At 45.0% G+C, this 288,358-nt stretch overlaps 1 protein-coding gene and 1 non-coding gene across 2 annotated transcripts; one reads left to right on the top strand and one right to left on the bottom strand.

Annotated features, from left to right (window-relative positions):
* The first annotated feature begins 96,529 nt into the window (after nucleotides 1–96,529).
* On the top strand, nucleotides 96,530–237,189 carry LOC134910977 (protein unc-93 homolog A-like). The gene is made up of 7 exons (XM_063919370.1): nucleotides 96,530–96,635; nucleotides 109,364–109,702; nucleotides 147,851–148,027; nucleotides 176,905–177,116; nucleotides 191,753–191,888; nucleotides 193,406–193,537; nucleotides 236,963–237,189. The coding sequence occupies exons 1-7, from the start codon at nucleotides 96,530–96,532 to the stop codon at nucleotides 237,187–237,189; spliced, it is 1,329 nt and encodes a 442-aa protein (XP_063775440.1).
* Nucleotides 237,190–273,035: 35,846 nt separating this feature from the next.
* Nucleotides 273,036–273,189, bottom strand: LOC134913214 (5.8S ribosomal RNA). The gene has a single exon (XR_010177029.1). It is a non-coding gene; the product is annotated as a 5.8S ribosomal RNA (ribosomal RNA).
* Between the last annotated feature and the right edge of the window lie 15,169 nt (nucleotides 273,190–288,358).

Consider the following 288,358-nt stretch of genomic DNA (forward strand, 5'->3'; position numbering starts at 1 on the left):
CGTTGTCTGCCTAAAAACTAGAGATGAGCGCCTGAAATTTTTCGGGTTTTGTGTTTTGGTTTTGGGTTCGGTTCCGCGGCCGTGTTTTGGGTTCGAACGCGTTTTGGCAAAACCTCACCGAATTATTTTTGTCGGATTCGGGTGTGTTTTGGATTCGGGTGTTTTTTTCCAAAAACACTAAAAAACAGCTTAAATCATAGAATTTGGGGGTCATTTTGATCCCAAAGTATTATTAACCTCAAAAACCATAATTTACACTCATTTTCAGTCTATTCTGAATACCTCACACCTCACAATATTATTTTTAGTCCTAAAATTTGCACCGAGGTCGCTGTGTGAGTAAGATAAGTGACCCTAGTGGCCGACACAAACACCGGGCCCATCTAGGAGTGGCACTGCAGTGTCACGCAGGATGTCCCTTCCAAAAAACCCTCCCCAAACAGCACATGACGCAAAGAAAAAAAGAGGCGCAATGAGGTAGCTGTGTGAGTAAGATTAGCGACCCTAGTGGCCGACACAAACACCGGGCCCATCTAGGAGTGGCACTGCAGTGTCACGCAGGATGGCCCTTCCAAAAAACCCTCCCCAAACAGCACATGACGCAAAGAAAAAAAGAGGCGCAATGAGGTAGCTGACTGTGTGAGTAAGATTAGCGACCCTAGTGGCCGACACAAACACCGGGCCCATCTAGGAGTGGCACTGCAGTGTCACGCAGGATGGCCCTTCCAAAAAACCCTCCCCAAACAGCACATGACGCAAAGAAAAAAAGAGGCGCAATGAGGTAGCTGACTGTGTGAGTAAGATTAGCGACCCTAGTGGCCGACACAAACACCGGGCCCATCTAGGAGTGGCACTGCAGTGTCACGCAGGATGTCCCTTCCAAAAAACCCTCCCCAAACAGCACATGACGCAAAGAAAAAAAGAGGCGCAATGAGGTAGCTGTGTGAGTAAGATTAGCGACCCTAGTGGCCGACACAAACACCGGGCCCATCTAGGAGTGGCACTGCAGTGTCACGCAGGATGTCCCTTCCAAAAAACCCTCCCCAAACAGCACATGACGCAAAGAAAAAAAGAGGCGCAATGAGGTAGCTGACTGTGTGAGTAAGATTAGCGACCCTAGTGGCCGACACAAACACCGGGCCCATTTAGGAGTGGCACTGCAGTGTCACGCAGGATGTCCCTTCCAAAAAACCCTCCCCAATCAGCACATGATGCAAAGAAAAAGAAAAGAAAAAAGAGGTGCAAGATGGAATTGTCCTTGGGCCCTCCCACCCACCCTTATGTTGTATAAACAAAACAGGACATGCACACTTTAACCAACCCATCATTTCAGTGACAGGGTCTGCCACACGACTGTGACTGATATGACGGGTTGGTTTGGACCCCCCCCAAAAAAGAAGCAATTAATCTCTCCTTGCACAAACTGGCTCTACAGAGGCAAGATGTCCACCTCATCATCACCCTCCGATATATCACCGTGTACATCCCCCTCCTCACAGATTATCAATTCGTCCCCACTGGAATCCACCATCTCAGCTCCCTGTGTACTTTGTGGAGGCAATTGCTGCTGGTCAATGTCTCCGCGGAGGAATTGATTATAATTCATTTTAATGAACATCATCTTCTCCACATTTTCTGGATGTAACCTCGTACGCCGATTGCTGACAAGGTGAGCGGCGGCACTAAACACTCTTTCGGAGTACACACTTGTGGGAGGGCAACTTAGGTAGAATAAAGCCAGTTTGTGCAAGGGCCTCCAAATTGCCTCTTTTTCCTGCCAGTATAAGTACGGACTGTGTGACGTGCCTACTTGGATGCGGTCACTCATATAATCCTCCACCATTCTATCAATGTTGAGAGAATCATATGCAGTGACAGTAGACGACATGTCCGTAATCGTTGTCAGGTCCTTCAGTCCGGACCAGATGTCAGCATCAGCAGTCGCTCCAGACTGCCCTGCATCACCGCCAGCGGGTGGGCTCGGAATTCTGAGCCTTTTCCTCGCACCCCCAGTTGCGGGAGAATGTGAAGGAGGAGATGTTGACAGGTCGCGTTCCGCTTGACTTGACAATTTTGTCACCAGCAGGTCTTTCAACCCCAGCAGACCTGTGTCTGCCGGAAAGAGAGATCCAAGGTAGGCTTTAAATCTAGGATCGAGCACGGTGGCCAAAATGTAGTGCTCTGATTTCAACAGATTGACCACCCGTGAATCCTTGTTAAGCGAATTAAGGGCTGCATCCACAAGTCCCACATGCCTAGCGGAATCGCTCCCTTTTAGCTCCTTCTTCAATGCCTCCAGCTTCTTCTGCAAAAGCCTGATGAGGGGAATGACCTGACTCAGGCTGGCAGTGTCTGAACTGACTTCACGTGTGGCAAGTTCAAAGGGCATCAGAACCTTGCACAACGTTGAAATCATTCTCCACTGCACTTGAGACAGGTGCATTCCATCTCCTATATCGTGCTCAATTGTATAGGCTTGAATGGCCTTTTGCTGCTCCTCCAACCTCTGAAGCATATAGAGGGTTGAATTCCACCTCGTTACCACTTCTTGCTTCAGATGATGGCAGGGCAGGTTCAGTAGTTTTTGGTGGTGCTCCAGTCTTCTGTACGTGGTGCCTGTACGCCGAAAGTGTCCCGCAATTTTTCTGGCCACCGACAGCATCTCTTGCACGCCCCTGTCGTTTTTAAAAAAATTCTGCACCACCAAATTCAAGGTATGTGCAAAACATGGATCGTGCTGGAATTTGCCCATATTTAATGCACACACAATATTGCTGGCGTTGTCCGATGCCACAAATCCACAGGAGAGTCCAATTGGGGTAAGCCATTCCGCGATGATCTTCCTCAGTTGCCGTAAGAGGTTTTCAGCTGTGTGCGTATTCTGGAAAGCGGTGATACAAAGCGTAGCCTGCCTAGGAAAGAGTTGGCGTTTGCGAGATGCTGCTACTGGTGCCGCCGCTGCTGTTCTTGCGGCGGGAGTCCATACATCTACCCAGTGGGCTGTCACAGTCATATAGTCCTGACCCTGCCCTGCTCCACTTGTCCACATGTCCGTGGTTAAGTGGACATTGGGTACAACTGCATTTTTTAGGAGACTGGTGAGTCTTTTTCTGACGTCCGTGTACATTCTCGGTATCGCCTGCCTAGAGAAGTGGAACCTAGATGGTATTTGGTAACGGGGGCACACTGCCTCAATAAATTGTCTAGTTCCCTGTGAACTAACGGCGGATACCGGACGCACGTCTAACACCAACATAGTTGTCAAGGACTCAGTTATCCGCTTTGCAGTAGGATGACTGCTGTGATATTTCATCTTCCTCGCAAAGGACTGTTGAACAGTCAATTGCTTACTGGAAGTAGTACAAGTGGGCTTACGACTTCCCCTCTGGGATGACCATCGACTCCCAGCGGCAACAACAGCAGCGCCAGCAGCAGTAGGCGTTACACGCAAGGATGCATCGGAGGAATCCCAGGCAGGAGAGGACTCGTCAGACTTGCCAGTGACATGGCCTGCAGGACTATTGGCATTCCTGGGGAAGGAGGAAATTGACACTGAGGGAGTTGGTGGGGTGGTTTGCGTGAGCTTGGTTACAAGAGGAAGGGATTTACTGGTCAGTGGACTGCTTCCGCTGTCACCCAAAGTTTTTGAACTTGTCACTGACTTATTATGAATGCGCTGCAGGTGACGTATAAGGGAGGATGTTCCGAGGTGGTTAACGTCCTTACCCCTACTTATTACAGCTTGACAAAGGGAACACACGGCTTGACACCTGTTGTCCGCATTTCTGGTGAAATACCTCCACACCGAAGAGCTGATTTTTTTGGTATTTTCACCTGGCATGTCAACGGCCATATTCCTCCCACGGACAACAGGTGTCTCCCCGGGTGCCTGACTTAAACAAACCACCTCACCATCAGAATCCTCCTGGTCAATTTCCTCCCCAGCGCCAGCAACACCCATATCCTCCTCATCCTGGTGTACTTCAACACTGACATCTTCAATCTGACTATCAGGAACTGGACTGCGGGTGCTCCTTCCAGCACTTGCAGGGGGCGTGCAAATGGTGGAAGGCGCATGCTCTTCACGTCCAGTGTTGGGAAGGTCAGGCATCGCAACCGACACAATTGGACTCTCCTTGTGGATTTGGGATTTCAAAGAACGCACAGTTCTTTGCGGTGCTTTTGCCAGCTTGAGTCTTTTCAGTTTTCTAGCGAGAGGCTGAGTGCTTCCATCCTCATGTGAAGCTGAACCACTAGCCATGAACATAGGCCAGGGCCTCAGCCGTTCCTTGCCACTCCGTGTGGTAAATGGCATATTGGCAAGTTTACGCTTCTCCTCCGACAATTTTATTTTAGGTTTTGGAGTCCTTTTTTTACTGATATTTGGTGTTTTGGTTTTGACATGCTCTGTACTATGCCATTGGGCATCGGCCTTGGCAGACGACGTTGCTGGCATTTCATCGTCTCGGCCATGACTAGTGGCAGCAGCTTCAGCACGAGGTGGAAGTGGATCTTGATCTTTCCCTAATTTTGGAACCTCAACATTTTTGTTCTCCATATTTTAATAGGCACAACTAAAAGGCACCTCAGGTAAACAATGCAGATGGATGGATTGGATACTAGTATACAATTATGGACGGGCTGCCGAGTGCCGACACAGAGGTAGCCACAGCCGTGAACTACCGCACTGTACTGTGTCTGCTGCTAATATATAGACTGGTTGATAAAGAGATAGTATACTCGTAACTAGTATGTATGTATAAAGAAAGAAAAAAAAACCACGGTTAGGTCACTGGTATATACAATTATGGACGGGCTGCCGAGTGCCGACACAGAGGTAGCCACAGCCGTGAACTACCGCACTGTACTGTGTCTGCTGCTAATATATAGACTGGTTGATAAAGAGATAGTATACTCGTAACTAGTATGTATGTATAAAGAAAGAAAAAAAAACCACGGTTAGGTCACTGGTATATACAATTATGGACGGGCTGCCGAGTGCCGACACAGAGGTAGCCACAGCCGTGAACTACCGCACTGTACTGTGTCTGCTGCTAATATATAGACTGGTTGATAAAGAGATAGTATACTCGTAACTAGTATGTATGTATAAAGAAAGAAAAAAAAACCACGGTTAGGTCACTGGTATATACAATTATGGACGGGCTGCGGAGTGCCGACACAGAGGTAGCCACAGCCGTGAACTACCGCACTGTACTGTGTCTGCTGCTAATATATAGACTGGTTGATAAAGAGATAGTATACTCGTAACTAGTATGTATGTATAAAGAAAGAAAAAAAAACCACGGTTAGGTGGTATATACAATTATGGACGGGCTGCCGAGTGCCGACACAGAGGTAGCCACAGCCGTGAACTACCGCACTGTACTGTGTCTGCTGCTAATATATAGACTGGTTGATAAAGAGATAGTATACTCGTAACTAGTATGTATGTATAAAGAAAGAAAAAAAAACCACGGTTAGGTCACTGGTATATACAATTATGGACGGGCTGCCAAGTGCCGACACAGAGGTAGCCACAGCCGTGAACTACCGCACTGTACACTGGTTGATAAAGAGATAGTAGTATACTCGTAATAACTAGTATGACGACGGTATAAAGAATGAAAAAAAAACCACGGTTAGGTGGTATATAATACAATTATGGTTGGACGGACTGCCTGCCGAGTGCCGACACAGAGGTAGCCACAGCCGTGAACTACCGCACTGTACACTGGTTGATAAAGAGATAGTAGTATACTCGTAACAACTAGTATGACGACGGTATAAAGAACGAAAAAAAAACCACGGTTAGGTGGTATATATTATAATACAATTATGGATGGACGGACTGCCTGCCGAGTTCCGACACAGAGGTAGCCACAGCCGTGAACTACCGCACTGTACACTGGTTGATAAAGAGATAGTAGTATACTCGTAACAACTAGTATGACGACGGTATAAAGAACGAAAAAAAAACCACGGTTAGGTGGTATATATTATAATACAATTATGGATGGACGGACTGCCTGCCGAGTTCCGACACAGAGGTAGCCACAGCCGTGAACTACCGCACTGTACACTGGTTGATAAAGAGATAGTAGTATACTCGTAACAACTAGTATGACTATGACGACGGTATAAAGAAAGAAAAAAAAAACCACGGTTAGGTGGTATATAATACAATTATGGATGGACGGACTGCCTGCCGAGTGCCGACACAGAGGTAGCCACAGCCGTGAACTACCGCACTGTACTGTGTCTGCTGCTAATATAGACTGGTTGATAAAGAGATAGTATACAATACTACTAATATACTGGTGGTCAGGCACTGGTCACCACTAGTCACACTGGCAGTGGCACTCCTGCAGCAAAAGTGTGCACTGTTTAATTTTAATATAATATTATTTATCATGTACTCCTGGCTCCTGCTATAACAACCTGCAGTGCTCCCCAGTCTCCCCCACAATTATAAGCTTTATATACAATACATTGATGTGCAGCACACTGGGCTGAGCAGTGCACACAGACTGAGTCACTGTGTGACTGTGTATCGTTTTTTTCAGGCAGAGAACGGATATATTAAATAAAACAAACAACTGCACTGTCTCTGGTGGTCACTGGTCACTGTGGTCGTCAGTCACTAAACTCTGTCTGCACTCTGCACTCTCTTCTAATCTACAGTATCACAGCAATCTCTCTCTCTCTCTCTCTTCTAAATCTAATCTAAATGGAGAGGACGCCAGCCACGTCCTCTCCCTATCAATCTCAATGCACGTGTGAAAATGGCGGCGACGCGCGGCTCCTTATATAGAATCCGAGTCTCGCGAGAATCCGACAGCGTCATGATGACGTTCGGGCGCGCTCGGGTTAACCGAGCAAGGCGGGAAGATCCGAGTCGCTCGGACCCGTGAAAAAAAAAGTGAAGTTCGTGCGGGTTCGGATTCAAAGAAACCGAACCCGCTCATCTCTACTAAAAACACTCCATATCTGTGCTCAGTGTGCTGCATATATCTGTGCTCACACTGCTTTATTGTGGGGACTGGGGACCAGCAGTATCATATAGGAGGAGTACAGTGCAGAGTTTTGCTGACCAGTGACCACCAGTATACGTTGTCTGCCTGAAAAACGCTCCATATCTGTGCTCAGTGTGCTGCATATATCTGTGCTCACACTGCTTTATTGTGGGGACTGGGGACCACCAGTATATTATATAGGAGGAGTACAGTGCAGAGTTTTGCTGACCAGTGACCACCAGTATACGTTGTCTGCCTGAAAAACGCTCCATATCTGTGCTCAGTGTGCTGCATATATCTGTGCTCACACTGCTTTATTGTGGGGACTGGGGACCACCAGTATATTATATAGGAGGAGTACAGTGCAGAGTTTTGCTGACCAGTGACCACCAGTATTATATGTTGTCTGCCTGAAAAACGCTCCATATCTGTGCTCAGTGTGCTGCATATATCTGTGCTCACACTACTTTATTGTGGGTACTGGGGACCACCAGTATATTATATAGGAGGAGTACATTGCAGAGTTTTGCTGACCAGTGACCACCAGTATACGTTGTCTGCCTGAAAAACGCTCCATATCTGTGATCAGTGTGCTGCATATATCTGTGCTCACACTGCTTTATTGTGGGTACTGGGGACCAGCAGTATATTATATAGGAGTACAGTGCAGAGTTTTGCTGACCAGTGACCACCAGTATTATATGTTGTCTGCCTGAAAAACGCTCCATATCTGTGCTCAGTGTGCTGCATATATTTGTGCTCACACTGCTTTATTGTGGGGACCAGCAGTATATTATATAGGAGTACAGTGCAGAGTTTTGCTGACCAGTGACCACCAGTATTATACGTTGTCTGCCTGAAAAACGCTCCATATCTGTGCTCAGTGTGCTGCATATATCTCTGCTCACACTGCTTTATTGTGGGGACTGGGGACCAGCAGTATTATATAGGAGGAGTACAGTGCAGAGTTTTGCTGACCAGTGACCACCAGTATTATACGTTCTCTGCCTGAAAAACGCTCCATAGCTGCATTGTAGTATATAGTAGGAGTACAGTGCATAATTTTGCTGACCACCAGTATATAATATATAGGAGTACGGTACAGAAGGCCACTTCTCTACCTACCTCTGTGTCGTCAAGTATACTATCCATCCATACCTGTGGTGCATTTCAGTTTTGCACAGTTTGCTGACCACCAGTATATAATATATAGCAGTACGGTACAGTAGGCCACTGCTCTACCTATCTCTGTGTCGTCAAGTATACTATCCATCCATACCTGTGGTGCATTTCAGTTGTGCGCAGTATATATAGTAGTAGGCCATTGCTATTGATACTGGCATATAATTCCACACATTAAAAAATGGAGAACAAAAATGTGGAGGGTAAAATAGGGAAAGATCAAGATCCACTTCCACCTCGTGCTGAAGCTGCTGCCACTAGTCATGGCCGAGACGATGAAATGCCATCAACGTCGTCTGCCAAGGCCGATGCCCAATGTCATAGTAGAGAGCATGTAAAATCCAAAACTCAAAAGTTCAGTAAAATGACCCAAAAATCAAAATTAAAAGCGTCTGAGGAGAAGCGTAAACTTGCTAATATGCCATTTACGACACGGAGTGGCAAGGAACGGCTGAGGCCCTGGCCTATGTTCATGGCTAGTGGATCAGCTTCACATGAGGATGGAAGCACTCATCCTCTCGCTAGAAAAATAAAAAGACTTAAGCTGGCAAAAGCACAGCAAAGAACTGTGCGTTCTTCTAAATCACAAATCCCCAAGGAGAGTCCAATTGTGTCGGCTGCGATGCCTGACCTTCCCAACACTGGACGGGAAGAGGTGGCACCTTCCACCATTTGCACGCCCGCTGCAAGTGCTGGAAGGAGCACCCGCAGTCCAGTTCCTGATAGTCAAATTGAAGATGTCAGTGTTGAAGTACACCAGGATGAGGATATGGGTGTTGCTGGCGCTGAGGAGGAAATTGACAAGGAGGATTCTGATGGTGAGGTGGTTTGTTTAAGTCAGGCACCTGGGGAGACACCTGTGTCCGTGGGACGAATATGGCCATTGACATGCCTGGTCAAATTACAAAAAAAATCACCTCTTCGGTGTGGAATTATTTTAACACAAATGCGGACAACAGGTGTCAAGCCGTGTGTTGCCTTTGTCAAGCTGTAATAAGCAGGGGTAAGGATGTTAACCACCTCGGAACATCCTCCCTTATACGTCACCTACAGCGCATTCATCATAAGTCAGTGACAAGTTCAAAAACTTTGGATGACAGCGGAAGCAGTCCACTGACCACTAAATCCCTTCCTCTTGTAACCAAGCTCCTGCAACCCACACCACCTACTCCCTCAGTGTCAATTTCCTTCTTACACAGGAAAGCCAATAGTCCTGCAGGCCATGTCACTGTCAAGTCTGACGAGTCCTCTCCTGCCTGGGATTCCTCCGATGCATCCTTGAGTGTAACGCCTGCTGCTGCTGGCACTGCTGTTGTTGCTGCTGGGAGTCGATCGTCATCCCAGAGGGGAAGTCGGAAGACCACTTGTACTACTTCCAGTAAGCAATTGACTTTCCAACAGTCCTTTGCGAGGAAGATGAAATATCACAGCAGTCATCCTGCTGCAAAGCGTATAACTCAGGCCTTGGCAGCCTGGGCGGTGAGAAACGTGTTTCCGTTATCCACCGTTAATTCACAGGCAACTACAGACTTGATTGAGATACTGTGTCCCCGGTACCAAATACCATCTAGGTTCCATTTCTTTAGGCAGGCGATACCGAAAATGTACACAGACCTCAGAAAAAGACTCACCAGTGTCCTAAAAAATGCAGTTGTACCCAATGTCCACTTAACCATGGACATGTGGACAAGTGGAGCAGGGCAGACTCAGGACTATATGACTGTGACAGCCCACTGGGTAGATGTATTGCCTCCCGCAGCAAGAACAGCAGCGGCGGCACCAGTAGCAGCATCTCGCAAACGCCAACTCGTTCCTAGGCAGGTTACGCTTTGTATCACCGCTTTCCAGAAGAGGCACACAGCTGACAACCTCTTACGGAAACTGAGGAACATCATCGCAGAATGGCTTACCCCAAATGGACTCTCCTGGGGATTTGTGACATCGGACAACGCCAGCAATATTGTGCGTGCATTACATCTGGGCAAATTCCAGCACGTCCCATGTTTTGCACATACTGTACATTGAATTTGGTGGTGAAGAATTATTTAAAAAATGACAGGGGCGTGCAAGAGATGCTGTTGGTGGCCCGAAGAATTGCGGGCCACTTTCGGCATTCAGCCACCGCGTGCTGAAGACTGGAGCACCAGCAAACACTCCTGAACCTGCCCTGCCATCATCTGAAGCAAGAGGTGGTAACGAGGTGTAATTCAACCCTCTATATGCTTCAGAGGATGGAGGAGCAGCAAAAGGCCATTCAAGCCTATACATCTGCCTACGATATAGGCAAAGGAGGGGGAATGCACCTGACTCAAGCGCAGTGAAGAATGATTTCAACATTGTGCACGGTTCTGCTACCCTTTGAACTTGCCACACGTGAAGTCAGTTCAGACACTGCCAGCCTGAGTCAGGTCATTCCCTTCATCAGGCTTTTGCAGAAGAAGCTGGAGAGATTGAAGGTGGAGCTAAAACAGAGCGATTCCGCTAGGCATGTGGGACTTGTGGATGGAGCCCTTAATTCGCTTAACCAGGATTCACGGGTGGTCAATCTGTTAAAATCAGAGCACTACATTTTGGCTACCATGCTCGATCCTAGATTTAGAACCTACGTTGTATCTCTCTTTCTGGCAGACACAAGTCTGCAGAGGTTCAAAGACCTGCTGGTGAGAAAATTGTCAAGTCAAGCGGAACGTGACCCGTCAACAGCTCCTCCTTCACATTCTCCCGCAACTGGGGGTGCGAGGAAAAGGCTAAGAATTCCGAGCCTACCCGCTGGCGGTGATGGAGGGCAGTCTGGAGCGAGTGCTGACATCTGGTCCGGACTGAAGGACCTGCCAACGATTACTGACATGTCGTCTACTGTCACTGCATATGATTCTGTCACCATTGAAAGAATGGTGGAGGATTATATGAGTGACCGCATCCAAGTAGGCACGTCAGACAGTCCGTACGTATACTGGCCGGAAAAAGAGGCAATTTGGAGGCCCTTGCAGAAACTGGCTTTATTTTATCTAAGTTGCCCACCCTCCAGTGTGTACTCCGAAAGAGTGTTTAGTGCAGCCGCTCACCTTGTCAGCAATCGGCGTACGAGGTAACTTCCAGAAAATGTGGAGAAGATGATGTTCATCAAATAAATTATAATCAATTCCTCCGTGGAGACATTCACCAGCAGCAATTGCCTCCAGAAAGTACGCAGGGACCTGAGATGGTGGATTCCAGTGGGGACGAATAATTAATCTGTGAGGAGGGGGATGTACACAGTGAAAGGGGTGAGGAATCGGACGATGAGGAGGAGGTTGACATCTTGCCTCTGTAGAGCCAGTTTGTGCAAGGAGAGATTGATTGCTTCTTTTTTGGTGGGGGCCCAAACCAATCAGTCATTTCAGTCACAGTTGTGTGGCAGACCCTGTCGCTGAAATGATGGGTTTGTTAAAGTGTGCATGTCCTGTTTATACAACATAAGGGTGGGTGGGAGGGCCCAAGGACAATTCCATCTTGCACCTCTTTTTTCTTTCATTTTTTTTTGCATCATGTGCTGTTTGGGGACTATTTTTTTGAAGTGCCATCCTGCCTGACACTGCAGTGCCACTCCTAGATGGGCCAGGTGTTTGTGTCGGCCACTTGTGTCGCTTAGCTTAGCCATCTAGCGACCTCGGTGCACCTCTTTTTTTCTTTGCAACATGTGCTGTTTGGGGGCTATTTTTTTGAAGTGCCATCCTGTCTGACACTGCAGTGCCACTCCTAGATGGGTCAGGTGTTTGTGTCGGCCACTTGGGTCGCTTAGCTTAGTCACACAGTTACCTCATTGCGCCTCTTTTTTTCTTTGCATCATGTGCTGTTTAGGGACTATTTTTTTGAAGTGCCATCCTGTCTGACACTGCAGTGCCACTCCTAGATGGGCCAGGTGTTTGTGTCGGCCACTTGTGTCGCTTAGCTTAGCCATCCAGCGACCTTAGTGCACCTCTTTTTTTCTTTGCATCATGTGCTGTTTGGGGACTATTTTTTTGAAGTGCCATCCTGTCTGACACTGCAGTGCCACTCCTAGATGGGCCAGGTGTTTGTGTCGGCCACTTGGGTTGCTTAGCTTAGTCACACAGCTACCTCATTGCGCCTCTTTTTTTCTTTGCATCATGTGCTGTTTGGGGACTATTTTTTTGAAGTGCCATCCTGTCTGACACTGCAGTGCCACTCCTAGATGGGCCAGGTGTTTGTGTCGGCCACTTGTGTCGCTTAGCTTAGCCATCCAGCGACCTTGGTGCACCTCTTTTTTTCTTTGCATCATGTGCTGTTTGGGGACTATTTCTTTGAAGTGCCATCCTGTCTGACACTGCAGTGCCACTCCTAGATGGGCCAAGTGTTTGTGTCGGCCACTTGGGTCGCTTAGCTTAGTCATCCAGCGACCTCGGTGCAAATTTTAGGACTAAAAATAATATTGTGAGGTGTGAGGTGTTCAAAATAGACTGAAAATGAGTGGAAATTATGGTTATTGAGGTTAATAATACTATGGGATCAAAATGACCCCCAAATTCTATGATTTAAGCTGTTTTTGAGGGGGTTTTGTAAAAAAACACCCGAATCCAAAACACACCCGAATCCGACAAAAAATTTTCAGGGAGGTTTTGCCAAAACGCGTCCGAATCCAAAACACGGCCGCGGAACCGAATCCAAAACCAAAACACAAAACCCGAAAAATTTCCGGTGCACATCACTAGTCCCAATGGTTACCCCTGGGAGAAACATCTAGGCATTCCCTGGAGAGCCATGCAGTTTCGACAGGTGTTCCTGGGCAGTGATTGAAGGGTGGATAATGGCAGAAGTTGTGTTAATGTCAGGGACTGAGTCAAAAATAGGATTTTAAATACCTACCAGTAAATCCTTTTCTATGAGTCCATAGAGGATGTTGGGCACTCTCAAAAAACCATGGGTTATAGACGGGATCCGCAGGAGACATGGGCACTTTAAGACTTTCAAAGGGGCGTGACCTGGCTCCTCCCTCTATCCCTCCCCAGACTCAGTTTGGAACTTTGCCCGGCGAGACGGACATTACAAGGAAAGGACTTAACAAACAAGGTGAGCCAACACCAGCTCACGACATAAGCATGCCGTATAACATGGCAGATAACTGAACACATGTCAACGGACATGGACAAAACCTCAGCAACAAGCTGAAGAAAAAAACAAAAACACAACCTGTGTGTAACCAGAACTAAACTGCAGATACAGTACGCACTGGGACGGGCACCCAACATCCTCTACGGACTCATAGAAAAGGATTTACCTGTAGGTATTTAAAATCCTATTATCTATTTTGTCCTAGAGGATGTTGGGCACTCTCAAAAAACCATGGGGTTTATACCATAGCTCAATAGCGGGCGGGAGAGTGCGGATGACTGCAGCACCGATTGACCAAATTTAAGGTCTCCATCGGCCAAGGTATCAAACTTGTAGAATTTAGCAAACGTGTTCGATCCCGACCAAGTAGCAGCTCGGCAAAGTTGCAATGCCGAGACACCCCGGGCAGCCACCCAGGACGAACCCACCTTCCTAGTGGAATGGGCCTTCACTGATTTCAGCAACGGCAAGCCTGCCGTTGAACGAGCCTGCTGAGTCGTCTGACATATCCAGTGGGCAATGGTCTGCTTGGAAGCAGGAACCCCAATCTTATTGGGAGCATACAAAATAAACAGAGACTCTGTTTTCCTCAATGGAGCCGTCCTGGCTACATAAATCTTTAAAGCTCTGACCACATCCAGAGACTTATTCTCAGCCAAAGCGCCAGTAGCCACTGGCACCACAATAGGTTGGTTGATATGAAAAAAGGAAACTACCTTTGGCAGAAATTGTTGCCAAGTTCGCAACTCTGCTCTATCTTCATGGAAAATTAAGTAAGGGCTCATGTGAGACAAGTCCGCCAACTCCGACACCCGCCTTGCGGATGCCAACGCCAACAAAATGACAACTTTCCAAGTGAGGAATTTTAACTCCACTTTACGCAAAGGTTCAAACCAATGTGACTGAAGGAACGATAATACGACGTTAAGGTCCCAAGGTGCCACAGGGGGCACAAAAGGAGGTTGGATGTGCAACACCCCTTTCACAAAGGTCTGCACTTCAGGAAGTCAGTCCAATTGTTTCTGAAAGAAAATGGACAAGGCAGAAATCTGCACTTTAATGGAGCCTAATTTAAGGCCCGCATCCACTCCATTCTGTAGAAAATGGAGAAAACGTCCAAGGTCAAATTTCTCCACTGGAGCTCTCTTTGATTCGCACCAGGAAATATATTTCCTCCAAATACGGTGATAGTGCTTTGACGTCACAGCCTTCCTGGCAAGAAGAAGAGTAGGTATGACTTCACTGGGAATACCCTTCCGGGCTAAAATCTGGCGTTCAACCGCCATGCCGTCAAACGTAGCCGCTGTAAGTCTTGGTGGACGAACGGCCCCTGCCGCAGCAGGTCCTCGTGGAGAGGAAGAGGCCAGGGATCGTCGACTAGAAACGTCTGAAGATCCGGGTACCACGTTCTCCTTGGCCAATCTGGGGCTACAAGGAGCGCTGGAATGTTTGTTCTTTTTAGAAGTCTCAACACCTTTGGGATGAGAGGAAGCGGAGGGAAAATGTACACCGACGGAAACACCCAGGGTGTTGTCAGCGCATCCACTGCCTCCGCCTGAGGGTCCCTGGACCTGGAACAATACCTCAGAAGTTTTCTGTTGAGGCGAGACGCCATCATGTCTATATGGGGAAACCCCATCGAACTGTTATCAGTGTGAAGACCTCCTGATGGAGGCTCCACTCTCCTGGATGAAGGTCGTGTCTGCTGAGGAAGTCTGCTTCCCAGTTGTCCACTCCCGGAATGAATATTGCCGACAGAGCGCTTGTATGTTTTTCTGCCCAACGAAGAATTTTCGTGGCTTCTGCCATTGCTGCTCTGCTTCTCGTGCCGCCTTGGCGGTTGATGTAAGCCACTGCCGTGACATTGTCCGATTGGATCAGAACCGGCAGGTTCCAAAGAAGATGTTCCGCTTGTAGGAGGCCATTGTAAATGGCTCTCAGTTCCAGAACGTTTATGTGAATATGCATTTCCAGACTTGACCATCTTCCTTGGAAGCTCACCCCCAGAGTGACTGCCCCCCAACCTCGGAGACTTGCATCCGTGGTTACCAGGATCCAGTCCTGGATCCCGGACTGGCGTCCCGGAAGGAGGTGAGAGCTGTGGAGCCACCACAGAAGTGAGACTCTGGTGTTGGGAGATAGAATTATCCTCCGGTGCATATGAAGGTGGGATCCGGACCATTTGTCCAACAGGTCCCAATGGAACCTCCCAAACTGGAGGGCCTCGTATGCCGCCACCATTTTTCCCAGCAATTGAATGCATTGATGAATGGAGACCATTTTCGGTTTTAGCAAGAGTCTTACCAGACTCTGAATTTCCCGAGCTTTCTCCATGGGGAGGAACACTCTCTGTTGGACCGTGTCCAGTATCATGCCCAAAAACGCCAACCGGGTTGTCGGGATGAACTGTGATTTCAGCAAGTTTAGGAGCCAGCCGTGCTGTTGTAGAATTGACAGGGATAGTGCAATGTACTGCAACAATTTGTCCTTGGACCTCGCCTTTATCATGAGATAGTACAAGTACGGGATAATTGTAACCCCTTGCTTTGCCAGGAGAACCATCATTTCTACCATTACTTTGGTGAAAATCCTCGGTGCCGTGGATAGACCAAACGGCAACGTCTGATACTGGTAGTGCGTATCCTGGATAGCAAACCTCAGGAAACTTTGATGAGGAGGATAAATGGGGACATGAAGGTAGGCATCCTTGATGTCCAATGAGACCATGAATTCCCCATCCTCCAGACTGGAGATCACCGCTCTGAGAGACTCCATCTTGAATTTGAATTTCACCAGGAAGAAATTGAGAGATTTCAGGTTGAGGATTGGTCTTACCGAGCCATCCGGCTTCGGCACCACAAACAGGCTTGAATAAAACCCCTGCCCCTGCTGCGCCAGGGGTACCGGGACCACAACCTTATTTTGACACAAGTTTTGTACTGCACCGCAGACCAGAGCCCTGTCCGGAAGCGAAGCTGGTAAGGCTGATCTGAAAAAACGGTGAGGGGGAACGTCTTGAAACTCCAGTTTGTACCCTTGGGACACAATACTCAATACCCAAGGGTCTAGACCCGAGCGAACCCAGACCTGACTGAAAAGCTTTAGGCGTTCCCCCACCGGTTGTCACGATCCGGGTATCTGGACGCCATTTCTTACCCATCAGATGCCTCCTAAGGCTGGCTCAGCGCTCCAGGACCGGATCCCATCTGTTATCCTGATGTGTACATTCCTGTATCCTCTCCTGTCACTCTGGGACGCTGTCACAGTAAACGCCATATTACACCTGGCATGGCGTCTCCCGCGGCCTCCGCCGCCGTCCCTGAACTTCTGCATGCAGAGTGTCTGAGTGGCGATTACGTCAGCCGCGGCCTCCGCTGTGTCCGCGTGGTTGGATGTGCATCTGTCAGCCTGGCGCCTCCTGTCTCCGGTGGCCGGCGCCGCCATTACTGTTTTCATTACCACATGGATTACAAACCAAACTTCCCTCCAAGTGTCTGCATGGGTGCAGCCATCTTGGATTCTGTCAGCTGATCATTTCCACCAATCTGTTCTCAGTATTGATAATCTGCATAATTGCCTAGCCAATCCCTTCCTTGCTGCAGGTATAAATACACTGTGCCTGAGCAAGGAAGGCGTCAGTGCTTTGGTTGTCAAACCTAGTTCCTGTTTGTCTCTCTCCTGTGATTGTCTTCCAGGTTCCAGCTCCTGTCTCAAGACTTCCACCATAGAGACCCGCACCAGCATTCCACCTGCGGTGTAGCCTGACTTTCCAATCCATTGTGGATTCATCTGTTTCCAGCTACAACATTACCTGCTTCCAGCTCAGCTTCCAGCAGAGTACAGCTTCCCTTAAAGGGCCGGTGTCCTTTCTACACTTTACCACTCTTCACCGGTATTATTATTTCTCCGCTCTCAAGTTCTACATTTCAGTTCATATTTCATCGCTCCCAAGTTCATTTATTATTTAACTGGTTCCAGCCAGTATCCACTCCGTGCTAACAACAGTCTGGTTCCAGCCAGTATCCACAGCAGCTGTTTTATCTTCAGCAACCCAGCTTTTCCTGGAACACCAGCTGGCACAATCCTGGGTTATCTCCATTGCTACAGTCGGGCCTGGTAAGGACTTTCCATCTAGAAGATCATAAGAACTATCTCACACTACCAGTGCCCTGTGGCTCCTGCCATCCTGTAGTACCCAGGAACTGTATTTATTCTTTGCTGACTTTTACGTTTTCTTTTACTGCTGCTGTGTTGCGGAGTTGTCATAATAAACATCATTGACTTTTATCCAAGTTGTCGTGGTCACGCCTTCGGGCAGTTATTATTCATGTTACTTACATGTCCAGGGGTCTGATACAACCTCCCAGGTTCCGGTACATCTCAGCCCCTACAACTGAGGCTGCCTCCCGTCAGCTCAGGCCCTCAGTTGTGACAGTAAGCACTGACCTAATGAATACAGCCGGAGACCAGGATCAAGCGGCCAGGCCGATGCAAGAACTGGCAGCCCGACTAGAACATCAGGAGGCTGCACAGGGCCACATCATCCGCTGTCTCCAGGATCTCTCTACTCGGCTGGATGGGATTCAGACAACTCTCCGTGGATCAGGCGCGTCTGGTGCGTCAACCACAGTGACTCCAGCTATAACCCCACCCACCTTACCCATTTCTGCTCCACGTCTTCATCTTCCAACGCCAGCAAAATTTGACGGATCTCCAAGATTCTGCAGGGGATTTCTCAACCAGTGTGAGATTCAGTTTGAGCTACAACCTGGCAATTTTCCCAGTGACCGTACAAAAATTGCCTACATTATTTCTCTTCTCAGTGGCTCAGCCCTTGATTGGGCATCACCGTTATGGGAGAGGTCCGACACCCTGCTATCTTCCTACACTGCCTTCGTGTCAACATTCAGGCGCATCTTCGACGAGCCAGGCCGGGTAACCTCAGCTTCATCCGAGATTCTCCGTTTACGCCAGGGGTCACGTACTGTAGGACAATATCTGATACAGTTCCAGATCCTGGCATCCGAACTGGCATGGAACGACGAGGCCCTGTATGCTGCATTCTGGCATGGCTTATCTGAGCGTATTAAAGATGAGTTAGCTACCAGAGACTTACCTTCTAAGTTAGATGAGCTAATCTCACTCTGCACGAAAGTTGATTTACGTTTCAGAGAGAGAGCAACTGAGCGTGGAAGATCATCTGCACCAAAATCTTCTGCTCCTCCTCCTCGTCAACTGTCACCATCTAAAGATGAGCCCATGCAACTTGGCCGTTCCCGTTTAACTCCTGCTGAGCGCCGAAGACGTCTCTCCGAGTTTCTCTGTCTCTATTGTGCAGCTCCGTCTCACACCATTAATGCCTGTCCCAAACGTCCGGGAAACTCCAAATCCTAGCTCGCCAAGGAGAGGGCCGGCTAGGAGTAATGATCTCCTCTCCATCTCCTCAAGATTGTAATCTCCCAGTCTCGCTTCAAGTTGCTCAACGTTATCGGAACGTCATTGCCCTCCTTGATTCCGGAGCAGCTGGGAACTTTATTACCGAAGCCTATGTTAAACGGTGGTCCCTACCCACCGAGAGACTTCCTTCGTCCATTTCTTTAACTGCCGTGGATGGCAGCAAAATTTTTGATGCAGTCATTTCTTTAAGGACTCTACCAGTTCGTCTGAGAGTGGGAGTTCTTCATTCCGAACTTATTTCTTTTTTAGTGATTCCAAGAGCCACACATCCTGTGGTCCTGGGCCTTCCATGGCTCCGTCTTCACAATCCTACAATTGATTGGACGACTACGCAAATCCTGGCATGGGGTTCCTCCTGTGCTGAGACATGTTTGTTTAAAGTATTGCCTGTCTGTTCTTCCTCCCCCAGGTCGTCTGATGTTCCACCTCCTCCATATCAAGATTTCACGGATGTGTTCAGTAAAGCTTCTGCTGATATCCTTCCTCCTCATAGAGAATGGGACTGTCCGATTGATCTCGTTCCAGGGAAGGTTCCACCTCGAGGCCGAACTTATCCGTTGTCTCTGCCTGAGACGCATTCTATGGAGGAATATATTAAAGAGAACCTAGCAAAGGGGTTCATTCGACCTTCTTCTTCTCCAGCCGGCGCAGGCTTCTTTTTTGTAAAAAAGAAAGATGGTGGTCTGCGGCCGTGCATCGACTACAGAGGTTTGAACGACATTACCATCAAGAACCGTTATCCTTTACCCCTGATTACTGAGCTCTTTGACAGAGTTAGCGGAGCTACCATCTTTACAAAGCTGGACTTGCGAGGTGCATACAATCTCATCCGGATCCGTGAGGGTGACGAGTGGATGACCGCCTTTAACACCCGTGACGGACATTATGAGTACCTCGTCATGCCCTTCGGATTGAGCAATGCTCCAGCTGTCTTCCAGCATTTTGTCAATGAGATCTTCAGAGACATTCTATACCGTCATGTCGTGGTCTATCTAGACGATATCCTCATTTTTGCCAACGATTTAGAGGAACATCGTTTTTGGGTTAAAGAGATTCTGTCCCGTCTCCGTGTCAATCATCTCTATTGCAAATTAGAAAAATGCGTCTTTGAAGTCAAGTCCATTCCGTTTCTAGGGTACATTGTGTCCGGTTCCGGACTAGAGATGGATCCTGAGAAACTACAAGCAATCCAAAATTGGCCGGTACCCTTAACCCTCAAAGGGGTCCAGAGGTTCTTAGGGTTCGCCAACTATTACCGAAAGTTTATACGAGACTTTTCCACCATTGTGGCGCCTATTACTGCTTTCACTAAGAAGGGTGCTAACCCGTCCAAGTGGTCTGAAGAAGCCATGCAAGCATTTCATCTTTTAAAACAAAGGTTCATCTCTGCGCCTGTTCTGAAACAGCCTGACATCGACTCTCCTTTCATCTTAGAGGTGGATGCCTCCTCCGTTGGAGTAGGAGCGGTGTTATCTCAGAGGGCTAAAGATGGCCATTTACACCCTTGCAGTTTCTTCTCCCGGAAGTTCTCCCCAGCTGAGCGCAACTATGCCATTGGCGACCAGGAGTTGCTAGCCATCAAGCTCGCTCTAGAAGTGTGGAGGTATCTGTTGGAGGGAGCTTCTCATTCAATCACCATACTTACAGACCACAAGAACCTTTTATACCTGAAGGGCGCACAATGTCTCAACCCTCGTCAGGCCAGATGGGCACTTTTCTTTTCCAGGTTCGACTTTAAACTCCAGTTCTGTCCGGGCTCTCAGAATCGCAAGGCCGATGCCCTTTCCCGCTCATGGGAGCAAGAAAATGAGTCAGAGTCTTCAGACAAGCATCCTATTATTTGGCATTCTCCACGGTAGGGATGGACTCTACGCCCCCATCAGGGAAAAGTTTTGTGAAGCCGATGCTAAGGAAGAAGCTCATGCATTGGGCCCATGCTTCCCGTTTTGCCGGACATACAGGTATCCAAAAAACCCTGGAGTTTATCTCTAGGTCCTATTGGTGGCCAACTCTGAAAAAGGACGTCTTGGAGTTTATTGCATCTTGCCCAAAGTGTGCCCAACATAAAGTATCCCGCCAGTCGCCTGCGGGGCAACTGGTTCCACTATCCGTTCCCCGTCGACCATGGACCCACTTGTCGATGGATTTCATTACAGACTTACCCATGTGCAACAAGTTCAATACCATCTGGGTGGTAGTTGACCGGTTCACCAAGATGGCACACTTCATTCCTCTCACAGGTCTTCCGTCAGCTTCCAAGTTGGCTCAAGTATTCATACAAGAGATCTTCCGACTCCACGGTCTTCCTGAAGAAATTATCTCAGATCGAGGAGTTCAATTCACAGCCAAATTCTGGCGAAGTTTATGTCAAGTCCTCCAAGTCAAGCTAAAGTTTTCCACGGCTTACCATCCTCAGACCAATGGTCAAACCGAGAGGGTGAATCAGGACTTGGAGGCCTTCCTCCGCATCTATGTGTCCTCCTCTCAAGATGACTGGGTTCAATTACTTCCCAGGGCCGAGTTCTGTCATAACAACCAGTATCATTCTTCATCTGCTTCAACACCATTCTTCACTAACTTTGGATTCCACCCTAAAGTCCCTGAGTTCCAACCGCTTCCAGCAACTTCTGTTCTCGCAGTGGATATCACCTTGCATCAGTTTGCCAATATCTGGAAGAGCGTACGATCAGCTCTGCTCAAGGCATCGTTCAGGTACAAGAAGTTTGCGGATAAGAAGCGTCGAGCAGTTCCTGCTCTCAAGGTGGGTGATCGGGTATGGTTATCCACGAAGAATTTGAGGTTAAGAGTTCCCAGTATGAAGTTTGCATCTCGCTATATCGGTCCTTTCAAGATTGAACAAGTCATCAATCCTGTTGCTTACAGACTCCAGTTGCCTCCCTTCTTAAAAATACCCAGGACATTCCATGTTTCCCTGTTGAAACCGCTGATCTTGAATCGGTTTCATTCCTCACTTCCTCCAACTCCGAAAGTCCAAACTCAACGAGGCGTTGAGTATGAAGTGGCCAAGATCCTGGACTCACGTCACCGTTACGGTCAACTACAGTATCTTATTGACTGGAAGGGTTACGGCCCTGAGGAACGTTCATGGACCAATGCTTCTGATGTCCATGCTCCTGCCTTGGTCCGGAGATTCCATTCCAAGTTTCCTCAAAAGCCAAAGAAGTGTCCTGGGGCCACTCCTAAAGGGGGGGGTGCTGTCACGATCTGGGTATCTGGACGCCATTTCTTACCCATCAGATGCCTCCTAAGGCTGGCTCAGCGCTCCAGGACCGGATCCCATCTGTTATCCTGATGTGTACATTCCTGTATCCTCTCCTGTCACTCTGGGACGCTGTCACAGTAAACGCCATATTACACCTGGCATGGCGTCTCCCGCGGCCTCCGCCGCCGTCCCTGAACTTCTGCATGCAGAGTGTCTGAGTGGCGATTACGTCAGCCGCGGCCTCCGCTGTGTCCGCGTGGTTGGATGTGCATCTGTCAGCCTGGCGCCTCCTGTCTCCGGTGGCCGGCGCCGCCATTACTGTTTTCATTACCACATGGATTACAAACCAAACTTCCCTCCAAGTGTCTGCATGGGCGCAGCCATCTTGGATTCTGTCAGCTGATCATTTCCACCAATCTGTTCTCAGTATTGATAATCTGCATAATTGCCTAGCCAATCCCTTCCTTGCTGCAGGTATAAATACACTGTGCCTGAGCAAGGAAGGCGTCAGTGCTTTGGTTGTCAAACCTAGTTCCTGTTTGTCTCTCTCCTGTGATTGTCTTCCAGGTTCCAGCTCCTGTCTCAAGACTTCCACCATAGAGACCCGCACCAGCATTCCACCTGCGGTGTAGCCTGACTCTCCAATCCATTGTGGATTCATCTGTTTCCAGCTACAACATTACCTGCTTCCAGCTCAGCTTCCAGCAGAGTACAGCTTCCCTTAAAGGGCCGGTGTCCTTTCTACACTTTACCACTCTCCACCGGTATTATTATTTCTCCGCTCTCAAGTTCTACATTTCAGTTCATATTTCATCGCTCCCAAGTTCATTTATTATTTAACTGGTTCCAGCCAGTATCCACTCCGTGCTAACAACAGTCTGGTTCCAGCCAGTATCCACAGCAGCTGTTTTATCTTCAGCAACCAAGCTTTTCCTGGAACACCAGCTGGCACAATCCTGGGTTATCTCCATTGTTACAGTCGGGCCTGGTAAGGACTTTCCATCTAGAAGATCATAAGAACTATCTCACACTACCAGTGCCCTGTGGCTCCTGCCATCCTGTAGTACCCAGGAACTGTATTTATTCTTTGCTGACTTTTACGTTTTCTTTTACTGCTGCTGTGTTGCGGAGTTGTCATAATAAACATCATTGACTTTTATCCAAGTTGTCGTGGTCACGCCTTCGGGCAGTTATTATTCATGTTACTTACATGTCCAGGGGTCTGATACAACCTCCCAGGTTCCGGTACATCTCAGCCCCTACAACTGAGGCTGCCTCCCGTCAGCTCAGGCCCTCAGTTGTGACACCGGTGCGGGCCCCTGTAAGGGAGACCTGGCGTCATGTCGAGGATTTGGCAGAAGCCGGGGAGGACTTCTGCTCCTGGGAACCCAAGGATGCGGGTACCCTCTTGCCTCTTCCTCTGGTAGCCAGGAAGAAGTTTCCTCGGCCTCTTCTATACTTGTTGGGCCGAAAGGACTGCATTTGATAATGTGGCGGTTTCTTCTGTTGCGTAGGAACAGAAGGTAAAAAGGTAGATTTACCCGCGGTAGCTGCTGATACTAAATCAGTAAGACCGTCACCGAAAAGTTCACCTTCCTTAAAAGGAAGAGACTCGACTTCCGGTTCCGGCGCCCATGTGAGGAGAAGCTGATTTCTGCAGCTCTCCTGCACCCTCGGTAACCGGAGCACACAGCGCCTCCCGCTCGCGGCTTTTCTCCGCACCTGGCGCACACTACCTGTGGGAAAGTGCTGGGGATTGGATGGAAAGGTTTCTGTCCTCCCCCATGTCCCCTAAAGCCCAGAGATCAAGGTCTGAAAAACAGCCGGGGGAATCCAAGATGGCCACCGCACCTAGCTCACAAACGAGTCTGCAGGCTGCTGGCAGCATTAAACAGGCTTCTGCAAAACACATTTCTCCCTCAGGTGTGCCTGACTGTTCCCCTGCCTCTCCAGTGACTTACTGTATGCTGATGTAGTGAGAGCTGTTAGGGATGCCATGGAGCCTATCATGGATGCACATGCTGCTAAAATGCAGCAGGCAGTAAAAGATCTAAAATCCCAAATCAAGCAGTTATCTAAGACTGTTCTTACAAATGAACAAAGGCTGGGGGAGACTTTTCAGGATGTTGGGGATCTTAAGCACAGATATGATGAGCTCCAGAAATCTCACTTCCAGCTGCTGAACAAGGTTGACGATCTTGAAAATAGATCGAGGAGATCGAATCTTCGGGTGCTGGGGCTCCCTGAGTCACTGAAAGGTCCTGATTTGACTCTTTTTTTACAAACGTCCCTCCTTAATTTGTTGCATATCCAAGATGAATGCTCTGGCTTAGTTATCGAGAGAGCCCACAGACTGGGTCCCCCACGTTCTTCACCTAATAGCAGACCATGTCTGAACTTTCTCCATAAGGAGGCAATATGGACGGCATCCAGGAGGCATAGGAATTTACAATGGGAGGGAGCTCGTTTGGCCATTTTCCAGGACTACTCCGCGGAGGTATCCCGGGCACGTCGGGTATTTACCCCCCTTTGCTCCCGTTTGGTAAAGGCAAATAAAAAATTTGCTCTGCTCTTCCCTGCAAGACTACGCCTGTTTGATGGAAATTCTTTCCGGGACTTTACAAATCTTGCAGATGCAGAGGCTTATGTTTCTGAGGCATCCAAGGCAGATGACGACTCCTCTCAGGCGGATGACACCCTGGATCGAGATGGCTGAGTATTGCTCCTGGACTTCTCTGTTTCCGGTTATGTCTGCCAATTTAATTATTGCTGTAGAATCTGCTGCAGGTGTTTTTTCCCCCAAAAGAGACTTTGGTCTTATACAGCGGGCTGAACCTTTTTGCCTTGTTTTATGTTTTAGATTTTTCTTATTCATCTGTTGTCTTTTTGTGGCTATGTAATCTTTCTAGAATGGTTATATATGCTTAGCAGAGATATCTCCCCCTTCTTCTTATGTGACAGGCTGCGTTTTTCTTTTTCTGTAACATGCTCTGTGTGCTCTGATATTTTCTTGTTATTTTTCCTATATATATTTTCATATATTATGTTGCCGAGGGTGGGTAAGGGCGCCCCCTCCCTCATTTTTTCCTCAGGTTTTCATCATTCTGGCTGGCTCATTGGCGGTCTATGACGGCCTCTGTGCTTGCTTGAACCGGTTGTTCTCGTTTTCTGAAGTTATGATTGTCCTTAGCAGGACTTTCTTTCACAATGTTAATGTTATATTTTGTGTTTTCTATGTTTCTGTCCCTCTTTTCTTCTCCCCCTCCCCTTCTCCTCCTTATGTGTCCACCCCGGTATGATTTGTATCCATTTTTCGGCGGCTGTAGATATCATGATTACTGCGCAGGTTTTCAGATTTTCACAGTTCATTTGATGCATGGCTAGTTTGAGTGTCGGCACGTGGAATGTGGGAGGGATCAACTCCCCAGCTAAACGCAGAAAGATTTTGCTCTATCTTCGGAAGGTGGGGATGGATGTTGTTTTCATTCAGGAATCTCACCTTATGCCAAATGAGGTGGTAAAACTGAACACTATGGGTTGGTCTGTGGTAGCCTCTTCCTCCTTCTCTTCTAAGGCTAGGGGAGTGATTATTTTAGCACGGCACACGGTCCCTATCTCCGTCCATGCGATTTTAGATGACACTCAGGGTCGGTATGTACTGGCAGATGTCACATTGTATGCATCCAGGTTCCTACTTTGTAATATTTATGCTCCCAATCAGTACTCTAAGCAATTTTATACGAACATGGTCACTAAGCTACTAAGCTACTCTGAAATTCCTATAATCTTGGGTGGAGATTTGAATTTATATTCTTCTCCAACCTTGGATAAATCCCCTCCCCATCGCGCTCCCCCCTCGTTACCACGTATTGGTATCCCCTATAATTGCTCGCAGTTGTCCTTAGTGGGTGTGTGGCGCGCATGCTACCCATTAGAAAGGGAATTTACATGCCTCTCAGCTGCGCACCACACGTTCTCGAGGATTGATTATCTGCTGTTATCTGACTCCTTTTTCTCAAAAGTGGCAGACTCTAAAATTGAGGATATCTGTATTTCGGACCATGCTTTATGCTGGATGAAATTGATGCTCCTCTCAGAAAAATCCCCTTCTCGCTCCTGGCACTTCCCCTCTCATTTAAGTGGCTCTCTGAAATTCCGCTCCTCATTAGATGCAGCGTGGCTGGATTATCATACGCATAATAGAGAAACTCTGAGCAAGGATCCTGCTCTTTTCTGGCAGGCGTCAAAATCAGTTATTCGGGGGCAAATTATGTCCTATAGTAAAAAAAGGGATTTAGATTTAAACTCACAATATTTGGAAGCCCAGGCGGCTCTTACTCACTCTTTTCAGGAATTTCAATCCTCCCCCTCCCCTTCTACTAGGGAACGGTACCTTACACAAAAAACACTGTTTGATACCCTCCTTTCTCAAATGGAAGCTAAATATTCATTTTCAAGAGACTGCGGCATTTACAGATATGGCAATAAGTCTGGCAAACTGTTATCCCGTTTGTTAAAAGGCAGACACCCTAAAGTGGTCATTCACTCTCTGCTTACCCAAGGTGGGGACAGAGTACGGACCTCGGCCGAGATTGCTGAGGTGCTACAGTCTTTTTATACCACTCTTTATGCACGTCCTGTTATTAACCAGACCCACAAGTCTAGCTTTTGGTCTTCTACTGATCTGCCTCAAATGTCAGAGTCACACTGTACCTCTCTTCTTGCACCTATCACCACTGAGGAAGTTTCTTTAGCAATAGCTGGACTGAAGACTGGGAAGACTCCGGGCCCTGACGGTTTTGCCAATGACTACTATAAAATTCTATCTACTAGACTGTGCGAACCTCTTTCTGTCTTATTTAATTCTTTTATGCAGGGTGCTTCCTTGCCCCAATATTTTAGTTCCGCAGTCATAAAGGTTATCCCGAAGCCTGGCCGGGATCCTGAGTCTCCCAGTTCTTATCATCCGATCTCCCTTCTAAACACGGATTATAAATTGTTCACTAAAATCCTCTCGAATAGACTCAAATTCATAGTCCCTGATATAGTTCATACAGACCAGACTGGATTTGTCTGGGGTCGGCAATCAGTGAGCAATATCCGTAAGGTCTTGACTGTTATGCAGGCCTTTCAGCTTTCCAAACCCACTGACACTAATGTATTATTGTCACTTGATGCCGAAAAGGCGTTCGACCTGGTCACCTGGGACCATCTGTATGAAACGCTCCACCGCTTTGGTGCACCTGAGGACTTTGTCTCTCTTATTTCCCGATTATATGAATCTCCCTCCACTCAAGTTTTGGGGAATGGTATCCTCTCATCCCCTTTTCTTATCCAGAGGGGCACACGTCAGGGCTGCCCCTTGTCACCTTTATTATTTGCCTTAGCTTTAGAACCCCTAGCTGTTTCCCTGAGAAATTCTCCCAGATTTACAGGCATAAAAATAATGGACACAATGGTAAAATTATCACTGTATGCTGACGACATGCTTCTATTTATTTCTCATCCTGATACGTCCATCCCTGCGATTGTCTCCCTGATTGAACAATTTGGTTCCTTTGCGGGATACAAAATTAATATATCTAAATCCGAGCTTCTCCTCCTTTCAGGAGACTCTTCCCTCCTTCCATTACACCCGGTCCTGTCCCAATTCCCAGTGGCTCGAGATAGTCTTAGATATTTAGGGGTTCAGATCCCTACTTCCCTCCCGGATCTATATGCGGTTAATTTTGGTCCTATTTTGTCCAAGGTGTCTAAAATCCTTACAGACTCGGCGTCTCTGCCCTTGTCTCTTATGGGTCGAGCAGAAGTTATTAAATCTGTTGTTTTTCCCAAGATTGCTTATTTTCTTCTTATGCTCCCTATTGCCATTGTTGAGAAAGATGTCCTTTTTCTTAAACAGTGTTTCACTAGATTTCTATGGGCAGGTAAATGACCAAGAGTCCTCTACGCTAGGTTACAGCTATTACATGAAGAGGGAGGTATGGGAATCCCGGATCCTGTTCTATTTAGTAGAGCAGCGATGTACCGGTATATCACAGACTGGCTTTGGGGCAGATCAGTATTTACGAACTTGCCACTTGAACTGGCCGTATTCCATCCTTTCTCACCTGCTGCACTCTTACACACCCCAAACTCCCGTCTCCCATCTGAGATAAAACATCATATTTTATTTTGGCATACATATCGAGCATGGCAGGCCACTCACACTAAAGCCCAGAGAAAACCTGACACCTCTCTTCACACTACGTTTTGGGGTAACCCATGTTTCCTTCCTGGCCTTGATAACGCACATTTTTTGAGTTGGAGAGAAAAGGGGATCGCAGCTATTAGAGACATATATGACCCAGGAGGCAACGCAGGGCTTTCTTTCTCTGATATCCAGATAAAATTTGGTATTTCCCACCGGGAATTTTTTATGTACCTGCAGGCTAGACACTTTGCTCAATCCCAGTCTCACCCAATGATTTCTGAGGCTACCACAGACCCGCTGCGCACCTTAATGGTGCTAACTAAAGATTGTCCTTACCATCTTAGTTACTTCAGAAACACCTTTAGGGTCTCATATAGAGACCGGCTCTGGGACTCCGCGTTGTCTTCATGGTCCAGAGATATCCCCAATATGGGATTGTGCGCTGAATTGTTAGATAACATTTTACCCACTTTTAGGTTCTTATACTCTGCCTCTTTGCAAGAGGTTCACTTGAAGACGCTCCAAAGGGCATATATAGCACCTAATCAGAGGGCACACATGGTCCCAGACGACACTGGCTGTTGCATCAAATGTACTGCGCAGAGTGCCACCTTGTACCACAATATGTGGTCTTGCCGGAAAATATCTAAGTTTTGGTACAAGGTGGTCGCTTATCTCAACACAGTATTTAACTTACGGTTAATAAAACGCCCGAGGGCTTGTTTGCTACTTGATTTTAGGGAGTGGTCTCTTGGGCTTGAAGATAGAGATATTGTTCCGGTACTCTCTGTTATCCTGACAATTGCCAAGAAACAAATTCTTAATAATTGGATCAAACCGTCTACCCCTTCTTTGATGGCTGTGAAACACATGACCCTCCGGATTATTTATTTTGAGAGGCGTGCTACTCTTCCTGATATTGAATTGGGGGTCAGGCGGTTTGCCAAGAAGTGGGAGAGGTATATTGATACTCTAGACCCGGATGTACAGTCGTTCATCTATAAACTTGTTGAGACCATAACGTGGTATCTATATAGACAAATCGATAGGGCCTCTTGACAACCTAGGCCCATGTACTTTTCCTTTGGGACCCCCTGCTGTTTTCTTAGGAAATGCAATTATATTAATTTAATACCCCATGCTGTATGTTTAGTCTGATGCCATATGGGTACTGAACCTTCTCTTTGGTTAGAATGGCTAACCATGCCTGAATTACTTCTTTAATATTTTTTACTTAGGACTTCTTTGGCCGCTACTCATTCATGATATGATTATACTTGTATTGTTTTCCCCATTTGTTTCTCTCCCCCCCCCCCTCCTGTCTGTCTTCTTTATTGACCTCTCGGGTACACTGATGTCCTGTGAATCCTCAGGTAGAATTGTATGCTTAGCCTTAGGTATATGGTGATTTCTTATGCTAAGACGCACGTCGGTAATGTCTTCATCATTTCCTAGACCTCATGTAGGTTAAGATTGTTTATCCTTTACCTCTTACTCAAGCCTACAAGTACCGACTATGTATCTGTGGTTTCACTGATGTGGCTTAAAAGCACCTTACAATGGATTATTGTAACTAAACTGGTTTCTCTCCGGTTTTTGGTATGTCTGTATCATGAAGTTCTTCCCTGTTCTTGTATTTCTATAAAAAATCTAATAAAAATTGTTGAATAAAAAAAAAAAGAAAAAAGAAAAGGAAGAGACTCTATATTTCTCTTGGAATCAGCATTCCATAATGTCCACTGGATCATAACTGCCAGTGCCATTGGAACTGCGTCTTTCTATTTCGTCCTAGAGGATGTTGGGCACTCTCAAAAAACCATGGGGTATAGACGGGATCCGCAGGAGACATGGGCACTTTAAGACTTTCAAAGGAGCGTGACCTGGCTCCTCCCTCTATATCCCTCCCCAGACTCAGTTTTAGAAATGTGCCCGGACGAGACACCACAGGGCTGCTTTAATGTTTTTTTATTTTATTTTTAGCTTGTGAAAAAGTCTTTTCACGAAACACATGTTAGCTGCGTTATGTCCTCTACCCTGTACTACAATTCACATATTATTGTGTTACTGAGGCTGTTCCCTATATTCCCTGCTTACGCCATAATTATGCTATTATACATGGATTTATAAGGAGATGGGAATATTAAGCAGATATTGATTTAGGGATTCAGTGAGAACTATTACCAATATATATGTCGACACATATGGGTAATCATGCATTACAATTGAGATTAATGTGAATGTCAGACATTTTAATCATGGAGCTGTGGCCCTCATTCCGAGTTATTCGCTCGCTAGCTGCTGTTAGCAGCATTGCACAAGCTAGGCCGCCGCCCTCTTGGAGTGTTTCTTAGCTTATCAGAATAGCGAACAAAAGATTAGCAGAACTGCTAATAAATAATTCTTTGCAGTTTCTGAGTAGCTCCAGACCTACTCACAGATTGCGATCAGCTCAGTCCATTTAGTTCCTGGTTTGACGTCACAAACACGCCCTGTGTTCGGCCAGCCACTCCCCCGTTTCTCCAGACACTCCCGCGTTTTTCCCTGACACACCTGCGTTTTTTAGCACACTCCCGGAAAACGCTCAGTTACCACCCAGAAACGCCCCTTTCCTGTCAATCATTTAACGATCAGCAGTGCGACTGAAAAGCGCAGCAGGATCCACAGCAAATCTACTATGTTTTTAGTAAAATAACTAAGCGCATGCGCCCTGCGTGCCTTGAGCATGCGCAATTTGCAACAAATCGCAGCATAGCGAAAATTGGCAACGAGCGAACAACTCGGAATGACCCCCCGTGTGTGTGAATTAACAAATACATGTGCTATGCCTTCATACTGGGCAGCGCTCTGTGAATTAATTATCAGTATTAGTATATCAATTCAATTAAAAAGATAACAATCATGCAAGTGCAATAATATATGAGACTACATTCTGTTAGCTAAATAACAAGCCATTATATATAGAGCTCTGTGAGAATTCACAATTTTTATTTATCAGGATACACTGTGTTGCAATATACAGACACATGTGTCTCAATAAATAATAACATGATATTCCAGTAAACGCTGTCAGATGAACAGTGTGTTGTTTTGTGCAGAGCTCTATGAGAATTTTTATTAACAACAAAGATACATTGTGTTATATTTATTCATACATTGACACATTTGTATCAACGAACAGCAGTACATGCTATCAATGTAATTAACAGCACTGCAAGAAACAGATTTATAACACTACACAATTAATTCAAAGTGTATAAATTAATATGCATGTTTATAAATGGCTGCATACAATTAACTGCTAACTGATAACATACAGCAGAGATATTAGCACCGTTTGCTGCACAGTTAATAGAGCATATATACCTGTGATTACACACATATAATAGATATATATTAATATAAAAAAGCTTTATGGCTGTATAATTATTACTTAATATCTGACTCTCAATAGACATAATTGTTATTAATAAAAATAGATCAATGGTGTGTACTTGGAAAAATTGAGAATCTTTGCAGACTTAGCAAGTATATATATACCTTACTATTTCAAATACTTACCAATCATATATATATATATATTTACCTGCTATATGAACAGGCTCGGACTGGCCCATAGGGGTACAGGGGAAACCACCGGTGGGCCCCACTGCCTGGGGGCCCACACTCTCCATTATACATTATGAATATGTTACAGTATACTGCACAGGACTATGGTGTATTTTCTACAGGGCATTGCTGTTATTAATCTGGTACATTATCATGCATGCCCTAGCAGTATTTACTATATATATTATTTATCAAGGGGCCCAGACCATGTACTTATGGTTAGCCAAGCCTCTCAGAATGGGCCCCTACCATGGCATTTCCCCCCGGTGGGCCCTTCATGTCCCAGTCCGACACTGTATATGAATAATAACCAATGCTGTGAACCTTGGGACTGAGTACTTTTTTAGTGCTGTGAATCTTGGGATCGAGTACGATTGTAAATCCAGTACTTTATAGATATACACTGTAATATCTTGTACACCTACCTACCTGGAATTGATTCCCCAACAGTTACTAATATCTTGTACAATTACCTGAAATTGACTTTTCAACAGATATTATATTAGCAATACTTACCCATAGAAGCAATTCAATTCTGACGGCCACTGTGTCCCATTCTCAGTTGTGGAACATAACCAAATAAGAATATATATAGAAGGGCAGCGTACCTTGATTTTAGCATCACCAATTGTATTTTATGTTCACTATATGTATTGTGTGTATTGCCTTTATTTCGTGACTAGACAGATTTTATAAATACATTAAAAGTTATATTTTAAAATTACTTTGTGCCCCAACAAAGAGACATTCTTTCCTCTTTGGTTTTCTGTTTTAATGTCTGATGGTGCGGTGAATGTTTAATAGATGGCCCATCTTCATGTGCACATCAACAGATTTACATCACAGCCAGTGGGAGTCACATTAGGATGCCCACTGGTTGTGGCATTAATGGAAAGATGCAGCAGCAGCTACAACTTTGTGGCAGCTGCTACTTCAGATCCATCCATCTCTAAATCAGGTCCAGAATTAGTACATCACCACCCCACTGCCCAGGTAGCAGTAATATACCCCCATATTATTAATTAGCGATGAGCGGGTTTGGTTCGGGTTTTCCCGCCTGCCTCGACTATGTCATTGAGGCAAAATGTCATCATCCTGCTGTTGGATTCTCATGGGTTTTGGATTCTATATAAGTCCCTGTGCATCAGCACCATCTTCACTCTGGCATTGGATAAGTACTGTACAGACATGTCCGTCTCAGTAATGGGTGGCGTGGCGTGGTGTGCGGCGGGTGGGTGTGCCCTGTGTGCTGTTTCTGAAAAAGGGGTGCTCTCTCTGTCTGCTGTATCTGAAAAAGGGGTGCTCTCTCTGCTGTATCTGAAAAAGGGGTTGTCTCTCTGTCTGCTGTATTTGAAAAAGTCCATCCAGGGGCTCTGCCCTAGTGTAAAATTAAAATAATGAAAGCTAAAAACAAAAAGCCTAAAATTATAAAAATCTAAATATATTTTTTTGTTTGTGCAGTACCTCAGTGTACTATACATTTATTTTTTAATAAGTACAATGACACTGCCAGTCAGACTGCAGTATCTTATTTCCTACCCATACATGTACTGTGTGGCGCTGTTGGTAAAGCCAACTGCAGGGTGTAATTATTATATACATTTCTGACTCATTTGTCCGACGCTGTTAGTGAAGTCAACCACAGTGTGTAATTATTATTATATACATTTCTGACTCATTTGTGTGACGCTGTCGGTGAAGTCAACCACAGTGTGTAATTATTATATACATTTCTGACATATTTGTGTGACGCTGTCAGTGAAGTCAACCACAGTGTGTAATTATTATATATATTTATGACTCATTGTGCGACACTGTTGGTGAAGTCAACCGCAGTGTACAATTATTATATACATTTCTGACTCATTTGTGTAATGATGTCAGTGAAGGTCAACCACTCTTTGTGGTGATAGAAATGGAGGCTGCTACTAGTGCTGAAGCTGCTGCCACTAGTCATGACATTGACAATGCAAGTCTGTCAACATCATCTCCTAAAGCAGATGCCCAGAGGAATAGAGGGCTTAAGTCAGGGTATGTAAAATCATTTAATTTTAGAATTGTAAATAAAAGAAAATCCAAAGAAAAGTTAGCTGCAGAGGGAGTTAGACAAACTGCAAATTCAGAATCAGAACATCAGACATACTTGAGGAATGCTTAGGGGTGTCCACGTCAGCTGACATTTCTTACACTGTCCTCATAGAGAAGCCTCTTTCACCTCCCTTCACCATTTCTGATGAGGAGAGCGATGAATCTGATGATGAGGCCATAATACAAACTGAGGATTCATGTGGGGAAATGGGACAGGATGAGGGGGATATTTATGTACTATCTGACAGTGAGGAGGATGTTGATGATGATGTTGTTTGTGTAAGTCAGCCACTGGTGGCTGCAGTTGTTGACCATGATAAAAAAAAAAAGCCATTGAAAAGCCTGGGTATAAGACCAAAAAAGCCACCTCTTAGGTATGGGATTATTTTAACATGAATCCTGACAATGTTTATGAAAGCATCTGCTCCATTTGTGATGCCAAATTTAGTAGAGTTTCGAACGTTAGCCATCTAGGCACCTCCTCCATGTTTTGTCATTTATGGTGAAGACATGAAATTAATTGTACAATATTATAATGTAATTAACAACTTATCAACATCGTCGGAGTAATTACTTAGCGGCGGAAGTCCTTCTAAAATACTGTTTTCTGGGTGCCCAAACAAGCCAATCATTTCAGCCAGTGACGGTCCCTGTCACTGAAATGATTGGTTTGTTAACTGTGCATGTCCTTTTTAATATATACAACATAAGGGTGGGCGGGAGGGCCCAAAATAGACTGGAAATTAGTGGAAATGAATTTTACTGAGGTCAATAATACTGTAGGAACAAAAACACCCCCAAATTCTGTGATTTTAGCTGTTTTTATGATTTAAAAAAAAATTAGAACCAAAACACATAAGGGCGGTTTTGGCAAACCCAATCCAAAACCAAAACAAGAAAAAACAAACAAAAACAAAACTAGAAAAATGGCCAGGCGCAAATCTCTAATATTAATACATCCCACCCCACCAATGCGATACCAGTAATATACCTCCATAATATTAATGCATCCCTACTTCACCAGCCTGATACCAGTAATATACCCACATAATGTTAATACACCCCCATCCTCTTAATGTAACCCCCACAGATAACAGTAATATACCCCCAGACTGCATTAATATACCCCCTACACTTCCCCATATACTTACCTCAGCAGGAAGTATACAGGGGAGGGATACTGGCAGAGCCGGCCCTAACCAATATGATGCCCTAGGCAAGATTTTGTCTGGTGCCCCCTAGCACCACCACTGGTTCTGCCTCTGACCTTGCACCTCTTTCCCAGTACCATCATCCCTCACCCATAGCAGACCTTATTTTTGGGTTTGTACCCCCTATATTTTAAATAGGAACAGTTCGCACATTTGGTGCACAGCCCAAAAAGGAGCGTGTTTTTGCTGGCAAGGGGCATGGCCACACAATAGTAACCCCAATTCCGATTACGCCTCACAGTACTGCAACTTTATTCACATTTGATCATGCAATATTGTGCATAATTCATATTACATCCCACAGTAGTATCACTTTACCTTATTAACATTACTCCTCACAGTAGAGCCCCTTATTCAGATTACATCACACTGAATTGCTTCTTATTCACATTACACCACACCATATTGCTCTTTATTCACATTAGACGACACAGTAGTGCCCTTTCTATACGCAACGCCACATAGCTTATACACATAATGCCACACATTAGTAATGTATTTATACACATAATTCCACACAGTAATGCCCCTTACATATATGAGATACATTATTAATGTCCTTATAAACATAATGCGCCTTACACATTATGACAACTTTTATTAATGCCCTTTTACACATAATGTCCCTTACACATATGCCACACATTATTAATGCCCTTATACACATAATGACATGCATAGTGCCCCCTACACATTTGCTGCACATTATTAGTGCCCCTATACACATAATGACACACATACAGTAGTACCCTGTTACACATATGCCGCACATTATTAATGCCCTTATACACATAATGACACACAGTGCACCTTACACATATGTTGCACATTATTAATGCATTTTTACATGACACACATAATGCTCCTTACACATATTCCGAACACTACTGCACAACCAACCCACTCACATGCACACATCACTCACACTGCCACTAACACTGTAACCTCTGCCTCTGCTTGGAAACAGATGTGTCCTCATAAATCTTGCCTCAATGCTAACGTCGGGCACATTTTTTTATGAAAATGCATCTTATTTGTATTGCTATGTGGCTAGGATGCACAAGCAGCCTCTGCTGATTAAACTGATATGCAGCATGCCTATATACTGTGTGAGACTGTGGCTGTATCTGCATATGAAATGCTACACACAAAATATAGGCATGCCACATATCATTTTAATCAGCAGAAGCTGATGATGCCCCATGGCATATCAAATGCCCTAGGCAATTGCCTAGTTTGCCTATGCCTATGGCCGGCTCTGGATACTGGGGTGCACACTGGTAATGAGAGATGTGATCCTGCGGAGACCTTTCAGTACTGCATATAAAGACAAGGCTGCAGGTGCACAATTCAAACACTACCAATTGATTAATACAGGTTGAGTATCCCTTATCCAAAATGCTTGGGACCAGAGGTATTTTGGATATCGGATTTTTCCGTATTTTGGAATAATTGCATACCATAATGAGATATCATGGTAATGGGACCTAAATATAAGCACAGAATGCATTTATGTTACATATACACCTTATATACACAGCCTGAAGGTTATTTTAGCCAATATTTTTTATAACTTTGTGCATTAAACAAAGTGTGTATACATTCACACAATTAATTTATGTTTCATATACACCTTATACACACAGCCTAAGGTCATTTAATACAAGCCTAAGGTCATTTAATACAATATTTTTAATAACTTTGTGTATTAAACAAAGTTTGTGTACATTGAGCCATCAAAAAACAAAGGTTTCACTATCACACTCTCACTCAAAAAAGTCCGTATTTCGGAATATTCCGTATTTCTGAATATTTGGATATGGGATACTCAACCTGTAATAATAATTGCAATAAAATTTTGTATTTTGAGTGAGGTTCTTCGCACAGTTATGGCCATAAATAACATCTTGCCCACCAATGTCCAGGTGACCTCATTAATTCTGAAAATCCCTAACATATTATGAGGTACAAGTCCAGGGAGCGGGGCACCCCAAACCGCCGAGCGACCCCAAGGCAACACTCTAGTGAAAAAATATATAGTGAAAAAAGTGAAGATAGGTTAGTGAGAGAAGCTGCTGAAAAACAACAGTGGTAAAATAGTGAGAGGTGATGTGGTGAGAGATAAAGTAGTGAGAGTTAAAGTAGTGAGAAGTGAAGGTTGGAAATGAGTTACATTTAAACAACAGACACAATAGGAATTAAAAGAAATATGAAATTAAGTGTTAACCTGTGTTGCTCTTAATGCCGACCAGCCACAGCAGTCCAGGGGAACCCACGCCCCACAAATCCACCCCCATCTGACAATCTAATATACAGTCTGAAAAATGTCAGGAACATAAATAAAACTAATATATACTGTAGGACAGATGGACATTGGTGCTACCACCAGGCAGAAGGGGTCTTTGGCCTTCTATTTCATATGTAAATACACAGCATTAGGTATACAGGGGAGGGATCCAGGGGTGCACACCAGTAATGAGAGGTGTGACCCTGCAGAGGGCAGCAGTGTGAACTTGAGGCCAAAGTGAAAATTTCTTCTGGGTTCAGGGGGTCCCTTGTGCAAGGGGGCCTGGAGTTACTTGCTCCCAGAGCCCCCTCCATAATCCAGCTCTGAGGGCAAGGCCGATGCAACACACTCAGCTGAGTATGCAAAGCAGACAAGCATCGGGTTGCAGAGGCGGTCTCCCTACTCTGCTACCCTGCTGTTGTCCACTGTTGCTGCTGGCTGCCGCTGCACTTGTCAATATGTATGACAGGCACCAGTGCTGGCAGCATGAAGATGCCCATCTCTGCCTCCTTGCTGATGTCCACACACTGTTGCATGCCAGGTGCCACAGCCTGCATCTGTCAAGTTCAGTCCACCAGCTGGTGCAGGGTGTATGGCTGCTATGGAGCCTGGGCTGCCTCCAGGTCCCATCGCTCCCCCGCTCCCACCTTCCCCTCCAAGTCTGTATTTACAAGCTGTGCTTGCCTGCTACACGCCACAGAGCATGAGCTGAGGATGAAGGTGGGCAAGATGACTGGTGGCAGCATAGACTAGCAGGTCTGTGTGCCAAATGTCAGTAATACGGCCTTTATGTTGAGTATGTTTATGGGGTACTACTACTGTGGGCATTATGTGTAAGGGGCACTACTACTGTGGTCATCATGTGTGTTAGTGGCACGACTATGGGCATTATGTGTAATGGGCACTACTACTGTGGGCATTATATGTATAAGGTTTAATACTACTGTGGGCATTATGTATAAGGGGCGCTTCTACTGTGTGTATGTGGAACTACTGTGGGCATTATGTAAAAGGAGCACTACTACTGTGAGCATTATGTGTAAGGGGCAATACTGTGGGCATTATGTATGTAAGCAGCACTACTACTGTGGGTATTATGTGTGTAAGGGGCACTACTGTGGGCATTATTTGTAAGAGGCACTACTACTGTGTTTATTGTGTACAATGGGCACTCCGGTGGGCATTGTGTATAAGGGGAACTACTTTATGGACTAATGTGTATAAGAGGCACTACGTGCGGTGTGAATAAAATTGTGCTACTGTGTGGCATAATATGAATGTGGGGTACTGTTTTATGGCCATGACCCTTCCTTGTGAGACCACACCCCTTTTGTTTGCAGTAGCTTTAGAAGTTATGGATGGGAGGGTGCAAATATATAGTTTGCAGAGGGGTACCAAACACATTAGCACCAGCCCTGTGTTGGGCCCCCACATATGAAATACTAAGCCCCCTTTTTACAATTTTCCAGTAGCTATTGTCTGGTTATCATTAGATAATATTACTCTGAGATACAGAAAACATATGTTTTTGGTATATGGGCGGGAGAGCACTACGTAACCTATGATGACCATAATTGTACCTGTACATTTGGTTCACCAAAATACAGTACAGTATGTCACAGAATAGTGTCCTCTTTCAAATAATATTGCCCAATAGCAACTGTTGATTGGGGATCATCTGTAATCACCCAACATTACATACAAATGTTATTTTTGTGGGAGGGCATATTGGGCCTAATTCAGAGCCGCATGCAATGTCAATCTTCACATAGTTGAGCAATTATTTGCAACTGCGTATGCGAGAACATTTTTGAAAACCCCTACAGCACAAGCGTTGCGCAGAGTGTACACATAAAGGTGCTGTTGCGATCCATTCAGACGATAACAGTGGTGGAAAAGTGATGGGCGTTCTTGAGCAGTCACTGTTAGGTAGCTACTAGTGCATGCAAAAATGGTCTGTCAGATGAAAAAACTGCACCTGCCATAGGACTGGTGCAAGTTTCAATTTTGCGACCGACATTTGCGTATAAAGATGCGCCAATCGGTATAACAGCGTGCTTGGGCGGTAAAAGTTGGCATCTCAGTCCTTGCCCATTAGGCTGCATGAATGTACACAAGACATGGAGTCGGTATGCCATTTGGTTATAATCACAAATAGGCGACCACCAGTAGAAGCTTCTGCATATGATTATGCATGTGATTCAGAATCAGGCCCATTGTGCCCTATTTTCCCCCATACTGACCTACATACATGTACAAACACTCTTGTTTGAAAGATTGGAATATCCTCTGTCAATTCATCTGCTGCCTTAGGGCCTGATTCGCAGGGGCGTAGGGAGGGTGGTTCCGGTGGAGCTCGAGCTCCAGGCGCCCAAGACAGTACAGGGCGCTGCAGCTCAACTCCACCGGGACCTCCGTCTGGCCACATGGAGCTCGCAGCTGTCAGTCACTGACAGCTGTGAGCCGGAGCAGTATCAGCTCTCTACCTCCCTCCCCTACTTCGTGCTTTGTGATGCACGGGCGGCTGACGTCATGACATCAGATGCCTGATGGGTGGAAAGTGGAGAAGCGCCGCAGCCAGATGGGACAGGACTGCGGAGACGGAGCAGCAGCAATGACAACTACTGGGGGCAAATATACAGGGGGCACAACTACTGGGGGCAAATATACAGGGGGTACTACTACTGTGGGCAAATCTACAGGGGGCACTACTACTGTGGGCAAATCTACAGGGGGCACAACTACTGGGGGCAAATATACAGGGGGCACTACTACTGGGGGCAAATCTACAGGGGGCACAACTACTGGGGGCAAATATACAGGAGGCTCAACTACTGTGGGCAAATATACAGGGGGCACAGCTACAGAGGGCACAACTACTGGGGGCAAATCTACAGGGGGCACAACTACTGAGGGCACAACTACAGGGGGCACAGCTGCAGGGGGCACAACTACTGGGGGCAAATCTACAGGGGGCTCAGCTACAGTGGCACATCTACTGGGGCAAATCTACAGGGGGCACAGCTACTGGGGGCACAACTACTGAGTGCACAACTATTGGGGGCACAGCTACAGAGGCACAACTACTGGGGCAAATCTACAGGGGCCACAGCTACTGGGGGCTCATCTACAGGGGGTACAACTACAGGTGGTAACTCTACTGAGGGCACAACTACAGGGAGCAAATCTACCGCTTGCACAGCTACAGGGGCACAACTACTGGGGGCACAAATACGGGGGGCACAACTACTGGGGGCAAATCTACAGGGAGCAAATCTACAGGGAGCTCAGCTACAGGGGGCACAAATACAGGTGGTAACTCTACTGATGGCACAACTACAGGGGGTAAATCTACCGCTGGCACAGCTACAGGGGGCACAACTACTGGGGGCACAACTACTCTGGGCACAGCTACAGGGGGCACAACTACTGGGTCCATAACTACAGGCAGCATAACTATAGATTGTAAGCTTGCGAGCAGGGCCTTCCTACCTCTATGTCTGTCTGTTTTTACCCAGTTTTGTTCTATTACTGTTGTTCTAATTGTAAAGCGCAACGGAATATGCTGCGCTATATAAGAAACTGTTAATAAAGAAATAAATAACTGTGGCGATGCCCCTTCCCTATGAAGCCATGCTCTTTCTTTTTGCCCCGTGCCTTCGGCGCGCACTATGTTTCACCTGTGGGTGCGTGTGGGGGGGGGGGGGAGGAAACTTTTGCTCTGAGTGCCACATGGTCTAAAACCGGCCCAAGTGGCCACGCCCCCAATTCAGTACATGGGAGGGGGGCGCCAAAACATACCTTACTCCGGGCACCATGACACCTTGCTACACCTCTGCTGATTCGGATTGGGTATGAAATCTCGGCAGTCAGGATCCCGATGGTCAGAATTTCAAAGGATCCCGGTAAATATTTTAACCCTACCCCTAAGCCTCCTAACCCATTCCTTCTGCTGCCTAAACCTAACCATCCCCACCTGCAGGCTAACCATAACCCTCTAATTGGTGCCTAACTCTAACCCCAACCCCAATACTGTTGGGGATCCATCGGAATCCCGCTGTCGGTATCATGACTGTTGGCATCCTGACGTCAGACGCCAGCACCGCGCAGCGCTCATAGCGCACACACAAGAGTTTTGAAGAGTCCGCCCGTGCCCTCAACAGCACTCCCCCTCCCGGCTCCCACCACTGCAGGTATTGGGCATTTATGGATCGAGCACTGGGGGCATTTATGTATTGGGGCGGGCAGGGCACTGTGGGGTCATATCTGCACTGTGGAGGTATTCATGTATCTGTCACTGTGGGGGCATATCTGCACCGTGGGGACATTTATGTATCTGGCACTGTGGGGGCATATCTGCCTGTGGGGGCATTTATGTATCTTGCACTGTGGGGGCATTTACTGGTATGTATCTGGCACTGTGGGGGCATATCTGGCACTGGGGGCATTTATGTATCTGGCACTGTGGGGGCACTTATGTATCTGGCACTGTGGGGGCATTTATGTATCTGGCACTGTGGGGGCATATCTGGCACTGGGGGCATTTATGTATCTGGCACTGTGGGGGCATTTATGTATCTAGCACTGTGGGGGCATATCTGCACTGTGGGGGCATTTATGTATCTGGCACTGTAGGGGCATTTATGTATCTGGAACTGTGGGGACATATCTGGCACTGTGTGGCCATTTATGTATCTGGCACTGCTGGGGGACATGTCATGTGTGTCTGGCACTTCTGGGGGACATGTCACGTGTTGCTGGCACTGCTGGGGGGCATGTCACGTGTAGCTGGCACTGCTGGGAGGCATGTCATGTGTAGCTGGCACTTCTGGGGAGCATATCATGTAGTGTTCCCACTAGGCGTCTGTGGCTAGGCAATGTGTCTCAGTGCTCTACCTGGCGCAAAATGTCTCTGTGCTCCACCTTTTGCAAAGTGTCTCTGTGCTCTACCTGGCGCAAAGTGTCTCAGTGCTCTTCCTGGCACAAAGTGTCTCAGTGCTCTACCTGACGCAAAGTGTCTAACAAGCTCTGCCTGGCGCAAAGTGACTAATGTGCTCTGCCTGGCGCAAAGTGTGTAACGTGCTCTGCCTGGCGCAAAGTGTCTAGGAGGTTCTACCTGGTGCAATGTGTATTAGCTGCACTACTGTGTGGTGTAATGCGAATTGCCACAATTATGTGGCCACACACCTTCCCCACGAAGCAACGCCCCTAAAGTTTTGCTGCGCACCTTTGGCGCGCAGTGTCCATGCATTGGCATATAGGTAGGGGAGCACCAAGCATTACAGTATGTACATCATTTTGCCCTCCTAACTTAAAAATGTGCCCTCCCTGTGATCAGCACCCTGCCCTAAAAGTGAACACTATCATGTGTAGCTGGCACTGCTGGGGGGCATATTGTGTGTAGCTGGCACTGCTGGGGGGCATGTCATGTGTAGCTGGCACTGCTGCGGGGCATGTCATGTGTAGCTGGCCCTGCTGCGGGGCATGTCATGTGTAGATGGCACTGCTGGGGGGCATATCATGTCTATCTGGCACTGCACATTATGTGTATCTGGCACTATACTGGAGGCATTGTGTGTAAGGAACACTACTGTGGCTGTTATGTGTAAGGCTGCTAATTGTGTGCATAGAGGGGGTGTAAAAATATATTTATTTATAGTTTGATAATATGAAGTTACGAGGCCACGCCCACTTTTCCAGGAGCACACATAGGGGTTTCTTTTTTTTGGGAGGGGGGCCCGCTTTTAAATGTTCTCGCTCAGGATGATAGTAGGCCTGGAGCAGGCCCTGTTTGATCCCACAAGTGAAGATGAAGTATCAACACGCTTTTCATCCTCCTACTCCACTACCTCTCCTCTTGATCCTATACCCTCACAGATCAGTAAAACCTTGTCTCCTGTGCTTATCCCAACCTTAACTAAAATCTGTAATCTCTCTCTCTCTCTCTACTGGTTTCTTTCCTTCTCTGTTTAAACATGCAGTGATTACTCCCATTCTAAAAAACCCACAACTCTGAACCAAACAGAGCCACGCTCTAACTACCGTTCCAATTCTCAGCTACCGGGACCCTCCAAGCTTCTTGAGAGACTTGCCTACACTCGCCTTACACACTTTCTTAACGCCCACAATTCATTGGACCCACTTCAGTCAGGCTTTCGTGCCCAACACTCCACAGAGACAGCACTGACCAAAGTAGTGAATAATCTAGTCACTGCTAGATCAAAAGGCCATTACACACTACTTATTCCTCTAGCTCTCTCTGCTGCTTTTGACACTGTTGACCACTCACTTCTCATACAAACACTACAATCCCTAGGTCTTCAGGACCCAGCCCTTACTTGGTTCTCATCCTACCTATCTAATCGCTCTTTCAGTGTTCACTCCTCTGATTCTACCTCCTCTTCTCTACCTCTATCAGTTGGAGTACCGCAAGGCTCAGTCTTAGGTCCTCTGTTGTTCTCAATCTATACCTCATCTCTTGGTAAACTAATCAGCTCCTTCAGATTTCAGTATCATTTGTACACTGATGATACTCAAATCTACCTATCCTCCCCAGATTTATCACCATCTGTATTGGCTCGTGTCACTGGATGCCTGTCTGGCATTTCATCTTGGATGTCATCTCGCCACCTTAAACTTAACATTTCCAAAACAGAATTAATTATTTTCCCACCAGCCAAGAGTAGTTACCAACCTGATATCTCCATAACTGTTGACAATGCAACTCTCCACCCTACCCCACAAGCTCGTTGCCTAGGTGTTACCCTTGACTCTGAACTGTCCTTTGTTCTACACATTCAATCTGTCTCTAAATCATGTTACATGCACCTTAAAAACATATCCAAAATACACCCTTATCTTACGCAAGACACTGCAAAAACTGTAATCCATGCACTCATTATATCCCGCATTGATTATTGTAATAGTCTTCTTACTGGTCTTCCCAAACATAGGCTCTCACCACTTCAATCCATTTTAAATGCAGCTATGAGGCTAATCTTCCTCGCTAGACATTCTTCGTCTGCTGATCCGTTCTGTCAGTCCCTCCATTGGTTTTCTACCGGTATTCTACCGTGTTAAATATAAAATACTTTTACTTACATACAAGGCTATTAATCAAACTGCACCATCATACATCTCCTCACTCATCCCAAAATATCTCCCTACCAGACCTCTACGCTCTGCATAAAATCTGCGTCTCTCATCCACATGTATTACCTGTTCCCACTCAAAATTACAGGACTTTACACAGGCTTCACCCACTCTGTGGAATGCCCTCCCACGCACAATAAGACTCTCCTCTAGTTTCCAAACCTTTAAACGTTCCCTGAAAACTCATCTCTTCAGACAAGCCTACCAAATTCCAGACCATCCCACATAACCTTCAATGCTTCCCTGTCCAGTTACATCCTCTCTGTACAGTCCACATAACCTCACATTTTGTCTTCCAACATTGCTGGGTGATCATATCATACAATCCATTAAGAACCTAGCAATCTGGTGGACCATTATGCAACAGGTAGCATCTATCCTTGTGTATCAATGCCTATTTCCCTATATATTTTAACCTTGCGAGAGGGCCTTCCTACCTCTATGTCTGCCTGTCTTTGCCCAGTTTCATTCTATAACTGTTGTTTTAATTGTAAAGCGCAATGGAATATGCTGCGCTATGTAAGAGACTGCTAATAATAATAATAATAATAATAATTATAATAATAATCTGAGGCACACTGTGCTTGCATGCTGATGGTTTCCACTCTAAGGGCCTAATTCAGACCAGAATGCAGCCACGCGGCTGTACACAGCGGCTACATACGGGTGATGTCCGCATGCGCACTGGCCAGGAAGGATGTGGCCGCCGTGTGATTGACAGCGGTGGGCATTCGTGGGACAGCGAAGATCAAAGTTGCATGCAGAAAGATTGATTTTCAGTGGCTGTTCCTGACACAGGAGAACATGTCTAGATGGCAAAATTGCACCTGCCATAGGGCTGATTGGGAGGCGGCCTCACACATGCTGAGCGGCCTTGCCTTGTGCTAGGCGGTCCACAGCATGTGAGGAGACGGGCGTAGATCTGGGTGCTTATGCAGAGATCTGCCTTCATCTCTGAATAACCCCCTAAGGTGAAGATCAAAGTTTCATGCAGAAAGAATGATTTTCAGTAGCTGTTCCTGACACAGGAGTACTAGAGATGAGCGGGATCAGTTCGTTGAGATCCGATCCCCACGGAACTTCACCTATTTTACACGGTTCCGAGGCAGCCTCGGATCTTCCCGCCTTGCTTGGTTAACCCGAACGCGGCCGAACGTCATCATCCCGCTGACGGATTAGCGCAAGATTCGTATTATATATAAAGAGCCGCGCGTCGCCGCCATTTTCACTCGTGCATTGGAGATTAAACGGAGAGGACGTGGCTACGTTCTCTGCCTGAAAAGCTCCATATCTGTGCTCAGTGTGCTGCAAATATCTGTGCTCAGTGTGCTGCAAATATCTGTGCTCAGTGTGCTGCATTTTGGTGACCAACAGTATATAGTTGTACAGTACAGTAGGCCATTGCTGTATCTTGCAGCTCTGTGTCACTGCAAGTATCCATTCCATATCTGTGCTGCATTTTTGTGAGCAGTATATATAGTAATACAGTGCAGCATTTTGGTGACCAACAGTATATAGCTGTACAGTACAGTAGGCCATTGCTGTATCTTGCAGCTCTGTGTCACTGCAAGTATCCATTCCATATCTGTGCTGCATTTTTGTGAGCAGTATATATAGTAGTACAGTGCAGCATTTTGGTGACCAACAGTATATAGTTGTACAGTACAGTAGGCCATTGCTGTATCTTGCAGCCCCGTGTCACTGCAAGTATCCATTCCATATCTGTGCTGCATTTTTGTGAGCAGTATATATAGTAGTACAGTGCAGCATTTTGGTGACCAACAGTATATAGTTGTACAGTACAGTAGGCCATTGCTGTATCTTGCAGCTCTGTGTCACTGCAAGTATCCATTCCTTATCTGTGCTGCATTTTTGCAAGCAGTATATATAGTAGTATATTGCAGCATTTTGGTGACCAACAGTATATAGTTGTACAGTACAGTAGGCCATTGCTGTACCTTGCAGCTCTGTGTCACTGCAAGTATCCATTCCATATCTATGCTGCATTTTTGTGAGCAGTATATATAGTAGTACAGTGCAGCATTTTGGTGACCAACAGTATATAGTTGTACAGTACAGTAGGCCATTGCTGTATCTTGCAGCTCTGTGTCACTGCAAATATCCATTCCATATCTGTGCTGCATTTTTGTGAGCAGTATATATAGTAGTAGAGTGCAGCATTTTGGTGACCAACAGTATATAGTTATAAAGTACAGTAGGCCATTGCTGTATCTTGCAGCTCCGTGTCACTGCAAGTATCCATTCCATATCTGTGCTGCATTTTTGTGAGCAGTATATATAGTAGTACAGTGCAGCATTTTGGTGACCAACAGTATATAGTTGTACATTACAGTAGGCCATTGCTGTATCTTGCAGCTCTGTGTCACTGCAAATATCCATTCCATATCTGTGCTGCATTTTTGTGAGCAGTATATATAGTAGTATAGTGCAGCATTTTGGTGACCAACAGTATATAGTTGTACAGTACAGTAGGCCATTGCTGTATCTTGCAGCTCTATGTCACTGCAAGTATCCATTCCATATCTGTGCTGGATTTTTGAAAGCAGTATATATAGTAGTACAGTGCAGCATTTTGGTGACCAACAGTATATAGTTGTAAAGTACAGTAGGCCATTGCTATTGATATAATAATATTACTGGCATATAATTCCACACATTAAAAAATGGAGAACAAAAATGTGGAGGGTGAAATAGGGAAAGATCAAGATCCACTTTCACCTAGTGCTGAAGCTGCTGCCACTAGTCATGGCAGAGACGATTCAATGACATCAACGTTGTCTGCCAAGGCCGATGCCCAATGTCATAGTAGAGAGCTTGTAAAATCCAAAAAACTAAAGTTCAGTAAAATGACCCAAAAATCAGTCCACTGACAACTAAATCCCTTCCTCTCGTTCCTAGGCAGGCTAAGCTTTGTATCACGGCTTTGCATAAGACGCACACAGCTGACAACCTCTTATTGAAACTGAGGAACATCATCGCAGAATGGCTTACCCCAATTGGGCTCTTCTGGGGATTTGTGACATCGGACAACGCCGCCAATATTGTGCGTGCATTACATGTGGGCAAATTCCAGCACGTCCCATATTTTGCACATACATTGAATTTGGTGGTGCAGAATATTTGAAAAAATGACAGGGGCGTGCAAGAGATGCTGTCGGTGGCCCGAAGAATTGCGGGCCACTTTCGGCATTCAGCCACCGCGTGCCGAAGACTGGAGCACCAGCAAACACTCCTGAACCTGCCCCGTCATCATCTGAAGCAAGAGGTGGTAACGAGGTGGAATTCAACCCTCTATATGCTTCAGAGGATGGAGGAGCAGCAAAAGGCCATTCAAGCCTATACATCTGCCTACGATATAGGCAAAGGAGGTGGAATGCATCTGACTCAAGCGCAGTGGAGAATGATTTCAATGTTGTGCAAGGTTCTGCAACCCTTTGAACTTGCCACACGTGGTCAGTTCAGATACTGTCAGCCTAAGTAAGGTCATTCCCCTCATCAGGCTTTTGCAGAAGCAGCTGGAGAGATTGAAGGAGGAGCTAAAGTGGAGCGATTCCGCTAGGCATGTGGGACTTGTGGATGGAGCCCTTAATTCGCTTAACCATGATTCACGGATGGTCAATCTGTTGAAATCAGAGCACAACATTATGGCTACCGTGCTCGATCCTAGGTTTAAAGCCTACGTTGTATCTCTCTTTCCGGCAGACACAAGTCTGCAAAGGTTCAAAGACCTGCTGGTGAGACACTTGTCAACTCAAGCGGAACGTGACCCGTCAACAGCTCCTCCTTCACATTGTCCCGCAACTGGTTCTGCGAGGAAAAGGCTAAGAATTCCGAGCCCACCCGCTGGCGGTGATGCAGGGCAGTCTGGAGCGAGTGCTGACATCTGGTCCGGACTGAAGGACCTGCCAACGATTACTGACATGTCGTCTACTGTCACTGCATATGATTCTGTCACCACTGAAAGAATGGTGGAGGATTATATGAGTTACAGCATCCAAGTAGGCACGTCAGACAGTCCGTACGTATACTGGCAGGAAAAAGAGGCAATTTGGAGGCCCTTGCACAAACTGGCTTTATTTTACCTAAGTTGCCCCCCCTCCAGTGTGTACTCCGAAAGAGTGTTTAGTGCAGCTGGTCACCTTGTCAGCGATCGGCGTATGAGGTTACTTCCACAAAATGTGGAGAAAATGATGTTCATCAAAATGAATTATAATCATTTCCTCCGTGGAGACATTCACCATCAATTGCCTCCAGAAAGTACACAGGGACCTGAGATGGTGGATTCCAGTGGGGACAAATTAATACTCTGTTTGGAGAGGGATGTACACAGTGAGAGAGGTGAGGAATCGGAGGATGATGATGAGGTGGACATCTTACCTCTGTAGAGCAAGTTTGATCAAGGAGAGATTGATTGCTTCTTTTTTTGGTGGGGGCCCAAACCAACCAGTCATTTCAGCCACAGTCGTGTGGCAGACCCTGTGGCTGAAATTATGGGTTTGTTAAAGTGTGCATGTCCTGTTTATACAACATAAGGGTGGGTGGGAGAGCCCAAGGACAATTCCATCTTGCACCTCTATTTTTTTAATTTATCTTTGCATCATGTGATGTTTGGGGCCAATTTTTTTAAGTGCCATCCTGTCTGACACTGCAGTGCCACTCCTAGATGGGCCAGGTGTTTGTGCCGTCCACTTGGGTCGCTTAGCTTAGTCGTCAAGCGACCTCGGTGCAAATTTTAGGACTAAAAATAATATTGTGAGGTGTGAGGTGTTCAGAATAGACTGGAAATGAGTGGAAATTATGGTTATTGAGGTTAATAATACTACAGGATCAAAATTACCCCCAAATTCTATGATTTAAGCTGTTTTTGAGGGGATTTTGAAAAAAACACCCAAATCCAAAACACACCCGAATCCGACAAAAAAAATTCAGGGAGGTTTTGCCGAAACGCGTCCGAATCCAAAACACGGCCGTGTGCACATCTCTAAGGAGTACATGTTTAGTTGGCAAAATTGCACCTGCCATAGGGCTGGAGAAATCTTTGATGTTGTGACTGATGGTGCAATGATGGTGTGCCTAAGTATGCACTGCAACGAAATAGCACTGCTACCAGTGGGCATCTCAGTAAGCTGAGAATCAGTTGCAACATAAGCATAAAGATGAAGTTGCAATTGCGGAAAAGACGGACCGCACCTGCGGGCACCTCTGATAAGACCCATAGTGGTTATTGTCTCCCCAGGGAATGAGAGAAACAGTGCACACAAAATGCATTATGATTATAATTTTAAAGTGCAAATTTTGTGGGGGGGTTTGTGATAACTACACTTAGATTAGAGATGTGCGGTGGGCACTTTTCGTGTTTTGTGTTTTGGTTATGGTTCCATGCTCGTGTTTTGGATCTGGATTGGTTTTGCCAAAACTACCCTTTTCGTGCTTTGGTTTTGGATCTGGATGATTTTTGAAAAAAAAACCATAAAAACAGCTAAAATCACAGAATTTGAGGGTAATTTTGATCGTACGGTATTATTAACCTCAGTAGCATTCATTACCACTTATTTCCAGTCTATTCTGAATACCTCACACCTCACAATATTGTTTGTAGGCCAAAAGGCTGCACCGAGGATGTTGAATGACTAAGCTAAGCGACACAAGTGGGCGGCACAAACACCTGGCCCATCTAGGAGTGGCAGTGCAGTGGCAGACAGGATGGCAGATTAAAAAAATAGGCCCCAAACAGCACATCATGCAAAGAAGAAAAAGAGGTGCAATGAGGTAGCTGGATGGCTAAGCTAAGTGACACAAGTGTGCAGCACAAACACCTGGCCCATCTAAGAGTGGCACTGCAATGTCAGACAGGATGTCACTTAAAAAAACTAGGCCCCAAACAGCACATCATGCAAAGAAGAAAAAGAGGTGCAATGAGGTAGCTGGATGACTAAGCTAAGCAACACAAGTGTGCGGCACAAACAACATGGGACATGTTGGAATTTGCCCAGATGTAATACATGCACAATATTGGTGGCACAGGAGAGCGTACCCCTAAACCACACACAAACACACACGGAAAAGCCTGTAAAATTAAATTGGATAATAATAACCCTATTATTTGGAGCTATTATAATAATATGCAGCACAGGCGAGCATACCCCTACACCACACAGGGCAAAACCTGTAAAAGTTATTTGGAGTAAATATTAATAACCTCTTTAAATGGAGTAAATAATATACAGCAAAGGTCAGTACCTCTGGAATCATACGGCAGTATCACTGAAATTATACGGAAGTACCACACTGGATTTATACGGCAGTATCACTGGACTTATACACCAGTACCACTGGAATTATAAGGCAGTATCACTGGAATTATACGACAGTATCACTGGAATTATATGGCAGTACCACTGGATTTATACGGCAGCACCACTGGACTGGATTTATACAGCAGTATTACTGGATTTATATGCCAGTACCACTGGAATTATACGGCAGTATCACTGGAATAATACGGAAGTTTCACTGGAATTATACGGCAGTACCACTGGACTTATACGGCAGTACCACTGGACTGGATTGACACTTCAGTATCACTGGACTTATATGCAAGTACAGTACCACTGGAATTATACAGCATTAACACTGAAATTATACGGCAGTATCACTGGATTTATAAGCCAGTACCACTGGAATTATACGGCAGTACCACTGGATTTATACGGCAGTTCCACCGTACTGGATTTATACGGCAGTATCACTGGACTTATACGCCAGTACCTCTGTAATTATACGGCAGTACCACTGGACTTATACAGCAGTACCACTGGACATATACGGCAGTATCACTGGACATATACAGCAGTATCACCCGACTGATTTTATACGCCAGTACCACTGTATTTATACGGCAGTACCACTGGACATATACGGCAGTATCACTGGACTGTATTTATTCCCCAGTATCACTGGATTTATACGACAGCACCACTGGACATATATACGGCAGTATCACTGAAATTATATGGCAGCACCACTAGACATATACAGCAGTGTCCCTGGATTTATACGGCAGCACCGCTGGACATATACGACAGTATCACTGGACATATACGGCAGTACCACTGGACATATACAGCAGTACAGGGACACCACCATTGGACTGATGCAGGACAACACAGCACCACTGCAATGGACTGGATTTATGCAGCAGCACTGGACATATAGTAGCAGAGGACACCACTACTGTGACTGGACTGATGCAGCACAAGACAGTAACACTGTACTGATGCAGGACAACACAGCACCACTGCAATGGACTGGACTTATGCAGCAGCACTGGACATATGGTAGCAGAGGACACCACTACTGTGACTGGACTGATGCAGCACAATACACCACCACTGAACTGATGCAGCACAACACAGCACCACTGGACTGGATGTATACAGCAGCACTGGACATATGAAATACTAAGCCCCCTTTTTACAATTTTCCAGTAGCTATTGTCTGTTTATCACTAGAGATGAGCGGGTTCGGTTATCTGAGAACCGAATCCCCCCAAACTCCATGTGGTTTACACGGGTTCGAGCCAGGCTCGGTTGTTCCCGCCTGACTCGGAAAACCCGAGCGAGGCAAAACATCATCATCCCGCTGTCTGATTCTCGCGAGATTCGGATTCCATATGAAGAGCTGCGCGTCACCGCCATTTTCACTCGTGCATTGTAGAGGGTACAGAGAGGACGTGGCTACGTTCTCTCAGTGGCAAATCTCAATATCAGTACTCAGTATCAGTGCTTATTGCTGCTCAGTAATACTAGTAGCAGAGCCGGCCCTGACCAATATAATGCCCTAGGCAAGATTTTGGCTGGTGCCCCCTAACACTGCCACTAGTTCTGCAGGAAATGCCTGCATGAGTCAGCCGGCAGCTCTGCTAACGTCGGGCGCCTTTTATTTATGAAAATGCATCTTATTTGCATTACTATGTGGCTAGGATGCACAAGCAGCTTCTGCTGATTGAAATTATATGCTGCATGTCTATATTCTGTGTGCGACTGCGGCTGTATCTGCATATATACGAAATGCTACATTACAGTGACTTCCAGGAATACACGCAACGTAGCATTTCATATGCAGATACAGCCGCAGTCACACACAGAATATAGGCATGCCGCATATCATTTTAATCAGCAGAAGCTGCTGGTGCCCCTAAGCATACCAAATGCCCTAGGCATTTGCCTAGTTTGCCTATGCCTAAGGCCGGCTCTGACTAGTAGTGTGTCTTTCTTGTGCTGCATCTTGCTGTTGTAGGGTGCTGTGTTAGTTAGTAGTGTCCTGTGACTGTGTATCGTTTATCATCATTCCAGTCACAGTGGTATCTGGGGGGGTGGCAATTCCAGAGTGCTTTTGTGCCGCTCAATAATAGTTACTAGTTCAGTGTCTCTCTTGTGCTGCATCTTGTTGCTGTAGTGTGCTGTGTTAGTAGTGTCCTGTGACTGTGTATCGTTCATCATCATTGCAGTCACAGTAGTATCTGGGGGGTGACAACTCCAGAGTGCGTTTGTGCTGCTCAGTTATAGTTACTAGTACAGTGTCTCTCTTGTGCTGCATCTTGCTGCTGTAGGGTGCTGTGGTAGTAGTGTCCTGTGACTGTGTATTGTTCATCATCATCATTCCAGTCACAGTGGTATCTGGGGTTGACAATTCCAGAGTGCTTTTGTGCTGCTCAGTAATACTAGTACAGTGTCTTGTGCTGCATAGTGCTGCTCAGTGTCAGTTCTCCGTAGTATCATCAGTGCTCAGTATCATCAGTGCTCATTATCATCAGTGCTCAGTATCAGTGCTCAGTATCATCAGTGCTCAGTATCATCAGTGCTCAGTACAATCAGTGCTCATTATCATCAGTGCTCAGTATCAGTGCTCAGTATCATCAGTGCCCAGTATAATCAGTGCTCAGAATCAGTGCTCGGTATCAGTGCTCAGTATCATCAGTGCTCAGTATCATCAGTGCTCAGTATCAGTGCTCAGTATCATCAGTGCTCATTATCATCAGTGCTCAGTATCAGTGTTCAGTATCAGTACTCAGTATCATCAGTGCTCAGTGTCTTGTGGTGCTCAGTAATACTACATTACTAATACTAGTACAGTGTCTTGTGCTGCATCTTGCTGGGTAGGGTGCTGTGGTAGTGTCCTGTCACTGTGCATAGGTCATCATCATTGCAGTCACAGTGGTATCTGGTATCTATCTAGTGGTATCTAATTCCAGACATTACTGACATCTAATTCCAGATATATTACTGGCATATAATAAAACACATAAAAAAATTGAGAACAAAAATTTGGATGGTAAAATAAGGAAAGATCAAGATCCACTTCCACCTAGTGCTGAAGCTGCTGCTACTAGTCATGGCAGAGATGATGAAATGCCATCAACGTCGTCTGCCAAGGCCGATGCCCAATGTCATAGTAGAGAGCATGTAAAATCCAAAAAGCAAAAGTTCAGTAAAATTACCCAAAAATCTAAATTAAAATTGTCTGAGGAGAAGCATTAACTTGCCAATATGCCATTTACGACACGGAGTGGCAAGGAACGCCTAAGGCCCTCTCCTATGTTTGTCATGACTAGTGGTTCAGCTTCACATGACGATGGAAGCACTCATCCTCCCGTTAGAAAAATGAAAAGATTTAAGCTGGCAAAAGCACAGCAAAGAACTGTGCGTTCTTCTAAATCACAAATCCCCAAGGAGAGTCCAATTGTGTCGGTTGCGATGTCTGACCTTCCCAACACTGGACGGGAAGAGGTGGCTCCTTCCACCATTTGCACGCCCCCTGCAAGTGCTGGAAGGAGCACCCACAGTACAGTTCCTGATATTCAAATTGAAGATGTCACTGTTGAAGTACACCAGGATGAGGATATGGGTGTTGCTGGCGCTGAGGATGAAATTGCCGAGGAGGATTCTGATGGTGAGGTGGTTTGTTTAAGTCAGGCACCCGGGGAGACACCTGTTGTCCGTGGGATGAATAAGGCCATTGACATGCCTGGTCAAAATACAAAAAAAATCACCTCTTCGGTTTGGAATTATTTCAACAGAAATGCGGACAACAGGTGTCAAGCTTTGTCAAGCTGTAATAAGCAGGGGTAAGGACGTTAACGACCTAGGAACATCCTCCCTTATACGTCACCTGGAGCGCATTCATCAGAAGTCAGTGACAAGTTCAAAAACTTTGGGGGACAGCGGAAGCAGTCCACTGACAACTAAATCCCTTCTTCCTCTTGTACCCAAGCTCTTGCAAACCACACCACCAACTCCCTCACTGTCAATTTCCTCCTTAGACAGGAACGCCAATAGTCCTGCAGGCCATGTCACTGGCAAGTCTGACGAGTCCTCTCCTAACTGGGATTCCTCCGATGGATCCTTGAGTGTAACGCCTACTGCTGCTGGCGCTGCTGCTGGGAGTCGATCGTCATCCCAGAGGGGAAGTTGAAAGACCACTTGTACTACTTCCAGTAAGCAATTGACTGTCCAACAGTCTTTTTTGAGGACGATGAAATATCACAGCAGTCATCCTGTTGCAAAGCAGATAACTCAGGCCTTGACAACTATGTTGGTGTTAGACGTGCGTCCGGTATCCATCGTAAGTTCACAGGGACTTAGAAAATTGAGGTAGTGTGTCCCCGGTACCAAATCCCATCTAGGTTCCACTTCTCTAGGCAGGCGATACCGAGAATGTACACAGACGTCAGAAAAAGAGTCACCAGTGTCCTAAAAAATGCAGTTGTACCCACTGTCCACTTAATAATGCACATGTGGACAAGTGGAGCAGGGCAGACTAAGGACTATATGACTGTGACAGCCCACTGGGTAGATGTATTGCCTCCCGCAGCAACAACAGCGGCGGCACCAGTAGCAGCATCTCGCAAACGCCAACTCGTTCCTAGGCAGGCTAAGCTTTGTATCACCACTTTCCATAAGACACACACAGCTGACAACCTCGTATTGAAACTGAGGAACATCATCGCAGATTGTCTTACCCCAATTGGACTCTCCTGGGGATTTGTGACATCGGACAACGTCACCAATATTGTGCGTGCATTTGGGCAAATTCCAGCACGTCCCATGTTTTGCACATACAATTAATTTGGTGGTGCAGAATTTTGTAAAAAACGACAGGGCCGTGCGGGAGATGCTGTCAGTGGCCCGACACATTGCGGGCCACTTTCAGCATTCAGCCACCGTGTGCCGAAGACTGGAGCACCAGCAAACACTCATGAACATGCCCTGCCATCATCTGAAGCAAGAGGTGGTAACGAGGTGGAATTCAACCCTCTATATGCTTCAGAGGATGGAGGAGCAGCAAAAGGCCATTCAAGCCTATACATCTGCCTACGATATAGGCAAAGGAGGGGGAATGCACCTGACTCAAGTGCAGAGGAAAATGATTTCCATGTTGTGCAAGGTTCTCCAACCCTTTGAACTTGCCACACGTGAAGTCAGTTCAGACACTGCCAGCCTAAGTCAGGTCATTGCCCTCCTCAGGCTTTTGCAGAAGCAGCTGGAGAGATTGAAGGAGGAGCTAAAAGGGAGCGATTATGCTAGGCATGTGGGACTTGTGGATGGAGCCCTTCATTCGCTTAACCAGGATTCACGGGTGGTCAATCTGTTGAAATCAGAGCACTACATTTTGGCCACCATGCTCGATCCTAGGTTTAAAGCCTACGTTGTATCTCTCTTTCCGGCAGACACAAATCTGCAGATGTTCAAAGACCTGCTGGTGAGAAAATTGTCAAGTAAAGCGAAACGTGACCCGCCAACAGATCCTCCTTCATTTTCTACCGCCACTGGAGCATCCAGGAAAAGGATAACATTTCAAAAAACCACCCGCTGGCGGTGATGCAGGGCAGTCAGGAGCAAGTGCTGACATGTGGTCCGGACTGAAGGACCTGCCAATGATAACTGACATGTCGTCTACTGTCACTGCATATGATTCTGTCACCATTGAAAGAATGGTGGAGGATTATATGAGTGAAAGCATCCAAGTAGGCATGTCAGACAGTCCGTACGTATACTGGCAGGAAAAAGAAGCAATTTGGAGGCCCTTGCACAAACTGGCTTTATTTTACCTAAGTTTCCCCCCCTCCAGTGTGTACTCCGAAAGAGTGTTTAGTGCAGCCGGTCACCTTGTCAGCGATCGGTGTAGGAGATTACTTCCAGAAAATGTGGAGAAGTTGATGTTCATCAAAATGAATTATAAATTCCTCCGTGGAGACATTTACCAGCAATTGCTGCCAGAAAGTACACAGGGACCTGTGATGGTGGATTCCAGTGGGGACAAATTAATACTCCGTGATGAGGAGGATGTACACAGTTAAAGGGGTGAGGAATCGGAGGATGAGGATGAGGTGGACATCTTGCTTCTGTAGTGCCAGTTTGTGCAAGGGCCCTCATTCCGAGTTGATCGGTCGCAAGGCGAATTTAGCAGAGTTACACACGCTAAGCCGCCGCCTACTGGGAGTGAATCTTAGCTTCTTAAAATTGCGAACGATGTATTCGCAATATTGCGATTACTAACTACTTAGCAGTTTCAGAGTAGCTCCAGACTTACTCTGCCTGTGCGATCATTTCAGTGCTTGTCGTTCCTGGTTGACGTCACAAACACACCCAGCGTTCGCCCAGGCACTCCCACCGTTTCTCCGGCCACTCCTGCGTTTTTTCCGGAAACGGTAGCGTTTTCAGCCACACGCCCCTGAAACGCCGTGTTTCCGCCCAGTAACACCCATTTCCTGTCAATCACATTACGATCGCCGGAGCGAAGAAAAAGCCGTGAGTAAAAATACTTTCATCATAGTAAAGTTACTTGGCGCAGTCGCAGTGCGAACATTGCGCATGCGTACTAAGCGGATTTTCACTGCGATGCGATGAAAAATACCGAGCGAACAACTCGGAATGAGGGCCAAGGAGAGATTGATTGCTTCTTTTTTTAATGTGGGCCCAAACCAACCACTCATTTCAGCCACAGTCGTGGCAGACCCTGTCACTGAAATGATGGGTTTGTTAAAGTGTGCATGGCCTGTTTATACAACATAAGGGTGGGTGGGAGGGCCCAAGGAGGGCCCAAGGACAATTCCATCTTGCACCTCTTTTTTAATTTATCTTTGCATCATGTGCTGTTTGGGGACTATTTTTTTAAGTGCCATCCTGTCTGACACTGCAGTGCCACTCCTAGATGGGCCAGGTGTTTGTGCCGCCCACTTGGGTCGCTTAGCTTAGTCATCCAGCGACCTTGGTGCAAATTTTAGGACTAAAAATAATATTGTGAGGTGTGAGGTGTTCAGAATATACTGGAAATGAGTGGAAATTATGGTTATTGAGGTTAATAATACTATAGGATCAAAATTACCCCCAAATTCTATGATTTAAGCTGTTTTTGAGGTTTTTTTATAAAAAACACCCAAATCCAAAATGCATCCAAATCCGACATAAATCCGAAAGGGTGGCTTTGCCAAAACGCATCCGAATCCAAAACACGACCGCGGAACCGAATCCAAAACCAAAACACAAAACACGAAAAATGCACATCTCTAGTTATCACTAGATAATATTACTCTGAGATACAGAAAACATATGTTTTTGGTATATGGGCTGGAGAGCACTACATAACCTACTGTATGATGCCCATAATTGTACCTGTACATTTGGTTCACCAACATACAGTATGTTACAGAATATGTTACAGAATAGTGTCCTCTTTCAAATAATATAGCCCAATAGCAACTATTGATTGGTGATCATCTGTAATCACCCAACATTACACACACATGTTATTTTGGTGGGAGGGCATATTGGGCCTGATTCAGAGCCTCATGCAATGTCAATCTTCACATAGTTGAGTAACTATTTGCAACTGCGTATGCGTGAACGTTTTTGAAAACCCCTACAGCTCAAGCGTTGCGCATACATAGTAACATAGTAACATAGTATCTAAGGTTGAAAAAAGACAATTGTCCATCGAGTTCAATCTATTTGTGGTCTCCAATGCACGATTATTTTGTATAAAATTTTGACTGAAGTTGATGACTGCCGTTACATTTTACCCCTCTTTTTTATAATAACCATAGTGCGTGACTATGCCCCGTAACCCTGGATATCCTTATCCATTAGGAATTTATCTAACCCATTCTTAAAGGTGTTGACTGAGTCGGCCATTACAACTCCCTCAGGCAGGGAATTCCAAACACGTATCGTCCTTACCGTAAAAAAGCCTTTACGCCGTATTGTGCGGAATCTCCTCTCCTCTAACCTGAGCGAGTGTCCACGAGTTCTCTGTGTTGATCTAACCAAAAACAGGTCATGCGCAAGATCTGTATATTGTCACCTTATATATTTGTAAATGTTGATCATGTACCCTCTTAATCTCCTTTTTTCCAGTGTAAAAATGCCTAGTCTTGCAAGCCTTTCCTCGTATTCCAGCGTCTCCATACCCTTAATTAGTTTGGTCGCCCGCCTCTGAACCTTTTCTAGCTCCAGTATATCCTTTTTGTAGTAAGGTGCCCAGAATTGTACACAGTATTCAAGGTGTGGCCTCACAAGTGATTTATATAACGGGAGTATAATACTCTCGTCCCTAGCATCAATTCCCCATTTTATGCATGCTAATATCTTATTAGCCTTCCTTGCTGCAGTCCTACTTTGGGTAATGCTGCTTAGTTTGCTATCAATGAGGACACCTAACTCCTTTTCCAGTACAGAATCCCCTAATTTTACCCCATTTAGTAGGTAGGTGTTATTTTTGTTCTTGTTACCACAGTGCATTACCTTAATCTTGTCTGTACTGAAGCGCATTCTCCATTTCGCTGCCCAAGCTTCTAATTTAACTAAGTCGTTCTGAAGCGACTCAGCATCCCCCTCCGCATTTATAACTTTACACAATTTGGTATCATCTGCAAAAATTGACACCATGCTCTCTAGACCTTCTGTTAATGAAAATATTGAACAATAGCAGTCCTAATACTGAGCCTTGCGGCACACCACTTAGCACTTCAGTCCAATTTGAAAAAGATCCATTAACCACAATGCACTGCTCCCTATTATCTAACCAGTTTTTGACCCAAGTGCATATAGCGCTTCCTAGCCCTGTTTCTTGTAGCTTGTAGATAAGTCTCATGTGTGGTACAGTGTCGAATGCTTTGGCAAAATCTAAAAAGATTACATCCACCTCTTTACCCTGATCTAGGTTTGCGCTTACTGTTTCATAAAAACCAAGTAAGTTGGTTTGACAGGATCTGTCCTTCATAAACCCATGTTGATTCCTTTTAATGACCTTATTGACTTCAAGGAACTTCTGAATACTATCTCTTAGAATACCTTCCAATACTTTCCCCACTATAGATGTAAGACTAACTGGTCTATAATTACCTGGTTCAGCTTTACTTCCCTTTTTGAATATAGGCACTACTTCCGCTATATGCCAGTTTTCGGAACCATACCTGATATTTCTGAATCCTTAAAGATCAAAAATAGCGATTTTGCAAGTTCAGAGTGAAGCTCTATTAGAACCCTTGGGTGAATACTATCGGGACCTGGTGACGTAGTAATCTTTAAATGTTTTAATCGGTCACAGACTACTTCCTCGCTTAAATAAGTACCTATCAGTGGGATATTCTCATTATTGAGATTATGTGTTAGTCCCTGAATTGGGTTCTCTCCAATAAATACTGTTGAAAAAAACTCATTTAGTGTGTCCGCAGTCATTATCATTTTTGCTTAAGACTCCCAACTTGTCTTTTAAAGGGCCTATACTCTCCTTCTTTAATCTCTTGCTATTAATGTATTTAAATAATTTTTTGGGATTCGCTTTGCTTTCCTTTGCTACTAGTTTTTCAGTTACTACTTTAGCCACTCTTATTTCCTTTTTGCATATTTTGTTACATTCCTTATAGTGCTGAAATGACTCTGCTTCCCCATCAGATTTGTATTTTTTAAATGCTTGCCTTTTCTTGCCCATAAGTTCCTTTATCTTTTTGTTAAGCCACATCGGTTTATGATTTTTATTCCTTTTTTTGCTGCTCGTAGGAATAATTTCAGAGTATTTTTAGCTAGCAGGAATTTTAGTACCTCCCATTTCTCCGTAGTATTTTTTCCTAAAAACAAACCTTCCCATTCAATATCCCTGAAAAATACCCTCATCTTTTCAAAATTCGCTTTGCTAAAGTTTAGAGTCCTAGTTGAGCCAGTATAGGGCTGTTTATGAAAACTGATATTGAATGTGACCATATTGTGGTCGCTGTTTCCTATGGGTTCCCCTACTATAATACCTGATACCAAATCCCCATTGTTTGTTAATACCAGGTCTAAGACTGCATTGTAGCTAGTTGGTTCCTCAATTAGTTGAACTAAGTAGTTATCATTAAGAGTGTTTAAAACATATTGCCTCTAGCAGTATCACATGAATCATTTTTCCAGTTTATCTCTGGATAGTTAAAATCTCCCATCACTACTATGTCTCCTACTCCTGTTGCTCTTTCAATTTGCTTTAGTAACAATTCTTCATCAGATACGTTGATACCAGGCGGCCTATAGCATACACCCAATACTTACTTTTTTATTCCTTTTCCCCCACATGCAATTTCTACCCATAATGTCTCAACAGTGTCTACAGTCCCCTCCTGAATATCTTCCCGTATATCAGGTTTTAAAAATGGCTTTACGTAAAGACACACCCCTCCACCCTTTTTATTTAGTCTGTCTCTCCTAAACAGTGTATAGCCCTCTAGATTGACTGTCCAATAATGAGATTCGTCCCACCAAGTTTCAGTAATGCCTATAATATCATACTGTTTGCTTGCTGCAAGTATTTCTAGTTCAACCATTTTACCAGTAATGCTTCTAGCGTTTACATACATACAACTAAGATAAGTATTTTCCCTTATGTTAGGGACATCTTTCACCTTATGTAGCAATGATAACCTGTAATCGTCATTGGTTAGTGCTTTGGTAAAATCTCTTTTAGTACCCATGTTAGTAACCTTACCGCCTGCTCTTACCCTCCCCCCAACTTCTCCCCATTTTGTATACTACCGCCATCCTTACTATTCTCACTGCATGACCCGTAGTTTCTAGCTAAACCCTCCCCCCAGGCTCCTAGTATAAAATCTCCTCCAACCTTCTAACCATCCTTCCCCCCAGCACCGCTGCTCCCTCCTCAGTCAGGTGCAATCCGTCATTACAAAAGAGATGGCCGCCCAGTGTTCCAGGAACACAAACCCCTCTTTCCTGCACCAATCCCTAAGCCACACATTTACCTCCCTAATCTCCCTCTGCCTCCCTGGACTAGCGCGTGGCACGGGTAATATTTCGGAGAATATTACCTTAGATGTCCTTGCCTTAAGATTCTTTCCTGAGTCCCTATAGTCTTTCTTAAGGACATCCCACCTTCCGCTAACTTTGTCATTGGTGCCAACGTGTACCAAGACCACCGGGTCTTTCCCATCCCCTCCCAACAATCTATCTACCTGGTCCGCGATGTGCCGTACCCGAGCACCCGGGAGACAACAGACTGTACGGCGATCACGGTCCCGGTAGCAGATTGCCCTATCTGCCTTCCTAATGATAGAATCCCCTACCACCACCATCTGACTAGGTACCTCACTATCTTTTATCCCAACTGCGCCAGAGGGACCGCTCCTCTGGATGCTAGAGGTAGCAGTCTCCTCAGGCACTGTCATTTCTTCACTGTCATCCTCCGATTCCTCGTCCAGTCGGGCAAATTTGTTCGGGTTTGAAAGTTCGGAGATGTCGAGCCTCCCCCTGTTTTTCTTCCTTCTAACTGTGACCCAGCTGGCTATCTGATCATCATCCTCTTCTACCAGTGACCCCTCCCGCAACTCCTCCACCGTTCTGTCTAAACTTCGCTCAAGATTGTGAATCTCCCTCAGTCGTGTAACGGTTTGCTCTAGATCAGTTAACTGGGCTTCCGGGGCAACCGTTCGCACACACCTCGTGCAGATGTAATCACACTGGGCCGGTAGCTCCAGGTGTGCATAGATCTTGCACGACATGCACTGAGTGAGGTCCCCAATCACAGCCCCTCCCATATTGTTTGAAAGGTCTAACTCCCTGTTACTCTCAAAGAAAAAGAAGCAAAAAGAAAAAGTAGAAGACAAACAATCTGGGCAAACACTTACTTATACAATAATTAAGCTGGCTTATACTTATCTATCTTTGTGCGGTTCTTGGTCCTTCGCTTTTATGCAGCCGTAGTACTCCAGTGCCCCCTCTGAGTGGGACCTCTCCTGCGGCACCGATACTCCACTTAGCAGTTGCAGTTTTTCCAGCTCACTGCACCTCCTTTTCACTCGGCTTCCAGCTCCTGCTAAAAAAAAAAAAATGCCCCTCACACACGCACAATCACAGCCCCTCTGCTACTCCAAGTAAGAGACCCTCTCACTCACTCACAAGGTCAGCCCCTTGCAGCCTCACCAGAAGTTCAGTGGTACTGCAAATATGTGTGTTCCTGATTGCGTATTATAAAACTCACCTTTTTCTGCATTCTAACTCACCTTCTGCTGATTCCAACTCACATACACTTACAAATCCAAGCAACACTAAAATACAAGCCCTTACAATGTGAAAGCTCCAATGAGTCTAATCACTGATTATATAGGATCAGCCAGCTGCTTTAGTCAGCCCCTCCTCCTCCTGATTACTAGAGATGAGCGGGTTCGGTTTCTTTGAATCCGAACCCGCACGAACTTCACTTTTTTTTTCACGGGTCCGAGCGACTCGGATCTTCCCGCCTTGCTCGGTTAACCCGAGCGCGCCCGAACGTCATCATGACGCTGTCGGATTCTCGCGAGACTCGGATTCTATATAAGGAGCCGCGCGTCGCCGCCATTTTCACACGTGCATTGAGATTGATAGGGAGAGGACGTGGCTGGCGTCCTCTCCATTAGAATAGATTAGAAGAGAGAGAGAGAGAGAGAGATTGTGCAGACAGAGTTTACCACAGTGACCAGTGCAGTTGTTGTTAAGTTAACTTTTATTTAATATATCCGTTCTCTGCTATATCCGTTCTCTGCCTGAAAAAAACGATACACAGCAGTCACACAGTGTGACTCAGTCTGTGTGCACTCAGCTCAGCCCAGTGTGCTGCACATCAATGTATAAAAGCTTATAATAATTGTGGGGGAGACTGGGGAGCACTGCAGGTTGTTATAGCAGGAGCCAGGAGTACATAATATTATATTAATTTAAAATTAAACAGTGCACACTTTTGCTGCAGGAGTGCCACTGCCAGTGTGACTAGTGGTGACCAGTGCCTGACCACCAGTATAGTAGTATATTGTTGTATACTATCTCTTTATCAACCAGTCTATATTAGCAGCAGACACAGTACAGTGCGGTAGTTCACGGCTGTGGCTACCTCTGTGTCGGCAGTCGGCACTCGGCAGGCAGTCCGTCCATCCATAATTGTATAATTATATACCACCTAACCGTGGTATTTTTTTTTCTTTCTTTATACCGTCGTCATAGTCATACTAGTTGTTACGAGTATACTACTATCTCTTTATCAACCAGTGTACAGTGCGGTAGTTCACGGCTGTGGCTACCTCTGTGTCGGCAGTCGGCAGGCAGTCCGTCCATCCATAATTGTATTATTATAATATATACCACCTAACCGTGGTTTTTTTTTCATTCTTTATACCGTCATAGTGTCATACTAGTTGTTACGAGTATACTACTATCTCTTTATCAACCAGTGTACAGTGCGGTAGTTCACGGCTGTGGCTACCTCTGTGTCGGCAGTCGGCAGGCAGTCCGTCCATCCATAATTGTATTATAATATATACCACCTAACCGTGGTTTTTTTTTCATTCTTTATACCGTCATAGTGTCATACTAGTTGTTACGAGTATACTACTATCTCTTTATCAACCAGTGTACAGTGCGGTAGTTCACGGCTGTGGCTACCTCTGTGTCGGCAGTCGGCAGGCAGTCCGTCCATCCATAATTGTATTATAATATATACCACCTAACCGTGGTTTTTTTTTCATTCTTTATACCGTCATAGTCAGTCATACTAGTTGTTACGAGTATACTACTATCTCTTTATCAACCAGTGTACAGTGCGGTAGTTCACGGCTGTGGCTACCTCTGTGTCGGCACTCGGCAGGCAGTCCGTCCATCCATAATTGTATTATAATATATACCACCTAACCGTGGTTTTTTTTTCATTCTTTATACCGTCATAGTGTCATACTAGTTGTTACGAGTATACTACTATCTCTTTATCAACCAGTGTACAGTGCGGTAGTTCACGGCTGTGGCTACCTCTGTGTCGGCAGTCGGCAGGCAGTCCGTCCATCCATAATTGTATTATAATATATACCACCTAACCGTGGTTTTTTTTTCATTCTTTATACCGTCATAGTGTCATACTAGTTGTTACGAGTATACTACTATCTCTTTATCAACCAGTGTACAGTGCGGTAGTTCACGGCTGTGGCTACCTCTGTGTCGGCAGTCGGCAGGCAGTCCGTCCATCCATAATTGTATTATAATATATACCACCTAACCGTGGTTTTTTTTTCATTCTTTATACCGTCATAGTCAGTCATACTAGTTGTTACGAGTATACTACTATCTCTTTATCAACCAGTGTACAGTGCGGTAGTTCACGGCTGTGGCTACCTCTGTGTCGGAACTCGGCAGGCAGTCCGTCCATCCATAATTGTATTACAATATATACCACCTAACCGTGGTTTTTTTTTCATTCTTTATACCGTCATAGTCAGTCATACTAGTTGTTACGAGTATACTACTATCTCTTTATCAACCAGTGTACAGTGCGGTAGTTCACGGCTGTGGCTACCTCTGTGTCGGAACTCGGCAGGCAGTCCGTCCATCCATAATTGTATTACAATATATACCACCTAACCGTGGTTTTTTTTTCATTCTTTATACCGTCATAGTCAGTCATACTAGTTGTTACGAGTATACTACTATCTCTTTATCAACCAGTGTACAGTGCGGTAGTTCACGGCTGTGGCTACCTCTGTGTCGGAACTCGGCAGGCAGTCCGTCCATCCATAATTGTATTATTATAATATATACCACCTAACCGTGGTTTTTTTTTCATTCTTTATACCGTCATAGTGTCATACTAGTTGTTACGAGTATACTACTATCTCTTTATCAACCAGTGTACAGTGCGGTAGTTCACGGCTGTGGCTACCTCTGTGTCGGCAGTCGGCAGGCAGTCCGTCCATCCATAATTGTATTATAATATATACCACCTAACCGTGTTTTTTTTTTCATTCTTTATACCGTCATAGTCAGTCATACTAGTTGTTACGAGTATACTACTATCTCTTTATCAACCAGTGTACAGTGCGGTAGTTCACGGCTGTGGCTACCTCTGTGTCGGCACTCGGCAGGCAGTCCGTCCATCCATAATTGTATTACAATATATACCACCTAACCGTGGTTTTTTTATACCACCTAACCGTGGCAGTCCGTCCATAATTGTATACTAGTATCCAATCCATCCATCTCCATTGTTTACCTGAGGTGCCTTTTAGTTCTGCCTATAAAATATGGAGAACAAAAAAGTTGAGGTTCCAAAATTAGGGAAAGATCAAGATCCACTTCCACCTCGTGCTGAAGCTGCTGCCACTAGTCATGGCCGAGACGATGAAATGCCAGCAACGTCGTCTGCCAAGGCCGATGCCCAATGTCATAGTACAGAGCATGTCAAATCCAAAACACCAAATATCAGAAAAAAAAGGACTCCAAAACCTAAAATAAAATTGTCGGAGGAGAAGCGTAAACTTGCCAATATGCCATTTACCACACGGAGTGGCAAGGAACGGCTGAGGCCCTGGCCTATGTTCATGGCTAGTGGTTCAGCTTCACATGAGGATGGAAGCACTCAGCCTCTCGCTAGAAAACTGAAAAGACTCAAGCTGGCAAAAGCACCGCAAAGAACTGTGCGTTCTTTGAAATCCCAAATCCACAAGGAGAGTCCAATTGTGTCGTTTGCGATGCCTGACCTTCCCAACACTGGACGTGAAGAGCATGCGCCTTCCACTATTTGCATGCCCCCTGCAAGTGCTGGAAGGAGCACCCGCAGTCCAGTTCCTGATAGTCAGATTGAAGATGTCAGTGTTGAAGTACACCAGGATGAGGAGGATATGGGTGTTGCTGGCGCTAGGGAGGAAATTGACCAGAAGGATTCTGATGGTGAGGTGGTTTGTTTAAGTCAGGCACCCGGGGAGACACCTGTTGTCCGTGGGAGGAATATGGCCGTTGACATGCCAGGTGAAAATACCAAAAAAATCAGCTCTTCGGTGTGGAGGTATTTCACCAGAAATGCGGACAACAGGTGTCAAGCCGTGTGTTCCCTTTGTCAAGCTGTAATAAGTAGGGGTAAGGACGTTAACCACCTCGGAACATCCTCCCTTATACGTCACCTGCAGCGCATTCATAATAAGTCAGTGACAAGTTCAAAAACTTTGGGTGACAGCGGAAGCAGTCCACTGACCAGTAAATCCCTTCCTCTTGTAACCAAGCTCACGCAAACCACCCCACCAACTCCCTCAGTGTCAATTTCCTCCTTCCCCAGGAATGCCAATAGTCCTGCAGGCTATGTCACTGGCAAGTCTGACGAGTCCTCTCCTGCCTGGGATTCCTCCGATGCATCCTTGCGTGTAACGCCTACTGCTGCTGGCGCTGCTGTTGTTGCCGCTGGGAGTCGATGGTCATCCCAGAGGGGAAGTCGTAAGCCCACTTGTACTACTTCCAGTAAGCAATTGACTGTTCAACAGTCCTTTGCGTGGAAGATGAAATATCACAGCAGTCATCCTACTGCAAAGCGGATAACTGAGGCCTTGGCATCCTGGGTGGTGAGAAACGTGGTTCCGGTATCCATCATTACTGCAGAGCCAACTAGAGACTTGTTGGAGGTACTGTGTCCCCGGTACCAAATACCATCTAGGTTCCATTTCTCTAGGCAGGCGATACCGAAAATGTACACAGACCTCAGAAAAAGAGTCACCAGTGTCCTAAAAAATGCAGCTGTACCCAATGTCCACTTAACCACGGACATGTGGACAAGTGGAGCAGGGCAGGGTCAGGACTATATGACTGTGACAGCCCACTGGGTAGATGTATGGACTCCCGCCGCAAGAACAGCAGCGGCGGCACCAGTAGCAGCATCTCGCAAACGCCAACTCTTTCCTAGGCAGGCTACGCTTTGTATCACCGCTTTCCAGAATACGCACACAGCTGAAAACCTCTTACGGCAACTGAGGAAGATCATCGCGGAATGGCTTACCCCAATTGGACTCTCCTGTGGATTTGTGGCATCGGACAACGCCAGCAATATTGTGTGTGCATTAAATCTGGGCCAATTCCAGCACGTCCCATGTTTTGCACATACCTTGAATTTGGTGGTGCAGAATTTTTTAAAAAACGACAGGGGCGTGCAAGAGATGCTGTCGGTGGCCAGAAGAATTGCGGGACACTTTCGGGGTACAGGCACCACGTACAGAAAACTGGAGCACCACCAAAAACTACTGAACCTGCCCTGCCATCATCTGAAGCAAGAAGTGGTAACGAGGTGGAATTCAACCCTCTATATGCTTCAGAGGTTGGAGGAGCAGCAAAAGGCCATTCAAGCCTATACAATTGAGCACGATATAGTAGGTGGAATGCACCTGTCTCAAGTGCAGTGGAGAATGATTTCAACGTTGTGCAAGGTTCTGATGCCCTTTGAACTTGCCACACGTGAAGTCAGTTCAGACACTGCCAGCCTGAGTCAGGTCATTCCCCTCATCAGGCTTTTGCAGAAGAAGCTGGAGGCATTGAAGGAGGAGCTAACACGGAGCGATTCCGCTAGGCATGTGGGACTTGTGGATGCAGCCCTTAATTCGCTTAACAAGGATTCACGGGTGGTCAATCTGTTGAAATCAGAGCACTACATTTTGGCCACCGTGCTCGATCCTAGATTTAAAGCCTACCTTGGATCTCTCTTTCCGGCAGACACAGGTCTGCTGGGGTTGAAAGACCTGCTGGTGACAAAATTGTCAAGTCAAGCGGAACGCGACCTGTCAACATCTCCTCCTTCACATTCTCCCGCAACTGGGGGTGCGAGGAAAAGGCTCAGAATTCCGAGCCCACCCGCTGGCGGTGATGCAGGGCAGTCTGGAGCGACTGCTGATGCTGACATCTGGTCCGGACTGAAGGACCTGACAACGATTACGGACATGTCGTCTACTGTCACTGCATATGATTCTCTCAACATTGATAGAATGGTGGAGGATTATATGAGTGACCGCATCCAAGTAGGCACGTCACACAGTCCGTACTTATACTGGCAGGAAAAAGAGGCAATTTGGAGGCCCTTGCACAAACTGGCTTTATTCTACCTAAGTTGCCCTCCCACAAGTGTGTACTCCGAAAGAGTGTTTAGTGCCGCCGCTCACCTTGTCAGCAATCGGCGTACGAGGTTACATCCAGAAAATGTGGAGAAGATGATGTTCATTAAAATGAATTATAATCAATTCCTCCGCGGAGACATTGACCAGCAGCAATTGCCTCCACAAAGTACACAGGGAGCTGAGATGGTGGATTCCAGTGGGGACGAATTGATAATCTGTGAGGAGGGGGATGTACACGGTGATATATCGGAGGGTGAAGATGAGGTGGACATCTTGCCTCTGTAGAGCCAGTTTGTGCAAGGAGCGATTAATTGCTTCTTTTTTGGGGGGGGTCCAAACCAACCCGTCATATCAGTCACAGTCGTGTGGCAGACCCTGTCACTGAAATGATGGGTTGGTTAAAGTGTGCATGTCCTGTTTTGTTTATACAACATAAGGGTGGGTGGGAGGGCCCAAGGATAATTCCATCTTGCACCTCTTTTTTCTTTTCTTTTTCTTTGCATCATGTGCTGATTGGGGAGGGTTTTTTGGAAGGGACATCCTGCGTGACACTGCAGTGCCACTCCTAGATGGGCCCGGTGTTTGTGTCGGCCACTAGGGTCGCTAATCTTACTCACACAGCTACCTCATTGCGCCTCTTTTTTTCTTTGCGTCATGTGCTGTTTGGGGAGGGTTTTTTGGAAGGGACATCCTGCGTGACACTGCAGTGCCACTCCTAGATGTGCCCGGTGTTTGTGTCGGCCACTAGGGTCGCTAATCTTACTCACACAGTCAGCTACCTCATTGCGCCTCTTTTTTTCTTTGCGTCATGTGCTGTTTGGGGAGGGTTTTTTGGAAGGGCCATCCTGCGTGACACTGCAGTGCCACTCCTAGATGGGCCCGGTGTTTGTGTCGGCCACTAGGGTCGCTAATCTTACTCACACAGCTACCTCATTGCGCCTCTTTTTTTCTTTGCGTCATGTGCTGTTTGGGGAGGGTTTTTTGGAAGGGACATCCTGCGTGACACTGCAGTGCCACTCCTAGATGGGCCCGGTGTTTGTGTCGGCCACTAGGGTCGCTTATCTTACTCACACAGCGACCTCGGTGCAAATTTTAGGACTAAAAATAATATTGTGAGGTGTGAGGTATTCAGAATAGACTGAAAATGAGTGTAAATTATGGTTTTTGAGGTTAATAATACTTTGGGATCAAAATGACCCCCAAATTCTATGATTTAAGCTGTTTTTTAGTGTTTTTGGAAAAAAACACCCGAATCCAAAACACACCCGAATCCGACAAAAATAATTCGGTGAGGTTTTGCCAAAACGCGTTCGAACCCAAAACACGGCCGCTGAACCGAACCCAAAACCAAAACACAAAACCCGAAAAATTTCAGGCGCTCATCTCTACTGATTACTCACACCTGATTCAACCCCCTCCCTGTACGCATAAAGGTGCTGTTGCGATCCATTCAGACGATAACAGAAGGGTGGTGGAAAAGTGATGGGCATTCCTGAGCAGTCACTGTTAGGTAGCTACTAGTGCATGCAAAAATGGTCTGTCAGATTAAAAAAACTGCACCTGCCATAGAGACTGGTGCAAGTTTCAATTTTGCGATCGACATTTGCGTATAAGGATGCGCCAATCAGTATTACAGCGTGCATGGGCGGTAAAAGTTGGCATCTCAGTCCTTGCCCATTAGGCTGCATGAATGTACACAAGACAAGGAGTCTGTATGCCATAATCACAAACAGATGACCACCAGTAGAAGCTGCTGTATGTGCTTTTTGTGTGTGATTCAGAATCAGGCCCATTGTGCCCTATTTTCCCCCCTACTGACCTACATACATGTACAAACACTCTTGTTTGAAAAATTGGAATATCCTCTGTGAATTCATCTGCTGCCTTAGGGCCTGATTTGGATTGGGTATGAAATCTCGGCAATCAGGATCCCGATGGTCAGAATTTCGAAGTATCTTGGTAAATATTTTAACCCTACCCCTAAGCCTCCTAACCCATTCCTTCTGCTGCCTAAACCTAACCATCCCCACCTGCAGGCTAACCATAACCCTCTAATTGGTGCATAACTCTAACCCCAACCCCAACACTTATGTTTGGGATCCATCGGAATCCCGCTGTCGGTATCATGACTGTTGGCATCCTGATCATAGTAACATAGTAACATAGTAATTGAGGTTGAAAACAGGCAAATTGCCCATCGTTTTCAACCTGTATTAAGTTGTGATGAATCTACATACCCGCTGAATAATATTTTATGACTAGTTAACAACTGTAACTCATATAACCCCTGGATTAACCATGTTGATATTTTAAATATTATAACCTTGGATATTATTTTCATTCAGACATGTATCCATTCCTTTTTTAAATCAATTTACAGAGTCTGCCATTACCACCTTCCCTGGCAGGGAATTACACATCCTAATTGCCCTAACAGTGAAGAACCCTTTCCTCCGTCGCGTTCGGAACTTTCTCTCCTCAAGCAGCCGCGTGTGTCCACGTGTCCTAAACTGTGTTCTTTTAATAAATAATTCCTCTGATAACTCTTTGTGATGTCCCTTTACATATTTGAAGATATTAATAATATCTCCTCTTAGACGCCTTTTTTCTAGTGTATACATATTCAACCTATTAAGCCTTTCTTCATAATCCAGGTCTTTAATCAATTTAGTAGCTTGCCTTAGAACCCTTTCGAGTTCACCGATATCTTTTTTATACAGTGGTGCCCAAAACTGAACACAACATTCCAGGTGCGGACGTACCAATGCTTTATACAGCGGCAGGATTACATCCGAGTCTCTTGACTCAATTCCCAGTTTTATGCATGCTAGCACCTTACTTGCGCTTTGACATTGTGTATGGTTATTAAGCCTAATATCAATGAGTACCCCCAAATCTTTTTCCAAATATGTTTCACCTAGGCATTCCCCATTTAATATGTAGGCTGCGAGTTTGTTTTTAGTCCCGAAATGCATAACCTTGCATTTGTCTGTATTGAACCTCAATTTCCATTTAGACGCCCAGAGTTCAAGTTTAGATAGATCATTCTGCAAGGACTCCACATCCAATTCTGAATTAATTACCTTACACAGTTTAGTATCATCTGCAAAGATTGACACTGTGCTTTCTAGGCCTATTTCTAGGTCATTGTTAAATATGTTGAACAGTAGTGGTCCGAGTATGGACCCTTGTGGTATTCCGCAGGTATATATTATATAATATAATTAATATAATAATATAATATAATATGATTATATAATATAATATATTATAATATAATATAATTATATAATATAATATAGGTATATATTGTGGTATACCAGGTTGAGGACTTCCCGTTGACCACTACTCGCTGTACCCTGCTATCTAACCAGTTGCTTAACCATGTGCAAATCTCCTTTAATTTGATGACCAGTCTCCTGTGAGGCACTGTATCGAAGGCTTTTGCAAAATCTAGGAAGACCACATCTACTACTTTTCCCTGATCAAGATTATTGCTCACTTCCTCATAGATGCTAATTAAGTTAGTCTGACATGACCTGTCCCTCACAAACCCATGCTGTTTTTTGCTAATAATCCTAGTGGTCTGTAGATACTCCTGTATGCTGTCTCTTAGAATTCCTTCCAATATTTTCCCCACTATAGACGTCAAACTAACTGGTCTGTAATTACCCGGAAGATTTTTGGATTCCTTTTTAAATAATGGCACTACCTCAGCTATACGCCAATATTTCGGTACCATACCTGATCTAATTGAACTATTGAAAATCAAGTCTAGGGGTCATGCTATATGTGAACTAAGCTCCATAAGAAGCCTCGGGTGAAGTCCATCAGAACCAGATGATTTATTAACCTTAATTTTGCTTACTCGCTCTTGGATTACTTCTTTACTTAAACAAGTATCTAACCATGTATTATTACTGTCACAATTGTTATGCTCTACTCTCACCATCAGTTTTTCTCTGGTGAATATCAGTTCTCCAAATTCATCTTTTAATGGACCTATATTCTCTTTATTTAACCTTTTACCATTTATGTATTTAAAAAAAAATTAGGATTGGTTTTACTCTCTATAGCAATTTGCTTTTCATTTTCCATTTTAGCTGCTCTTATTGCTTTTTTGCAATTCTTATTACATTCCTTGTAATACTTGAAAGACTCTTCCTTTCCATTAGATTTAAATGCTTTGAAAGCCCGCTTTTTTTTTATCCATTTTTGCATTCGCATCCACCTTATTCATTTGCAAGCAACCAATGTTTTCAGTCTGCGCCGGCATCTAACACATTCTACACTCACCCTAAAACTCACCCCTCTGTGCACATTACAGCTTCTATTCTCCACTCCCCTCTTCTAAACACTCATGAGCTTTATACTTACCTCTCTGCAAGTACTTTGACAACCACAATTGGCCACCAGAGTAAACACTCGCAAACATCCACCAATATTTATCTCACTCTCCTGCTTTTATTAGCTGGTGACATATCACCAAATCCAGGGCCCAACAACCTGTCCCACTCACACTCAGCTGTCTAAAAACAACAGAGAAATCCATCTAAGCTCATAAATATCACGTGTCTCCCATCCCCCTCCAAGTCACTAAAATGTGCCTTATTGAATGCACGCTCTGTTTGTAATAAATTAACATAAATCCATGACCTCTTCATATCTCACAACTTTAATCTGCTGGCTATAACAGAAACATGGCTCACACAGTCAGACACTGCCTCCCCTGCTGCACTGCCACACGGTGGTTTCCACTTCACACACACATCTAGGCCTAATAATAGTAAAGATGGTTGAGTTGGAATCTTACTGTCACAATTTTTCACATACATTGTTCTACCTCAGGTTCCATCACTCGCATTCACATCATTTGAAGTTCACTCTATCAGGATTTTCACCCTCTTCTCTCTGCGTGTTGCAGCTATCTATCGCCCTCCTGGGCAACCCAAACAACAATTTCTAGAAATTTTTTCTGCCTGACTCCCACACTTCTTGTCCTCAGACATCTCCACCATCATGATGGGCGATTTCAACATAGCTGTTGACAGTCCACAATCTGTTCATGCATCCAAACTCCTCTCTCTAACTCCTCTTGGCCTAACCCAATGGTCCAACTCCTCTACTCACCATGAGGGCCACTGCCTTGATCTTGTGTTCACCAGGCTCTGCTCAGTTTCCAAATTCATTAACTCTCCTTTCCCTCTTTACTGATCACAACCTGATCACCTCCACAATCTCTTCTATTACTCTAAATTCTATTAAACTAAAACCTAGCAAGCCTCCTCTAACCCGCAGAAATACTAACAATATACATTTTCAACAACTTTCATCTTCTCTGCAACAACTTCTCTCACCAATCTCTACATTTACTACACCTGACAGTGCTGTATCCCACCTGCACCAGACCCTAGGTAGTGCCCTTGATGAAGTGGCTCCAGCTACCCATCACACTCCACGTAGGCTTAGATGCCAACCATGGCACTCTAAATCAACAAGACATCTACAAAAACTGTCACGTAAAGTAGAACGTCAGTGGCGGAAATCTCAGAATCCAAGTGACTTTCTCACATATAAGACTACCTACCACTCCTATCGTCAGGCCCTGGACACTGACAAACAAACATATTTCCAATCTCTCATCTCTTATCATGCCACCAAGCGACTTTTTAATACATTTAAATCACTTATTTACCCTCCCTCACCTCCCCCACTAGCTACTATCAGTGCACAAGAACTTGCTTCCTACTTCAAGGATAAGATTGATAAAATCTGAGATAAAATGGTATGCTCTAACTCAGCCAGTGACCTGCTCAATTCCCTACCTGAACCCTCTGGCACTTTCTCTTCATTTGATCCCACAAGTGAAGATGAAGTATCAACACTCTTTTCATCCTCCTACTCCACTACCTCTTATCTTGATCCTATACCCTCACAGGTCAGTAAAACTTTGTCTCCTGTGCTTAACCCAACCTTAACTAAAATCTGTAATCTCTCTCTCTATCTCTCTACTGGTATCTTTCCTTCTCTGTGTAAACATGTAGTGATTACTCCCATTCTAAAAAAAAACACAACTCTGACCCAAACACCCTCTCTAACTACCGTCCCATTTTTCAGCTACCAGGTCCCCCCAAGCTACTCGAGAGACTTGCCTACAATCGCCTTACACACTTTCTTAACTCCCACAACTTATTGGACCCACTTCAGTCAGGCTTTCGTGCCCAACACTCCACAGAGACAGCACTGACCAAAGTAGTGAATCATTTAGTTACTGCTAGATCAAAAGGCCACTACACACTACTTATTCTTCTAGATCTCTGTGCTGCTTTTGACACTGTTGACCACTCTCTTCTCATACAAACTCTACAATCCCTAGGTCTTCAGGACACAGCCCTTACTTGGTTCTCATCCTACCTATCTAATCGCTCTTTCAGTGTTCACTCCTCTGATTCTACCTCCTCTTCTCTACCTCTATCAGTTGGAGTACTGCAAGGCTCAGTCTTAAGTCCTCTGCTGTTCTCAATCTATACCTCATCTCTTGGTAAACTAATCAGCTCCTACGGATTTCAGTAACATTTGTACGCTGATGATACTCAAATCTACCTATCCTCCCCAGATTTATCACCATCTGTATTGGCTCGTGTCCCTGGATGCCTGTCTGCCATTTCATCTTGGATGTCATCTCACCACCTCAAACTCAAAATTTCCTAAACAGAATTAATTATTTTCCCACCAGCCAAGAGTAGTTACCAACCTGATATCTCCATAACTGTTGACAATGCAACTCTCCACCCTACCCCACAAGCTCGTTGCCTAGGTGTTACCCTTGACTCTGAACTGTCCTTTATACCACACATTCAGTCTGTCCCTAAATCATGTTACATGCACCTTAAAAACATATCCAAAATACACCCTTATCTTACACAAGACACTGCAAAAACTGTAATCCATGCACTCATTATATCCCGCATTGATTATTGTAATAGTCTTCTTACTGGTCTTCCCAAACATAGGCTCTCACCACTACAATCCATTTTAAATGCAGCTGCGAGGCTAATCTTCCTCGCTAGACATTCTTCGTCTGCTGATCCGCTCTGTCAGTCCCTCCATTGGTTACCGGTATTCTACCGTGTTAAATATAAAATAATTTTACTTACATACAAGGCTATTAACAAAACTGCACCCTCATACATCTCCTCACTCATCTCAAAATATCTCCCTACCAGACCTTTCCGCTCTGTACAATATCTGCATCTCTCATCCACATGTATTACCTGTTCCCACTCAAAATTACAGGACTTTACCCGGGCTTCACCCACTCGGTGGAATGCCCTCCCATGCACAATAAGACTCTCTTCTAGTCTCCAAACCTTTAAACGTTCCCTGAAAACTCATCTCTTCAGACAAGCCTACCAAATTCCAGACCAACCCACATAACCTTCAATGCTTCCCTATCCAGTTACATCCTCTCTGTACAGTCCACATAACCTCACATTTTGTCTTCCAACATTGCTGGGTGATCATATCATACAACCCATTAAGAACCTAGCAATCTGGTGGACCATTATGCAACAGGTAGCATCTATCCTTGTGTATCAATGCCTATTTCCCTATAGATTGTAAGCTTTCGAGAGGGCCTTCCTACCTCTATGTCTGTCTGTCTTTGCCCAGTTTTGTTCTATAACCGTTGTTCTAATTGTAAAGCGCAATGGAATATGCTGCGCTATATGAGAGACTGCTAATAATAATAATAATAATAATAATTATAATAATAATCTGAGGCACACTGTGCTTGCGTGCTGATGGTTTCCACTCTAAGGGCCTAATTCAGACCAGAATGCAGCCACGCGGCTGTACACAGCGGCTACATACGGGTGATCTCCGCATGCGCACTGGCCAGGAAGGATGTGGCCGCAGTGTGATTGACAGTGGTGGGCATTCGCGGGACAGCAAAGATCAACGTTGCATGCAGAAAGATTGATTTTCAGTGGCTGTTCCTGACACAGGAGAACATGTCTAGATGGCAAAATTGCACCTGCCATAGGGCTGATTGGGAGGCGGCCTCACACATGCTGAGCGGCCTTACCTTGTGCTAGGTGGCCCACAGCATGTGAGGAGACGGACGTAGACCTGGGTGCTTATGCAGAGATCTGCCTCCATCTCTGAATAACCCCCTAAGGTGAAATTCAAAGTTGCATGCAAAAACAATGATTTTCAGTAGCTGTTCCTGACACAGGAGTACACGTCTAGGTGGCAAAATTGCACCTGCCATAGGGCTGGAGAAATCTTCGATGTTGTGACCGATGGTGCAATGATGGTGTGCCTAAGTATGCACTGCAATGGAATAGCACTGCTACCAGTGAGCATCTCAGTAAGCTGAGAATCGGTTGCAACATAAGCATAAAGATGAAGCTGCAATTGTGGAAAAGACGGAGACGCACCTGCGGGAACCTCTGATAAGACCCATAGTGCTTATTGTCCCCCCAGGGAATGAGAGAAACAGTGCACACAAAATGCATTATGATTATAATTTTAAAGTGCAAATTTTGTGGTTTGTGATAACTACACTTAGTTAGAGATGTGCGGTGGGCACTTTTCGTGTTTTGTGTTTTGGTTTTGGTTCTGGTTCCATGCTCGTGTTTTGGATCTGGATAGGTTTTGCCAAAACCACCCTTTTCATGCTTTGGTTTTGGATCTGGATGATTTTTTTAAAAACATAAAAACAGCTAAAATCACAGAATTTGAGGGTAATTTTGATCCTACGGTATTATTAACCTCAATAGTATTCATTTCCACTCATTTCAAGTCTATTCTGAACACCTCACACCTCACAATATTGTTTTTAGGCCAAAAGGTTGCACCAAGGTGGTTGGATTACTAATCTAAGTGACACAAGTGGGCGGCACAAACACCTGGCCCATCTAGGAGTGGCACTGCAGTGGCAGACAGGATGACAGATTTAAAAAAATAGGCCCCAAACAGCACATGATGCAAAGAAGAAAAAGAGGTGCAATGAGGTAGCTGGATGGCTAAGCTAAGCGACACAAGTGTGCGGCACAAACACCTGGCACATCTAGGAGTGGCACTGCAATGTCAGACAGGATGTCACTTAAAAAAACTAGGCCCCAAACAGCACATCATGCAAAGAAGAAAAAGAAGTGCAACAAGGTAGCTGGATGACTAAGCTAAGCGACAGAAGTGTGCGGCACAAACAACATGGGACTTGCTGGAATTTGCCCAGATGTAATACATGCACAATATTGGTGGCAAAGGAGAGAGTATCCCTAAAATTAAATTGGATAATAATAACCCTTTTATTTGGAGCTATTATAATAATATGCAGCACAGGCGAGCATACCCCTACACCACACAGGGCAAACCCTGTAAAAGTTATTTGGATTAAGTATTAATAACCCCTTTAAATGGAATAAATAATATACAGCACAGGTCAGTACCACTGGACTTATACGGCAGTATCATTGAAATTTTATGGCTGTACCACACTGGATTTATACACCGGTACCACTGGAATTATAAGGCAGTATCACTGGAATTATACAGCAGTACCACTGGACTGGATTTACAGGGCAGTATCACTGGACTTATATGCAAGTACCACTGAAATTATACGGCAGTATCACTGGAATTATATGGCAGTATCATTGGAATTATATGGCAGTGTCATTGGATTTATAGGCCAGTACCACTGGAATTATACGGCAGTAACACTGGAATTATACAACAGTATCACTGGAATTATACGGCAGTACCACTGGATTTATACGGCAGTACCACTGTACTGGATTTATACGGCAGTATCACAGGACTTATACGCCATTACCACTGGAATTATACGGCAGTACCACTGAATTTATACAGCAGTACCACTGGACATATACGGCAGTATCACTGGACATATACAGCAGTATCACTGGACTGGATTTATACGCCAGTACCATTGGATTTATACAGCAGTACCACTGGACATATACAGCAGTATCAGTGGACTGGATTTATATGCCAGTACCACTGGATTTATACGGCAGTACCACTGGACATATACGGCAGTATCACTGGAATTGTATTGCAGTACCACTGGACATATACGGCAATATCACTGGACTGGATTAATACGCCAGTACCACTGGATTTATACAGCAGCACCACTGGACATATACGGCAGTATCACTGGAATTATATGACAGTACCGCTGGACATATACGGCAGTATCACTGGACATATAGGGCAGTACCACTGGACATATACAGCAGCACAAGAACACCACATTGGACTGATGCAGGACAACACAGCACCACTGCAATGGACTGGACTTATACAGCAGCACTGGACATATGGCAGCAGAGGACACCACCACTGGGATTGGACTGTTGCAGCACAAGACAGTACCACTGTACTGATGCAGGACAACACAGTACCACTGCAATGGACTGGACTTATGCAGCAGCACTGGACATATGGTATCAGAGGACACCACTGCTGTGACTGGACTGATGCAGCACAATACACCACCACTGAACTGATGCAGCACAACACAGCACCACTGGACTGGACTTATACAGCAGCACTGGACATACAGTATGACAGCAGATGACACCACCACTGTGACTGAACTGATGCAGCACAAGACACCACCATGGGACTGATGCAGCAAAACATAGCACAACTGGACTGGACTTATATAGCAGCACTGAACATATGGCAGCAGAGGACACCACCACCACTATGACTGGACTGATACAGCACAAGACACTACCACAGTACTGATGCAGGACACTGAGGATGGAGACATGTCCTCTCGCTACACTCTCCAATGCCGGAGTGAAAATGGCGGCGACGCGCTGCTCCTTATATGGAATCAAAACCCCGCGAGAATCTGACACTGGGATAATGACGTTTTGCCTCATTCTGGTATCTGGGTCAGGCGGGAAAACCCGAGCCGGGCTCGGAACCAGGCTCAGGTAGTGAAGTCCGGTAGGGTTCTGTTCTCAGGGATCCGAACCTGCTCATCTCTAACTTTTTGCTTTTCTGGGGCGGTGGATTGAAGCCAAAGCAAAAACCACAAACTATTTATTAGTGGTGTTATAGTTACAATATTGTCTGTTGTTCTCAACTTTATAAGAATGTTTTAGTAGATGTGTACAATAAATGTATATTTTTTATGATATGAGACTCTCTTTATTCTAGAGATGAGCGGGTCTGGTTTTCTGAGAACCGGACCCACCCCTGAACATTGTGATCTGAGGCGGGATCCGAGGGCCCGATTCATACTTGATCGCTGCTGTGCATTTTCGAACTACTGCGCATGCGTATGCACCGCCAAACAGTGACAGGTGGTGCGAAAATGTAAATTGCACGGGTGTTTGCAAAAGGGATTGACAGGAAGAGGACGTTTGTGGGTAGTAACTGGATGTTTTCTGGGAGTGTCTGGAATAACGCAGGAGTTCCCAAGCGTTTTCTGGGCAGGTGTGTGACATCATCTCCGGCCCCGATCAGCCTGATTTTGTCGCACTGGAGGAGTAAATATTGAGCTACACACAGACTGCACGCACAGCACAGAATGGGAAAAACATTCAATGGTGATTGTGATGCAAACGGTTTTGCAGCTGTCCGCTGACTGAGGGGAATTTTTGCACACATACAATCGGACACTTGCATGGGGCGAATTTACACTCCCCCCTGGGCGGCGACTATCTGATCGCAGGACAGTGTAATTTGCAGCACAGCGATCAGGTCTGAATCGTGCCTCGAGTCCAGCTTGGATTTTCCCACCAGACTGGGATCCCAAAATGAGACAAAAAGTCATCCTCCTGCTGTCGGATTCTCACGGGTTTTAGATTCTATAAAAGGTCCCCCAATGATCGCGCCATTTTCACTGTGGCTGTGGAACTTGTATAGTGAAGCTGTGTTTGTGCTATGTCCATCCAGGGATGCTGTGTTGTCCATCCAGTGCTGCTACGTTGTCCATCAAGGGGCTCAGAAGTAGTTTATATTCAATTGAACACCCAATATATATCGGCCAGTGTGAACCCAGCTTAAGCTTCAAACCAGGATGCATGTTTTATGTGTAAGAGTTATGTGATAGCAATAGCAATTTTTATAATTCTGAGTGATAGAATAGGAGTGACCAGATGGGGAAGACTTTGAAGTGACTTATACCCTGAAGTGAATATGTGCATGAATATAACACTGCAATATACGACCTACAGTGTCACAATACTTGGATGAAATTGGGGTATAACCTGCAGCGTCACAATACTTGTATAAATATATTATACTCCAGTCTGACCTGCAGAGTCACAATACTTATATGAATATTACACTGCAGTCTGACCAGCAATTTTACAGAACTAGCTGAATACCCGTGCTTTGCTATGGAAATTCAAGTATAATCACAAAGAGATGAAGAGCACTGGTATTTAATCAAATTTAAAGAATGAAGGCTGCTGTTCAGATGCCGGCATCAAGCTCACTATTATGTGATAGACCTGACCCTACACACTGAATGTTGGCATTAAATTACCTTCATTCACCTTTGTTCCAAAAGATGTTATTTGGAAGCACCCATTGTACTTCCGGATAGCAGAGGGAAAGTGCTAGGACCCTCTCCTTACCTCCTATTTCTCTCTGAGAGGATTGTCAGTGTTTAGTTCAAGTGACAGGTTAACCTCTGATAATTGAAACACTATCCTCTCCTGACTGGAAATAGGTTGGTTAAGTACTTATATTTGAAATATATATCTATAAAAGGTAAATACCACTGACTAATCACAAAATCTCCTGAACCATAAGGCTGGACTGCCTTGCCAGTGGCAGTTGCAGAGCAGTCCACTATTCAGATAGGGGAGACACACCCAGCGATGTTTGACAGTGTTTAGGGGTGGCAGTTGATGTGGCTCCCCAAATTTGAATAATGGACTGCATTACCACACACACACACACACACACACACACACACACACACACACACACACACACACACACACACACACACATATATATATTTATTTGTAAACAATATTCCAGTCCTCATGTGCAAGTCCAATTTTAAGTGACTAGAAAAATGACAACAAGCAGCTGAGATGGCCAGCTCCTTGTTGTCAAGCACAGCAACTTATTTATTTCTATGAAAATGTCTTAATCTACCCAGTCTCCCAAGACCACTGCTTTGTTGTCACATTTGACTTTGCCCTCTGGTTTATGCATCACATGGTGTCTCTAAAGGCCCATACACACTTGACGATAAAATGAGTGACGTCGTTCATTTCAGCCCTCATCAACGACGTCGCTCATTATATCGTCAAGTGTGTATGCATCCGACGACCACCGATGCGCGGCCCCGCGGGACGTTAACGACCCTCGCTTATCTGTGGAGCATGTATGCTCAATTTCCACTGTGGTCGTTACCGACCAGAGACGTCGTTGAATGTGTATGGTGTGAACGACCAACGACCAAGCCACTGTTCACCAGCCCTGTTCCCAGCTCATTAGTTTAATAAACTGTTCAGCTTGGATGCTTCAACGATGAATGGTCTTTGGTTGCATCATTTTACAAATCCCTAAAATGGCTTGTAGTGTCCTTCAGAATCCAACAACCCTTAAAACATCTAAAATCTCATATTCTCCATCCCACATTTTTAAATTTACCTCTGAACTGTGCCTCACAGCTTCTCAGGTAGAAATCTTTCACTCCTAACTTGAAGACCTTTCCTATACTACTCACTAATGGATTTCTATACAGTTCCAGATCCGACTCTCCCACAGCCTTCAACTAATTAAACCCTATCTGAATAACCATCTGTTTATTAGAATTTACCAAACTTCAATCTACAGTATGCTATCCACACTAATACACCTCACAAAGTCCCAAATTTGCACTCTGAGCTTCACTTCATCTGTTTAAACTGTCTCCAATTTGATTTTAAGATCCTTGTTTTCATGCCTTTATTTTTTTGGTATTCATATCTCTGTTTTAAGTATATTTGGTTGTCTCCACTGTCCAGCACTGTGGAGTACTGTGGCATTTACAAATCAATGATAATAATAATTAGTGATGAGCGGGTTCGGTTTCTCGGAATCCGAACCCTCCCGAACTTCACCCATTTTACACGGGTCCGAGGCATACTCGGATACTCCAGTATTGCTCGGTTAACCCGAGCGCGCCCGAACGTCATCATGCCGCGGTCGGATTCTCGCGAGATTCGGATTCTATATAAGGAGCCGCGCGTCGCCGCCATTTTTCAATCGTGCATTGGAAATGATAGTGAGAGGACGTGGCTGGCGTCCTCTCAGTTTTGTTCAGGGGGCTGCAAATATCTGTGCTCACTGCTATTGTGGGGACTGGGGACCAGCAGTATTATATAGGAGTACAGTGCAGAGTTCTGCTGACCAGTGACCACCAGTATTATACGTTCTCTGCCTGAAAAACGCTCCATATCTGTGCTCAGTGTGCTGCATATATCTGTGCTCACACTGCTTTATTGTGGGGACAGGGGACCAGCAGTATTATATAGGAGGAGTACAGTGCAGAGTTTTGCTGACCAGTGACCACCAGTATTATACGTTCTCTGCCTGAAAAACGCTCCATATCTGTGCTCAGTGTGCTGCATATATCTGTGCTCACACTGCTTTATTGTGGGGACTGGGGACCAGCAGTATTATATAGGAGGAGTACAGTGCAGAGTTTTGCTGACCAGTGACCAGTGACCCCCAGTATTATACGTTCTCTGCCTGAAAAATGCTCCATATCTGTGCTCAGTGTGCTGCATATATCTGTGCTCACACTGCTTTATTGTGGGGACTGGGGACCAGCAGTATTATATAGGAGGAGTACAGTGCAGAGTTTTGCTGACCAGTGACCACCAGTATTATAAGTTCTCTGCCTGAAAACGCTCCATATCTGTGCTCAGTGTGCTGCATATTTCTGTGCTCACACTGCTTTATTGTGGGGACTGGGGACCAGCAGTATTATATAGGAGGAGTACAGTGCAGAGTTTTGCTGACCAGTGACCAGTGACCACCAGTATTATACGTTCTCTGCCTGAAAAACGCTCCATATCTGTGCTCAGTGTGCTGCATATATCTGTGCTCACACTGCTTTATTGTGGGGACTGGGGACCAGCAGTATTATATAGGAGGAGTACAGTGCAGAGTTTTGCTGACCAGTGACCAGTGACCACCAGTATTATATGTTCTCTGCCTGAAAAACGCTCCATATCTCTGCTGCATTGTAGTATATAGTAGTAGTACAGTGCATAATTTTGCTGACCACCAGTATATAATATATAGCAGTACGGTACAGAAGGCCACTGCTCTACCTACCTCTGTGTCATCAATTATACTATCCATCCATACCTGTGGTGCATCTCAGTTTTGCACAGTTTGCTGACCACCAGTACATAATATATAGCAGTACGGTACAGAAGGCCACTGTTCTACCTACCTCTGTGTCGTCAAGTATACTATCCATACATACCTGGGGTGCATTTAAATTGTGCGCAGTATATATATAGTAGGAGGACAGTGCATAATTTTGCTGACCACCAGTATATAATTTATAGCAGTACGGTACAGTAGTCCACTGCTCTACCTACCTCTGTGTCGTCAAGTATACTATCCATCCATACCTGTGGTGCATTTAAGTTGTGCGCAGTATATATAGTAGTAGGCCATTGCTGTTGATATATTACTGGCATATAATTCCACACATTAAAAAATGGAGATCAAAAATGTGGAGGGTAAAATAGGGAAAGATCAAGATCCACTTCCACCTCATGCTGAAGCTGCTGCCACTAGTCATGGCCGAGACTATGAAATGCCATCAACGTCGTCTGCCAAGGCCGATGCCCAATGTCATAGTAGAGAGCATGTAAAATCCAAAAAACAAAAGTTCAGTAAAATGACCCCACAATCTAAATTAAAAGCGTCTGATGAGAAGCGTAAACTTGCCAATATGCCATTTACGACATGGAGTGACAAGGAACGGCTGAGGCCCTGGCCTATGTTCATGGCTAGTGGTTCAGATTCACATGAGAATGGAAGCACTCATCCTCTCGCTAGAAAACTGCAGTGCCACTCCTAGATGGGCCAGGTGTTTTTGTCAGCCATTTACAGTAGGTCGCTTAGCTTAGCCATCCAGCGACCTTGGTGCACCTCTTTTTTTCTTTGCATCATGTGCTGTTTGGGGACTATTTTTTTGAAGTGCCATCCTGCCTGACACTGCAGTGCCACTCCTAGATGGGCCAGGTGTTTGTGTCGGCTACTTGTGTCGCTTAGCTTAGCCATCCAGCGACCTTGGTGCACCTCTTTTTTTCTTTGCATCATGTGCTGTTTGGGGACTATTTTTTAAATCTGCCATCCTGTCTGACACTGCCGTGCCACTCCTAGATGGGCCAGGTGTTTGTGTCGGCCACTTGGGTCGCTTAGCTTAGTCACACAGCTACCTCATTGCGCCTCTTTTTTTCTTTGCATCATGTGCTGTTTGGGGACTATTTTTTTGAAGTGCCATCCTGCCTGACACTGCAGTGCCACTCCTAGATGGGCCAGGTGTTTGTGTCGGCTACTTGTGTCGCTTAGCTTAGCCATCCAGCGACCTTGGTGCACCTCTTTTTTTCTTTGCATCATGTGCTGTTTGGGGACTATTTTTTAAATCTGCCATCCTGTCTGACACTGCCGTGCCACTCCTAGATGGGCCAGGTGTTTGTGTCGGCCACTTGGGTCGCTTAGCTTAGTCACACAGCTACCTCATTGCGCCTCTTTTTTTCTTTGCATCATGTGCTGTTTGGGGACTATTTTTCAAATCTGCCATCCTGTCTGACACTGCAGTGCCACTCCTAGATGGGCAAAGTGTTTGCGTCGGCCACTTGGGTCGCTTAGCTTAGTCACACAGCTACCTCATTGCGCCTCTTTTTTTCTTTGCATCATGTGCTGTTTGGGGACTATTTTTTTGTAGTGCCATCCTGCCTGACACTACAGTGCCACTCCTATATGGGCCAGGTGTTTGTGTCAGCCACTTGGGTCGCTTAGTTTAGTCATCCAGCGACCTCGGTGCAAATTTTAGGACTAAAAATAAAATTGTGAGGTGTGAGGTGTTCAGAATAGACTGAAAATGAGTGTAAATTATGGTTATTGAGGTTAATAATACTATGGGATCAAAATGACCCTTAAATTCTATGATTTAAGCTGTTTTTGAGGGTTTTTTGTAAAAAAACACCCAAATCCAAAACACACCCGAATCCGACAAAAAATTTTCAGGGAGGTTTTGCCAAAATGGTCCGAATCCAAAACACGGCTGCGGAACCAAAGCATGAAACCCGAAAAATTTCCGGTGCACATCACTAAAATTAAGATACAAAAATTTGTGTTCCCTGCAGGAAGAGGCAGTCTGGAGGACAAAGGGGTATGGCCAGGAGTCCTCTGGACTGTGGGCAGGTGGACACGGTAAGCCAGTAGCCCCCAGAGCATACCTTCCAAGTCTAGCTGAGGTGGCACACGGCCTGACTCATCTAGACAAAAAGGGTAGGTGCATGCTGATGAGAGCCTACTGGTGTGCGCCAGGATTCTATTCTTATGCAGGTAAGAGAGCAATGACCTGTCTTACTTGCTTGAGGAAGAATATTGGTAAAGCAATACCAACAGAGCCATCCCATATCCCTCCTGCAGACGGATCTTTGCAGGAAATACAAATCGACTTTGTACAGTTAACACCCTTTAGGAATTATTGTTATGTATTGGTGTGCACTGATGTTTTCTCAAACTGGGTAGAGGCATTTCCTGCCACCACAGATGCTGCTGTGTTTACCGCAAAGGAAAATTGCGCAGAAATTTGTGTGTAGATAATGGTACCCCTAGAAGTAGGAGCAAAGCTTGAAATTGTACTATTGTGATCATAGATACTGCCACTAGTATTATGTTGCTTCGGGACCACTCCTAGATCTTCACTCAACGAATCACCCTCTTCGAAATTTGTTTTTGTTTTTTTTTATTATTTGTGTCTTTTTGGTTGTTTTTGGAAGACAACCTCATGTCATGATTGATCCGCACAATGATCAGAAATACACCAATTGGGTGACAGTACAGTACCTTATTGAGATGAGCCAGCATTTGAGAACTTGACAAAAGAACTTGAAACTGTTGATTGCTGGTATGCCAAATACTAATTGTCTTGATTATGAACCAAGAGACTGTGTGATTGTTCTTACGCTCAGGTTGCCTAATAGACAGGTGGGAAGGACCATACCAAGTTTTGATGACAGCACTAATGGTCGCCGAAAGAGAGACTTGTGTCCACTCGTCCCACTGCAAGAAGGTCGCTGACCCGGAGAGAACGCGTGACAAAGTAGTTTATTGCTCACATTCATCGAGTTTGAGTAGTTTGGTTACTGTGTGTTCCAAGTGAACTGTGTGTTCAAAGAGCAAGGTGGAGAGCAAAGTGAACTGTGTGTTCCAAGTGAACTGTGTGTCCAAAGAGCAAGGCAAAGAGATCGCAAAAGTATCACCAGAGACTCTGTTCCGTGAAGACTGAGAGGCGGCACTGTTGAACACTACCTGAGCGTACTAAAGGATTGCAGGAAGACCAGTCATTGTAATTGATTTGTTATGAACAAGAGTTGTTTTGTTCTATTTCTATTTTTCCCGCTGACAAACATTTTCTTTCAGGATATTCTATTTTTGCGAGGTTTTTTTATGAGGAGTCGAGTGTGGGACTGGAACTGGTTCTGGAGGAAGGAGTGATTTCCTTATAGGATCCCAGGGTTAGCCGATCAGTTTGTTAAAATCAGAGAAAAATCAAAGTTCTAGTAGTTATGGAGTTCAGAGGTAATCAGGAACAATCAGACAATGGCTATTCACACATTGCAGATAAAGAGCTCATTAAAATATGTAGAAGAAAGGTTTATGAGTGGCTCTCCCCGAACTCCGAAGGTTTATGTTATTTAGGAAGGACATTACTTATAACCCTTGTTCAATGATTAAACAGACCTAGCATACGTTCCAGAAATGGAAACAATGTTCAGAAAATGATAGGAATATATAGATCATGAAAATTTTATATGTCACTGTCACGATTTGTTCATGTCTTTTTCATCTACCAAGCAGAACCTCAATCGAATCCAAACATCAGTGTACAAAGACGTAGGTACATGTATGTGTGAAATGTTCGTTGCAATTCAGACATTATAGGCCAAAGCACTGTCCCAGCATACTCTATAGGTTGAATGTTGTCCCACACCCAACCAGTGGTCCCGTGACCTCCGAGTGCATATAGAGGATGTCTCGTCCTCCTCCCTGACTTCCCCAAATATAGTCAAGTGTCTGATTTGCGAAATGCATACATACTTGTGTCTAGGTCACCGATTATTGTATAAAATATTTTTTTCTTATGTTAATAATTGATGGCAGTTATTGTTTGCTGCCAAAGGGTGGACTGTTTAAGTAAAAAAAAAAAATACATAAAGAGAACATACAAACTACACACATATAAGTCGCTATACTTGCAAATACACGCAGCGAGCACAGCAATATATGGTAACACACGCATTTACACGGACATGCCACAGAGATGGATTCGACACTTATCTCATACAGTACATAATTATAATAATATCAAGCGCCAGACATCATGATGATTTAGAATTGTATATGATGGAGTGGTGTCATGTATGTGTATTATTTGAACGAAACCAGATAGACCATTCACATTTCCTATTAAAGCAACCAGATTGATGTGTAGATTCATTTGATACTTGTTATTAAGTTGTAGGACATTGCAACAAATAGTTATTATTATATGTATAAAAGCTAAAATCACTTTTATTAGAACAATAGATATTCCAAACAGGAAACTCAGGCCAGCCCCTTTGGATGTCCCCAAGGCTGAACCTGTTCAGCATATACAAAGGAACTGGTGACTCATCGTGAATCCCTCCCCAAGAAACTAGATAACACATTGACCACACAGGAAGTTAGTGGCTGTCAGGTCTGAGACGATGATGGACTTGCTGGCAGATCAGTTCCTGTATTTATTTACAGAGAGAGAGAGAGTGATATGGAAAGATGAATTTATATAACTTAAGGATAATGGTATTGTATGTTGTCATGTAACTGTATGTAACTTTATGTATTAACTGCTTACTGTGTGAGTTGTAATCAAGTAACTATAGGTATACTGTACTTTGTAATATATATTGAATCCATATCTTTTTAATAACAAATATGTACATCAATGAGCTTTGGAACTCAGATAATGTGTGGGTGTATTGTTTTCTCTTATGGGATGCAGTGTTTTGTGATGTATAGCGCACATTCATGGGATATGGTAATAAGAGATGCAGGCATTTACAATATATATTAGAGCGGGCATTTTAAATATTTGTGAGAAATCAAAATGGCATTCTTACTCCATTGCAGTGCAGGCAAATATGGACGAGATCATCCATATTGGTCTGCATGCACAGGCGATGGGGCACCAGCGACGAACGAGCGCGGAGCCACGCATCGTTCATCGCTGGTACCTCCACACTGAACGATATGAACGGTATCTCGTTCATTAATGAACGAGAACGTTCATGTCTTTCAGTATTATCGCCCAGTGTGTAGGGCCCTTTTCTTACTTTAGCACATTACTTTAGCACATTAGTCCTGTATAGATTAGGTAAACTCTTCTAGTTTTGGAAAGTGACTATTAGGATAATATCTATAAAAACATCACTCTGTGTATTAATATGATTTACTATGCTCTGTCATAGTTGAAGCAGTGTATATTCAGCTGTGTTAAGGTGTGTGTGCAGGGCTGTGAATGCTGAAAAACAATGTACATTAGGACACAGTTATCAAGATCAGACAATAACCAAACACAATGCTAGATGTGGTCATCGTTTATCTGGATTTACCAGCTATCTTATTCAACGTCTTTTTCCTTCCATACTTATGACTTGCACATTTCAAAGATTATGCAAAGGTGTATCTTTCAATCTGAGGTTCCAATTAGCAAGCAAAAGGCTAGCCAAATCTATCTAAAAACAATGTATATTAAAAATGAAAATCTAAGACCATATTAATTTTTAACATTTTATTCCATTCTCAATTTATAGGAAAAAGTGCACTTTGAATCAATTCATGAAGATATACAAATTGTAAGTTCAACTGTCATATACGTACATAGGAAGCATGGGACTGAGAGATCTAAAGAATGTTTTTGTAGTATCCACGGGATTTTTACTAATCTTTACTGCTTTTGGTGGTCTTCAGACACTGCAGGTAAAGTACCTTTTTACAACAAAAAATATTACTTTGCCAGGATCTTATACATTTTGTATCATAGAGTATTTTATCTTACTTTGGAACCAGCATCCAGAACCTTAATATTTTATCTGTTACCCAGGATACATCTCTGAATATTTTTTTTTCCAAACTATTTAAAAAATGTAACAGCATAAATGTCTTGAATACAAATGTATTTATTAATATGCTTTAAAATATAACTGCTTTTAAATAGCATTCAGCACAATTGAAATCTTTTTTTTTTCCATAGATGTATGTATGAACATGAAATAATGTTTTTCCTATACAGGTTGAGTATCCCATATCCAAATATTCCGAAATACGGAATATTCCGAAATACGGACTTTTTTGAGTGAGAGTGAGATAGTGAAACCTTTGTTTTCTGATGGCTCAATGTACACAAACTTTGTTAAATACACAAAGTTATAAAAAAATATTGTATTAAATGACCTTCAGGCTGTGTGTATAAGGTGTATATGAAACATAAATGAATTGTGTGAATGTACACACACTTTGTTTAATGCACAAAGTTATTAAAAATATTGGCTAAAATTAACTTCAGGCTGTGTGTATAAGGTGTATATGAAACATAAATGCATTCTGTGCTTAGATTTAGGTCCCATCACTATGATATCTCATTATGGTATGCAATTATTCCAAAATACGGAAAAATACGATATCCAAAATACCTCTTGTCCCAAGCATTTTGGATAAGGGATACTCAACCTGTATCTGTTTTCTTACATTTTTAATTAGTAATTTTCTCATTGCAGAGTAGCCTAAATCCTACTGGAGGCCTTGGTACTGTGTCCATAAGTGTTACATATGGTGGTCAAATCTTCTCTGCATTGGTACTTGCCCCTTTTATCATTAGCAAACTGGGATGCAAATGGACTCTTGTAACCGCCACATGCCTGTATATCATCAATACATTGGCAAACTTCTACCCAAGATGGTAATATGAAATGTTATAAAAAGTTAATGATAGTAAATAATCACAGATATAACAATGATACTGTACTATGCTATGATACTATGCTTAGGGAGTAGCAAAGGGACATAAATGTTATTACAGGAGTACGTGTATTTATCAAGACAGATCTCTGACAACAAAGTATTGAATGGATGTCTAATGATTGTTTGTCAAGGTTTTGTATTATTAGTGCATGGCCAGTTCAAATTTTAACCTGAGGTCTAATATATTTTATTACAGCCTTTGAGTGGAGGACAACATTTTTTTTGAACATTAATAATTTCGCAAACATTTTTATCTTGTTAAATTTCATTAACGGCAGTCACATTTAGATTAAATGTATTAACAGCTGAAAATGGCTTGTTCCTCTGTCATAAATAAACCGCTCAACATCTAAATCGTAACACTACAAAAGCGACACAATACAATAATGTACTGCAGTCAGTGACAGATTGGTGTGCCAGGATAGTCCACTGTCGGCTGGTCAAATTGCCGCAGAACCGGGCCACTTACATTGTGTTCTGGGCCGCGTTTACCGTTACAACAGCGGTCAGCAGCAGAGCAGTTTCTGCGCATCCGCAAATGGGACAATGGTGCCATAGTCAAACTGGCCGCGGGAAGGCTGCGGTGCATGCATGGCCACAGAAGCTCCTCCCATGGAAGCTTGTAAGTGACAGCTTCTATGCTCCTCCAACGCTGTGCAGCTTATATCCGGGAAAAGGATGGACGGTGGTAACAGGTGACTCATAAAGTAAGTAAAGGCCCATACACAATAGATGAGAAAATAAAAGATCTCGCTCAGAAGGGCCGATCTGAGTCAGATCTTTCACAATCTCGTCAAGTGTGTACACTAAATGTCATTAAAGATGCACGCTCGCTAAACATGTACAGACGAGGGAGATCCTTGTTAACGACAACCATGCTGCATGTGTATGTACTTGCTGATGCCACCCTGCTGGGTCTGCGCCGCCGCCAATATCAGCTTCGGCGGGGATCGGGTAATGTGTATGGGGCTTAAGTGCGTCACAGACTCAGCCTGTCCATGGGTATATGGCCACAGAGCAATGCCCCCTACACACGATGACCCGGCGGGTGAAGTTTCTTCACTCTCTGAGGTCACCTGGCCCCATAGCCCTGCATGCTAATATGGACGAATGTGGGGAATAATGTGTTTTCTTAATTTCCATTGGGGGGACAATTTTTTTGTTGTTCTCTGTGGGGGCCAATGTGCTTTTTTTCTGTGTTACCAATGGTTGTTTTTTTTCCTGTGTGGGCCAATGTGTTTTTAATTGCACCGCTCATGTGTCCTGATGCTGTTTGTACAGGGTTACAGTACAGATTCACACTCACACACCAAGAAGTGTATTAGAAATGTGTTAGGCTTCCCTAGGTGATTACAGGAGGTTGGCTAACCAGACGCAGTGTTAATGTATTATGGGCGTGTTGCTGATAGTGGCTGTGTACAGAAATGCTGAATCACTCATTGGATGCCATACGCAAATGATCTGCACCTAGCATAGGGCTGGTGAAAGTTTAAATGGTGTAACCGATGGTAGTGTCTAAAGATGCACATAGCATGATTGCAGCATTTGTTGACACTGACAGTGGGTGTCTCAGTCCTTGCACATTAGGACACAAGAATGTACTCCAGGGAAGTGCATTGTAGCGCCATTAGTATAAAGTCACAGACGCAACTGCAGCAAAAGACGTAAGGAAGGCTGCAACTGCATCCAACTCAAAATCAGACCCTATAAGGAGGGGGATCCTGCCCCCATTACAGACCACACCCCCTCAACAGATCACACCCCCATTAGGGCTGCTTCCATTAATTTCTCTGGCTAGTTTTCCATCCCAATCCGCCTTTGATGGCAGTAAAAGGTCATCTTTATACTTACTTTCAACTTATCTCTCTCTGCTTCCACATCTCTACCTCCTAAGGCTACCATCACTAAGGCTGGGTACACACTGTCCGATGTGCACATGATATATGGTACGAGCCGCCGGCTCATACGATATATCGGTACCCTTGGACAGTGTGTACATGTGATATTGTACACGATGTGTGCTCCCGCAGGTCATGTACAATGTCACATATCCTTTGTTCTGCACTTGAGAGCAGAAGATATGTGACAGCCCTGCATGCTCTGGGATTTGGGTGATGCAATCACCACTGATACATCATACAGTGTGTAAGCACTTACGATATATCGTTTGCGAGGTCGCATCAGCCCAACATCTTACAGTGTGTTCCCAGTCTAAGTGTAACTTTGAGGCTATTGACACCACATCCCTGTCCTCCCTGTTCGACTCACTTCTCTTTCCTAGTCTCTCTCTCATGTGCTGAACAAGCTACATCCCTATACAATGCATCCCTTACTTCTGTTCACACAAAATACACCAGATATCTTCAAAAATGCTCATGTACTGCCGAGCGACAGTGAACGAAATCATGCTCTAAAGCAGGCTTCCTCCATTTCAAACTTATGCTCTCATCCTTCAGTGCTGCCCTTTTCCTCGCTAAACAGTCATACTTCAAGAATCTCATCTCCTCCCAGTCCTCGGTACCTCTTTGCAACTGTCAACTCTCTCCTCTGCCCACCCCCACATCATCTTCCCTCCTCACTGTCTGCTCTTGATTTTGACATTTACTTCACATCCAAGATATATATCAAGACATCATGTTTCACAAGACCATCAGCAACCAGCCACCTCGTTGACCCTTTACAGACTATCTTCCGTGCGCTCCACTCCACTGAATCTTCCCTCACAAAAGTCTCCAATGACCTCCATGCTGCCAAATCTCTTTGCTTATTCTGACATTGTGGACCCCCCTCTCCTTCTGCAAAACCTTCACTCCCTTGATCTGTGTGATACTGCCCTCTCCTGGCTGTCCTCCTACCTCTCTGACCATTCCTTTTCTGTCTCCTCTCATGAAACCACCTCCCCCCACTTCCACTAACTGTAGGTGTCCCCCCAAGGCTCTGTTCTTGGTCCTCTCCTTTTCTTTCTCTACACGTCTTCCTTAGGTGAACTCATTAATTCTTTTGAATTCCAATATCATCTCTATGATGAGGATACTCAAATCTACCTTTCCTCTCCTGACCTCACCCCTGCTCTCCTCACTCATATCTCCAAATGTCTCTCTGCTATCTCTTTTTGGATGTCCCAGTGCTTTCTAAAGGCTGGGTACACACAAGCCGATGCAGGAATGCCGGTGATAAGCCACTATATCGTTGAACGATATACCATTCAGTGATATAGTGCATACACACTGAATATTATTGTTCAGCGATAACGATCAGTGAAGTCACCGTCTGCATTCCCAGACAGGCAGCTCAGCCCGACATTGACGGGTTGAGCTGCATGTCAGCTCAATATTAGTGAACGCTGAACAACGTGCAGGAGCGAGCATCATTCATCGGTCACCATTATTGCTCCCATACACACTGGACACTATAAGCCTAAAAATAAACGATAACGACATTTATGTCGTTATTGTTTATTTTTTAGGCTGAAATCTCCTAGTGTGTATGGGTGCAATAAAGGTGACCAATGAATGATGCGCGCTCCCACACGCTTTAAACTTAACATGTCTAAGACTGAACTGATCATCTTCCCACTCTGCTGCATAACCTCACCTCCCACAATTTCATTATCTATTGATGGCACTACTATATCCTCTATCTGTGCGCTGTCTTGGAGTAATCCTTGACTCCTTCAAACCACACATTCAGCACCTCTCACAAACCTGCCATTTTTATCTCAAAAACATTTTCAGGATCAGACCCTTTCTCACACAGGATGCTACTAAGACTCTTATCCACTCACTGGTCATTTCCAGACTGGACTACTGTAATCTCATAACTGATATTCCTGACAAATGTCTCTCTCCACTCCAACCGATCCTCAATGCTGCAGCCTGGCTCATCTTCCTCACCAAACACACTACATCCACCTCCCCTCTCCTACAAGCCCTTCACTGGTTTCCCTTCCCTTTCAGAATCCAATTAAAAATTCTCACACTCGCTTGCAAAGCCCCACCCACTCCTCTTGCATAGACATCTCTGACCTTATCTCCCATTACACTCTCACTCATCCTCTTCGATCCGCTAATGCACGCCACCTCTCCTGCCTACTGATTACTTCCTCCCACTCCTAACTTCAAGATTTCTCACATGCTGCTCCCATTCCCTGGAATTCTTTGGTCACTACACTAATCTATACCTCCTCGGGTGGTGGCGTTGACCACCACCCAAGTGGGGGATCCGGGCAGTGGTCGGGATTACGTCCGTCTGCATTTCATCGGCTGTCAGGATTCTGTTATCAGTATCCTGACCGCTAGGAATCCGACAGCCGGCAATGTGATTGCCTTCCCTCTGGCCATACTCTCATCAACAAACCGAGGACACTTACTATGGAGCTGTATAATCAAGGGGCCAAGGGCCTAATTCAGATCTGATCGCTGCAGCAAATTTGTTAGCTAATGGGCAAAACCATGTGCAGTGCAGGTGGTGCAGATATAACATGCGCAGAAGGAGTTAGATTTGGGTGGGTTATTTTGTTTCTGTGCAAGGTAAATAGTGGCTGCTTTATTTTTACACTGCAAATTACTGTAGTTTTCAGTTTTAATACACCCCATCCAAATCTAACTCTCTCTGCACATGTTATATCTGCCCCCCTGCAGTGCACATGGTTTTGCCCATTAGCTAACAAATTTGCTGCTGCGATCAGATCTGAACCGGCAGCCTGTGTCCCTAACTAACTACAGCACTCACTGATCACAGTGATCGGTGCTGCTGCAGAGTACCCGAGATATCTGGCTGGGAAGAGCAATTAACAGGCTTGGATGGGGACCACTGCTTTGAAGTCCGATATCGGTTCCCCAGGGCCGATTTTCAAAAATCTGGTATCCCCGGAAAGAGGGGACCCTCAGCTATCATCCTAGGGCCCTTCTAATCCTGGGTCCCTTGGGCAAGTGCCCATTGAGCCCATACAAAAAGACATCCCTGAGTGCATATGTAATGAGCGATGGGGCGTCATGACCAGGCCCGGAGCTACCCACTCAGCAAAGGGATGCAGTGCAGGTAGGCGCCAGGGTGGAGATGTGCTCTCCCTGCCCTGCATCCCTATGCCGAGCCGCCTGCCCCCCCTGCTGCTGCCGGCTGCTGTGCCTGTCACACTGTGACAGGCAGCAGCGCCGGCAGCTTTAAGTGTCCTCTCCCCCTCCCTGACTGTGTAACAGCACGGCCCCTGTGCAGGAACTGAAGACCCCAAAAAGGGACAGAGCTACATGGAACGCAGGGGCGGAGCTACGCGGGACCAGGCTGATCATGATGAGGAGGAACAGGAGGATGGACAGCTCAGGCCAGCCACACTTCCTTTGGTAAAGAGAGTGAGTGAGCTTGAGAAAGTGTGTGTGTATGTATGTGTGTGTGTATCTATATATATATGTGTGTGTGTGTGTGTGTGTGTGTGTGTGTGTGTGTGTGTAGGGGCAGATTGGGAACAAAAAGCGGCCCTGGAAAAATTTGTACTAGTGGCCCCACATGGGCAGCACCAGAGGTGTAAGGTCTAGCCATGGGCCATGGCAGCAGCACCCTCCCCCCAAGACTTTCCAGATAGTGGGCATGTCCAGCATCAAGGGGGAAGTTAAAAAAAAATAAAATTAAATATTATGAGCAAATTATATGATACACATTCAGAATTTCGGAAACTATATAATTCTTTAGAAAGATATATTTTCTTGCTTATTACACCAACCGTATCCCAATCACTATTCACTCAATCTTATATGTCAGCCAAGCAGGCAGACAGAACATACACTAGATCATCTGCAATCACAGGCTAAGTGGCAAAGTAATTTTCATATATGCAAATTATTTTGCATCTTATTCATTATGTCTATAAAAAGGACCACATGTCCTCAAACAAAACAGGCCCCACGAGTGCGTCGGCCCACCGGGGATCTTCCCTATGGGCCCTATGGCCGATCCGCCTGTGTGTGTGTGTGTGTGTGTGTGTATATATCAGTATGTGTGTGTATGTGTGTATGTGTGTATATATCTCTTTGTGTATGTGTGTATGTATGTGTGTGTGTGTATCTGTTTGTGTATGTGTGTGTGCAGGGGCGGAACTGTGGGAGGCAGTGGAGTCGGCTGCCGCCGGGCTCCTGACCTCAAGGGGGCACATCTCCTCCACTGTCTCCCGCTGACGATCGCTCGCTGCTACTTTTTTTTTTTAATGATTCTTACAGACGGAGGAGCTGTGTCCGTGACACGGAAGCTGCCTCCTGTATATACAGAGAGCTGGCACTGGCTGCAGCTAGGGGGAGCTCCAGAGCGCAGCTCCTCCCGGCCCTTCCAGTTAAGCAAGCCAGCCGAGTGAAGCTCTCTGCTCCCCCATCAGGCTGATGATAGCCAAAGGTAGGCACTGGCCTCAAGCTGCACTGTGGTGGGGAAGGTGTAGTTGGGGGTGCTGGGAGTGGGGGGGGGGGGGGCTTTGATAAATGTTGGAAGCACTGTGTATTGTGTGTGCATGTTTTAAGTGATGTGTGTGTGTTTTTTTATTTTTTAAGGAAAGTTGTGTGTTCAAGTAAAAGAAGCATGTGTGTGTGTAAGTGAGAGGCATGTGTGTGTGTGTGTGTGTGTGTGTGTGTGTGTGTGTAAGTGAGAGGCATGTGTGTGTAAGTGAAAGGCATGGTTGTGAGAGGCATGTGTAAGTGAGAGGCATGTGTGTGAGGCATGTGTGTATTAGAGATGAGCGGGTTCGGTTCCTCGGAATCCGAACCCGCCCGAACTTCAGCTTTTTTTACACGGATCCGAGCGACTCGGATCTTCCCGCCTTGCTCGGTTAACCCGAGCGCGCCCGAACGTCATCATGACGCTGTCGGATTCTCGCGAGGCTCGGATTCTATCGCGAGACTCGGATTCTATATAAGGAGCCGCGCATCGCCGCCATTTTCACACGTGCATTGAGATTGATAGGGAGAGGACGTGGCTGGCGTCCTCTCCATTTAGATTAGAAGAGAGAGAGTGAGATTGAGACAGAGACACTTTATTTACTGGAGCTTAGGAGTACTAGAGAGAGAGTGCAGAGTTTACTAGTGACTGACCACTGACCAGTGACCACCAGTGCAGTTTTATTTAATATAATCCGTTCTCTGCCTGAAAAAAACGATACACAGTGACTCAGTCACATACCATATCTGTGCTCAGCCCAGTGTGCTGCATCATCTATGTATAATATCTGACTGTGCTCACACAGCTTAATTGTGGGGGAGACTGGGGAGCAGTTATAGGTTATAGCAGGAGCCAGGAGTACATACATATTATTAAAATTAAACAGTGCACACTTTTGCTGCAGGAGTGCCACTGCCAGTGTGACAGACCAGTGACCTGACCGCACTGACCACCAGTATAGTATACTATATTGTGATTGCCTGAAAAAGTTAAACACTCGTCGTGTGACTTGTGTGGTGTTTTTTTATTCTATAAAAAACTCATTCTGCTGACAGACAGTGTCCAGCAGGTCCGTCATTATATAATATATACCTGTCCGGCTGCAGTAGTGATATATATATATTTTTTATATCATTATTTATCATCCAGTCGCAGAAGACACAGTACGGTAGTTCACGGCTGTAGCTACCTCTGTGTCGGCACTCGGCAGTCCATCCATAATTGTATACCACCTACCCGTGGTTTTTTTTTTCTTTCTTCTTTATACATACTACATCTCATTATCATCCAGTCTATATTAGCAGCAGACACAGTACAGTACGGTAGTCCACGGCTGTAGCTACCTCTGTGTCGGCACTCGGCAGTCCATCCATAATTGTATACCACCTACCCGTGGTTTTTTTCTTCTTCTTTATACATACTACATCTCATTATCATCCAGTCTATATTAGCAGCAGACACAGTACAGTACGGTAGTCCACGGCTGTAGCTACCTCTGTGTCGGCACTCGGCAGTCCATCCATAATTGTATACCACCTACCCGTGGTTTTTTTTTCTTTCTTCTTTATACATACTACATCTCATTATCAACCAGTCTATATTAGCAGCAGACACAGTACAGTACGGTAGTCCACGGCTGTAGCTACCTCTGTGTCGGCACTCGGCAGTCCGTCCATAATTGTATACCACCTACCCGTGGTTTTTTTTTCTTTCTTCTTTATACATACTACATCTCATTATCATCCAGTCTATATTAGCAGCAGACACAGTACAGTACGGTAGTCCACGGCTGTAGCTACCTCTGTGTCGGCACTCGGCAGTCCGTCCATAATTGTATACCACCTACCCGTGGTTTTTTTTTCTTTCTTCTTTATACATACTACATCTCATTATCATCCAGTCTATATTAGCAGCAGACACAGTACAGTACGGTAGTCCACGGCTGTAGCTACCTCTGTGTCGGCACTCGGCAGTCCATCCATAATTGTATACCACCTACCCGTGGTTTTTTTTTCTTTCTTCTTTATACATACTACATCTCATTATCATCCAGTCTATATTAGCAGCAGACACAGTACAGTACGGTAGTCCACGGCTGTAGCTACCTCTGTGTCGGCACTCGGCAGTCCATCCATAATTGTATACCACCTACCCGTGGTTTTTTTTTCTTTCTTCTTTATACATACTACATCTCATTATCAACCAGTCTATATTAGCAGCAGACACAGTACAGTACGGTAGTCCACGGCTGTAGCTACCTCTGTGTCGGCACTCGGCAGTCCATCCATAATTGTATACCACCTACCCGTGTTTTTTTTTTTTTCTTCTTTATACATACTACATCTCATTATCATCCAGTCTATATTAGCAGCAGACACAGTACAGTACGGTAGTCCACGGCTGTAGCTACCTCTGTGTCGGCACTCGGCAGTCCATCCATAATTGTATACCACCTACCCGTGTTTTTTTTTTCTTTCTTCTTTATACATACTACATCTCATTATAAACCAGTCTATATTAGCAGCAGACACAGTACAGTACGGTAGTCCACGGCTGTAGCTACCTCTGTGTCGGCACTCGGCAGTCCGTCCATAATTGTATACCACCTACCCGTGGTTTTTTTTTCTTTCTTCTTTATACATACTACATCTCATTATCATCCAGTCTATATTAGCAGCAGACACAGTACAGTACGGTAGTCCACGGCTGTAGCTACCTCTGTGTCGGCACTCGGCAGTCCATCCATAATTGTATACCACCTACCCGTGGTTTTTTTTTCTTTCTTCTTTATACATACTACATCTCATTATCAACCAGTCTATATTAGCAGCAGACACAGTACGGTAGTCCACGGCTGTAGCTGCCTCTGTGTCGGCACTCAGCAGTCCATCCATAATTGTATACTAGTATCCATCCATCTCCATTGTTTACCTGAGGTGCCTTTTAGTTGTGCCTATTAAAATATGGAGAACAAAAATGTTGAGGTTCCAAAATTAGGGAAAGATCAAGATCCACTTCCACCTCGTGCTGAAGCTGCTGCCACTAGTCATGGCCGAGACGATGAAATGCCAGCAACGTCGTCTGCCAAGGCCGATGCCCAATGTCATAGTACAGAGCATGTCAAATCCAAAACACCAAATATCAGTAAAAAAAGGACTCCAAAACCTAAAATAAAATTGTCGGAGGAGAAGCGTAAACTTGCCAATATGCCATTTACCACACGGAGTGGCAAGGAACGGCTGAGGCCCTGGCCTATGTTCATGGCTAGTGGTTCAGCTTCACATGAGGATGGAAGCACTCAGCCTCTCGCTAGAAAACTGAAAAGACTCAAGCTGGCAAAAGCACCGCAAAGAACTGTGCGTTCTTCGAAATCCCAAATCCACAAGGAGAGTCCAATTGTGTCGGTTGCGATGCCTGACCTTCCCAACACAGGACGTGAAGAGCATGCGCCTTCCACCATTTGCACGCCCCCTGCAAGTGCTGGAAGGAGCACCCGCAGTCCAGTTCCTGATAGTCAGATTGAAGATGTCAGTGTTGAAGTACACCAGGATGAGGAGGATATGGGTGTTGCTGGCGCTGGGGAGGAAATTGACAAGGAGGATTCTGATGGTGAGGTGGTTTGTTTAAGTCAGGCACCCGGGGAGACACCTGTTGTCCGTGGGAGGAATATGGCCGTTGACATGCCTGGTGAAAATACCAAAAAAATCAGCTCTTCGGTGTGGAAGTATTTCACCAGAAATGCGGACAACATTTGTCAAGCCGTGTGTTCCCTTTGTCAAGCTGTAATAAGTAGGGGTAAGGACGTTAACCACCTCGGAACATCCTCCCTTATACGTCACCTGCAGCGCATTCATAATAAGTCAGTGACAAGTTCAAAAACTTTGGCCGACAGCGGAAGCAGTCCACTGACCAGTAAATCCCTTCCTCTTGTAACCAAGCTCACGCAAACCACCCCACCAACTCCCTCAGTGTCAATTTCCTCCTTCCCCAGGAATGCCAATAGTCCTGCAGGCCATGTCACTGGCAATTCTGACGAGTCCTCTCCTGCCTGGGATTCCTCCGATGCATCCTTGCGTGTAACGCCTACTGCTGCTGGCGCTGCTGTTGTTGCTGCTGGGAGTCGATGGTCATCCCAGAGGGGAAGTCGTAAGCCCACTTGTACTACTTCCAGTAAGCAATTGACTGTCCAACAGTCCTTTGCGAGGAAGATGAAATATCACAGCAGTCATCCTGCTGCAAAGCGGATAACTGAGGCCTTGACAACTATGTTGGTGTTAGACGTGCGTCCGGTATCCGCCGTTAGTTCACAGGGAACTAGACAATTTATTGAGGCAGTGTGCCCCCGTTACCAAATACCATCTAGGTTCCACTTCTCTAGGCAGGCGATACCGAGAATGTACACGGACGTCAGAAAAAGACTCACCAGTGTCCTAAAAAATGCAGTTGTACCCAATGTCCACTTAACCACGGACATGTGGACAAGTGGAGCAGGGCAGGGTCAGGACTATATGACTGTGACAGCCCACTGGGTAGATGTATGGACTCCCGCCGCAAGAACAGCAGCGGCGGCACCAGTAGCAGCATCTCGCAAACGCCAACTCTTTCCTAGGCAGGCTACGCTTTGTATCACCGCTTTCCAGAATACGCACACAGCTGAAAACCTCTTACGGCAACTGAGGAAGATCATCGCGGAATGGCTTACCCCAATTGGACTCTCCTGTGGATTTGTGGCATCGGACAACGCCAGCAATATTGTGTGTGCATTAAATATGGGCAAATTCCAGCACGTCCCATGTTTTGCACATACCTTGAATTTGGTGGTGCAGAATTTTTTAAAAAACGACAGGGGCGTGCAAGAGATGCTGTCGGTGGCCAGAAGAATTGCGGGACACTTTCGGCGTACAGGCACCACGTACAGAAGACTGGAGCACCACCAAAAACTACTGAACCTGCCCTGCCATCATCTGAAGCAAGAAGTGGTAACGAGGTGGAATTCAACCCTCTATATGCTTCAGAGGTTTGAGGAGCAGCAAAAGGCCATTCAAGCCTATACAATTGAGCACGATATAGGAGGTGGAATGCACCTGTCTCAAGTGCAGTGGAGAATGATTTCAACGTTGTGCAAGGTTCTGATGCCCTTTGAACTTGCCACACGTGAAGTCAGTTCAGACACTGCCAGCCTGAGTCAGGTCATTCCACTCATCAGGCTTTTGCAGAAGAAGCTGGAGACATTGAAGGAGGAGCTAACACGGAGCGATTCCGCTAGGCATGTGGGACTTGTGGATGGAGCCCTTAATTCGCTTAACAATCTCGATCCTAGATTTAAAGCCTACCTTGGATCTCTCTTTCCGGCAGACACAGGTCTGCTGGGGTTGAAAGACCTGCTGGTGAGAAAATTGTCAAGTCAAGCGGAACGCGACCTGTCAACATCTCCTCCTTCACATTCTCCCGCAACTGGGGGTGCGAGGAAAAGGCTCAGAATTCCGAGCCCACCCGCTGGCGGTGATGCAGGGCAGTCTGGAGCGACTGCTGATGCTGACATCTGGTCCGGACTGAAGGACCTGACAACGATTACGGACATGTCGTCTACTGTCACTGCATATGATTCTCTCAACATTGAAAGAATGGTGGAGGATTATATGAGTGACCGCATCCAAGTAGGCACGTCACACAGTCCGTACTTATACTGGCAGAAAAAAGAGGCAATTTGGAGGCCCTTGCACAAACTGGCTTTATTCTACCTAAGTTGCCCTCCCACAAGTGTGTACTCCGAAAGAGTGTTTAGTGCCGCCGCTCACCTTGTCAGCAATCGGCGTACGAGGTTACATCCAGAAAATGTGGAGAAGATGATGTTCATTAAAATGAATTATAATCAATTCCTCCGCGGAGACATTGACCAGCAGCAATTGCCTCCACAAAGTACACAGGGAGCTGAGATGGTGGATTCCAGTGGGGACGAATTGATAATCTGTAAGGAGGGGGATGTACACGGTGATATATTGGAGGATGATGATGAGGTGGACATCTTGCCTCTGTAGAGCCAGTTTGTGCAAGGAGAGATTAATTGCTTCTTTTTTGGGGGGGTCCAAACCAACCCGTCATATCAGTCACAGTCGTGTGGCAGACCCTGTCACTGAAATGATGGGTTGGTTAAAGTGTGCATGTCCTGTTTTGTTTATACAACATAAGGGTGGGTGGGAGGGCCCAAGGACAATTCCATCTTGCACCTCTTTTTTCTTTTATTTTTCTTTGCGTCATGTGCTGTTTGGGGAGGGTTTTTTGGAAGGGACATCCTGCGTGACACTGCAGTGCCACTCCTAGATGGGCCCGGTGTTTGTGTCGGCCACTAGGGTCGCTTATCTTACTCACACAGTCAGCTACCTCATTGCGCCTCTTTTTTTCTTTGCGTCATGTGCTGTTTGGGGAGGGTTTTTTGGAAGGGACATCCTGCGTGACACTGCAGTGCCACTCCTAGATGGGCCCGGTGTTTGTGTCGGCCACTAGGGTCGCTTATCTTACTCACACAGTCAGCTACCTCATTACGCCTCTTTTTTTCTTTGCGTCATGTGCTGTTTGGGGAGGGTTTTTTGGAAGGGACATCCTGCGTGACACTGCAGTGCCACTCCTAGATGGGCCCGGTGTTTGTGTCGGCCACTAGGGTCGCTTATCTTACTCACACAGTCAGCTACCTCATTGCGCCTCTTTTTTTCTTTGCGTCATGTGCTGTTTGGGGAGGGTTTTTTGGAAGGGACATCCTGCGTGACACTGCAGTGCCACTCCTAGATGGGCCCGGTGTTTGTGTCGGCCACTAGGGTCGCTTATCTTACTCACACAGTCAGCTACCTCATTGTGCCTCTTTTTTTCTTTGCGTCATGTGCTGTTTGGGGAGGGTTTTTTGGAAGGGACATCCTGCGTGACACTGCAGTGCCACTCCTAGATGGGCCCGGTGTTTGTGTCGGCCACTAGGGTCGCTTATTTTACTCACACAGTCAGCTACCTCATTGCGCCTCTTTTTTTCTTTGCGTCATGTGCTGTTTGGGGAGGGTTTTTTGGAAGGGACATCCTGCGTGACACTGCAGTGCCACTCCTAGATGGGCCCGGTGTTTGTGTCGGCCACTAGGGTCGCTTATCTTACTCACACAGCTACCTCATTGCGCCTCTTTTTTTCTTTGCGTCATGTGCTGTTTGGGGAGGGTTTTTTGGAAGGGACATCCTGCGTGACACTGCAGTGCCACTCCTAGATGGGCCCGGTGTTTGTGTCGGCCACTAGGGTCGCTTATCTTACTCACACAGCTACCTCATTGCGCCTCTTTTTTTCTTTGCGTCATGTGCTGTTTGGGGAGGGTTTTTTGGAAGGGACATCCTGCGTGACACTGCAGTGCCACTCCTAGATGGGCCCGGTGTTTGTGTCGGCCACTAGGGTCGCTTATCTTACTCACACAGCGACCTCGGTGCAAATTTTAGGACTAAAAATAATATTGTGAGGTGTGAGGTATTCAGAATAGACTGAAAATTAGTGGAAATTATGGTTTTTGAGGTTAATAATACTTTGGGATCAAAATGACCCCCAAATTCTATGATTTAAGCTGTTTTTTAGGGTTTTTTGAAAAAAACACCCGAATCCAAAACACACCCGAATCCGACAAAAAAAATTCGGTGAGGTTTTGCCAAAACGCGGTCGAACCCAAAACACGGCGGCGGAACCGAACCCAAAACCAAAACACAAAACCCGAAAAATTTCCGGCGCTCATCTCTAGTGTGTATGTGTGTGTAAGTGAGAGGTGTGTGTGTGTAAGTGAGGTGTGTGCGTGTATAAGTGAGAGGCATGTGTGTGAGAGGCATGCGTGTGTGAGAGGCATGTGTGTGAGGCATGTGTGTGTGTGTGTAAGTGAGAGGCACGTGTGTGTGAGAGGCAAGGATTAAAGGAGGCATTTGTGCATTTCTACAGGACTATGGGGGACATTCTGACCCGTTCGCACACAGCGGTTTCTCGCTGCGGTGCGAATGGTGCGGAGTGCGCATGCGCGGCGGATGCTGTGCGCGTGCGAAACGTTACCCGGCGACAGAGGTCGCCGGGTTACGTCGCGCCTGCCGACATAAGATTGACAGGAAGGAGGCGTGGCAGAGCGGATCCGGACCGTTGGAGACGTTTTTGGGGAGTGGTGAGTAAAACGCAGGCATGTCCAGGACAACGGAGGGCGGAGGAGTGACATCAAAGCCGTGCCCATCATCGCTGGATCCATCGCACAGGGTATGCCCAGGGCTGGTCTATTTCTGCTTGAATTTTTTTTTAGCTTAGCAGGGCTGCACATGCGATCGCAGCCCTGCTAAGCTAAAATACACTCCCCCATAGGCGTGGACTATTGATCGCAGCAGCAGCTAAAAGTTGCTGGCTTGGATCAACTCGGAATGACCACCTCTGTACAGAGCACACACCTGGTCTGGGTACATGCTACCTTACAAATATATGGAGGGGTGTGTGTGTGTGTGTGTGAGGCGCGCGTGTGTGTGTGTGTCTGTTTGTGTGTGTGTAAGTGAGAGGCATGTGTGTGTTTAAGTGAAAGCGGTGTGTGTGTGCTTTTAAGTGAATGAGGTGTTTGTGTGTTTTTTATATATATTGGCACACCGCTGCGCCAAAGCATCTCCATCGAGACCTGCTGGCGGGTGAGGGAGCACTGTAGGTGTACTATAATGGTATGCTGGTATCTGTTTTTATTGTAATGACTGACTTGGAGTGCGTCCACTTTTTATGTGTATCTATATTACTATTGGGAAAGGTACCTGAGCACGCTACTACTGTTCACCCTGAGTGCCGGATAGTTACATATGGTATGTGTGTGTATATGTAGGGGGGCACCAACATTTATCATGCCTCCGGGCGACTGGGACGAACTTACGCCACTGTGTGTGAATGTGTGTGTGTGTGTGTGTGTGTGTGCGTGTATCTATGTGTGTGTATGTGTGACTGGGTAGGCAAAATGTGTGTAAGGGGCATTACTACAGGGGGCATTTTGTGTATGCAGCAGTACTACACGGGGATTTTGTGTAAGTGGCACTACTATGGGGGGATTTTGTGTAAGCAGCACTACTACGCGGGGATTTTGTGTAAGTGGCACTACCACAGGTGGAATTTTGTGTAAGTGGCACTACTATGGGGGGATTTTATGTAAGCAGCACTACTATAGGGGCATTATGAGTATAAACGGAACTACTACAGGGGGAATTTTATGTATAAGAAGCACTACTAGGTAATGTGCTACTGTGGCATTATTTGAAATGGGGTACTATTGTGTGGCCATGCCCCTTCTGTGTAAGACCACACCCCTTTTTTGGTGTGCGCCAAAGGCGTGCACTGTCCCTTTATAAAGTATGGGAGGGCGCAAATTTATAGTTTGCAGGGGGTCACTGAACACCCTAGCACCGGCCCTGGTCATGACGTCACGCCACTCTTTACAATATGCGGAAACTGTGCTGGGGCAGGATGGGCCGCTACATTCGAGTTGAGGAAGCGCGTTTTGGCAGTTGGAACGCGCTGCCCGCCCCATCGTATCCCAGGGGCCTCTTATTTAGGTGTGCTGCTGGCGCTGAGCCAAATATAAAATCTTTAATCCATTATTGTTACTTTCATGTTGCTCTAATTAATTCTTAAACTTCATTGCTCCACACTACAGTCTGTCTAATTTTATTTATGGAGCATGAGTTCAATACCCCTAGTTTCCAACGCCCCATGTGTGGCTCTCACCTGCTCTCTCCCTGTCTCCCCCCCCCCCGTGTGCCTCTCACCTGCTCTCTCCCTCTTTCTCCCCCCGTGCACCTCTCACCTGCTCTCTCCCTGTCTCTCCCCCGTGTGTCTCTCACCTGCTCTCTCCATGTCTCTCCCCCCATGTGCCTCTCACCTGCTCCCCCCCTGTCTCTCCCCCTGTGTGCCTCTTACCTGCTCTCCCCCTGTCTCTCCCCCCATGTGCCTCTCACCTGCTCTCTCCATGTCTCTCCCCCCATGTGCCTCTCACCTGCTCTCCCCCTGTGTGCCTCTCACCTGCTCTCCCCCTGTCTCTCCCCCCGTGTGCCTCTCACCTGCTCTCTCCCTGTCTCTCCCCCCATGCGCCTCTCACCTGCTCTCTCCATGTCTCTCCCCCGTGCGCCTCTCATCTGCTCCCCCCGTCTCTCCCCCCGTGAGCATCTCACCTGCTCTCTCCCCCGTGTGCCTTTCACCTGCTCTCTCCCTAGCTCTCCCCCGTGCGCCTCTCACCTGCTGGGGCGGCCCTGCTAGCAGTGGTGCGTCTGGCACTGCTACTATTACTTTACACAGTGGGCAGCGCTGAAGCTGCCTTCCCGGTGTGCTTCGCCAACCCCACCTCATTTCCTGAAGTGTCTACGCTCTGCGGAGACATGCTGCTCGTGACAGCAGAGGTAAGCAGCAGCATAGTTGCTGGCTGTGGGGAAGGAGTAGGGAGAGGAGCAATAAGGATGAGGTGGTCAATCTAGCAGATGTGTATAATGGGCTATATCTGGCGTAATATGTAACATGTGTAATGGGCTCTACCAGGCGTAATATGTATAATAGGCTATATCTGGCGTAATATGTATAATGGACTCTACCGGGTGTAATGTGTACAAATGGCTCTACCAGGTGTAATGTGTACAAGCGGCTTCAAGGTGCAATGTGTCTAATAGGTTCTACCTGGCATAATGTGTGTTATGGGCTCTATCAGGTGTAATGTGTACAAGGGGCCACTCACTCCCAGCTGTTCCATGGAGTTCCATACAGGTGCAAGCGACCCATCTATGGTGGTCAGAAGCTAGCGGCGCCAAAACAGAGATTTTATCTTGGCCCCCCCAACCAAAAAACTTTCTGATGCCCCTGGACACCCAGAACACAAATGAGTAGACCACTATTCAAATATTTAAATAATCACATTCTTCACTTGTAAAGTGACTGTAAAAAATTAAATCAAGAAAGGAAAGTGCTAACAATCAATATTTAATGGTCAAATATAAAATAAAATCACAAGTAAGACAGTGACATAAAACACCGCCCGTTATTTCTAAAACAATTTATCCTAACGTGATACTGTAAAAAGTCGCTGCATAGGAATTGGTTAACTTCTCGGATCTAGTGCAAACTACTTGAACACGTCCTATAAAAGTGAAGAGAACTCACAGTGATGTGACTCCCGGCTGCTGGTGCAGTCCTCATATGCAGCCATCTCTGGGTTGGCAAAGCTTTCCGACACTGCAGATACTTCCCAGAGACGTGTGTGCAATAACCAGCTGGTGCTCACTAGTGTCAGTGATGCACTTCTTCACCTCCATAACCTGTCAGTTGCTTTATCAGAATTATACTTATTAAGCGACAGAGCAGCAGCAGCACAAACTCATGGTAGTTTATAGCACATCTGTGAAACATTGCCACACAGCAGTGGCTGAAAAGAAATGTGGTGCACAATGGAATTGTCCTTGGGCCATCCCACACACACTTATGCTGGATATTAAAAAGGACATGCAGAGTTTAACAAACCAAGGACTTCAGCAACAGGGACTGCCAATTTGTGGCTGAAATGCTTGGCGTCAGTAATCAGTTGTGAAAATGGGTGACAGCTGTCATGTTTGCTTCCTCTTGCAAAGGATTGTGTAACAGTCAATTTTTTTTTAACTAACACTAATAGTACTCTTTGTCTCCTTCTGGGATGAAGATCCACCCCCAGTAGCAGCAGGCCTAGTGCTCAAGGATTCCTCTGAAGAATCCTGGATAAGGGAGGAGTCACCTAGCTGTGTCAAATTGGATGCAGGGCTACATCCGATCATTAGTGAGGATATTGATGATGAAGGTGTTGGCAGTGGAGATTGCAGGTGCTGGGATCTAATTGAGAGAAGGGAGATAGCTGATGCTGGACTGCATTTCCATGGTAGCATCCTCAACTTCTATGTCAGCATGTTGACTTGTGATGCTCATTCTCCCATATTTGCAGAGGGTTCAGAAATGGTAGAAGTAGTCTTCTATACTGGTACAGTATCAGAAACGTGAGGCTCACACATAGCAATTGTGGACACACTTAGACTCTCCTCAGAGATTTGTAACATTTCTGTTCTACTGTTTTAGTGGATTTATTTTTTGTTGACACCTCATCTAAACTCCGAGTGAGAAGGTCTTAAATCTTTATGAAAGGCAGAAGAATATGACAGTTGCAAAGCCACCTGTCATAAAAAAAGGCCAAAGCTTAAGCCCGTCCTTGCCACTTCATGGTGAATGGCATATTGGCAGTTTTGTGTTTTTCTGCACTAAACTTTCCCTTTATTAGAGGCGTTTTTGTTTACCACTGTAAACTTTTTCTTTTTCTTTAGATGCCCTGACTTAAACCCTCTATGCCCTTGGGTATTGGCTTTACTAGATAACAATGAAGGACCAGTATTGTCATGACTGGTGGCAGCAGCTGCAGTACTAGTATTAGATTGCTGCTCCTGCTCTTCTTTCAACTGATCATTATCCATATTGCCAAACATGAAGAAGTAATACAAACAATAGAACAATATATAGTTTTTAATTACTTTTCACAAATGACAGCTCACATTGTGGGTTATCACAGTGCTTACATATATGAAAACAAATGGAGTGGGGTAGTACATTACACAGAAGAAGTAGTACAAACAATTGAACAATATATATTCTTTTTTTCGCTAATGACTATTAGTGGGGGACAGCACACACAGGTTGAACAAATACATAAAAACAATTTTTTAAAACTTTTTTAAAGCTGTTTGTAAGCTTTTTTTTGCAAATGACACTGTAGAGTCACACTGCTTATATTTATTTTGAATGCAGTGAAGTATGGCCTGCAGAGTCCCAGTACAGCATCAGCGTGAACACACAATAGATGTATAACTAATTTCCTCCACTATAAAGAAATAATAAACATGATTTGCTAACTTCCTGTACTGTATATCTTGGCCAATATTTCACTAAGGGGACTGGACGGAGTGGACAGATAAGTCAGCTCAGCACTGACATGGATGGACACAGTGGACAGCTCTGCCACTGGAGTTGATGGACTCAGGGCCTGATTCAGGTTTTGTTAGCAAAGCAAAACAGCACACAACTGGACAAAAACCATGCTGGGAATATGTGCAGAGAGATTTACATTTGGGTGGGGTGTGTTCAAACTGAAATCTAAATGGCAATGTAAAAATAAAGCTGTCTAACATTTGTGGGCTACAGTATTTACCCTGCACAGAAACAACATAACACACCCAAATATAAATCTCTCTGCACATGTTACATCTGACCCAACTGCAGTGCAACATGGTTTTGCCCAGTGGTTTGATTTTTGCTTTGCTAATAAACATGAATCCGACCCACAATACAGCACAGCAGCAGCCATTGAAGTTGATGGATACAGCACAGCAGCAGCCACTGACTATAGTGGATGGACAGTGGACACAGCAGCAGCCACTGAGAGTGGATGGTTTGGGCACTGCAGCAGCCACTGAGAGTGGATGGGCAGTGGATACAGCACAGCAGCAGCCACTGAGAGTGGATGGACAGTGGACACAGTAGAAGCCACTGAGAGTGGATGGACAGTGGACACAGTAGTCGATACAGACAGCACAGCCCAGCAACCAGCACAGCAGTGGACAGTGAGAAATGGGTCTTGAATCACCTCTGTGGGGGTCTTATATAGAATCCAAAACAGCGAGATCTGATGCTAGCTGATGATGTTTTGCCTTGTTTTAGAGTCCAGAACTGATGGGGAGATCCGAGCAGTGGGTCCAGGTTCCTTAGATTGGGTAAGGTTGGGTGGGCTCAGATCCAGAGGCGTAACTAGGGTTTTTGGAGCCCAGGGCAAGAAGGAAAATGCCCCCCCCCCCCCAAAAAAAAAAAAAACCCACCAAAAAAAGCATGTGGGCAAAAAAATGGGCGTAGTCACACACCAGAAGGGGTGTGGCCACGCACCAAAAGGGGTGTGGCCACGCACCAGAAGAAGTGTGGCCACTGAAAATGGCCCACAGTGCCAGTTACATTGCCCCACAGTGCCAGATACATGCCCCACAGTGCCAGTTACATTGCCCCACAGTGCCAGTTACATTGCCCCACAGTGCCAGATACATGCCCCACAGTGCCAGATACACGCCCCACAGTGCCAGATGTATGCCCCACAGTGCCAGTTACACAAGACTCTCCTCCCCCCCCCCCCCCGGCAGTCACTCACCGCTGCGGCGCTATCACTCTGTTATGTAAGGGGAGGAGAGCGCAGTGCAGCGCCTCTCCTGCCCCTCACCGCTCCAGGTCTCCGGCGGCGGCTATGTAGCGCTGGTTCGCTAGCGAATCAGAGCTCGCGGACCGACAGCCAATCAGGAGCTGGTCCACAAGCTCTGATTGGCTAACGCCGCCGGAGACGGGACACACGCAGCGGCGGTGAGGGGAGGGAGAGACGCTGCGCTCTTCTCCCCTCACATTTCGGCGTGATGGGGGCGAGTGGGGCATGATGCCCTGGCCGCCGGCGGCGCCCCCCTCTCCTGGGCCTGCCCAGGGCACGTGCCCCACTTGCCCTACCCAAGTTACGGCTCTGCTCAGATCTCTGAGATGTGAGTCCACTCATCTCCAATACTAACCTTTTTTGCTTAATGAAAAACATTTATTTAAGTTTCAACTCTCCAGCAAATATGTATTTTAGATTATTTGTGCTCCTTCTGCTGCCTAAATAACAGATCTCTAAGCAGTCAGTCCATGGCAACCTATTATCTTTCTGCCTGCCAGCAATAAGATTCCAGTGCATATATGGCCTGAACTCCTCCTCATTATGGAACCATGACCCCCTTACTGCCCGTACATCATGGGGGACAGTGTGTGGTGACTGCAGTCTGAATACCTACTGTTTAGGACCTATAGAATTATTGTGATTGTGGTTCTCATACCTGCTGTATTTTTATAATTTTCCTGTAATGGTGCAAAACAAGTAAGGAATGCAGACACCTGTCTACAAGAACCCAGGTTACACTCATTCAAAATCTAGTTTATTTCGCTAGCAAACACCTGACGCCTTCACTGAGGATGCCCATTCTCTGTCTGCCTTGTCTCAGTCTTCCAACAGTGCTAGGCTAGATAAAAAAAACACACCTCGTACACTCTAAATGGGGAAATTATAGGGCTAACTGTGGTGGAAAAAGATTTGGGGGTGCTCATAGATAATAGGCTTAATAACAGTACACAATGTCAAAATGCTGCAAAAAAGGCAAGAAAAGTGCTCACATGCATACAACGGGGCATTGAGACAAGGGACAAGGATGTAATCCTGCCACTGTACAAATCATTGGTACGTCCGCACCTGGAATATTGTGTTCAGTTCTGGGCAACGTATTATAAAAAAGATATTGGGGAACTAGAAAGGGTTCAAAGATGGGCTACTAAATTGATTAAAGGGCTAGAGACACTGGAGCACAAGGAAAGGCTTGCTAAGTTAAATATGTATACAATAGTAAAGCGGTGACTAAGAGGTGACATTATTAATATCTTCAAATATGTAAAGGATCATTACAAGGAGTTAGCTGGGGAACTCTGCATAGGACACGTGGGCACTCGATGAGGCTAGAGGAGAGAAAATTCCGTACACAACGTAGGAAAGGGTTCTTCACGGTAAGGGCAATAAAAATTTGGAACTCCCTGCCAGAGAAGGTAGTAATGGCAGACTCTGTAAATGCATTTGAAAACCTATTGGACAAATTTCTGACTGGAAAGGGTATCCAAGGTATAACATTTAACATAGTGACATTAATCTGGGAGTGGTAAGAATCATTGTTGTCAATTGGTACTAAGCCATTACTTCAGCAGGTACATTATAATATGAACAGCTGATCACAAAATACAGGTTGAACCCAATGGGCATTTTGCCTCTTTTCAACCTCACTAACTATGGGGGTCATTTCGACCCGATCTCACGCTGCACTTTTTCGCAGCCGTGCGATCTAGTTGAAACTGCGCATGCGCTGCGGGTGTAATGCTTCCTATGAAGAAAGCGGTCACAGTGGCAACCACAAGAAGATTGAAAGGCAGGAGGCGGATCTGGGCGTCAACTGACCATTTTTGGGGAGTGGTGAGCCGAACACAGGCGTGTCCAGGTGTTTGGAAGGCGGATGTCTGACGTCAGTTCCGGGACAGAACAGGCTGAAGTCACTGAAGTTGGTAAGTAAGTCCAGAGCTACTCACAAACTGCACAAAAGGTTTATGCATAGCTCGGCTGCAAAAGCGATCGCAGCCTTGCTATGTAAAAATCCACTCCCCCATAGGCGGCGTCTACCTGATCGCACGGGCAGCAAAAAGTTGCTGCGTGCGATCAGGTCAGAATGACCCCCTATGTAACTATGTAACTACTATGTAACTATGCATATGTATTCTCCGACCTAAGTCCGAGAGCTAATGTTGAGACTACCATGATGGATGTCCTTGCCCATAATCATGCTCTCCCCACTAAAAGTGACCTCCCTACCAAGCAGGACTTCTAGGACCTCAAAAAGAGACTACAAGACACAGTCAAGATGGTAATTTCTGCTCATCAAGCTGACATCCCCCAAGTCATCCATCGGGTAACTGAGCTGGAAGACCATGTTGGATCTGTTGATGTTTTCCAATCCCAATTACAGGTCACTATCTATGCCCATGCCATGGATATGAAACCAAAGCAATGCCATCTAGACGATGTAGACAATAGAGGTTTCGCAACAACCTCCGTGTCAGGGGCTATCTGAAGATATGCAAGGTCTGGATATAGTGGATGCTCTTACTAAAATCTTCAATGAGATTACTGATGCAGATCCTGACACTCCGTCCTTGTGGTCTTCAGTCCGGAGCCCCCAGAGACTAAATTTGTCATTTGCACTATCACAGTGTTCAAGAGGACATTCTTAGTAAAGCACATAATCTAGAATCTTCATTGACCTACCATGGAGCAAAGACACCTCCTCAAGTTACTCACTGATTTCTTAAAACAGAAGGGTAGTAAGTTCTGTTGGGGCTTCCCACTCAGCATTCAGGCCTCTCATGAAGGTAGTCAAGTTGCTATTGAGGACCCAACATGATACCGTAAAAGACTACACTATATTACTCTCGACGATGGTCATGGCACGTATCCGGTGACGGTCTGGGAGGTGCATAAGTGCTTACTTCAGTGTAAATGAATTCAACTAGATTCAGTTTTGAAAAAGATGTCCCAGAGAACACAACTACTCAACCATATTAAATCCCTTGAATCCACAAGTCCACGTTTCAACTGATGTTTGACATCAGCCTATTGAGGCGAGGCTTGCTTTTTACAAGCTTCACCATGAAAGAACTAAGCTCGACATGTGCAAATGTAGACACAAATTTTTCCTTTGGGGTAATAATCCATGCTCGCTAGGGCTCTGAGGGTGCATAGGGTACAGTCATATGTTAATTTTATACACAACTCTGGGTTCAATGTGTCCATACATTCACACAAATTGCTGAAGCCTTTCAAACCTACAATTTAAGGATGGCCCACCCTTTTTCTGACCACCCTTCATTTAAACAAACAGTTAGGGACTACCTTAGTTCTGTTGAATTGCCTCACATTACTGACGAGGATTTGTCCTTTCCAGAACAGCCATTCACCATTGAAGAGTTGGAATCAGCATTGTCAGCTACTACAACAGGGAAAAGTCCAGACCTGGATGGCTTCCAAGTCAGTTGCTACAAATCATACTATTCTTCCCTTAGCCCCCTTTTCCTGAATTCATGTACTGCAATTTCTGTGAATGTGACTTTCTCCCTTCCAGAGTCTCAAGGCGCATATTTCTATAATCCCTAAAGACAGGAAGGACCCTACCCAGTGCTCGAGCTATAGGCTGATCTCTCTTTTGAACACTGATTTAAAACTATTTGCCAAACTTCTCGCCAATCGATTGAGGTATCTCCTTCCTAGCTTGGTTCATGAAGACCCTCACAACTTTTGACCTGGCAACTTCGCTCGCTAGCAGATTTTAGCAGCATTGCACACGCTAGGCCGCCGCCCTCTGGGAGTGTATCTTAGCTTAGCAGAATTGCGAATGAAAGATTAGCAGAATTGCGAATAGAAAATTCTTAGCAGTTTCTGAGTAGCTCGAGACTTACTCCTACACTGCGATCAGCTCAGCCCGTTTCGTTCCTGGTTTGACGTCACAAACATGCCCTGCGTTCGGCCAGCCACTCCCCCGTTTCTCCAGACACTCCCGCGTTTTATTCTGGCACGCCTGCGTTTTTCCCGCACATTCCCAGAAAACGGTCAGTTTCCGTCCAGAAACACCCTCTTCCTGTCAATCACACTCCGATCACTTCAACGATGGAAATTCTTCGTTCGGACGTGAGTAAATCTACTAAGTTTTGTGCTAAAATACTTAGCGCATGCGCACTGCGTACCATGCACATGCGCATTTTGCCTTAATCGCTCCGTTGCGAAAATCGGCAACGAGCAAACAACTCGGAATGACCCCCTTTATCACAACTTGGTTCGCTTGGCACAATTTTTTTTTTTTTTAATAATGAACTCTACACAACCCAGTGATCAGGAAAGAGTCTCCTCACTGTAAATAAGCAACATATATTAGTGAGGGGATGTCATAAATGCATTTTTTTTTACTGTGAGATTGTGGCAACTTTGGCATCCAAGTCACAGGATGTAGTAGTCTGTGATTTGGATGTTGAGCTGCCAACCTGACAGTGATGTACAGGTCTGTAACTAGGTGTGTGTAGAGGGGGCACTGCACATAGTGCTGAGGGTAGGGGGCGCTGTTGGGGGCACTTGTCAATTCTCTTTTTTTATTACTTTCACTTGCAGCTTCCCCCCTTTTTGAAGACCAGCATCTCCTGCCTGCCCCTGTCTCCTACCCTGACCCCTTCTGTCACTAATACATATATAGCATCCATAAACCCAACTTGAGATTTCTTTGTTATTCAGTCACACTGTCCTTTATTACATTTCAAGATGCTGACATACCCGGGATTCAAACCCATTGTCTGGAGCATTGCAGTCAGACAATCTATTAATTTAGCTATCTGCCTTTGAATAGAAAGGTAGATAATTCTATGCTATTTGAAGCTTACCTTGTACTTTGTGAAGAAATGATCAGTATTGCGGCTGAGCAGATCTATGTAGTGTGTGGCTGCAAGACATTGGATGTATGGCTACACACTACATACTGTAGCTCTGCTCAATTGCAATGCTGATTTATTATTATTTTTTGCATAGTACCAGTAGCTTCACATAGGGAGGAATGTAATAGGGTGTGAGAGTCAGAAAGTGAGAGATTTTGGGAAAGTTCTGTTTATTAAAAAAAAAAGTGGCAATCATTTACATCACAAATCCAGGTGTATTTCGTCATGTAAATGATTGCCACTTCTCACACCCTATTACATTCCCACCATAGTGTTCATAGTTTTTATGCAGGATCAAATAGTTCAATGTTTGATTAGAATTCAACAGATTATAGGTTTGAACCCTGGGTGTGGCAGTATATTGAAATGTGTTATTTAAAAAAGGCATTGTACAGTAACTGAATAACAACGAGCTCTCAAGTTAAGTGCATGGATGTGGTATAATAGTGTTCATTCTAGCACCCTGCAACTTTCAAAATCCGTGCAGTTCCTCTTTCTCACCTGGGGTGTCGCTCCCTGCACTGGTGCTTATCAGCACACTCTGATCTGTTACTCAGTGCTGTGATACAGACCTGTGTGTGCTGAGAATCACCAGAGCAGAGAGAGACACCCCAGACAGGAAAGAGGAACTGCACAGGATTTGAAAGGTGCAGGGTGCTAGAATGAGCACTAGTATAAAGAGGATTTGTGTCCAAACCCATTTTCTTGCAGTGGTCTATAAATGAGTATGTGATATATATATATATATATATATATATATATATGAAATGTGGGAAGGGCATCATAGCATGGGCATTCTCTGTGATCAATCTTGTCATGCCCCCTCCCCACAAGTCATGTACCTTATGTCCCTATTTGAGAAATGGGGGAAGCGGGGAGTGCCAATTCTCTCTCTGGCACACCAAAAAGTCTAGTTATGGCTCTGGTGATTGTCAGTGGGTTTTGAAGCCACACTTTGGTGGCATTCCAGTTATCATTGAGCATAATTAAAATAAAATTTAAAAAAAATCATAGAACCCCATCCTCTAAGCAGAACAAGATGCTGGCACTTCTGCCTAGGCTAGTTTGTAAAAAAAACAGGGTGACAATGAGGGAGGAGTCCCACAATTATTCTATTATCAGCACTAGGCATTACCAGCCAGGATTGGTGTCACTTAGGGGAATACCCGATGTGGAGTCCCACTGCCATAGTGCCAACCAGCACCAATGCTTTGAGTACTTCTTTTCAACTGAAAGGCAGTCTCCGCAATTGACCTTTCACTTTTGTCTGACTTTCTATGGGAGTAATAGTTTATCATTAAACATGTTTTATTTATTAATTTCAAACAACATTAAAAAATGTAGCCCAGCAACCTATCTGGCCAGAGCCACATCTATTGTTTTGCAAGTTATTCTAGTGCATTTTCAGTGACTTCATACAGTTACTCACTGAAAATTACATCTGGTGACGTGTACGTTTTATATTTAAAAACTGGATAGAGACAGTCTGGAAGCCTTGCAAGGATAGCTACTGGATTACTATGAGAATGATAAGGCCACATTTACCAACAATAAAAAGTTGTGAGGGGGTGACACCCGGGATGCGATACCAAAAAGGCAGTGGTGCAAGTAGAAATATTTTCTTAGTGCTACTGAGTGTCGGTTGAGTGCAAGCTCCTGGTGCCAGAAAAGTTAGAGGGCACGCAGCCACCTGCCCCTCCCTCCACTCGCTATATTGCGGGCCGCTGTACACGCAGTGGCAGAGCAGGAGGAGGAGAATCAGATGGTCGCACTTGGACTCAGAGACTAGGTAGGGAACATGGCAGGCCAAAGAGAACAGCAGTAGACAATGGCAGCCAGCGTATGCCGGAGCTCTGCCCACCCTCTTTATATGTCTCACTGTCTGCTTGTAGTTGTGCAGCAGGGTTTCTTCTGTCCTGCTGGTATCTTTTCTCTAGGTCGACCACACTTAGGTCGACATGCATTAGGTCGACCACTATTGGTCGACATGCATTAGGTCGACATGACAAAAGGTCGACATGCGTTTTTTACAATTTTTTTAATTTATTGAACTTTGTCATGCTTTATGATCCACGTAGACTAACATTGGGAATGGTAACCTTTGCCGAGTGCAGCGGTAGTGGAGCGAGGCACCTTGCCCAAAGCATGGCGAAGAAAACGACACCAACATTTTTTTTAAACTCATGTCAACATTTTGTCATGTTGACCTTGCCCATGTCAACCTAATGCTTGTGTCGACCTATTTTAGGTGTCGACTTTGCTGCTGTCGACCAATAGTGGTCGACCTAGACACTGTCGACCTAAGTGTGGTCGACCCTATGATCCACACCCGTCCTGCTACACCACTCTCGACACCAACTGCTGCAGCACATCTTTCTGCCTCGGCTGCTGCAGCACCTCTCTCTGCCCCAGCTGTTGCAGCACCCCTCTCTGCCCCAGCTGCTCCAGCACTTCTCTCTACACTGACGCTACAGCACCTCTCTCTGTCCCAGCTGCTGATGCAGCACCTCTCTCTACTCCGGCTGTTGCAGCACCCCTCTCTGCCCCACTCTGCTCCAGCACTTCTGGCTACAATAATGCTACAGCACCTCTCTCTGTCCCAACTGCTGATGCAGCACCTCTCTCTGCATTAGAAGCTGCAGAGTAACGTGCATATGCAGCTCTACTGTGACATAACGTGAATAAACAACTCTACTGTGGCATAACACGTATAAGCGGCTCTACTGTATTGTATAACATGTATAAGGGGCTCTACTGTATGGCATAACCTGTATAAGGGGTACTACTGTGTGGTGTAATGTGAATAATGGATACTGTGCAGTGTATTCTGAATTGGTACTATTCTGTTACCACACCCCTTCCCCATGAAGCTACACCCCTATGTTCTTTTATCCCTATTTTAATCATGGGGGGTGCCCAAGGAAACTTACCCTTGCTTTGGGCAGCATGGCACCTAGCTACAGCTCTGAATATAACACAAATAATTTGTTTAAGATCCAGTGCAGATGCATAGGCGTCACCAGGTGCAGTGACACCTGGTGCACACTCTGCACTAATCACGCAGCATGTGACGCCACTGACCAGATGCATATTACTTTTTTTAGTCTGTGGCCAGACAGATATCGAAATGTACCAATATAGTTCTACATCTGGACCACGACAATTAACCAAGTGTCTAGTTACATTTGGTTTGCAAGAAAGGTGCAAAACGTAAAAGCAGCTGCACACTTGCCTGTATTTGACAATGTTAAATGAACATTAAACAACATTACCTAAAAAATTTTGTGGTATTTGTAACAAATTATTTACATAAATATTAATAATAATGTTACCAATAACTTTAAAATATCTTATTAGGTTTTTTATGATCTTTTTCAGGTATACTTTAATTCCAGCATCTGTAATATTAGGGCTAGGTTCAACTGCATTCTGGACAGCAAAATGCATCTACCTTACAGAGAGTGCAAAGCAATATGCAGAAAAATCAGGCAAATTGAATACGCATGTTATATATCAAAACTTTGGAATATTTTTCTTCATCTTCCAGTCATCACGGATTTGGGGAAATTTAATTTCTTCATTAGTATTAAACTTAGGCCAACAAAATGGTAAGAAATAACAGTTTTTACAACGTTTTGCTAATGTATTACTTGAAGGTGTTAAAATTGTATTGTGGCCCTGATTCAGCATGGATCGCTATTGTGCTGAAATCGCTATTTGGCAATTTCAGCACATGTGCACGTACATGGTGCACACATGCACAAGGTCTTAAACTGTGTTCTCTTCAGAACGCAGTTTAAGTCCTGGCATGGGGTGGTGACGGGGTGTCGATGCAGCATTTGGTGGGCGCGGTCCGTACAATGCAGGCGTGTCCGGACCATTTGTGAGTGGCCCGTGGCAGCTGCGTGATGTCACATGGTTCCGGTATGAATGGTCGACCATGTTATGGTCGACAGTCATTAGGTCAACCACTATTGGTCGACATTGACATGGTCGACATGGATACATGGTCGACACATGAAAATGGTTGACACATAAAAGGTCGACACATGAAAAGGTCGACATGAGTTTTTTTACTTTTTTGGTGTCGTTTTTTGCGTATAGTGACCGGGAACCCCAATTAGTGCACCGTGTTCGCTCGCCATGCTTCGGGCATGGTGCCTTCGCTCTGCTACCGCTTCGCTCGGCACAGATTACCGTTCCCATCGTAGTCCACGTGGATCGTTAAGTATGGAAATGTTTCCCAAAAGAAAAAAAAGTTAAAAAAATCATGTCAACATTTTCATGTGTCGACATTTCATGCGTCGACCATTTTCATGTGTCGATCATGCGTCCATGTCGACCATGTCAATGTCGACCAATAGTGGTTGACCTAATGACTGTCGACAATAACATGGTCGACCATCTGAACGGATACCGATGTCACATGTAGTCGCTGCAAGTCTAAACATGGCGGGTAGCTGTTTGCCTTCGCAGCTAGGCAGCGAAGGCAGGGAGCAACCCTAATCATGTGAGCGTTCTGCTGCTTAGCGAATCGTTCACATGTTAGCGGGGTTGGGGGACACACACCATGTATGCGGGGCAGACTTACCCTGTGCTGGGCATCCCCTGCATGTTAGTGTAAAGAGTTGTAGTTGTGCAATTTTTCGCACAACTACAACTCATGCTGAATTAGACTTTGTGTTTAGAGATGTCCAAACTGTTAGATCTACTGTAGATTTAAATTTTGATTAAACCGATTTGGTCCCGGGAACTTGAACTTTTTGTTCAACCAATTTTAAAAAATAGTTTTTGTAGTATTTTAGAACTGAGTTGCAATACTGCAATTTTAAATGCCCTTTTTTGGATACAGGTGGTAGTTCAGATCGGATCGTAGATGTGCTAAATTTAGCACATCTACGATCACTTACTCTGACATGCTGGGGGGGGCACTCAGCACAGGGCTAGTCCGCTCCACATGTCAGGCCCAGCCCCACCCCGCACAGGTGCAAAAGCATCGCGGTGTGTATCCTAGCTGCACTGGCAGGTGGCTACTCGCCACGTGCTAGGTCGCAGCAGCTGCGTGTGATGTCAGGCAGCTGCCACGGCCCGCCTCCCCCAATGGTCCAGACACACCTTCTCAGCGATCCAGTCTGAATTAGGCCCACAGGCTCATTAAGTACTGAACTGCCTTCCCCTTGTCAGATGGCCAGCACATCAGAGATTGACAACCATTGATCCAACACATATCTGTTGACACAAAGTCCACATGATTTTTATCTGTATCATACACTAATACCCCTTTCAGACAAAAATGTCTGAAAGTCCCGGCAATAATCCGGCATTTCATTGCCGGGTAATTTTTCCGGGACCTGCCTGAGCCCCCTTTTCACACAGACATGCAAATTACCGGGTCGAGAATTTCGACCTGGTAATTTGCAGATCAACATGGGTATTTTGTCTGTGTGAAAGGGTCAACCCGGGTCATAATTCCCATGTTTCTGACCCTTGTAAATGCCAGGGTCAAAGTCCCGGGAATTACAACACCGGTTGACCCTTTCACACAGAAAAAGGACCCGTGTGTTTCATGAAATTACAGGGTGGAACTGCTTCACCCAGTAATTTCATTTTCTGTCTGAAAGGGGTTTAATATTAATATGTTGTAATTGAAACAATATTAGAACACCATAGTGTAAGATAACTAATTGACTTTTTCTGTTAAAACTGAATTGTTGTGAAATTAAGGAAAAAAATAAAAAGCAAAACCACCTAATTGATCTTAAAATTAACACACTTTTTTGTGTGCTAAAAAACTTAGGGTTACATTTACTAAGCAGTGATAAGAGTGGAGAAGTGAGACAGTGGAGAAGTTGCCCATGGCAACCAATCAGCACTGAAGTAACATCTATAATTTGCATACTATAAAATGATACAGAGCTGCTGATTGGTTGATGGGGAAATTTTTCCACTGGCTCACTTCTCCACTCTTATCACTGCTTAATAAATGTACCCCTTAATCCTAAGAAAAGTAAATCCCCAAATATTCTCAAGATGCCACACTCAGAGATTCAGCAGTCATATATATCCACTTTACATAAAACATATAAAATTTACTTCCTCCATATTAGCGAAACCAAGTATCAGAATGCAGGGGAGGCTTGCTGGGACTTGTAGTTCCACAGCAAAAGACAATATTCTTTTTAACACTTTCATGGCTATCAGCCCTCCATCCACAGCACACGGATAGAGGGGACAGCCCAGGGCTTCATCCCTGGCCCTTGGGTGCCTGGAGGATGGGGGTCCCCTTTATTTAAGGGGTCCCCACTCCCCCAGGGATCCCCGGCCAGGGGTGACTAGCTGGGGGGTTTGTGATGCTTTGGCCGCAGGGACCTACAGTATATAAAAGTGTCCCCTGGCTGCGGCATCACCTCCCTGGCTAGTGGAGTCCAGTGCTGGTTTAAAAAATACGGGGGACCCTTACTTCTTTTGTCCCTCATATTTTTGGAACCAGGACTGGTCCAAGAGTCCGGTGCTGGTTGTTTAAATATGGGGAATCTCAGTCGTTTTTCCCCCCGTATTTTTGGAACCAAGACCGGCTCAAAGAGCCCGGGGCTGGTTATGCTTTTGGGGGGAAGGGGAGCGTTGTTGTTTTTTTTATTTTTAACACTCTCTTTACTGTTCCATACATAGGCATGCATGGATCACACTGATCTATGCATGCTTCTCCAAAAATCACCAGTCTAAACCTGATCTATCGTTCTGGCAATTTTTGGTAAGGTTTTGTGTGCAAGTAAAAAAATTGCATCCTATTACATTTGCGATTTTCATTGTTTTCAATGGGAAAACATTTGGATGCAATTTTTCATTTGCGATTTTCGGAAAACATGCGAATTTGCTGTAAAAATCACACGTCTTCTGAAATCGCACCCCATTACATTTAGCCTCCTGAGTTTTATGATTTACAGCTATTATATCTTAAGTTAAAACCAGCTATTGGTGGTCATTCCGAGTTGATCGCAGCCAGCAACTTTTTGCTGCTGTTGCGATCAACTAGTACACGCCTATGGGGGAGTGTATTTTAGCTTAGCAGGGCTGCGATCGCTTGTGCAGCCCTGCTAAACTAAAAAAATTTAATGCAAAACAAGACCAGCCCTATACCTACTTACCCTGTGCGACGATCTCAGCGATGATGGGCACTGCTTTGACGTCAGACATCCGCCCTCCGTTTTGCCGGACACGCCTGCGTTTTCCTTACCACTCCCTGAAAACGGTCTCCAACGCTCTGGATCCACCCAGCTACGTCTTCTTTCTGTGACTCTTCTTTGCGGTCAGCTCTGCGACCGCTTCCTTCATTAGGCGCGACATAACCCGGTGACCCCTGTCGCCAGGCAACATCACGCATGCACATTGAGGCCGATGCGCATGGGCATTACAAACCCATTCGCACCTCAGCGATTAACCGCCGCGTGCGAACGGGTCGGAATGACCCCCATTGTCCTAAGAGAATATAAACACAAAGGACAAGTATTCACTGTGTGGTCCCAGTGGTTAATGCATTTCTTTTCTAAATGTTATTGAATGTGTAAGGTGTATCGGTGCATACCCACATCAACATTACTTTTAAATGATATAGGCTTTGATTCCGAGTTGATCGTAGCTGTGCTAAACTTAGCACAGCTACGATCATGAACTCAGACATGCGGGGGGACACCCAGCACAGGGTTAGTCCACCCCACATGTCAGTGCTGCCCCCCCCCCCTGCAGAAATGCAAAGGCATTGATGCCTTTGCACTTCAAGAGTAACTCCCGACCAGCGCAGCTTTATCGTGTCTTGGCCTGGAGCTACTCATCACTCACCTGCCTGCAGTTGCTGCGTGTGACATCACACAGCTGCTGCGGGCCACTCCCCGCACGGTCCGGCCATGCCTTCATTGGCCGGACCGCGCCCATGAAACGGCGGCCAAATGCCGCCGTTTCGCCCCCTCCCGCCCAGCGACCGCCTCGGCCTGTCAATCAGGCAGAGGTGATCGCAGCCCTGCTACGGCCTTCGGCCATCTGGCATGCGTCAGCGCACTACGGCGCATGCGCAGTGTGTACCCGTTCGCTTGGCTGCGATAAAAAGCAGCGAGCGAACGGGTCAGAATGACCCCCATAGTGTATAACTGCTTAAGAGTGTGATTTTTGTAGATAAGTGTGAGGTATTGCAGTCATCTGTAAAAAAACATTAACATGCACTGGTGTATTCTAGATTTAGGACCTTATTCAGTAAGGATTGCAAAATTTGCAAATCGCAATCTGTCCGATTATTGAACGACTGTGCATGCGCAGCGTTCGCATTACACACACGCAGGTAATAATAGCGACAGAAAATGCGTACACATGGTGATCGCAATGCAGACGCTGTTTGACTGACAGGAAGCAGGTGTTTCTGGGTGGAAACCTGACGTTTTCTGGGTGCGTCTGAAAAAAACACAGGCGTGCCCAGGCATTTTTAAGGAGGGCCTTTGACGTCAGCGATGTTGTGTTGCAAGAATTGTGGATGACCTTGCCTGGCGCAGATAGGAAAAATCTTCGATGTTGCAGGAATTGCGTATGGTTTTGTGATCAGCTCGCAAATTGCAATGCATTCGCAATTTCCACACTGGCAGTTTTTTCTCTATTTCTGGGAAGCAACTATTTGATCGCAGTAACTGCTTTTTTAGCAGAAATTGCAATCCTTACTGAATAAGGTTCTTAGTACAATTATCATGAAATGCTTTCTTCCTCAAATAGGTGATGGGGAAAGTTTCGCCTCAATCAATCTGATCCCTGGCCTTTCACTGATATTATTCTAATTGTTGACCTAGAATAAACAATTGATAAGAAAACACTGTGCACATGGGGCCTGATTCGGGTTTGATAGTAAGGCTGAAAACGCACGTAACCTTGTATCCATGTTGCAATGTAAGGGGAGGAAAAACATTTATATTTTTTATGTGCAGGGTAAATACTGGCTGCTTTTGCATGTACCCAGGGACGGTTCTAGCCCTTTTGGCGCCCCGGGTGAAAAATAGGGGCGTGGCTTCATACAGGGGGCATGGTCAGTTACACCCCCTGTAGAGTTGTGCCCCCATTTGTGCCCCCTGTAGAGTAGCGCCACTTACACTAAAAAATTTTACTACTTACTATCCCCGCTCCTGATTCCCGACCGCTGCAGACCTCGTCCGGCGCCGCTCCTCTCCTCGGATCTATGGGAGAGACATCATGACGTCTCTCCCATAGCACAGCATAGATAGACACCAGAGGTCAAATATAACCCCTATCGTCTGTGTCAGCCGTGGCAAGATCCGCTACTGCATGTACCCACAAATGTTAGACAGCTTTATTTTTACACTGCAATTTAGATTACAGTTTGGACACATCCCACCCAAATCTACATCTCTCTGCATGTTACACCTGCCCCACCTACAGTGCAACATGGTTTTGCCCAGGTGCACAGTTGCTTGCTTTTTTTTTTTTTTTTTTGCTTTGCTTACAAATCCGAATCATGCCCACTGTGCAGGAAAAGCCTGTAATGGCCAGGGAACTTATGGAATGCAGTTGAATTATGAGGATATGTCACTCTGGACACAATGGGCCTAATTCAGAGATGGACACTTTTACACGGCAGCAGTGTCTTTGGACACAGCTGCTGTGCAAAAATAAGCTAATGCCTGAACAGGGCCTGATTAAGTGTTCCAGCTGCCCTAGGCTAATACCGAAGTGGCTGCCCCCTCTTTCCACTGCTGCAGCTGCTGTTTACTCACAGAACATAGGCCCTCATTCTGAGTTGATCACTAGCTGCCTTTGTTCGCAGCGCAGCGGTCAGGCTACAAATCAGCATTTCTGCGCATGCGTATGCTCTGCAATGCGCACGCGCGACGTACGGGTACAAAGCCCGTTGTGGTTGTGCACAGGTTCTAGCGAAGTATTCAGTCGCACTGACGGCAGCAAGAAGGTTGACAGGAAGGGGGTGTCCCTGGGTGTCAACTGACCGTTTTCAGGGAGTGTTTGCAAAAATGCAGGCGTGTCTGAAAAAATGCAGGCATGGCTGGGGGTTCGCTGGGAGGGTGTATGACGTCAAATCCGGACTAGAATAGACTGTAGTGATCGCAAACGCTGAGTAGGTTCAGAGTTACTAAGAAACTGCACAAACTGCTTTTGCAGAGCTCGGCTGTACATGCGTTCGCACTACTGCTAAGCTAAAATACATTCCCCAGTGGGCGGCTGCTAAAACTAGCCAGCGAGCGATCAACTCGGAATGAAGGCCATAGTTATGTTGGTTGGTAAAGGGGCTAGTGCATTATGTAACTTCTGACAGCCAGGTCAGGCAGCAGGCTGCTGCTCCAGTCAATGATGGCCTGGCTGCAACTGACACATCACACTGATAATGAATCTATCTAGTCCTAGGAAGAGCAGCACTGTTCCTCCACCTCCTCTGGTGCAGCACAGCTCAGCCAGGACAGGGGTGGGGGCATGACGTGATGTCATATCGTCACATCGCGCGTGCTGCGCATAGTTAGGGGAAACTTGGGAGGCCAGGGGTGGGGACCGGCGCGGGCCTCGACCGCTAGTATTAACGTTGTGGGTCGCAATAAGCAGCAACACCAGGAGAGTGGAGAAGAAGTGTGTATTGGTTGAATGGCAGGGCCGCCACTGAGCGGCGTTGTGGGAGGTGGCAGGGAATTGGATCACAATCAATCAGGGTCCGTGCACGTGACGTCATGACGTCCGCACCTGCTGCAGCCGTCTAGGACTCTGCGCTCCAGGCTGCAGCCTGATCAGCCTATTGGTTGTTCAGGTCCTGTGCCTGAAGGAGGCATCTGAAGGAGAAGGCTGCCTCCTGCCAGCATCTCAGATCTGATGCCTTCATCCGCAGATACTGGATCGGATGAACATTGTGACCATCGATCACAATGTTTGCAGCATCGGCCATCGAAGCTTACTCAGAATGGTCACCTCCTGTCTGCTTGGGAGGCCAGAAAATCTGTGCCAGAAGACGCAGACACTGGCCACACTACCCCCAGAAAACACCCGTTTTCTGAGACTGGCAGCAGCGCGGACTCATTCACGCCTCCAAACAGCCACTGCATGTCAGTAATATTGCAGTTAGTAGACACTGCATGTGATCTTGCAGGACTCACTCTGTACCTGCACAGAATGGGTCCTACACATACGTAGTCCCACAAACATCGGAGATATATGTAAACCATCGTGTTTATGTACATCTCTTTTTCAGGCCCTATTTACAAAAAAAAAAAAATATATATATATATATATATATACTGCTCAAAAAAATAAAGGGAACACTAAAATAACACATCGTAGATCTGAATGAATGAAATATTCTTATTAAATACTGTGTTCTTTACATAGTTGAATGTGCTGACAACAAAATCACACAAAAATTATCAATGGAAATCAAATTTATTAAAACATGGAGGTCTGGATTTGGAGTCACACTCAAAATTAAAGTGGAAAAACACTCTACAGGCTGATCTAACTTTGATGTAATGTCCTTAAAACAAGTCAAAATGAGGCTCAGTAGTGTGTGTGGCCTCCAGGTGCCTGTATGACCTCCCTACAATGCCTGGGCATGCTCCTTATGAGGTGGCAGATGCTCTCCTGAGGGATCTCTTCCCAGACCTGGACTAAAGCATCCGCCAACTCCTGGACAGTCTGTGGTGCAACGCCGCATTGGTGGATGGAGCGAGACATGATGTCCCAGATGTGCTCAATTGGATTCAGGTCTGGGGAACGGGCGGGCCACTCCATAGCATCAATGTGTTCATCTTGCAGGAACTGCTGACACACTCCAGCCAGATGAGGTCTAGCATTGTCTTGCATTAGGAGGAACCCAGGGCCAACCGCACCAGCATATGGTCTCACAAGGGGTCTGAGGATCTCATCTCGGTACCTAATGGCAGTCAGGCTACCTCTGGTGAGCACATGGAGGGCTGTGCGGCCCCCCAAAGAAATGCCATCCCACACCATTACTGACCCACTGCCAAACCGGTCATGCTGGAGGATGTTGCAGGCAGCAGAACGTTCTTCTTGGCGTCTCCAGACTCTGTCACGTCTGTCACATGTGCTCAGTGAGAACCTGCTTTCATCTGTGAAGAGCACAGGGCGCCAGTGGCGAATTTGCCAATCTTAATGCCAAACGTCCTGCACGGTGTTGGGCTGTAAGCACAACCCCCACCTGTGGACGTCGGGCCCTCATACCACCCTCATGGAGTCTGTTTCTGATCGTTTGAGTAGACACGTGCACATTTGTGGCTTGCTGGAGGTCATTTTGCTGGGCTCTGGCAGTGCTCCTCCTGTTACTCCTTGCACAAAGATGGAGGAAGCGGTCCTGCTGCTCGGTTGTTGCTCTCCTACGGTCTCCTCGACATCTCCTGATGTACTGGCCTGTCTCCTGGTAGCGCCTCCATGCTCTGGACACTACGCTATCAGACACAGCAAACCTTCTTGCCACAGCTCGCATTGATGTGCCATTCTGGATGAGCTGCACTACCTGAGCCACTTGTGTGGGTTGTAGGGAGGTCATACAGGCACGTGGAGGCCACACACACTACTGAGCCTCATTTTGACTTGTTTTAAGGACATTACATCAAAGTTGGATAAGCCTGTAGTGTGTTTTTCTACTTTAATTTTGAGTGTGACTCCAAATCTAGACCTCCATGGGTTAATAAATTTGATTTCCATTGATAATTTTTGTGTGATTTTGTTGTCAGCACATTCAACTATGTAAAGAACAAAGTATTTAATAAGAATATTTCATTGATTCAGATCTAGGATGTGTTATTTTAGTGTTCCCTTTATTTTTTTGAGCAGTGTGTATATGTATGCCCCTGATGAAGACCATTGAGCGTTGAAACGGCTGTCGGGCGAACTGTAGCAGTGGGGTACATCCAGATGGCTTATCAGGAATAAAACCCTTTTTTTCTTTCACCTACTAAACGTGAGTGCTGGTCTAATTCTTTTTTCAACTGTGGAAAAAGTGAGTGTTTGTATCAATTACCAGGACCTTGCACCAGCAAATTTTTGTTATAGGACATAGAGTGCTGTCATGTTGTTATATTTTTTATATATATATATACATATATATATATATATATATATATATATATATATATATTGGCATTAGGAACTACAGTAATTGACATATTCCAAAAAGTATAATAAGCTTTCATCCAAAATTCAATCACACTGGAATTTAATCTAAAATACTAATATTCATGCAAGGACTGTAGTTCATATATTTCATACAGAACCCATTCAGTATTCCACTTCAACATGACATAAAGAAATAAATGGCAAAACAAAAACAAAAAACAATTGGCAAAAAATGGAACAATTAAAAAACAACAATGGAAAAAAAAATTTCCTCCACAAAAGACGAAATGCACTTCACACCAGAGGAAGGAGTGATAGTGTTTACCATATATAAGGGTGAGCCTGGATCATTAATTAGTGTATTGGGAGGGAGGGGGGGCTGAAAGGAACACTCTAATTTTAGACATAATAAGGGGTGCTACCATGCTGAGACTTGTAGTTCCGCACAGAAAAAAAAGAAAATGAATGCAGGTGCACACTCTAAAAACTAAGAGATGTCCATTTAGAACTATTATAATAAACCCTGCAATTTAACACAGAGTAAAATTGAGGTCCTTACTGCAGCATGAATTTTGCCACAAAAAGTTGGGCACACATACCACAGCCAGGTAACCTCATTCAATGGGTCCCTAACATTCCTAAGGTTCAGGTTCAGAATACTGGACCGCTGGGCCAGAGGGTGGAGTTCATTAAGTCGACATGCATTAGGTTGACATATATTGGGTCGACCACTAATGGTCGACATGCATTAGGGTGACATGGTCATTAGGTCGACATGGTCATTAGGTCGACATGTACTAGGTCGACTTTGAAAAAGGTCAACATGAGGTTTTTTTTACTATTTTTGGTGTAATTTCTTCATAAAAAGTGACAGGAACCCCAATTTGTGCACCGTGTCCCCTCGCATGGCTCGCTTCACTTGCCATGCTTCATGCAAGGTGCCTCGCTCCACTACCGCTGCGCTCAGCACAGGTTACCATCCCCAATTGTAGTCCACGTGGATCGTTAAGTTTGTAAAAGGTCAAAAAATTAAAAAAAAAGTGAAAAACTCATGTCGACCTTTTTCCATGTTGACCTAGTACATGTCAACTTAATGACCATGTTGACCTAATGACCATGTTGACCTAATGCATGTTGACCATTAGTGGTCGACCCAATGTATGTCGACCTAATGCATGTCAACCTAATGACCGCCATCCAGGCCAGACCAGCCCAACCGCCCTAAGGCATCACAGAAGTGAGAAGTAGCAGTGTAAATGTTAATAAGTTTTACATAATTAAGAGGCATAAGTGGCAAAAGTGTTACGGTTCTGAGCTTGGGGCCCCCTCGGTTGGTGTGGTTAGATAGCTTTGGGGCATCAATATTGAAAGGCTTATGTAACCCTTTTCAGTACTTAAAATATATTTTATTAATGTACTGTGCAACACTGTACTGTGCCTATGCAACACTTTTGGCACCTAAGCCTCTTAATAATGCAACACTTATTAACATTTTAATTGCTTGTGATGGTGTCCAAATTTTTTGTCCATAAATTATGCTACAAACCTTAATTTTACGCAATGTTAAATTGCAGAGTTCATTATAATTGTTCTGCTTGTCAGTTCTTTGTTTTTAGGGTATGCACTGACATTTTCTCTCTTCTGTGTAGTTAATTAGTGTGTCAGGTTCTGGGTTTGGTTTGTTCTTTGTACTGGGAATGCTTGACAGGACTAGTTAGAACTGCAGTGAACTGTATGAAACTAGAAGGCTGAATGAAACTAGGAGGTTGTCTTTATTCAGTTCCACCCTTAGGATACTGAGAAGAAAAGAGAATGGAATAAATTCTAGGCTGAGGATTAAGTATGCTACCTTGCAGTGATATCAGTGCTAACAACTGATGCCTAGAACACGTTAGGTGTGTGACACACTGGGTAGAATTAGTCTAATATACACACTAGGGAGGGATATGTGCATCTCTTATGGCAGCATGAATAGTTGGAGACAGTCAGTAGCAGCAGTTCAGCACTCAGACGATTGCAGATAATGGCCAAGTTGTTAGCTCGCTAGCTGCTTTTAGCAGCCATGCAAACGCTAAGCCGCCGCCCTCTGGGAGTGTAACTTAGCTTAGCAGAAGTGCGAATGAAAGGATCGCACAGCGGTAACAAAATAATTTTGTGCAGCGTCAGAGCAGCTCCAGACCTACTCCTAGCATGCGATCACTGCAGACTATTTAGTTCCTGTTTTGACGTCACGAACACGCCCTGCGTTCGGCCAGCCACGCCTGCATTTCCCCAGGCACGCCTGCGTTTGTATGTGACACGCCTGCGTTTTTACACACACTCCCCGAAAACAGTCAGTTACCTCCCATAAACACCCACTTCCTGTCAATCACTCTGCGGCCAGCAGTGCGATTGAAAAGCGTCGCTAGACCTTGTGTGAAACTGCATCGGCTGTTGTGAAAGTACATCGCGTGTGCGTATTGCGCTGCATACACATGCGCAGAATTGCCGATTTTTGGCCTGATCGCTGCACAACGACCGAAAACAGCTAGCGAACAACTCGGAATTACCACCAATGTTAGAAATTGCATGCAGAATGATAAATGCAGATTAGTTTGCAGTGCAGGTAAGTATTGAAGATACAAGCAGAGAGCACACTGGTGTAATAAAGAAGCACTTGATTACAGAGGAAGAGGCTGGAGATGGAACACTGCTGAGTTGGTATAGTGCTTGATACTGGCCTGATTGCATGTAATATTGGGAGAACAGGAAAAAAATATAGTATTGCATACCTCCCAACTTTAGCATTATCCAGGGAGGGACACCTTCGGCGCGCACCCAAATTTAGGGGGCGTGACCTAATGCAAAGGGGCGTGGCCTCGCGGTAACTGTCACGGTCACAAGCCACTCCCCCATTTTTGTCATTATGGGGGCATGGACAGCGCTGAGAGAGCTGCTGGCATTGCCCCCTGTCCCTCTCTGCCAGGAATAGACGCTGTGCGCAGCATCTATTCACCGCTGCTCTACTCAGAGCAGTGAGTGACACTGCGACCCGCGTGTGGGACAGCGGGACAGACCATGAAAAACGGGACTGTCCCACCAAAATCGGGACAGTTGGGAGATATGGTATTGCAGGTAGTGCAGGAGTCACAGAACTAGGGTCCTAATTCATACCTGATCATTAGCAAGCGATTTTTGCACTGCTGTGATCAGATAGTCACCGCCTAAACGCATGTGTAGCAGAGCTGCACAAACTGACTTTGTGCAGTCTCTGCGCAGCCAAGGACTTACTCAGCCGCTGCGATCACTTCAGCCTGGTCCGCGACTGGAATTGACGTCAGGAACCATCCCTGCAAACGCATGGACACGCCTGCGTTTTTCCAACCCCTCCCTGAAAACGGTCAGTTGTCACCCACAAATGCCTTCTTCCTGTCAATCTCCTTGCGAACGCCCGTTCAAACAGATCCGTCGCACAAACCCATCGCTGAGTGGTGATCTGCTTTGTACCTGTGCGAGACGCCTGCGCATTGCGGTGCATACGCAATGACAGGTAGAGGCAGTCGCTGGGTGGGAGGGGTTGGCACAGCGGTGTTTGACCGCCGTTTTGTGGTCACGGACTGGCCAATGCCGGACCATGCGGGAGGTGGGCAGCAGCGGCTGCATGATGTCACATGCAGCCGCTGCGACCCGGGCAACGATGAGTAACTCCCGGCCAGCTGCAGAAGCTGTGCTGGCCGGGAGTTACTGTTCAAGTACAAAAGCATCGCCGCTGTCATGCAGGCGCACCAGAATAATACACTTGATATATGTGTAAAATATTTTATGGTGAATGAGCAGTTCTGTAAAATAAAATATAATAAAATGATAGTAAGTGTGTAAAAAATAGTGAAGTTAAAGTGTTATTTTGGGACTGATATGCGCTGGAGCTGGATTCGTTGTGTGTTTTCAGGTGCGCTCTCCTTCGTTGACTGTTTATATCTGCTGGACCGCTTTACCGGGGGCAGCTTCATCGCCCTTCCGAGTGGGTAGTGACAATGCTAAATTCCTTTGTCGTATAAACAACCCTTTATGAAGCTAAGAACACTGTACGCTGTTTACTTAAGAAGTACCGTAATGGTACGCTAGTTGCGTAACGATCGCTCAGCCGTAGGCGAGACGCTCAGGCGTCACGTTCGCTCACGGCCCAGGGATCACAGGACACGTTATTGGTTATGTCTAGGGGAAAGATTCGCTGTAACGTAGCGTACGCTAGAGACCACGAGGAGGTCACCAGCGATGCAGACGCTCACAACACTATACCTTTATGTTAAACCTTATACCGATGAAACACACAGAATACCTTAATGTGAGTACAGGGTGTAAATGCAACCTTGTGTAACCTGACTAACTACAAAGCTGATTGAGCGTCACCGACGCTCAAGTGAACACTTAACACTATAGTAAATACACTGATACTGGTTTAGGTTTCCAAAGCCTATTAACTGTATTATATCTAATATACTTGTAAAAGGGGATAACAGTACATATGATACGCTACAATATAACAGAGACCTCCTAACCACAGAACTAAACAATAAATACAATAAGACAATACTACGCTGACCTAAATGAAATACAATACAATACTATAATACTATAAGGTATTTAAGAGAAAAGAGGAGAGAGAGAGATAGAGAGAGAGAGAGAGAGAAATTGGCTCGCAGAAAGACAATGATTATGGAGAGAACTTACGCACAAAGGGTATGATCGCCAGCGCCTCGATATCCAGCTCCCGATTATCAGCAGATAACCGTTGATGAGAGAGTGAGTTTGGATATGGTCGGCCTGCCTATTTATGCCCCACACACAATGCAATCTCCTAGTCCCTACAATCCCATTGTCCATTGGCCGAAGGAATTCGGCCCTGCATCATAACAAAAGGTCATAGGGTGATTCATACAGGTGGGCTGTGACGATTTCCAACAGCTCAGGTGGGTGGGAAACTGGGTTTCCCGCCGCATACCTGAGTATGTGTAAATCATAGAAATGGACATAAACTTCTTATGTCCATAACTATTCGCACGAGCGATTAATACGCTCCAAACCAACACCGGAATATTGCTAATTAAATACTCTTCCGATGGGTACCAAACACTGCAGTATGATTCCTGTTAGACCCTTCGTACGATGCAAAGAGGGATTCCTCAGCTCTGGGACATTGTACTTTAACCAAACTTACAGAAACTATCAAAGGGATCATGATCTATAAACTACATTAATTGTGAACATTTGTAACTAATGAGTCGCACGCTACGATCACATAAACTCTACCGTAAATGCGCATACTGCGCGTGCGAGTGCACGCTATTGCGGGTATGCGCTTCCACGGGAGAGCGTACGCATGCGCAGCACGGACCAGTGTGCGGTGCAAATATGGCAACGTGCATTGAGACATTTTTCTGACTTTGACAGTCCACCCTTTGGCAGTCAATAATAACTGCCACAAAACATTTAAGGAGAAAAATGTAAGTCAGGGGTTAATTGATTTCCATGGTTGGGTAGGGGAGGAGAGAGGAGAAGGTGTGAAGAGGGTATGACCTAGTGAGAAAGCAGAAGCATGTGTGTATGAGTCCATGTTTGGAGGGTCATGTATCATCGTGCCGTACGTGTGGTAAATCAAGCTTCGAGGTATTGCGAAGTATACATTTGAATTCCTTCTTATCCTGTGGTACAGGTCTGTGGATGGGCTGTCAAACTTTACCGAGCTCATTTCGGCTGTGGTTGTAACAAAATGGGGATGCACATTTTAGTTGATGATACATGAATGGGGGAGGTATGTGGTTGCTGATATCTGTGCCTGAATTCCCTATCGTCTATGTGTGTCATTACCTGAGGGTTGTAGAGATGAAGATAAAGAACACTTATGGAAAATGCAATGATATTCTATGTCAGGGAAATGTACATTCGTCGATTGAGGTCTTGATTGGTGTCGGTTGATTGGAGTCTTCTTCTTTGTGCTTTTGCTCATAAATCGTGAGTAAAGCAAACAACGTCCATGGATTTACAAAAATGTTGGGCTAGCGTGATTTTAAAGTTCCTAGGGAAACTGGGGTACCCATGGCATTGTCCATCAAAATCTTGTATATCAGGTCGTCTGCTCTTCTTCTTTCCATCTTTCCGTTGTCGGCCCCTTGGCTCATCAAATCCTTCGTCTACGTGGGTCTTTGTACCTCGGAGGAAAACATAGAAATGGGTGAAAGACGGACCGTATACTCATTACATCATTACGTCATGGTTTCTAGCATTGGGTCATAAATCAAATCCAGGTTAATTACAGTTTCCTCACTCCTCAAGCTCATCACTTTCGTACTTTGTTTACACCTCATCAAAGCCTGCCCGCATCTAAATATCAATCCAAACGATATAACGACACCCAAAATACACAGTAGAAACTTTCCAACATCCATTATGACTCCTTGAGCCCACTCTCCCAAACCGGAGAACCAATTTCGCGGGTTCAACCATGACACCCAACCAGTCAGCTCATTACCTACAGCAGCAAGGGTGAGATTGTGTTTTCGACGAAATTCCCACTTTAATTGCAGAATATCATCCATCTTTTGGTCTATGACCTCTACCGGATCCTCGGTGCTATTGGTGATATACGTGCAACACTTTATGCCGTACTGTGTTGCCAATGTAACACAATATCCGCCTGTTACTGCTGTAAGATAATTAAGAACCATCCTATGCTGAACTAGTTCTGTTTTGTAAGCTTGAAGTTCTCTTCCAGTGTATCTAAACGTGTCATCATACATTTCAGTGATATTATCTAACAAATTGGCGAGTGCGGAAATGTATCTATAATTCATCACTCCTCGAGCGGTACGAGTGAAATCTAACGCTACCAGAACCTGAATCCCGGTGGATTCATGGATAAGATCAGAGGCCGGATGCTCTAACCTTTCTGACAGTTGTCTTTTAACTCGGTGTTCGTAATGAGTGTGAGTATAAGGAGCTTGGGCACCACGGTGTATGTCCTTCATTTTGTCATGTGTTACAGTCATCACTTCAGGCAATACTTTTCCAATATAACACAATCCTTCAGAGTTTGGGGCAAGCCACTTGTACGCCTTTCTCCCGCATATGAAATATGCATCATCGGGGAGAACATATGGGACGGAGAAGGACATGACCATGTTACAAACCTTCCAGGTGAAATCTCCTGACCCTAATTCTTCCATCTGCCTAATGCACGTATCGGTTTGTACGATATGTGCACAGTATCCTGGTGATACCTCTCCAACTCTAGTAATCCTATTTCCTAAGGTATATCGATACCGGAAAGATTTTCCTCTACTGGCTATGTGGCGTACGAGCTCTGTATCTGTAGGCATTCTATCTGCTCTGTGTGAAAAGGTCATGGTAAGGTTGCTCCATGACACTTCCCAATTTCCCGGTTTTCTGGGATTGGAGATGTTAAAACATATGAGGGACCTATCCACATGGTATTGGTGGAGCTTCAAACTAGGAGGGCTGGAGATGTTAAACCTCCGGTCCACCGGTCTCCCACCACTTAGCTCAAGTACCTCCCCTAACGTTAAAGGAAATGGTACTAGCCCTGATTTACTGTGACCCTGAGGTACTTGAGAGCATACCCAACAATCTGTTTGGTTTAACACGTTACCCACTAAGGAGTGATAGTCACTCAATGGATGCCGGTCTATATGGATATTAAAACTAGATTGGCATTTCTTTATGCATCCATCTTCAACCAGATTATCACAGAGCCTACAGATACAATTTTCCTCAGCTAACAATCCATCACAATTTCTTCTATCGGATCGTTTTCTGATACTCGCCTTTGCTTGTTGGATTGGTTGATCTTGGAAAACTACGCCTCCATCATCATAATCGGAACCCATTCCAGAACCTCTCTCGACCTCTATGGTACTCTCGCCGGAATAGACTGCTCTGGTCAACATCATGGTCAACATCAAAATCCGGATCACAGTCTCTTTGGGCAAGTCCATCTTTGAGGAGGAAATGGAGAAGATTGAGAAGGGGGAAACAGAAATTTTAAGGGAGAGGGGATGGGAAGTGGAGAAAAACAATAAAAGGGAGAGGGGAGTCGACAACTGCTTCCGGTCTTCAAGGCTCAGGTGCCGCCTCAGTCCTCCTGGAACAGACACTCCAGTGATACAACCTCTACCGTCTGTTCCTTATCACGGGACTTCTCTGGATCAGCAACCTTCTTGCAGTGGGATGAATGGACCCAAGTCTCTCTCTCAGCAACCTTCAATGCTGTGGTGCTAGTCAATAAGACCTGGTATGGTCCTTCCCATCTATCAATAAGACAACCTGAGCGTAGAAAATTTCGTATCATTACATAATCCCCAGGTTCAATGTCATGACAATTACTATCTGGTAAATCAGGAATCACCAACTTCAGATTATCATTTTGATTCCTCAACTGCTTACTCATATTAATCAAGTACTTTACAGTTACTTCATTGTTACATTTCAAATCATCCTGAGGGTTAATCATGACATGCGGTTGTCGACCAAACAAGATTTCAAAAGGGGACAGATTAAGAGGGGACCTGGGAGTGGTTCTGATGCTATACAAAACAATGGGTAAAGCTTCTGGCCACGTCAATCCTGTCTCTGCCATTACTTTACTCAATTTATTTTTAATAGTGCTGTTCACTCTTTCGACCTTCGCACTCGCCTGTGGACGGTACGGAGTGTGCAGCTTGCTATCAATTCCCATCAACTTACACATTCCTTGGAAGACATCACCTGTAAAATGGGTACCCCTATCGCTTTCAATGATTCTAGGGATACCATATCTACATACAAATTCCTGCACAATTTTCTTAGCTGTAAACATAGCGGTATTTGTAGCTGCTGGAAAAGCTTCGACCCAATTTGAGAAAACATCTATACAGACAAGTACATACTTTAAATTTCTACATGGGGGCAATTGAATGAAGTCAATTTGTATTACTTGGAAAGGGCCGCCGGCAGGTGGGATATGGGATGGTTCTGTAGGTATTGCCTTTCCAATATTCTTTCTCAGACAGGTAAGGCATGACATTGCTCTTTTACTAGCATGAGAGGAGAATCCTGGGGCGCACCAGTATGCTCTTACCAATTTGCACATCCCCTCCTTGCCTAGATGAGTCAGCCCGTGAGCTGCTTCAGCCAGACATGGAAGGTATGCCCTGGGGGCCACTGGTTTACCATGTCCATCCGTCCAGAGCCCTGAGGACTCCTGGCCATATCCCTTTGCCTTCCAGACTGCTCTCTCCTGAGTGGAACACAAATTCTGCATTTCACACAACTTTCGTGTGTTGATGGTATTAAATACCATCAGTTGTGTGGTGTCTGTCCGTATGGGGGTAGCAGCTGCAAGCTTTGCAGCTTCGTCTGCTCGGCTGTTACCAAGGGATACTGGGTCTTGGCTATATGTATGTGCTTTACATTTGATAACAGCCACTCTGTCGGGTTCCTGTATCGCTGTTAGAAGCCTTTTTATATGAGCTGCATGCGCTATCGGTGTGCCAGCTGCCGTCATGAAATTTCTGAGCCGCCATAGGGCTCCGAAATCATGGACTACCCCGAACGCGTATCTGGAATCGGTGTAGATATTGGCTGACTTTCCCTTAGCCAATTCACATGCTCTGGTTAGGGCGACCAGTTCAGCAACCTGGGCTGAGTGAGGTGGGCCTAGTGGTTCCGCTTCTATGGTGTCTTGGTCATCTACGACTGCGTATCCAGTACACAAGTCTCCCGAGTCTGACTGTCTGTGACAACTACCGTCCGTGTAGAACGTGAGTTCTGCATCTTCTAGTGGATTGTCACTGATGTCAGGCCTTGCGGTAAAATTTTGGGTCAAATATTCCATACAATCATGTGTATCTTCCTTTGCATTAAATCCTCCTTCCCCATCACTCTCACCTCCCACCCTTTGTGCCTGTCCAGGCACACCTGGGAGAAATGTTGCAGGGTTTAATGCACTGCATCTCCTTATGGTGATGTTTACGGGGGCCATTAATGCCAATTCCCATCTCGTAAACCTTGCTGATGAGACGTGTCTGGTTTGGGCAGAATTCAATAAGGCAGATACCGCATGCGGTGTATGGATTGTGAGGTTGTGGCCTAGCACGACATCTTCGCTTTTTGTCACTAGCAATGCTATCGCTGCAACGCTACGCAAGCATGTGGGGAGGGACCGCGCTACCGTATCTAGCTGAGCGCTGTAGTATGCAACTGGCCTGCTGGCATCACCGTGTTTTTGTGTTAGTACACCTGCTGCGCACCCAGCACTTTCTGTTCCGTATAGTTCAAAGGGTTTCCCATAGTCTGGCATACCTAGTGCAGGTGCCTGCGTTAGACACTGTTTGAGTCTCTCAAATGCTGTTTCAGATTCGTCTGTATGCGAAATCCGATCAGGTTTGTTTGAGGAGACCATTTCCTGCAAAGGTAGTGCCAATATGGAAAACCCTGGGATCCAATTACGGCAATACCCACACATTCCTAAAAACGTTCTGATCTGTTGCTGGGTTTGTGGCAGTGTCATGTCTCTAATGGCTTGGATTCTATCAGCGGTCAAGTGTCTCAGTCCTTGTGTTAGACAGTGTCCCAAATATTTTACCTTAGTCTGGCATAATTGCAACTTGTCTTTGGAAACCTTGTGACCTGTGTCTGAAAGATGAAACAGGAGCTGTTTCGTATCCTTCAGGGAAGCTTCCAGTGAATCTGAACACAGTAATAAATCATCCACGTACTGTATCAACACTGATCCACTTTCCGGTTGGAAAGACTGTAAACAATCATGCAAAGCCTGAGAAAATATACTTGGACTATCTATGAAACCTTGGGGTAACCGAGTCCACGTGTATTGGACTCCTCTGTATGTGAATGCAAACAAATATTGGCTGTCAGGGTGCAGAGGTACCGAAAAGAAAGCGGAGCAGAGGTCAATAACAGTGAAAAATTTGGCAGTGGGAGGAATTTGCATTAGGATGACAGCTGGATTAGGCACTACTGGGAACTGACTCTCAACTATTTTGTTAATCCCCCTTAGATCCTGCACTAGCCTGTAACCCCTCCCCCCACTCTTTTTAACAGGGAAGATGGGACTATTTGCTGTGCTGGACGTTCTTACTAGAATGCCCTGTTGTAGCAAGCGCTCTATTACGGGAAAAACTCCTAACTCCACCTCTGGCTTCAGAGGATACTGTGGGATTTTTGGAGCTATCCTACCTTCTTTTACTTGTACTACTACTGGAGCTACGTTTGCCATTAATCCAGTGTCCTGTCCATCTTTTGTCCAAAGTGACTCTGGTATCTGAGATGTCATCTCTTCTACCTGGGATGGGTTCCTATTTGTCATAATGGTGTGTGACATTAATTTTGATGGGGAGTCTAACATGTCTCGTACTTCCTGAGCGTGATTCTCAGGGATGTCCAAGAATACACCTTCAGGAGTACAATAAATGACGCAACCCATTTTACATAGTAAGTCTCTTCCCAGGAGATTAGTTGGTGCAGATGCAGCCAGCAAAAAGGAATGCTTGGTATGCAAAGGCCCTATTGTAATCTCGGCTGGTTTGCTAACAGGGTAGTGCTGGACTACTCCTGTTACTCCCATGGCTGGAATTGTCCTACCAGTGGTTCTCATGCCCACTGTCGAATTTATCACTGACTTGGCCGCCCCTGTGTCTACAAGAAAGTTTAAAGTTTTACCAGCTACATTGATTGCAATTTCTGGTTCGTTTCCAAGACTAGCAATCAACTTAACTGGCTGCAGATTACAGGTATGGCCACACCCCTATTGGGTATGCTGACCTCCCTGAATCCCGCTGGCAGCAACTACTTGTGAGGGAGTTAGCTGGGAACTACCAGAGGCATGCCAGTCTCTGTTTGGGGGATATCTTTTTGTTTCCCCTGTATGTGGCTCAAAACTCCGCCTCTGTGGACCCTGCTCCCAATGTCGTGTGTTGTGTTGTTGTCTAGGGGGTTGAAAAGACCTTTGTACATTCTTTGTTCTACATTCTCGTGCAAAGTGTCCCGGTCTGTTACAAGAAAAACATGTTATTACACTTGCCTTACCCACAGGATTCGGTGGTACATACGCAGGCTGCCTTGTGGTCAGCGCCTGTATACTTACGGACATCAACTTATCACTTTGCGACTCCCTGTGCCTAGTGATATTTCTGTCGTGATCAATAGCAGCCTCTCTCAAGGTGGACACTGACAGACCTCGCCAACATGGCTGCGTGGTCTGTACCCTAGCTTTTAATGTTTCTTTCAAACCATCCATCAGTACAGATACTGCTACTTCTCGATGGTTTGGGTTGGTCTTAATGTCTTCTATACCAGTGTACTTTGCCATTTCTAATAGTGCCCGGTGAAAATATTCTGTTGCCGTTTCGGACTCCTTTTGCTTAATGGAAAATATTTTATTCCATTTAACAACGGCTGGGAAATACTCTTTTAGCTGTAAATTTATCCTTTTTACATTATCCTTGTTGTACACGTCTGTAAGCGGTACATCTTTATCCAATGCACAATCAGCTAAAAACTGAGTTGCATCAACATTGGAAGGTAAACAAGCTCTTAGCAGTATCTGCCAATCCTTGTTGTTGGGTTCTACCGTGTTACCTAAATCCCTGATGTATTTTTGGCTAGCAACTAAATCCTTCCTGGGGTCAGGAAATTCGGACACTATTGTTCTTAATTCCATTCTGGAAAATGGAGTGTACATGGCAATGTTCCTTATGGGAGTGGCTCCAGAGACATCTGTTTTTCCATTGGGGACTGCTATTACCCTTACAGGAGCAATTCTAACAGCCTCTTCCTGTGTAGATTCTACAGCTTGTTGTGGTACAATTGTTTCAGTGTAGTGCATGGTGCCGTACTTACCCGTTGACACGACCTCACCTATCCCTCCGCTAGGGGCTTTCACTAATCTCGTGGGTGTCGCTGTGCCTACTGTGGTCTCTGCTATGGTGGCTGCAAGAGAGAGAGCTGAAATTGTTGCTGAATCGTCTTCTTGATCACACTCCTGAGGAAGGTTCAAAACAGGGTACATCTTGCACGGGTTAATACTTGCATGAGTTATTTGGTTAACATCATTAACATTTACAGTGTTACTAAGAGTTTGTGTTTTACAACCCAGTGCGTTTCTCTCCGCAATCAACTTTTCTCCTGCAATGTATGGTGGGGGAGGAGCTGTGGCAATCAACTTCCTGACTGCCCCAGATCCTGCCGCCAGAGCCAAACCTCTCTGTATCTCACCTTCCTGGTGCCATAACTGTAAATAATCATGATGCTGAATTCGTCTCTTTGCTGATTTTACGAGACATATCCTCCTCCTTAAATTTTGTAACACTTCTGGACTGAAGCTACCTATTCTTGGGAATTTGTCCCTGTCTTGTACAGTCATTCTCTCCCATTCATCACATAAAGATTCGGTGTGAATTCCATATTTTTCACACATTACATATCGTGCCGACCCAACTGGTCGGTTCACAGAATCAACCTGAACCAGGGTTGATCGCCCCCTACCTGAGCAACTGGCCCCCATAGTCTGCAGGTGTTGCTTAGTCCTCCTTGGATCTCTGTATCAAGGTTTTCAGCAAGCCTTTTCAGACAACCAAATTACTCCACAGTAGGCCGGCGGTGGCGGTTTACCGAGTACCCCACTCACTCGCCCACCTCGACCAATACGACCTGATCACACCGACGTGGTGCTGGCGTACTCGATACAGGGCCCCTATGGAACCTTCAGTTTACTGGAACATATGAGGGTTACCCGCAGGACACTTACTCTTTCCAGTAAAGGTGGGGTTGTTAGATAGTTCCTGAGTGACCAGCGAACTTCCCTTCCAAAAATAAAAAATTACACAAATCACGTCAGAATGTACAAATAGCGTTTGTGACCACTTTACTCTAATGGTATTAGGTCAGATCACTAACTACTGCACACAATTACGTGCGGTCCAATCGTTCAGTACACGAGCACTACTTGTCATGTACTGAAAGACCAATGGAATCGATGTTTCCGGCCGCGATTCCTCCAGCCAGAGCTTGTATGGCCTATATGGGTTCTGCACCAACACCCCAGGCGTTGTGCCACTGGACTTTTATAGCGGACCTTTTTACCTTATGACCTCCTGGTCTTGTTACCTTTACCTTATGGTCCGCTATACTCTAATGCTCAAATATTATTTAACCAGGGATGCCTCCCTGGCCACCGTATATGTCACTTACACGTATGTCCCTTGACGAGTACCCGGCTTTCCTTTTGGTTCCACCTTAAAGTTATATAAACTTTTGTATACAAAACACACTCACTCAACACATGTACACTTTGTTTCTATATCTATTTCTGCGCAGAAATTGTCTTCAGGCCAAGAGTGTTACCAATTAGGAGCAGGATCTGTTAAACTAAATTTCAGATTTTTCCAAAAATAGATTTGCGTTATTTTCCGCTTCGCGTTATCTACCGCTGTGCGTTAATTATCGCCTTGCGCTAATTATCGCTTTGCGCTAATTCAACTTTTTCGTGACTTGAGCTACGTGAGCGTAACCGGACGCTACGTTGCGTAATGAACGCTGCGTGCGTCTGCCTTTGGATTGCGTACGCTAGTCTTTGTTAGCGACACGTGTACGCAATGCAAAGGATCCACCGTAACACAATATATTTATTTATCAATGTAGGTGATCCCTGATCATCTACCGCAATCCACACTGACTGCCTTGTATCTCAGACAAACCGTGTGTTTGTTCTATACTTTAACTATCACCTCTACTATTAAATAACAGCAAATCTCTTTTTAGCACTTTCTATCAACTATAAAATTTGGCAAACAGGAATAGTGATATACGAAAAAATGAAATACACAAGTGAAAAGAAATGCAGGTATGTATGCGTACGCAAGACAAAAGAAAAATAAACAGTTTTAAAAAGACACAAGCGTTTTGTTCTTACTTCCGGTTACCGGGTTCCTTCAGCACTCTTTATCTAAGCGAAGCAGACGCTTATCCCGTCAGCACTGTGAGACAACCTCCCACCCTTTGCTGGAGGGATAATGTCTGCTGATCTACCTAGTGCAGATGTGAAAAGGACCGGACGAGCCCGCAATTGACAATGCTAAATTCCTTTGTCGTATAAACAACCCTTTATGAAGCTAAGAACACTGTACGCTGTTTACTTAAGAAGTACCGTAATGGTACGCTAGTTGCGTAACGATCGCTCAGCCGTAGGCGAGACGCTCAGGCGTCACGTTCGCTCACGGCCCAGGGATCACAGGACACGTTATTGGTTATGTCTAGGGGAAAGATTCGCTGTAACGTAGCGTACGCTAGAGACCACGAGGAGGTCACCAGCGATGCAGACGCTCACAACACTATACCTTTATGTTAAACCTTATACCGATGAAACACACAGAATACCTTAATGTGAGTACAGGGTGTAAATGCAACCTTGTGTAACCTGACTAACTACAAAGCTGATTGAGCGTCACCGACGCTCAAGTGAACACTTAACACTATAGTAAATACACTGATACTGGTTTAGGTTTCCAAAGCCTATTAACTGTATTATATCTAATATACTTGTAAAAGGGGATAACAGTACATATGATACGCTACAATATAACAGAGACCTCCTAACCACAGAACTAAACAATAAATACAATAAGACAATACTACGCTGACCTAAATGAAATACAATACAATACTATAATACTATAAGGTATTTAAGAGAAAAGAGGAGAGAGAGAGATAGAGAGAGAGAGAGAGAGAGAAATTGGCTCGCAGAAAGACAATGATTATGGAGAGAACTTACGCACAAAGGGTATGATCGCCAGCGCCTCGATATCCAGCTCCCGATTATCAGCAGATAACCGTTGATGAGAGAGTGAGTTTGGATATGGTCGGCCTGCCTATTTATGCCCCACACACAATGCAATCTCCTAGTCCCTACAATCCCATTGTCCATTGGCCGAAGGAATTCGGCCCTGCATCATAACAAAAGGTCATAGGGTGATTCATACAGGTGGGCTGTGACGATTTCCAACAGCTCAGGTGGGTGGGAAACTGGGTTTCCCGCCGCATACCTGAGTATGTGTAAATCATAGAAATGGACATAAACTTCTTATGTCCATAACTATTCGCACGAGCGATTAATACGCTCCAAACCAACACCGGAATATTGCTAATTAAATACTCTTCCGATGGGTACCAAACACTGCAGTATGATTCCTGTTAGACCCTTCGTACGATGCAAAGAGGGATTCCTCAGCTCTGGGACATTGTACTTTAACCAAACTTACAGAAACTATCAAAGGGATCATGATCTATAAACTACATTAATTGTGAACATTTGTAACTAATGAGTCGCACGCTACGATCACATAAACTCTACCGTAAATGCGCATACTGCGCGTGCGAGTGCACGCTATTGCGGGTATGCGCTTCCACGGGAGAGCGTACGCATGCGCAGCACGGACCAGTGTGCGGTGCAAATATGGCAACGTGCATTGAGACATTTTTCTGACTTTGACAGTAGTCATGTTAGAAAGTTCGAGTGGATACCTTTGTGATTTTAGTTTGTTTGATTTATGGTTATTGATAGTGATGTTAGTTTTTTGGGTTTGATGATGGTTTTAGCCAGTCTTTCCTTGTCACCCTACTTTAATCTTCATTTCTTGCAGGTATTCAAATTTTTTAGCAAATTGAAATAAATAGTTAACAGTTTCCACCAAATTCATGTCTCCATTTCTTTATTCTTATTTATGGTTTATGTTAATTATCACTGATGCACATACAGGGCAATCCTCAGCTGTTAGGTGGTTTATGGCTGATGTCTACTATTTGATTATGTGTATATGAACACATAATGATTTTGTTTATCAAATGTATTGTGATTATTTTTATGTATGCACATATTATATCACTTATATTATCATATCTAAGGTGGCACATATGGCAATAATTGAATGCCCACACAGGTTTTGCTGAACTATTGGGCTGTAGTTTATTGACCAGTTGTCAGGATGGCACAGACAGCAACCTATGTGGCTCCTGCAATCACAACAGTATAGTGTTCCTGTGACCCTGACACTACAGTAGCTATACACTGGTCATCTAGCTAGTAGCTGGCCAGTTTGTCCAGCATCGGTCTCCCCAACCCAAACACAGGAAAATCTATTTATGTCTCAACCCAGGCACTTACTAACAACTAATTATTCACAGCCATGTGATGCACCTGATCAGCTGTGCTGTGTGTGCAGGGATATGCGGGGAATTAAAAATAAGACTGAAGTCTCCAAGAGAAGGCATTGAAGTATCTCACAAGAGTGAGACTACCCTGTTTGTCATACTATGGAGTAAATGTAGGGTCTGAGTTGCCGGTGGTGCGGGACTTCGGGTGAGAAGGCCCATATTTTTAAAGCAGTAATCATTTACAAGGCAAATACAGGTTGGTTTTGCTTTGTTAATAATTGGCACATTAAAAATTCAGGCATTCTCGCCCGAAGTCGTGCATCACCGGCAGCTCAGACCCTTTTACATTTACCACCATGTACTGACTAACATTGAGGCCCTAAAGTGCCTTCCAAATTGGTTGGATTTGCAGTGAAGTCCACATACTGTATGTGTCCTGGCACACTAGTTGTACTGTACATTACTAATATAAGCGTCATCTTTAGAAATGTTTTAATTTTTATAATTCACATAGCATTCACATTACTCACATAGCAAAATTACAGTGAGCCAACAGTGATATTATTTCGCTATATCTTTGTTCATTTTCATCCCTTTCTTCCCAAGTTATGTACAGTATATTGATGTTTCACTAAAGAAGAGTTACATAAAAAAGAGAAAAAATACATTTACTGTTACTGTTTTGTTTTTTCTTTTTTAGATAACATAACGATCTTGAATAACACGGATTGTGGAGCAAGTGAAGCTTTATTACTTGAGACTCAGAGTCTGTCTAATGGAAATTTAAGTCAAGAGTTTGGGAATTGGAGTCAGACTGGTTCCAAACCAACACAACCATCTAATTTTTTAATTTATATAATTTTGGGAGCTTATGTTGGTAAGATTTTGTTTAGCTCTTTCTCTAGAATTATAATTTCAGTCTTGCCTAACTATGGGGGTAATTCAGACCTGATCACTGCTGTGTGTTTTCGCACAGCGAGCGATCAGGTCTGAACTGCGCATGCGTATGCACTGCACTATGCAGGTGCGATGGCCCGCAGTGACGGGGAGTGCCTTGCAGCACCGGTCAGCGACGGGATGGTGTGAAAAATCCAATCGCACCGGCGATCACACGGAGATTGACAGGAAGAGGGCGTTTGTGGGCAGAAAAACACAGGAGGGACCCGGCATTTTGTGGTAGGTTTCCTGATGTCAGATCCGGGCCCGATCATCGAACTGGAAGAGTAAGTCCTGGGCTGCGCAGAGACTGCACAAAATGAGTTTGTGCAGCTCTCCAACACATCCGAACGCACAATTGCACAGCGAATTCCCCTTCCCCCTGTAGACGGCGACAACCTGATCACAGGGATGTAAAAAACGCACCCTAGCGATCAGGTATGAATTAGCCCCCATGCTTGGGGATGCATACCTTCAAGAGCATTTGCATTCTATATAATACAATTAAGATGGTATATATATCAGTTTTCCAATGTTTACTTTAAATGTTAGAAATTGCTAGTTAGATATACTGTGTATATATATATATGTATATATATACACACATATATACACACACACACATATCTATATATATATAAAGAAGAGTGGTGTTTAAGGGAGCTTGATTAAGGTAATATCTTCCAGAATTTGACCACAATTCACTTAAAACATTCTGATTTATTTATATATAAAATACTGAAAATACTGAACAATCACAGTGTATGACAAATGGCTGACATAATAAAAAAGCAAACATCAGATATGGAAACCGTATGTCATGGACAATTTGTTAATCCAATGCTGTTTTCTTAATCAGTACATATCCGATGTTCTCATATCCAAACCAAAACCCAACGCGTTTTGTCCAACTGGACTTCATCAGGGGCTCATTATCTACATGGATAGATCAATAATAATGATATATACAATCACCAGATCCAGCCATGGTGGTAAAAAAAGATAAGAAAATTAATATATACATACATACATACATACATACATACATACATACATACATACATACATATATATACCAATAAGGTCGGAAGAACACAAAAGAATAGATGACCAATCTATGATCGAATAAATCTCATAAAAACCTGAAAAAAACATAAAATATATATAATGTTTCTAAACCCCATTGGGTAAATTATGTTAAAATATAAAATGATGAGGTAAAGGGAATATAGGCCCATTGGATATGTTTCAATTCATATATTAGAAATTCAACAGTAATTTAGTGTTGTCCACTATAATTCATACATAAACTACAGCTTAACAAATGACACTATATTAAGTATAAACAAATTCCAAAGAGGTATTTTTTTGGATGACGGGGGTGGAGCATAAACCTACATAGGTACAAAGATGTATACTATTAAATGACAAACTTATACATACCAGTAAAAACAAGCTTGCAACAACAGATGCAACAAAGAAGCGTTGAATTCACAGCTAGATTTGTATTGAATATGCCCATGATGAAAACATTATCATAGTGTAATCTATTAATCTATAGATAAATGTAATAACTATTCATTTGACCAGTAAGAAAGTGGATACATACCAACTCGGTAGGGGAACAGTAACACAATAATGCTGAATTCGCTCTAAGCCACAGTATTGTTTGTGTAGAAAATGCCTATAAAAAATGATGGCAAACACATGTCCATTAACTGCTATAAAATGTTATAAAATGATGTAAATGCCCCATTAATGAAGCCTAACCAATTAGGAAGTGTAAAGGGCTAATAATAAATCATTATCATAAGGATGAAATTAATCTCCATTATGAATATCTTAATCAAATGGTTCCTGGTATAATTACCATTAACCATGGTTAATAAACTCCAATGTTTAAGTAATAGCTATAGCTTTTGGCAAAAGTATTAATTAGAGCGAATTCAGAATTATTGTGTTACTGTTCCCACACCGAGTTGGTATGTATCTGCTTTCTTACTGGTCAAATGAATAGTTATTACATTTATCAATAGATTACACTATGATAATGTTTTCATCATAGGCATATTCAATACAAATCTAGCTGAGAATTCAATGCTTCTTTGTTGCATCTGTTGTTGCAAGCTTGTTTTTACTGGTATGTATAAGTTTGTCATTTAATAGTATACATCTTTGTACCTATGTAGGTTTATGCTCCACCCCCTCCACCCCCGTCATCCAAAAAAATACCTCTTTGGAATTTGTTTATACTTAATATAGTGCCATTTGTTAAGCTATAGTTTATGTATGAATTATAGTGGACAACACTAAATTACTGTTGAATTTCTAATATATGAATTGAAACATATCCAATGGGCCTATATTCCCTTTACCTCATCATTTTATATTTTAACATAATTTACCCAATGGGGTTTAGAAACATTATATATATTTTATGTTTTTTTTCAGATTTTTATGAGATTTATTCGATCATAGATTGGTCATCTATTCTTTTGTGTTCTTCCGACCTTATTGGTATATATATGTATGTATATATATATATATATATATATATATATTAATTTTCTTATCTTTTTTGACCACCATGGCTGGATCTGGCGATTGTATATAGCATTATTATTGATCTATCCATGTAGGTAATGAGCCCCTGATGAAGTCCAGTTGGACGAAACGCGTTGGATTTTGGTTCGGATATGAGAATATCGGATATGTACTGATTAAGAAAACAACATTGGATTAACGAATTGTCCGTGACATACGGTTTCCATATCTGATGCTTTCTTTTTTATTATGTCAGACATTTGTCATACACTGTGATTGTTCAGTATTTTATATATAAATAAATCAGAATGTTTTAAGTGAATTGTGGTCAAATTCTGGAAGATATTACCTTAATAAACCTCCCTTAAACACCACTCTTCTTTTTGCATCTATACTATTGTACTCTATCTAACGGGGAGTACGTTTTGAGGTTGAGCTCCATATATAGCGCTATTTTTTTTTAGGTCTACTCTCCTTTCTCTGGCTCTCTCTCTCTCTGTCTAAATATATATATATATATATATATATACATACATACACACACACACACACACACACACACACATATATATATATATGTATACACACATATATACATATATATATATATATATATATTAGAGATGAGCGGGTTCGGTTCGTCGAGATGCGTACCCCCCATAACTTCACGTGTTTTACACGAGTCCGAGGCAGCCTCAGTTCTTCCCGCCTAAGACGCGAAACCCGAACGGGGGAAAACGTCATCATCCCGCTGTCGGATTCTCACGAGATTCGGATTCCATATAAAGAGCTGCGCGTCGCCGCCATTTTCACTCATGCATTGTCGATTGAGCGGAGAGGATGTGGCTACGTTCTCTGCCTGAAAAGATTAATATCTGTGCTGCATTGTGGGGATCAGTATATAGTAGTACAGTGCTGCATTGTGGTGACCACCAGTATATAGTAGTACAGTACAGTTGTCCATTGCTGTATCTTACAGCTCCATGTCAGACTCAGTTCTATTCTCCGGATCAGTGCTCAAAATCTGTGCTGCATTGTGGGGACCAGTATATAGTAGTACAGTACAGTTGTCCATTGCTGTACCTTGCAGCTCCATGTCAGACTCAGTTCTATTCTCCGGATCAGTGCTCAATATCTGTGCTGCATTGTGGGGACCAGTATATAGTAGTACAGTGCTGCAGTGTGGTGACCACCAGCATAGGCGTGCGCACGGGGGTGCCTGGTGCGCACAGGCACCCCCTAATGTCCGGCACCCCCCGCACTCCACGCCTGCTGCACTGACCAACTGGGCTGCTGCGCTTGCTGGCCATCGCCGCGCACATGCTGCGGTCACTAGAGGCTGCCCAGCGGCGCAGAGGGGGTGATTGAAGTTCAAGTTCCGCCTTCCACCCGTGGTCACCAGTCTCCTCCCGCGGCTACGCGAACGCTGGGGGGGTCCTCAGGTATTTCCCTTCTCATGGGGCTGGACGGATGCAGCGTCTCCTCTCCTGTCTGCAAGAATGAGATGCATGTCAGGAGTGCCGGCGGTAGTGGCGGGTCCGGTGGGGGGGATCGGTACATGGGCGGCTTTAATTAAAGATGCTGGCCAGACAGACTCTGACTGACCTGGCAGGGGCTGGCAGCAATTATGGTGGCTGTGTTTTATTTTTTGGGGAAAGATATGTGTGTGTACAGTATGTATACTATAATGTCTGCTGTGTATCTGTATGCTACTCTGTGTGTCTACTGTATATGCATGTTGTGTACTGTGTATGTTAGTATATCATGTATGTGTATGTATACTATTATATGAGTCTCCTATTTGTATGTATTGTGTATATATATATATATATATATATATATATATACATACATATATATTATATGTGTGTTTACATATGTGTATGTGTGTATATATACAGTAACAGTATATTTATGAGTGTGTGTGTGTACGGAACCCCCCTCCCCATAAAAATCCTGCAACTGCCCCTGCGCCGTATCCTCACTGTCATGCATCTGCCGCCACCAGCCACGCCAACATTACAGGCCCAGCCCAGGCAGCGTTCCTCTCAGGAGGAATCGGAGCCGCCGCCAGAGCGGAGGACACAGCTGAGCAACCCTGAGACAGTTCAGCACTCAGCAGAGAGGGTAAGACACGCTATCTGTCTGTGTCACTGAGACATCTCTCTTTAATATATGTTAAATTTGGATTTTTTATTACTATGGATTATTTTTATCCCTCAAAATATTTATTATTAATAATGTGTTATACTTTTATAATAACTGTGAGCACTACGGGGGGTATTATGTGTACTGACACTGCTGGGGGCATACTGTGTGCCATAATGTGAATTCCGGGTCATACTGTGTGACATAATGTGAGTTTTGGCTAATACTGTGTGGTTTTTTTAAACGACAGAGGCGTGCAAAAGATGCTGTCGGTGGCCCGAAGAATTGCGGGCCACTTTTGACATTCAGCCACCACGTGCCAAAGACTGGAGCACCAGCAAACACTCCTGAACCTGCCCCGCCATCATCTGAAGCAAGAGCTGGCAACGAGGTGGAGTTCAACCCTCTATATGCTTCAGAGGATGGAGGAGCAGCAAAAGGCCATTCAAGCCTATACATTTGCCTACGATATAGGCAAAGGAGGGGGAATGCACCTGACTCAAGCGCAGTGGATAATGATTTCAACGTTGTGCAAGGTTCTGCAACCCTTTGAACTTGCCACACGTGAAGTCAGTTCAGACACTGCCAGCCTGAGTCAGGTCATTCCCCTCATCAGGCTTTTGCAGAAGCAGCTGGAGAGATTGAAGGAGGAGCTAAAACGGAGCGATTCTGCTAGGCATGTGGGACTTGTGGATGGAGCCCTTCATTCGCTTAACCAGGATTCACAGGTGGTCAATCTATTGAAATCAGAGCAATACATTTTGGCCACCGTGCTCGATTCTAGGTTTAAGCCTACGTTGTATCTCTCTTTCCGGCAGACACAAGTCTGCAGATGTTCAAAGACCTGCTGGTGAGACACTTGTCAAATCAAGTGGAACGTGACCTGCCAACAGCTCCTCCTTCATTTTCTACCGCCACTAGAGCTGCCAGGAAAAGGATCAAATTTCTAAAACCACCCGCTGGCGGTGATGCAAGGCAGTCAGGAGCAAAAACTGACATCTGGTCTGGACTGAAGGACCTGCCAATGATTTCTGAAATTTGTCTACTGTCACTGCATATGATTCTGTCGCCATTGAAAGAATGGTGGAGGATTATATGAGTGACAGCAAGTAGGCACATCAGACAGTCCGTACGTATACTGGCAGGAAAAAGACGCAATTTGGAGGCCCTTGCACAAACTGGCTTTATGCTACCTAAGTTGCCCCCCCCTCCAGCGTGTACTCCGAAAGAGTGTTTAGAGGAGCCGGTCACCTTGTCAGCGATCGGCGTAGGAGGTTACTACCAGAAAATGTGGAGAATATGATGTTCATCAAAATGAATTATAATCAATTCCTCCATGGAGACATTAACCAGCAATTGCCTCCAGAAAGTACACAGGGACCTGTGATAGTGGATTCCAGTGGGGACAAATTAATACTCTGTGAGGAGGGGGGTTGTACACAGTGAAAGGGGTGAGGAATCGGAGGATGATGATGAGGTCGACATCTTGCCTCTGTAGAGCCAGTTTGTGCAAGGAGAGATTGATTGCTTCTTTTTTGGTGGGGGCCAAACCAACCAGTCATTTCAGCCACAGTCATGTGGCAGACCCTGTTGCTGAAATGATGGGTTTGTTAAAGTGTGCATGTCCTGTTTATACAACAGAAGGGTGGGTGGGAGTGCCCAAGGACAATTCCATCTTGCACCTCTTTTTTCTTTATTTATCTTTGCATCATGTGATGTTTGGGGCCAATTTTTTTAAGTGCCATCCTGTCTGACACTGCAGTGCCACTCCTAGATGGGCCAGGTGTTTGTGCCGGCCACTTGGGTCGCTTAGCTTAGTCATCCAGCGACCTCAGTGCAAATTTTAGGACTAAAAAAAATATTGTGAGGTGTGAGGTGTTCAGAATAGACTGGAAATGAGTGGAAATTATGATTATTGAGGTTTATAATACTATGGGATCAAAATTACCCCCAAATTCTATGATTTAAGCTGTTTTTGTGGGTTTTTTGAAAAAAAAACACCTGAATCCAAAACACACCCGAATTCGACAAAATTTTTTAAGGGAGGTTTTGCCAAAACGCGTCCGAATTCAAAACATGGCCGCGGAACCGAATCCAAAACCAAAACATAAAACTCAAAAAATTTCCGGTGCACATCACTAATATATATTAGAGATGAGCGGGTCCGTTCCCTGAGAACCGAACCCGCCCGAACTTCACCACCCGACCCTGGATCCGAATCAGGCTCAGGTTTTCCTGTCTGACTCGCAAACCAGAACGAGGCAATACATCATCATCCTGCTGTCGGATTCTCGCCGGGTTTGGATTCTATATAAGGAGCCGAGCGTCGCCACCATTTTCACTCCGGCATTGGAGAGTGTAGGGAGAGGACGTGTCTCTGTCCTCAATGTCCTGCATCAGTTCAGTGGTAGTGTCTTGTGCTGCATCAGTCCAGTCACAGTGGTTGTGTCTTCTGCTGCCCAATGTCCAGTGCTGCTGTATAAGTCCATTGCAGTGGTGCTGTGTTGTGCTGCATCAGTCCAGTGGTGGTGTCTTGTGCTGCATCAGTTCAGTCACAGTGGTGGTGTCCTCTGCTGCCCAATGTCCAGTGCTGCTGTATAAGTCCATTGCAGTGGTGCTGTGTTGTGCTGCATCAGTTCAGTGGTGGTGTATTGTGCTGCATCAGTCCAGTCACAGTGGTGGTGTTCTCTGCTGCCATATGTCCAGTGCTGCTGTATAATTTCAGTCCATTGCAGTGGTGCTGTGCTGTCCTGCATCAGTACAGTGGTAGTGTCTTGTGCTACATCAGTCCAGTCACAGTGGTGGTGTCCTCTGCTACCATATGTCCAGTGCTGCTGTATAAGTCCAGTCCATTGCAGTGGTGCTGTGTTATCCTGCATCAGTCCAGTGGTGGTGTCCCTGTGCTGCTGTATATGTCCAGTGGTACTGCCGTATATGTAAAGTGGTACTGCCGTATATGTCCAGTGATACTGCCGTATATGTCCAGTGGTACTGCCTTATATATCCAGTGATCCTGCCGTATAATTCCAGATGGTACTGGCGTATAAGTCCAGTCCACTGATACTGACGTATCTGTCCACTGGTACTGCAGTATAAGTCCAGTGGTACTGCCGTATAAGTCCAGTGGTACTAGAGTACTTCCCAATGAGACCACACCCTTTATAGGGGGGGGGGGGGCGCTGTTCCTATTTAAGTTATAGGTGTGGGTCTAATTGAGACCCAATCGCTGCAACGGCAGCAATCGCAGTCTGAAGCCCTTTTAGGAGTGTGCTCGTGCAGCGGGCGCACTGCATGTGCGCACCCCGTGAGGCCCAGTGAGATGCGAAAGCATCTCAGTTGTGATCGCCTCTACCTGATTGACTGTTGCAGGATGGGAGGGGGCATGCCAATGGCGTCAAAATGGTCAGGTCTGAATCACCCCCATTGTACTGTACATTGCTTTTTCATATCATGACTCTGCCTTTGTCAGGTACATCCTTACTGTATTTTAATCATGAACAGGCCAATGCTTTCTTGAGGTTTGTGAAATACGGAAAATTCTATGTGCTGCATTTTAGATGAAGTTTATCTAAAAATTCATAAATTGTGGCAAATAGTTTATTTCTTATATTGTACCAGGAAATCAGCAAATTTGAGGAAAACAGTGATTCCAATCCTCAGTATTCATTGTTGGACTTGTTGTCAATTACAATTGTGTCTGTAGACGCAGCTGGCAGCAGCAATTCATGAGAGTTTAACAGAAAAGGTGGGTATACACTAGGCGAAGTGCTCTTTGAGCGACATCGCCTAGAGTTTCCCTCCCGGGCCGGGGCAATCGGTGGCCGGGCATACACACTGAGTGATATGACGTTAATATCCCTCAGTGACATCATGCAGCAGCCGGGCCATGCAGGTAGCTCTTGGACGACCGTCCAAATAGAGCTGCCTGCACGGCCGACAGCGAGGGTCGTTAACGACTCACATGGCTACGCATCGCTAGTCGGCGGCGGCATACACACTTACTGAGAAAGTGAGCTATGTCGCTTAGGAAGGGTGAAAATGAACAACGTCACTCATTTTCTCGGCAAGTGTGTATGCACCTTAAGACCATACTTGCCTACTTTTGAAAAAGCATTTCAGGGAGATTGTGAAAGCAACACATGTGAGCATGATATTAAAGTGGACATGTACTGGTCCGCCTGGGCATTGTTGCTCAGTAATATTTGCTTATTTATGAAAACAGTAAGGGTATGACTCTCCACTGATAGCGCTGATCCTTAGGACAACCAAGCAAGATTTAATATAGCGGTGGATATAGATGGTAATATACGTAACACAATGGTTGTAAAAGCAGTAGAACAAATATGTATTACACAATATAAAAATTGTATACTTAAAATAAAACAATAATGCAAAGTACAAGACTGAAAAATCCAAAGGGGAAATGTTCATGTTGCATGCGCACAGCTTCTATTCACTGGAGACAGGGAGAGAGGGCATGCCAGCAGCTCATAGAGGGAAGACCCTCTTTTCAAAGCAAAGACGTTGGGAGGTATGCTGACAGTGATTTTTCCCTCCAAATCTTCAAAATAAGTAAGTCAGTATGTGGTACAAAAATAACACCTATATAGCTAACTAGTTAAAAGATACCAGTGCCATATTCTTAGGAGCTGCTGGGTTTCTGGAAGTCCTGCTGCTGGGAGCTGGTGGTCTGTTATGCTGAGTAGGTGTGTGTGTGTCTGTGTTTTTATGTGTCCTAAATGGAGCTTCATCGGGCACCCTCCAGCACTACAGAGGTGAGGAGCAGCATTAGCTATATATATATATATATATATATATATATATCAGAATACTCAGCACTCACCTGAGTTTTCTGTTTGTATGTATTTAAGTAATGTGGTCATGGGCGATATGCACCCCACCCTATGAGTGGTAAGTGCAGTCGAGTGCTGTGGTTTTCTATCTGCGTGTATATATATATATATATATATATAATGACAAATACATGTACATTGCAACTATGTAAATCTGTTCAGATACTAGTTTTAGATACTGAGAAATAACCAGCAGTTCTCACACTTAGAGGTATATTCAATTACAGTCAGATCCGACACATCAGTATTCAAGAGCGGGCCGTTTCCGCCCATTTCCCTCCCACCCATTCTGTCCATTCATTTCTGCCCTCTCTTATGGGCGAAAATTAATGGTCAAAAACTGAGCGTTTTTGACAGCAGCGTGGTTGAAAACACATAGATGAGCTGAGATTCCACTCATCCATGTGTTTTTCTACTTGTCGGAATTTCCGACAGGGCGGAAAAACAGCACTTCAGTTGAACATTGAAGTGTCAGAAAGTTTTGATTATTGTCGGAAAGTGCCGTCTTTTCACCCTGTCAGAACTTCAGACTGAAATTGAATATCGCCCTAAGCAAGCTATTGGCTGAGGTTCAACATTTAGAACAGTACTAAATTAAATAAGGGGGAAGATACTACAGGTTGAGTCTCCCTTATCCAAAATGCTTGGGACCAGAGGTATTTTGGATATGGGATTTTTCCGTATTTTGGAATAATTGCATACCATAATGAGATATCATGGTGATGGGACCTAAGTCTAAGCACAGAGTGCATTTATGTTACATATACACCTTATACACACAGCCTGGAGGTCATTTTAGCCAATATTTTTTATAACTTTGTGTATTTCACAAAGTGTGTCTACATTCACACAATTCATTTATGTTTCATATACACCTTATACACACAGCCTGAAGGTCATTTAATACAATATTTTTAATAACTTTGTGTATTAAACAAAGTTTGTGTACATTGAGCCATCAAAAAACAAAGGTTTCACTATCTCACTCTCACTCAAAAAAGTCCGTATTTCGGAATATTCCGTATTTCTGAATACTTGGATATGGGATACTCAACCTGTATTTGTAAAAAATAAAAAAAAATACAAAACTATTAGACTCAAACATACTGTAATACACGTCAATATAGTGCTAACTAAGGAGGGTGGTAAATAAAAATAGAACAATTGTATGCTAATATAATTGGGACATTGTTGTGCCTCTTTGGGGACGTATTACAAATAGTGTCTAGTCATGTTTTTATTCTACTCATTGGAGGTCATTCCGAGTTGTTCGCTCGCAAGGCGATTTTAGCAGAGTTGCTCACGCTAAGCCGCCGCCTACTGGGAGTGAATCTTAGCATCTTAAAATTGCGAACGATGTATTCGCAATATTGCGATTACACACCTCGTAGCAGTTTCTGAGTAGCTTCAGACTTACTCGGCATCTGCGATCAGTTCAGTGCTTGTCGTTCCTGGTTTGACGTCACAAACACTCCCAGTGTTCGCCCAGACACTCCCCCGTTTCTCCAGCCACTCCTGCGTTTTTTCCGGAAACGGTAGCGTTTTTTCCCACACGCCCATAAAACGGCCTGTTTCCGCCCAGAAACACCCATTTCCTGTCAATCACATTACGATCGCCTGAGCGAAGAAAAAGCCGTGAGTAAAAATCCTAACTTCATAGCAAATTTACTTGGCGCAGTCGCAGTGCGGACATTGCGCATGCGCACTAAGCGGAAAATCGCTGCGATGCGATGAAATTTACCGAGCGAACAACTCGGAATGAGGGCCATTGTGGACTGTTATCTGATCACTGTAATGCCATGCATACTTGTGCTTCACAACCTTTTTGTACTGTGTTTTTCTCTCAATAAATATAATTTAGAAAAAAAAATAGAATAATTAGGCAATTATAATATTTAATAACTGTTCAGGCCAACATGTGCCAAAAACAGGGGATAGATTTTTTGTTGTTGTTGTTTCTTTAGCAAACTTTTGTCACACCACTCAGTGGGATGCAGTTAGCATCCCGGCACACTGCATGTTGCTGGTCAGGTGACCAACCCTGGAATCCAGACATTGTGTGGAATCCCGGTTTTGGAACTCCGACTGACGGCATACCGATGGTGAATATTGGGGTGAGGGTTAGAGCCCGGGGGAGTGTTATGGCACTACAGGGAGAGTTAGCCGTAGCTGTCACCCTCCGAGTCTTAGCCCTAGCTGGCACTCCCCCGTGATAAGCCGTAGCCGACACCCCCCACTATCTTAGCCCAAGTGGGTTAGGGCTAGGGTAGGGGGTTGGGTTAATTGGCAAACTAAACTGTTGGCAAACTAAAAGTTGGGATGCCGTGGTTGGTAATGTGACCGCTGAGATCCCAACCGTCGACATTTCATATCACACGCCATCCAGTGTTGTAGCCATCTTTTAACAGGAGGGTATAAAAGATGGAAAAACATTCTCCATAGGTCCCATACTTGATGCATGGAGATAACTCTTACTCATCACCACTCCTTTACAAAGTGTCTCACCCATTGAAATACCCCGCTCCCATGACCGGTCATTGACACGATGCCTTTCCCTCTGTAATTGCTTTTATTCACCATAACTACCTGACTCCATACAGTACATTACCCACAGAAAATATGCATTCTAAAATCTGAGAAAAAAAGAACATTGTATAACATTTTTATTTTTTCAATTAAATTTTCCGGCCTCTCGGCGGCATCTGTTGCTAGTTATTCCTACTCAACTGCCAGCTTTCTCTGAGATTTTTTTTAATTCGTTTGAGCCTGTTGCTGTATTTCAACATTGGCTGAGGTAAGTGGAGGGGGTATATCCAAAAGCAGAAATAAAAATGATACACACACACACACACACACACACACACACACACACACACACACACACACATTAATGCAAACACACATAACTAGAATATATATTCTGATTCAAATAGCCAATTAAATTTAGCATAAAGTCTACAGTATCTGCCCAAATATGTAAACATCTTATAGAGAAGATATATAGGTTATGTAGTTAGAAAGACTAATCAATAAGTAATAATAATTGTCAAGTATCTATATGGACTGCAGACCAAATTGCACTCTCTGTAAGATGTTTTGTGGTTTATATATTTAAGGGGGAATTCAATTACCTGTTATGAATTACCATGGGTGAAAATGGGAGGTAGCCAAGAGCGCAGCTACCATAGGTGCAGGGGGTGCAGCTGCTATGGGGTCCAGAGCTGAGAGGGGCCCACCTTCACTGTCACAGGTAAATGTGTTATATACAAGGGCATAGCTACGATAGGTGCAGGGAGTGCAGCTGCTATGGGGATTAGAGCTGAGAGGAGCCCACCTTACCTGACAAAGTTACATATGTTATATACATTTTTTACTAATTGGTGATATATTTTGGGGTCTTTACAAGCTTTTTCCTTGGGTCCTACACTGTATCTAGGTATGCCACTGGACTTACTCACTGCACCCGTTAAACCCTGAGTTGTCAGGGATTTTTTTTTGACCAGCTGAGGCACGTGAAAAATATCCCCGATGCCTGCTGGCTTCGCAGCTACTTAGGTAGCCCTGGGGGATCAATTAGACAGCGATAATCTACCACAGCTAATTGAATTTCCCCTTTACCCTTTATACTAACACTACTTTTGCAGTCATGAGATGTATTTTGTTTACACTACACTCTCCATTTTACAATGCCTTTAATTTGTCTCATCCTACTATATGTCTGTATGTGTCCCTCTATGTCTATATGCCTATGTCTGTATTTCATCCACTTTATGCACTATCGTCGTCATCCCCCACCCCTCCTTCTATATAGTCTGTAATGTGCACAAATGGACCACGAAGCCAATGGCTGAAAGTGGCATGGTCATGTTTCTTTTACATCATATGGACAGTCGGGTGAATGGTTGCCGTTGACAGTACCTGGGGAAGAGATGGCGCCAGGATGCAGTATGGGAAGAAGGCAAGCAGCCAGAGGTATTGTGAAGCTCTGGGCAATGTTCTGGGAAACCTTGGGTCCTGCATTCATGTGGACGTTACTGTTGCAGATCAAGTACATCTCTTCATGGCAATAGTCTTCACTGATGGCAATGGCCTCTTTCAGCAGTATAATGCGTTTGGTTCACTTCAAACATTGTCCAGGAAAGGTTCGAGGAACATGACAAAGAGTTCAAGGTGTAGACTTGGCCATGAAATTCCCCAAATCACAACCCGATCGAGCATTTGCAGCTTACAGGACTTAAAGGATCTGCTGCTAACGTCTTGCTGCCAGATACCACAGGATGCTTCCCGAAGCCTTGTAGTATCCATGCCTTGATGGGTCAGAAAAAGAGCTGTTGTGATGGCATGGGGGAGCGGGGCATACACAATATTAAGAAGGGGGCTATAATGTTTATATATATACACACACACACACACACACACACACACACACACAGCAAAAGCCGCCACTCAGTCCCAATCATCCAGTATTGCCTTGATGCCTTCCAAATCCACCGTGTGGATTAAATAGTAGAGAGAGATGAGGCGGCACTCTCTGGGCTTCAATCACAGTCCATAGAAATCAGCGACTAGTGCTAGATTACATGAACGTTTCAGTTTTATTTAAAAAACTTTTATCAGGATACAGTGTACAAAAAAGTTCTTACCTATATAGATTACCCCCAAGAAGTGTGCCCCAGGATTGTGCATGGCAGAGAGGGTGTGAAGTCACTCACTAGAGACCTACTTCTCACCATGCAAACCACTGCCCCGTTGTTGCTTAGATCAATACAAATAATAGCCAGTCACCAAAATGCAATGTTTACAGACACAATGGAGCATTAACACTTTCAGTAGAAGACACAGAGGATAATACAATGTACTGATAAAGCTAAATATTTATCTTACTTAAAACCCTTTAAGAGGCCTAAGAACACTGTACGCTATTAACGTATGGAGTACCGTAAGGGTACGCACGTTGCGTAACAATCGCTTAGCCGTAGTCGAGACGCTCACGCGTTACGTTCGCTCACGGCCAAGAGATCACAGGCAGGCACGCTATTGGCTGCCGACTAACGTTATGGTTCGCTATAGCGTAGCGGACGCTCGGGACCACGAGGAGATCACCAGCGGCGCAGACGCTCACAATGTTAAACCTTTATAACAATACCATAAAACAGTGTATTATGCAGTAACCCTTGGTGTAGTGATAAGATGAGAATGCAACACTTGGTAAGCGGGTTTACGCAAAAGCTGTTTGAGCGATAGAGCCGCTCCTATTACCCACTGCAATATAATGAACACACAATAGGGTCTAAGGGTCTAACGCCTTTTAAGGAAATGAATGAACGTTCAAAAGAATAATACAATACAAGTCATACACTACCAATATAACATAGACTACCTAACCAGATAACTACACATGAAATTCAATATCAGTACAATAACTGTATAAGAGAAACGAGAGAGAAAGAGAAGAGAGAGAGAGAGATATGGCTCAGAATAACAAGAAAGACAATATGATTGCGGAGAAAAACTTACGCACAAAGGGGAACGATCGCATGCGCCTCTGGACATCCAGCTCCCGATTATCAGCAATGAGAACCGTTGAAGAGTGAGAGCTGGATGTGATCGGCTTGTCTATTTATGCCCCACACACAATACAATTCAATGGTCCCTACAATCTCATTGTTCATTGGACACAGGAATTCGTCTTCGCACTAAAACAAAAGGTCATAGGTTGATTCATACAGGTGGGCTGTGTCTACTTCCAACTGCTCAGGTGGGTGGGAAACTAGGTTTCCCGCCGCATGGATAAGTAAGTGCAAATAATAGTAAATGGACATAAACTTCTTATGTCCATAACTATTCGCACGAGCGAATAATCTGCTCCAAACTAACACCGGAATATTGCTAATTAAATACTCTTCCGATGGATACTAAACACCACTGTATAATCCTTGTCTGACCCCTTGTATCAGAAAAAGAGGGATCTCTCTGTCCATGAACATGCTACATTAACTAAACTTTCAGAATCTATCAAAGGGACCATGATCTACAAAATACATTATATGGTTAAAATATATATCGATTGAGTCGCCCGCTAGACGCATACAAACTCTACCATAAATGCGCATATCGTGCGCCTGCGGGTGCCCGCGAAGGCGAGTATGCGCACGCACGGGAGAGCTCTTGCACGCGCAGCGGGAGCTCGCATGAGGTGCAAATATGGCAGTGTGCATAGTGATATTTTTCTGACTTTGACAGTCCACCCTTTGGCAGTCAACAATAACTGCCACTTCCTAAAAACATTTCAAAACGAGAAAAATATATGTCAAGTGTAAATACATTTCCATGATTGGGTAGGGGAGGAGAGGAGAAGGTAGGAAAAGGGTATGACCTAGTGAGATAGCAGAAGCATGTGTGTATGAATCCACGTTTGGGGGGTCATGTATCATCGTGCCGTACGTGTTTTAAATCAAGCTTCGAGGTATTGCGAAGTATACATTCAAATTCCTTCTTATCCCGTGGTACGGGTCTGTGGATGGGCTGTCAAACTTTACCGAGCTCTCTTCGGCTTTTGGTTGCAACAAAATGGGGGAGCACATTTTAGATGATGATACATGAATGGGGGAATATGTGATTGCTGATATCTGTGCTGGTATTCCCTATCGACTATGTGTGTCATTACCTGAAGGTTGTAGAGATGAAGATAAGACACAATTATGGTAAATGCAGTGGTATTCTATGTCAGGTTAATGAACATTTGTCGGTTGAAGTCTTGTTCGGTGTCTGTTGAATGCAGTCTTCTTTGGGCTTTTGCCAATAGGTGTGAGCAAAAGCTTTGTCAATGTCCATAGACTTACAGAAGTGTTGGGCTAGCGTAATTTTAAAATTTCTAGGGAAACTGGGGGTCTATGGCATAGTTCATCAAATATCTGTGTATAAGGTTGTCAAAACTTCTTCTTTAATCCATCAGTTGTCTGTATACAGGCTCGTCAAATTCCTCGTCCAAGTGGGTCTTTTTACCTTGGAGAAAACGGAAAAACAGGTGAAAGAAACGGACCGTATAATCGCATTTTCATCACATCATTGTTTCTACCGTTGGGTCATAAATCAAATCCATTGGAATTACAATTTCCTCACTCCTTAAACTCATTACCCTGGTACTACGTTTGCACTTCATTAAAGCCTGACCGCATCTAAATATCAAGCCAATCATTATGACAACACCTAAGATACATAGGAGAAACTTCCCTACATCCATTATGACTCCTTGAGCCCATTCTCCTAAACCAGAGAACCAATTTCGCGGGTTCAACCATGACACCCAACCAGTCAGCTCATTACCCACAGCAGCAAGGGTGAGATTGTGTCTCCTGCGAAATTCCCACTTTAATTGGAGAATATCGTCCATCTTTTGGTCTATGACCTCGACCGGGTCCTCGGTACTATTCGTTATATATGTGCAGCATTTCACGCCGTACTGCGTTGCCAGTGTGACACAATATCCACCTGTCACTGCCGTGAGATAATTGAGAACCATTCTATGCTGAACCAGTTCTGTTTTATAAGCTTGAAGCTCTCTTCCAGTATACCTAAACGTGTCGTCATACATTTCTGTGATATTGTCTAACAAATTTGCGAGCGCAGATATGTATTTATAATTCAACACTCCTCTGGCGGTGCGAGTGATGTCTAACGCAAGTAGAAACTGAATCCCGGTGGATTCATGGATCATGTCAGAGGCCGGATGCTCTGTTCTTTCTATCAGGTGCCGTTTAACTACGTGCTCGTAGTGGGTGTGAGTATAAGGAGCTTGGGCAACACGGTGTATATCTTTCATTTTGGCATGTGATACAGTCATTACTTCAGGCAGTACTTTTCCAATATAACACAATCCTTCAGAGTTTGGGGCAAGCCACTTATACGCCTTCCTCCCGCATATGAAATATGCATCATCGGGGAGAACATATGGGACGGAGTAGGACATAACCATATTACACATCTTCCATGTGAAATCTCCTAACCCTAATTCTCCCATCTGTCTAGTACACGTATCAGCTTGTACGATATGTGCACAGTATCCTGGTGATACCTCTCCAACTCTCGTAATCCTACTTCCTAGGGTATACCTATATCGGAAAGATTTTCCTCTACTGGCTATGTGGCGTATAAGCTCTGTATCTGTCGGCATTCTATCTGCTCTATATGAAAAGGCCATGGTTTGGTTACTCCATGACACTTCCCAATTTCCCGGCTTTCGGGGATTGGAAATGTTAAAACATATTAGGGATCTATCCACATGATATTGGTGGAGCTTCAAACTAGGAGGACTGGAGATATTAAACCTCCTGTCCACCGGCCTCCCACCACTTAGCTCAAGTACCTCCCTATCGTTAAAGGAAATGGTACTAGTCCTGATTTGCTATGACCTTGAGGTACTTGAGAGCATACCCAACAATCTGTTTGATTTAACACACTACCCACTAAGGAGTGATAGTCACTCAAGGGATGCCGGTCCATGTGGATATTAAAACTGGATTGGCATTTCTTGATGCACCCATCCTCAACTACATTGTCACAGAGCCTACAGATACAGTTTTCTTCAGCTAACAATCCTTCACAATTCCTTCTATGGTCAATGCTATCGGATCGTTTTCTGATACTCGCCTTTGCTTGTTGATTATGTTGTTCTCGGAAAACTACGCCTCCATCTTTGTCATCAGAACCCATTCCAGAACCTCTCTCGACCTCCATGGTACTCTCGCCGGAACAGACTGCTCTGGTCAACATCATGGTCAACAGGAAAATCCGGATCGCAGTCTCTTGAGGCAAGTCCATCTTAGGAGGAAACGAAGAAGAATGAGAAGGGGGAAAAATAATTTGAGGGAGAGGGGATGGGAAGTGGAGAAAAACAATAAAAGGGAAACAGGGGATCGACAACTGCTTTTGATCTTGTGATTCTCAATGCTCAGGTGCCGCCTCAGTCCTCCTGGAACAGACACTCCAGTGATACAACTTCCTCTACCGTCTGTTCCTTATCACGGGACCTCTCTGGATCAGCAACCTTCTTACAATGGGACGAATGAACCCAAGTCTCTCTCTCGGCAACCTTCGATGCTGTAGTGCTAGTCAATAAGACTTGGTATGGTCCTTCCCATCTGTCAATAAGGCAACCTGAGCGTAGAAAATTCCGTATCATTACATAATCCCCAGGTTCAATGTCATGACAATTACTATCTGGTAAATCAGGAATCACCAACTTCAAATTATCATTTTGATTCCTTAGCTGTTTACTCATGTTAATCAGGTATTTTACAGTCACTTCATTGTTACACTTCAAATCATCCTGAGGGTTAATCATAACATGCGGTTGTCGACCAAACAAGATTTCAAAGGGAGACAGATTAAGAGGGGACCTGGGAGTGGTTCTGATGCTGTATAGTACAATGGGTAAAGCTTCTGGCCATGTCAATCCTGTTTCTGCCATGACTTTGCTCAGTTTATTTTTAATAGTGCTGTTCACTCTTTCCACCTTCGCACTCGCCTGTGGACGGTATGGAGTGTGCAGCTTGCTATCAATTCCCATCAACTTACACATTCCTTGAAAGACATCACCTGTAAAATGGGTACCCCTATCACTTTCAATTATTCTAGGGATACCATATCTACATACAAATTCCTGCACAATTTTCTTAGCAGTAAACATAGCGGTATTTGTGGCCGCCGGAAATGCTTCGACCCAATTTGAGAACACATCTATACAAACAAGTACATATTTCAAATTTCGACAAGGGGGTAATTGGATAAAGTCAATCTGTATTACCTGAAAAGGTCCGCCTGTAGGTGGGATATGAGATGGTTCTGTTGGTATTGCCTTTCCGATATTCTTTCTCAAGCAGGTAAGGCATGACATTGCTCTCTTACCTGCATGAGATGAAAATCCTGGGGCGCACCAATATGCTCTTACCAACTTACACATTCCCTCCTTGCCCAGATGAGTCAGCCCGTGGGCTGCCTCAGCTAAACATGGAAGATATGCTCTGGGGGCCACTGGTTTACCTTGTCCATCCGTCCAGAGTCCTGAGGACTCCTGGCCATATAACTTTGCCTTCCAGACTGCCTTTTCCTGTGTGGAACACAAATTTGGCATTTCACACAGCTTCTGTGTGTTGATGGTATTAAATACCATCAGTTGTGTGGTGTCTGTCTGTCTGGGGGTACCAGCTGCTAACTTAGCAGCTTCATCTGCTCGGCTGTTACCAAGTGATACTGGGTCCTGGCTATATGTGTGTGCTTTACACTTGATAACAGCCACTCTGTCGGGTTCCTGTATCGCTGTTAGAAACCTTTTGATGTGAGCTGCATGCGCTACCGGTGTACCAGCTGCCGTCATGAAATTTCTGAGGCGCCATAGGGCTCCGAAATCATGGACTACCCCGAATGCGTATCTAGAGTCGGTGTAGATATTGGCTGATTTGCCCTTAGCCAATTCACATGCTCTGGTTAGGGCGACCAGTTCAGCAACCTGGGCTGAGTGAGGTGGGCCTAGCGGTTCTGCTTCTATGGTGCCTTGGTCATCTACGACTGCGTATCCAGTACACAAGTCTCCCGAGTCTGACTGTCTGTGACAACTACCATCCGTGTAGAAGGTAAGGTCTACATCTTCCAGTGGGTTGTCACTGATGTCAGGCCTTGCCGTGAAATTTTGGGTCAAATATTCCATACAATCATGTGTGTCCTACTTTGTATTAAATTCTCCTTCCCCACCACTCTCATCCTCCACCCTTTGTGCCTGTCCAGGCACACCTGGGAGATATGTTGCAGGATTTAATGCACTGCATCTCCTTATGGTGATGTTTACGGGGGCCATTAGTGCCAATTCCCATCTTGTAAACCGTGCTGATGAGACGTGCCTGGTTTGGGCAGAATTTAGCAAGGCTGACACTGCATGTGGTGTATGAATTGTGAGGTTGTGACCTAGCACTACATCTTCGCTTTTCGTTACTAGCAATGCTATCGCAGCAACGCTTCGCAAGCATGTGGGGAGGGATCGCGCTACCGTGTCTAGCTGAGCGCTGTAGTATGCTACTGGCCTGCTGGCATTACCGTGCTTTTGGGTTAGGACGCCTGCCGCGCAACCAGCACTTTCTGTTCCGTACAGCTCAAAGGGTTTCCCATAGTCTGGCATACCTAATGCTGGTGCCTGCGTTAGGCACTGTTTAAGTCTCTCAAATGCCATTTCGGACTCGTCTGTGTGCGAAATCCGATCAGGCTTGTTTGAGGAGACCATCTCCTGCAAAGGTAATGCTAGAATGGAAAATCCTGGGATCCAGTTACGGCAATACCCACACATTCCTAAAAATGTTCTGATCTGTTGCTGGGTTTGTGGCAGAGTCATGTCTCTAATTGCTTGAATTCTATCAGCGGTCAGGTGTCTCAGTCCTTGTGTTAGACAGTGTCCCAAGTATTTTACTTTAGTTTGGCATAATTGTAACTTGTCTTTGGAAACCTTGTGTCCTGTGTCTGAAAGATGAAACAGGAGCTGTTTCGTATCCTTCAGGGATGCTTCCACTGAATCAGAACACAGTAGTAGATCATCCACGTACTGTATTAATACTGATCCACTCTCTGGTTGGAAAGACTGTAAACAATCATGCAAAGCCTGGGAAAATATACTTGGACTGTCTATGAAACCTTGTGGTAATCGAGTCCATGTGTATTGGACTCCTCTGTATGTAAATGCAAACAAATAATGGCTGTCAGGGTGCAGAGGTACCGAAAAGAAAGCGGAGCAGAGGTCAATAACAGTGAAAAATTTCGCAGTGGGAGGGATTTGCATAAGGATGACAGCTGGATTTGGCACTACGGGGAACTGACTCTCAACTATTTTGTTAATCCCCCTTAGATCCTGCACTAGCCGGTAACCCCTCCCCCCACTCTTTTTCACAGGGAAGATGGGACTATTGGCAGTGCTGGACGTTCTTACCAGAATGCCCTGTTGTAGCAAGCGCTCTATTACTGGGTATACTCCTAACTCCACCTCTGGCTTCAGAGGGTATTGTGGGATTTTTGGAGCTATCCTACTATCTTTTACTTGCACAACTACTGGAGCTACGTTTGCCATCAATCCAGTGTCTTGTCCATCTTTAGTCCACAGTGACTCTGGTATCTGGGATGTCATTTCTTCTACTTGGGATGGAGTCCTATTTGTCATAATGGTATGTGACATTAATTTTTATGGGGAGTCTAACATGTCTCGCACTTCCTGAGCGTGGTTCTCAGGTATGTCCAAGAATACACCTTCAGGAGTACAATAAATGACGCACCCCATTTTACACAATAAGTCTCTTCCCAGGAGATTAGTCGGTGCCGATGCAGCCAGCAAAAAGGAATGCTTGGTATGTAAAGGCCCTATTGTAATCTCGGCTGGTTTGCTAACAGGGTAATGCTGGACTACTCCCGTTACTCCTATGGCTGGAACTGTCTTACCAGTGGTTCTCATGCCCACTGTCGAATTTATCACTGATTTGGCCGCCCCCGTATCTACAAGAAAGTTTAATGATTTACCAGCTACATTAATTGCAATTTCGGGTTCACTACCAAGACTTGCAATCAATTTTACTGGCTGCAGATTACAGGTATGGCCACACCCCTATTGGGTATGGTGACCTCCCTGAATCCCCCGCTGGCAGCAACTACTTGTGAAGGGGTTAAATGGGAACTACCAGAGGCTTGCCAGTCTCTGTTCGGGGGGTATCTTTTTGTTTCCCCTGCATGTGGCTCATAACTCCGTTTCTGCGGACCCTGCTCCCAATGTCGTGTGTCGTGTCGTTGTCTAGGGGGTTGATAAGGCTTTTGTATGTTTCTCGATTTACAGTCTCGTGCAAAGTGTCCCTCTCTATGACAGAAATAACAGGTTACCACATTTGACTTACCCACAGGGTTTGGTGATCTATACAAAGGCTGCCTTGTGGTCAGGGCCTGTATACTTACGGACATTAACTTATCACCTTGTAATTCCCTGTGTCTGGTGATATTTCGATCGTGATCCACAGCTGCCTCTCTCAAAGTAGCCACCGACAGACCTCGCCAACATGGTTGCGTGGTCTGTACCCTTGTCTTTAATGCCTCTTTTAAACCATCCATTAGTACAGATACTGCTACTTCTCGATGGTTTATGTTTGTTTTAATGTCCTCTATGCCTGTGTACTTTGCCATATCTAGCAATGCCCTGTGAAAATATTCTGCAGCAGTTTCTGACTCTTTTTGTTTAATGGAGAAAATCTTGTTCCATTTAACTACAGCTGGAAAATACTCCTTTAACTGTAAACTTATCCTTTTTACATTGTCTTTGTTGTACACATCTGTAAGAGGTACATCCTGATCCAATCCACAGTCAGCTAAAAATTGAGCTGAGTCGACATTTGAGGGTAAACAAGCTCTCAGCAATACCTGCCAGTCTTTGTTATTGGGCTCTAAAGTGTTCCCTAGGTCTCTGATGTATTTCTGGCTAGCAACTAGATCTTTTCTAGGATCAGGGAATTCAGACACTATGGTTCTTAATTCCATTCGGGAAAACGGGCTGTACATGGCAATGTTCCTGATAGGAGTGACTCCTGTAGTGTCCGTTTTCCCATTTGGAACTGCTATTACCCTCACGGGAGCAAGTTTAATAACATCATTCTGTGTAGATTCTACAGCCTGTGGTGAAATGGTTTCAGCATAGTGTATGGTGCCGTACTTACCCGATAATACGACCTCACCTGTCCCTCCGCTAGGGGGCTTTGTTACTAATCTTACGGGTTGGGCCGTGCCTACTGTTGTTTCTGATATGGTGGCTGCTAGAGAGAGCGCCGATATGGTTGCCGATTCGTCCTCTTGATCACACTCCTGGGGAAAGTTCAAAACAGGGTACAACTTGCACGGGTTAATACTTGCATTGGTTAACTTATTAACATTTACACAGTTGCTAAGTGTTTGTTTGTTACACCCTAATGCGTCATTCTCCGCAACCAATTTCTCTCCTGATATGTAAGGTGGCGGCGGGGCCGTGGCTATCAGTTTCTTGATAGGATTAGATCCCGCCGCCTGAGCCAATCCTCTCTGTATTTCACCCTCCTGTTGCCATAACTGCAAATAATCATAATGTTTGATTCGTCTCTTTGTTGATTTAATGAGACATATCCTCCTCCTTAGATTTTGTAACACTTCTGGGCTAAAGCTGCCTACTCTTGGGAACTTCTCCCCGTCATGCACAGTCATTCTCTCCCATTCATCACATAAAACTTCTGTGTGTGACCCGTATTTTTCACACATTACGTACCTTGCCGACCCGATTGGTCGGTTTACTGAATCAACCCGAACCGAGGTTGATCGCCCCCTACCTGAACAATTGGCCCCCATAACTTGCAAGTGTTGCTTTCACCACCTCTGACCTTCAATCAGGGTCTTCAGCGAACCCTTACAAAAACCAAAATGTTCACGATAGGCTGGCGGTGGCGGTTTACTGAGTACCCCACTCACTCGCCCACGCCGACCAATACGACCTACACACTGCCCTAGTGCTGGCGTACTCGACCCAGGGCCCCTATGAACCTTCGTTTACTGGAACATGTGAGTGTGTTCCGCAGAGCATTGACCCTTTCCAGTAACTGTTGGTTGTTGGATAATTCCTGAGTGACCAGCGAACTTCCCTTCAGAAAATAAAAAATTACACAAATCACGTCAGAATGTACAAATAGTGTTTGTGACCCGTTTCGTACACAAATGGTACTGGTCAGATTAACTAATGCACACAATTACGTGCGGTACAATCGTTCAGCACATAAGCAACTAATCTTATGTGCAGAGCGACCAGTGGAATCGAAAATTGCGGCTGCGAATTCCTTCAGCATGAGCTTTATTGGCCTATATGGGTTCTGCACCAACCCCCTGGGTTGTGCTCTTTTCTCTATTTATAGCGGACTTCCTAGTATGCTGTACCTGGACCTCCTGGTCAATTCCGGACCTCCTGGTCTGTGCTACAATAGACCTCCTGGTCTGCTGTACTCTAATGCTCAGATTTTATGTTTAACAAAGGATGCCTCCCTTGCCACCATGCACGTCACTTACATGTATGTACCCTGCGAGAACTCGACTTCCTGTGGTTCAAACCTCAAAAATTGTATAAACTTATATATGCAAACACTCACTCACCACATGTACACTTTTGTTTCTATTTCTATTTCTGCGCAGAAATTTTCTTTCCTTTAGACCAGATGTGTTGTAAATTTGGAGAAGGATCTGTTAATCTAAGTTTCGGACACTAAAATAGATTTGCGCTATTTTTCGCGTTGCCACCTTTTCGCCTGTTACAATAACACTAGCATGTGATTTGAGTTATGTGGGCGTACCCGGACGCTCCGTTGCGTAATATACGCTGCGTGCGTCGGCCTTTGAGTTGCGTACGCGAGTCTCACCCTTTGTGAGAGACACGTGTACACAAAGCAAATATCCACCGTAACACAATGTACACGTTTATCAATGTAGATGATCCTCGATCATCTACCGAACACCACACCAATCTCTCCTTGTATCTTTAGGCAGAGCTGCGTGTGTGCTTTGCAATTTATCTCTTAATGTATTACTTTTATACTTTAACTATGAAATAGCGGCAAATCTCTCTTAGCACGTTTATCAATTATAGAATGGCAAACAGAAGAGTGATATATGAAAATACACGAAATGAAAAGAAATGCAGATATGTGCGTGCGTGCGTACGCAAGACAGAAATAAACAGTTTTAAAAGACACTGGCGTGTTGTTCTTACCTCCGGTTCCGGATTCCCTCAGCACCCTTTACTAAGCGAAGCAGACGCTTATCCAGACAGCACTACGAGGAATATGATCTCCCGCCCTTTGCTGATGGATAATGTCTGCTGAAATTACCTAGTGCAGATATGTGAAGGACGGACGAGCCGCCAATTGATAAAGCTAAATATTTATCTTACTTAAAACCCTTTAAGAGGCCTAAGAACACTGTACGCTATTAACGTATGGAGTACCGTAAGGGTACGCACGTTGCGTAACAATCGCTTAGCCGTAGTCGAGATGCTCACGCGTTACGTTCGCTCATGGCCAAGAGATCACAGGCAGGCACGCTATTGGCTGCCGACTAACGTTATGGTTCGCTATAGCGTAGCGGACGCTCGGGACCACGAGGAGATCACCAGCGGCGCAGACGCTCACAATGTTAAACCTTTATAACAATACCATAAAACAGTGTATTATGCAGTAACCCTTGGTGTAGTGATAAGATGAGAATGCAACACTTGGTAAGCGGGTTTACGCAAAAGCTGTTTGAGCGATAGAGCCGCTCCTATTACCCACTGCAATATAATGAACACACAATACTGGTCTAAGGGTCTAACGCCTTTTAAGGAAATGAATGAACGTTCAAAAGAATAATACAATACAAGTCATACACTACCAATATAACATAGACTACCTAACCAGATAACTACACATGAAATTCAATATCAGTACAATAACTGTATAAGAGAAACGAGAGAGAAAGAGAAGAGAGAGAGAGAGAGATATGGCTCAGAATAACAAGAAAGACAATATGATTGCGGAGAAAAACTTACGCACAAAGGGGAACGATCGCATGCGCCTCTGGACATCCAGCTCCCGATTATCAGCAATGAGAACCGTTGAAGAGTGAGAGCTGGATGTGATCGGCTTGTCTATTTATGCCCCACACACAATACAATTCAATGGTCCCTACAATCTCATTGTTCATTGGACACAGGAATTCGTCTTCGCACTAAAACAAAAGGTCATAGGTTGATTCATACAGGTGGGCTGTGTCTACTTCCAACTGCTCAGGTGGGTGGGAAACTAGGTTTCCCGCCGCATGGATAAGTAAGTGCAAATAATAGTAAATGGACATAAACTTCTTATGTCCATAACTATTCGCACGAGCGAATAATCTGCTCCAAACTAACACCGGAATATTGCTAATTAAATACTCTTCCGATGGATACTAAACACCACTGTATAATCCTTGTCTGACCCCTTGTATCAGAAAAAGAGGGATCTCTCTGTCCATGAACATGCTACATTAACTAAACTTTCAGAATCTATCAAAGGGACCATGATCTACAAAATACATTATATGGTTAAAATATATATCGATTGAGTCGCCCGCTAGACGCATACAAACTCTACCGTAAATGCGCATATCGTGCGCCTGCGGGTGCCCGCGAAGGTGAGTATGCGCACGCACGGGAGAGCTCTTGCACGCGCAGCGGGAGCTCGCATGAGGTGCAAATATGGCAGTGTGCATAGTGATATTTTTCTGACTTTGACAGTACCTAATCATTAAACACTGACATTGTTACTATTTGTTCTATTAACATCATTTGGAATCTTGTAACCACACATATCGTACAAATAGAAAAGGGTGTCCCCAGAGAAACTTAACTCTGCTGTATATACATAGAATAGTTTATGCACTGCAAAAGATGATGTTATGTAACTGACCAATTAACTATGACAAGCTCCATTACTAATTATAATAAGCCTAATGAAATTGCAGCGGGCAAAAAGGGGTCCATTATGAATAATTATACAATGTCTCCAGTTACAACCTGAGTTATAAGGCTAAAGGCCATATGGAATTTATACCAAATAATTTATAAGAAGCAATTCCATGAATTCAGGTGATACAGTATTCAGTTTATGAACCCAACCAGTTTCTAGTTGAAGGAGTCTTTTGCTCCTGTCACCTCCCCAAATCTGTATGGGGACGTGATCAAACATTTTGTAGTGTAGGGTGGCCAAACTGTGTTTAAAAGATTTGCAATGGCGTGCCACCGGTTGCTCCTGTTCTTTGTCCTCTAGTGCTTGTCTAATTGACATTCTGTGTGTAGCTATACATTCCTTAAACATACATGATGTTTTCCCTACGTACCTTAAGCCACAGGGGCAATGTATGTAGTACAATACAAATTTGCTGCTACACGTAAGGCTATGTTTGATAGGAATCCTACCACCAGTGTGGATAGGCAAAATCACTGCCGGTCTCTATAAAGGTGCAAGTACATTTGTAGCAGCTAGGCTTGCAACTTAAAATATTAACCTTAAGCCCCATACACACTTGAAGATATTGTGAACTATATTGCTCATGTTGGGCTTTATGAGCGATATCGTTCACAATATAGTCCAGTATGTGTGCGCATAAACGATGTGCACCCCCGCCTGTCGTCAGCTAGGGTTTCTGTCGTCTGAACTTGCAGCTCAATTTTACCTATATCTTTCATGTAAAAGTGTATTTCTCTAACGTCCTAGTGGATACTGGGGTGACATTAGTACCATGGGTATAGATCAGGTCCATTGGAGCCTGGCACTTTAAGAAATCATTAGTGTGTGCTGGCTCCTCCCCTCTATGTCCCCCATGCAGACTCAGTTTAGAAAAATGTTCCCAAGATGCTGGGTGCATTCCTCTGGAGCTCCAGAGAGTTTTCTTTAGTCTTTTATTTAGTTTGTTATTTTCAGGCAGCACTGGTTGACAACCAGTCTGCCTGCGTTGTGGCCGGCCCTGCTGATAGAGCTATTTGCTCATGAATAGCAAGCCTGCAGATTCTAACTATATAAAGTTACTAATTAGACTTGTCAGTTCAAAACCATTGCAACTAGGTAGATCTATGTAGTCTGCAGGCATACACTACATACTGAGATCCGCTTAGTCACTCACACAAAGATATTTTTTTACAAGTGTTATACCCAAGATTAGAACTCACAACCTAATACACTGGAAACAGGCACCTTACTGTTGGAGATGTTTGCTCCTGAGAATTCTACCTATATGAAGTAACTTCATATAGTTAAAATTCTCAGGCTTCCTATACAGGAGCAAATGGCAGTTTCCAGTGTAATCGGTCATGTGTTCTAATCCTGGGTATGACTCTTGTAAAATGTGCATATAAAATAAAGAGGGTGTGACTTGTAAGGTGCAGGGACTAGTGAGGGAGAGGAGTCACAGAAGTGATAGTGGCAGCTGTCAATTAACTTAATTGAATGGTGTCACGAAACTGGAGGAGAGGTGTCCCCCTTTAGAGCAGGTGCCCGTCAGCAGCCAACGCCATTGCCTCCCACAGTTATGCCTTTGTGCACATAACCTTCATGCCAATTTTTTTAAAATGTATGACATTTATTTTCCATAACCATAAATCGGGCTAGGGCTATACTATTGTTTAAATGTTTCCTAAATGTTGTAAAAAGCATACATTTTTTGTTTCATTATTTTGCAGCATGTGGCTTGCTCGCTCTGCTGCTGATCATTGTGTTTCTGGATCCAATTGATCACCAAAGGGAAGACACAAATTTGGAACACAAGGAAAATTTCTGGGCACCATTTCTGGCATCATTAAAACATCTTCGAGATAAACGCCAATGCCTCCTAATTCCCTTGACAGTATATAGTGGAATTGTGCAAGGGTTCATTCTAAGTGACTACACAAAGGTAATAATAATAATTCGAATTTACTTCTCTTACTATTTCTCTTGAATCTGATATGCTTTCACAATATATTGAAATCCCTACTAAGACAGCAACTGAGTCTACAGAAAAGATATTAAATACAAAAAAAAAATGTCATGGCCAAAGATTATAGATTTAATTGGTCATTTATTTATTTTTCTCTAACGTCCTTGAGGATGCTGGGACTCCGTAAGGACCATGGGGAATAGACGGGCTCCGCAGGAGATAGGGCACTTTAAGAAAGCTTGGGTTCTGGGTGTGCACTGGCTCCTCCCTCTATGCCCCTCCTCCAGTCCTCAGTTTTACACTGTGCCCAGAGCGAGATGGGTGCACTGCAGGGAGCTCCCCTGAGTTCTCTGCCTAGAAAGCATTTTTGTTTGGATTTTTTCTACATTTTTACAGGGAGCACTGCTGGCAACAGGCTCCCTGCATCGAGGGACTGAGGAGAGAGGGGCAGACCTTCTTAATTGATAGGCTCTGCTTCCTCGGCTACTTGACACCATTAGCTCCAGAGGGGGTGAACACAGGTTCTTACTGGGCGTCCACCCCCAGAGCCGCGCCGCCGTTCTCCTCACAGAGCCAGAAGAAACGAAGTCAGAAGACGTCTCAGGCGGCAGAAGCCTTCAGAGCTTCACTGAGGTAACGCACAGCACCACAGCTGTGCGTCATTGCTCCCATACACCTCACATACTCCGGTCACTGTAAGGGTGCAGGGCGCAGGGGGGGCACCCTAGGCAGCAATATAACACCTCTCTTATGGCAAAAGACAATATACATGTACAGGTGGGCACTGTACATGTATATTAAAGAGCCCCCGCCATTTTTTAATAACTTTGAGCGGAACTGAAGCCCGCCGCCGAGGGGGCGGGGCTTCTCCCTCAGCACTCACCAGCGCCATTTTCTCTCCACAGCACCGCTGAGAGGAAGCTCCCCGGACTCTCCCCTGCTTACACATGGTGAAGGGGTGTTTAAAAGAGAGGGGGGGGGCACATATTTGGCGGAATACAGCGCGGCTGGGGAAAAACATTCTGTGTTGGTCTCCAGGGTCATTGCGCTGGGGTGTGTGCTGACATACTCTCTCTCTCTGTCTCTCCAAAGGGCCTTAAAGGGGATACTGTCTTCAGAAAAGAGTTTCCCTGTGTGTGTGAAGTGTGTCGATACGCGTGTGTCGACATGTTTGACGAGGAAGGCTCGCTTAATGTGGAGGGGGAGTGCTTGAATGTCATATCGCCGTCGGCAGCGCCGACACAGGAATGGATGGATATGCTGAATGTCTTAAATGCAAATATCAATCTATTGCATAAAAGGTTAGACAAGGCTGAAGCTAGGGATCAGTCAGGTAGCCAGACCATGCCTGTCCCTGTGGCACCAGGACCTTCGGGGCCTCAGAAGCGCACCATATCCCAGATCGATGACACAGATACCGACACGGATACTGACTCTAGTGTCGACTATGAAGATGCAAAATTACAGCCGAAGGTGGCAAAAGGTATTCGGTACATGATTATTGCCATTAAAGAGGTTTTGCATATTACTGAGGAACCCCCTGTCCCTGACACGAGGGTACACATGTATAAAGGGAAAAAGCCTGAGGTCACCTTTCCGTCCTCATTTGAGCTGAGCGAATTGTGCGAAAAGGCTTGGGAATCTCCAGATAGGAGACCACAAGTTCCCAAAAGGATTCTTATGGCGTATCCTTTTCCACAAACGGATAAGATACGATGGGAATCTTCGCCTAAAGTAGACAAGGCGCTGACACGCTTATCCAAAAAGGTGGCACTGCCTTCTCAGGATACGGCTTCCCTCAAGGATCCTGCTGATCGCAGGCAGGAAATTACCATGAAGCACATTTACACTCATTCAGGTACTATTGTTAGACCGGCTATGGCGTCGGCCTGGGTTTGTAGTGCTGTTGTGGCATGGACAGATTCCTTATCTACGGAGATTGACACCTTAGATAGGGATGCCATTTTAATGACCATAGAGCATATCAGAGATGCTGCCTTGTATATGAGAGATGCTCAAAGAGACATTGTTTATTAAGCTCCAGAATAAACGCTGTGGAAGGGAGACGCCGATTCAAAGCGGCATATGGAGTCCTTGCCTTACAAAGGGGAGGAGTTGTTTGGAGACGGCCTCTCGGACCTTGTCTCTACTGCTACGGCGGGTAAGTCGAATTTCTTGCCTTATGTCCTCCCGCAGCATACAAAAAAAGGCACCTCATTATCAAATGCAGTCCTTTCGTTCCAATAAGAGCAAGAAGGTACGGAGATCGTCCTTTGTTGCCAGAGGAAAAGGCAAGGGAAAAAGGCTGCACACAGCTAGTTCCCAGGAGCAGAAGTCCTCCCCTGCATCTGCAAAGTCCACTGCATGACGCTGGGGCTTCCCGGGGGGAGGCAGATCTAGTGGGGGCTCGTCACAGTTTTTCAGCCACGCCTGGGTTTGCTCGCAGGTGGATCCCTGGGCATTAGAGATTGTTTCTCAGGGATACAGGCTGGAATCCGAAGACTTGCCTCCTCGCCGGTTTTTCAAATCGGCTCTGCCGGCTTCCCCGTCAGAGAGGGAGCTAGTGTTGGCAGCAATCCAAAAATTGTATATTCAACAGGTGATTGTCACAGTTCCTCATCTCCAGCAAGGAGAGGGATATTACTCAACCCTGTTTGTGGTCCCGAAACCAGACGGTTCAGTCAGACCAATTTTAAATCTAAAATCCCTGAACCTGTACTTGAAGAGTGTTAGGGTCTCCTGCCCTGTGCTGCCACGTCGTCATGGCAACCGGGAGACAAGTGCTAGTGGAGTAACCTGAGCGCAGCTGATGCTCCGGTTCGGGTCTTTTGCTGTGCAGTGGTTGTAGGCTCTGTGCACGGCAGGGGATCCGGTGCTGGCTTTTGTGCTCACAGTCTGTGGGGTCTGAGTGGGGCGTGGACAGCACCTGCTTTGTAGGGCCTCTTTTCGGGGTGGGCAGATGCTGCTGAGTCTTTGTTGGTTAGTCAGTTCATGAAAGTTAGCCAGTACTGTGTAGCTTTGTATTTGTTTGTTGCTTACTGCAAATAGGCCTGGGGATTTGGTATTACACTCTGCCAATCCAGACCTAGCAGTAAGACTGGAGTCAGTCGTTTAGCTTGCTGGGGTTCTGTTACTACTCTGTGAACTTAGCAAGTTTGCGGCTGTATTCTAAGACTTGCCTGTCTAATCCTGTCTCACTGTGCTAGGTGTCAGGGGTCAGTTTAGTGGCAGTAAGCTAAAACCTGTGCACTGCAAGTGAGAATCAGGATTGTGGAGAGACTCCTTGTGTCTATCATTCCATCTCTGACCAAGGAGTTTACTGCCACACCCGTTGGTAACCCTTTAGGGTTTTGCTGTTGCCCTTAGCAACAGCATTTCGGGTTCTCTACGTATTAAAACACAACATCTTGCTTTTTACATCTGAGCAGTTCTAATACAAGGGAGATACCCAGTTCCTTAGCCTCTGGGCTTCTCTGTTCACTTTGTGTGTATTTTGTTACCCTATCACCTTCTGTGTACGTTATGTCATATTCCCCAGTTTGTCTGTGAGTCCATTTGTTTTGCATAACAGTTCAAACACCAGTACATTCCTGCAGACACTGGAGTGCATAACAGTTCTGACACCAGTACTTTCCTGCAGGCACTGGTGTGCATAACATATTCAGCAGCCTAATACTCCTGTTGAAATTTTGTGGGAATATGGAGCATACCCCTCAAAATACGTTGCAACAGGTGGTCGATCAGGTGCAGGTCCTGACTCGACAATTTAATGATTTGTCCATTAAAATGCACACCTCCCAGGCTGCTGGCGGAGCTCCCGCAGCAGCAGCACCTGCAGGGGTTAAGGAGCCGAAAGTAAATCTCCCGGATCGTTTTTCTGGAGATCGCTCGCAGTTCTTTTGTTTCAAGGAGAGCTGCAAGCTATACTTCTGGCTTAGGCCTCAGTCTTCTGGGTCGGAGATTCAGCGGGTGGGCATAGTGATTTCCTTGCTACAAGGAGACCCACAGGTCTGGGCATATGGGTTGCAGCCTGACTGTCCGTCGCTTAAAAGTGTTGATGCTTTTTTTACGGCACTGGGCAGGTTGTATGATGACCCTGACAAGACGGCCTCAGCCGAGGCTCAGATTTCGATCCTTAAGCAAGGGCGAAGGCCAGTTGAGGTTTACTGTACGGAGTTTCGGAGGTTGGCCCATGATACCCAGTGGAATGACCCAGCCCTGAGACACCAGTACCGAAGAGGTCTTTCTAACCAGATAAAGGACCAACTGGTACAATATCCCTTGCCTGATAGCTTGGATCAGCTCATGCAGTTATCCATCCGGGTGGATAGACGGCTGAGAGAGCGTAGGCTTGAAAGGGAGACTGAGATTTCCTTCCTTCCCAAGGGAACCTCAGACTCTGAGGAATTTTCTGAGGAGCCTATGCAGATTGGGGCTACCCGCCTCTCCTCGCGTGAGAAGATGCGGAGGAGACAGCAGGGGTTGTGTTTGTACTGTGGGAATAAAGGTCATGTGGTAGTATCATGCCCAGAAAAGCCGGAAAACTTCAGGGCCTGAGGGTGATGGGAAATATCCTGTCAGGCCAGAAGTCAGAATTTCCCAAGAAGACTTTTATCATTCCGGTGACCTTGAAGATCCTCGGTCAAACTGTCAAGACTGAGGCCTTTGTGGACAGTGGGGCCGACGGGGTTTTTATGGACCGCCAATTCGCCCTGAAACACTCTGTTCCCTTAGTACCCTTGGCATCAGAAATTGAGATTTGTGGGTTAAACGGGGAACCATTATCCCAAGGTAAAATTACCTCTTGCACTAGCCAGATTTCTTTGTTTATTGGAGCCACACACTCTGAAAAATTGTCCTTTTATGTGACTGTCTGTACTTTTGCCCCATTGGTGTTGGGGTTACCCTGGTTAAGGGCCCACAATCCTCAATTTGACTGGGTCTCTGGGGAGATTCTTAGTTGGGGTACTGATTGTTTCAGAAGTTGCTTGAGCCTTCCAGTCAGGCTCTCGCAGCTAAGTTTGCCAGGATTGCCAGGGTGTTATGCAGATTTTGCGGACGTGTTCTCCAAAAAAGTTGCAGAGGTACTACCTCCCCATCGCCCCTATGACTGTGCCATTGATTTGTTGCCAAATGCTAAGCTTCCCAAGAGCAGGTTGTACTCCCTGTCACGTCCTGAGACTCAGGCTATGGCAGAGTACATTCAGGAGAACTTGGCTAAGGGATTTATCAGACCTTCACAGTCTCCAGTTGGGTCGGGGTTCTTCTTCGTGGGTAAAAAGGACGGTTCCTTGCGACCCTGCATCGACTTCAGGGAATTGATCCGTATCACGATTAAAAACTCATACCCACTGCCTCTCATTTCGGTCTTGTTTGACCAGCTTCGTACTGCCACCATTTTTTCTAAGATTGACCTACGCGGTGCGTACAATCTAATCCGAATAAGAGAGGGGGATGAATGGAAGACTGCCTTTAATACCCACTCAGGGCATTATGAATATTTGGTGATGCCTTTTGGGCTCTGTAATGCCCCGGCAGTCTTCCAGGATTTCATGAATGATGTGCTCAGGGAATATTTGGATAGATTCTTAGTTGTATACTTAGATGACATCCTAATCTTCTCCCATTCCCTGGAGGAACATCGGAAGCATGTACGCTTAGTCCTCCAGAAACTCAGAGACCACCGGCTTGGGGCGAAGCTGGAGAAGTGCGAATTTGAAGTTCAGCAAATCGCATTTCTAGGATATATTATCTCCCCAGAAGGTTTCCAAATGGAGGGTTCCAAGGTACAGGCAGTCCTGGATTGGGTGCAGCCCACTAGTTTGAAGGCGCTTCAGCGTTTCCTGGGCTTTGCAAATTTTTATAGACGATTTATCGCTGGATTTTCGTCTATAGTGGCGCCCTTGGTGGCACTCACTAAGAAAGGGGCGGATGTTTCTCACTGGTCTTATGAGGCTAAAGCGGCTTTTGCCCGTCTCAAAAGGGCATTTGTTTCGGCCAAGGTGCTGCGACACCCAGATCCAGAGCGTCCTTTTGTGGTGGAGGTGGATGCCTCTGAGATGGGTATTGGGGCAGTGCTTTCTCAGATGGGAGTGTCTGATAATCGCCTTCATCCCTGTGCTTACTTTTCCCGTAAATTTTCGCCTGCCGAGATGAATTATGACGTGGGTAACCGGGAATTGTTGGCTATTAAGGATGCACTCGAGGAGTGGAGACACTGGCTTGAGGGGGCTAAGTTTGTGGTCTCAATTCTCACTGACCATAAGAATCTGGCATATTTAGAGTCAGCGAAGCGTCTCAATGCCAGGCAGGCACGATGGGCTTTGTTTTTTGCTCGCTTTAATTTTTTGATAACATATCGCCCTGGGTCAAAAAACATCAAGGCTGATGCGCTCTCGCGGAGTTTTGCTCCAATCCAGGAGACCACCGAGGAGCCGTTGCCCATTGTTTCCCCATCATGTATTAAAGTGGGCATTACCCAGGACCTCTTATCATTAGTCCTTAGAGCACAGGAGCAGGCTCCTCCAGACCTTCCGGTAGGTCTTTTGTTTGTGCCTCCTAGGTTAAGACAGCGAGTGTTCCTGGAATTCCATGCCAAGAAGTCGGCAGGTCACCCGGGTATTGCCAGAACTCGGGAGTTGCTATCTAGGGCGGGTTGGTGGCCCTCGGTGGCTAAGGATGTGGATCAGTGGGTTCGGGCATGTGACATCTGTGCCCGAAATAAGACTCCTAGAGGGGTTCCTGTTGGCCCATTACATCCACTCTCTATCCCATCTAAGCCATGGACCCACATTTCAATGGATTTTGTGGTGGACTTGCCCAAATCCTCGGGGATGACAGCCATCTGGGTTGTCGTTGACAGGTTTTCGAAGATGGCGCACTTCGTTCCACTGGTTGGGCTGCCATCAGCCAGATGCCTGTCTGAATTATTTATGCTGCATGTTGTGCGTCTCCACGGGTTGCCACTTGATGTGGTCTCTGACCGCGGATCACAGTTTGTGGCCAAATTCTGGAGGGCATTTTGTTCCGATCTCCAGATTTCTGTCAGCTTGTCGTCAGGCTACCATCCGCAGTCTAATGGGCAGACTGAAAGGGTGAACCAGTCCTTGGAGCAGTTCCTCAGGTGTTATGTCTCCAAGTGTCAGACTGACTGGGTTGCTCATCTGTCCATGGCGGAGTTTGCCTATAACAACGCGGCTCACTCTGCTACAGGGATCTCTCCCTTCCTTTGTGTGTATGGGCATCATCCTAAGGCCAATTCTTTTGACCCCCTGGACTCCACGCCTGGTGGTTCCTCTGTGGTTTCGGTCCTTAGAGGTATTTGGCGGAAAGTGAAGAAAGCCCTTGTGTCTGTGTCATTAGTGACCAAAAGGGTTTTTGATAAGCGGAAAAGACCCTGCAGCTTCAAATTAGGAGACTTCGTCTGGTTGTCTACCAAGAATTTGAAGTTGAGACAGCCATCTCATAAGTTAGGCCCCCGGTTCATCGGCCCTTATAAGATCACCAGGGTTATCAATCCGGTGGCATTTCAGTTAGATCTGCCCCGTTCTTTGGGTATCAATAAAACATTTCATTGTTCCCTTTTAAAACGGGCGATTAGTAATCCTTCTTCCAGTGGAAGACCTTCCCCTCTTCTGATACGTGGCCAGAGGGAGTTTGTTGTTGAAAGGATTCTTGACTCCAAGGTGGTTCGGGGTCGGCTGTCATTTTTGGTGCACTGGAAGGGGTATGGCCCGGAGGAGCGGTCGTGGGTGCGCAGTTGTGATCTTCATGCCCCCAGACTGATACGCTCTTTCTTCTCGCAGTTCCCCGATAAACCCGGTGGTAGGGGTTCTTTGACCCCTCGTCAGAGGGGGGGTACTGTTAGGGTCTCCTGCCCTGTGCTGCCACGTCGTCATGGCAACCGGGAGACAAGTGCTAGTGGAGTAACCTGAGCGCAGCTGATGCTCCGGTTCGGGTCTTTTGCTGTGCAGTGGTTGTAGGCTCTGTGCACGGCAGGGGATCCGGTGCTGGTTTTTGTGCTCACAGTCTGTGGGGTCTGAGTGGGGCGTGGACAGCACCTGCTTTGTAGGGCCTCTTTTCGGGGTGGGCAGATGCTGCTGAGTCTTTGTTGGTTAGTCAGTTCATGAAAGTTAGCCAGTACTGTGTAGCTTTGTATTTGTTTGTTGCTTACTGCAAATAGGCCTGGGGATTTGGTATTACACTCTGCCAATCCAGACCTAGCAGTAAGACTGGAGTCAGTCGTTTAGCTTGCTGGGGTTCTGTTACTACTCTGTGAACTTAGCAAGTTTGCGGCTGTATTCTAAGACTTGCCTGTCTAATCCTGTCTCACTGTGCTAGGTGTCAGGGGTCAGTTTAGTGGCAGTAAGCTAAAACCTGTGCACTGCAAGTGAGAATCAGGATTGTGGAGAGACTCCTTGTGTCTATCATTCCATCTTTGACCAAGGAGTTTACTGCCACACCCGTTGGTAACCCTTTAGGGTTTTGCTGTTGCCCTTAGCAACAGCATTTCGGGTTCTCTACGTATTAAAACACAACATCTTGCTTTTTACATCTGAGCAGTTCTAATACAAGGGAGATACCCAGTTCCTTAGCCTCTGGGCTTCTCTGTTCACTTTGTGTGTATTTTGTTACCCTATCACCTTCTGTGTACGTTATGTCATATTCCCCAGTTTGTCTGTGAGTCCATTTGTTTTGCATAACAGTTCAAACACCAGTACATTCCTGCAGACACTGGAGTGCATAACAGTTCTGACACCAGTACTTTCCTGCAGGCACTGGTGTGCATAACAAAGAGGTTCAAGTTCAAAATGGAATCACTCAGGGCGGTCATCGCCAGCCTGGAGGGGGGGGATTGGATGGTGTCCCTGGACATAAAGGATGCTTACCTTCATGTTCCGATATTCCCCCCTCACCAGGCGTTCCTGAGATTTGCAGTGCAGGACTGTCACTACCAATTTCAGACGTTGCCGTTTGGGCTTTCCACGGCCCCGAGAATTTTCATCAAGGTATTGGCAGAAATTATGGTGCTCCAGCGCAGGCAGGGTGTCACAATTATCCCATACTTGGACGATCTCCTCATAAAGGCGAGATCTCAGGAGAAGTTGCTGGACAGCGTTTCTCTGTCCATGAAGACGTTGCAGTTACACGGCTGGATTCTCAATATACCAAAGTCCCAGCTAGTCCATACAACGCGTCTGACTTTTTTGGGCCTGATTCTAGACACAGACCAGAAAAAGTTTTTTCTTCTGATCGAAAAGGTTCAGGAGCTCATAGCCCTGGTCAGGAACCTATTAAAGCCAAAAAAGGTTTCAGTGCATCATTGCACACGGGTTCTGGGGAAGATGGTAGCTTCATACGAGGCCATCCCCTTCGGCAGGTTCCATGCGAGGACTTTTCAATGGGACCTCTTAGACAAGTGGTTCGGGTCCCATTTACAAATGCATCAAAGGATCACCCTGTCTCCCAGGACCAGGGTATCTCTCCTGTGGTGGCTGCACAGTGCTCACCTACTAGAGGGTCGCAGGTTCGGCATTCAGGACTGGGTCCTGGTGACCACGGATGCAAGCCTCCGAGGCTGGGGAGCAGTTACACTGGGAAGAAATTTCCAAGGTCTCTGGTCAAATCTAGAGACTTGCCTCCACATCAACGTCCTGGAGTTGAGGGCCATATACAACGCCCTGCGTCAAGTGGAGGAATTGCTTTGGGACAAACCGGTTCTGATTCAGTCAGACAATGTCACGGCAGTGGCTCATGTAAACCGCCAAGGCGGAACGCGGAGCAGAGTGGCCATGGCAGAAGCGACCAGGATTCTACGCTGGGCGGAAGGCCATGTAAGCGCACTATCAGCAGTGTTCATCCCGGGGGAGGACAACTGGGAGGCTGACTTCCTCAGCAGGCACGACCTGCATCCGGGAGAGTGGGGACTTCATCAAGAAGTCTTCGCACAGATCACGGGTCGGTGGGGACTGCCTCAAATAGACATGATGGTGTCCCGTCTCAACAAAAAGCTAAAGCAATATTGCGCCAGGTCAAGGGACCCTCAGGCGGTAGCGGTAGATGCTCTGGTGACACCTTGGGTGTTCAGATCGATCTATGTGTTTCCTCCTCTTCCTCTCATACCCAAGGTGTTGAGAATAATAAGAATAAGCAGGGTCAGAATAATCCTCATTGTTCCAGATTGGCCACGGAGGACTTGGTATCCGGAGCTGCAAGAGTTGCTCACAGAAGATCCGTGGCCTCTTCCTCTAAGGCAGGACCTGCTGCAGCAGGTTCCCTGTCTGTTCCAAGACTTACCGCGGCTGCGTTTGACGGCATGGCGGTTGTACGCCGGATCCTAGCTGAAAAAGGGATTCCGGAGGAGATCATTCCTACCCTGATCAAGGTTAGGAAAGATGTGACGTTGAAACATTATCACCGTATATGGCGAAAATATGTTTCTTGGTGTGAGGCCAGGGCGGCTCCTACGGAGGAGTTCCATTTGGGCCGTCTACTTCACTTCCTTCAAACGGGAGTGAATTTGGGCCTAAAATTAGGGTCCATAAAGGTCCAAATTTCGGCCTTATCCATTTTCTTTCAAAGAGAATTGGCCTCTATTCCTGAAGTACAGACTTTTGTGAAGGGAGTGTTGCATATTCAGCCTCCCTTTGTACCTCTGTTGACGCCTTGGGATCTTAACGTGGTGTTACGTTTTCTCAAGTCGCCTTGGTTTGAACCACTCAAAACAGTGGAGTTGAAATACCTCACGTGGAAAGTGGTCATGTTGTTGGCGTTAGCTTCGGCAAGGCGTGTTTCAGAATTGGCGGCTTTATCACATAAAAGCCCATACTTGGTTTTTCACGTGGATAGGGCAGAGTTGAGGACTCGTCTTTAATTTCTGCCAAAAGTGGTCTCATCTTTTCATGTGAACCAACCTATTGTCGTGCCTGTGGCTACACGGGACTTGGAGGATTCCGAGTCCCTGGATGTGGTCAGGGCTTTGAAGATTTACGTGACCAGAACGGCTAGGATCAGGAAGACTGAAGCTCTGTTTGTTCTGTATGCGGCCAAAAAGGTTGGCGCTCCTGCTTCAAAGCAGACTATTGCTCGCTGGATCTGTAACACGATTCAGCAGGCGCATTCTACGGCAGGATTACCATTGCCTAAATCGGTTAAGGCCCATTCCACTAGGAAGGTGGGCTCTTCTTGGGCGGCTGCCCGAGGGGTCTCGACATTACAGTTGTGCCGAGCAGCTACTTGGTCAGGGTCAAACACCTTTGCAAAGTTCTATAAGTTTGATACCCTGGCTGAGGAGGACCTCCTGTTTGCTCAATCGGTGCTGCAGAGTCATCCGCACTCTCCCGCCCATTTGGGAGCTTTGGTATAATCCCCATGGTCCTTACGGAGTCCCAGCATCCTCAAGGACGTTAGAGAAAATAAGATTTTACTTACCGGTAAATCTATTTCTTGTAGTCCGTAGAGGATGCTGGGCGCCCGTCCCAAGTGCGGACTTCTTCTGCAAGACTTGTATATAGTTATTTGCTTACATAAGGGTTATGTTATAGTTTATCGGTTGAACCAAGGCTATGTTGTTGTTCATACTGTTAACTGGGTAGTTTATCACAAGTTATACAGTGTGATTGGTGTGGCTGGTATGGATCTCGCCCTTAGATTTACAAAAATCCTTCCTCGTACTGTCCATCTCCTCTGGGCACAGTTTCCCTAACTGAGGTCTGGAGGAGGGGCATAGAGGGAGGAGCCAGTGCACACCCAGAATCCAAAGCTTTCTTAAAGTGCCCTATCTCCTGCGGAGCCCGTCTATTCCCCATGGTCCTTACGGAGTCCCAGCATCCTCTACGGACTACGAGAAATAGATTTACCGGTAAGTAAAATCTTATTTTATAAGTGGGCCAAATATGGCCCTGCGCCATTTGTAGTCCAAAGCAATCAAAAGTATATTTATATATACAGATACACACTACGGTACTTAAAATATTGTGCTGCATAAACAGTCAATAGCAAGATTAAATTACTCTTTCAGGTGCCAAAAGTATTTGCAAAATGCCATACCAATATTATTAGTAGGGTTAGATATGTATGCGAGCTATACAAAAAATAAGCTATATTATTTAAATGTATTTATGCAAGAGCTAAACCCGGTCCCAGATTCCATACTAATTTACCTCTGTTCTGTTCCTATGTTTCTTATGAGTTTTAGCCTCATTCCCATATATGCTAAGCACTGGAATGCAATATATTCCAGAGATTGGACCCTGTAGGTAATGTCATCTTTAGATGGCATTACCCAAAAGAAGCCTATGGGCTTCTTATTATGTTCCTTCTGAGAGAAATAGAATGTGATCCCTCCCAGTGTCCCCTTCGGCGGCACGCGGCATTCTGCTCATGAGCATAAGGACTCCAGGGTCCTAAACCCAGAAGTCCTTCTATTGCAAAGGACAGCTCTTATCAGAACCATCCTTTACAATTTTAATCAAATTTCTAGGTACTAGATACCAGCGTTATTAACGCCGGTATGTCACCAATAAGTGGCAGAATATTTAGCATAATGGACAGGATGCGTAGTGCAAACCACCGTATGTGCACCGAACTTGGTAATAACATAAAGTAACCACAATTATCTCTTAGCTTGCCACACTTTTCCTATGGTGCATGTTTTGTTCCGATGGCAAGTGAGTGATATTTTAAAATGTGCTTGTGTTTGTTAGGACTTAACTTTATTAGTAACCTGATGCGTGCAGGCCCGGCGTTACCCGTTACGCAAAGGGATGCAAAGCAGGTAGGCGCCAGGGTTGGAGAGGCGCTCTCCCTGCTTTGTATCCCCACTGCTGCGCCTGGGCCCCTGCTGCAACGGCGCCGGCAGCTTGGAGCTTCCCCCTACCCCCCTGACAGTAGTCCAGTGTCTGTGTGACCATGGCCACACTGCAGAGGAAGACAGAACGCAGAATACAGAGACGGCCAGCCAGATGGTAAGTTGAGGGAGAGAGTGTGTGTGTGTGTGTGTATTTGTACTGTTTGTGTGTAATGTATGTACAGTATGTGTGTGTATGTATGAGTATGTAGTATATGTGTGACTGTGCAGCATAATGATGGTAAAGCGTCACTGCTACAGGGGACGTTGCGTGTGTAAGCGGCACTGGTACAGGGGACGTTGCGTGTGTAAGCGGCACTGGTACAGGGGGCGTTGAGTGTGCAAGTGTCACTGGTACAGGGGGCATTGCATCTTGTATAAGCGTTACTGATACGGGGGCATTACGTGTGCAAGCGTCACTGCTACAGGGGGCGTTACGTGTGCATCACTGCTACAGGAGGCGTTACGTGTGCAAGTGTCACTGCTACAGGGGGCGTTACGTGTACAAGCGTCACTGGTACAGGGGGCGTTACGTGTGCAAGCGTCACTGGTACAGGGGGCGTTACGTGTGCAAGCTGCACTGGTACAGGGGGCATTACGTGTGCAAGCTGCACTGGTACAGGGGGCGTTACGTGTGTAAGCTGCACTGGTACAGGGGGCGTTACGTGTGTAAGCTGCACTGGTACAGGGGGCGTTACGTGTGTAAGCGGCACTGGTACAGGGGGCGTTACGTGTGGAAGCTGCACTGGTACAGGGGGCGTTACGTGTGGAAGCGGCACTGGTACAGGGGGCGTTACGTGTGTAAGCTGCACTGGTACAGGGGGCGTTACGTGTGGAAGCGGCACTGGTACAGGGGGCATTACGTGTGTAAGCTGCACTGGTACAGGGGGCATTACGTGTGTAAGCTGCACTGGTACAGGGGGCGTTATGTGTATAAGTTGCACTGGTACAGGGGGCGTTATGTGTGTATGCGGCACTGGTACATGGGGCATTACGTGTGTATGTGGCACTGGTACAGGGGGCGTTACGTGTGTATGTGGCACTGGTGCAGGGGGCATTACGTGTGTATGTGGCACTGGTGCAGGGGACGTTACGTGTGTAAGCGGCACTGGTGCAGGGGGCATTACGTGTGTAAGTGGCACTGGTGCAGGGGGCGTTACGTGTGTATGCGGCACTGGTGCAGGGGGCGTTACGTGTGTATGCAGCACTGGTGCAGGGGGCGTTACATGTGTAAGCGGCACTGGTGCAGGGGGCGTTACGTGTGTAAGCGGCACTGGTGCAGGGGGCGTTACGTGTGTAAGCAGCACTGTTACAGGGGGCGTTACATGTGTAAGCGGCACTGGTACAGGTGGTGTCACATGTGTAAGTGGCACTGGTACAGGGGGAGTTGCGTATGTAAGCGTCACTGCTGCAGGGGGAGTTACGTGTGTAAGTGCCACTACTACAGGGGGCGTTGTGTATAAGTGGAACTACCACAGGGGGCGTTACATGTGTAAGCGGCACTACTACAGGGAGCATTATGTGTAAAAGCATTATGTGCGTTGTCCCTTTGTAAAGTATGGAAGGGCGCAAATTTATAGTTTGCAGGGGGGCGCCAAACACCCTAGCACCGGCCCTGGATGCATGCATAAAAGGTATGCATTGGTAAGGATATTTTATAAAGGCTTAATGCAGAATTAATAAGATAGTTTTCATCTCAGCTGAAACCTTGTCCAATTTGGAAATGTTGACAATGACTAATATTTATTTTACCATTTCTTTAAAGTCATATGTGACCTGTTCATTGGGATTGCAGTACGTGGGTTATGTGATCATTGTATATGGAGCAACTACCGCAATATTCTCCTATATTTTTGGAAAGCTTTCTCAATATATCAGACGGATTTCCTTCTTTATTTTAGGTAACATACTTGATTACAGTATTTTTAAATATGTAATCTAGTGTTATTGTTAAATAAATTAAAAACATTTTGAATACACATGCCAAAACTGTCATTCCAACAACTGTCAATGCCATTCCACTTACGTTTTTGAATGATTTTATTAAATACATGAAAACTCACCCTCAGGAGTGACTTGCAGTAAAAGTTGGTATGACCGAATTTGTCAGAGAGCTTCCATTTACTGAGGAACATTGAGTAAAAATATAATAAACTCAAATATATTTGATGCCAGTTATAACATCCTGTGTGATATCTAATGGCAAGAATAGCATACTATACTGTGACATGTGTAAACCGTATCTAATGCATAATACAAAGTACTGATTCACTCCACTTGTCAAGAATAAGAAGATGAGCCATAACTGCTGACAAGTGTCATTTTCTATGTCTAATAGGATGAACCATATATGCAGAACCTTATCTGGTGCCACATCTAAATTGCAGTGTCATATCTGGTGCCAAGACTAACATGCTGAGGCATATCTGGTGCCAAGTTTATGAATAAAACCTCAGTGTCTATGATTTCAAGCAGCAGCTATGTCCCTTAGCTTAGTTACAGTATATCTCCCGCTGCTACCAGCTCCATTTAAAGCAAACATCATCTACAGTATTGGCCAACAGCAGCACTGCTTTGCTAAACTAAAAGGGGGCATTTCAATTATCAGTGATGGCTGCGAATTCACAGCAAAATATAAAAGGTTAGGATACAGGAAATACTTGGGGATGTCTGCAGGGCCACAGAGAGCTGCGTCGGGCCCAGGTACTTTTCAGGGGTGTGGCATATTCATAGGAGACGTAACCATGCCCCCATCGGAAAAAAAAATAGAAAACCAGTATTTTCAGCCCACTTACGCACAAGCACAGGGGACAGTGGCAGCAGTCTCCATGGCCCCACTGCAGCTGTGTGGGGAGGTGGCAGACCTGGGGGACCCTGCAAAGCCCCTTCAAAAAGCCCAGGCCGGGTAATTAGTACCCGCTCCTTCACCTTGTTGGGGGCCCTAAATGCAACCACACAATGCTGAGAATCATTTTGTCCCCTAATAGTCAAACATAGATCAGTGCAGAAAAAGAACACAAGTAGCATTCGGTTTGTGCTGATTGCTGTTTGACAACCAGAAGAGTGGAAGGCACAGAGGAATTTGCCAAAGTGATAAAAAATAACTTGCAGGCCTGAGGCTTAGGATCCTAGGAGACATTAAATGCCAACTTTGCTATTGGAAATAAAATGCAAATAATAAATGGTTATAATACATGATGGTGCATGACTAATGTTCTCCTGCTATACACATACTGGTAGACAGTTATTATGTCATAATAGTATAATGACTGCTCTACTTCATTTTTAAAACAATTATGTAAATTAGTCTATTTTTAAAGGCAAGTGACGTATTATAACAGCCGTGACATAATCATTTCAGGACATACGTATATGTGGCAGTGTATTCATTTTCCTTTTTGCATTGCTTTGCTTACAGCTACAGTTATAAATATCAGCAGTATTTCAGCACTATTTTTATGGAAACCTCATCCTTCTCAGCTAGGAGTGTTTTTTATATTTTCTGGATTCTGGGGTATTGGAGATGCTGTTTGGCAAACACTATTGAATGGTCAGTATATAAATAACCTGTTTTCTACCCATCATTGTACTGTACGTTTTCAGTTCTCAATATAATGGACAAAATTACATAGACTAGTACAGTATGTACTTTTCTATTGGGCAGGTTAATCTACAGTAAATGTTATGTAGCTTGCACACTAGAAGTAAACATAGGCTTAAGTATCAACTCTATTTATTCTGCATATTCATAGACCCACTGTAAGTAAATCAATTTATGATCATTTCCTATAGGCTGAATGAATAATGCCCACCAAATAATCATGCCAATCACAGCACATGGCTAGTAAAGGAGACAATCTTCAAAAATCATCAAATGTCACATGTCTGTAGCCTTAAAAAATAAGATTTTACTTACCGATAAATCTATTTCTCGTAGTCCGTAGTGGATGCTGGGGACTCCGTAAGGACCATGGGGATATAGCGGCTCCGCAGGAGACAGGGCACAATAATAAAAGCTTTAGGATCAGGTGGTGTGCACTGGCTCCTCCCCCTATGACCCTCCTCCAAGCCTCAGTTAGGATACTGTGCCCGGACGAGCGTGCATAATAAGGAAGGATATTGAATCCCGGGTAAGACTCATACCAGCCACACCAATTACACCGTACAACCTGTGATCTGAACCCAGTTAACAGTATGATAACAACGAAGGAGCCTCTGACAAGATGGCTCACAACAAGAATAACCCGATTTTTGTAACAATAACTATGTACAAGTATTGCAGACAATCCGCACTTGGGATGGGCGCCCAGCATCCACTACGGACTACGAGAAATAGATTTATCGGTAAGTAAAATCTTATTTTCTCTGACGTCCTAGTGGATGCTGGGGACTCCGTAAGGACCATGGGGATTATACCAAAGCTCCCAAACGGGCGGGAGAGTGCGGATGACCCTGCAGCACCGAATGAGAGACTCCATGTCCTCCTCAGCCAGGGTATCAAATTTGTAGAATTTAGCAAACGTGTTTGCCCCTGACCAAGTAACTGCTCGGCAAAGTTGTAAAGCCGAGACCCCTCGGGCAGTCGCCCAAGATGAGCCCCCTTCCTTTTGGAATGGGCTTTTACAGATTTTGGCTGTGGCAGGCCTGCCACAGAATGTGTAAACTGAATTGTATTACAAATCCAGCGAGCAATCGTCTGCTTAGAAGCAGGAGCACCCATCTTGTTGGGTGCATACAGGCTAAACAGCGAGTCAGATTTTCTGACTCCAGCCGTCCTGGAAACATATTTTTCAGGGCCCTGACAACGTCAAGTAACTTGGAGTCCTCCAAGTCCCTAGTACCCGCAGGTACCACAATAGGTTGGTTCATGTGAAAAACAGAAAACACCTTAAGGAGAAATTAAGGACGAGTCCTCAATTCTGCCCTGTCAGAATGAAAAATTAAGTAAGGGCTTTATATATGATAAAGCCGCCAATTCTGACACACGCCTGGCTGAAGCCAGGGCTAATAGCATCGTCACCTTCCATGTGAGATATTTTAAGTCCACAGTGGTGAGTGGTTCAAACCAATGTGACTTTAGGAAACTCAAAACAACATTGAGATCCCAAGGTGCCACTGGGGCACAAAATGAGGCTGTATATGCAGTACCCCTTTTACAAACATCTGAACGTCAGGCACTAAAGCCAGTTCTTTCTGGAAGAAATTCGACAGGGCCGAAATTTGAACCTTAATGGACCCTAATTTTAGGCCCATAGACAGTCCTGTTTTCAGGAAATGTAGGAAACGACCCAGTTGGAATTCCTCTGTAGGGGCCTTCTTGGCCTCACACCACGCAACATATCTTCACCAAATGCGGTGAAAATGTTTTGCGGTTACATCCTTCCTGTCTTTGACCAGGGTAGGGATGACTTCATCTGGAATGCCCTTTCAGGATCCGGCGTTCAACCGCCATGCCGTCAAACGCGGTCGCGGTAAGTCTTGGAACAGACAAGGCCCCCGCTGGAGCAGGTCCTTTCTTAAAGGTAGAGGCCACGGGTCTTCCGTGAACATCTCTTGAAGTTTCGGGTACCAAGTCCTTCTTGGCCAATCCGGAACCACGAGTATCGTTCTTACTCATCTCCCTCTCATGATTCTCAGTACTTTTGGTATGAGAGGCATAGGAGGGAACACATACTCTGACTGGTACACCCACAGTGTTACCAGAGCGTCCACCGCTATTGCCTGAGGGTCCCTTGACCTGGCGCAATATCTGTCTAGTTTTTTGTTCAGGCGGGACGCCATCATGTCCACCTTTGGTTTTTCCCAACGGTTTACAATCATGTGGAAGACTTCCCGATGAAGTCCCCACTCTCCCGGGTAGAGGTCATGCCTGCTGAGGAAGTCTGCTTCCCAGTTTTCCACTCCCGGAATGAACACTGCTGAGAGTGTTATCACATGATTTTTCGCCCAGCGAAGAATCCTTGTAGTTTCTGCCATTTCCCTCCTGCTTCTTGTGCCGCCCTGTTTACGTGGGCGACTGCTGTGATGTTGTCCCACTGGATCAATACCGGCTGACCTTGAAGCAGAGGTCTTGCTAAGCTTAGAGCATTGTAAATTGCCCTTAGCTCCAGTATATTTATGTGGAGAGAAGTCTCCAGACTTGATCACACTCTCTGGAAAATTTTTTCCTTGTGTGACTGCTCCCCAGCCACTCAGGCTGGCATCCGTGGTCACCAGGACCCAGTCCTGAATGCCGAATCTGCGGCCCTTTCATAGATGAGCACTCTGCAGCCACCGCAGAAGAAACACCCTTGTCCTTGGAGACAGGGTTATCCGCTGATGCATCTGAAGATGCGATCCGGACCATTTTTCCAGCAGATCCCACGGAAAGGTTCTTGCGTGAAATCTACCGAATGGGATCGCTTTGTAAGAAACCACCATTTTTCACAGGATCCTTGTGCAATGATGCACTGATACTTTTCCTGGTTTTAGGAGGTTCCTGACTAGCTCGGATAACTCCCTGGCTTTCTTCTCCGGGAGAAAACATCCTTTTCTGGACTGTGTCCAGAATCATCCCTAGGAACAGTAGACGTGTCGTCGGAAAAAACTGCGATTTTGGAATATTTAGAATCCACTCGTGCTGTCGTAGAACTACTTAAGATAGTGCTACTCCGACCTCCAACTGTTCTCTGGACCTTGCCTTTATCAGGAAAGCGTCCATATTTCTTTTAAGAAGAATCATCATTTCGGCCATTACCTTGGTAAAGACCCGGGGTGCCGTGGACAATCCAAACGGCAGCGTCTGAACTGATAGTGACAGTTCTGTACCACGAACCTGAGGTACCCTTGGTGAGAAGGCAAATTTGGACATGTAGGTAAGCGTCCCTGATATCCAGTGACACCATATCGTCCCCTTCTTCCTGGTTCGCTATCACTACTCTGAGTGACTCCATCTTGATTTGAACGCTTGTATGTAAGTGTTCAAATATTTCAGATCTCACCGAGCCGTCTGGCTTCAGTACCACAATATAGTGTGGAATAATACCCCTTCCCTTGTTGTAGAAGGGGTACTTTGATTATCACCTGCTGGGAATACAGCCTGTGAATTGTTCCCAATACTGCCTCCCTGTCGGAGGGAGACGTTGGTAAAGCAGACTTCAGGAACTTGTGAGGGGGAGACGTCTCGAATTTCCAATGTACACCTGGGATACTACGTGTAGGATCCAGGAGTCCACTTGTGAGTGAGCCCCCTGCGTGCTGAAACTCTTGAGATGACCCCCTACCGCACCTGAGTCCGCTTGTACTGCCCCAGCGTCATGCTGCGGACTTGGCAGAAGCTGTGGAGGGCTTCTGTTCCTGGGAATGGGCTGCCTGCTGCAGTCTTCTTCCCTTTCCTCTACCCCTGGGCAGATATGACTGGCCCTTTTGCCCGCCTGCCCTTATGGGGACGAAAGGACTGAGACTGAAAAGACTGTGTCCTTTTCTGCTGAGATGTGACTTGGGGTAACAAAAGGTGGATTTTTCAGCTGTTGCCATGGCCACCAGGTCCGATGGACCGCCCCTTTATACGGCAATACTTCCATGTGCCGTCTGGAATCTGCATCACCTGACCACTGTCGTGTCTTCGTCTGGCAGATATGGACATCACATTTACTCTTGATGCCAGAATGCAAATATCCCTCTGCGCATCTCGCATATATAGAAATGCATCTATAGTCAATAAAATCTTGTCCCTGTCAAGGGTATCAATATTTTCAGTCAGGAAATCCGACCAAGCCCCCTCAGCGCTGCACATCCAGGCTGAGGCGATTGCTGGTCGTAGTATAACACCAGTATGTGTGTATATACTTTTAGGATATTTTTCAGCTTCCTATCAGCTGGCTCCTTGAGGGCTGCCGTATCTGGAGACGGTAACGCCCCTTGTTTTTATAAGCGTGTGAGCGCCTTATCCACCCTAAGGTGTGTTTCCCAACTCACCCTAACTTCTGGCGGGAAAGGGTATACCGCCAATAATTTTCTATCGGAGGAAACCCACGTATCATCACACACTTCATTTAATTTATCTGAGTCAGGAAAAACTACAAGTAGTTTATTCACACCCTACATAATACCCTTATTTGTGGTACTTGTAGTATCAGAAATATGTAACACCTCCTTCATTGCCCTTAACATGAAACGTGTGGCCCTAAAGGAAAATACGTTTGTTTATTCACCGTCGACACTGGAGTCAGTGTCCGTGTCTGTGTCTGTGTCAACCGACTGAGGTAAATGGGCGTTTTTACAAGCCCCTGACGGTGTCTGAGACGCCTGGACAGGTACTAATTTGTTTGCCGGCCGTCTCATGTCGTCAACCGACCTTGCAGCGTGTTGACATTATCACGTAATTCCCTAAATAAGCCATCCATTCCAGTGTCGACTCCCTAGAGAGTGACATCACCAATACAGGCAATTTGCTCTGCCTCCTCACCAACATCGTCCTCCTACATGTCGACACACACGTACCGACACACAGCACACACACAGGGAATGCTCTGATAGAGGACAGGACCCCACTAGCCCTTTGGGGAGACAGAGGGAGAGTTTGCCAGCACACACCAAAAACGCTATAATTATACAGGGACAACCCCTTATACAAGTGTTTTCCCTTATAGCATTTTTATATATGTAATCATATCGCCAAATAAGTGCCCCCCCTCTCTGTTTTAACCCTGTTTCTGTAGTGCAGTGCAGGGGAGAGCCTGGGAGCCTTCCTCACAGCAGAGCTGAGCAGGAAAATGGCGCCGTGTGCTGAGGAGAATAGGCCCCGCCCCCTTTTCGGCGGGCTCTTCTCCCGGAGTTTGTGAGATCTGGCAGGGGTTAAATACATCCATATAGCCTCAAGGGCTATATGTGATGTATTTTAGCCATAAAAAGGTATTATACATTGCTGCCCAGGGCGCCCCCCCCAGCGCCCTGCACCCTCAGTGACAGTTGGTGACTGTTGGTGAAGTGTGCTGACAACAATGGCGCACAGCTGCAGTGCTGTGCGCTACCTTATGAAGACTGAAAGTCTTCTGCCGCCTGTTTCTGGACTCTGGACCTCTTCAACTTCGGCATCTGCAAGGGGGGTCGGCGGCACGGCTCCGGGACGAACCCCAGGGTGAGACCTGTGTTCCGACTCCCTCTGGAGCTAATGGTGTCCAGTAGCCTAAGAAGCAAATCCATCCTGCACGCAGGTGAGTTTTCTTCTCTCCCCTAAGTCCCTCGATGCAGTGAGCCTGTTGCCAGCAGGTCTCACTGAAAGAAAAAAACCTAACAAACTTTTATTCTAAGCAGCTCAGGAGAGCCACCTAGATTGCACCCTTCTCGGCCGGGCACAAAAATCTAACTGAGGCTTGGAGGAGGGTCATAGGGGGAGGAGCCAGTGCACACCACCTGATCCTAAAGCTTTTATTATTGTGCCCTGTCTCCTGCGGAGCCGCTATATCCCCATGGTCCTTACGGAGTCCCCAGCATCCACTAGGACGTCAGAGAAAATACCTTACGGCTCATTGGACACTCACTGTAATTAGACCAGCACTGTAATATGGGGTATCTAGAACATGCCTGGCCAACCTATGACCCTCCAGCTGTTGTGAAACTACAAACCCTAGCATGCCGTGCCACAGGTTTGTTTTTAAAGAATGCTAAAAATGTTGCAGTGCATGCTGGGATGTGTAGTTTTAAATTAGCCGGAGAGTTACAGGTTGACCAGTCCTGGGCCCTCATTCCGAGTTGTTCGTTTGCAAGCTGCTTTTAGCAGCTTTGCACACGCTAAGCCGCCGCCTACTGGGAGTGAATCTTAGCTTATCAAAATTGCAAACAAAAGATTCGCAATATTGCGAAAAAAGACTTCTCTGTGCAGTTTCTGAGTAGCTCGAGACTTACTCTGCCAGTGCGATCAGTTCAGTGCTTGTCGTTCCTGGTTTGACGTCACAAACACACCCAGCGTTCGCCCAGACACTCCTCCGTTTCTCCAGCCACTCCCGCGTTTTTCCCAGAAACGGTAGCGTTTTTTCAAACACTCCCATAAAACGGCCTGTTTCCGCCCAGAAACACCCACTTCCTGTCAATCACATTACGATCACCAGAACGAAGAAAAAACCTTGTAATGCCGTGAGTAAAATACCTAACTGCATAGCAAATTTACTTGGCGCAGTCGCAGTGTGAACATTGCGCATGCGCAGTTAGCGGAAATTTGCTGCAATGCGAAGAAAATTACAGAGCGAACAACTCGGAATGACCACCCTGGTCTAGGTCTCTGTGATATATACTTATGTAAATAATAATGCAGCATTGACTGACTGTGTGTATCTCCCAATTGCACCAATTTTCATGGAAAAGCAAAAAGGGCAGAGCTTTGCCCAAATGTGGGTGTTTTTTATGGATTGGGACAAGTCTGGAAAGATCACCAGGGGGTATATTTACTAAAAGACGATTTTTGAATCATCTTTATGAATCTTCAAAATTGATTGAAATTATTTTTTTTTTTTTTCTAAAATCCCTCATTTACTAAGAATCGATTTTGCATAAAATTTTCGAATTTGATGTGGATTCATGTTTGGAAGGGATTTTAAGTTGAATTTATGAAATCCCTTCCAAAATCAAACCTCAAATTCCCATCAAAATCCCCAGCAAAATTGAATGCAAAATCGAACAGAACCTCCTCATTGCTTCCTATTGGTCCAAATGTATCACATGCACACTAATTAAAGAGGATGCTCTCTCTTTACACTGTTTTACACATAAAAACCTGATGACTACATTTATTCTTTAATACAGCTGAAATAGTTGGCAATGGGCGGGGGTCATTCTGACCCGTTCGCACGCAGCATTTTTTCGCTGCAGTGCAAATGGGTGCGGAATGCGCATGCGTGGCGTGCCGCTGTGCACATATGCGTTGTTGTCCGGCGACAAGGGTCGCTGGGTTACGTCGCGGCTACCGACAGAGGTGGTCGCAGTGGCGACCGCTAAGAAGATTGACAGGAAAGAGGCATGGATGGGCAGATCCGGACCATTGGAGACCATTTTCGGTGAGTGGTGAGTAAAACAAAGGCGTGTCCAGGACAACGGAGGGCGGAGGAGTGACGTCAAAGCCAGGCCCATCATCGCTGGATCCATCGCACAGGGTAAGTATGTCCAGCCCTAGTCTACTTCTGATTGAATTTTTTTTTAGCTTAGTAGGGATGCACAAGCAATTGCAGCCCTGCTAAGCTAAAATACTCTCCCCCATTGGCGTGGACTAATAATCGCAGCAGCAGCTAAAAGTTGCTGGCTGCGATCAACTCGAAATGACCACCAATAAGCATATCTCTAATCTGCGTTCATGGATGCCTTCCACTTTCTGTGCACACATCGTCAGTTGTTAGTTAAAAAAAAAAAAAAAACCTCTGCCTGATCCCTGTTTATTGCATAATCTGGGGGAGTGGTTTATTTAATGCGTGATTATGCAATAGACAGCATCAGAGCACAGTATTAAACACTTTTGGCAAAAGATATAATAAAATGACTTCTGAATATTTTTTTTTTAAATAAACCAAAGCTGCATTCTGTCATGGCTTGGATGGCTAGTTGTGGCTCTTTATACTTATGCTAAGCAGGAGTTTGTGGATTTGACAATGGAGTCAGAAGCCAGGAGCAACAGCCATAGCCTAAATAACCTTTTTTGGTGGAACAGAAACAAATTAGAACAATATAGTAACAATTACTATTAGCTGATTTATTAGCACATACTGGCATCTTACACAACAACCATCCATCTGGCATTTGTCCCACAAGAATTTTTGCAGACAGGGATGACTTGCTGAGGATATAGGCATCATGGGACAAACTGAGATAGCCAGTTACAACACTCTTGATTTAAAAATACTTTATATCATTCAGCCAAATTGCCCAATATTATGCTCTGGTACTATCTATTGCACATTCATGGAATAAGTATGATGTCTACAAGTATAAATATGTGCACTATTCAACTCATGAAGCTGCTGATTGATCCTTCAGTGTTATCTCAGTCAGGTGGTGATTTGCATTGTGCAGGTAGGTGCACAACATACCATAACCTTGGACATCCATTATTACTACTTCCACACTGCCCTACATGCTTTTGGATACTTAAAAAGTTAACACTATCAATTTCTTTAGAATGGTGTTTAGAAACCATAATTAAATGTCTCACATCATTCTAAACACTCGGGGATTTGAGGTTTGATTTTGAGTTCGATTTCAAATCGATTTGCAAATCGAATTTTAGTAAATGAGGGGATTCTATGTTGGGCTATAGGAAAACATCAATGTTTTTCCGAAATTCGTTTTCTATTGGGATGTGAGTTGAATTTAGCTTTAGAATCGATTGGTCATTCGGTTTGGTATTTAGTAAATCACTTCAATCCAAATTGAATAGAAATCAAAAGCTACATCCCTTGAAACTCCAAAATCGAATTTTAGTAAATATACCCCCCAAGGATTTTTAATGAATTAGGGGAGTGGCATAGTATATCATGTGTAATTTTGGGAGGTATGCACTTACACATAGTTCACCCTACTTAGTCCTGCTGTTACAATATGCAACATAAAGAATCTTAAAAATATAAATCCCATGTACTGTAAAATGGTGCTGTCATTTTATTTTATGTTCTATGAAACTACAATATTTTTTTTCTGTAGGTATTCCTTTTATATTTTATAAACTTTGTGAATTATTGTAATAAATATTCTAGTTTTCTCATATTTCTGATTGCAGTAGGTAGGTCTAATACATATGTTTTCATTGGCAACCGTAATTTTACATGGCGCAAATTGTACTAATCCAAAATCCAACATTGCCTTGTTATTTCCTGTGATATGTAGAACAAAAGCTCAGACTAATCTCCAACAAAATCCATTGATATATGAGACCAAGGTCTTAGGGTATAACCTACTTATCTACTTTCATGATCTCCACTCCAGGAGAAGTCCAAAGAGGGGACGCAGTGATGGGGGTGGGGCCGGACTATTCACATCATCAGACTCTGCCTCATTCTCATGGGCTGCAATTCCACAGGTATTATTCTCCCCATGCTGTCTAGTTCACTAAGAAGTGGGCTGGGTGTAAGAGGAGTACCCACTGATCTGGGAGCCTGGGACTACTGGAAACATTGAGAGTCTTCCGCAGGTTCTGGGAGTGTAGGTGTGTATGGGCTAAAGGAAAATGAATGAAGGCCCAAAATAATGACCTCTGAAACTCAGGACCTTAGTTCATGAATTAGTAGGAGAATGTTTGAACTATATAGGTGAAACAGATTCAATTTTTAAATGTTTTTAGTAGAGATGAGCAGGTTCGGTTCTCCGAGATACGAACCCCCCCGAACTTCACCTATTTTACACGGGTCCAAGGCAGCCTTGGATCTTCCCGCCTTGCTCGGTTCACCCGAACGCGGCCAAACGTCATCATCCCACTGTCGGATTCTCGAGAGATTCGTATTCTATATACAGAGCCGCACGCCGTCGCCATTTTCACTCGTGCATTGGAGATTGAACGGAGAGGACGTGGCTACGTTCTCTCCCTGAAAAGCTCCATATCTGTGCTCAGTGTGCTGCAAATATCTGTGCTCAGTGTGCTGCAAATATCTACGTTCTCTGCCTGAAAAGCTCCATATCTGTGCTCAGTGTGCTGCAAATATCTGTGCTCAGTGTGCTGCATTTTGGTGACCAACAGTATATAGTTGTACAGTACAGTAGGCCATTGCTGTATCTTGCAGCTCTGTGTCACTGCAAGCATCCATTCCATATCTGTGCTGCATTTTTGTGAGCAGTATATATAGTAGTACAGTGCAGCATTTTAGTGACCAACAGTATATAGTTGTACAGTACAGTAGGCCATTGCTATTGATATAATAATATAACTGGCATATAATTCCACAAATTAAAAAATGGAGAACAAAAATGTGGAGGGTGAAATAGGGAAAGCTCAAGATCCACTTCCGCCTAGTGCTGAAGCTGCTGCCACTAGTCATGGCAGAGACGGTTCTATGCCATCAACGTCATCAGCCAAGACCGATGCCCAATGTCATAGTAGAGAGCATGTAAAATCCAAAAAACGAAAGTTCAGTAAAATGACCCAAAAATCTAAATTAAAAGCGTCTGAGGAGAAGCGTAAACTTGCCAATATGCCACTTATGACACAGCTGAGACCCTGGCCTATGTTCATGGCTAGTGGTTCAGCTTAACATGAGGATGGAAGCACTCATCCTCCCGCTAGAAAACTGAAAAGAGTTAAGATGGCAAAAGCACAGCAAAGAACTGTGTGTTCTTCTAAATCACAAATCCCCAAGGAGAGTCCAATTGTGTCTATTGCGATGCCTGACCTTCCCAACACTGAATGGGTAGAGGTGGCTCCTTCCACCACTTGCACGCCCCCTGGAAGTGCTGGAAGGAGCACCCACAGTCCAGTTCCTGCTAGTCAAATTGAAGATGTCACTGTTGAAGTACACCAGGATGAGGATATGGGGGTTGCTGGCGCTGAGGAGGAAATTGACAAGGAGGATTCTGATGGTGAGGTAGTTTGTTTAAGTCAGGCACCCGGGAGACACCTGTTGTCCATGAGATGAATAGTCCATTGACATGCCTGGTCAAATTTTAAAAAAATCACCTCTTCGGTGTGGAATTATTTTAACAGAAATGCGGACAACAGGTGTCAAGCCGTGTGTTGCCTTTGTCAAGCTGTAATAAGTAGGGGTAAGGACGTTAACCACCTAGGAACATCCTCCCTTATACGTCACCTGGAGCGCATTCATCAGAAGTCATTGACAAGTTCAAAAACTTTGGGTGACAGTGGAAGCAGTCCACTGACAACTAAATCCCTTCCTCTTGTACCCAAGCTCCCGCAAACCACACCACCAACTCCCTCAGTGTCAATTTCCTCCTCCTTAGACAGGAACGCCAATAGTCCTGCAGGCCATGTCACTGGCAAGTCTGACGAGTCCTCTCCTAACTGGGATTCCTCTGATGGATCCTTGAGTGTAACGCCTACTGCTGCTGGCGCTGCTGTTGTTGCTGCTGGGAGTCGATCATCATCCCAGAGGGGAAGTCGGAAGACCACTTGTACTACTTCCAGTAAGCATTTTACTGTCCAATAGTCCTTTGTGAGGAAGATAAAAAATCACAGCAGTCATCCTGTTGCAAAGCGGATAACTCAGGCCTTGGCAGCTGTGTTGGTGTTAGACGTGCGTCCGGTATCCGGCGTTAGTTCACAGGGACTTAGAGAATTTCTTGAGGTAGTGTGTCCCCGGTACCAAATACCATCTAGGTTCCACTTCTCTAGGCAGGCGGTACCGAGAATGTACACAGACGTCAGAAAAAGACTCACCAGTGTCCTAAAAAATGCAGTTGTACCCAATGTCCACTTAACCACGGACATGTGGACAAGTGGAGCAGGGCAGACTCAGGACTATATGACTGTGACAGCCCACTGGGTAGATGTATTGCCTCCCGCAGCAAGAACAGCAGCGGCGGCACCAGTAGCAGCATCTTGCAAATGCCAACTCTTTCCTAGGCAGGCTATGCTTTGTATCACCGCTTTCCATAAGAGGCACACAGCTGACAACTACTTACGGAAACTGAGGAACATCATCACAGAATGGTTTACCCCAATTGGACTCTTCTGGGAATTTGTGACATCGGACAACGCCACCAATATTGTGTGTGCATTACATGTGGGCAAATTCCAGCACGTCCCATGTTTTGCACATACATTGAATTTGGTGGTGCAGAATTTTTTTTAAAACGACAGGGGCGTGCAAGAAATGCTGTCGGTGGCCCGAAGAAATGCGGGCCACTTTCGGCATTCAGCCACCGTGTGTCGAAGACTGGAGCACCAGCAAACACTCCTGAACCTGCCCCGCCATCATCTGAAGCAAGAGGTGGTAACGAGGTGGAATTCAACCCTCTATATGCTTCAGAGGATGGAAGGAGCAGCAAAAGGCCATTCAAGCCTATACATCTGCCTACGATATAGGCAAAGGAGGGGGAATGCACCTGACTCAAGCACAGTGGAGAATGATTTCAACGTTGTGCAAGGTTCTGCAACCCTTTGAACTTGCCACATGTGAAGTAAGTTCAAACACTGCCAGCCTGAGTCAGGTCTTTAACCTCATCAGGCTTTTGCAGAAGCAGCTGGAGAGATTGAAGGAGGCACTAAAACAGAGCGATTCCGCTAGGCATGTGGGACTTGTGGATGGAGCCCTTCATTCGCTTAACCAGGATTAACGGGTGGTCAATCTGTTGAAATCAGAGCACTACATTTTGGCCACCGTGCTCGATCCTAGGTTTAAAGCCTACGTTGTATCTCTCTTTTTTCAGCAGACACAAGTCTGCAGAGGTTCAAAGACCTGCTGGTGAGACACTTGTCAACTGAAGCAGAACATGACCCGTCAACAGCTCCTCCTTCACATTCTCCCGCAACTGGGGCTGTGAGGAAAAGGCTAAGAATTCCGAGCCCACCCGCTGGCAGTGATGCAGGACAGTCTGGAGCGAGTGCTGACATCTGGTCCGGACTGAAGGACCTGCCAACGATTACTGACATGTCGTCTACTGTCACTGCATATGATTCTGTCACCATTGAAAGAATGGTGGAGGATTATATGAGTGACAGCATCTAAGTAGGCATGTCAGACAGTCCGTACGTATACTGGCAGGAAAAAGAGGCAATTTGGAGGCCCTTGCAAAAACTGGCTTTATTTTAACTAAGTTGCCCCCCCCTCCAGTGTGTACTCCGAAAGAGTGTTTAGTGCAGCCGGTCACCTTGTCAGCGATCGGCGTACGAGGTTACTTCCACAAAATGTGGAGAAGAGGATGTTCATCAAAATGAATTATAATCAATTCCTCCGTGGAGACATTCACAAGCAATTGCCTCCAGAAAGTACACAGGGACCTGAGATGGTGGACTCCAGTGGGGACAAATTATTACTCTGTGAGGAGGGGGATGTACACAGTGAAAGGGGTGAGGAATCGGAGGATGATGATGAGGTCGACATCTTGCCTCTGTAGAGCCAGTTTGAGCAAGGAGAGATTGATTGCTTCTTTTTTTGGTGAGGGCCCTAACCAACCAGTCATTTCAGCCACAAACCCTGTGGCTGAAGTAATGGGTTTATTAAAGTGTGCATGTCCTGTTTATACAACATAAGGGTGGGTGGGAGGGCCCAAGAACAATTCCATCTTGCACATCTTTTTTTTATTTATCTTTGCATCATGTGATGTTTGGGGACAATTTTTTTTAAGTGCCATCCTGTCTGACACTGCAGTGCCACTCCTAGATGGGCCAGGTGTTTGTGCCGCCCACTTGGGTCACTTAGCTTAGCCATCCAGCGACCACAGTGCACCTCTTTTTCTCTTTTCTTTGCATCATGTGCTGTTTGGGGACTATTTTTTTTAAGTGCCATCCTGTCTGACACTGCAGTGCCACTCCAAGATGGGCCAGGTGTTTGTGCCGCCGACTTGGGTCGCTTAGCTTAGTCATCCAGCGACCTCGGTGCAAATTGTAGGACTGTGAGGTGTTCAGAATAGACTGGAAATGAGTGTAAATTATGGTTATTGAGTTTAATAATACTGTGGGATCAAAATTACCCCCAAATTCTATGATTTAAGCGGTTTTTGAGGGTTTTTTTGAAAAAAAAACACCCAAATCCAACAAAAAATTTCCAGGTAGGTTTTGCCAAAACGTGTCCGAATCCAAAACACGGCCACGGAACTGAATCCAAAACCAAAACACAAAACCCGAAAAATTTCCGGTGCACATCTCTAGTTTTTAGTATATTTTCAAAATGGTTTTATTAATTATCGAAAAACCTTTTATGTGGATAGGTCTAAATCCATAAAATAGTTCTAATACCTGTACTTAGATTGTTGAAGTAGACAGAGAGAGATTATTTCTTATCCAATATATTCATTTAAATGAATCTGTAATTTGTAAACTGTGCCGTAGTCTATGTGCAAGAGTACAAGCCATGAATAAGCAAATAATAATAATAATATAGGTTGAGTCACCCATATCCAAAATTCCAAAATACAGATTTTTTTTAGCATGACTGATTTAGTGACAGCTTTGCTTTCTGATGGTTCAATGGTGTTCATTCCGAGTTGTTCGCTCGTTGCCGATTTTCGCTATGCTGCGATTTGTTGCTAAATGCGCATGCGCATGGTACGCAGCGCGCATGCGCTAAGTTATTTAACACAAAACTTAGTAGATTTGCTGGTGTTCGTACGACGCTTTTCAGTCGCACTGCTGATCGGTAAATGATTGACAGGAAAGGGGCATTTCTGGGTGGTAACTGAGCGTTTTCTGGGAGTGTGCTAAGAAACGCAGGCGTGTCAGGGAAAAACGCGGGAGTGTCTGGAGAAACGGGGAAGTGGCTGGTCGAACGCAGGGCGTGTTTGTGATGTCAAATCAGGAACTAAACGGACTGAGCTGATCACAATCTGTGAGTAGGTCTGGAGCTACTCAGAAACTGCAAAGAATTATTTAGTAGCAGTTTTGCTAATCTTTCGTTCGCAATTCTGCTATGCTAAGATAGACTCCCAGAGGGAGGCGGCCTAGCGTGTGCAATGCTGCTAAAAGCAGCTAACGAGCGAATAACTCGGAATGAGGGCCAATGTACACAAAATTTGGGTTCAATTCAATTAGGTGTTAGTGACCTTGTGCAAGCCGTTTTCATGAAAAATTGGCACTGTGAATTGCACTTGCAATCCAATTCCAAACTTGCATTGCTTCTTTCAGAGGAAATTCAATTTTTTTTTTTGTGCACTCCCTCTTTAGGGTGTGAGTGTTAGGGAACTCCAGCACTATGTGTGTGAGACTCCTAGAGCCCTCAAGAGAGTCTTCTGCCAATAGCAACCCACCACTGTTCCATCAGTGCTCAATTTGCAAACTGGTACTTAGCCCCCCCCCCTACCCCCCCCCCCGCACTTAAACCTCCAGCAGGAGGGGCTCACACAATAGGCCGAAGACCACAAGTTAATTAACCTGGAGTTTAGCTGCAAGATGACTGGCAAGGCAAGGGTTACAGCAGACAGACTGGATTTTGGAATTGTAACTGCAGACAGGTTAGACAATATATGGTGACTGAAGACTGTTGGACGGGATGTGCACTGGTTTCAAAATAGGTCAATGATTACTGGATATACGGCAATGCAGTGGTTCACTGTAAGAACAATCTGGAACTGAGTGTGTCATAGAATCACAGTAAGAACAAATGGTACTGAAGCAATGAGGTGGTTAACTAATGGGAACAACCAGGTGTTGAATGTGTGCTGATTGAAAGCAGAGTGTTGGCAGCTTGAACCTTGTAGCAGAGAGACTTGCAAGCTGAGTAGTGACACAGTGGCCAAGATGTCGCTTGGGTACAAAGTCGGGTGTTCTGGAATGCTGCAGACTTGTGACTACAGGCACAGCTGGAGTGAATAAACTTTGCTGGTGGTAACCACGGACACACAAGCTGGAAGGACAAAGAACCAAGGCTGACATGGTATGTTCAGAGACTTGACAGGAGCTTGGCTATGGCTCAGGACCATACATGAGAGTAACTGGAGGGCCATGACAAGACTAGGACATGGAGCAGGAATGAACACAGGATGGTAGGTACTAGGCAGGATCCAACAGGACACAGGTGCAGGATAGACATGGACAGCATACCGAGGATTTGAGGCAAGGTACAAGGATGCAGGACTCAGGCAGACCAGGGCACAGGAATAGAGAACTATACAGTGACCGTGTGACAGGCTTCACTAGCTAACAGGAACTTGGGAATATCATCGGCAATAGGAACTAGGCAGAAACCCTACTGAAAGGGAAAGAGACCAATCACTTTAGTCATCAGCCTGGAGTCAGGTAACGAGGCAAAACAGGTGTGCTGCTACACGTAGCAGCCAGCATCCTAGTTGCTAGGAGACAGCCAGAGTACAGCCAGAAATTAGCCGCAGCAGCGACTCATAACAGTAAGAAAATCTTTATTTTAAGGTAGAAATGTCAGGACTTGCTTCAGAAGCCTTTGCCAACCCCACCCCATATGACTAATTAGGCATTTGGATGTTTTCCAATAGCTTAATTGGGCCAATAATTACATGTAATTTTTGGGGTTTAAAAAATTGCCTCAATTTACACCAAATCAAATTTTTCGTTAGATTATGCACCCCAAATTTAATTATAGTATTTATTTTAACAAAAAAATAATGGTTATTGGTCATTTCATAAATAAAAAGAAATACATTTGCTTCAAATTACCCCAAAAGCACCAGTTTTTCAACTTTTTTTGCACTTATTGTTTAATTCTCAAGTACACATATTTCTATGAAATCTGACAGTTTCATGAAACAAACTTGCATTCCGTCTTTTGTTTCATGCACAAAATGATTACAAATACTGTATAAAATTATAGTGAGGCTATGGGGGAATTCAAGTACGTGTGGTAAATTTTTCCACAAAAAATTGTGCTTTTTTTTTTTGCGATTTTTTTTCACCCATTGCAATTTAATTAATGGCGGTTTTCCTGCAACTTATTCCGGATCACAGGCGTGAAAAATGGCACTTATCGGGCATGACGTTGCCATGGGTTACGGCAATTCCCCAAAGTCACATGTCAGTATGCATACTGGATGTCTTGAGTAAGCGGTTCTCTCTGTTCCTAAGATTTTAGATGTGACTTAATTTTGTGTATCAAAATGGCTGCTATGCTGTGTCCTGAATGTGACCGGGTGGGGGATAGTTTATGCTTTTCTTTAGAGTCATGGAACAGATAACAATCTAATACCAGTCATAATAGTTGCAAAATTGCTAATAAGGCAATTATCGGCAGACTGCGCATGCACTGCAATTGTGCGTGTTGGTTAAAGTGCAATTTAGTGAAATGCAATTGCAATTTGATTGACAGGAAGTGACCATTTGTGGGTATTAACATTGCGCTTGTGGAGAGTGGTTGGAAAAATACAGGTGGATCATGGCCATTTTCAGGGCCTGTATCTGACATCAGTTACAATGGATTGCGACTTTAAACATGGCGCCGGTGTGACTGTATTATCATTATTCTGAGTCAACCGCAACTATCAATGGTATTGTGGTTGCATCAGTGGGTGTTTTTTTACCAATCTAGGTGGTTCTTCACATGGGATATTTAGTAGAAGCAGTATTGTGAAAATCTCAATTTCTGTCTCAATAGCGATCCAAGCTGAATTAGGGCATTAGGTGGTTATTTAGAGATGGACACAGATCATTGCAGCCCCTGTAAAATCTATGTCCATCTCCTCACATGCTGGGGACTATCAAGCACAGGGCAAGGCCACCCAGCATGTATGGTACCGCCTCACGAAGTGCCCGCAATTTAATTGTGGATGCATCGATTTAAGGTCAACCACTGCCTGTGCTGGCAGGTGGACCGCTGCCATTTTTTTTTTATTAGAGCAGCTGCATGTGACGTCACATAGCCATGTCAAAAATGCTCGAGACACACCCCTTGTAAAAGCTGCAGCCATACCTCTATGGGAGAGAATTTGTGGTATTTCTGACCACAGCCAGCTCAGCTGGTTGAACAAGGTTTCCAGGGGTAATGGTAACTTGCAAACATGGAGTTTAATTCTGCAGAAATGCACATTCACTATTCAACACAAGAAAGGGGCAGAGCATGGGAATGCCGACAGACTCTCCTGGAAAGGTGACGATGTAGTCACCGTGGCACAGGCTAATATGTGTTGGATGATCACCATCTCCCTGCGCCATTCTTAGGGAGGAGGTGTTGCATTGCCACGGGTTCCTCAAAGTCATATGTCATAACTGTATGCATACTGTGTGCCCTGGGTAAGTGGTGCTTTCTGTACCTAGCGAGTTTTTCTCATCTGTATTCAGGACCAGATGGCGGGATTGATGCATAACCTCAGCAATGATAATGTCCAACTGCTAAGTCCTTATTTAAGTTAGGAAGTAGTCTGTGACCGATTAAAAAAAAATAGGATTAATAAGTCACCTGATCCCAACGGAATTCACCCAAGGGTTCTCATGGAGCATCACTCCGAACTAGCAAGACCCCTATATTTAATTTTCAGTTATTCACTTGCATCAGGCATAGTTCCCAAAGACTGGCATAAAGTGGATGTAGTGCCGATATTTAAAAAGGGAAGTAAATCTGAACCAGGTAATTATAGACCAGTAAATCTTACATCTATAGTGGGGAAAGTACTGGAAGGTATATTAAGGGATAGAAAGCAGGATTTCCTTGAAGCTAATAAGGTTATTAATAGGAACCAACATGGATTTGTGAAGGACAGATCATGTCAAACTAACTTAATAGGTTTTTATGAAACAGTGTGAACCTAGACCAGGGTAAAGAGGTGGATGTAATCTTTCAAGACTTTGCTAAAGCTTTCGATACAGTACCTTACATGAGACTTATCTATAAATGAAGAGAACTGGGGCTAGGAAGCACAATATGCACTTGGGTTGGAAATTGGTTGGATAATAGGGAGCAGCGAGTGGTGTTTAATGGAACTTTTTTGAAATGGGCTGAAGTACTAAGTGGTGTGTCACAGTGGTCTGTACTTGGATCACTATTGTTCAACATTTTCATATATGATTTAGAAGTAGGTCTAGAGAGCATGGTGTCAATTTTTGCAGATGATATCAAACTATGTAAGGTTATAAATTCGGAGGGGGATGCTGAGTCTCTTCAGAACGACTTATTTAAAATGGAAGCATGGGCAGCAAAATGGAGAATGAGGTTCAATATAGACAAATGTAAGGTAATGCACTTTGATAGCAAGAACAATAATACTACCTACATACTAAATGGGGAAAAACTAGGGGATTCTATACTGGAAAAAGATTTAGGTGTTCACATAGATAACAAACTTAGCAGTCGTACCCAACGTAGGAATGCAGCAAATAAGGCAAACAAGGTATTAGCATGCATAAAGCGGGGAATTGATGCAAGGGATTAGAGTGTTATACTCCCATTATATAAATCACTAGTAAGGCCACATCTCGAATAGTGTGCACAATTATGGACACCATACTACAAAAAGGATATCCTGGAACTAGAAAAGGTTCAGAGACGGGCGACCAATTGATTAAGGGGATGGAGATGCTCGAATATGAGGAAAGGCTTGCTAGGCTAGGAATGTTTACACTGGAAAAAAGGAGATTAAGAGGGGACATGATTAACATGTACAAATATATAAGGGGACAATACACAGAGCTATAAGAAAATTTGTTTTTGGCAAGATCAACACAAAGGACACATGGACACCCGCTTAGGTAAGCGGAGAGGAGATTTTGCACACAGAGACGAAAAGGTTTCTTCACAGTAAGGACAATACATATTTGGAATTCAATGCAAGAGAGAGTAGTTTTGGCAGACTCAGTCATTGATTTTAAGAATGGGCTGGATAAATTCCTATTAGATAAGGATATACAGGGTATAGACATAACGGTTAAACATTCACAACAGTTAAAATTAGTATTATAAATATTACAGTGTAAGAAATCACTAATAGGTTGAACTTGATGGATATATTGTCTTTTTTAACCTCAGAAACTGTTACTATGTTACCTAAGATTTTAGATGTGACTTGATTTTGTGTAACAAAATGGCTGCTATGCTGCATCCAAAATGTGATCTGGGGGGAGATAGTTTATGCTTTTTATTTTGAGTCATGGAACAGATAATCTAATACCAGTCATAAAAGTTGCACTAAAGCTTCATGCTTCACTTCCCAAGTAACCAGATCTTTCAGACCAGATCAAGAAGTGAGTGACAGATTTATTACTGTCCAGCAACATGAGAGTTAAAACCCAAGGGTGGAGGTTGTTTCTTGGAGTGGCTGCCAGGGATAAGAAGGAGCTGAGTGCAGCATCAAGGGTTCACTTGCAAGGGAGTAGCGTCATGCTAAGAGTGAGCCCTAAGTGCCTTGAGTACTATTGGAGTAAGAGATTATTATTATTAATATTATTATTACTACTATTATTACTATTACTATTATTATTATTATTATTATTACTATTATTATTATTATTATTATTATTACTATTATTACTATTACTATTATTACTATTATTATTACTATTATTTCTGCTTTCTGTGATCTACCTCAACTCAGATGACCTGAAACTTAGTGTAAGATTATGTTAGGTTTTTCTGACTTTATTACTTTATATTTACTTGAAGTAGTGTACATTCCATAATTGTATGATTTTTTTTTACCTGTTTTTGTGTATAAATTACCGTAACTCTGGACATATTTCTCAATAAATCCTAAAAATGTATCAGCGTCTCTTAAGAGTTTGTGTGCCTGGAAAGGCACATGCTACATGTATGTAAAAACTGTTTATCTACAGTATTAGTGTGATTCATGTATCTCCTGATCACGAGCGCGCCATTTAATACTCTGCGTGGTGGCAGCTTGTGTAAAAACCCACATCACGACTGCACACCTGCGTCAGGTTGGCATATCTGTGCGCAGTCTGGGGCACGATCCAATGACTGCTACCAGGCAGGTGAAACAAAATCCCTGATAGTGCTGGCTATTGGGGATAATTGAATTACCCCATGGGGATCAATTAGCTGTGGTAATTCACTGTGTCTAATTGAATTAATCTCTGAGTGTATATTGTGTATATGAAAGAAAGGCATTCTATGTTTAGACTTGGGTCACATCTCCAAGATATCTCATTATGGTATGCAAATATTCCAATATTACTAACAATGTGATATCCAAAATACACCTTGTCCCAAGCATTTTGGATATGGGAAACTCAACCTGTACTAATATTATTATTATTAATAATAATAATAATAATAATAATAATAACAACAACAACCGATACTGTGCAGCTTCATTTTAAGTTTCAGATGTTTATTCCTATTAAATTAAGCTAGTTTTATGTTTGCATGAGTGGTATAGTACAGTATATAAGTGTAACTAACCAAATAACACCAATACTTTGTGCTTAATTCAGTCCTTTTTTCCCAACTTGGAATTTTCCACATTGTATATTTGAACCAACATAGGGCCTGATTCATGTTTGTATGGAATTGCACAGCTGCAAAGATGTGGCTGTGCAATTCTGTCTAATTAAAATTCTAATGCAGCAGGAGACATCTGTAGGAGATAGATGCCTCCTGTTAGTACTAGCGTACTGCATCCAATGACGTAGACCCTGCACCCGTCACACCTTCTAAACAGGGCAAAGCAGATCCCCAAACACGGTATTTGTATGCAAACCATGGGGTTTGCGCACAAATATGAATTAACATAGTAACATAGTTAATGAGGTTGAAAAGAGGCAAAAAGCCCATTGGGTTTAACCTGTATTCTGTATTAAGCAGTGCACATTATAATGCACCAGCCGAAATAAAGGTTTTGTACCTATTGACAACTATATGCTGTATCACACCCAACTACAGGTTGAACACCGTATTTGTATGCAAACCATGGGGTTTGCGCACAAATATCAATTAACATAGTAACATAGTTAATGAGGTTGAAAAGAGGCAAAAAGCCCACCGGCTTCAACCTGTATTCTGTATTAAGCAGGGCACATTATAATGCACCAGCCGAAATAATGGTTTCGTACCTATTGACAACTATGGGGTATATGCAATTGTGGTCGAATTCCGGGTGGAATTCGACCGTTTTTAAATTCGACACAATTCGACAGTCAGACACCCTCCCGCCGGGACCCGAATTCGACATATTCAATAAATAATGGATTCGACAGTCCCGCTGTCGAAAAACGGACCAATTGACAATAGTGTGCGGCTTGGATTCGACTTCATAGATGGCACAAAAGTGTGTAAAAAATCCTGAAAAAAAATTTGTGGGGTCCCCCCTCCTAAGCATAACCAGCCTCAGGCTCTTTGAGCCGGTCCTGGTTGTAAAAATACGGGGGGGAAAATGACAGGGGATCCCCCGTATTTTCACAACCAGCACCAGGCTCTGCGTCCGGTCCTGGTGCCAAAAATATGGGGGACAAAAAGCGTAGGGGTCCCCAATATTTTAAACACCAGCACCGGGCTCCACTGGTCAGAGAGATAATGCCACAGCCGGGGGACACTTTTATATCGGTCCCTGCGGCCGTGGCATTAAATCACTAACTAGTCACCCCTGGCCGGGGTACCCTGGAGGAGTGGGGACCCCTTAAATCAAGGGGTCCCCCCTCCAGCCACCCAAGGGTCAGGGGTGAAGCCCGAGGCTGTCCCCCCCCCATCCAAGGGCTGCGGATGGGAGGTTGATAGCCAAGTGACAAAAATAAAGAATATTGTTTTTTTTGTAGCAGAACTACAAGTCCCAGCAAGCCTCCCCCGCAAGCTGGTACTTGGAGAACCACAAGTACCAGCATGCGGGGGGGAAACAGGCACGCTGGTACCTGTAGTTCTACTGCAAGAAAAATACCCAAATAAAAACAGTACCCGCACACCGTGAAAGTAAAACTTTATTACATACATGCACGCCAACACACACATACTTACCTATGTTGACACGCCGACTCGGTCCCCTTCTCCACATAGAATCCATGGGGTACCTGAAAATAAAATTATACTCACCAAAATCCTGTGTAGATCTGTCCTCTTCTTGTTTGTAATCCACGTACTTGGCAAAATAATAAAATGCAAAACCCGGACCACGCACTGAAAGGGGTCCCATGTTTACACATGGGACCACTTTCCCCGAATGCCGGGACCCCCCGTGACTCCTGTCACAGAGGGTCCCTTCAGCCAATCAGGGAGCGCCATGTCGTGGCACTCTTCTGATTGGCTGTGCGCGTCTGAGCTGTCAGACACGGCGCATAGCACTATGCCGCACCATTATATTCAATGGTGGGAACTTTGCGGTCAGCGGTTGACCGTGAGTAACCTCACAACCAGGACCGGCTCAAAGAGCCCGAGGCTGGTTATGCTTAGGAGGGGGGACCCCACGCATTTTTTTTCAGGATTTTTAACCCATTCCCACCCCTTCCCACTGAAAAACATGCTCTGATCTCTCCATATTATTTTAGTCAGTAAAAAATATATATATATATTTTAAAAATTATATAAATACTTGTGGCTCCTATTAGACAAACCAAGTACATAATCCCTTCTAATATAAATAGATATGCTATTAGCAATAAAAACAAACAAAAAAACCCATGTTTTTTAAAATTTTTATTAGATCCCGCCAGCAAAATGAGGTGGACTGAAATTGACGAAATGACTGTCAAAAAGCACTGTTGTCGAATTGACATTCTTCAATTGAATATACTTTTGTCGAAAAGCCGCATTTTTACCATTGCAGACATGTCGAATTTGACTACTGTCGAATTGCAAAGAGTCAAATTTGAAACGGCCGTTTTTTTTTGTCGAAAAGTACTGTATTGCATTGTCGAATCATTTTTTTTGTGTCGAAAATGCCCCGTTTTTCGACATTTGCGGCAATTCGACCGCAATTGCATATACCCCTATATGTCGTATCACACCCAACTACAGGCTGAACTCGATGGGCATTTTGCCTTTTTTCAACCTCACTAACTATGTAACTATGTAACTATACTTAATGTCAATATATTAAATGCTATAGCCTTGGATACTTTTCTCAACTAGAAAACTGTCTAATCCATTTTTAATTGCATTTACAGAGTCCCCCATTATTATCTGCTCCAGCAGGGAGTTCCAAATCCTTATTGCACTTACGTTGAAGAACCCTTTCCTATGATTTGTATGGAATTCTCTCCTCCAGCCTCAGCGAGTGCCTGTCACGTCTAGCGAGGTTTGAGGATCCGGCAGCTGAGACTTGCCCAAGGAGGTAGTTGGCTGTGGATGAACGAGACAAGGGGATTGGATATAGTTCATTCTCATGGGACAAGGGGCAATGAAGAACGTAGACGGAGCTAAGAGTCAGTGGATTGTAGTTCTTATGGACAGGGCTGAGGTAGAGAACTGTGGTTGGTGAACGATGACTTAAAGACATAGTTGTAGACTAAGAACTGAGGGTTGTGGCTTGAAAGACAAGGTTGTGAATAATGAACTGCGGAACTGTGAATAGTGGTTATAGACGTGGCTGGAGGCAAAGAACTGTGGACTGTGATTTGGAAGATGAGACCGTAGATTATGAACTGCGGTACTGTGGATGGTGGTTAAAGACGTGGCTGGAGACAAAGGACTGTGGACAGTGGCTTGAAAGACAAGGCTGTAGATTATGAACTGCGGAACTGTGGATGGTGGTTAAAGACGTGGCTGGAGATGAAGATCTGTGGAGTGTGGCTTGAAAGACGAGGCAGAAGACCCGGGACCGACCATGCCCAAAGAGTCTTACTGGACCGGGTTTTCCAGGAGCGCTTCCATAGGCAGCAGCAGGCTAGGAACTGGCCAAGCAGGGTCAGGAGTAACCAGAATACGCTCACTGCCCCTGGTCTCCTAGCAACAGCTCAGCAAGAGCAACCTGCTGCAGCGGCGTCCCGCCGCCATGAGCGGACCCCCTCACCGCCGCTACTGCTGCCCTCAGACCTGGCGCAGCAGCCCACCTCCGCCGCTGCCCGCATGCCACCTGAGAATCCAGCCCCGCGGCCCCAGCGTACCGGTAAGACTCCGGACACTGACAGTACCCCCCCTTTTGCGGGTGGACTCCGGACACCTATATTGTTTAGTTGGAAACTTGGCATGAAATGTCTGAAGAAGTCTTGGAGCATGGACATCTTCTGCTTTTACCCAAGACCTTTCCTCTGGTCCATATCCCTTCCAATCAACAAGGTACTGGAGGCGACCATATCGTCTGCGGGAGTCGAGGATCTTGTGAATCTCAAATTCGTCTCCTTGTGCTGATTGGATCTCAGGTGATTTAGGCAGAGCAGCTCTGAATCGATTAAGTACCAACGGTTTTAAGAGAGAAATATGAAATGCATTAGAGATTCTCAAATGCGGAGGTAACTTCACTTTGTAGGCCACAGGATTTAAAACTTTTTCGATTGGGTAGGGCCCGATAAATCTGGGAGCAAACTTTTTAGTAGGAACCTTCAATCTTAGGTTATGTGTGGAAACCCAAACCCGATCTCCCACTTTAAGACTTGGAACAGCTTTTCGCTACTGATCTGCGTAGGTACTTCTTGGATGTCTTGAGCAAGGCCTTGTGAATTTGTCTCCAGGTTTTAGTAAATTGTCGGAGTGCTGATTCTGCGGCAGGGACCTCGAGCGTAGGCAGAAGTTGGAAGTCAGGAACTTTCGAATGATAACCATAATTAATGAAAAATGGAGAAGATTTTGTGGCAGAGTGATAGAGATTGTTATGGGCAAATTCTGCGAATGGGAGGAAGTCCAGCAAGTCGTCCTGAGAGGAGGACATGAATAAATGCAGAAATGTATCCAGGTCCTGGTTCACTCTCTCTGTTTGACCATCCATTTGGGGATGATATCCTGAGGAGAAATTCAATTTCACACCGAGAGCAGAACATAGGGATCTCCAAAACTTGGCCACAAACTGAGGACCTCTATCAGACATGATTTCTTGCAGTAGACCATGGAGTCGAAAGATCTCTGCTATGAATAATTTTGCCAACTGGGATGCTGATGGAAGACCAGCCAGGGGAACGAAGTGTGCCATTTTAGAGAACCGGTCAACTATGACCCATACGGTATTCCGTCCGCCAGACGCAGGCAAATCAGTAATAAAGTCCATAGAAATACGCATCCATGGTGCACAGGTAATGGATGGAGTAACCCGGCTGGAGGACCTTTGGGACTTTTATGCTGGGCACACTTTGGACAGGTAGCCACGAATTCCTGAAAGTCAGTCCTGAGATGAGGCCACCAATAGGAGCGCTGAATGCATTTGAGTGTTTTATGACCACCTGCATGGCCCATGAAGGAGGAGGAGTGAGCCCATGTAAGCAGTTTCTTGCGAAGATTTGGTGCAACGAAGATTTTTCCTGGAGGAGGAAGTGGAGAGGTATTAGTTGCTGAAAAAGAGGTGGATTCCAAGATGAACTGTTCCTTTGAACGGTCAGAGAGTTCTTCAGAACTTAGGGAATGGGATAATGCATGTGCCTTTTTGTTGAGGGAACCTGGTCGGTAACTAAGTTTAAAGTTGAAACGGGTAAAGAAGAGTGCCCATCTTGCTTGGAGTGGGTTCAGACATCGAGCTGACTGTAGATACAGGAGGTCCTTGTGATCCGTGGTTACAGAGATTGGATGCTGAGCTCCCTCCAACAAATACCTCCACTCCTCAAAGGCTAACTTAATTGCCAGTAATTCTTGTTCCCCAAGAGCGTAATTTTGTTCCGCGGGGGAGAATCTTCGCGAGAAGAACGCACAAGGATGGACTTTCTTGTCCTCGAAGAGCTGGGATAATACTGCTCCTACTCCTACAGTAAAGGCGTCAACCTCCACCAGGAATGGATAGCTGAGATCGGGTTGACGAAGAACAGGGGCGGTCATGAAGGCCTCCTTTAAAGACGAAAAAGGCTTCCAAAGCCTCCGGAGACCACTTGGCAGGATCGGCTCCTTTCCTAGTTAATGCGGTTATGGGAGCTATGACAGAAGAATAGTTCTGAATAAATCTTCGGTAGAAGTTAGCGAACCCCAGGAAACGTTGAACTCCCTTAAGGGTAGCTGGAAGCGACCAATCCTGAATCGCCTGGACTTTAGCGAGGTCCATCTGTAACTTCTGCCCTGAGAGGAATGGAATCGTGGGTACTTCGAAGGTACACTTTTCTAACTTACAGAATAATTGATTCCTCCGTAAACGAGTTAGAACTTCTTTGACTTGTTCTCGATGGGTCTTCAGATCCCTGGAAAAGATAAGCATGTCATCCAAATACACCACCAAGCAGTCATAGAGGAGGTCTCTAAAGATTTCATTAACAAATTCTTGAAAGACAGCTGGGGCGTTACATAGGCCAAAAGGCATTACCAGGTATTCATAATGGCCATCGCGGGTATTAAATGCCGTCTTCCATTCGTCACCTGGGCTAATACGTATAAGATTGTAGGCCCCCTGTAAGTCCAGCTTAGTGAATACAGTAGCTCCTTTAACACAGTCGAACAGTTCTGGAATTAGAGGTAATGGATATCTGTTCTTAATTGTTATGTCGTTGAGACCTCTATAGTCAATACAGGGCCGCAGACCCCCATCCTTCTTTTTGACGAAGAAAAACCCCGCCCCGGCCGGAGAGGTGGAAGACCTGATGAACCCTTTATTCAAGTTCTCCCGGATATACTCCGACATGGCCTGTGTTTCAGGGAGTGAGAAAGGAGTAGATTCGACCTCGGGGAGGTGTCTTGTCTGGTACCAGGTCAATGGGGCAATCCCTAGTGCGATGCGGAGGCAAGGTGTCCATCCCATGTTTACTGAAAACATCTTAAAAAGGTATTCCACAGGAAGGCTGGAAGGGCTGGAAGAACAGAGGGGTCTTACTGAAGGCAAACAGTTCTGGAAGCAGTCTCGTCCCCATGAGAGAACATCCATAGTTTGCCAGTCTATGTGGGGATTGTGTCTTAATAACCATGGAAATCCTAGGATCAGTTCATGAGAGGCTTTAGGAATTACAAGGAAAGAGATTTTTTTCTGAATGAAGAACTTCGACCTTCATCTTGAGAGGAACAGTACGAAAGGATATAATACCCTCCGGAATATGACTTCCATCCACCGCAGTAATAGAAATGGTACGATCCAAACGGACCGTTTGTATTCCAGATCGATTGACCAGAACTGATGTAATGAAGCTTTCGGTGGCTACGGAATCGAGTAGTGCAGGAATGAGAAGAGAAGAAGAAGGGAGCTACAGGTTGGTTAACAAGACAGACTTTTTCTTGGTATGTAATTCTGAGAATTCTCCTAGCTTGACCTCTCCAGCACAAGGTAGGAGAGGGCGTTTCCCGGACATAGATTGCAAGATTTAACAAAGTGATCAGATGCACCACAATACAGGCAGAGGTTCCCTTGTCGCCGTCTCTGACGTTCTTCATTGGAGAGGCGGGAACGGTTGATCTGCATGGGTTCTTCAATAGTTTGTGATGATGGTGTTGGTGGAAGAACAACTCTTGGCTTAGGACGATCTGACCGCGATCTCTCCATACAGCGTTCTCTGTACCTCAGGTCTAACTTATTGCATAAGGAAATTAATTTATCCAACTTATCAGGTACATCCTGAGTTGTGAGGTCGAAACTGGATCACGTACTGACAGACCGTACGTGTGCCCTGACGCAGGCGCAGGATCTCCAATGAGGCGGCAGAAGTCCTGCCCGGTTCGTCGAAGATTCTTCGAAAGGTGGCCACGAATTCTGAATAGTTAGACAGGATGCGATACATCATCTCCCATAAAGGTGAAGCCCATTCCAATGCTTGCCCTGTAAGTAAAGAAATTATATAGGCTACTTTGTTTCGTTCTGCAGGGAAGTTGGCCGACTATAGTTCGAACTGGATTTTGCGCTGGTTAAGAAACCCGCGGCATTGTTTTGGATTCCCATCGAACTTACTGGGAGATGGCAGATGCAACCGTGGAAGTGGTACTGGTACAGGAGGAAGCGGGACCGGGGGTGCTAATGTGGGAGCAGCTGTAGATACTTGAGGGGCCGTCATGGCAACACAGACAAGGCTGTAGATTATGAACAGCGGAACTGTGGATGGTGGTTAAAGACGTGGCTGGAGATGAAGATCAGTGGAGTGTGGCTTGAAAGACGAGGCAGAAGACCCGGGACCGACCGTGCCCAAAGACTCTTACTGGACCGGGTTTTCCAGGAGCGCTTCCACAGGCAGCAGCAGGCTAGGAACGGCCGGCCAAGCAAAGTCAGGAGTAACCAGAATATGGCAAGAATCCTGGGAGCACAGGCTAAAGCACCTACAACAAGGTTGTAACTTGAAGCACTGGCGTCCCTATCCTAAACCAGCCCCCTTTTATAGGGAGAACTTCCCCTGGATTGGCTGGAAGAAACAGGAAACAGGAACTATGCCTCAAACTTGGTCTCCAATATGGCGGCGCCCAGTAATGCAGACCTTTCTGCATAGCCACACAGCTCACTGCCCCTGGTCTCCTAGCAACGGCTCAGCAAGAGCGACCCGCTGCAGCGACGTCCCGCCGCCATGAGCGCACCCCCTCACCGCCGCTACTGCTGCCCTCAGAACCGGCACAGCAGCCCACCTCCGCCGCTGCCCACACGCCACCTGAGAAGCCAGCCCAGCGGCCCCAGCGTACCGGTAAGACTCCGGACGCTGACAGTGCCCACGTGTCCTTTACAGACTTCTATTCATAAACAGATCCCCTGCTAACTCTTTGTATTGACCCATTACATATTTGAAGATATTAATAATGTCTCCACTTAGTCTCTTCTTTTCAAGGGAATACATATTTAACCTAGTAAACCTTTCCTCCTACTCCAATGTCTCTAACCCTTTTATCAGCTTAGTAGCACACTTTTGCACTATTTCGAGTTCCCCAATATCTTTTTTATAATATGGTGCCCAAAACTGAACACAATATTCCAGGTGCGGACGTACCAATATTTTGTATAACGGCAGGATTGCATCCTCGTCCCTTGTTTCAATACCCCATTTTATGCATGCGAGCACTTTACTTGCCTTCTTTGCTGCATTTTGACATTGTTGACTGTTATTAAGCCTATTATCTATGAGCACCCCAAAATCTTTTTCCACTACTGCTACCCCTATATTTTCCCCATTAAGTGTGTAGGATGCAAGCTTGTTTTTAATCCCAAAGTGCATAAGTTTGCATTTTTCAATATTGAACCTCATTCCCCATTTAGATGCCCAGGTTTCAAGTTTAAGTAAGTCAATCTGTAGAGACTCCACATCACTTTCTGAATTAAATACCTTACACAGTTTGGTATCATCTTCAAAGATTGACACTGTGCTACCCAGACCTATTCCTAGATCATTAATACATTTATTGAACAGTAGCGGGACAAGTACGGACCCTTGTGGTATTCCGCTGACTACTGGTGCCCAGCTGGAGAATGTCCCATTGACCACTACTCTTTGTACTCTGTTATCCAGCCAATTACCTATCCATGTACAAATAGTATATCCTATGCCAAGTTCCCTTAATTTGATGATCAGTCTACTGTGAGGAACTGTATCGAAGGCTTTTGCAAAATCTAAAAAGACAACATCAACTGCATTGCCTTGGTCGAGATTATCGCTCACTTCCTCGTAGAAGCTAATTAAGTTAGTTTGACATGATCTGTCCCTTACAAACCCATGCTGACTCTTGCTAATAATCTTATTAACCTGCACATAATCATGTATGCTATCTCTCAAAATTCCTTCCAATATTTTACCCACTATAGAGGTTATACTAACTGGTCTCTAGGTCCCAGGATGATTTTTAGATCCCTTTTTAAATAAGGGCACTACTTCCGCTATATGCCAATCCCTCGGTACCATACCTGATCTAATTGAACTATAGAAAATCAAGTATAAGGGTTTTGCTAGCTGTGCCCTAAGCTCCATAATAACTCTCGGGTGAAAACCATCTGGGATAGAGGGTCATTAGAACTATGGGGGTAATTCCAAGTTGATCGCAGCAGGACATTTATTAGCAGTTGGGCAAAACCATGTGCAACGCAGGGGGGGGGGGGGGGGGCAGATATAACATTTGCAGAGAGAGTTAGATTTGGGTGGGTTATACTGTTTCTATGCAGGGTAAATACTGGGTGCTTTATTTTTACACTGCAATTTAGATTGCTGATTGAACACACCCCACCCAAATCTAACTATCTCTGCACATGTTATATCTGCCTCCCCTGCAGTGCACATGGTTTTGCCCAACTGCTAACAAAGTTCCTGCTGCGATCAACTCAGAATTACCCCCATTGTTCCAGATTCACAAGCCCCTGGTGCAAAACTGACACACACAAATAGGGGTGATATGCATCTGTAAAATGCTGGTGTAACAAAAGATGCTGAAATAGGAATGCTACAGGGATCCTTAGTCTGTGTGGTTGCAATTTGATGCCTACATATAAAAAGAAGACTAAAATGCAACTTAGTGAAATCATCTACAAGCACATATTATCCATGAGGGAGTTAAACTATTCTAAGTTTAATAAACACATTTATACATTACCATAGACTTTTGTGCTATATTGCCCAACCAACCACAAATATTTTTATTCTTTGAAACAATCAAATGAGATCAGCTACTCTACTCTCTTGCATTACTTGTCCAAGAATTATGTAAGATAAGGTCAAACCAAACCAGCTGTGTCTAATAAACCCTGCCGTTGTTTAAGTTGTACCTTATGTATAATTTTATTTATCCAAACAGATTTATTGAACAAAAGATTGATACTGTTGAAAACTGTTTTGCATTGTGCTGTAAACATGATTTTGCCTTCTGATACGCAGTTTGTACATATTGGTATGGAGAGGGACGTAAGTTCATACTAGGACCCCAGAGGTGATATAGATAGTGGTGCCTCCCCCCACATCATCGGTGGACCCCATATTCTACCGACAGCATCAGTGACCCCCACATACTACTGTCAGCCCAGTGACCCCTAGAGATAACAGACAGCTTGTGTGGCTGCCATATGCTATATTCCTCAATCTATTAGAAAAACTTACTGTACAACAGTATTGAATTATATTTTAGCATTGGGCCAAGCAAATAATTATAACACAAATATTTATTTGATTTAGATTTATCTTCTGTTCATTCACTTTGCAATTTATTAATTGATAAAAAATAAACTATTAACACTTCTATTTTTGAAAGCATTCTTATGCACAGTAGTGTGTGTATATATATATATATATATATATATATAAATACCAATTTACCCATTCTTATTGCACAGTAGTGTGTGTGTGTGTGTGTGTGTGTGTGTGTGTGTATATATATATATATATATATATATATATAACAATTTACCCTTATCATGCGCTATATAAGGGCAGCACCTCTTGAATAACCCTTTTGCTAGAACAGGGTTCTGGATATTGTGAAAAAAACAAATTCAGAGGGCGCTCAGAATTAATCTAATTAAAATTCAAATTTAAACCAACAACCAAATAGACATAGTAACATTTATTGCACAAATAAATTGATCATTCAAAGTACATATTTAAAACAAATACAACAAACAAACCCCTTTGTTGCTGACAAATTTTTGGGGCTGATGTTCTTAGAAGAGAATCAGTCTCTATACCCAACGCGTTTTGTCCTATACGGACTTCATCAGGGGAGATCGGTTAAAACTGATAAATTGAGGAGGAAAGAGGAGAAAAACAACAATTATACACAAAACATTATTTTAACTCAGAAAAGCTAACAGTGTAAGTATCTATCAAAGGTGGTGGTCAGATAGTTCACATAGATCATCAAGACAATTGCTTAAGACAATTTCACAAGTAAACATTATACACAAAAGTATAGCACATTTAGCACAAAAATTAAGCATATAGCAGAACTTATTCTTTTATACAATAAGGTGTAAAAAGGCACAAGAAATTGATAAACGATACACCTTCATATCAAAACACATTAAAACATTTTAGATCGCTGAAAGAAGAATGTAATAACTCCATTAGATTACTTACAGAAAAATCTGTTGTAAATGCCATCTGTATATAATGGTAAATTCTCAATAGGTGAGGGATGCCCCCAATTGGTCTAGATGCTTAATACTGCTATATTGACCAGATATTATAATTTTTCTAAATGTTAAATATTTTCAATATTCAAATGTTCGCTTACTGATAATTCAGATGAGACTCAGAGCTTCTAAGTATATTAATAGGACCAGTAATTTATATCTTTTATGCTGGACCTTATACGATTCTGTGAATAATTGAAATATTTAGAATGAACTAACTTTGGAGATCTAAATTAAATGAATAAATAGTTCTACTTACTGATGTATGGGATTGATCAGATGTGTCTACAGGCAACCATATATTCTCATAGTGATTCAAGACTTTTAAACATTCCTATATATATAAATTAACCAAAAATGAATAATCAATTAATAATAAATGAATTATTAATTTAATTGATATTCTAGTAAAATAATAGGTGTTTTATATATATATATATATATATATATATATTACATAACATTACTTATATTTTAATTAACATACTACAATTGGTTGGATGAAAATAATAAGGAAGCAGATAAGGCAACTGAGTTTATTTGGACTTAATGGATTAACAGCAGGACGTGCATCAGTCCCTTCTCCAAGAGCAAGTGAGCTCCATGGAATCTAATCTCTTTATTTATACCCCTAGGCCTATGCATCCCTTCCTTTTTCCAGTTTAACCAATCAAAGTGGACTAGAATTAAATTAGATTTAAGTGTAAAATACAGTAATCCCTATGGGCATAAATTACTTTACTACTGTAGTTAGAATGCCCTTAATCGATAGAAGTGATGAAAATTTATCATATGATGTTATATAGTGAAATAGGGTTGCAATTAACTGAATTATAAACTTATTCGCGTCACTTCCGCCCTGCGTTCCACCTGTATTAGGTGGAATCACACTTGCCTACCTGACTCTCCCCATGAGGGAGAAAATGCTCTGTTACTGGGCTTTCCTGGTAATGTATGATTGCCATCACCTGTGGTAAGCTAGTTAATTGATAAGAAAGGTGTTTCACCACAGGTGATGGCAATCATACATTACCAGGAAAGTCCAGGAACAGAGCATTGTCTCCCTCATGGAGAGGGTCAGGTAGGCAAGTATGGGTGGAATGCATGGTCGAAATTAGCCTCCAAAAGCAACCGTATGCAATGCCCTGCAGTTGCTTCAAATGGTTTTCTATACAGCCCATCAATTATGATATAAGGAGGGAGCTGGGAACAGCTCTCCTCCGTGCTAACGGCCCGTTTTCGGTATGCGTTCCACCTTACTCACAGGTGGAACGCATCGGACCTTACTGCGCATGCGCCCACCACGGTTCTCCCGATATGCGTTCCACATGTCGTGTCAGTGGAACGCATTGGGGACCTGCCGCGCATGCGTCCACTATGGCCCTCCCCGTGCACTCCCCCTCTGCCAGCCATGGAACGCACTCGGGACGGGTGCGCAAAATTACAATGTTCAATGCTATTGCTGAAGGAACACTCAATTTTATCCAGTGTCTTTTACAGTAAAGCAAGCTAGAAAATCCCAGTGGCTACATGTACTAAAAATTAAATTTAACAGGACAAAGTGTCAATATTAAAAAGTTACAATATAAATAAATAAATATGTGAATATGTGGATTGTTTTATCTAAACAAAGTGAATGAAAGGAGTGAAAATATATTACACTTCGGCATAAATTACTGAGTGCATGAGTATAATCAATTAGGCACTATCCAAAATGGAATAAATTATCTTTTCCCCTCAAAATTCTGCACACAATACCCCATGATGATAACGTATTGTCAACAAATGTATTAAAAATAAAAAACTAAGAAATCACATGTACATAAGTATTCACAGCCTTTGCCATGAAACTCAAAATTGAGCTCAGGTGCGTCCTGTTTCTACTGATCATCCTTGAGATGTTCCTGCAGCTTAATTGGAGTCCACTTGTGGTCAATTAAGTTAATTGGACATGATTTGGAAAGGCACACACCTGTTTATATAAAGTCCCACACTTGACGGTGCATGTCTGCGCACAAATGAAGTCAAAGGAATTGTCTGTAGACCTTCAAGACAGGATTATCTTGAGGCTCAAATCTGGGGAAGGGTACAGAAAAATATCTGCTGCTTCGAAGGTCCCAATGAGCACAGTGGCCTCCATTATCCGTAAATGGAAGAAGTTCAGAACCACCAGGACTCTTCCTAGAGCTGACCGGCCGTCTAAACTGATCTGATCGTGGGAGAAGGGCCCTAGTCAGGGAGGTGACCAAGATTCCAATGGTCACTCTTTCAGAGCTACAGCATTCCTCTGTAGAGAGAGGAGAACATTCCAGAAGAACAACCATCTATGCAGCAATCCACCAATCAGGCCTGTATGGTAGGGGGGCCAGACGGAAGCCACTCCTTAGTAAAAAGTACATGGCAGGCCACCTGGAGTTTGCCAAAATGCACTTGAAAGACTCAGACGGAAGCCACTCCTTAGTAAAAAGCACATGGCAGGCCACCTGGAGTTTGCCAAAATGCACTTGAAAGACTCAGACCTTGAGAAACAAAATTCTCTGGTCTAATAAGACAAAGATTGAACTCTTTGGCGTAAATGCCAGGCGTCATGATTGGAGGAAACCAGGCACCGCTTATCACCAGGACAATACCACCCCTACAGTGAAGCATGGTGGTGGTAGCATCATGCTGTGGGGATGTTTTTCAGTGGCAGGAACTGGGAGACTAGTCAGGATAGAGGGAAAGATGAATGCAGCAATAAACAGAGACATCCTGGATGAAAACCTGCTCCAGAGCGCTCTTGGCCTCAGACTGGGGCGATGGTTCATCTTTCAGCAGGAAAACAACAAGCTTCAGGACAACTATGGCCCTCATTCCGAGTTGTTCGCTCGGTAAAAATCTTCGCATCGCAGCGATTTTCCGCTTAATGCGCATGCGCAATGTCCGCACTGTGACTGCGCCAAGTAAATTTGCTATGCAGTTAGGATTTTTACTCACGGCTTTTTCATCGTTCTGGCGATCGTAATGTGATTGACAGGAAATGGGTGTTACTGGGCGGAAACAGGCCGTTTTATGGGCGTGTGGGAAAACACGCTACCGTTTCCGGAAAAAACGCAGGAGTGGCCGGAGAAACGGAGGAGTGTCTGGGCGAACGCTGGGTGTGTTTGTGACGTCAAACCAGGAACGTCAAGCAGTGAAATGATCGCAGATGCCGAGTAAGTCTGGAGCTACTCAGAAACTGCTACGAGGTGTGTAATCGCAATATTGCGAATACATCGTTCGCAATTTTAAGATGCTAAGATTCACTCCCAGTAGGCGGCGGCTTAGCATGAGCAAATCTGCTAAAATCCGCTTGCGAGCGAACAACTCGGAATGAGGGCCAATGTGAATGTCCTTGAGTGGCCCAGCAGGATCCCCGACTTGAATCCGATTGAACAGCTCTGGAGAGATCTGAAAATGGCTGTGCACCGATGCTTCCCATCCAACCTGATGGAGCTTGAGAGGTGCTGCAAAGAGGAATAGGCAAAACTGGCCAAAGATAGGTGTGCCAAGATTGTGGCATCATATTCAAAAAGACTTCATATTCAAAAAGGCTGTAATTGCTGCCAAAGCTGCATCACCAAAGTATGGAGCTAAGCTGTGAATACTTAAGTACATGTGGTTTCTTAGTTTTTTATTTTTAATACATTTGCAAACTTTTTCACATTGCTATTATGGGGTATTGTGTATAAAAAAAAATTTAGGGAAAAAATTAATTTATTCCATTTTGGAATAAGGCTGTAACATAACAAAATGTGGAAAAAGTGAAGCACTGTGAATACTTTCCGGATGCACTGTATGTGTGTGTGTGTATATATATATATATATATATACACAGAGTCATATCTAGGCAGGAGCCAGCGCAGGTTGCCCTGGTGGTGGTATGGGATGCTGCCACCACAGTCTCCAGGGAGTGAAGGAGGGGGGCTTGCGGTACATCGGAGGAGATAGTTTAATCTGAAAATCCTTGTTTCTGTGTGTGTCTGTTTTTTTATTTTAATATATTATTTCAGCGCTAACTTACTATGATTGTATCACACCCCAATATTACACTTTATTTATTTATTTATTTTATGTGTTGGACAAATTCCTGCTACATATGTAGTTAGCACAGTGTACCTGTATTTTGTATCTCTATGCCTCAGACTAGTCCAAGGTCAGAACATGGTTACTGTATGTCACCCAGACTCTAGTGGATTTCAGCATTCGGTATCCCGCCGTTAGAGTACTTGCACTGCTCAGAATGCCGACATCAGCATCCCAACATGTATTGAAATGACGGTGCCGGGATGCCAAACACCGGAATCCCAATTGAGTTCGGTTGGGACTCTGCACTGGCAAATCGGGTGGGGTTAGGTTTAGGCTGTGGGGGGAAAGGGGGAGGTTAGGGTTAAGCTGCAAGGGTAGTAGGGTTTATTTTAGGCTGTGGGGTGGGAGGATTAGGGTTAAGCACCACTGGGGAGGGTTATGGTTATGCTGGGGAGGGGCTAGGGTTAGGCTGTGGGAAAGAAGGGAAAGGGCTAGGGGGGGTTAGGGGTACTTTACTTACCAAATAGGTGTTGGGATCCTGAGTATCGGGATGCTGCTGTCAATATTTTGACTGCCAGCATCCCAAGTGCTGGGATCCCCATCCCTTCCCCTCTGGTCAGTGGTGATCCTAATGCCTACCTGTGGCTTAGAACTGGGATACAGATAAGGAATATATCTCTAAGAGCTGTGTTAGGTCCTGACTTATAGTGGTGAAGAAGGTGAACTTGGCTTAGTATAATGCACATATAATGTGGGTGCATTTATCATAATTATTATTGTTAATAACAACAACTTTATTATTATTATTATCATTATTATTATTAGCATCTGACATTTGCTCATATTCATATATTCATTGCAATTCCGGAGGGGGTGAGGTACGTCTCAATGCTTGACCACAGGTGCAGAGCAGGTTAGCTGGATAGCTGAAACAGCCAGGACTCGGTTTGATGCTTGACCACATGTGCACAGCTGAGCAGGTTAGCTGGATAGCTAAGACAGCCAGGACTCGGCTTGATGCTTGACCACAGATGCACAGCAGAGCAGGATAGCTGGAACAGCCGGAACATGGCTTGATGCTTATCCACTGGTGCACAGCAAGCAGGGTAGCTGGATAGCTGAGTATTCTCATGATGGAGCAAACTGCAGTCCTGCAATGACAACACAGCACTAACCATGGTGAGACCTCAACTCACCTCCTTTATACCCTGGACTATCAGTGGATTGGCTGGAGGAGTCAGCTGAGACTGAGCCTTGCCGGGTTTGGACTGAACTCAGTCACCTGACCAGAGGCAAGATGGCGAAGTCCATGACTGGTCTTGGAGGAAACTTGGTTTAGGCCCAAACACCGGGAATCAGAGTACTATGGAGACTCATTGTGAGGATAACACACAGAATACTGAGAGTGCTGTGCAAAGACAGCATGAATAGACTTCATTGACAAATTGCACAATGAGCAGGGAGAGAACAGCTGCTGAATCCTAGACATCACTCTCACAGAGGAATACTCACACAGGTGACTAAATAGGAGTTTACACAGACTGCAACTTGTGTGCAGAATTGCAGGAGAGATGGCAGAGAGAATTAGTCAGGATTGTGACAGCTATATACTGTAAGAAACTGTTAACCATCAGTTACTTGAACTGTAAGTTGTGATCAGCTACTTTCCCCTGCCCTTTTTAAGTCTATCAAACCACCTTTCCTCACCCCCTTTGGTTTTCCTCAACCCTCCTCCTCATTCCATTGTTTCTGGTTTCTGTACTCTATGCACATCTGAAACTAATATCAAGGTAGAAAGTAAAAAAAAAAAAACTGTTCTCAACCCCAAATAAACTGGAAAAGTTGTATATGCAATTCACTTGGAGGAACCCACCGATAGCAACAGTGTTGATTATGGCAGACCTGTACTAGAAGAGACATCTATCAGTACTTGCATTGCTCAGCAGCCATGACCTCAAATTGGCAAATGTCTGGTCCTAACATGACCCTCGTAGTGGCTCTCTTAATAACTGTCAGGATATAGAACACCTTGAAAGCATCACTTCTGCATTTGTTGCTGTGTTGCCTGTTGGAAATTAGTTATCCTCCTTCTCCTAGCTAGATGATGTCACTGCAAATGAATGACTCTGCACAATTCATTGTGTTGAGTGTTATGGTCCAGCATGGCTGCTTAGATCCGCAGAGGTGAGACCTATCACCAGCGCTGCATGTCTCCTATACCATTGTTATCTCTTTTCCTAAATAAACCTGCAAGCCTGGTTAAGAATCACTGTATGGCCTAAACACCATCAAATATTTCGCTGGTGCCTATTGTAAACCACCCAGGTTCTGCACCAGTAAAGCATATTAACATTGCCACTGTGTGAGCTGGACTCCTGTTTTCAAAAGATAGGAGTTCAAAGCCCAGATTTATCAAGCCCTGGAGAGTGATAAATTACACGGTGGTAAAGTACCAACCAATCAACTCCTAACTGTAATTTTTTTAAACACTGCCTGTAACATGGCAGTTAGGAGCTGGTTGGTTGGTACTTTATCACTCCAAACAGTTTACCACAGCTCTGAGGCTGGAAGTAATGGATATACCTGTTCTTCCAGTCTGCTATGTATTTCTATCAACACTTTTTCATAAGCCTCTGCAGCCTCTATGTGCTAGCTCTAATGTGTTTCAAGATGTTATTTACCACTTGCTCCAGTGTGTACAATTAACATCTATATCTTGTCTCTACTTTAGCTTTTCCTGTGATCTACAATGCTATAGTAATTCCTACTCATTCTACAAGTTATTGGATTGTATAAATACATTGTATGCGAGATGCTTTCTGATGCTTTCTTTTTTATGGCTTTATTGCATTGTATTATACATCATTGGACCCAAAAAAACAGGACAAGTTGGCAATTCTAGTGCATTTCTTTGGTGCCACTTCAACTACAGCAGCCTCTAAAATAAGTCCTTCCTAAGTTAACAGACATTTCAATGTTCCACGAAACCCTGATTACCTATTTTACCCCACCATGATATCTCACATCCACATGAAGAGCTTTCCTCAATGGCAATGGACGTTCCTGTTACTCTGTGTTCAATTCAATTGCTATTATCTTCCTTGAGAATTAATTACTGCAGTGTTCAAAACATCTATCAAGGAAATAAAAAATAAATAACTGGAGTTGAGAGCATGGACAGATCTTATTGAATGCAAAATAGAGGAAATGGTTTGTTTTAATAATAATTTGACTTCTCTACTGCCAATGTGCTCCAGCAACAAGTATTCTTCATCATAGAGAAGCTAATGGACCTAGAAGACAGAGCTAAGTGGCAATAACATAAACATAAGAAGCATTTCTGACACTATTTCTAATGTGGAATTGTATAATTATGCCACTTCCCCTTCCAAAAATTGCTACCCTCGACTTTACAACTGACCCAGATCTGGGCAGATTCCGTATTCCTCACCTGTTACGGTCCTCTTCTTTCATATTGAGTGTCTTTTGAGAGACTCTGAAATAATAGTGGACCTTTGACTCTCCTTGAATGTTTCCCATGCTACATTGGCAAAACGCCAGCTCTTCTAGCCTATGGCAACTGTCCTGTTAGCAGCTTATATCCAAACACATGAGGTTTCCCAAAGAGAATTATTATTATACTTAGGGATGGTACTTAGAAACTGATTCAGAGTTATACACTAATGCAATTGCGATTTTCTAGGCTTCGGAACTGCTAATGTTAGCAAGTGAAGCTGCTGTCCAGAAATGAAATGAGACGTCCACCTGAACTTTTGCAACTGCGTACCCATTCGCAGCCTAAACTCAAAAACGAGGAACATCAGCTTCTCGAGTAGGTCTATGGGTATGCAGACTGGACAAGGCAGTAGCTGACAGCCTATACACACCCCGAAAGTGGCCATGACACACCTGTGTTTTTGTCGCCTCTCCCCGTTAACTCCCCAAAATGGTCACTTCCTGTCAATCACTTTGCTCCTTTCCACATGCTCAGTCTGCCGATAATTGCTTAATTGTAAAAACATCGACCATTGCATAGACTTAGACACTTAGACATTAAACAAATCTCCAGGAGTGGGTCTGGCTGTCCTACGAGAGTAGGATATCCCAGTCAATTTGCCAATGTCAGAACGTCCATACTGATGAGCAAGCAATGGTTAACTCATGGGACTTTAATGGTTTGCCTTCTCTTTTTTTTTAGTCTATTTTCTGTGATTGCTACCTAGCAATATTTATTTTTTTATACTCTGCGGTACATTATTTCAGTTCTTTCTTTGAATAAACCCACTGGTCCAGATTTGAACCTTGTACTAATGCATATAGTGACACCGTCCACTGTTTTTCTGTCCACACTTACACCTACCTCATACTGGGAACTAAAGGTCCATTATAAACTGGCATCCCTTTCCCAGATCAGTCCATGATGGAATGAATCAGCCACTCTTATAGCCTCCACTTGTGAGCACATCAACAGGATTACTTGCCAGTATGTGTACAAATCTGGGGTGGCTTTTTGGGGGGAGTCTGGCTGCGCACAAGATCTTGTGATGTTTGCGAGATCTCATGCATGCGCAGCAGGGCCAGCATGGAGACAAAACACAGTGCATCAGCACTAGGCTAATGCAATGGGGGGAATTTTCTCTTTTATTCTCCTCTCCGTAGTTTTACTCAGTTTTCACCTGGTTGTAGTTACTGCTGGTAGAAAGCAACAAGTTAAAAAGATATTACAAAAGGTCGACAGCAACAAAAAGGTAGACCAGGATGAAAGGCTGAACGGGAATAAATAAAACATATTGGCCCAGACAGGAAAATAAACACTGTCACCGGGCAGAAAAAAGATCAAACACACTGATAGCAGGGCCGGTAAAATGGGGATGTGGGTTAAAAAGAGGAGTGATGATGCCCTTAACTATTAAAAATATTAATTAATTTATGCAGGTGGGGGGGGGGGGGGCGTGGAGAAGGGCACCCGCTTCTTACCTTACTAGAACAGCGATATTTGGGAAGATGACACTGGCCATTACAGAGTGAAGACTTTAGCACAGTTCCAGAGTCTTTGCTTTTTATGTGCGATGCCATCTTTCCGAAAAGATCACCGGGAAGATGGCACCACCAACAGGAATAGTTGGGGGGGGGGGTTCGGACTCAGGCCCCCTCCGTGCCCCTTCAGCAGCCCTTGCCCGGGTAATTTGTACCCGCTCCCCCATCCCCCTCTTGGCACCACTGTATATTATACTAGCTGCTGTGATGAGGTGCCATTACAATACACTGCCTTGGGTGTATCCCTTCACATTACACAAGTAGTGGTTCCACTAGTAATATAGCAGCAAAGATGCCCGTGGTTTCTACTATTTTTCTAAAAAAATGAATCACATTATTCCAACAGAGTAATTCATTTTTAAAGCTTCTGGGGTAATATGGAAAGCAGAAACAAGGGGAAAGCTTATTCTGGGAGAGCCAGAGACTGAGCTCGCAGGACAAAAAAGTGGGACGAGAGGTCGGCGACTATATATAAGGTACATCCCGTAAACTCTCCAAATGGCAGTTGAGTGGAAAGTTTATTTACCTGACGACGTCCAGCTGTTTTATCTCACTGTGTCATGACATCACACAGTAATTGCAGATATTCATCTTAACAGCCGCTTAGCCTCCCCAATATGCTAAAGATTTTCACTCTTATTATATGTAACTTCATATCATAAACATGTAGGATCAGGGAGAGTTTTTTTTTTTTTCCTTATACATTTTTTTTTATATACTGTAGTTGGGCCCAGCCACAGGACCCCTGGGATCTGCTGGGTCCTAGGCAGGTGCCTAGGTTGCATTGTGCGAAATCCAGGCCTGCATAGTGAAGTCCACGTGGATGGTAAACCAAGCAAAATGTTTAAAAAATGTGAAAACCCACAAAAAACTTATTTCGACCATATGTGTGTCGAACATTGCCATGTTTACCTTGAACCTGTCGACCGTTTGTACCTGTCGAAACTTTTGACTTGCCTACCTTTTACCTGTCAAACTTTTGACCCTGTTGACCTAATGCCTGTCGACCATATGGTGTCAACCGACTGACTGTCTGTTTAGTCAGTGTCTATCCATAGTCCAGATACAATTAAATCACTACTTGTAAGATAAATTAAACACTCAACTTGATTGCCTTTTGGTCAATGATCTCTTTAAATATGTTGTAATTTGGCCAAACAGAAACTTCTAATTACAATACATGGTTACAAGTAACAAAAAATAAATAAAAACACAAATCGTTTTCCATCTTTGTGTGTAACTAAAAAGATGTGTATGGCAGCAATGTAACTTACTGTTTCTTCTTTATGTGCAGGTTTTTATGGAATACTCTTTGAGGATAACAGAGAAGCTGCTTTTGCCAACTACCAGCTATGGAAATCACTGGGATATGTTTTATCTTTTGGATATAGCTCTTTTTTAGGTGTTTATGTTAAACTGTGCATACTGCTAGCCACTTTATTACTTGGAATTTTGCTTTATATGATTGTCGAATACATTGAATTGAGGAAAACACAAATACAAATAATCCGTTTGAAATAAATGCAAAACATAAATCTAAAAGCATACAGTATTTATTAAAGAATAATTGTGGGATATAACTGTAAATATTAAGGATCCCCCGAATGTATATACGGGGACTACAGCAGGTATCTTCTTCAATCCTTCATTTTCGATTGCAAAAGCAGCCCCCATAGGTTTCTATGGGGACTGCTTAGTTGTCTCATTTACCAAGCTCTGACTGCGGTATCTAATGTCAACTATAGATCCCAGTATCACCAGAAGAGGTCCCCTTAGTATGAAAAGCAAAGCAAACAGATGAACAATTTTTTTCTGAACAAACCATGGGGGTAATTCAGATCTGATTGCTGGGCAGCGATTTTTGCTGTCCTGCGATCAGATAGTCACCACCCTACAGGAGGAGGGTGAATTCGCTGTGCAAGTGTGCGTTTGGATGTGTAGCAGAGCTGCACAAACTGATTTGGTGCAGTCTCTGCTCAGCCCAGGACTTACTCAGCCGCTGCGATTGCTTCTACCGCCTACTACCTCAGCCTACCCCACTGACATCTCCCGAAGTCCTGTGTAAACAATTGTTAAGTATGCATTATAGCGTTCAGCTAGGGTATGCCGCTTCCCAACTCTTCATCTGAACTGCCCATTTCAAATTTTCACCCATCTGCATTGCAAGATGATTTTTCTGAGGCTCCTTTTTAACTAACTCTAAATGAGGCTCGGTTCGGTTGAGTACGCTCTCTAGCAAAGAAAGGATGGGCAATTATCAGTACCATAAATCAGACAATGCAACTATGAAGTCTGATCCAGGTTCCTTTATCAAACATGATATCCAACCTTCCTCCAGTTCATGGAAACTGTTGTTCCATCTGGCTGGGTGATGTTACTGATCCTCGGTGGGATGTCAGGCAAGCACTTAGTGTGAGGAAGATCAGTGGCGTAAGTTCGTCACAGTTGCCCGGAGGCAAGATAAATATTGGTGCCCCCCTATTTCCTATAAAAAGATAAATCTATGTATGTATGTATGTATGTATGTATGTATGTATGTATGTATGTGTGCGCGTGTGTGTATGGAGTGTTCTGAAAAAGATTTATATACTGTATTTATACATTTAATTGTCTTTTATTTTAAATTGTCATTTATTTTAAATCACACATTTCTTAGCAGTCATACCCAGGATTAGAACCCATGGCCTGTTACACTAACAGCAGACACTTTACTGATGGAGTTATTTGCTCCTGTAGAGGAAGCATGAGAATTCTAACTACATGAAGTCAGGTGTAATTGTCAGAGAAGTATCTTCATATAGTTAAAATTCTCATATTTCCTATACAGGAGCAAACAGCTTCATCAGTAAGGTGTCTGCTTCCAGTGTAATAGGTTGTGGTTTCTAATCCTGGGTGTGATACTTGTAAAATGTGTATATTCAGTATAATAAAGAGGGTGTGATTTGTAAGGTGCAGGGACCAGTGAGGAAGTCGGCCAATGAAAAGACAGTGACAGTTATCAATTAACTTAATTCAATGGTGTCACATAATGGGAGGAGAGGTACCCCCCTTCAGAGCAGGAGCCCGGCGGCAGATGACTCTGTTGCCTCCCAGAGTTCTGCCTCTGAGGAAGAGTGTACCCAATTACATCACCAAAATGGAGGCTGATCTGTTGTTTTTTCTCACCCCAGAAAAACCTAACCAAGGACAAGAAATAACTGGCCAACATTACAAAGCCAAACCATAAAGGTAGGAGACTAGGAAAAAAGAGTAGGAACAAGGAAGCCCCTCACCCCTCACCAAAGAAGTCAGGATTATAAAAAAACTATTACAAACTTTCCCCTACTTCCATTACCATTGAGACTTTAGCTGGTGCTTAGTGGATTAAACACTGCAGTCTCTGAGTCCTGGGGATCAGACTGCTTCTTCCTAGGTGTTCATGGTCTGGTTCAGCTTCTGCTCGCATCCTCACTCTAGAACAGGGGCAGAACATCCAGAGCCAATAGAGACACCTGCCCCTGGGATCCAAGCCCAAAGGCACCTGAATGTACAGCAAAACCTGTGTGGTTCACAGCGGGATCCTAGTGTAAGTGCTGTTCTTCCAATGGAGCTCTGCAACGCAACTACTGCTGCTGCTGCAGAGTTAATTGGCTCTGTCCCAGGAGCCCTTCTAACACTTGCAATAGGGGACAGGACAGCTTCTGCTTGGTACTGCTTAGCCTGCACTGCAGCAAATGACTGTGCACCCGCTGCTGGACTGTGAGATGAGACCCAACGGTGTATCCCGTTTTGGCATGCTGCAGACAGCTAAATGTCATGAGTCTGACCCTGACCTACCGTCCGTTGTCATACAGCAAAGCTAGAGCCCTGCCAATTCACTGCGAGCTCTGGTCCCTGTAGACCAGCTGAGAGCACTATTTGTTTTCCCTGTTTTATTAAAGATGGGGCACCAAACTCCAACTTGACTCTGGGTGACTGGGATTAACTTACACCCATAGAGGCAGGACACACATCTCTGTGCTCTGTATACCTACAGTCATGTGTTCACTGCAGTTAGCTCTTTATGGGGGTCATTCTGACCTGATCACTCACTGCAGTTCATTGCAGCACAGCGATCAGGTCAGAACTGCGCATGCGCCGGTGCATGGCTGACAGCCGATGGATGTCACTGCATAGCGATCGCTTCTGCCTGTCAATCAGGCCGCTGGGCGGGGGGGGGGGCGGCACGGCGGCATTTGGCCGCCGTTTTGTGGGAGTGGTCCGGCCAAAGCAGGCATGGCCAGACCATGCAGGGGGCGGGCTGCAGCAGCTGCGTGACATCACACGCAGCCACTGCGACCCGGGCTGCGACAAGTAACTCCAGGAGCTGCGCTGGCTTGTAGTTACTCTTCAAATACAAAAGCATCGCCGCTGTGCGATTCTTTTGTACTTGTGCAGGGGGGGTTGGGCCTTGACTTACGGGTTGGACTAGCCCTGTCCTGGGTGTCTCCGCACATGTCAGTGTAAGTGATCATAGCTGTGCTAAATTTAGCCCAGCTACGATCAGGTCGGAATGACCCCCCATTTTAGGCTGCCTCCTCAAACTCCACCCTGGCTACAGGTAGTTGACAGAGTATTAGGCTTCACTTAACTAAGGGAAAATGTACATGATCAATCCTTGGAGAGAGATAATATGGAGTAGTTGTGCAAAGCAAATAATCAGATTCCAACTGTTAAAAGACTGTGGGTCTATGCACTAAGCCTTGGAAAGAGATTAAGTACCAGCCAACCAGCTCCTAACTATCATTTTTCAGGGAAAAAATTGACAGGGGTTCCCCTATATTTTAACAACCAGCACTGGCTCTGCGCCTGGTCCTGGTGCAAAAATTACGGGGGACAAAAAACGTAGGGGTCCCCCGTATTTTTAACACCAGCACCGGGCTCCACTAGTCAGAGAGATAATGCCACAGCCGGGGGACACTTTTATATTGGTCCCTGCGGCCCTGGCATTAAATCACCAACTAGTCACCCCTGGCCGGGGTACCCTGGAGGAGTGGGGACCCCTTAAATCAAGGCCCCCCCCCCAGCCACCCAAGGGCCAGGGGTGAAGCCCGAGGCTGTCCCCCCCATCCAAGGGCGGCGGAAGACCGCGTGGTTAAGTGGGGTCACTCTTGTGGTTGGCCCCACTTAACCTCGCAGTCTACCGCAGACCGCAAAGTTCCCACCATTGGATACAATGGAGCGCCTATGCGCTACATTGTATCTACAGTGTGCAGCCTGACTGACAGCTCAGGCGAGCACAGCCAATCAGGAGAGTGCCATGACGTGGCGCTCACTGATTGGCTGAAGGGACCCTCTTTGACAGCAGTCACGCGGGGTCCCACCAGTCGGGGAAAGGGGATCCATGTGTAAACATGGATCCCCTTTCAGTGCGTGGTTCGGGTAATCCGTTTTTTTATTTTGCCAAGTCCCTGGATTACAAACTTAAAGAAGAGGACCGATCTACACAGGATTTTTTGTGAGTATAATTTTTATTTACAGGTGTCCCAGGATTCTACTGGAGAAGAGGACCGACTCTTCATGTCAACATAGTTAAGTATGTATGTATGTTGGTGTGCATGTATGTAATAAAATTTTACTATCACGGTGTGTGTGTTTTGTTTTATTTGGGTATTTTTTTGTAGTAGTACTACAGGTACCCGTTTTTTCCTCGCATGCTGGTACTTGTGGTTCTCCAAGTACCAGCTTGCGGGGGAGGCTTGCTGGGACTTGTAGTACTTCTACAAAAAACAATATTCTTATTTTTACAGAAAAGGCTATCAGCCCCCCATCCGCCGCCCTTGGATGGGGGGGACAGCCTCGGGCTTCACCCCTGGCCCTTGGGTGGCTGGAGGGGGGTACCCCTTGATTTAAGGGGTCCCCACTCCTCCAGGGTACCCCAGCCAGGGGTGACTAGTTGGTGATTTAATGCCAGGGCCGCAGGGACCAATATAAAAGTGTCCCCCGGCTGTGGCATTATCTCTCTGACTAGTGGAGCCCGGTTCTGGTGTTAAAAATATGGGGGACCCCTACGTCTTTTGTCCCCCGTATTTTTGGCACCAGGACCAGGCGCAGGGCCCGCTGCTTGTTGTTAAAATATGGGGGAACCCCTGTCAATTTTCCCCCCGTATTTTTACAACCAGGAACAGCTCAAAGAGCCCGAGGCTGATTATGCTTAGGAGGGGGGACATCACGCAATTTTTTTTTCTGATTTTTAACTCTTTCCCACCCCTTCTCACTGATAAACATGCACAGATCTCACGGACCAGAACACGGTAAAAAAAAGCAGGTCTATTTTAAAACTGCTTTTTTTTACGATTTGTATTTTTTTCACGGCAGTGTTTGGCTATTGCCGGCAGTGTTTGTGAATTCGATTTTTTAGTAAATTACCGAGTTGTATAAAATAACAGGCATATTTGACCGATGATGTATTCATTTGTATTTTTTTTCTTTGCCTTCCAAAAAAATACGAAATGCCCTCATCACTGCCGAGATTTGAGTTTAGTAAATTCCCGAGATGACACTTTGATGAATAAAACACCAACTCGGTCAAAATCGGGAGCTTAGTAAATATACCCCCATTGTCTTCATCAGTGAGGTCCTGCATGGAATCATTTATAAATAAGACATTTAATTTCTACCATCTCCAAATGATTTGGTGATTTCAATTGTCTCTTATCATTTACAAACTATCAAGAATTTGCAAACAGTGACAACTGGACCGCTGAGATAAAAAAAAAAATTATACTTCCATGCCGAGCCAGTCTGATACTGGACTACGTCATGGCCAAGTGGGGGCTAGACTATGCATCACCCCTCTAAAAAAGCTACTATACTGTACATGCAGTGAGATTATCAGTCCAGTTCGAACAAATATGCTATAGTTTTAGGCACACAATATTGAATTTCAACACAATTTACAAACTTTACAGTGAATTGTCATGCCCCTTGTCAACACATACTTATGCATAAGTGTACTACTACTCTGCATCTGATTGATAGAAGTTATCAATGAGTAAGGGGTTTTATACTTCAGTGTTCCAGAACAAAGCAGCCAAATTCAGGGAGAAAAATAGCCATCAGAAGGAAAAAAGGTAAATTGCAGAGGAAGAGAGATGGGAATAGCTGAGGGAGCAGAGCAATATCAGACTGATAGGAGAGAGAAATATTTCAGATAGAAGAGAGAGACGATGAATCTGAGATAGAAGACAGATGAAAATATTCAGAGTTGCATAGAAGTTGGCTGCAATTACAGTTCTGTTGCATGCACTTGATGATGGTATTTGCCTATATGCACTGCAGAGTTATACTCTATCCATACAGTATGTTCTATTATAAAGTCATCCTCACTCTCAACACCAGGAGCATATTAAGGCCTGAAGGGGTCTGTGTGTAGCGGCCCCCTCCTCTGAGCAGCAGTCCCACCCCACCCCATCCCAGTCACAAATCTTATTTTGAGCAGGCAAGTTGGTCCTCTGTGGCACCATCTTGTGAAATTTGGGATGCACACAAGAGCCAAAAGGCTCTTGCACAGTGCCAGAGTCTTTGCTGACACTGTGTGGTGCCATCTTTCCAAAAATTTGCATAGCGGGCACTTCTTTACATGTCACCGCAGGTGCTTCCTGGAGAATACGCCTTGACATTGTACACAGTGCATGAAATCTTGGGGAGCCACTGTTTCAATCGGCTGCTTGCACGGTAGTAGGACACCGCTGCCCTCATGGAGAACCCCGAAATTATGGGCAAAGTTTCCCCGGTTGTGAATCAAGTCCAGCTGCACTGACCTGTCCCTGGAGTGCTTCAGAAAGCTGAGTTCCCTTGTTACTCATGCTCATTGCATGTCCCCATGTCTCGCAATTTTTGAGAATGGGCTCTTGCACCATAGGCAGACATTTTCTTGTTACATGCTCTTGAACCGTCCACTTTTCGGGTAAGGACCTGGACCGACACAGCGCAGGCCGGCTGGCGACATGTGCCTCCTGTGACAAGATGTCTCATCTCCTCCACTGTCATCCGAACTGCTCAACTCTGACGAGTCGGGGAGATAGTCTTTGTCACTGCCGTTTGTTCCATCCATTGCCTCGAGGGGACCACCAGACCCAGGACTTCCAGTGTTTGTGGCGCACACACCATTCCAAGCCTGCACTTTTTGTCTAGCCACGCCCCCATACCCTAGGTCAATATGGGGGTCAGACAAGTGAGGGATCAGGCTCGCACTTGAGCCTTCAATTAGACATCCGGCGAAGGGGTTCTTTTGAGCATAGTGACACTTTTGATGCATATGCTCCGATTTTCCCCAGCTCCTGAAATCCAGTCCTGGCCAAAGGGGTGCCAGTGCGCATTCATCGGGCAGATTTCCGCTTCAGGCTCCACGATCATTTTGCCACAGGCCCTTTTTGTATGAGCTCCACGGACTTGGGCATACCTTCCTCTGGATGGAAAACTCTCCAAGCTGGGCTTCAGGCTCCATGATCACTCTACCACAGGCCCTTTTCGTATGAGCTCCACGGACGGGTGTTGCAAGGGAGTAATGAACTTTTTGAAAGGGATGTTAAATCTGGGTCTGCCTGGATAACTGGGCAGATCTTTTTAGCTGTATTAGTTAGCTTATGGCTCAATGTGGTATACTGTATTTACTAACCCATATTACAGATTGATCTGGTTTACTACATATTGGCGTCGGGTGTGCAGCACTGATGGGCTGCCCCGCGGGTCGACAGAGGTGTGGCTCAAGGGACGACTTTCAATAGATTGCAGCGATGGACCTGCTCTGCTGTGTACGAATCAGTGACCAAGAATCAGGACATCTACGAATGATTTAGCTCTGGGTGCCAGCAAACATGTGATTCACTGAGGGAGAGAGGTGTCCTACTTCTGTCCATACTCCAATCCCATAACAAGCAGCCCTACGCACCGGGTCCTGCCCTCCTGGGGGTACAGGTCCGGCTATGCTTGGCCAACCATGGCTTGATGGCGCTGCTGTATAGTCACACTTAGGGGGGATTCTAATTTAGAGGTGTTCCATCATAATCCCAAAGATGGTAGCCTCACCCCATTGGCTCCTCAGTCAAGCACATACATCAAATGTCTGAACCTGCAGTTCCTCGCATACTGGATGGGAGGGTGATGAGATGGTGTGGGGTAAATCCCTGGCGCTGATATGTATACCGACCTAAGAGTCTCCTTCCAAGTTCCCTGGACTGCACTTAGCATGCTAAAGAGGGCACCTGTCTCGAAGGCGCCAGCCGGTGCGGCACATCCTGGCGCAGCCAAGTTACCTCTGGCAGGAGGTATCGGGTGAATGCCACGTACTGCACTTGCGCCCCTCTTCCCCCCTGGTGATACAGCAGCACCGGGGAAAATTCTGGGAGTGCTTCCCAGCGCTGCTGAGGGACTGTTTGCTTTACACACACTCTGCATTGCACACACCGACACCCATTGCAGTCTGGTAAATGTGATTCTCAGGGACATGCAAGAATTTTATGCTGGGTGAGACATGACTCCCCTATCGCCTCCCAGGGTCAGACTCGTGGGGACCTCATTTCAGGTCCCCACCATGTTACAGATCTCGCCAGTGTTGGTGTGCTGTCCGACCCATGTCCCCATAACGATAGGTATACAAGTGCACGCACGGCACCTCACACACACACATGCATCAACTCACTCACACACACATGTACACGTGCGGTACCTCACACACACGTACATGCATGACACCTCACATACACACACATGCTGCAATTGAAACACACATAAACGCACAGCACCTGACACTCACATGTACACATACGGCACTTCACACATACACGTACATGCACAGCAACTGACACACCCACATATATACATGCAGCCCCTGACACACACATACATATACATGCACACAAGGGCGTAGCTACCATAGGTGCAGGGAGTACAGCTGCTGTGGGTCCCAGAGCTGAGAGGGGCCACCTTGTGAGGCCAACATGTGTTATATACATTTTTCCCCATTACGTGGTACATAGAGGCACTTACAAACTTTTGCCTTGGGTTTTTACAATATATCTAGCTACTGTGCGGCGTAATTTGAATAATGGTGACTACTGTGCACCATAGTATGAATTGGTATTATTTTGTGGCCACACCCCTTCTCCATGAAGCCACGGGCCTACATTTTTTGCGTGCGCCTACGGCGCGCACTGCCCGTATTTTACATAAGGGGGCGCAATGCAGTTTCTTGCACACAGCGCTAAAATGCCTAGTTACGGCACTGACTTATCACATTCCATACCTGCTCACTCAACCTTCATAAGCTTTCCTATCCAATTACATCCCCACTGTACAGTCCACACATATCCTCCATATATTTTCTCTTTCTTTACTTTCCCTTCTTTCTGATCATGGTTCATCATTGCTGTGATGTTATATCATGCAGCCCATCTAGAACTTTGAAATCTCGTAGACAAATATGCAATACATCGTGTCTATCCTTGTGTATCAATGCCTATTTCCCTATAGATTGTAAGCTTGTGACCATGGCCTTCCTACCTCTATGACTGTTTGTTATTACCCAGTTTTGTTTCATCATTGTGTCCAATTGTAAAGCGCAACGGAATTTGCTGCGCTTTATAAGAATCTCTAAGGAGGGGCTGGCCACACCTCCCCCATATTGGCCACGCCCTTCTCCCTGTGCTTAGAAACAGCAAGGCTGTTGCAACCCTTGACCATAGCTGTCACCAAATAAGCCAACAAAATGGATTCTGACAACATAGAGTTGCCAGAATAAGGGATTAATCAAGTATGGAGCCTGTTTTTTTCTGACTGGGGCCAATCCCAAGATATTTGATGAAACCTTCTACTGAAGGAAAGTAATCATGACAGTGTTTATTTATTTATATTATTTATATTAATTTACCTATTTATCACAAAAAAGGTTGCCATTCATATATAACAACCTAAAATGGGTACAACTTGGATAATTACTCTAGCAGTGCCATCTCTAGCTCTCTGTAGGACCTAGACACCACCCTCCCACTTCATAATTGGTTCCCCCACACACCCTGTTTCTTACAAAATATAGATGTGGCATCACAGAGAGGATGGGGGAGGAATAACAGCAGCAGCCAACTTCACAGGTAAGAAGCTGCCAGTTACTTCACCATGTCAGCAGCCAGTGCTCAACATTGTAAGTAGATATAGAGCAGCTTTCCGTCAAAGTGACAGGTACCACACACCCTTTCTCCTGGGGCACACCCCCTTTAATATTAAATTATAGTGTTTGATATCGCTTTTATATAACATTTGATATAAAATTTATAGAGTTCGATATTAAACTGTATTAAAAGATAATGGCTTTGAAAAGAATGTCACGTAACACCAGCCGCAGAATGTCACGCAACGCGGCGCGTCAAATCAAGCGGATGAAAGATGCATATTACACAGTGTTTAAACCAGGTAGTTTTAGCGGCATTGATAAATATTATGGGTCGGTTAAAAATAAATTTAAGAGATCCGACGTAAGAAAGTGGTTACAAGAACAAGACGCATACACGTTGCACAAGCCGGCAAGAAAAAACTATAAAAGGAACATGATTTGTGTATCGGGTGTAAATCAACAGTGGCAATGCGATTTGGTTTCGCTGATAGATCTGTCAAAATACAACGATGGGATTAAATACATATTAACAGTCATCGATATATTCAGTAAGAGGGCATGGGCTGAATGTCTGACCGCTAAGAACGCCGCAACAGTCGCTAATGCTTTTGAAAAAATATTCCAGCGGGGTGCTGTGCCGATGAAGCTACAAACCGATAACGGTAAAGAGTTTCTAAACAGAAACCTAAAAAAGGTGTTAGAAAAATATGTTATAAATCATTTCACGACCAATAACGATGTGAAAGCGGCTGTTATAGAGTGCTTCAATGGGACTTTAAAAACACGAATGTGGCGCTATTTCACGGCAAAGAATACATACAGATATATAGATGTTTTACAAGACTTCATACGCAGCTATAATAACACATACCATAGAACGATTAAGTGCGCTCCAAACAATGTGAATGACTCTAACGCATTGAGTGTCTTCAAAACGACCTACGGTGATTACTTTAGAAGTAAGAAAGCCCCCGTTTGTTTAGGAATTGGTGACCACGTCCGTATTTCTAAATATAAGGGCATATTTCAGAAAGGCTACGAACAGAGTTTTTCTGAGGAGATATTTGTTGTACATAGTGTGAACACTAAAGGACTTAAGCCGCTTTATAAGTTGACAGATCTGTACAGTGAAGTTATAACAGGTAGTTTTTACCCTGAAGAGCTTCAAAGCATACCAAAAAATGATAACAGGGTTTACAAAGTGGAAAAGATTTTAAAAAATAAGACGGTCAGAGGCCGAAAATACACGTTAGTCAAGTGGCGCGGGTACCGCGCAAAATTTAACAGTTGGGTCGCGGCATCGGTGATAAAAGACATATAAAGCTCATCACTATCTAAACAAGACAAGCGATGGATGACAAGTCGTTCTACATAACCTTACCCAGCAACGCCTCAGCGGTCACTTTCCCGCAAAATAAGATTTCTAACTATACAACAAAGTTGGCAAAACCGATAGACTTAAATGGCGAATGGGAAGTAGCTCTTACTGAGATACAATAGCCGCACACGTGGAATACATTGGATTTACAAAGATTGTAGACTGCAATTATCATGGGATGGAACGGAGGATCAGCCGGTGGCGAGAGTCGCGAGTTTGTGTATTAAACCGGGTTTTTATGAAACAATCGAAGCGCTACTGAACGTAATCAACGCTGAAATTGTACAACTGAAAGTGGACGTTGGATTAAGACTAACGTACGATCCGTTTGCACGCGTTGTAACATGCGACAGTAAGCGGTTGTATCAAATCCACGCCGGTTCTAAGCTGACATGGATACTGGGTTTACAACCTAAAACTAAGATTTCTAAACCATGCGCCGACATCAAAGGCGGCCAATATACGATGAACGTGTACACAGACATTATCGAACACCAGCGGGTCGGGGATAGTTATGTACCGCTACTTTGCACAGTTGAAATGAAGGGTTATAACAATGAGGTGATCACAATACGATACTAGAAGCCCGATTACATACCATTGTGCAAAACACATTTTGACACGATAGCCATAGAGATAAAGAACGACCAGAACGAGAACATGGCATTTAAGTTTGGGAAAGCGATCATGAAGTTACACTTCAGACGCCGCAAAACTGAATTTTATTAACTAAGCAGAATGGTCGCTGTTAAAAATTATGGAGATCCGGGTCTCTACGCGCAATATTAAAAATCTCAAGCCGGTAATGGATTACCAGGTTTTCACGGCAGCGCGTACATGTATGGCTGCGGTTTAGGTGGTATTTTTCTTAGTCTTTTCAGAAAAGCTGTTCCTCTTTTCTGGAGAGGTTTAGAGTTAGCTAAACCGCATATGAAGACCGCAGCACGTAATATGGCGAAAGATGTTATTGGACAAGCCACAACGGCAGTGGTGAATATGATACACGATGCGAACCAAGCAAAACAAGACGGTTCAGGACTAATATATACAATAAAAGGCGTGTCTAAAAGAAAACAGAAGCGTATGATAGCGCTTCCGCCTTGGGACATACCCTTTTTAAATAAAAACCAGAGACGACACAACTCAAAGAAGAAGAGAAAGCCGAAGCGCTCCGTTGGTGATATTTTTTAAACATGTCTTTTATACACCACGAGTCCGTTGAATGTGCAAAAACAGAGCTGGATCTTTTTGACGTGCCCCCGACACAAACTAGCATAGAGAAAAGTCTATACGTCGAAGTTCAACCTTTAGCGGCGTTATCCGACACAGCTCCGCTTGAATTTTATATAGCTGCCAGCGGTGAACACTACTACGATCTGAACAACATGGTGTTGTACGTGACGTGCAAGATCGTACGAACCGATAACACACCGATACCGCAAGGTGCGCGGGTCGCACTTATTAATTACCCCATAGCAACTTTATTCAACCAAGTGGATGTAACTTTGGGCGACAGGCTCAATCCAACAATCTTTACGCGTACCGCGCGTACATTGAGACTATATTGAATTACAGCTTGGATCAACAAAGCACACAACAGGATTATTTTACAAAGATTCGGCTGAAGAATTTAACAACACGGCGCTGGACGGCCCGAATACGGGGTTCAAAAAACGAGCAGGAGCGACAGAGCAGAGTCGCACGGTTGAATTGCTAGGACCGCTTCACTGCGACCTTTTCCATCAACATAAACTAATTTTAAACGCCGTTGATCTGAAGATTAAACTAACCAGAAACAAAGACGCATTCTGCTTAATGTCGTCTGAGGTGGATGCCTTTAAAATACAGATAACAGCGGCGTCCCTGTTCATGAAAAGAGTGCAGGTCTCACCGGCCGTGCGGATTGGGCACGCGCAGGCCCTGTTAAACGGTAACGCGAAATACGCAATTGACCGATTTGGGATGATAATCTACAGCGTACCAGCAGGCAGTAGAGTATTTAATCTAGAAAATCTATTTTTAGGTCTAGTGCCGAAAACCGTTATAGCCTGCTTTGTGGATAACGAATCATTTTCAGGAATCCATAACCGGAATCCCCTTTGCTTTGAACATAAAAATTTAAGTTTTGCGTCCCTTTATCTGGATGGAACACCGCACCCCACCAAACCATTTCAACCCGAATTTAAACGCGGTAATGCTGTAAGAGAGTATATGTCACTCATACAGATCACAAATAAGAAATCTGACAATGGTATACTGATTGACCGCGAAGAGTACCTCAGAGGCTACACGCTATTTTCTTTTGATCTTTCACCTGAACAGGAGTGTGGAGAACACCTTTCCCTGATAAGAACAGGCAATCTACGTGCCGAATTCCGCTTTGCAGAAGCGTTGGAACGGACAGTCAATGTGATATTATACGCTCTATTTGATAACATCATCGAGATTAATAAAAGGCGCGATGTGCTGTACGATTATCTGTAAATGAAATAAACTAACACTACGCTGCTGAAAAAATGAACACATTACAGATAAACTGTATTCTGTACGCTGTGCAAAGCACACAGCATATTTTTAAAGGAACGTATCCGTGCGATATGTTACCGGTCGGTAAACTGGCGCAATACCCCTGCGCGTTTGTAATCAATACGCATAGCAGCGGGCAGCCGGGTGAGCACTGGTTGGCCGTTTATTTTAACGAACAGCGTGAATGTTACTTTTTTTATTCTTACGGGTTAGCCCCTGACAGCCCCCTATTCCCAAAAGCAATAATACATTTTTTAAACTTGAATTCAAAAAGTATTTATCACCAAAATAAGCAGTTGCAAAATTTTAACAGCACCGTTTGCGGTCAATATTGCGTATACTTTATATTTTACATGTGTAAAAATTACAAATATGTGGATGTACTGGCCCGTTTTAGTGATGACACAAAACGTAATGATTGTTTTGTTTCAAATTTTGTAAGACGGCTCCCAAGAAGTCATTGTCTGAGTCATTATGCAGATAGATATATACAGAATTGTGTAACTTGTAACCAATGTTGTGTGTGAAGCGTTTTATGTACAACGCGGCATAACTATGGCACGTTGTACATAAAACGTTTCACACACAACATTGTGTGTGAAGCGTATTACGTACAATGCTGTATTGTTTGTGTAACTTGTAATCAACATTCTGTTTGATGCGTTTTATGTACAACGTATCATATCTATGATGTTTTTCTAATAAACAACGTTGTTTATTAAACTTTATATTGCGTGATTGAAATTTCTTCCTTACAGCAATAGAAACAAAGAACAAAACGTTGTTTTATAAATCATAAGTATATTTTATTGATATATATATAACACGGTAAAGACACACATTTAAAACATTACATAAAATATTATTACCATAAGTTAAACATTGTGGCGCAAAATGCCAACACAAAATACAGTGTATAAAAATAGTATAAATTAGTTATATGTTATAGTTTCAGCCACTGTGAATCCTGAAATAGATTTACGGATCTTTTCCTAGGCAGTAAGTATCCGTGCGGCGTTGTTAACCCTGGGGGACTTAAAACATTTATTCAACTTTTGTTAAGGGTTTGTAGCGACATGGGCGATGTCACAACACCATCAGAGTCTTCCTGCTTCTCGGCTTTTAAGCGATCTAGGTACATTCTATTTGCCGCATTGCCTATATAGGGAATATTTCATTCAGACATAGCCCGCATAAATTCAGGCCAACCGTTCGGTGTATTACGGCTCGACACACCGTGGCTTTGCGTGATGCTTATTAAATCTAACATGTTGGAACCTGGTACAGCGCTGCCTTTGTACAGAAACTCCCCTTTACTGTTCCAGTCTGTGATGTGTTTAGAGCGTGTCATTTTACTCAATAGTATTTCACAGTTTTTTTTATACCGGGCATTAACACCGCTCAAAAGCTCATGATAAACAGCATTGGGCGCAACAGGTTGTGTCATGTTATTTGATTCATCAACAGATTTTGCAACGGGGGATAAAAGAGCTAAAGTTGACATTTCACTATCAGCCTGTTTACTCAACACCAGATATCTCTGCAACAACGTTGTATAGCGCTTTGCTTTTTCATTTTCTGATAAATCGTTATTCTGTAGTATTTTCACGATCTCTACATCTAGACCGTGCGTTGCTGTTTTACGTATGTCGTCGCTGTTCGGTTTGTTATGTAAACGGTCTATCTGATTCTGAGACACCAGATAAATTTTCTCAGCGTACTCCATCAGCGATTAGACAATAGTCCTGTAATTAGCGGTATAGCAAAACCAAGCAGCGAACCGATAAAACCGCCCGACTGTTTAACCAACCTCTTCTTTTTTCCAATGACACATTTCTTATTACAAAGTGATTTTATAAGCTCTCGCTTCTTTTTAAGGTAGTTCAACTGTCGTTGAGACAGCGGTATTTTACCTTTAAGCGTGTTGAGCGATATCTGACAAATAGCCGTGACTAAATCGTTTGAAGCGTTGGATAAACTAGCGTTTCTTTGGGTTGGGGTTGCTTTAATTAACGTTTTTAAAAGCGCCCAATTACGTCTTATCCATCCCGACATGTTCACCGTTGTTAGAATGACAACGAATGACTAAAGGTTGTACGGTTATAGCTTTATAGAACCGCGCTTCTTAATGACAAAAGCGACAGGTGTGTCTGGTGGGAATAAGCCGCTTCATAAATGATAATCATCAAGAGCGTTGTTTTTTAAATCAACCAGTAAATACCCATAAGGGGCCTCCGTCGCGGATTCATAGGATTCGAGAAAAAAACGATTTTTCGATGGGTACATTTGTCTAGCGAGAATGCCCACCTGCATTTTATCCCTGGGGTTTTTGAACAGGACCATATATTTTGTGTTTAAATGTATAGTCCTGCTCTATTTACCTTGACAAAATATGTTTTGGACAAGGTACAGGATACTGAGATTACGATGGTGTACATACTTTGTGAAAGCTTTCTCAACCTCAGAATTATTACTAGCGGTGTCCATCAGATCATCAATCACTGTTAAATTAATCTTATCAGGGGGAAAAAGTTGATCATCGCTAAAAGACTCTGGTAAACCCTCTATAAAACGCGTACCGGGGTAATCACGCAGAAGTTGGTCGTATATAGGCTGCCAACAGGTGTAAAACCAAACAACATTATCAGGTACATGAGTCATATGTATTGCAGCGTGCTGCAACAGCGTTTTCACAAAATAACTTTTACCCGAATTGGACGGTCCCGCTAAAATACATGAGAAAGGGTGCTGAAATCTGGTGTCCATCTTAATAGCCGAACGGCAGTGTTGTGAATTTGTCCGTAAGAGACCGTTTAGTATAAACACACCTTTGCGTCTACTGCAAAGTACGCGTCTCTATCTGCCAGCACTTTTTCACACGTACTATACCGGGTTGAAGGATCACAACCTTTTTCTGGTCGTCGCCTTCGGGGTTTAAAGGATAATCTAAGACCAGTTCTTTCAGGCTGTCAAAGTTAACGTGCTGCGCATTATCAACATTGAGCGTTATACCTTTAACTTTTAAACAGGTCTTTCCGTTGTTTAGTCGATAGCCGTATGACTTGGGACCGGCTGAGACAAATTCTGTTATATGGGTGCCTGTGGGTAGTTCACTAGTCAACTCGCCTAGATAATCACCTAATGGCGGGTTCCAGTCACCGGGTCTACTGACAAAAATGACAGAATCTGTGTCGTGATACAGACATCTATCTTGTAATCTATCCAATAGTTTGTACAGTTCAACATGAGCATAAGCAGTTGTAAAGATGGCTATAGACACATTTGAAATTGTGCCCATGGTGTAATGGTCTTTGGCATACCTCCAATTTACCATAACGGTATCATTGTCAACAAAGTCCAAAGCGGACACATCATAGTACGGTAAGAACGCGTATTCAAAAAGCTTGTCGGGATCAGTCACTAGACACGTATTGGGCATGTTGCTACGTTGGCCAAATTTACCTCATAAGGAATTTAAAAACAATTTTGAAATTTGTCTTTTGGCGGGGGTTGATTTCTATGTGATCGGGACGTAAAGACACACCTTCATTTTTTTGATAGGTGTCTATATACTCTTTACATTTCACGGAGTCTGTACACCATTCGGGATAACCAGAGGCCTCTTGTTTATCCCTGAGGTGCGTTTTAATGTAACCTGAAAACAAATTGTCAGATCTCTCATCAAAATGCCACACCTCATAGATTTTACACACTCTGTACCCCATTTCTACAGCCAAATTTAGTTCCACGGTACACCAAGTACCGACGAGCGCCCGTTTTTCTGAATCATGAACACACGGCTCAGTCTGTCCAGACTCGGCGCATGTGCGACATAATGGAAACATTAACTTACCGCCCATTTTAACCGGCAGAACCGGAAAGAATAGACCACGAGGCAGGTAAACTTTAACCCGGGCAAATCCGAAATACTTTGTGACATCACCAAAATCCTTATAAATGATGCGCGGGTGTTGTATAGGATACGTTTTGGTTTTGTTGACAAAAGGGTACAAGCTGGTAAAGTCAAAATAGTGAATTTTTTCATCACAATCTGTTTTGTGATACAGCTTTATGGCGTTCGTGCGTCCGCCATAAAGAGCATCACGTGGTTCCAAGGGTTCGGGTAACTCTTTACCCTTCAGAAAATCCTGTAGATCCTCGTCAGACTCTAGCATAGCCGCCCATTCACAACCCCAGATTTCACGTATCTGAAATCCACATCGTTTAAGGTAGTGCAACTTCACCTGCGTCTTGTGTCGCAGTTGACCGTAGGTCGTTTTAGTCAGTTTGTTTTCATTACCGGCGTTGTAACAAGCACCACAGCCGTGATAAAAACAACCATGGAATTCAAAAGCTGTGGGTGCACCGTTAATCACGGCGTAACCATCCAGGCTGTATTTACCGACTTTCTTCTCGCCCCCTTGTGAAGCGTGTCTTATACTCACACCTTCTTTGTGCTCTATGTACATTAACCACTGTATGGCAGGCGTTGAGTAACGCTTCTGAGTCTTGTGATAGTTATCACCCGGTACAAGGGCCAGTGTCTTTTCCTGTAAAAATTTACAACGGTACATGGCCATGCAGACGGATGCCAACGTGACTAGTTGAAAAGCTTCGATGTGCCGTTTAACCACAACCTCTCTTTTCTCCTTTGTTATTAGAAATTCCTGTTCTGTCATGTCTATAACAGCCGACCTGAAAGCACCACAAGCTTTTTGTAATATTTTCACATTGTCTTTACAGTATCGTACGAGCTCTTTTTGAAAGTTAAACGGCTTGTGTACGCTGGCATTGTACCAATCTGTAAAATCAGACAACTCATCTTTCATCATGTATTGTGGCCCAAAATACTCTATTGAGGGCATGGCTATGTAATTTTGGTTATTAGCGGTGTTAAAAAAATGTGGGAAATAACCTTTGGTACCGTCAAACCCCATCGCCTTTGGTAAATTGTTAAGCCGCATGGGTAAAAAATGTAAAGAGTCGATAAACCTTATCTTCAAATCATTTACCGTGATGCACATTATGTTGCCGCCACTAGATAATAAATCCATCTTTAATTTCTCTTTAATCAGCTGGCGCAGCACAAAATATGCATCATAACGACCTGCATTATGGGCTATGAATGTGTAATGCACAAATTTTGGTTTCATGAACGTCTTTACAAAATCTTCGATACACGCAACACCCTTAAAATCCCAGTCTTTCTCCCCTGTTAATGTTAGAGCATAACAGTAGTTTGGTATGTGCACCCCCGTCTCCTGCATACACTCAAAATCATAAAAGATGTATTTCTTTGTGGGTTCTTCCGGCTTGATGGTTTGTATATAACACAAATGGGTCGAAAACCCATCAACGGACACCTTACAGATGGGACACTTTAGGCCTCGGCAGTTATGGTCTGTTCGCCGGTAGAGACAACACCTGTCACAATATACATGTTCAAGACAGGATATTTTGTGTAGCTCTAAACATTCGTTTGATCGACAAAATACCCTACACATTGAATACCTTAACGCAGTCACACCGTCGTCAATACAATCCGACCTGTGACAAACCTTACAAAAGAAAAGACAATCGTGATTATTTCTATGATGGTAAGCGCTATGACAACGGCTGCAATAATTACTGGCACCAAGAAACGCTTTGATATCGAATATCCCATAAAAGTGACAATCGTGATATAACACAAACAGCGTGTCTTTGTAACGGCTGTCCGTACAGTAATATTTCCAATCCCCTTGATTGTAATAAAGGACCTTAGCTGTAACGTGTAAGTAATTTAAAAAAAATACAACATCACTAAAGCTGACCGCTTTATCAATCGGCAGATTCAAAGCTTTATGTAGTTGGATCGCTCTCTCCTGTATTACATGGTCATTGGCGTTGTTACCTTTATCCAGAAGTTTACAGACGCTAGCGGCCAAATACAGGTTATTACCGATATTTCTGCAATCATATAAGTGTCTTTTACGCTTGTCAATTATTAAACTATATGGTATGGTAAGCTTCTGCCTGCCAAACTCCCGCCCAACCTGTTCCTAAAAACACTGATCACAAACCTTAAACCTGTGGATAATAAGAATTCAGCATTACTTTGAAGCGCGTTTGTAATCTGGTTAAAAAAACTGGCAGCGTCTAATGTTTCTTGCGGCTTACGGTGCGAATAGATGGCATTGTGTAACCCACCCCCCTCCAATCTAAGCTGAACGCGGTCGGAAGGATCCACGCCAGCAAGGACGACATCGAGCATGGCCTTTATAGCCATGTGAACGGCGCGAACTCCCTCTACAAATGACGTAACCCTGTCCAAATTAACAAACCGACAGTGGTTGTGGTACTCCACGGCTCTGAAATTTGGTCGTTGTCGTTCATAACTGTTAATCGCTTCTAAGTATACATGCTGCCGCCCTTAGTCATCACCAGGTGACTCAACCCCGCGTGCCTCATTATATAAGGGGGTTGCAATGCGCTCAATATTGTCAGGCTGTGATTCGTCAATCGGTAATGCTTGGGGTGGCGATTGTTCTAAATCTACATGCCTCGCGCTCTGCTCCCAGCCTACCACATGTTCCCGGGTTGTTGAATGTTCTAAGTCTACAAACTCCGCACTCGGCACACCGCCTACCACCCGTTCCCTGTGCCGCTTGCGCTTTCTCAATCTGGTTAATGTTGTTACAGCCTGTTTCACCTTTGCACGTCGGAATAACTGTGAGATTTTGTATGTTACACAAGGTTTAATTCGTGTGTGTTTTTTACAGGCATTTAAATTTAAAACACGTTTCAAACCATTGCCTAACATGTCTAGTCACGGTTCAGTTTCAATTATTTCTGCAAAATGATGTATGTTGACTTTAATAAATTCAGTTGTCTTAAATGACTGATCTTTGTATTTTGACATGACATTCATATACGTCTCAACAACATCTTTAACATGTCGTGTTTACATTTAACACCGTGGCTCACACCTTTAATGTGTTTTAACAAATACCCGGCTTTTACACTCATGTTCTCAACATCTTCCCGTATCTTACCCATCAACGCGTAAAATTGTATTTCAGCGTCTTCGCCTACTTGTTCTGTATTTTGACTTCCATCAACTATGTCGGACGCTATCCCGTGCGCCGCTGCACACGCATCTGCCGATGCGTTTGCCCCGGCATCCGTTGTAAAATGATTGGGCGTTGTTGTTACACAATCATCAGTGTTAGTATTACCCGGAATTCCTGCAACTGCTAATAACAACTCATCAGAACTATTCTGCTGTTCTTGAGTCGTTGACTCTACACAGGGAGTAATAAATTCTTGAGCATTTATTACACAAATATTTGATAACTCATCATTACCAGCTATGTGTATTGTTTCTGTTTCAGAGCAATCCTGTGTATCAGGAATTATGATTACATCTGATTGCGACAAATGCTTAACATTACTTCTTGAGTAAATATTTGATAACACACCACTACCAGCTATGTGTCGTGTTTCTGTTTCAGCGCAAACCTGTGTATCAGGAATTATGATTACATCGGATTGCTACATTTGCTTAACTTTCATTCTTTAGAGGCGCGATGCCCTCTTAACCTTTACAGTCTTTGTATTACCAGCGACATCCCGGTTCTGCAGTGTCAAATGATGTGTGTTTTGATGTTACATCGCCCTCGTTACTTACGCTTGATACAGTTTGTAACGCGATCCTTCTCCGTTGTGGTGTATCATTTTCGGAATACGACAATTTTCTTTTAAGATCGGTAAATGCTGAATTATGACCTCTCTCATTCGTTCTTGGTCGAGCCGGCCTGCGTTTGTTCGGGTTGATACAGCCGTGATGCATCCCCATAACCGATGGCCTAGCATTGTCCTTTAGGCGGTTATGTACGATCGACGGCGTTGCAAATTGCTGGTTCTCCGTTTCAGCAATGGTTGTGCGAAATGTTGTTTTCCTGCTCGTACTAGGGGGTAAATTTACTAACATTCGTAATTTTCCGTTTGAGGTCAGAGTTCAATCACGAATGACATCGAAAGTGTAAATATGCAACTTTTTGAATTGATTACGACTAATTTACTAAGCTGCCATATTCTGCATTTTCGATTTTTCCGATGTCGATGTCATTCGTTTTTTTAGGCAGTGTTTTACGTGAGTGACTTGTAAAACACTGCCGACTTTAATACAATGAATCTCGGCCGGATCTGAGAGATCCGTGCTGGGCTTCATTGTGCACCTTGTAAAAAATTAAAAAAAGTTTAAACTTAAAAAAAAAATTGCGTGGGGTCCCCCCTCCTTAGCCAAACCAGCCTCGGGCTCTTTGAGCCGGCCCTGGTTGCAAAAATCTCGGGAAAAAATTAACAGGGGTTCCCCCATATTTAAGCAACCAGCACCGGGCTCTGCGCCTGGTCCTGGTTCCAAAAATACGGGGGACAAAAAGCGTAGGGGTCCCCCGTATTTTTGAAACCAGCACCGGGCTCCACTAGCTGGACAGATAATGCCACAGCCAGGGGTCACTTTTATACAGCGCCCTGCGGTCATGGCATTAAATACCCAACTAGTCACCCCTGGCCGGGGTACCCTGGAGGAGTGGGAACCCCTTCAATCAAGGGGTCCCCCCCCTCCAGCCACCCAAGGGCCAGGGGTGAAGCCCGAGGCTGTCCCCCCCATCCAATGGGCTGCGGATGGGGGGCTGATAGCCTTTGTTGTAAGTTATGAATATTGTTTTTAGTAGCAGTACTACAAGTCCCAGCAAGTCCTCCCCCGCAAGCTGGTACTTGGAGAACCACAAGTACCAGCATGCGGCGGAAAACCTGGCCCGCTGGTACCTGTAGTACTACTGCTAAAAAAATACCCCAATAAAGACATAACACACACACCTTGAAAGTATAACTTTAATGCATACATTCACACCACCATATACACATACTTACCTTATGTTCACACGAGGGTCGGTCCTCTTCTCCATGTAGAATCCATGGTGTACCTGTTGAAAAAATTCTACTCACCAAATCCAGTGTAGAGGGCTCCCCGGGTAATCCATTTGTAATCCACGTACTTGTAAAAATAAAAAAACGGACACCCGACCACGAACTGAAAGGGGCCCCATGTTTTCACATGGGACCCCTTTCCCCGAATGCCAGGAACCCCCTCTGACTTAAGTCTAAGAGGGTTCCATCAGCCAATCAGGGAGCGCCACGTTGTGGCACCCTCCTGATCGGCTGTGTGCTCCTGTACTGTATGACAGGCGGCACACGGCAGTGTTACAATGTAGCGCCTATGCGCTCTATTGTAACCAATGGTGGGAACTTTGTGGTCAGCGGGTGACCGAAAGTAACCTCACCGCTGACCACAAAGTTCCCACCATTGGTTATAATGGAGCGCATAGGCGCTACATTGTAACACTGCCAAGTGCCGCCTATCAGACAGTACAGGAGCACACAGCCGATCAGGAGGGTGCCACAACGTGGCGCTCCCTGATTGGCTGAAGAAACCCTCTTAGACATAAGTCAGAGGGGGTTTCTGGCATTCGGGGAAAGGGGTCCCATGTGAAAACATGGGGCCCCTTTTAGTTCGTGGTCGGGTGTCCGTTTTTTTATTTTTACAAGTACGTGGATTACAAATGGATTACCCGAGGAGCCCTCTACACTGGATTTGGTGAGTAGAATTTTTTCAACAGGTACACCATGGATTCTACATGGAGAAGAGGACCGACCCTCGTGTGAACATAAGGTAAGTATGTGTATATGGTGGTGTGAATGTATGCATTAAAGTTATACTTTCAAGGTGTGTGTGTTATGTCTTTATTGGGGTATTTTTTTTAGTAGTAGTACTACAGGTACCAGCGGGCCCGGTTTTCCGCCGCATGCTGGTACTTGTGGTTCTCCAAGTACCAGCTTGCGGGGAGGCTTGCTGGGACTTGTAGTACTGCTACTAAAAACAATATTCATAACTTACAACAAAGGCTATCAGCCTCCCATCCGCAGCCCATTGGATGGGGGGGACAGCCTCGGGCTTCACCCCTGGCCCTTGGGTGGCTGGAGGGGGGGGACCCCTTGATTGAAGGGGTTCCCACTCCTCCAGGGTACCCCGGCCAGGGGTGACTAGTTGGGTATTTAATGCTACGTCCGCAGGGCGCTGTATAAAAGTGACCCCCGGCTGTGGCATTATCTGTCCAGCTAGTGGAGCTCGGTGCTGGTTTCAAAAATACGGGGGACCCCTACGCCTTTTGTCCCCCGTATTTTTGGAACCAGGACCAGGCGCAGAGCCCAGTGCTGGTTGTTTAAATATGGGGGAACCCCTGTCAATTTTTTTCCCATATTTTTGCAACCAGGACCGGCTCAAAGAGCCCGAGGCTGGTTTGGCTTAGGAGGGGGGACCCCACGCAATTTTTTTTCAAAAAATTAACACTTTCCCATCCCCTTCCCACTGATAAACATGCACGGATCTCATGGATCCCTGCATGCCTATCCAAACACGGGATAAAAAAGCAGGTCTGTTTTTTTTTTAGCCCTTTTTTACGATTTGTATTTCTGCACGGCAGTGTTTGGCTATTGTCGGCAGTGTTTGTGATTTGCACTTTTTAGTAAATTCCCGATTTCTACCAAATTGCAGGCGTATTTGACCGATGGTGTATTGATTCGTGATTTTTTCCTAGGACTTCCAAAATATTACGAATGCCCTCATCACTGCCGTGATTTTTGCTTAGTAAATTACCGAGATGACACTTTGAAGAAAAAACGGCATCTCAGTCAAAATCGGGACCTTGGTAAATATACCCCTAGGTCTGTGTATTTGCGCGACTGTATCATGGCCTCCTGGTATCGTTGGATCATATCATCTTGCTACAGCATAATCTGTAATACATATATTATAAAATAAATATAAACACAGATACACGTAAATCAGCATTTAAGTCACTGCATAACAATATACCATATAACTGCGTTTGATTACACACCTGCTTTATATTCGAATGTTTGAGCCCGGCCCTCTGTCGATCGGTGAAAAAACGGTCGCTCATCAGCCGCATTGCCAGTCTGTATAGCGGCGTCATGACAGCTTGTTGCAGACTCAAAGATTGATGGTGTATGTATTTCCAATATATCACAAAGAATTCTATCTGTCATCGCGTTATCCATTATTGTGGAATCTTTAGCCGGTGAAAAAAATATATAAAAAAATAAATAAATAATAATAATTATTACATACGGTATATAATTAGAATAACATGAAATATATCTGCATTATTGAGAACATAAAATTTGTACAGGTAACAACAAATCAGCACAATGGTACAAGGTTTATTTTTAATTTATTTTGGTTGCTACATGCTACTCACAGGACTCCGGAAATCCCAGCATCGTAGTTAGATCAGGCCCGACACTGTAATCCGAACCAAATGGATTTCCTCCAACATCATCGAAACTCTCTGTATTTGCGGCATCTGTTGTTTAATTGTGAGAAATTACATTTTTAATAAATTAATTAACAATTTTTTATCCAACTTGTTGCACGCTCATACTATTTAAACTTTTAAAAATAAGTAAAAATGAACAAATTGTAGGCTTTGGATATAAGTTTGCACTATTTAAACTTTTAAAAATAAATAAAAGCGTGTCAATGGTTTTTATAGACATAGCTTACCATGGTTCATTTGATAACTTGGTAAAACATCATCTTTGGAGCCGGATGTGCACATATCATTATCTTTGTTGGTGATGTTCTGCATTATCTGTCGCTGAACCAATAATGAAAATGAGATACGATTAATACCCGTGTTCTTTTAAACTATATTAAATGTAGATACATTAAAACGTCTTTAAAATATAATGTTTGTATAATATGAGGCTGACTATAGCCTCTGTCTTCAAACGATATACATGAAATAATACAATAACATTAAATTGTGTGTGTGTGTGTGTGTGTGTGTGTGTGTGTGTGTGTATATATGTATATAAGGAACGGGTGCCGTTCCACCTTGCAATGACGGGAATCATGCGACGGTTTGAACGATATAAGGGTCAGGAGTATTGCTACGGGTCTAACGCTGAAGGGAGCGCAGGGAGAGACACCTAGTATCGGCTGCTAAAGTGATTGCGATTGCTGTCACTGATAAAGATATTACTACTCTTAGAACAAGGAGTCCGTGGGACGGTTGAAATATAAATATAAATGTGTTTGTTTAATGTGATATGCACAATATGTATTCATTTAACAGAATATATATAGGTGTTGAATATCAAATTGAGCGATTTCGCTCGCCGATGTCGATGTTGTTTTTTTGTATAATTGAATTTAATTGGTTCCATGTATTCCATTGTCACTTATTTATATATATTTTGATGCTTGGATGAATTTCTCTGTTATAATTTTTATGTGGATATATAATATTCATTGTTCTTAATTATCTGTGCACTAGAGAGATTTGACTATTGTATTCCATGTTATGTCTAAACCCATTTGAATGTAAGTTGTATGGGTTAAATTGAACAGTGATATGTATATTTAAAACAATGTTTTTGTGACTTCAGACAAAGCCTACTGACGAAGTCGAATGACGAAACGCGTATGGGCGTGGTGTGACGTTGTGGATTTGAAACTGAGAATACTGCTTTGCACAGCGGGGTAAAATTCTTATGCTGGTTATACAAGCGGTGGTTTGACCGCCTTTTATGGTACGGGTTTTTTACTTGTGACCGATCTGGATTTTTTAAAATAAAAATCATTGTACTCTTTTAATGCACTATTGGCGCTCCCTGCTTCTTCAATCTTTTGGCAGGACTACCACCCGTTCGGGATCGGGTAACATTGGGGAAGCGACAGCTGGAAATTCCAGAAGTGCACACTGACAAAACTTCTTTTCCAAACGATATTGGCTGTCAGCGAGTTTGAGGAACATTGCTTCTTGTTGAATTCTGTGGAAATTTTAGTTCTACGGGACTTTTTATATATATGAAAGAAAAGTTTATTACCTTTGTTGTTTGCGCTCATACTATCCGTTCTTATATATGTATATATATTTAAATGCATTTACAAAATGCTCCGCTAAATGGCGCTATTACCACATATTTAATCATCCATCAGTAAGCTACAAACAATTATGCCTACCTCACAACCATATTTGTAAAATATGATACGGCGTGAGCCAATATATATATATATACATATATATATATATATATATATATATATATATATATAAAAAAACACAGAAGTATCCTTATCTCGCGCCAACTCAAGAGCGACACACTGGGAAAGGTCTTTGTTGGGAGACCTCAGGAACATACAAAGAAAAATACAGATTCCCAAGTGCGCTAGTGATGTAATGTAATTACACAATTCTTCCAGCGTTTATTTCATCAGAAAATGTGGACTGGAGGATGTTTAGATCTGGGGACCTGTAACAGACACCCCTCACCAAAAAGTCACCCAAACAAGAGGCCAACAGGCCAATTAATAAAAGGTTATTTTAATAACATATGATTTTTATACACAATATAAAATTATATCAATAAAACACAGCCACAACCAACATGTTTGCAAGATGGATTCTAGATACTCCCTCACATTTTTCAAGGTGCGAGCTCGAAGGGAGTATCTTCACAAACTAGGGTGCGATTTTCTGACTGACAACCCCAACGCGTTTCGTCTTATCGACTTCATCAGGGGTAACGCATATAGGAAAAAAGGCTAATTCACTCTCGATGGGTTTATATGGCAAACCGTAACCTCAAATGGGAATTAATACAGTCTCCTTTATCAGGATTTAGTAGATGGAATTCCTATATTCAGGCTCCTAGCCAGAGTGGTAATTCTTTTTGGATATAGAAATCTTAAGACTAATTAAGCATGATTCCTTAAAGGCCGTCTAGGAAATACTCTTGATTATAGTCTGTTGGGAATGCCGGTAACTGTATGCCGGCGTTTTTGCAAACTGCTAAAGTGTGGTCTCCATTTCTTATAATCAAGGTTATTATTGGTTCAAATGTTGACTCACATGAAATTCAAAACTCAAATGGCTGGTCTGACAATCATAGGAATATAAAAGATGTGACTTCCCCAAATAGATCTCAAGGAACAAATCCTGGAGGAAATTTTGGCTGTATCTGGAAGTCACATATATATAGATACCCATGTAGTGGCCGGCACTCGGAAGGCCTCCGTGGGCTTTCTGGCTCAGGTGCCATCCTATGAGGTTTCCACCTCCATCAATAAACTATGTAAAGAAGGCGGCACTCAGAGACTTGAAGGTGCAAAAAAAACTCTTTAGTGAACAAGCTGCAGAATTACATCTGTAATTCTGCAGCTTGTTCACTAAAGAGTTTTTTTTTGCACCTTCAAGTCTCTGAGTGCCGCCTTCTTTACATGGTTTATATATATATATATATATATATATATAAAGCTTTTCCAGACCGGCACTCCAATACCAATTTTTGCTTACCCCGGTGCTCGTTTAAAGATCCACAGCAAGATCCTCCAATATACACCACACCAACGGCACACAGGGGTTAGGAAATAATCCAATTCCACAGCAGTTTAAGCCAACGTTTCAAAGTTTTATCTTTTTCGTCAGGGCTACAAACATACAATAAAACAATCTTACCTTTTATTGAAAAACCACCCCGTGCACCTTCCCACCGTCAATCCACGGCGCTATACTGCTGACGTCATTCCGCCGGAGACACCAGACCTCCAGGCTCCTTTGGATGACGTGTGTGAAAATACCCATCACCTAGCAACAATGTACACATTAAAACATTAAGAATTACAAGTATCTATACAACCATCGCACTGTTATTACTTCAATGGTTCACACACGGCTAGTCAAAAAATACTGCTTCAATTAAAACAATTCAAATTAAGCATTTCATTTAACCCTTTCGGGGCCAGTGTATTTAAACGCATTATCCAGCGGGATTCACACTGCAAAAGTTTTTTACCCCGATCACCCCCCCTGATGGATCTGGGGACGTGATCAATCATTCTATATCTTAATGATGACAAATTATGATGTGCTTCTAGGAAATGTCTAGCAACAGGTTGATCGCTCGAACCTGTGCTGATGGCTTTTCTAATGGATGACCTATGTGCAGCCATTCTCTCCTTGAAGGTACACTCCGTTTTACCGATATAAGAATATCCACATTGACAGATGATTTGGTACACAACAAATGACGAGTTACACGTCAAATGAAATCTAATGGTATACGTCTTTCCTGACTGTGGGTGTTGGAAGGTGTCACCCTTCAATAAAAAACCGCATGTTGTACAACCACAGCCAAAGCAGCCATTCTTCTTCTGTAAGAAAGGGTGACAACATACAGAAGAAGAATGGCTGCTTTGGCTGTGGTTGTACAACATGCGGTTTTTTATTGAAGGGTGACACCTTCCAACACCCACAGTCAGGAAAGACGTATACCATTAGATTTCATTTGACGTGTAACTCGTCATTTGTTGTGTACCAAATCATCTGTCAATGTGGATATTCTTATATCGGTAAAACGGAGTGTACCTTCAAGGAGAGAATGGCTGCACATAGGTCATCCATTAGAAAAGCCATCAGCACAGGTTCGAGCGATCAACCTGTTGCTAGACATTTCCTAGAAGCACATCATAATTTGTCATCATTAAGATATAGAATGATTGATCACGTCCCCAGATCCATCAGGGGGGGTGATCGGGGTAAAAAAACTTTTGCAGTGTGAATCCCGCTGGATAATGCATTTAAATACACTGGCCCCGAAAGGGTTAAATGAAATGCTTAATTTGAATTGTTTTAATTGAAGCAGTATTTTTTGACTAGCCGTGTGTGAACCATTGAAGTAATAACAGTGCGATGGTTGTATAGATACTTGTAATTCTTAATGTTTTAATGTGTACATTGTTGCTAGGTGATGGGTATTTTCACACACGTCATCCAAAGGAGCCTGGAGGTCTGGTGTCTCCGGCGGAATGACGTCAGCAGTATAGCGCCGTGGATTGACGGCGGGAAGGTGCACGGGGTGGTTTTTCAATAAAAGGTAAGATTGTTTTATTGTATGTTTGTAGCCCTGACGAAAAAGATAAAACTTTGAAACGTTGGCTTAAACTGCTGTGGAATTGGATTATTTCCTAACCCCTGTGTGCCGTTGGTGTGGTGTATATATATATATATATATATATATATATATATAATTTATTTATTTTTACATTTTAATACCAGTGTTCTTTTAAACTAGATTAACATGTAAATACGTTAAAATATCTTTAAAATATAACGTTTGTATAATATGAAACAGCCTATAGCGTCTGTCTTCAAACGATATACAGCACAACCCAAGCATTAGCGCCATAATGATAATAATAATAATAATAATAATAATAATAATTTTACTCACCTCACAACCCAAGCATTAGATCCATAATAATAATAATAATAATAATAATAATAATAATAATAATAATAATAATTTTACCTTCCTCACAACCCAAGCATTAGATCCATAATAATAATAATAATAATAATAATTACAAGGCATTGCACACATCACAGACCATTTAGAGTAATAATAATAATAACACTTACCATGATGTTGTGCGTGTGTATAGCAATGTAACTTCAGTTGAAAATCCTTCTCAGAGCTGTGTCCAACTTCAGAGCTGCGACCCATTCTTATAGTCATGTCTATGAGCCAACTGGCCCCCACCAACTTGTGATATGCCGTCCCACATTTCCAAAAGGCGGGGCCGCGATTTTAAACATATACACTTTGGACGTATAATTTATTAAGTTTGATATTTATTTTCAGTTACAATAAAAATATAATCTGTTAGCGGATTCTTAAACGTTGTACTCCGCACTTCAAAAATATACCAAATACTTATAATTTACCCTGCTGTATTATGTGTATTGCATGAGTTCTAGTTGACACCGTGGATGGCTGCCATGATTCTGCTCTGCCATTGCATCCTTCATTTTTAGGCATACATGCATAATATGTCTAATATTTTGAGTCTATTGTACAGTTGCAAAGCGCAGTATGAACTCATATGTGTAATGTTTGCTACGTTTTTACCCCTTCTTATACCCTGTATTCCCACATTCATGTTGCTGCTTAGCGATGCATTGTACCACATAGAATCCCTAGTGTGCGTGAGTACGCATGTTCAATAAAGTCGATTCTGATTCTATTTAAACTATTGTGTTTTTAAATAAATAATAAAAAAAAAAATATATATATATGGATGTGGTGTAGACCTAATTCCGCGCTAATGAGTGAGCTTCAACCTTAAAACGTACCCTCTGTTAGCTGGGGTACTGAGGTAGGATACAACAAACAAAAAAATGTCTAAGGGAGCTGTGTAATTGTAACTTTAGATGTAGGTTCTTTTCCAAGATTATTTGACCACAGAATTATTAAAATACATTTATTCACATATTGTCCTTGAACAGTACATTTGCAGTGAGTAATGTGTACCTGACAAAGTTTAAAATACAGACTTTGATACACAACCTGACATAAAAATTCTAAATGAATTCATCCAATGATGTCTTTCAATGAATGTCTGATGTTCTCACATCTAAACCTCAACCCAACGCGTTTCGTCCCAAAGGACTTCATCAGGGGTTCATATCAATAGATGTTGAAAGGGCTCTATGGGATCAATAACCGATTTATCAGTAATGCTGTTCCCACAGGGATATCAATATGGAAATAACACAACAAGAACGTTGAATTCGTACGTATTGGACAATGAATCAGGCCAATATAAAAATGTCATAAAAGGATCTCAATGCTGTATTCTCTACCAGTTATAACCACAACTATGATGGTCAGGCTTTGTGGTCTGACAGGCTCTCCAGAACAGCAGTGAAAAAATCACATCAGCCCTGTTTAAAATTAAGATGTAATTTTGAGGCAAAACATAGACCTGTAGGTGGTACTAATGTTCTTTTGCAGAGATTAACACATTGTGTACATTAATAATAACCAGATGTTTTTGTTACATGCTTGGCGTCCGTCAGGCATATTTTGAAATTTGCTCTGTCATCATTAATCATGCATGGCCACGGTCATTAAAATTAAGAATGCATGGTCACGGTCACTAAAATCAATATGCTTTTAAATCAGGAATGTGTGAAACCATTTGTGTTTCCGTACATCTAAGAATGCATGGTCACGGTCATTAAAATCAATACGCTTTTAAATCAGTACCGTGTGTGACAATGGAATGTCAGAACCCATTTTTTTTTTGCTGTTGGAATGTGTGAAACCATCTGTTTCCGAACATCTAAGAAATTGTGTGACATGACATGATATTTTAACTGTTGTGCTGAAGTTAATATTAACAGTGGTGTATTTAACATAATAAATTGCTGATTATCTGTCAGATTTTCTATGATGTGCTACAACTTCAAAGCCATTATCTAGACTGTTGTTACGTGACATCCTTTTCAAAGCCATTATCTTTTAATACAGTTTAATATCGAACTCTATAAATTTTATATTAAATTTTATATAAAAGCGATATCAAACACTATAATTTAATATTAAAGGGGGTGTGCCCCAGGAGAAAGGGTGTGTGGTACCTGTCACTTTGACGGAAAGCTGCTCTATATCTACTATTGTAGCTTTTTAGGAGCATTAAAAACACTTAAAGGGAGACGTATTAAGTCATGGAGAGATATAACATGGAGAAATTGCCCAGGGATCCAATCAGCTTCTAAATGTCATTTCAAATACTGTAGCAGATGTATTAAACCTGAAGAAGGGATAAAGAAGTGACAAGCGCAAGGTGATAACGCACCAGCCAGTCCGGTCTCGTCATTTTTAAAATCCGTAATAATTTGCTGTTGCGTTATCACCTTCCGCTTATCACTGCTTTATCACTTCATTATCCCTTCTCCAGGTTAATACATCCGCCTCACTGTGCTAAATAAATGACAGAAGCTGATCCCCAATTTATGGTTTTACAGAAAAATAAACAACAGCCCTTAGACTATAGACTGCTCATTAGCAATTGCAAAATATTTATCATTAAAGTTAAAAAAAAGTATAATTATTGCTAATTCTCCTGCAGTGTCTGCTTTGTACAATCTCAAACTAATCTTTACAATGTTAAAAAAGATGACATCGAGAAGTCTATTAATGCAGTAGAGATAAAAATCTTCTCGGGCAAAATCATTGGAGATGGGGTTATCTCAGCTTCTTACAATTTCACAATAAGTGAATAACTTATCACTGATTTATCTGTCAGTACCTCACTTTGCGCTGCTAACAGCCATGTCCATACAGGATCCTGAAAGTTGGCATCCCAACAGCGGAATGCTGAAAGTCATGTTACCAACAGATCCCGCTGGTAAGTATGGGGGCTTAGGGTTAAGCTGCAGTGATGGGGCAGGTTAAAGTTATGCTAACCATACATCAGGATGATATCGTTCCAACCAACCAGCTAGTGGGCTGGTTGGAACTACAGTTGGGCAGTGTGTGGGAGCAAATGATAACAGCCGTTTGCTTGATTTTTCCCAACTGATCGTTAAGGTATAGCAGAACTGTCCCCTGAACTAAACGATAAGTAGACGGACACTGCCCGGTAGTGTCCACCTACTTTGTTCTCCATCACTGCTGTCAGGGTGACAGTCACACCGAGACCCCCAGCAGTGGTGGCAGTGGTGCAGGAGCAGAAGCAGTAACAGACGCAGCAGCAGCAGTATATCACTGCTACCAGGCTGTTCCTCTCACACCAGGATTCATACTAGTGACGTTCGGTGGGCTGAGGCAGAGCCTTTCCTGTCATACTTACGTTTAAACTGAATAAAATATATGAAAAATACTGATAATTTGTTTGAAATATCTTCTTTGCATTATTCTAATAATTTTTATAGCCCAAACTCTGGAGTAAAAAGTCTATGGCAGGCGAGGCAGTGCCTCACCTGTGTATCCTTTCCACACATCTCTAATCAAAACTCACCAGATTTCCAGGAGTTTATAATGCTGCACCTATGTATAATGCCCAGATGTACCCTTTGGCTCGTATATTGCATGTAAATCTGGTTCTGGGGTTAGCCAGTGCCTCCTGAGCCATTTAGCTCACCGCATGTCCCTGATTCATACTGCTGCATTAAACTGTGCACCTCCTCCCCTTCTCCTCCTATACAGCCAGCACAGTGCACAAGTTCCCCCACTGGTTAATCGGCAATGTGCATCCACCACCCCCATATAGTTTATACCAGTGATCTCCCCAGTGGGGCAGCGGGCGCTGACCCCTAGTGCAGTGTCTCGTCACACTGGGCTCTAGGTGGTAGGGCCATGAGCATTGACCACTGGCGTAGTGTCTCAGCACACTGGGCTGTAGGTGGTGGGGCCATGGGTGCTGACCCTTGGCGCAGTGTCTCTGCACACTGGGCTCTAGGCAGTGGGGCAGTGACCCCTGGCACAGTGTCTTGTCACACTGAGCTCTAGTCGGTGGGGCCGAGGGTGCTGACCCCTGGAGCATTGTCTCAGCACACTGGGCTCTATGTGTTGGGTGCTGACCCCTGGCGCAGTGTCTCCGCACACTAGGCTGCAGGCGGTGGGGCCACGGGCGCTGACCCCTGGTGCAGTGTCTCTGCACACTGGGCTCTAGGTGGAGGGTATTGACCCCTGGCGCAGTGTCTCCGCACACTGGGCTCTAGGCTGCGGAGCTGTGGGGCACTAGGTTGTAGACCTCTAAATCATTAATTTTACTAGATAAAACTGTGTATGGGTGTCTTGCCTGCTGGAGCGCCAGCTATCCTGAGGGAAACTTTGGACAGAACCAGCTACTACATGGTTCAATTAGTTTTTCGCCCCTATACCCAGGTCAGATGACCGTTTTGCACGTCAGGACGGCTGCGGACCTCCAACAGACTTTTCACTGGCTTAGCCAGGCCCTGGCATAGTTCACCATCTTTCGGGTCCCATCATGCATGCTCATGCTCCACCTCCCCAACGGAGCGGGTGAGATGGGCCGGTGGTGTGCCCGCCGGCACGGTCATCTCTGGCTGGGTCCCACCTCAGCTGGGCTCCCCAGCTTTTACCAACCTTGCACCACAGGGTTTCCCTGCGAGCCCTCCGACACGCACGCGTTAGACTCCTTGGTCAGAGTTTCAAGATGGGTCAGGTGGGCCACTAACATCCCCGAATACCCCTGGTGCCCGTGGGCCCTCCCGCCTTGGCATGATCTGGGACACACTGAGGACAGTCCGCCCCAGCGGACAGCCACGCCAGTAGTGGTGCACCCCGTCCCCCTGCCCCTCTTCCCGCTGTCCCCGGGAGGGGAGGTGGGGTGGAACGGTTCAACAGGGGGAGGGTGCGGAGGCAGTCTACTCCCTTGGCCCCAGATGATGGCGACTGCTCTTGCCTGGAGGTGGCTGTAACACCAGGCAGCACGGAGCGGAGGGGGGATCTTTGCCCGCGGCCTCCCGACCACCTTTCCCCTGGAACTTTCCAGCCTGCCTGGAGCCGGTCGCGGCACACCACTGCAAAGGAAATGTGCCCTGCGTCCCCCTCGCCGCCAGCTGCCCTCCCGCGAGCAGGCAAAGTGGGTCTGGTGACCCGGGGTGGCTGGCACATTAGCCCACCTGGTTGAATCATCCAGGCGGATCGCACGGACCCCACCTGTTTACCTCTCAACGGTTTCATGCTCTCTTGAACTCTCTCTTTAAAGTTCTCTTCAACTTTCCCTTATGGTACTTGTCTGCTATCTTTCTTGCGCTGGTATTTAGCCTTAGATGGAGTTTACCACCCGCTTTGGGCTGCATTCCCTAACAACCCGACTCCAGGGAGACCAGGTCCCGCCATGCCAGGGGCAGCCACTAGCCTAACACTGTACGCGGGCTGGGCCTCAATCAGAAGGACTTGGGCCCATCAATGACATCGGGGTGGGTCCAGTCTCCCATACGACACATCTCCCGTGCCCACTGGACAGGCATTCAGCGCTGGGCTCTTGCTTCAGTTCATCAGGTCTCCATGTCTGATCTGAGGTCTCAGTCAGGAGAGCAGCCAGAGGGGGAATCAGAGAGGGCTGCTGGATGCGGGGAGTTGCTGTTTGACCAACCGACCCCACGACCCAACCGTCTCTCTCCCCGGATGCCTCATTCAGGGCCACCTCCTCCGCTCGAACAGCGCATGCTGTTACTATCCCGGCACACCGTGCATCGACCGCAGACAACCACATGGCTCTTGGAGGGGAAGGCCGTTGCATCCCGGAAGGGGGTCGGGAGGAAGGGTCTGGCCTTGGGAGACAAAGGCAGTGGGGCACCCCCCTTAGGAGAGGGGGAATAGGCCACCATCTGCATCACCTCAGCAATTCCACGCACTGCACCGGAGTGCAGGCAATCGATGGGAGAGCAACCCTCAGACAAGTGTAGCCTTGGGAGGAACCCGGGGCCACAATGTGCTACCAAAGTGTCGATGATCAATGTGTCCTGCAATTCACACTAATTCTCGCAGCTAGCTGCGTTCTTCATCGACGCGCAAGCCGAGTGATCCACTGCTAGGAGTCGTTTCTTTTTTTATAAATTTTGCTCTGCGGTTGGCAGGGGCACTCTGCATTTCCAAAAGGGGTTGCTAAACCAACCCCCCCTGCACCGGGGTCCCATAGCACTCCCGACATCTGGGGGTCAAGGGGTCAGCCCTCTTCAGGGGTGGCCATCCTGGGTTCCCACCATCACGGCTGCGGCTGTCCCCTCCGTGCTTTGGAGGCTGTGCTGGGTCCGGTCCTGCACCACCTATTCATCCAGCTCCTGTCTCTCCGCTGCTGCCTCATCTTTTTATCTCTCTTCGGGCCCAGCATGCATGGAGGAGGCGGTGAGGAGGGGCTTGCACCCTGTCCCTCCACCCTGACCTGCCCTGGCCAGAACACCCACTCGGGCTTCTATGGCTGGACCCTGCTGTCCGCGGGTGAGCCGTTAATGATCCTTCTGCAGGGTCACCTACGAAAATCTTGTTACGACTTTTACTTCCTCTGGATAGTCTAGTTTGATCGTCTTCTCGGTGCTCCGCCAGGGCAGTTTCTGACCCTGGTGGGGCCAATCCGAGGACCTCACTAAACCATCCAATCGGTAGAAGCGACGGGCGGAGTGTAAAAAGGGAAGGGACTTAATCAATGCAAGCTTATGACCCGCACTTACTGAGAATTCCTTGTTCATGGGGAATAATTGCAATCTCCAATCCCTATCATGAACAGGGTTCAGCGGGTTACCCGCACCTGTCGGCGAAGGGTAGACAAACGCTGGTCCATTCAGTGTCCCTTTAAGAAGCTGGACACAGACCAGCAGGGGTCACGTAGCTAGTTAGCATGCAGGAGTCTCATTCATTATTGGAATTAACCAGACAAATCTTTCCACCAACTAAGAAAGACCATGCACCACTACCCACAGAATCGAGAAAGAGCTATCAATCTGTCAATCCTTTCCGTGACCGGGCTGGGTGAAGTTTCCTGTGTTGAGTAAAATTAGCTGCAGGCTCCACTCCTGGTGTTGCCTTTCCATCAATTCCTTTAAGTTACAGCTTTGCAACCATACTCCCCCCAGAATCCAAAGACTTTGGTTTCCCGGAAGCTACTCGGTGGGTCATGAGAATAACGCCACCGGATCACCATCATTTATGGTCAGAACTACGACGGTATCTGATCGTCTTTGAACCTCCGACTTTTGTTTTTGATTAATGAAAACATTCTTGGAAAATGCTTTTGCTCTGGTTCATCTTGCGCCGGTCCAAGAATTTTACCTTTAGTGGCACAATATGGATGCACTCCCTCTCAATCAAGGCTCCAGTTTCGAAAACCAATAAAATAGGAGACCGGAGTCCTATTCCATTATTCCTAGCTGAAGTATCCAAGCGACCAGGCCTGCTTTGAACACTCTAACACTTTGGACCCCCGGGACACTCAGTCAGGAGCATCGGGGAGGCACAGAGAGGCAGAGGCTGGGACAGTCAGTAGCTCACCTCGTGGTGGACCACCAGCTAGATCCTGAGATCCAACTATGAGCTTTTTAACTGCAGCAACTTCAATATATGCTATTGGAGCTGGAATTACAGTGGCTGCTAACACCAGACTTGCCCTCCAATGGAACCTCGTTAAAGGATTTAAAGTGTACTCATTCTAATTACAGGGCCTCGAATAAGTCCTGTACTGTTATTTTTCGTCACTACCTCCCCGAGTTAGTAGTGGGTAATTTGCGTGCCTACTGTCTTCCTTGGATGTGGTAGCTGTTTCTCAGGCTTCATCTCTAGAATCGAAAACTGTTTCCCCGTTACCCACGGTCACCATGGTAGGCGCAGAAAGTACCATCAAAAGTTGATAGGGCAGACATCCGAATGTGCTGTTGCAGTTACGGGGGCATGCAATTGGTGCAAGGTTATCTAGAGTCGCCAGAGAGGCCGGGGGCAGTGGAAGGCCAGGGCCGACCTGCCAGGAACCCCTGGATTGGTCTTGGACTGATAAATGCACACATTCCTGGGGGTCAGCGCTTATCAGCATGTATTAGCACAGTTATGCAAGTAACATGGTCGAGCGATCAAATGATGAGGAACTGCTCATGCAGTTCCTGGGAAATCGTGTGCTCCACTGGGGCCCTGGGGCGAGCGTCCACTTTGCTCAGTGATGGGGGCGCTTCTCCAGCACCTCTGGTGGCTTCGAGCCCCTTCGTGGCTGACAGACGGAGCAGACCACGCCGCTTGGAGTTGGCAACAGGGCCTGCCCAGCTCCGGCCCGGATCGCTGGGCAGATGCCTGGGATCCGGTTGCCCCTACAGCAGAGGGGTTCCAGGTGTGCCATGGGCAGAGGGAGGGTTGGCTTCACCTGGAGCCGCCCAGGACCTCAGGGTACCGGCCGAGCGATCGTCCCTCCCACCGGGGCGCCGGATTCCACATCGATCAATTTGCAGAAAAGAGTCCCTTACTTTTTACCCTGGTTCACTCTTTTCTTACTGGCCTCTAGCCACCACCTGTAATTCTCACTGAGGGGTTATTTTGAGCATAGTTAGATGGGTGGAGTGCGCGATACTGTTGCGGCTCGCTCTCTGATATTCCCGGGCTCCGTGCACGAGGGTTACGCGTTCGCACTCATCGGGGAGACTTCCGCAAATCGCAGTGCCCAATTCAGCCTGCCAGGGGGTGCTGCGCTGGGCAGGGAAGAGGTACAAAGGAGGGCTACAGGCTCCATGCTCATTCTACTGCAGGTCATTCAGACTGAGCTCCAGGGACCTGGGCATCCACCTGGATGGAAAGCTCTCCGCCCCGGGCTTCGGGCTCCACACTCATTCTGCTGCAGATCATTCAGACTGAGCTCCAAGGACCTTGGCATCCCCCTGGATGGAGAGATCTCCACCCCGGGTTTCGGGCTCTGCGCTCATTCTACCACAGGTCATTTAGACTGAGCGCCAAGGACCTCGGCATTGCCCTGTATGGATAGCTCTCAGCCCCCGGTTTCGGGCTCCAGACTCATTCTACCGCAGGTCATTCAGACTGAGCTCCAAGGACCTGGGCATGCCCCTGGATGGAAAGCTCTCCGCACTGGGATTAAGGCTCCATGCTCATTCTACCACAGGTCCTTGCACTGCCCTGATCACCTTGGATGGGAGGGTGCTGAGATGGTGTGGGGTGAATCCCTGTCACTGATAGGTGTGTCTAACAAGGAGTCACCTTCCAAGTTCTGGGAATTATTCTCAGTGCTGCTGAGGGACTGTTTGCTTTACATACACTCTGCATTGAACACACTGACACCCATTGCAGCCTGGTAAATGTGATTCTCAGGGACATGCAAGAATTTTATGTTGGGTAGTTCAGACATGATTCCCCTATTGCCTCCCAGGGTCAGACACCATGTTGGAGGTCCCGCCTGTGTTGGTGCGCTATCTGGCCCATGTCCCCATAACGATTCCTTACACCCAAACAGCATGACCAGGGAGTCCACACCCACCAAAGGAATCACATTCACATTACGCCATATCAATTTAACTGATAAATCATTATCAAGTACTGGAGAGACCCTGGACCTCATGGGGACTTATTTATAAATACCCACCTCGTGAGCACACCCATATAACTTATTATTTTGGGGTTGACCCGAGATAGAGGACACCTCTATGTTGGAACGGAACAAATTTTATTCAGGACAGGCTCTTTCTCATTATAGCAGTAATTCGGTTCTTAATGTAAAACTTAACTGAGAGCCAGTTCCGAGCCTTCAGCACTTGTGGTTCAGCCCTTAAGCATGCATTGCAGTCATTCTTATCCGACACCTTGCATTTCACTTCTGCTGGGGTCCACGGATTCCGCTTGGCACCCCTTCCATCACCTGCGTGGGAGATGAAAGGTCAGTCACCCCACAATGCCATCACCAGTCAAGTACACCTCTCAATAGGATGGACGGTATCACCCACCTTTAGCTACACCTCCATCCACCACCACCACCATGCTGCTGGCTTCTTTTTCCATAGGCACGTCGCTACCTTGCCTCTCTGGCTCATTCCCAAAGTCATCACTCACCACTTGGATCAGCACTGTGAATGGAGGAGGACAGAGAACGCAGTCACTGCCCACTTAGACAGTCAGTCTCTGGAGCCACTCTGTTAAGTGATACCTACCATCTGGATCAATGGAGATCTCTTCCAGACTGTAACCCCTGAGAATTCAGCTATTCTCCCTTGCTCAGAAAGAGCTTGCTCAACTTGGCCAGTTGAAGGCTACCCTCCAGGAGGCGGTAGTACTGCCGGTGCACATGGATATCATGTGCGAGGATATCAGCAAGCTGACCCATCTCTGTATCACTCAGGTTGAGGACCCTGGAAAGCGTAGCCACATGATTCCATAGGCAGGTGGAAGATAATTCTTCGGGTACGCTTGGCCCAAACACTCCCGGGCATAGAGATGAATTCAGTTGTATACCCTGAGATGGGACATGGCAGCTGGTCTGGCAAACATGTAGACATTGTCTGGGGTCACACCGCATTCTGCCTGCTTCTCAGTCAGGAGCTGCATCACTTACTGCATGCATGGGGATAATAGGACAGGGACTTTCCTGCCTCTTTTCCCAGGTATCTCAATACGGGAGAAGTGGCAACAGAGTGCCTTCTCCAGCTCTGACAGGGCCTGGGCCACATTGCCCTGCAAATCAGCTGTGTGCTGAAATTCAAAGGATGAGATCTGCATCTTGGAAACCTCACCTTCCCTCCTGTGGTTGAAGAGAATCAGCTGCATGAGGGTAACCTTGGCCAGCATCGACCACTGCTTTGTGAAAGGGTGGGCGGACAAACCATCGATGTACTCTCACTGATGGTCAAGGAGGTACAGGTTCAAGCATGTAACATCATCATTGAAGGGTAGAAGCAGTGGTACATTCCATTTTATCTCTCGCAGGGTCTTCAGGGCAGCAGTTGAGATGAGCTTGTTTCACCTCACCTCATACATTTTCCTAAAGTTTAGGGCACTCTCCACTGTTAAGGGAATGCCCTTCATCAGTGCCTGACACTCCACCATAACAGAAATCTTCTGCAAGCTGTGGCCCACCAACGAGGGCACCTTATATGTGTTGGTCCGGTCATCGTAACAAGCCAGGCTCCTCACAGCATGCACCACTTGAAGGAAATTCGATGGGCAAATTAAATCTTCCACTTACCACAACGGAGTGACCTTCATTACATGCAGCAGAAGATGCCCCACCTCACTGTGCTTTTGTCAGATGTACCCATGCTTGCCGACATCGGACCCCAGCCAGAGGTGCTGGTCGAACTGCATAAAGCAGCGGTGCCCTTTGATCACTGGTACCACATCATAATAATTTATTTCACTCAGCAATTTCCAGAGGCCAGTGCCAACATCTGTTGGGAAGGGTGTGGCATAAGTGCAGAGCCCATGGACCTTGGTTCCTCCAGGTTTGGGGTTGTCACCACCTTTGCGGAGTGGGTACCTCTTCACATGTCGCCACAGGTGCTTCCTGGAGAATAGACCTTTACATTGTGCATGAAATCTTGGGGAACCACTGCTTCAACCGGCTGCTGGCACAGTAGAAGGACACTGCTGCCCTCACAGAGAACCCCAACATTATGGGCAAAGCTTCCCCAGTTGTGAATCAGGTCCAGCTGCACTGACCTTTTCCTGGGAGCACTTCTGAAAGCTGAGTCCCCTTGCAACCTCATGCTGATTGTAGTGGACATCTTCCAAATGTCTCACATTTTTTGAGAATGGCCTCTCACACCATAGGCAGAAATTTTCTTTATTACATGCTCTTGAACCGTCCACTTTTTGGGTAAGGACCTGGACCGACACAGCGCAGGTCAGCTGGTGACATGGGTCGGCCTCCGCGGCCAAGCCTTAGCCACTTCCAGTGCTTGCCTCCTGTGACAAGACATCTCATCTCCTCCACTGTCATCCAAACTGCTCAACTCTGACGAGTTGGGGAGATAGTCTACATCACTGCCGTCTTTTCCATCCATTGCCTCGAGGGGAATGGCAGATCCAGGATTTCCGGCGTTTGTGGCATACACACCGTTCCAAGCCTGTGCTTTTTGTCTAGCCATGCCCATACCCTAGGTCAGTATGGGGGTCAGACAAGTGAGAGATCAGGCTCGCGCTCAAGCCTTCAATTAGACATCCGGCGAAGGGGTTCTTATGAGTGTAGTGTAACTGACAACGTGTGCTACACTTTTGCAACATATACTCCGATGCTCCGATTTTTCCCACGCTCCTGGATGCGAGTTCCGGCCCGAGGGGTGCCAGGCCGCGCTCATCGGGCAGACTTACGCAAATCACAGGGCAAGAGGTATAGAGACGGGCTTTGGGCTCCATGATCTTTCTGCCACAGGCCCTTTTCGTATGAGCTCCACGGACTTGGTCATCCCTTCTTCTGGATGATAAACCTCCAACCTAGGCTTCGGGATCCACGATCATTCTGCCACAGGCCCTTTTTGTATGAGCTCCACAGCCTTGGGCATCCCTTCCCCTGGATTATAAACTCTCTAACCCAGGCTTCGTGCTCCATGATCATTCTGCCACAGGCCCTTTTCACATGGGCTCCACGAACTTGGGCATCCCTTCTCCTGGATGGAAAGCTCTCTGACAAAGGCTTCGTGCATCATGATCATTTTGCCACAGGCCCTTTTTGTATGCGCTCCACGGAATTGGGCATCCTGTACCTGGCAGCATGTGCCCCCTGCTGTCCGAAAAAATAAAAATAAAATAATCATATATATATATATCTATATCTACACACACACAAAACAGCCCACTGAAAAAGTGTCAGGCTGCGGGGTATTTTTCCCCGATTCCCACCGCAGCACCACCCAGTGGCCCCTGGAGTCACTGCAGCACTTCAAAGAAAATTAATGAAATGAATATATGGAAAGGGAAGAGATAAGTCTCAATTTGTCGCAGCGGAAGGGGACTAAGCTGAGACCGTACTCACCCCATGGCAGAAGTGGGTTTGGGCATGGGGGGACGACTGGACTCGCTCCCGCTCTCCCCACACAGATATATATATAGACTACAGCCCATTGAAAAAAGTTGCAGGCTGCGATGTGTTTTTCCCCAAATTCCCACCACAGCGCCCTGAAGTGGACCAGGGAAGGAACCCCCTCCAATGCTTTGCTGGACTCTGCGGCGCTGGGGCTTCGTCTGGCCGGGACGTCTCCAGTCAAGTCCCCGTCTGGGAATTTACTCATGCGAGAGAGAATGGGTCTCCGCACCCAGATAGCCCAGAACTTAAGCCTTGGGAAGGTTGTTCTCCGCGGGCACCCTCTTCCCACCCCAGACTATTACGCCCAGGAAAGGAGTGCCCGCCGGCCGTGGAGCAGACCAGGGAAGATAGCCTCCTCCTACACCCTGCTGGACTCACCCGCTCATGGGCTCCATCTGCCGGGACTTCTCCAGTCAAGTCCCCAGCCATTACTTTGCTCTTGCGAGACAGGGCCTCTGCACCCGGCCGGGGTGGGACACCCTTCCCAGCCTCAGCCAAGTCGCCCTCGGCGTGGATCATGCATTGGGAGAGTGGAGCTGGAAGGCCGTCCCACGGGCTGCCCCTGCGAGTCGACAAAGCTTGGCTCAAGGGATGACTTTTGATAGATCGCAGTGATGGACCTGCTCTTCTATGTACGAAACCCTGACCCAGAATTAGGTCGTCTATAAATGATTTAGCACTGGGTGCCATCAAACATGTGATTCACTGAGGGAGAAAGGCGGCCCACTTCAGGTCCAGCTATCCCTTGGCAACCATGGCTCAATGGTGCTGCTGTATAGCCACACTTAGGGGGGATTCTGACTTAGAGGCGTTCAGTCATAATCCCACAGATGGTAGCCTCACCCCATTGGCTTCTCAGCTAAGTATATACACAAAATGTCTGAACCTGCAGTTACTCTCGTACTGAGCAGGATTACTATGGCGACAATACCTCATCAGTAGGGTAAAACTAACCCATCTCATGATGGTCTAAACCCAGCTCACGTTCACTTATAGTGGGTGAAAAATCCAACGCTTGGTGAATTCTGCTTCACAATGATAGGAAGAGCCGACATCGAATGATCAAAAATTAACGCTTGGCCGCCACAAGCCAGTTATCCCTGTGGTAACTTTTCTGACACACCCTGCTTCAAACCCAAAACATCAGAATGATCGTTAGGCCCCGCTTTCATGGTCTGTATTCATACCTAAAAATAAAGTTCAAGCAAGCTTTTGCCTTTCTGCTCCACGGGAAGTTTCTGTCCTCCCTGAGTTCACCTTAGGACACCTGTATTACAGCTTGACAGGTGCACCGCCCCAGTCAAACTCCCTACCTGCCACTGTCCCTGGAGCAGGCCGCGCTCCAGCTGGATGAAAGGATGGACGCTTTGAGCCACAACAGAGAGCCCTCTCATGGGGTTGCCGCATGCCTCACTGGGTAAGTGGAGAAATGATAAGAGTAGTGGTATTTCACAGGCAGCACCCCATGCCCCAGTGGCATGCAAATGGGGGCCTCCCACTTATTCTACACCTCTCAGGTCTCGTCACTGTGACAGACTAGAGTCAACCTCAACAGAGTCTTCCTTCCCGGCTGATTCCAACAAGCCCGTTTTCTTGGCTGTGGTTTTGCTAGCTAGTAGGTAGGGACAGAGGGAATCTCATTTATTTATTCATGTGCATCACTTATTAGATGACGAGGAATTTGGCTACAATAAGAGAGTCATAGTTACTCATAGTTACTCCCACAGTTTACTCGTGCTTCATTGAATTTCTACACTTTGACATTCAGACCACTGGGCAGAAATCACATTGTGTCAACACCCGCCGTGGGCCTTCACAATGCTTTGTTTTAATTAAACAGTCAGATGCCCCTGGTCCGCACCAGTTCTAAGTCAGCTGCTAAGCGCAGTCTGAGGCACAAGCACCCCTAAAGCTACCCCGCTGGCCTGCTATGACCAGCTCCATGGACCTCCCCCACGAGGGGAAGGAGAGGAGAGTGGGAGCGCGTACAGAAACTGAGTGGAGCCGGGAGGAGGAGAGGCGCCTGCTGAAGCTAAGTCAATCCACGGGAATCTCCTTACATATGTTTAGAGTCACCACCCACCCAGCCGGTAGCCCCCACGGCTGCACACCGCCCTCCAGCCGCCCCTGGTGTAGAGGTGGAGTAAGTGGTGGTCGGTGCACGGTTAATGGAGGGGGCCACCTTATCCAGCCATGGTACACACCCAGCCCCGCTTTGCGCCCCAGCCCGACCAACCTAGCCCTTAGAGCCAATCCTTATCCCGCAGTTACGGATCTGACTTGCCGACTTCCCTTACCTACATTGTTCTAACATGCTAGAGGCTGTTCACCTTGGAGACCTGTTGTGGATATGTGTACGGCCCGGCATGAGATTTACACCCTCTACCCCAGATTTTCAATGGCCAGCGAGAGCTCCCAGATGCTGCCAGAACAGTGATGCTTTCTAAGGCCCAGGCCCCTCTATATGGGGCGCCCTGCCCTTTACAAAGAAAAGAGAACTCTCTCCGGGTCTCCTCCCGGCTTTTCCGGATCAGTTGCATCGCCGCACTGGACACTGCAGGAGCGTCCGTCTCCGCCGGGTTCGGGGATCTGAACCCGACTCCCTTATAATCGGCCAAGAGTGATGTAGGCCATTGCCTGTCCCTTCCAAACGGCGCTCACTCATCTCTTCAAACCGACTAACCCACTTACAACTGCTGTTCACATGGAACCCTTCTACACTTCGGCCTTCAAAGTTCTCGTTTAAATATTTGCTACTACCACCAAGATATGCATCTGCGGTGGCCCCACCCGGGCACCCGACCTGGGCATCCGCACTCACAGCAGCAGCCCTCCTACTTGTCACGGCCTAACCCCTGCAGGCCCACCAGTGCTGGCAATGGCCGGGTATTGGTTTGACGTTCCAGTGCCATCCATTTTCAGGGCTAGTTGATTCACCAGGTGAGTTGTTACACACTCCTTTGCGGGTTCCGACTTCCATGGCCACCGCCCTGCTGTCTACATCAACCAACACCTTTTCTGGGGTCTGATGAGCATCGGCATCGGGGGCCTTCACCCGGCATTAGTTTTATCCCGCAGTGCCAGTTCTGCTTACCAAAAGTGGCCCACTGGGCGCTGGCATTCCTCTCCCGGCTCCAGACCAGCGAGGAGGGGTTCTTACCCATTTAAGGTTTGAGAATATGTTAAGACCGTTTCAGCCCCAAGACCTACAGTATAATAATTTGCTTTACCAGATAAAACTGCATACGGGTGTCATGACTACACTGAGCGCCAGCTATCCTGAGGGAAACTTTGGAGGGAACTAGCTAATAGTAGATGGTTTGATTCGTCTTTCAGCGCAGGTGGGCGATTGATGTGTTAGCGACCCTCAGACAGTCATAGCCCCGGGAGAAATGTGCATTCGAAGTGTCGATGATCAATGTGCCCTGCAATTCACACTAATTCACGAGCCGAGTGATCCACCGCTGAGAGTCATTGCTCTCTTTTTTCATTTTGCTCCGCGGTCAGCAGGGGCACTCTGCATTTCGAAAAGGGACCAATGAAAAAACTCCCCATGGCCCTGGTGTGCGGGCGCCCAGACGGCACACCCCATCGGGTGGCGGGGGAGCCAGACCCTGGTCGAAGGAGTGGTTCGCAAAACCACCCCCTGCCTGGACCGGGTCCCCACAGCACTCCCGGCAGGGAGCAGCACCACCTTTGGACTTCTTAACCTACCGTGCCTCCCCCCTCTCCGGGGCGGGGAGGATGCAAGTGGTACCCGGATAGGCCTGGAGGAAACCGCTTGGGTGTCTGTGCCCGCGTCGGGTTCCGCCGTCCCGGGTTCATATCACCACCAGCACCAGGGGTTGCGGGGAGGGGTGCGAAGGCCCCCATCCATCTGGAGCATCTAGGGATCACGGGGTCAGGCCTACTTGGGGGAGGCCCTCCTCTGGTTCCCACCACCACGGCTGCGTCTGTCCCCTCCATGCTTCGGAGTTCGTGCCGGTGCATTCTGGGTCCAGCCCTGCACCACCTTTTTGTCCCACTCCCATCTCTCTGCTGCCGCCTCATCTTTTTATCTCTCTCCAGGCCTGGCCTGTGTGGGGGCATGCACCCTGTCCCTCCACCCTGACCTCCCCCCCACTTGGGCTTCTCATAGCTGGACCCTGCAGTCCGTGGCCGAGCTGTTAATGATCCTTCCGCAGGTTCACCTATTGAAACCTTGTTACGACTTTTAATTCCTCTACATATTCAAGTTTGATTGTCTTCTCGGTGCTCCACCAGGGCCGTTTCTGACTTTGGCGGGGCCAATCCGAAGACCTCACTAAACCATTCAATCAGTAGTAGTGACGGACGGTGTGTACAAAAGGCAGGGACTTACGCAAACTTATGACCTACACTTACTGGTAATTCCTCGATCATGGGGAATAATGGCAATCCCGGATCCCTATCACAAACAGAGTTCAGCGGGTTACTCGCACCTGTCGGTGGTACCTGACACACACATGTACATGGGCGCGGTGGCACCACACACACACAAGTATGTACACATGTGGTACCTCACATGTGTACATACACGTGCGCCACCTGAGACACATGTACACGTGTGGCACCTGACACACATGTACACGCACGGCACCTGACACACACAAGTACATGCGCAGCACCTCAAACACACGTACATGCACGGTGGCACCACACACACACGTACGTACGTACGTACGTACGTACGTACGTACGTATGTACATGCGCAACACCTCACATACACACGTACATGCGCGGAACCTGACACACACACACACACACACACACACACACACGTGGCACCTGATGCACACACACATGCAGCACCTGACGTACACACACTTACACGCACTTCACACAAACACGAACCACCTCACACACACACATACACACACACACACACACACACACACAAATATATATATTTCTGTTTGGTAAATAAAATTATTTTTGCATTTTGCACAGAACAGTGATGTTATATGAACATTTTCATTAAACATTTAAAAAATCAAATGTTTATTCTTACAGTGAAATTTTACATTTCTGAATTAAAAAAATAAATTGAGAAAAAGCTATGAAATTCCATAGACAAAAAACCTTACGGTTTCACATGCCCTATTGATGCGTCTTACACATGATCTGGTATTTTTGAAATGGTATCCGGTTGATAGATAGACAGTGTCTAGTTAGACAGTCAATAGATAGACAACATATGTTAGACAGACATTAGGTCAACAGGGTCAAAAGGTTAACAGGGGCAAAAGGTCGACATTAAAAAGGTAGACAGTACAAATGGTCGACAGTGTCAAAAGGTCGACATGAGAATGGTCAACATAAAAAAGATAGACACATGTTTTTTCTAACATTTTACATGCTTTCGGACTATTTCATACATTCTCTATCCATGTCAGCATAGAGTTGGCTATAAACCTTGTGGCGAGCCACCGAACCCGAAGCGTGGCGAGTGGAGTGAGCCCTGCGACGGTATGCCTTTTTACAGTTGGGGGTCCCAGATGACAAAACTATCCACACAAACCACAAAAATGCAAAAAAACATGGTGTCTACCTTTTTTGTGTCGACCATTTTCATGTCGACATTTTGATCCTGTCGACCTTTTGACTCTGTTGACCTTTTTGTACTCTCTAGCTCTTTCAGGTCGAGCTTTTGACCCTGTCGACCTAATGTCTGTATAACATATGGTGTCTATCTATTGACTGTCTAACTAGACACTGTCTATCTATCAACCCACACCCGTGTGAGTGACTGCTGTCACTCACACAATGATGGAGTTGCTAATTCACAGATTTGTGTGGTCATTGGAATACACACATGCAGTTTATGCAACTGAAGGTGTGAGCAGAAGACAAAGCTGCTCGGATGAGGTAAGAGTAGTGTTGATTGTAGGGAGAATACAGCAGTGTGGATGGAGGGACAGAATGTGCTGATAGGGGGAAGACTAAGCAGCACTGATGGGGGGACAAAGCAACACAGACAGGAGGATAACAGTGGTGCAGACAGGGGGAGGTAAGACAGAGTGATGCAGTTGGGGGGAGAGAGAGTGCAACAGATAGGGAAAGAGAGCTGAACAGATGGGGGAAAGAGAATGGTGCAGATGGGGAAAACACAGTGTGACAGATGGTGGGGAGACAGAGTGGTGTGGATGGGTGAACAGTGCCATGTGGATGAGGGGGACAGAGCAGCACAAAAGGAGAGAGGTGAGAGCAGCAAAGATGGAAAGAAACTGTGGCACAGATGAGGGGGCAGAGCAGCATAGATGAGGGGAAGACAGTCCTGACATCGGAGTGGTAATTATTTTTACCTACCCACACTTTTGGGGGGTGGCAGCTAGGCCTAATCCTGGGGGGGGGGCTAGGGCTAACACCCCCCCCCCACACCTCCTGGGCCATAACCCTAACAGTGGCCATGATACTTACCCCTTCAGGATGTCGGCGATGTCAGCTACATGAATGGGGTAAGAGTGGTGTGGAAAGGGGGGAGATTAAGCAGCACATATGGGAAGGGAGGCAGAGTAGTGTGGATGGGGGGCAATGATGCAGATGGATTGAAAACACTGGCATGGATGGGTAGAAAACTGGTGCAGATGGGAGAGAAGATAGTGTGGCATGTATGGGAGGAGCCAGAGTGACGTTGAAGAGGGAAACACTGAGCAGCACAGAGAAAAGGAAATGGTGGTATGGACAAAGGGCCTAATTCAGACCTGTTAGGAGCAGCAAATTTGTTCTCTAGTGGGAAAAACCATGTGCACTGCAGGGGGGGGGGGGGCAGATATAACATGTGCAGAGAGAGTTAGACTTGGGTAGGGTGTGTTCAAACTGAAATCTAAATTGCAGTAAAAATAAAAATAAAGCAACCAGTATTTACTCTGCACAGAAACCATATAACCCACCCAAATCTAACTCTCTCTGCATGTTGTATATGTCCTATCTCTATGGTTTTGCCCATTAGAGAACATTCTGCGATCAGGTCTGAATTAGGCACAAGGCACAGATGGGGAAAGACAGATGGTGCAGATAAGTGAATTAAGACTAACACAGATGGGAGAATACAGCAGTAGGGATTGGGGAAGACAGAGCAGCACGTAGGCTTATAGGGAAAGTATGTGTAGATGCATAGACCGTAGATAGGGTATTATAGTTTTAGCAATTAACCAAGATGTTTGAGGGAGCTAAATGTGTTTACTAAATGAGATGGATGTATGGAGTGAGAAGGATGTTGAAACAAGGTGGGATTGTTGTGGTGACCGAATGGGATGGTTGTGGGCACTGAGTGGGATGGGTGCACCACATAACTGCTCAGACTTTCAGTTGCATAGACTGCATTTGTGTATTCCAATGAGCACACAAATCTGTGAATTAGCAGCTCCACCATTATGTGACAGCAATCTCACTCTGTGAGAGTGCTGAATCTGCACTTTCCCACAGGCCGTTATGGCATACCATATCTGTATTGCACAAGGAACACGTCCATTAAGGCATCAGCCTTAATGATTGGAATTTTATTGCTTTTTAGAGTTTGATTGGAAGAGTTACAACAGGTTTCTGAAATGCCAGATCAAGTGTAAGAAGCCTTAATGGGAAATGGGAAACCGTAAGGTTCTTTGTCTATGGAATATATATATATATATATATATATATATATACACACACACACACACACACACACACATGTTAGGGGGCACAGGGGCTACATGACCTGAGTCTCTGCTTTATTGATATGACACACTCATACAGTATCACTACCTAAAAGACCCCGAGTGCAGCTGTTCTTTTTTTCAATAAGCATCCATTCCTAACAGAGGGCACCATGGCGTTGGTGTGGCACAGTAGAGCTCGGGCTGGCGGGTGGACGTGCGTGCAGTGTGACGTTATTGGGTCACATCTCACAGTACATTGAGGTGGAGCCAGGACTCGGGGGTTAAAAGGCAATGGTATGGCACCCATGATTAACCCGGGTGGCCGCAGTCCAGGCAGTAATGCAGTCCAGAACAGGCGCTGCGCAGGGGGGGACATAGTAATCGTCCCTCGGCGATCATTGCAGCAAGCATGTGGGAGGGGGGATGCCTGACATTAGGGTGTACCTGTGCACTACAGGCACCCTTTATGAGCATGCCTATGTCAGTGTTATTAAATTCAAAAACTGTATGTAAATTGCTGTAGGAATAATTAAATGAGTATGATCTAATCATGTGT

This window comes from Pseudophryne corroboree, chromosome 4 (genome assembly GCF_028390025.1).
Source record: "Pseudophryne corroboree isolate aPseCor3 chromosome 4, aPseCor3.hap2, whole genome shotgun sequence".
Taxonomy (NCBI): domain Eukaryota; kingdom Metazoa; phylum Chordata; class Amphibia; order Anura; family Myobatrachidae; genus Pseudophryne; species Pseudophryne corroboree.

Bases quoted from the DNA above. Each gene is read 5' to 3' on its own strand.
- LOC134910977 (XM_063919370.1), top strand. From the start codon at position 96,530: ATGGAACGCAGGGGCGGAGCTACGCGGGACCAGGCTGATCATGATGAG. The intron at 109,703-147,850 runs GTACAGTATCAG...TTTCTTTTTTAG, and splicing joins AGAAGTAGTCTTCTATACTG to ATAACATAACGATCTTGAAT. The intron at 177,117-191,752 runs GTAATAATAATA...ATTTCTTTAAAG, and splicing joins TTCTAAGTGACTACACAAAG to TCATATGTGACCTGTTCATT.